The following is a 288,358-nucleotide window of genomic DNA, read 5'->3' on the forward strand; positions in this document are numbered from 1 at the left end:
CAGAGATGCGATCATACTATTTATCTACAGACCCTTTTTGACATAATGGTATTTACAGACAATCTATTGTTGTGCAGAAAGAAAACATAAAATAATTAGGAGCAAAACGTCAGATTTTCGAAGTTATTATCTCACAAGCAAAACATGTCAATTAAAATATCTTTCAAAATATCTGTCTTTTTCCTTAAAGCAAAGTATGTCTTTTAGAGCTGAGCATTTGATTCCCTTCAAAATAGCCCAATTGAACTTTCTCAGGCAGTTGCCTCTCGAGTCTGTTAGGTGGCCTACTTTTTATGACCTTCTAGCCTTTCAAAAGCTCTACCCTTTCTCATGCTATGCCTGTAGGCACAACATCTACCGTCAGAGTAAGAAATATGTAGCTTTAGGCATGGCTTTAAGTAGAATGATAAAAGTTGGGGTCGATAAAAGGGGTGTGGCCTATATAATTAAGGGTGTCGTTTAAAAACATAAACTAAATTTCTGTAATCCTCATAGTGTGCACCAGACCAGTATTTTGGTTGCTCTCTTAGCTTACTGTTATTGCATCTAGATATATAAAACAACTGGCATTCACCTAAAACCAGCCGGGAATATTGGCTTGGTCAATCGTTTTTAGCTGTTTAAAATAAATGAGTAACAAGAATGATTTTGTTGAAAATGGTCAATTCTGAAATTGTGAGACTGTGAATAAAAGAATACTGAGGCCTGTGGAAGGGGTAGTTGTGGTGAGTAATGAGGGACTCCAGGTAAGTTGATTGGTGATTTATTTCATATCAAGCTGAGCCATCAGAGCAGAGCAGCAGCAGCTCTCCAAAGAGAAAACCAACTGACCCCACTAGAACGCCCGCGCAGAACACCCAGGCTGTAAGGTTCTGCGCCAGCGACATTCCAATCAAGTATGGATCAAACAAGCATAGATTACTACAGTAGTGTTTTTCAGAGTGTCTCAATCGCTTCCATAATTATCACTCTATGTTAGACATGTATGTCCTTTTTCTCTCCACATCTCCTCCAGTTCACTTTGCCTCTTTCTCTTGCGTGTTTCAATCAATCAATCAATCAATCATAGCACTTGTATGAGCGCGCTACTCACCCGGAAGGGTCTCAAGGCGCTTGGGGGAAGGGGGCCGCTACTGCTCGAACAGCCAGGTCTTGAGATGTCTCCTGAAGGCGAGGTGGTCCTGGGGCAGCCGAAGGTGGATGGGGAGGGAGTTCCATGTCTTGGCCGCCAGTTAGGAGAAGGATCTGCCTCCGGCGGTGGCTCTTCGGATGCGTGGTTCGGCGGCGAGGGCGAGGCTAGCGGATCGTAGCTGGCGGGTGGGCGTCGTTGAGGTACTTGGGGCCCAGGTTGTGGAGAGACTTGTGTGCGTGGGTGAGGAGCCTAAATGTGATCCTCTTGTTGACGGGGAGCCAGTGCAGGTTCCTCAGGTGGCCGGAGATGTGGCTGCGTCGAGGGATGTCCAGGGATGTCCAGGATGAGTCGGGCGGAGGCGTTCTGGATGAGTTGTAGTCTTTTCTATAGCTTGGCTGTGGTTCCGGCGTAGAGGGTGTTTCCGTAGTCCATCCGGCTGGTGACGAGGGCCTGGGTGACCGTCTTCCTGGTTTCGATCGGGATCCATCGGAAGATCTTGCGGAGCATGCGGAGGGTGTGAAAGCATGACGAGGAGACGGCGTTGACTTGTCTGGTCATCGACAGGGAGGAGTCCAAGATGAAGCCCAGGTTGCGTGCGTGGTCTGTTGGCTTGGGGGCGGTGCCCAGGGCAGGGGGCCACCAGGAGTCGTCCCAGGCGGAGGGTGATGGTCCAAGGATGAGGACTTCCGTCTTGTCTGAGTTCAGTTTCAAGCGGCTGTTCTTCATCCACTCGGCGACGTCTTTCATCCCTTCGTGGAGGCTGGTTCTGGCGGTGTCGGGGTCTCTGGTGAGGGAGAGGATCAGCTGGGTGTCGTCGGCGTAGGAGATGATGTTGAGGTTGTGTTGGCGTGCGATGGCTGCGAGAGGTCTCATGTAGACGTTGAAGAATCAGAATCCCTCCTGAGGCAAAATAGCCGGGAGCATTTACTGCTGTTTTTTAAAAATATTGGTGTGAAATCTATGTTTTCTTTTAAAACTCACGTATTCTTGGGCACTCGCTTCTGAGACCAGCCGCCACCCCGCACAGCTGATTGCAAGCTGACGCGGTCGAGGCTCGCCCTATTCCGGCGCTACCCTCGGACTAGCCGACACGCCCATTCGGGCAGGCCACGCCCCTTTTACCTTTAAAACGCGCGCTGATCGAGAGCGGCGCTTTAAATCAGAATCCCTCCTGAGGCAAAATAGCCGGGAGCATTTACTGCTGTTTTTTAAAAATATTGGTGTGAAATTTATGTTTTCTTTTAAAACTCACGTATTCTTGGGCACTCGCTTCTGAGACCAGCCGCCACCCCGCACAGCTGATTGCAAGCTGACGCGGTCGAGGCTCGCCCTATTCCGGCGCTACCTTCGGACTAGCCGACACGCCCATTCGGGCAGGCCACGCCCCTTTTACCTTTAAAACGCGCGCTGATCGAGAGCGGCGCTTTAAATCAGAATCCCTCCTGAGGCAAAATAGCCGGGAGCATTTACTGCTGTTTTTTAAAAATATTGGTGTGAAATCTATGTTTTCTTTTAAAACTCACGTATTCTTGGGCACTCGCTTCTGAGACCAGCTGCCACCCCGCACAGCTGATTGCAAGCTGACGCGGTCGAGGCTCGCCCTATTCCGGCGCTACCTTCGGACTAGCCGACACGCCCATTCGGGCAGGCCACGCCCCTTTTACCTTTAAAACGCGCGCTGATCGAGAGCGGCGCTTTAAATCAGAATCCCTCCTGAGGCAAAATAGCCGGGAGCATTTACTGCTGTTTTTTAAAAATATTGGTGTGAAATTTATGTTTTCTTTTAAAACTCACGTATTCTTGGGCACTCGCTTCTGAGACCAGCTGCCACCCCGCACAGCTGATTGCAAGCTGACGCGGTCGAGGCTCGCCCTATTCCGGCGCTACCTTCGGACTAGCCGACACGCCCATTCGGGCAGGCCACGCCCCTTTTACCTTTAAAACGCACGCTGATCGAGAGCGGCGCTTTAAATCAGAATCCCTCCTGAGGCAAAATAGCCGGGAGCATTTACTGCTGTTTTTTAAAAATATTGGTGTGAAATTTATGTTTTCTTTTAAAACTCACGTATTCTTGGGCACTCGCTTCTGAGACCAGCCGCCACCCCGCACAGCTGATTGCAAGCTGACGCGGTCGAGGCTCGCCCTATTCCGGCGCTACCTTCGGACTAGCCGACACGCCCATTCGGGCAGGCCACGCCCCTTTTACCTTTAAAACGCGCGCTGATCGAGAGCGGCACTTTAAATCAGAATCCCTCCTGAGGCAAAATAGCCGGGAGCATTACTGCTGTTTTTTAAAAATATTGGTGTGAAATCTATGTTTTCTTTTAAAACTCACGTATTCTTGGGCACTCGCTTCTGAGACCAGCCGCCACCCCGCACAGCTGATTGTAAGCTGACGCGGTCGAGGCTCGCCCTATTCCGGCGCTACCTTCGGACTAGCCGACACGCCCATTCGGGCAGGCCACGCCCCTTTTACCTTTAAAACGCGCGCTGATCGAGAGCGGCGCTTCAAATCAGAATCCCTCCTGAGGCAAAATAGCCGGGAGCATTTACTGCTGTTTTTTAAAAATATTGGTGTGAAATTTATGTTTTCTTTTAAAACTCACGTATTCTTGGGCACTCGCTTCTGAGACCAGCCGCCACCCCGCACAGCTGATTGCAAGCTGACGCGGTCGAGGCTCGCCCTATTCCGGCGCTGCCTTCGGACTAGCCGACACGCCCATTCGGGCAGGCCACGCCCCTTTTACCTTTAAAACGCGCGTTGATCGAGAGCAGCGCTTTAAATCAGAATCCCTCCTGAGGCAAAATAGCCGGGAGCATTTACTGTTTTTTTTTTTAAAATATTGGTGTGAAATCTATGTTTTCTTTTAAAACTCACGTATTCTTGGGCACTCGCTTCTGAGACCAGCCGCCACCCCGCACAGCTGATTGCAAGCTGACGCGGTCGAGGCTCGCCCTATTCCGGCGCTACCTTCGGACTAGCCGACACGCCCATTCGGGCAGGCCACGCCCCCTTGTTTCCTACTCGCTCAACCATACAAAATTATGCTCATTCCAAGGACGCGCAGCGGACGAGCGCAGCGGGCGCGACGATTGCGCGCCAAAGGCGCGCTTAAGGCAAGCTCGTCTGCGCTCGTCCGTGTCCGGCCGGGCCCAGGGCCATATCCCCTGACCCCGCTGAGGGCAATAGATATGTATATGGAGCGAGCTTCCTACACCAGCTGCGCCCACCGATTTCACATAGCTGTGGCACCCCGAGATACCCCCTGGAGATCACCCGCCGCTGTACGAATTGTAATTTTGAACCAACTATCCAAACCACTAAATCCAGATCTGAGGTAAAGGACTACTCCATGTTTCTACTTAATTGTAGGTCCTTAGTGAAACACTGCTTAGAAATTTCTCTGTTATTAGATGAATATTCCCCAGATGTAATTTTTCTGACTGAGACGTGGCTCAATCAAAATTCCCAGCCTGATCTGGCACAGGCCATTATTCCGGGATATCAGATAGCGCGGGCTGACTGGCCACTAGGTAGAGGCGGCGGCCTCGCGATTTTATATAAAGAGAGCTATGTTTGCCGATATTCAGCGGAAGACATTGAGGATTGTGAAAATCTTTCTTTCACAATTGACTTCTCTCCTAACTCCAGTTTTACTGGTATTCTTATCTATCGCCCCCCTGGTCCTATTGGACAATTTAACACCTCTCTTCTATCGGTGGCCTCCCAGCTGGTTGTCTCTCCCTCCAATTTCACCTTATTGGGTGATTTTAACATCCATTTTGACAACTTGCTGGATCCTGTAGCCATAGAAGCACAATCTAGCCTGGCTGCCATTCAATTAGAGCAACTTGTCCCTTCGGCCACACATGAAAAGGGGCATCTCTTGGACCCGATTTTCAGTAATTGTGATCAACTAAAAGTAGGAACTATCATTAGCCTCCCATGGTCGGACCACTTTTTAATAGCCTTCACCTGGACCACGAGCAAACCCCCTCCATCCCTATTTAACTCTAGGAAAACACTAAACTGGTCTAAACTTCCCATCGACAACTGGATGAAGGCTCTTAGTACTACTAGACCCACTCTCTCCCACGATCCAATGGCAAATAACACTAAATATGATGAGTGGATAACCACCTCTCTTGACGTAGTCCTTCCGTCATATCAATCCAGATCCATGAGACAAAGTAAATTAGCTCCATGGTATACTGAAGATCTTAGACATCAAAAACGTCTCTGTAAGAGACAGGAGAGGAAATGGCGCACATCATATGACCCTGTGGAAAAAACCATTTATAGGGAAATGATCAGGAACTACAAACTGGCCATAAAATCCTCACAAGCAGCCTACTATAACCTCAAAATAACTACGGCTAAATCAAAGCCAAAGGAAATATACTGTATAGTAAATTCCCTCATAAAACCTCCCTCTTATTCCACAGTTAATAACAGCTCCTCGTCCAAATGTAACGAATTAGCGGAATTGTTTTTTCAAAAAGTGAATAAAATGTATCTCTCCTTCCCAAACCCACCCTCTGACCCACCCTCTCAAACTTTGGACTCAGCCCCTGATAGGAACAAGGGGCTGCAGTCTCTTCCTCTAATAACAATGGAAACACTAAGGATTATAGCGCAACAAATAAAAACTGGCTCTCCATGTGATCCTGCTCCTCCAGGCTCGCTGGGTCTGGCCAGTATAGCCATCTTCCCCACCCTTTTGGAACTGTTGAACTCCTCCATACTGAGTGGGACAGTACCCGCAACCTGGAAACACGCAATGGTGCGGGCACTATTAAAAAAAACCTCCCTTGATCCAGCTAACCCGAGCAACTACCGCCCGATCTCTCTGCTCCCATGGGCGTCCAAGATCCTGGAGAAGCACGTCAATACCACTCTGACGAGGTTTCTCGAGGAAAACCATCTCCTCGACTTCTCCCAGACGGGTTTTCGCCCAAAACATGGGACAGAGACCGCCCTATTGGCCGTAACTGAGGAGGCAAGACGGATCTTGGATCAAGGGGGGTCAGTGGCAGTGATCCTCCTCGATCTGAGTGCCGCGTTTGACACGGTACATCATAAAATCTTGTTGAACCGCCTTGCCGACCTAAGAGTGTCCGAAGATGCCTTGGCTTGGATCAAGTCCTTCTTGTCGGACAGAACCTTCCAGGTCTTTGATGGCACATCCCTTTCATCAAGGAGGCCTCTGGGGTGTGGAGTTCCACAGGGCTCATCTCTAAGCCCTACGCTCTTCAATGCATACATGAGACCACTGGCTGGGATTGTTCGTCCGCATGGTGTTAATATCATCTCCTATGCGGACGACACCCAGCTGGTGGTTTCCCTTGCACAGAAGAGCGGCCTCCAGTCCCCGCCAGATCTAGCGGCTTGCCTGGAGGATGTAAAAATCTGGATGATGAGCTCATGTCTGAAATTAAATGACGACAAAACGGAGCTCATGATCTTGGGCCCGGCGGCCTCTCCCACCTCGGCGGCCCCTTCCTCCTTGGAGTTGATATGGCCTCCAAGTATGGGTGTGCTTCCACCCCCAAGAGATAACATCAAAAGCCTGGGGGTATGGCTCGATAAGTCGCTGAGCTTTAATACGCAGGCTACCAAGGTGTCAGCTACTTGTTTTGGCCTCCTCAGTGTGATAAAAAAAATTCTTCCCCTTCTTCCATTCGAGGCCAGACAAATAATAATACAGGGCCTCATTCAATCCCGGTTGGATTTTAATAACGCCCTTTACCTCGGAGCACCAGATTACACTCTACAAAAGCTTCAGTGCACTCAAAACTCTGCAGCTCGGGCGCTACTGGGAGTCCCACGGAGGACCTCAATAAAAAATGGTCTAAGAACTTTACACTGGCTCCCAGTCAGGGATAGAGTGAAGTTTAAGGCACTATGCATTGCCCACCGGACTTTCTGGAAAACGGGCCCAGAGATTAACTGCTCCTTGATTTCCCCTTATTTGCCCAATAAGAATCTTCGCTCCTCAACTGCATCATTGGCCAAAATCCCTAGGATCTTCAGAGCCAGAGCAGGAGGACGTTCGTTCTCCCACAATGTATCCAAATTGTGGAACACCCTCCCTCCTCAGATGCGAAAGATCTCCAATCTAACTGGTTTTAGAAAACAGCTTAAGACTCTTCTGTTTAATAAATAGTAACCTTGAGAGGGTTCCTTCTGTTTTTCCAGCGCCTGGACGCCTCAGGGCAATTGCAGCGCTTTATAAATCCAATTTTCATTTCTTTTTTTCCATTTCAAGAGGGTGGGGCTGAGTGATGATCCTTGCGGGACGCCGCAGATGACTTTGGTGGCCTCGGAGCAAAACAGGGGGAGGCGGACTCTCTGTGTTCTTCCAGCGAGGAACGAGATGATCCACTTCAATGCCTTCCCTTGGATGCCGGTGTTGCTGAGGCGTTGGACTAGGGTGCGGTGGCAGACAGTGTCGAACGCGGCGGAGAGGTCCAGGAGGATGACTGCCGCTGTTTCCCCGTTGTCGAGAAGGGCTCGGATGTCGTCGGTGGCTACGATGAGGGCGGTCTCGGTGCTGTGGTTGGCTCAGAAGCCGGACTGCGAGGGGTAGAGGGATCCATTCGTCTTGAGGAAGGCGTGAAGCTGTCTGTTGGCGATCTTCTCGATTACTTTGGCAGGAAAAGGGAGGAGCGAGATGGGGCGGAAGTTTTTGAGGTCGGTGGGGTCCACTGTTGGTTTCTTCAGTAGGGCGCTGAGCTCGGCATGCTTCCAGCTCTCCGGGAAGGTGGCGGTTCGAAGGAGGTGTTGATGACGTCTCGGAGTTGGGGTGCGATGGTGGAGTCGGCCTTGTTGAAGACGTGGTGGGGGCAGGGGTCAGTCGGAGATCCGGAGTGGATGGTGTTCATCGTGCGGGCTGTATCTTCGGTGGTCACTGCAGTCCAGATGCGGAGGGTGGCGGTGGGGTGCGTTGGTTCGACGGTTGGGTGAGGGGATGGTGCGCCGAAGCTGTTGTGGATGTCGGCAATCTTGCGGTGGAAGAACGAGGCGAGGGAGTCGCAGAGATCTTGAGAAGGAGTGATGTTGTTGTTGCCGGTGCTGGGGTTGGAGAACTCCTTGACGATACTGAAGAGTTCCTTGCTGTCGTGGGCGTTGTGATGTTTGTGATGTTTCAACTATTTATTTCCCTCATGTTCTTTTGCTGGTCTGTGTTTTCGTTGGAAGGTACTTGCCTGAACTAAATTTGAGCAAATTAAAAAATAAAATGTCAATGTTCCGCACCAAAATCTTCATCCAAGGTAATGCTTATCATTTTGCTTACTAATGCTTATTTAGTCGGATTAGTGTTTCTATGCAACAGGAGTGTTGTTACATGTTGGACAGCTCAAAACTTTGCTTTCCTTTTCTTCCCCATTTCCCTGAAGACAGCAATGTTATTCTTCATTTTTCTCACATCAAACCAATCCTGATAGACTCAGAGCAAGGCAGCAGATAGTATAATACACAGTGCTGCAATACATCATGGGCAAAAGTGAGGGAGCAAGGCAGGGCCCGACTGGCAACCAATGTTCCAAGGAGTCCCTTACTGAAAAAGCCTAGAATGAGGCCTTAGGATGTGGTTGGGTCCTGGCACCCATCCTGCTCTGAAAGCAGCCCCTAGCCTGCAGCCTACTGGAAATGCCAGAGTGGCTATGTTGGGTTTCCTCTTTGAGCCTTCATTCAAACTGAGGGAATAATTCCAGTTTAGTCAGCTAACGTTCAGTCCTTGCACAAACAGGAGTTTATTTCAGCATAATACATTCAATATCACACCTCAGCTCTATTATAATTTTTCCAAAAGTGAAGGTAGACATCTGACTAACTGTCCAGTGGTTGTTCCCTGTTTAGTTGTTTATATTTATTTTACTTGTAATGCGCCATTGAATCACACTGAGTAATTCTGTATGACCACACCATGTGCATAACTTCTATTTTCCAATCCAATTTAGCACTTACAGCCAGCCGGCTGAATGGCACCTTTTATAACTCTATAGAAACTTTCAACAATCTCATTACCAGCTGGATGATACACAGATGTAGTTTTGTGTGTGATCCCATTCCTTTTTAAAAATCAATTGAACACATCTGAAAGGAACTGTGGCCTATTGCCACAAAGTGTACGCTTAGGTAGCCCTTCCCAGAAAGCAAATTCATCAATAAGTTTGACAATTGTACTCAATTCTGTTCTCTAAACAATTTTCACTTCGGGTCATTTTGAAAAATGATCATTGATAACTAAAATACATTTCTGTGTGTCATTCCTATCCCTATCAGACCTATAATGTTGATACCAATTTTTTCCCAAGGCATACTTGGAGCACTTACAGGGCATACTAGTGGTCTTAGTGTAGATCTGGTCTAGTCCCTCTCATCACACAGCACACATTCTCGTACCACCACCTCAATGTCCGTATTCATGCCAGGCCACTAATATGAGTACTTCCCCCTCATATTTTTTGTGATCCCAATGTGACCCTCATGCCACATCTTTAGTAGTCTTTCTCTGAGGCTACTAGGTGGAATTAATCTGCCATTCCTCATGACCTTCCTTTCTGACATTGTGAGTCCACGTCTCAGGGCCCAAACATTTCTTAACTACTTTTTCAGCATCTTATTTCTCAGACCAACCTTCCACAGTATGCTTCTCCGCTTCTTTAAAGAAAAAAAAATTACGCCTACATCCAATCATTTTCTGTTAATCCTGTATTCTCCTCAAGTACATCAAAAACACACTCTGTATCCTGTTTCCTTGCAGACACATCCTTTAAAGGAAGAGGGAATTGGCTTAAAAAATATGCTGTCCTATTCTTTACCCCCTGTACATACAGTACCGTGTAGTTATACTCTAATAATCTTAGAGAGAAACGGACTACCCTTGGAGAATCATTCACCATTCCCGTCGTAGTTCATACCTTAGCAAGAGGCCTATGATTACTAAGTAAGGTTATGCCTGTGAACCATATGTTTTGCTTACAATGGTCCAAACGGCATACACAGGCAAGTGTTTCCCTTTCTATGACAGAGTATTTTTCGTCTGTTGGAGAGAGTGCTCATGAGGTAAAGGCTATAACAACCTCTTTACCCTGAAAATTTGTTTTGCCTTAGCATTGCCCTCAAAACCTTGCCTCTTGCATCTGTAACAACACTTCTGAGCTTGATATCAAATCCTTGTAAAGGTGGAACTTTACAGATATCTTCTTTCAATTCCCTAAACGCTGTCTTGCATGCTTCAGACCAATCAAACTTGAAATTTACTTTCGAAAACTGCCTCATAGGGTACATTTTGCTGCAAAAAGTGCTGACAAATTTGAATAATACACAGCTAGTCCTATAAACGCTCCAATCTTGTCTTTGTTTCTAAGAGAAGGGGCACTCCTTATGGCTTACACCAAACCAGTTTTGTGTCTGATACCATCTCTCCCCCAACTCATGACCCAGATACGTTACTTTCTTGTGAGAAATCTTGCACTTACTTATTTCTGCCGTAAAGCCCCTTTTTGATCTCGGAGCACAATTTAGATTTTTATCATGTTCCTGCTTGGTCTTACCCTTAATCTGGATATGTTCCTGAAAAAACATGTCCATTTTTCCCCATTGAATAACTCATGCATCAGTCGTTGTAACATAGCGGCTGCAAATGCCTGCCCAAACGGAACCCCAAAAACTGAAAACGTCCAACTGGTGTAGCAAACGCAGCTAAACTTCCTCTATCAGGGTGTAGGGGTACCTGGTGGTATGCAGCAGTGTTATAGGTTACTGACACAGAAATCTCTGTCCACAAGCACCGTAACTGCAACCGACAAGAACAAACATCTGATCTTCACTTGGTTGTGATTTTAGGTTATGTACGCTGGTACTCGCACCAAGTCTACTCGTCACCAAATTCATGCAGTGAAAGTTCAGCAAACCATGTAGTGAGGTAAGTAGCTTATCCCATACAACCTGGTACGGTACCAACGGAGTACTTCACACACTCCTAACCAGTGGCGGCCGGCAAGTTTTTGAGGGAGGGGCGGACGGGACACGCACACATACATATAACCAAACATTCATACATACACACGCACACATGCACGCAAAAAACATTAATTTAAAAGAAAACAAAACACACACTTACCTGCAGACACCTCTGCCTATGAGGTTCCAGAAGGCTTGGGGTTGCTGCCTTCCCTCAATGGCTGACCTAAGGTCAGCCAATGAGGGAAGACAGCAGTGCCAATGTCACCACAGAGTAGGATGGGGTCAGTGAGACTGCTGACCCCACCCCACTCTGTGATGAAGTGTCACTGATTGATACTCAACCCTGGGTGCTTCAGGGAATAAAACTGAAGTGCCCAGGTGCAAGGCAATCAGTGACTCTACCCCTCGTCACTGAGGGGAGGGCCTCAGGGACCTTTGCTGAGCTGAGGACGTCACGCCCACAGGACATGTGACTTCCTCAGCCCAGCAAAGTTCAGTTCAGGCAGCCAGATGCCTGCGCTTTAAGTGCATGTCTGGCTTCTGGCTGCCTGACCTGAAAGTGAACAGTGTTTGTCAGGCTGACCTTTGTTCAGCCTGACAGACACTGTTCGTGAGGGGCAAAAGGTGGCGGGTGTGGCCCCATCAGCCCCAATGGACCGACCGCACCTGCTCCTAACCTCCTTCATCAACTGACTTGGAACCTCACCAAGATTTCATTCACTATCTGAAGGTTCTACATGACATCACACAGTCCATGTCAATACATGACAAAACATTACAACATAACATATACAATCATTGAGAGCCATGTGCTGGAGAAACCAGTGGCCAGCAGACTTTTAACTGAGAGTGACGTTATCAAAACAATGTTTCCTTGAAGTATTGCTTGGAAAATTGTTATTACTGAAAAATTCCATTGAAGATCATTATTGATAAGTGATCTCTGAATCCAATTATCACGTCCTGCGCTTTGCAAATACGTTGCCAAACACCATCGTCGGTAAGGCAACTTTTCGTACATGGGGCCTCGATTACGATGTCGTTAGGAAAGGCTCTGAATGGGATTCGGTTTTGCAGAATCCAATTCGGTTGCAACCCTTGTTTCTGAACGAATCGTCCACATTTTCCAATGACCGATTATGATGCCCGGAAACCATTCAAGCAGTCCAAATTGGTTCCGAAAGGCCTTTGGACCGCCTGAGTCTTTCAGAGACGGTACGTCCAGCTCAATGGAGACGGTTTCTGGACGAGTGATTACGATGACTGATTTGGACAGCTGTCAGAATCTGTTTTTGGGGGCCTGTTGTGCTCCCCCATTCACCCGGAGGCATCCGAATGGGGACCTTGGGGATACCCAAGGGACCCTTCTTCTGAACCATGCACAATGTGGCAAGCACAATGGTGTGCCCGCCACAGGGTGCTAGGTTTTCCCCAACCATCCCTTTTTAGGACAAGCCTAGCGGCAGCGCACGTGCACTACTTGCACTGCAAGACTGCTGTATTAGAGTATGGGAGAGAAGTCGTGCCCACTCTCCTCCCATATTTTTCATTGGTTTGTGTCATTGTCTTTCATAAAGGCTGCCTTCAGATTCGTTAAAAGGCGTGTTATTCCCTCATTAGTATGGCTTTGTCTTCATTTGTACCCTCCTATGGCGACTGGCCACTTTACTTCATTTGTTTCACGGGACTTGTTATTTAGTCTGTAAGCACTATTTACTTTATTGAGTTTCTCTTACTGCAGGTGGGATATGCGCTGCTTCTGCTAAAACCGATTGTATTTTTTTAAGCAGCAGGGCCACCCCTGTAACACGGGTGCCTGCTTTCAATCACTTTAACCCGTAATTATTTTGTGTCTGTTTCAAACCACCCCCCCCAAGCAAAATGGATTTAGAAATGATTAGCGAATTAAGTCATGTGAATTCCAGGTAGCACATAATCCTGTGCTAATGGGCTGGTACTGACAACTGCACATCACAATACCAGCACCACCAATACCACCACAACCACCAATACCACCACCATCAATACCACCACCACTACCAATACCAACTCCACCAATATTACCACAACCACCCCCACCAATACCACCACCAATGCCACCACCACCACCAATACCACTACCACAATACCACCACCGGTATCACCACCAATACTACCACCAACACCACCACCAATACCACCCCCACCAATACCACCACCACCACCAATACCACCACCAATACCACCACAACCAATACCAACACCACCAATACCACCACCACCAATATCACCAAAACCACCTCACCAACACCACCACCAATGCCACCACCACCACCAATACCACCAATACCACCACCACCAATACCACCACCACCACCACTAGCACCAATACCACCACACCAATACCACTGTCAATACCAATATCACCACCAATACCACCACCACCAATACCACCAATAACAATACCAATACCGCCACCACCAATACCACCACCACCACCACCACCAATAGCACTGCCAATACCACCATCAATACCACCATTACACCACCAATACCACCACCGCCAATACCACCACCACCAATGCCACTGCCAATACCAATACCACCACCAATACCACCACCATCATTACCACCATTATCAATACCATCACCAATACCAATACCACCACCAAGACCATGCCTGGGGATGATGTGGTTCCTTTGTAGTTCACTCAAACTGTGGGTGGGTAGCGAGATGGGGCCTTGACCGGAAAGCAATGTTTTCTTTAATTATTTTATTTCATTCTTACTAAAATCAATTAAATCTATTAATTAAAAAAAAAGAATTCAGAGGGCAGAGCCGAGCCAGGGGTCCAGCTTGCCTGTAAGAGCCAACATATGAGCTGAGCCAAAAAAGAAATGGCACTGCAAATCTTAAAAAGAATTGTAAATCATAGAAATAACGGAAGTAGATGTAAACAAATGTACATATCAGCCAAGTCTCTTTAAACATGTAGGAAATAAACGTTTCTTTACTAAACATTTGTGTTTCTGCTTTTATTGACATAAGCTATATGTTGCTATTATTATTGTCAGTATTTCAAAAAGTTAATATTTTAGGCATGACCACACAGTATATGCCGCCAGTCTTGCTGAGCAATGTGTCACTTGGTGTGTCCTGCAATAGAGAGGTCACTTCCAATTCCCTACCAGATAGGCTGGGATGCCAAATGTCCAGGTTTTGCCTCTCTCTGAATAATGCATGTCTCCTGGGTTTAGAAGCCCTCTGCTCAGAGTGGCTCACCAAAAGATTAAAAACAGTGAAGCCTTGAGAAACTGGATTTGCTCCAGACCTGCCAGAGAACATGACTGGCCATTTGTTTGCATGGCCACCAGGATGGGACAGATACACAAGAGAGGGTGCCCTTTTAGCAGAATGTTTACCTTCACAGCTGATAAGAACGAGTTTTAGCTCCCAAAGAGATAGAACATCCGGACATCTCCCCTCCTGAGATGGCAGGAGGCATCTCGCTTAGTAAAAACAAAGCAACACTGCACAGGGCATGGAGGGTGCAGGCAGCTCACTGTGCATGTGTTCACAGGCTATCGTTGGCAATTTTAGGCGTTCTTGTAGAGTCTATATATGGAGGCGCACTATTTAGGTAGAATAAATTAAGGAAAAGGTATCAAAATTAACTCAATGTGTGCAGTTAATGGACATTGCTCAAATGATACGTCAGGTGTCAGGAGAGCTGTGAAGCAGTCAGTGCTCAGACTTCATGCTCTTTTTAGGGCTAGAAGAAAAAGCACACACACATAGAAGCACTGTCGCAGGAACATACAGGCACACACACAGATACGTACACACAACCCTCCTCTGCAGCCTCTGATCGACAGGGACCAAGTCTCGCGTGATTTTAGCTTGAGTCCCAGAGGACCTCAAGCACAGCCAGGCTCAGCCTTCAGCAGCTTGCCCATCTTTAACACATCCCACATACAAGTGTGGCCCACATTGAAGGTGCCCCACATTCAAAAGCATTAAATATCTGTGAATCCGAGAGTGTTTTGTGCGTGTGTGTGTGTAGGCTTTGCTCCACTCTTCCTCTAAGATTTGCTGATGGTAGCTCATCTCGACAGCTCCCTGGCCCTTTCCCAGCACCGTCGTCTGCTATCTGAGCTGCTGCTAGAGTTGCCACCTGACCAGTTTCATATCAGCATGGCTAGTATTTTCATGCCAAGAGAGCTGTTATAAATCTGAAAAGTCATTAAATTCTGGAATTTCTCCCCTTTCACAATCAATGCTAATAAACGAAATGAAAGATTAATATACGTTAAACGGGTGTTAATGCTGCCTAGATGAAGTTGAAGTTGAAGTTGAAGTTGAAGTTGAAGTTGAAGTTGAAGGGTTTTATATAGCGCTCGATCACCATGCGGTTTCTTGGCGCTGAGGACGGACAGCTCCGGGGGAGGCAGGGAAGGCTGCTTAAGATGAGAAGGCGTGAGAGAAAAGAAGAGTTTTAAGGGCTTTGCGGAAGTCAGGGTAGGTGGGAATAGACCTAATAGAAAAGGTAAGAGCTTTCCAGAAGGGGGGCAAGGGTAGAAAACCTCATGCCTCCGAATTTTTTCCTCCTGAAGCGAGGGACAGAAGCTGAGAGGAGGAACGCAGGTCTCTATTGGGCACATAGGCTTTAATCTTGGAGTTGATAAAAGCAGGCGCAGTGCCAGTCAGAGCCAGAAAAATCATGCAGCCCATCTTGAATAAAGATCGTTCAGAGATGGGCAACCAATGAAGAGTTTTTAGCAGGGGTTAACATGATGAGACTTGGGAAGTCTATAGATTAGGCGAGCCGCCTGGTTTTGGATTAATTGCAAACGCCGGAGTTCGTAAGCGGGGATAGCTACATACAAGCCATTGCCATAATCAAGACGAGACAAGATCATGGCAAGAATGATGAGTTTAAGAGCTGTAAAGGAAAAGAAACAGGAGATTTTGCGTATGGTTCTGACTGACAAAAAACATGATGAAACCACTGTGCTAATCTGGGAGCGCATTGTGAGGTCCTTACCGACTTTGATTCCCAGGGTTTTTACAGAAACAGAGGGTAAGGGAGCAGGACCAAGGGAAAGAGGCCAGAAAGCAGAAGTCCTGGGACTGGGAAAGCTGCCCGTGAGTACCAGCTCGGTCTTATTAGGGTTTAGCTTTAGATGGTTGCCATTCATCCAGTCGCTGATAAACGTCATGATAGTTTGAAAATTAAGAATTGAATCAGAAAGAGGGGAAAGGTTAAAGATAAGCTGGAGGTCATTGGCATAGTTAAATACCGTGACCTCCATTTTTTGCAGAGCATATTTAAGAGGAAAGATGTAGAGGTTGAAGAGAAGAGGGGAGAGAGAGGAGCCCTGGGGGACCTCACAAGGAACAGAGCGGGTGGGGGAAAAGAAACCCTCCAACTGTACGGCCTGGGTGCGGTTCCCCAAAAATGAGGTGAGCCATAACAGTGCAGATCCCCGAATGCCGGCGCCCCCGACACGGTCGAGAAGGATGGAGTGGTCGACCGTGTCGAAGGCGGCGGACAGATCGAGGAGGACCAGAGCCTGGGGGGAGTTGATATCAGCGCACCTTCTGAGCTCATCCAGGACGGAGAGGACAACAGACTCCGTAGAATGTGATGGGCGGAAGCCTGCCTGGTGGGGAGCTAGGAGATGGTTTTCCTCGATAAAGGCACTGAGGCAGGTGGTAACGTGGCTCTCCAAAATCTTACCCAGAAACGGTAGTAAAGAAATGGGACGAAAGTTAGAGAGAGAGGTAGAGTTAGCACCTTACTTTTTCAAGATAGGAATAACTTTAGCTGATTTAAATAGGTCAGGGACAATTCCCTGGATGAGAGAGTTATTGAGAAGAGTTAAAGGGGGTTCGGGACAAGTGGAAAAAATCTCTCTTAAAATGTGAGTGGGGCAACAATCAGAGGGGGACCCTGATTTGACCCTCTTGAGCAAGATGGAGAAAGCTTCCTTGGAGATCGGGGGGAATTGGTCTAGAAAAAAAGAATTAATCGGGGGTTGGGGACATGAAAAAGATGGAGAAGACAGGGGAATATTGAGCTTAATGGTTGCGATTTTCTCAATGAAGTATTCATTAAGGGAGTTGCAGAGAAGTTGTGAGGGAACTGGCTTAGAGGTAGCTCTATCAGAGGTTGCTAGCTCATGGACAATAGTGAAAATTTCCTTGGGTTTGTTTGCCGCAAGAAGAATCTTGGAAGAAAAATGGTCCGATTTTGCCAGAAGAATAGCTTTCTTATAGTCCCGAAGTAGAGTGATGTATTGTAGTTTTAGTGCAGGGCAGTATCCACGCCTCCAGTGGCGCTCAGCCTGCCTAAGTGCAAGTTTTTTATCTTTGAGCTTGGTGGTAAACCATCTATTGGCCTCATGGAGGCGGCGTGTTCTGACCAGTTTAAGGGGGGCCACTAAGTCGCAGGTTGCAGAGAGCCAGCTGTTGATGGCAGCGACCTGAGAGTTGGGAGAGATGTCAGCCAAGCTAGGGGGTGAGGCTGAAACAGAAGAGCAGAGAGTGGCTAGGTCCACCCGATTGCAGTTCCGTGCCCAAATATTTCTAGGGAGTGAGGGCTTAGTATCGACACCTAGCTCAAGGGAGAGAGAAATAAAGAAGTGGTCGGACCAAGAGCAAGGAGAAACTAAGGGGGAAGAGATGGGTAGATTAGCTGACCATATCTGATCCAGAATGTGGCCATGTATGTGAGTTGGGGAGTGTATATGTGAGGTAAAATTCAAGCTGTGAAGTGATTCTGTGAAGTCTTTGAGCATATGATCCTCATGAGGGTCAGTGGGCCAGAGATTGGAATCGCCTAGTACCAGGACAGAGGAATTGTTGACCACCAGAGTGGCCAACAGTTCCTGTACTGCGGGAATGAAGTAGGGCATGGGTTGGGGAGGTCGATAGAAAAGTGCACATGTAAGTGGGATGTAAGTAGATTGTTTCTAAATGTTTTTAAGACAAACAGAGGCAGAAATGCTGTGTTAAAATACAGTGGATTTTATACTAGGTGTTTTTCGAGTACCAGCTCCTGCCTTCCAGAACTCAAAACCTCCACATGGTCTCTGAGGAAGGTGGCAGCCCCAGCACAGCTGGTGGACGGGCAGCAAAAGCAGCTGACCTTTTAGGTTAGAGAGTTACTTTTCCCATAACCCATTTCCAAATGCAAATTTTGGGCAAAGATGCGATCAATCTATCTACAGACCCTTTTTGACATAATGGTATTTAAAGCCAGTTTATTGTTGTGCAGAAAGAAAACATTATAAAGTAAATAGGAGCAAAATGTCAGATTTTCGAAGTCACTATCTCACAAGCAAAATATGTCAATTAAAATATCTTTCAAAGTATCTGCCCTTATCTTTAAAGCAAATTCTGTCTTTTAGAGATTAGCATTTCATTGCCTTCGAAATAGCCCAATTGAACTTTCTCAGGCAGTTGCCTCTCGAGTCTGTTAGGTGGCCTACTTTTGTATGACGTACTAGCCTTTCAAAAGCTCTACCCTTTCTCATGCTATGCCTGTAGGCAGAACATCTGACGTCAGAGTAAGAAATATGTAGCTTAAGGCTTGGCTTTAAGTAGAATGATAAAAGTTGGGGTCTATTAGAGGGGCGTGGCCTATGTAATTAAGGGTGTCGTTTAAACACATAAACTAAATTTCTGTAATCCTCATAGTGTGCACCAGACCAGCATTTTGGTTGCTCTCTTAGCTTACTGTTATTGCATCTAGATTTATAAAACAACTGACATACACCTAAAACCAGCCGGGACTATTGGCTTGGTCAATCGTTTTTAGCTGTTTAAAATAAATGAGTAACACAAACGATTTTATTGCAGATATTGAAAATGGTCAATTCTGAAATTGTGAGACTGTGAATAAAAGAATACTGAGGAATGTGGAAGGGGTAGTTGTGGTGAGTAATGAGGAACTCCAGGTAAGTTGATTGGTGATTTATTTCATATCAAGCTGAGCCATCAGAGCAGAGCAGCAGCAGCTCTTCCAAGAGAAAACCAACTGACCCCACTAGAACGCCTGCGCAGAACACCCAGGCTGTAAGGTTCTGCGCCAGCGACATTCCAATCAAGTATGGATCAAACAAGCATAGATTACTACAGTAGTGTTTTTGAGAGTGTCTCAATCGCTTCCATAATTATCACTCTATGTTAGACATGTACGCATGTTTCTCTCCACATCTCCTCCAGTTCACTTTGCCCTCTTTCTCTTGCGTGTTTGTGATTTTTCCACTATTTATTTCCCTCATGTTCTTTTGCTGGTCTGTGTTTTCGTTGGAAGGTACTGCCCTGAACTAAATTTGAGCAAATTAAAAAATAAAATGTCATTGTTCCGCACCAAAATCTTCATCCAAGCTAATGCTTATCATTTTGCTTACTAATGCTTATTCAGTGGGATTAGTGTTTCTATGCAACAGGAGTGTTGTTAAATGTTTGACAGCTCAAAAATGTGCTTTCCTTTTCTTCCCCATTTCCCTGAAGACAGCAAAGTTATTCTTCATTTTTCTCACATCAGACCAATCCTGATAGACTCAGAGCAAGGCAGCAGATAGTATAATACACAGTGCTGCAATACATCATGGGCAAAAGTGAGGGAGCAAGGCAGGGCCCGACTGGCAACCAATGTTCCAAGGAGTCCCTTACTGAAAAAGCCTAGAAAGAGGCCTTAGGATGTGGTTGGGTCCTGGCACCCATCCTGCTCTGAAAGCAGCGCCTAGCCTGCAGCCTACTGCAAATGCCAGAGTGGCTATGTTGGGTTTCCTCTTTGAGCCTTCATTCAAACTGAGGGAATAATTCCAGTTTAGTCAGCTAACTTTCAGTCCTTGCACAAACAGGAGTTTATTTCAGCATAATACATTCAATATCACACCTCAGCTCTATTATAATTTTTCCAAAAGTGAAGGTAGACATCTGACTAACTGTCCAGTGGTTGTTCCCTGTTTAGTTGTTTATATTTATTTTACTTGTAATGCGCCATTGAATCACACTGAGTAATTCTGTATGACCACACCATGTGCATAACTTCTATTTTCCAATCCAATTTAGCACTTACAGCCAGCCGGCTGAATGGCACCTTTTATAACTCTATAGAAACTTTCAACAATCTCATTACCAGCTGGATGATACACAGATGTAGTTTTGTGTGTGATCCCATTCCTTTTTAAAAATCAATTGAACACATCTGAAAGGAACTGTGGCCTATTGCCACAAAGTGTACGCTTAGGTAGCCCTTCCCAGAAAGCAAATTCATCAATAAGTTTGACAATTGTACTCAATTCTGTTCTCTAAACAATTTTCACTTCGGGTCATTTTGAAAAATGATCATTGATAACTAAAATACATTTCTGTGTGTCATTCCTATCCCTATCAGACCTATAATGTTGATACCAATTTTTTCCCAAGGCATACTTGGAGCACTTACAGGGCATACTAGTGGTCTTAGTGTAGATCTGGTCTTACCCCCTCATCACACAGCACACATTCTCGTACCACCACCTCAATGTCCGTATTCATGCCAGGCCACTAATATGAGTACTTCCCCCTCATATTTTTTGTGATCCCAATGTGACCCTCATGCCACATCTTTAGTAGTCTTTCTCTGAGGCTACTAGGTGGAATTAATCTGCCATTCCTCATGACCTTCCTTTCTGACATTGTGAGTCCACGTCTCAGGGCCCACACATTTCTTAACTACTTTTTCAGCATCTTATTTCTCAGACCAACCTTCCACAGTATGCTTCTCCGTTTCTTTAAAGAAAAAAAAATTACGCCTACATCCAATCATTTTCTGTTAATCCTGTATTCTCCTCAAGTACATCAAAAACACACTCTGTATCCTGTTTCCTTGCAGACACACCCTTTAAAGGAAGAGGGAATTGGCTTAAAAAATATGCTGTCCTATTCTTTACCCCCTGTACATACAGTACCGTGTAGTTATACTCTAATAATCTTAGAGAGAAACGGACTACCCTTGGAGAATCATTCACCATTCCCGTCGTAGTTCATACCTTAGCAAGAGGCCTATGATTACTAAGTAAGGTTATGCCTGTGAACCATATGTTTTGCTTACAATGGTCCAAACGGCATACACAGGCAAGTGTTTCCCTTTCTATGACAGAGTATTTTTCGTCTGTTGGAGAGAGTGCTCATGAGGTAAAGGCTATAACAACCTCTTTACCCTGAAAATTTGTTTTGCCTTAGCATTGTCCTCAAAACCTTGCCTCTTGCATCTGTTGTAACAACACTTCTGAGCTTGATATCAAATCCTTGTAAAGGAATTTTACAGATATCTTCTTTCAATTTCCTAAACGCTGTCTTGCATGCTTCTGACCAATCAAACTTGAAATTTACTTTCGAAAACTGCCTCATAGGGTACATTTTGCTGCAAAAGTTGCTGACAAATTTGAATAATACCCAGCTAGTCCTATAAACGCTCCAATCTTGTCTTTGTTTCTAAGAGAAGGGGCACTCCTTATGGCTTACACCAAACCAGTTTTGTGTCTGATACCATCTCTCCCCCAACTCATGACCCAGATACGTTACTTTCTTGTGAGAAATCTTGCACTTACTTATTTCTGCCGTAAAGCCCCTTTTTGTTTAGGATCTCGGCGCACAATTTAGATTTTTATCATGTTCCTGCTTGGTCTTACCCTTAATCTGGATATGTTCCTGAAAAAACATGTCCATTTTTCCCCATTGAATAACTCATGCATCAGTCGTTGTAACATAGCGGCTGCAAATGCCTACCCAAACGGAACCCCAAAAACTGAAAACGTCCAACTGGTGTAGCAAACGCAGCTAAACTTCCTCTATCAGGGTGTAGGGGTACCTGGTGGTATGCAGCAGTGTTATAGGTTACTGACACAGAAATCTCTGTCCACAAGCACCGTAACTGCAACCGACAAGAACAAACATCTGATCTTCACTTGGTTGTGATTTTAGGTTATGTACGCTGGTACTCGCACCAAGTCTACTCGTCACCAAATTCATGCAGTGAAAGTTCAGCAAACCATGTAGTGAGGTAAGTAGCTTATCCCATACAACCTGGTACGGTACCAACGGAGTACTTCACACACTCCTAACCAGTGGCGGCCGGCAAGTTTTTGAGGGAGGGGCGGACGGGACACGCACACATACATATAACCAAACATTCATACATACACACGCACACATGCACGCAAAAAACATTAATTTAAAAGAAAACAAAACACACACTTACCTGCAGACACCTCTGCCTATGAGGTTCCAGAAGGCTTGGGGTTGCTGCCTTCCCTCAATGGCTGACCTAAGGTCAGCCAATGAGGGAAGACAGCAGTGCCAATGTCACCACAGAGTAGGATGGGGTCAGTGAGACTGCTGACCCCACCCCACTCTGTGATGAAGTGTCACTGATTGATACTCAACCCTGGGTGCTTCAGGGAATAAAACTGAAGTGCCCAGGTGCAAGGCAATCAGTGACTCTACCCCTCGTCACTGAGGGGAGGGCCTCAGGGACCTTTGCTGAGCTGAGGACGTCACGCCCACAGGACATGTGACTTCCTCAGCCCAGCAAAGTTCAGTTCAGGCAGCCAGATGCCTGCGCTTTAAGTGCATGTCTGGCTTCTGGCTGCCTGACCTGAAAGTGAACAGTGTTTGTCAGGCTGACCTTTGTTCAGCCTGACAGACACTGTTCGTGAGGGGCAAAAGGTGGCGGGTGTGGCCCCATCAGCCCCAATGGACCGACCGCACCTGCTCCTAACCTCCTTCATCAACTGACTTGGAACCTCACCAAGATTTCCTTCACTATCTGAAGGTTCTACATGACATCACACAGTCCATGTCAATACATGACAAAACATTACAACATAACATATACAATCATTGAGAGCCATGTGCTGGAGAAACCAGTGGCCAGCAGAATTTTAACTGAGAGTGACTTTATCAAAACAATGTTTCCTTGAAGTATTGCTTGGAAAATTGTTATTACTGAAAAATTCCATTGAAGATCATTATTGATAAGTGCTCTGAATCCAATTATCACGTCCTGCGCTTTGCAAATACGTTGCCAAACACCATCGTCGGTAAGGCAACTTTTCGTACATGGGGCCTCGATTACGATGTCGTTAGGAAAGGCTCTGAATGGGATTCGGTTTTGCAGAATCCAATTCGGTTGCAACCCTTGTTTCTGAACGAATCGTCCACATTTTCCAATGACCGATTATGATGCCCGGAAACCATTCAAGCAGTCCAAATTGGTTCCGAAAGGCCTTTGGACCGCCTGAGTCTTTCAGAGACGATACGTCCAGCTCAATGGAGACGGTTTCTGGACGAGTGATTACGATGACTGATTTGGACAGCTGTCAGAATCTGTTTTTGGGGGCCTGTTGTGCTCCCCCATTCACCCGGAGACATCCGAATGGGGACCTTGGGGATACCCAAGGGACCCTTCTTCTGAACCATGCACAATGTGGCAAGCACAATGGTGTGCCCGCCACAGGGTGCTAGGTTTTCCCCAACCATCCCTTTTTAGGACAAGCCTAGCGGCAGCGCACGTGCACTACTTGCACTGCAAGACTGCTGTATTAGAGTATGGGAGAGAAGTCGTGCCCACTCTCCTCCCATATTTTTCATTGGTTTGTGTCATTGTCTTTCATAAAGGCTGCCTTCAGATTCGTTAAAAGGCGTGTTATTCCCTCATTAGTATGGCTTTGTCTTCATTTGTACCCTCCTATGGCGACTGGCCACTTTACTTCATTTGTTTCACGGGACTTGTTATTTAGTCTGTAAGCACTATTTACTTTATTGAGTTTCTCTTACTGCAGGTGGGACATGCGCTGCTTCTGCTAAAACCGATTGTATTTTTTTAAGCAGCAGGGCCACCCCTGTAACACGGGTGCCTGCTTTCAATCACTTTAACCCGTAATTATTTTGTGTCTGTTTCAAACCACCCCCCCCAAGCAAAATGGATTTAGAAATGATTAGCGAATTAAGTCATGTGAATTCCAGGTAGCACATAATCCTGTGCTAATGGGCTGGTACTGACAACTGCACATCACAATACCAGCACCACCAATACCACCACAACCACCAATACCACCACCATCAATACCACCACCACTACCAATACCAACTCCACCAATATTACCACAACCACCCCCACCAATACCACCACCAATGCCACCACCACCACCAATACCACTACCACAATACCACCACCGGTATCACCACCAATACTACCACCACCAATACCACCCCCACCAATACCACCACCACCAATACCACCACCAATACCACCACAACCAATACCAACACCACCAATACCACCACCACCAATATCACCAAAACCACCTCACCAATATCACCACCAATGCCACCACCACCACCAATACCACCAATACCACCACCACCAATACCACCACCACCACCACTAGCACCAATACCACCACACCAATACCACTGTCAATACCAATATCACCACCAATACCACCACCACCAATACCACCAATAACAATACCAATACCGCCACCACCAATACCACCACCACCACCACCACCAATAGCACTGCCAATACCACCATCAATACCACCATTACACCACCAATACCACCACCGCCAATACCACCACCACCAATGCCACTGCCAATACCAATACCACCACCAATACCACCACCATCATTACCACCATTATCAATACCATCACCAATACCAATACCACCACCAAGACCATGCCTGGGGATGATGTGGTTCCTTTGTAGTTCACTCAAACTGTGGGTGGGTAGCGAGATGGGGCCTTGACCGGAAAGCAATGTTTCTTTAATTATTTTATTTCATTCTTACTAAAATCAATTAAATCTATTAATTAAAAAAAAAGAATTCAGAGGGCAGAGCCGAGCCAGGGGTCCAGCTTGCCTGTAAGAGTCAACATATGAGCTGAGCCAAAAAAGAAATGGCACTGCAAATCTTAAAAAGAATTGTAAATCATAGAAATAACGGAAGTAGATGTAAACAAATGTACATATCAGCCAAGTCTCTTTAAACATGTAGGAAATAAACGTTTCTTTACTAAACATTTGTGTTTCTGCTTTTATTGACATAAGCTATACGTTGCTATTATTATTGTCAGTATTTCAAAAAGTTAATATTTTAGGCATGACCACACAGTATATGCCACCAGTCTTGCTGAGCAATGTGTCACTTGGTGTGTCCTGCAATAGAGAGGTCACTTCCAATTCCCTACCAGATAGGCTGGGATGCCAAATGTCCAGGTTTTGCCTCTCTCTGAATAATGCATGTCTCCTGGGTTTAGAAGCCCTCTGCTCAGAGTGGCTCACCAAAAGATTAAAAACAGTGAAGCCTTGAGAAACTGGATTTGCTCCAGACCTGCCAGAGAACATGACTGGCCATTTGTTTGCATGGCCACCAGGATGGGACAGATACACAAGAGAGGGTGCCCTTTTAGCAGAATGTTTACCTTCACAGCTGATAAGAACGAGTTTTAGCTCCCAAAGAGATAGAACATCCGGACATCTCCCCTCCTGAGATGGCAGGAGGCATCTCGCTTAGTAAAAACAAAGCAACACTGCACAGGGCATGGAGGGTGCAGGCAGCTCACTGTGCATGTGCTCACAGGCTATCGTTGGCAATTTTAGGCGTTCTTGTAGAGTCTATATATGGAGGCGCACTATTTAGGTAGAATAAATTAAGGAAAAGGTATCAAAATTAACTCAATGTGTGCAGTTAATGGACATTGCTCAAATGATACGTCAGGTGTCAGGAGAGCTGTGAAGCAGTCAGTGCTCAGACTTCATGCTCTTTTTAGGGCTAGAAGAAAAAGCACACACACATAGAAGCACTGTCGCAGGAACATACAGGCACACACACAGATACGTACACACAACCCTCCTCTGCAGCCTCTGATCGACAGGGACCAAGTCTCGCGTGTTTTTAGCTTGAGTCCCAGAGGACCTCAAGCACAGCCAGGCTCAGCCTTCAGCAGCTTGCCCATCTTTAACACATCCCACATACAAGTGTGGCCCACATTGAAGGTGCCCCACATTCAAAAGAATTAAATATCTGTGAATCCGAGAGTGTTTTGTGCGTGTGTGTGTGTGTGTGTGTAGGCTTTGCTCCACTCTTCCTCTAAGATTTGCTGATGGTAGCTCATCTTGACAGCTCCCTGGCCCTTTCCCAGCACCGTCGTCTGCTATCTGAGCTGCTGCTAGAGTTGCCACCTGACCAGTTTGATATCAGCATGGCTAGTATTTTCATGCCAAGAGAGTTGTTATAAATCTGAAAAGTCATTAAATTCTGGAATTTCTCCCCTTTCACAATCAATGCTAATAAACGAAATGAAAGATTAATATACGTTAAACGGGTGTTAATGCTGCCTAGATGAAGTTGAAGTTGAAGTTGAAGTTGAAGGGTTTTATATAGCGCTCGATCACCATGCGGTTTCTTGGCGCTGAGGACGGACAGCTCCGGGGGAGGCAGGGAAGGCTGCTTAAGATGAGAAGGCGTGAGAGAAAAGAAGAGTTTTAAGGGCTTTGCGGAAGTCAGGGTAGGTGGGAATAGACCTAATAGAAAAGGTAAGAGCATTCCAGAAGGGGGGGCAAGGGTAGAAAACCTCATGCCTCCGAATTTTTTCCTCCTGAAGCGAGGGACAGAAGCTGAGAGGAGGAACGCAGGTCTCTATTGGGCACATAGGCTTTAATCTTGGAGTTGATAAAAGCAGGCGCAGTGCCAGTCAGAGCCAGAAAAATCATGCAGCCCATCTTGAATAAAGATCGTTCAGAGATGGGCAACCAATGAAGAGTTTTTAGCAGGGGTTAACATGATGAGACTTGGGAAGTCTATAGATTAGGCGAGCCGCCTGGTTTTGGATTAATTGCAAACGCCGGAGTTCGTAAGCGGGGATAGCTACATACAAGCCATTGCCATAATCAAGACGAGACAAGATCATGGCAAGAATGATGAGTTTAAGAGCTGTAAAGGAAAAGAAACAGGAGATTTTGCGTATGGTTCTGACTGACAAAAAACATGATGAAACCACTGTGCTAATCTGGGAGCGCATTGTGAGGTCCTTACTGACTTTGATTCCCAGGGTTTTTACAGAAACACAGGGTAAGGGAGCAGGACCAAGGGAAAGAGGCCAGAAAGCAGAAGTCCTGGGACTGGGAAAGCTGCCCGTGAGTACCAGCTCGGTCTTATCAGGGTTTAGCTTTAGATGGTTGCCATTCATCCAGTCGCTGATAAACGTCATGATAGTTTGAAAATTAAGAATTGAATCAGAAAGAGGGGAAAGGTTAAAGATAAGCTGGAGGTCATTGGCATAGTTAAATACCGTGACCTCCATTTTTTGCAGAGCATATTTAAGAGGAAAGATGTAGAGGTTGAAGAGAAGAGGGGAGAGAGAGGAGCCCTGGGGGACCTCACAAGGAACAGAGCGGGTGGGGGAAAAGAAACCCTCCAACTGTACGGCCTGGGTGCGGTTCCCCAAAAATGAGGTGAGCCATAACAGTGCAGATCCCCGAATGCCGGCGCCCCCGACACGGTCGAGAAGGAGGGAGTGGTCGACCGTGTCGAAGGCGGCGGACAGATCGAGGAGGACCAGAGCCTGGGGGGAGTTGATATCAGCGCACCTTCTGAGCTCATCCAGGACGGAGAGGACAACAGACTCCGTAGAATGTGATGGGCGGAAGCCTGCCTGGTGGGGAGCTAGGAGATGGTTTTCCTCGATAAAGGCACTGAGGCAGGTGGTAACGTGGCTCTCCAAAATCTTACCCAGAAACGGTAGTAAAGAAATGGGACGAAAGTTAGAGAGAGAGGTAGAGTTAGCACCTTACTTTTTCAAGATAGGAATAACTTTAGCTGATTTAAATAGGTCAGGGACAATTCCCTGGATGAGAGAGTTATTGAGAAGAGTTAAAGGGGGTTCGGGACAAGTGGAAAAAATCTCTCTTAAAATGTGAGTTGTGGAAAAGTAAATTTTGCCATGTTCTGTGTCACTACGAGTCCTCCATCTTATGTTATGTGTGCATGATTAAATACGCATATGTATCCCCCATGTTTGATTAAAGACGCAATTACAGTTGTGTCCATCACTAGTATGCCAGTTTCCAGTTCTCGTGAAAGCTACGAGTATTAGGCCTATGTAAAGTTACGTTGCCACGTTTCTCAGTGTGCACGTTATTTCATTGTAAAGTCCCCGTTTCTAGGCCTCAAAAGGGCCCGGACACCAGATTCAGCTCCTGTCTCCTGAGCTTCGCTGAGGAGTGATACAGCCCCCACCTGTATCCCTGACCCTTCACTCACTTCCTGCCTCGCAGTGCCTGGCCCAGCCTGGCTCTGCCTCTGAGTCTGCCAAGAGTATGTTATGATTCTAGTTATCAGTCCAGCCCTCCTTCTCTGCATTCTTAAAGCTACTGAACCGCATCAATAGTTACCGTCATAGTCTAGCCTTTACGTCTCCATGTTAGAGAAATACTGTATTAATGATTATTTAGTATTCTTCATCACGCACTACATGTAGAATAATGCATGCTCCAGTCTTAGAATCAAGTTAGCCTTTCCCCTCCTGACTTCTAGTTTATATCAACATGTTCTCTAAACATCAGATACTAGATACTGTTTAGGTACATGTCGCCCTGACTCTCCAGACTTCAGTCCCTGCTCCTAGCACAGAGTTCGTAGCCCCCAGCTTCTCCTAGTAACACGTCATTGCCAGTTTGCGCGCACCATCAGGTTAGAGGTCCCGGCTCCTTAGGTAGCCCCCTCCATGTTTCCGCCCCAATCATGACATATTCTGTTACGTTTGCATCACATGTTTATGTATACGCCCTGTTACACCCACTTTCACCCTTATCTTTCGCGACTGCTACGCGTCACACCCTTTGCTCCACCCACCGCTCCGCCTATCATATGTACTGTAATGCAACTGTTTTACTATATATACTTGTGTATTGTTATTAAATGCTAGCACGCTCATCCCAGATCCAGCCCCGGCAGCTGCCGGGCCCTGCCATTCTATTCCTATGCAGGTTGTCCTGTTCCTGTCCCTTATGCTGTAATAAACCTGCAGACTCCTACTACCTCGAATCTTGACTCTTATTTATTGAGCTATCTGTTATTACTATGCCTAGTCAAACCTAGATCCGGTATTATTTATTTATATACCACAGAGTGGGGCAACAATTAGAGGGGGACCCTGATTTGACCCTCTTGAGCAAGATGGAGAAAGCTTCCTTGGAGATCGGGGGGAATTGGTCTAGAAAAAAAGAATTAATCGGGGGTTGGGGACATGAAAAAGATGGAGAAGACAGGGGAATATTGAGCTTAATGGTTGCGATTTTCTCAATGAAGTATTCATTAAGGGAGTTGCAGAGAAGTTGTGAGGGAACTGGCTTAGAGGTAGCTCTATCAGAGATTGCTAGCTCATGGACAATAGTGAAAATTTCCTTGGGTTTGTTTGCCGCAAGAAGAATCTTGGAAGAAAAATGGTCCGATTTTGCCAGAAGAATAGCTTTCTTATAGTCCCGAAGTAGAGTGATGTATTGTAGTTTTAGTGCAGGGCAGTATCCACGCCTCCAGTGGCGCTCAGCCTGCCTAAGTGCAAGTTTTTTATCTTTGAGCTTGGTGGTAAACCATCTATTGGCCTCATGGAGGCGGCGTGTTCTGACCAGTTTAAGGGGGGCCACTAAGTCGCAGGTTGCAGAGAGCCAGCTGTTGATGGCAGCGACCTGAGAGTTGGGAGAGATGTCAGCCAAGCTAGGGGGTGAGGCTGAAACAGAAGAGCAGAGAGTGGCTAGGTCCACCCGATTGCAGTTCCGTGCCCAAATATTTCTAGGGAGTGAGGGCTTAGTATCGACACCTAGCTCAAGGGAGAGAGAAATAAAGAAGTGGTCGGACCAAGAGCAAGGAGAAACTAAGGGGGAAGAGATGGGTAGATTAGCTGACCATATCTGATCCAGAATGTGGCCATGTATGTGAGTTGGGGAGTGTATATGTGAGGTAAAATTCAAGCTGTGAAGTGATTCTGTGAAGTCTTTGAGCATATGATCCTCATGAGGGTCAGTGGGCCAGAGATTGGAATCGCCTAGTACCAGGACAGAGGAATTGTTGACCACCAGAGTGGCCAACAGTTCCTGTACTGCGGGAATGAAGTAGGGCATGGGTTGGGGAGGTCGATAGAAAAGTGCACATGTAAGTGGGATGTAAGTAGATTGTTTCTAAATGTTTTTAAGACAAACAGAGGCAGAAATGCTGTGTTAAAATACAGTGGATTTTATACTAGGTGTTTTTCGAGTACCAGCTCCTGCCTTCCAGAACTCAAAACCTCCACATGGTCTCTGAGGAAGGTGGCAGCCCCAGCACAGCTGGTGGACGGGCAGCAAAAGCAGCTGACCTTTTAGGTTAGAGAGTTACTTTTCCCATAACCCATTTCCAAATGCAAATTTTGGGCAAAGATGCGATCAATCTATCTACAGACCCTTTTTGACATAATGGTATTTAAAGCCAGTTTATTGTTGTGCAGAAAGAAAACATTATAAAGTAAATAGGAGCAAAATGTCAGATTTTCGAAGTCACTATCTCACAAGCAAAATATGTCAATTAAAATATCTTTCAAAGTATCTGCCCTTATCTTTAAAGCAAATTCTGTCTTTTAGAGATTAGCATTTCATTGCCTTCGAAATAGCCCAATTGAACTTTCTCAGGCAGTTGCCTCTCGAGTCTGTTAGGTGGCCTACTTTTGTATGACGTACTAGCCTTTCAAAAGCTCTACCCTTTCTCATGCTATGCCTGTAGGCAGAACATCTGACGTCAGAGTAAGAAATATGTAGCTTAAGGCTTGGCTTTAAGTAGAATGATAAAAGTTGGGGTCTATTAGAGGGGCGTGGCCTATGTAATTAAGGGTGTCGTTTAAACACATAAACTAAATTTCTGTAATCCTCATAGTGTGCACCAGACCAGCATTTTGGTTGCTCTCTTAGCTTACTGTTATTGCATCTAGATTTATAAAACAACTGACATACACCTAAAACCAGCCGGGACTATTGGCTTGGTCAATCGTTTTTAGCTGTTTAAAATAAATGAGTAACACAAACGATTTTATTGCAGATATTGAAAATGGTCAATTCTGAAATTGTGAGACTGTGAATAAAAGAATACTGAGGAATGTGGAAGGGGTAGTTGTGGTGAGTAATGAGGAACTCCAGGTAAGTTGATTGGTGATTTATTTCATATCAAGCTGAGCCATCAGAGCAGAGCAGCAGCAGCTCTCCCAAGAGAAAACCAACTGACCCCACTAGAACGCCTGCGCAGAACACCCAGGCTGTAAGGTTCTGCGCCAGCGACATTCCAATCAAGTATGGATCAAACAAGCATAGATTACTACAGTAGTGTTTTTGAGAGTGTCTCAATCGCTTCCATAATTATCACTATATGTTAGACATGTACGCATGTTTCTCTCCACATCTCCTCCAGTTCACTTTGCCCTCTTTCTCTTGCGTGTTTGTGATTTTTCCACTATTTATTTCCCTCATGTTCTTTTGCTGGTCTGTGTTTTCGTTGGAAGGTACTGCCCTGAACTAAATTTGAGCAAATTAAAAAATAAAATGTCATTGTTCCGCACCAAAATCTTCATCCAAGCTAATGCTTATCATTTTGCTTACTAATGCTTATTTAGTGGGATTAGTGTTTCTATGCAACAGGAGTGTTGTTAAATGTTTGACAGCTCAAAAATGTGCTTTCCTTTTCTTCCCCATTTCCCTGAAGACAGCAAAGTTATTCTTCATTTTTCTCACATCAGACCAATCCTGATAGACTCAGAGCAAGGCAGCAGATAGTATAATACACAGTGCTGCAATACATCATGGGCAAAAGTGAGGGAGCAAGGCAGGGCCCGGACTGGCAACCAATGATCAGTCTTGCTAAAAATGTTCCAAGGAGTCCCTTACTGAAAAAGCCTAGAATGAGGCCTTAGGATGTGGTTGGGTCCTGCCACCCATCCTGCTCTGAAAGCAGCGCCTAGCCTGCAGCCTACTGCAAATGCCAGAGTGGCTATGTTGGGTTTCCTCTTTGAGCCTTCATTCAAACTGAGGGAATAATTCCAGTTTAGTCAGCTAACTTTCAGTCCTTGCACAAACAGGAGTTTATTTCAGCATAATACATTCAATATCACACCTCAGCTCTATTATAATTTTTCCAAAAGTGAAGGTAGACATCTGACTAACTGTCCAGTGGTTGTTCCCTATTTAGTTGTTTATATTTATTTTACTTGTAATGCGCCGTTGAATCACACTGAGTAATTCTGTATGCCCACACCATGTGCATAACTTCTATTTTCAAATCCAATTTAGCACTTACAGCCAGCTGAATGGCACCTTTTATAACTCTATGGAAACTTTCAACAATCTCATTACCAGCTGGATGATACACAGATGTAGTTTTGTGTGTGATCCCATTTCTTTTTAAAAATCAATTCAACACATCTGAAAGGAACTGTGGCCCATTGCCACAAAGTGTAAACTTAGGTAGCCCTTCCCACAAAGCAAATTCATCAATAAGTTTGACAATTGTACTCAAATCTGTTCTCGAAACAATTTTCATTTCGGGTCATTTTGAAAAATGATAATTGATAACTAAAATACATTTCTGTGTGTCATTCCCATCCCTTATCAGACCTATAATGTTGATACCAATTTTTTCCCAAGGCATACTTGGACCACTTAATAGTGGTCTTAGAGTAGATCTGGTCTAGTCCCTCTCATCACACAGCACACATTCTCGTACCAGCAACTCAATGTCCGTATTAATGCCAGGCAACCAATATGAGTACTTCACCCACATATTTTTTGTGATCCCAAGGGGACCCTCATGCCACATCTTTAGTAGTCTTTCTCTGAGGCTACTAGGTGGAATTAATCTGCCATTCCTCATGACCTTCCTTTCTGACATTGTGAGTCCACGTCTCAGGGCCCAAACATTTCTTAACTACTTTTTCAGCATCTTATTTCTCAGGCCAACCTTTCACAGTATGCTTCTCTGCTTCTTTAAAAAAAAATTACGCCTTCATCCAATCATTTTCTGTTAATCCTGTATTCTCCTCAAGTACATCAAAAACATACACTCTTTATCCTGTTTCCTTGCAGATGCACCCTTTAAAGGAAGAGGGAATTGGCTTAAAAAATATGCTGTCCTATTCTTTACCCCCTGTACATACAGTACCGTGTAGTTATACTCTATTTTTTTTTATTGTTTTTATTTATTTATTTTTATTTATTTTTTATTTTTTTAATCCTCATTTGCCAGGCCCTCCTCTTAATTAGCCTCCAACTGCCATGCGCGTGTTGAATCAAAGTGCAAAGTTATCACTGCACCTGGAAACGCGATTAGTGAGGATCGTGAGGATCGGCAGGAGATGGCCCGAAGAGGAAAAGGGGATGACTCCAAACTTGGTGTTAAAACCTGTTGAACCAGCCAATGAACCGAGAGGAGGGGTCTAGTTCTTGGAGTTTGGTGGCATAATCATTGGACCGGGGAAAGAAAAAAACAACAAAAAAACAAACAAACCCCGGTTACTGTCTCCACTGAGCCAAAAAGTTCCAGAAAGCCAGGTTGCATGAGCCGCATGATCTCAGCATGTCTGTTTTTGAAGTTGCATACAAAGATGACAACCAATTTGCATGTGTTGGTGCCAAGTTTTCTATCCAAACCTTGCAAATCTCTCTTCTTGCAAGCAATATTGCGTAGAACAAAAATGTCCTTGCATGACCCTTTATGCTGTTGTCCCATCCAAATATAATCAGGGGTAGTGTGATAGGAACGGAGATGTTAAGAATGGAGTCCAAGGTCGCTTTCACTTCATTCCAGAACTGTAATATACTAGGGCATTCTTTAAACATATGGATGTCCGAAGCCGCAATATAATTACATTTATTGCATTTCTTCCCTGGAATGAATTTAGACAGTTTTAAAGGGGTAAAATAGGCTCGATGTATCGTAAAGAAATGGTTACGCCTAAGCCATGCAGGTTTAACGCACTTATATAACAGGGTGCAGGAATTCTGCCAGATTTCGATACTTTGGACCCCGAGTTCTGTTCCCCATAGTTGTTCCGGGAGGATAAATTCTCCATCGATCTCTTCTAGCAGGTTCCAGTACCACTGCGAAACTTCTTTGCCCCCTCCTAATCGTTCTGCCAATTTTTCTTCAGTGTTACTACACTTCCCAAGTGTTACCCCTGTCCTAGCCAGTGCTTTGACCCAGCTGTCTAGTTGTATAAACTTGAACCTCGAAAAATCTGAGCCCAGTTGTTCCCGTAGCTCCTCCCAGGGCCTCAGTGATTCGCCTACCAACAAATCACCCCATGTTGATATTCCTCCTTCTCTCAACGGAATTGCCAGTCTATCTTGCAGACAAAGCGGCAACCCCGGGGATTCCCAAATGGGTGCAAAATTTGAAAAATATGGCAGACCTAGTTTTTTCCTTATATGTGACCAGACCTTCGCCTGGGACATAAGAATTTTTAACTTAACTTTTTAAAAGTACTTCTGGTCCCTGTATTTAAACATGAAACCATTAGTTGGTATACCAGCACCAGTCAACATGGCTTTAAACATGAGACCAATAGATGTGTTAGATGGAACTTTTAAAAGCATTCTGGAATGGGACAGCTGGAAGGCCCAGGCATAATACTGCAAGTCTGGCAAAGACAGTCCCCCCTTTTCCCTCCTCCTCCTCAATTTCTTCCATGCCACTCACGCCGATTTATAGTTCCAAGCAAAGGAATTGAGCTCTCTCTGACACTTCTCCAAGACTGCATTGTCAAATGCGAGAGGGATGGTATTAAAAATTAAAGTGAATTTAGGGAGGATGGACATCTTCATCAGACTTATTCTACCGAGGATAGTCAGTGGAAGGTTGGACCAAGATTTTAGCAGTTTCCTACTCTCGTTGAACACTCTCTCAAGATTAACTTGGGCAATTTTTCCGACATCTTGTACTACCCGAATGCCCAGGTATCGCATTGAGTTGGTTACATCCAGCTGTAGATCGGGGATATTCCATGCCATGATGTCGGTTTTACTTGGGTTAATCTCATATCCCGAAATGCGACCAAACTCTTCGGCTCTCTTAATTACCTCTGGGAATGTAGTCTCTGGATCTGAAGTAAAAATTAATATGTCCTCTGCATAAAGAGCTACCCGCCTTTCCCACTCCCCAAATCTGAAGGATGGAATAAGTGCATCCCGTCTTTGGACTACTGCAAACGGTTCAATGTACAGATTAAAGAGGAGGGGGGAAAGCGGGCAACCTTGTCTGGTGCCTCTCGAGATTTTAAATGAGTCAGACAATGTACCATTTATTAAGAGCCGTGCAGATGGTGAATTATAGTACGACAAAACTTCTCCCCAAAGTTAAACTTCTTCAAGACGTCACCAAGGTAGAGCCAGTTCACCCTGTCAAAGGCTTTAGCCGCATCTAAGGTGAGTGTTGCCAACGGAAGGGAAAAAGATGAGGCGATATCTATTGCCCCCACAGGATCATAGGTAAGATCGGATAACTGGCGACCTTTAATGAATCCCTTCTGGTCCTGATGTATAATTTCCCCCACTACTGAACCCAATCTAGATGATATGATGGACGGAAAGATCTTATAATCACTGTTCAGTAGTGATATTGGGCGATATGACCCACATAAAGTTGGGTCTTTACCTGGTTTGGGGATCAATACTATAGTGGCCTCACTCCAAGATCGAGGGGGGTCATGTCCCCCCCTCAAGATACCGTTGAAAAGGGCCGTTAAAGTTGGGACAATTACATCCATCAAGGCGCGATATAATTCGCCTGGAAGCCCATCAGGGCCTGCAGCCTTGCCATGTTTTAGTGACTTGATGACCTTCCTCACTTCTGCTTCGGGAATATCCATCTCGATCCCTTCCCGTTGTGCAAATGAAAGGGACGGTAGAGAGATCTGATTTAGCCATAGGTCCCTGGTGTGATGATCGTCAAGGATATCTTCCCTATAAATCTCCTCGAAGAATTCCCTAAAGGCTATACTAATTTCTTGGTTGGATGTCCTGACCCCGCTTTCTCCCTCAACATTCATTTCTCTTATATAGCTTTTGGCTTGATCAGCCTTAACCCTCCAGGCCAATATCTTGCCCGCTGCTTCTCCAAATTCAAAGTTAGAAATTTTGCTCGCCTCCCATCTCTACGTTACTCTCTCTTGTAAAATATTTTCTAGTTGGTTTTTCAAATCAGACATATTCTTTAGATCTTGAGGTGAACCAATTGAGGCTTCAAGCCTCTGCTCAATTTTTCCTAGTTCTTGTTCGAGATTTAGGATTTTCAATCTGTAAATTTTACCCAGGTGGGAGGCTCTATTTGTTATACAGCCTCTCAAGTAAGCTTTTAAAGCCTCCCAGACCATACCAAGGGAAGCTGAACACAGATTTATATCCAAAAACAAACTTGTTTCGCTCTTCAAGAATGTCACTTCCTCTGGTTCTAATAAAATGGTGCGGTCAAATGACCAAGAAGGGTGTTTGATTTGAGCTGGAAGTTTTAGAATAAACAAGAGAGCCGAATGGTCTGATAGGTGAGAGGGGATATAATTAATACTGGTTATATAATTTTGGAGGCAGTAACTAAATAAAGCAAAATCAATTCTTGAGGTGTGTTTGTATTTTAAATTTCTGTAGGATATCCCTTGTTTAATGCCCGCTTTTTCTCTCCATAGATCTGCCAGGCCTATTTGTTCCATTATCCCCTTAAGAGATTGTCTAGATTTAGCAGGAACATGGCCTCTATATCCGCTGTGGTGGGTGGATTTATCTAGTTTTGGATTTAGTATGACATTAAAGCCCCCTGTCCATATTATTGGATCCGAAGTAGTCGTTAAGTTATTCCTGATTGTTTCTAAAAAGGACGGGTCATCTATGTTGGGACCATAATATCCAACTAGGTTACACGCCCAACCATTGATAGACAACTTAGCTAAAAGCCATCTTCCACTATGGTCTTCATTGTAATGAAGAATCTGAACCTTTGCTGATTTTTTGCAGATTAGGAGAATTCCTCTCATGTTGGCGTTGTGGTCAGTACTGATGAATTTGTCTATCCATCTCTGTTTTTTTAGTATTATATCAGCCTCACTTTTTAGAAGATGTGATTCTTGGATGACAATGATCTGTGCTGGGGAGCCTCGTAAGTATTGTAAGATACGTTCTCTTCTCCCTCGCACGCGCAGACCATTAACATTCCAAGATAAGAACTGGACAGAGGTCATCTTTCAACATCCACCCCGGTTTGCACTTCCCTGCCACTCACTATTGTGTTGTTATCCCAATGATGGCAATTTGGTCTATTTAATGAAAGAACTTGTGTGAAAGGGCCTGACTTCTGAGGATTTTTTGGAATTTTAGTGCTCCCCCCTACTCCCACCCCCCTCCACCCCCCTTGGAGAACCCTCCCATACTTACTCCGACCAGATGTAAGGCCGGATTCGCGTATTACAGCGCCTTCTCCTCCCACACCATGAAGTGCTCGCCTTACATAAACTGAATACAAAAACCTGTGCAGAGACTTTGCATATATTCGCCTTCCTTTTTTTTCTCTATCTGTTTAGATTCTTTTTTTTCCCCTCTCTTTCGCTTTTTATCCGCCTTTTATTATTTCCCTCCTTTCCCTTTCCCCCCCTTTTAATTTCTTTAATTTTCTTTTTTTTTTTTTAAAAAAAAAGCTTTATATCTACTTATAACTTCTGGCTTACCATGCCTAACATGGTGGAAAACTAGCTATAAGACCCTGAGCCTGAGGTAGAGTATGAGATATTGCGTAGAGTGTTACAAGAAAATATGATCTCTAAGACTGCGTTCACAATATGAATCAAACGAAAAAAGTGGGCGGGGGGGTATAAGAACAGGAGCGGTATGGTAGAAGAAGAGGAACTTAATAGTTCTTAATAGTTCTTAATCAATTAGAGTTTGCCCTGGGAGTGATTACAGATGGATTCCAGAAGTTCATCAGCCTCGAAAGGTGATCTGACATTATGCATTTTATTATTGTACATAATGCGCAGAAATGCCAGGAACCTCATCTGAACTGTTGCACCAGCCGCTCTGAATTTGTCCATCCCCTGGCCCAGCTCCCACTGCCTATCCAGCGTGGTCTTGGAGAGATCAGAGCGAACTTCAAAGGGGAAGTCAGGACCTTTTGTAGATTTTAGTTTAAGCGCAACATTAAGGATTTTTTCTTTCAAGGCATATGTCAAAAAATGTATCAAAACTTTTCTAGGTTTAGTTCTACCGGGGTTTCATCGGAAGGGGTCACAATGAATTCTCTGTATATCTTTATCTAGCTCCTCTGCTGACTCCTCGAGGTTTAGGGCTTCCTTCAGTAGTTTTATTGTGTAGCTCTTAAGGTCTCCGCCTTCCTTTCCCTCTGGTATCTTCAGAAGACGCAAGTTATTTCGACGTGAATAGTTCTCTAAAGATTCCACTCTTTCTTTCATAGCATCCCCTTCCTTCCGTAAACTTTGGATTTTTGACTCAGCTGCCTCTAGGTTGGCTTTCATTGCTCCGACCGAGCTCTCCAATACTTCTGTTCTTTCCCCCAGCCCGTCCACCTTCCTCTCCAAAGCTTCACAGGATGTCCGTATGTCGTTCTGATTTGCCCTAGAGATCGAAAAGTCATTTCGAATCTCTTCTCTCATTGAGGCAATTGAGGCTACCAGAGCTTCCAATGCGGAGTCAGTATTAGTGGACCTCTTATCGCAATCTCCTTCTTCTTTGTCTCACTCCGCTAAGTTAAGTGAGTTTCCTATGGAGATCTGAGCTTGCACCTCGCCGTCATTTTCCGAGATGTCTGCTGCTACATTCAGTGGTGGAGACAGAGGATCCGCCATATCAGTTACTAGAGTAAGGATTTCAGGGACTCTGGTGGTATTTTGGGAGCCCAAGTCTGTGTTAGTGGGCAGGCAAACAGAGGCAGTGCTTGTATTATCACTCTTGTCGGGGATACTAGCTGGTATCAAATCTAATACCTGAGGCAAGACTTTAAAAAAAGAGCGCAGGGAGGGAGTTATTCTCCCAGAACTGCAAGCCAAGTTTGAAACCTTGGACCCCCCTTGGAGGCCACTTTTACTATTTTTTTTTACTTCTTTTCCCCTTAGATTTAGGCTTCTGGTTTAGCCTACCTTTTGTTGAGTCTGTGGAGGTAGAAGTAGAGGGCTCAATTGTCGCCTCTTTCTCTAAAGAAGGGGATTCTGGGAGTTGTAGTATCTTCTCACTCACCCTCTGTGTCTTTCCCAACTTTTCAATCCCGCACTTAAATTTTTTTGAATTCGTGTCCCCTAGGGAAGTATCTTTATACTTGACTGTAGAGTATAATAGTTCTGAGGTCTTCGAGGCTTCTGGGACCCCCTCCTCACTCCTCTTGCTCACGAAGCCCTCAGCAGCTGCTACCCGACTCCCCTTCCTTATAGTGGTGTTAGAAGCCCCTTCAGACGTGCCCCCCTGCTCAGGTCTGATTTGGTCAGTGGGGTTAGGTTCAGCGACCCGTCGCTGCAGCAGCTGAACCTCCACTCCACCACCGCGACCCAACCTACCTCTCAGCTGCCCCCACGCCGAGCGGCCTCGGCGGAGCTCCACGGCTGCTCTCCGCCACGGCCCCTGGAGAGGCGGAGGGCTGCCGGGGGGAAGCAGCGAGGCGCGACACATCCGCAAAAAACGCCGACCTCACAGACCCTCACAGACCTTCCGATGCAAAATAGAAGTCCGGGCGAAAAAGGAACGCGGTACAGGTCCTAGCTTCGCACCCCCTGCTTTCGTGCTTCGTACAGTTCAGGAAAGAAAACACAGAGCCTATTACGGCAGAAAACTATGCTCCTGCATAGTACTTTCGGAAGAAGTAAAGCGAGGAGAGCGACTCCGTGGTGCTGGGGATCGGCGTCTGACGCGCGTACAACTAGCCTGCGGCCGCCATGTTCCGTAGTTATACTCTATTAATCTTAGAGAAAAACGGACTACCCTTGGAGAATCATTCACCATTCCCTTCGTAGTTCATACCTTAGTAAGAGGCCTATGATTACTAAGTAAGGTTATGCCTGTGAACCATATGTTTTGGTTACAGTGGTCCAAACCACATACACAGGCAAGTGTTTCCCTCTCTATGACAGAGTACTTTTCCTCTGTTGGAGAGAGTGCTCATGAGGTAAAGGCTATAACAACCTCTTTACCCTGAAAATTTGTTTTGCCTCAGCATTGCCCTCAAAACCTTGCCTCTTGCATCTATTGTAACAACACTTCTGAGCTTGATATCAAATCCTTGTAAAGGTGGAACTTTACAGATATCTTCTTTCAATTCCTCAAATGCTGTCTTGCATGCTTCAGACCAATCAAACTTGAAATTTACTTTCGAAAACTGCCTCATAGGGTACATTTTGCTGCAAAAGTTGCTGACAAATTTGAATAATACCCAGCTAGTCCTATAAATGCTCCAATCTTGTCTTTGTTTCTAAGAGAAGGGGCACTCCTTATGGCTTCCACCAAACCAGTTTTGTGTCTGATACCATCTCTCCCCCAACTCATGACCCAGATACGTTAATTTCCTGTGAGAAATCTTGCACTTACCTATTTTTACCGTAAAGCCCCTTTTTGTTTAGGATCTCTGGCGCACGATTTAGATTTTTTTCATGTTCCTGCTTGGTCTTACCCTTAATCTGGATATCTTCCTGAAAAAACATGTCAATTTTCCCCCTTTGAATAACTCATGCATCAGTCGTTGTAACATAGCGGCTGCAAATGCCTACCCAATCGGAACCCCAAAAAACTGAAAACGTCCAACTGGTGTAGCAAACGCATCTAAACTTCCTCTATCAGGATGTAGGGGTACCTGGTGATATGCAGCAGTGTTGTAGGTTACTGACACAGAAATCTCTGTCCACAAGCACCGTAACTGCACCTCACAAGAACAAACATCTGATCTTCACTTGGTTGTGATTTTAGGTTATGTACGCTGGTTCTCGCACCAGGTCTACTAGTCGCCAAATTCATGCAGTGAAAGTTCAGCAAACCATGTAGTGAGGTAAGTAGCTTATCCCATACAACCTAGAACGGTACGAACGGAGTACTTCACACACTCCTAACCAGTGGCGGCCGGCAAGTTTTTGAAGGAGGGGCGGACGGGACACACACACGCACACATACACATAACACTCACAGCCATGCATTCACACACGCGCACACACAAACACATCCATTCACAACACTCTTTACCAAACATTCATACATACACATGCCTGCATGCAAAAAACATTAATTTAAAAGAAAACAAAACACACACGTACTTGCAGTCAGCTCTCCCTCGTAGGTTCCAGAAGGCTTGGGGCTGCTGCCTTCCCTCATTGGCTGACCTAAGGTCATCCAATGAGGGAAGGCAGCAGTACCAACGTCATCACAGAGTGGGATGGGGTCAGTGACACTGCTGACCCCACCCCATTCTGTGATGAAGTGTCACTGATTGACACTCAACCCTGGGCGCTTCAGGGCCTAAAACTGAAATGCCCAGGTGCAAGGCAATCAGTGACTCTATCCCTCGTCACTGAGGGGAGGGCCTCAGGGACCTTTGCTGAGCTGAGGATGTCACGCCCACAGCACATGTGACTTCCTCAGCCCAGCAAAGTTCAGTTCAGGCAGCCAGAAGCCTGTGCATTAAGCGCATGTCTGGCTTCTGGCTGCCTGACCTGAAAGTGAACAGTGTTTGTCAGGCTAACCTTTGTTTAGCCTGACAGACACTGTTCGTGAGGGGCAAAAGGTGGAGGTCATGCCCCCTCAGCCCCAATGGACCAACCACACCTGCTTCTAACCTCCTTCATCAACTGACTTGGAACCTCACGAAGATTCCATTCACTATCTGAAGGTTCTACATGACATCACACAGTCCATGCCAAAACATGACAATACCTTACAACATAACATATACAATCCTTGAGAGCCATGTGCTGGAGAAAACAGTGGCCAGCACCCTTTTAACTGAGAGTGCCTTTACCAAAACAATATTTCCTTGACGTAGTGCTCGGAAAATTGTTATTACTGAAAAATTCCATTGAAGATCATTATTGATAAGGACTCTATGATTCCAGTTATCACGTCCTGCGCTCTGCACATAGGTTGCCAAACACCATCGTCGGTAAGGCAACTTATCGTACATAGGGCCCGATTATGATGTCGTTAGGAAAGGCTCTGAGTGGGATTCGGTTTTGCAGAATCTGATTCGGTTGGAACCCTTGTTTCTGAGCAAATCATACACATTTTCCAGTGACTGATTATGATGCCCGCAAACCATTAGAGCAGTCCGAATCGTTTCAGAAAGGCCTTTGGACAGCCTGAGTGTTTCAGAGCCGGTACGTACAGCTCAATTGAGCGGTTTCTGGACGAGCGATTACGATGACTGATTCGGACAACCGTTACGATTAAGTCTGTCTGAAACTAAACGGCTGTCGGAATATGTTTTTGGGGGCCTGTTGCGGGTCCCCATTCACCCGGAGGCATCCGAATAAGACCTGTGGGGATACCTAAATGACCCCTCTTCTGAACCATGCACAATGTGGCAGGCACCATGCGGTGCCCACCACAGAGTGCTAGGTTTTCCCCAATCATCCCTTTTTAGGTCGAGCCTAGCGGCAGTGACATGCGCAACTCGCACTGCAAGACTGCTGTATTAGGAATATGGGAGAGAAGCCATGCCCACTCTCCTCCCATATTTTTCTTTGGCTTGTGTCATTGTCTTTCATAAATGCTGCCTTCGGATTCGTTGATAGGCTTGTTAGTCCCTCCTTAGTACGGCCTTGTCTTCATTTGTACCCTCCCATGGCGACTGGCCACTTTACTTCATTTGTTTCACGGGACCTGTTATTTAGTCTGTAAGCACTATTTACTTTATTGAGTATCTCTTACTGCAGGCGGGATATGCGCTGCTTCTGCTGAAACCGCTTGTATTTTTTTAAGCAGCAGGGCAACCCCTGTAACATGGGTGCCTGCTTTCAATCACTTTAACCCGTAATAATTTTGTGTCTGTTTCAAACCACCCCCCCACAAGTAAAATGGATTTAGAAATGATTAGCAAATTAAGTCATGTGAATTCCAGGTAGCACATAATCCTGTGCTAATGGGCTGGAGCTGACAACAGCACATCACAATACCACCACCACCAATACCACCACCACCAATACCATCACCATCAATACCACCACCACTACCAATACCACCCCCACCAATACCACCACAATCACCCCTACCAAAACCACCACCAATGCCACCAGGATCACCAGCAATACCACCACCAGCAATACCACCACCACGAATACCACCCCCACCAATACCACCACCACCAATACCACCACAGCCAATTCCACCACCAATACCACCCCCACCAATACCACCACAACCAATATCACCAAAACCACCCCACCAATACCACCACCACCAATACCACCACCACCAATACCACTTTTTATACACAGAATATCCCAGCACTCTACTGTAGTTGATCTAGGTCAGTTGTATGTTGGATTCGAAACAAGTAACAAAAATTACTATATTCTCAAAAATTCATGTACTACCAACAAATTTTGTTCTCATAGAAATGGAAAATTTATTTTTACACCAAGTTTAAGTTGTATCATCAAAACAGCACATAAGTCATTTCATTATTGACAAACAAGCAAGGAATTTAACAATCAATTCAAAATATCCTTGATAGATAGAGGGTCGTTGTTCAATGTTAACAACTGTTGTATGTTCTCCTCTTGCAGGTTCGCAAACGACAACAGCCGACACGTGTTTCGTCACGTCATGTGACTTTCTCAAGGCTTTTAGATTTCCCCAAATGTCATCAGACTTTGTTGTCTTTAATTATATTGTTCTTCGTGCATTCGTACTGTCGCATATCGATCTGCAGTTCAATTTTAAAAACACATTCCAGTCATTGTATGGAGAGAATCAGACTCTGATAGGCCTGATTTCATGTGTTATCGTCCAGTAAAGCACCGGTCGCGTGTCCTCCGTGCTCAGCTTGCAGTCTTCTACCTCCACCATCAATACCACCACTAATACCAATACTGTAACAAAGAATGATCCAACGCTGGTATTTACAAGAGAGGTATTTATTACAACCTCATCCAACAGCCAAGCAATCCCAACTGGCATATCAAGAATGTAGAGGGAAGGGAACATAGAGGAACCAAGGTTCCACGCTGGACATTCCAGCCAGGGAACAGTGACATCATTACACTTCTTCCTCTTGACATATGAACAAGTAACAACGTAGCTGAAAACAATTAAACATAATCACGCAAATGCATAGGCCACCCACGAATCCTCACACTCCTGCGAGAACAAGCAGACTGCTGAACAGGAGCAGAAGGGAGACCCCCAGAAGAAGACCTGTCAGGAAAAGAACAATCACAACCAGCAAAGTGAGAGAGGCGATTGTGATTCCATATACGACCATCCTCTGTCTTAACAGCATTTTTGAAAAGTTTTACAATAGTTCTGGGAACAGAGAACTTCGACCAATTTTGACATCCAACAGGTGCTTTTATCTTGACTTTGTCCCCAACCTTAAAATTCATAACCTTAGCAGACTTTTTCTTGTAAACATACATTTTCCTCCTCAATTGTAAAGATAATTCTTTATCTCTCCAGGCCGCAACATCATTGTTTTTAACACCTTTGTCAGTCACCATCCATGCAGGACACAAACAAGTGTTGGGAGCCCTCCCCTTGAAAAGTTCAAACGGTGTTTTCCCCGTGGATGAATGCGGAGTGAACCTATAAGCGGTTATCCGGCTTTGCAACTCACTTCTCCAATCTAAACAATTAACCTTTGCTAATTGAATGCACTCCTTAAGAGTCCTGTTAAACCTCTCCAAAGCACCATTCGCCTCGGGGTGATACAATGAAATTTTCTTATGAGCGACTCCACACTTGGCAAGATAATCCTCCATAACACCTGAACAAAACTGAGGACCATTATCTGAAAGAATGGAATTTGGAAAACTCTCTCTTTTGAACACAGAATCTAAAAAAGAAATCACGGACTGACTAGTGATCTCCCTTACCAAACTTACCTCCACCCACCGAGAATACAGATCTAGCAAAACCAACAAGTAGGAAGTCTGTCTTTCACCATGCAAAGGACCAACAATATCAATAGCCAACTCATCCCAGGGAGATCTGGGCAATCTTCTACAAACCATGGGTGGGCTTCTTGTTTTAAGCACTTTGTCACTAATCTGACAAGGGGTACACTCCCTTACAGCACGTTCCACCATTATGTCCTAACCAGGCCACCAAAAATTCTGGCGTATGCGTTCTTTCGTCTTAGAAATTCCCATATGTCCTTCATGGGCCATGTCCACAATTACCTTCCTAAGATTCAAAGGCGGAATCAATCTGGTACCCCTCATAAGTAAACCATCAACAACAGCCAATTCATTAGCCACCAAAGACCAAGGTTTGCTAAGAGAAAATGACTTGTCCTGTTGTAAAAACCTAATAACACCCAACATCTCATCATCCTTTGCCAACTCAACCTTCCACTCATCTTCCTTCACAGCTCCCAGAGTAACATCACAAACACTTAATTCTGAATCAAAATCTACTTGCTCACCAACATCCTGACCACCGGCATCACCTACAACACTCACCAGTCTGGATAAACAATCTGCAGAAACATTACTCTTACCAGGAATGTACTCAAACTTAAAATCATACTCCTGCAAGGAGATTACCCATCGCCTTATCCTCAAGGAAATGGAATCCAAACCCTTCCCTTCAAATATTTCCTTTAGTGGTTTGTGATCAGACCTAACCGTAAAAGATGAACCCCATACAAACTTCCTGAACTTGTTTACCGACCAGAAGATAGCTAAGGCCTCTTTTTCGATGACCGAATAACTTAGTTCAGCCCCTTTCAAGCACCTAGAAGCACACGCGATCAACTCTTCACGACCCTTCCTTACCTGAATCAACAGAGAACCCAGACCTTTATTACTCGCGTCAGTCACAATGAAAGTGGGATCCCCAGGTACAAATGCCTGTAAGTTTGGTGCATTCCTAAGATCAAACTTTACTTGTTTGAACTCTCCACTGCATTCTTGTGACCACACGAACTCCACATTTTTACACATTAACTTCCTCAAATGTACAGTCTTATCAGCAAAATTTCTCACAAACTTATTATAGAACTCCGCCATACCCAAAAACGAGGAGACCTCTTCTTTAGAGGCAGGTTCTTCTAACATTTCAATAGTGTCGACCAAGTCTCTCTTAGGACTAATACCAAGTCTTGAGATGTGATGACCGAGGTAATCAAGCTCAGTGACTCCAAACTTACATTTGCTTCTGCGTAACGTCAGACCCGCATCCAACATTCTCTTTAAAACAGTTTGAACCCTCCCATCATGTTCAAACACATCCTTCCCACAAATCAACACATCATCTTGATAACATCTAACCCCTGGTATCCCTTTGAATAAATCTTCCATGATCCTTTGAAAAACTGATGCCGCAGACACCAGACCAAAGGGCATTCTTAGAAATGTAAATGCCCCCATGGGAGTAATGAAAGATGTTAACTCCTGACACTCCTCACTCAAAGGGACCTGGTGATAAGCAGAAGCCATGTCCAAGGTGGTGAAATAGCAAGCACCATCAAGTGTAGAAACGAATTCCTCTATATTAGGAAGAGGATATTTATCAATTATGACCTCTTTATTTAGTGCACGAAGGTCCACACATAAACGAATCTCATTATTGGGTTTGCGTGCTACTACAATAGGGGCGAGCCACTCCGTCGCTTCAACTGCTTGAATTACACCTGTGGTCAACAACTTTTCAATCTCCTTCCTTACGGCTTCTTGCACGCAAACAGGGATTCGTCTGACTCTTGCAGCAACAGGGGTAGCACCAAGTTTTAACTTTATATGGTGATTATAACCTTTCAAACAGCCCAACTTGTCAGAAAACAAATTACCAAATTCTTTTACAAATTTGTTTTCATCCCCTTCGACTGACTGAACTTGTACAGAGGGACATGCATTGGGATTGAGAATGACACCTAAACGTGCCTGATGTGACCAACTTAACAAACTGTCACCATGTTCAGCCACATAGATTTTAGCGTCAGTAAACCTTCCTTTAAATTCAACACAATCCTCAAAGTAACCCAACAACTTAATGGGCAACTCATTGTAACCTCTTGGATTAATGTCAGGTTTCCTAAGAGGTTTTCTCCCTTTAAAATTTTTTAAGTAGACATCTTTTGCAACAAAAGTGATGTGGGAACATGAATCAAACTTCATCTTGACACTTACACCCCCCACTAAAACCCAATCAGAAGGGTGCACTACATCATCCCCACTTATTTGGAAACTAACTAACTTAGTTTCAGTCCCATAATCCCTTTTGTTTCTTACCCTGCAATTCTTCCCAAGGTGACCCTTTTTACCACACACATTACAACTGAATCTATTTGCCGGACATTCCTTTGCATTAGCCATGTGTCCGAATCTTCCACACCTATAACAATTACCTTGAAAAGGTGTAGAAAACTTCCTAGCAGACTGTAACTTAACAACACTGCTATCAACCTCAGTACTCTTCTCACGCACAGGTTCCTCAATTTTCTTCTTTATATCTTTCTGTACTACCTGACACTCAACTTCCTGAACTTTACTATTAGTGGGTTCTTCTTTACCGACTTTACTCAGCTCTCCCATGCACTTTAACATATGTTCAACCCTCTTTGCGATACTGATAACTTCATCCAAAGGGGGCTCATCCTTAAGCCAGAGCTCCTCTCTGATCTTATCACTACCGCACCTTAAGACAAATTGATCTCTAACCCTTTCTTCCACCAACCCACCAAATTTGCAACTTGACGCCAATTTACGTAATGAAGTAATAAATTCTTCTACACTTTCCTCCTTCCCTTGTTCGCGCAGGCCAAAATAATATCTCTCCATAATCGTGCTTACCTTGGGCAAGTAATGTAAATCCAATTGTCTTACACAAACCTCATACTCATTCAAACCTCTCTGCTCAGCCTGAGTAAGTACAGGTAAAGTTTCTAACACTTCCTGTCCTTCTCCGCCTAAACAATGCATTAATAATGCATGTTTTCTTTCCCCACTCAAGTTAGCACCACACACTCTAGCATAGTTCTCAAAAATCTTTTTCCATTTTTTCCATTTAACTAAAGGTTCTCCTGGATCTGATAAAAAAAAGGTGGAGAAGTAACATTCTGCATGACAGCTATAGTCAAAAAATATCTTAAACTTTAAACTAAACACCCTTCGCAATAACAATTATGGTTTACTTCCCCAAAAAACAATGCTCCTATGTGTATATGTTCTTCACAGAAATAGAGTCTCTCCAAACATGCAATCAATGTGAATAAAAATGTTTTTGTAAAAAATATTACAATTAGAATAGTAGTAGGAAAACTATAACTCAAAAAGAGAAGTCTGAGTGTGTCAGTCTTTGTTAAAACCCTTACTATTGGTGAGGCAGAGTTAATCCAAACAAAAAAAAAACATATAAAAAGAAGGTGTGCCTGTCACCGTGTGAAAGCAGACTTTTACCAACTTGTCTGGAGATTTTAAAATATCAAGTCTTCTTTATCTCCTAATTTCCATCTGTCTTCCACTTTTCCCAAAAAAAACGATCCTTTCTACACAAAATTGTTCGTTTTGTGAAGTTAACACACGCGTCCAACATCGTTCCCGATCCTTTCTCAAGAAAATCGTGCTTGTTTTCAGCCTGTGAGATTAATCCTGACTCAAAATGGCCGACAGCATACAATCGGGTTTATTTCAGCGTGGGGTTGGGCTTCTTTTCCTATCTCTCGATCCAGACTCACCCAAGATGGCTGCCACAAAACATCCGGTCGATTTTTTGCAGGCGAGGGGGCACCTTTCTTCCTATATTCCACACGTCACGATACAATCTCAGGAAGACACTCGGGCCTACCTCCTCCACACAGATTCATGGCTAGTCACATCTCCTCAATCAAATTAACACCTGGATTTGCCGCTCGACGTCCTCACGATCCCGACGTTAGACAAGGCAGCAGAAATACCAGTTCATGTGAAGGGTGAGTTTTTTTAAATTTATTTTTTTATAATCTTCCCTTTTCTTGTTGTTGTTGAGGTTGTTTCCTCTCAGTGTGATCTTCTCTTCTGATCCCAGCCAAGCGTCGCCAGTGTAACAAAGAATGATCCAACGCTGGTATTTACAAGAGAGGTATTTATTACAACCTCATCCAACAGCCAAGCAATCCCAACTGGCATATCAAGAATGTAGAGGGAAGGGAACATAGAGGAACCAAGGTTCCACGCTGGACATTCCAGCCAGGGAACAGTGACATCATTACAAATACCACCACCAGCACCACCACCACCAATAGGAAGAGGTGTGGCGCAGTGGCCAGGGTGCCTGATTCCGGACCACAGGTTTCACGGTTCGATCCCCGGCGCCGGTGGCAGGTCAGTCCAGCACCATGTGACTCTGGGCAATAGCTCGCTTAATCTTCCCGAGGGCCTCCAGCGAAGGGAAACTACTTTGGAGGTAGCTGTGCGCTTTACAAATTCATGTTTATTATTATTATTATTATTATTATTATACCACCACCAATACCACCACCTCCAATACCACCACCACCAATACAATTGGCAATACCAATATCACCACCAATACCACCACCACTAATACCACCACCAATACCAATACCACCACCAATGCCACCATTACACAACCAATACCACCACTAATGCCACCACCTATACCACCGCCAATAGCACCCCCACCCCCACCACTAATACCACCACCACCACCAATGCCACTGCCAATACCAATACCACCATCAATACCACCAATAATACCACCACCCACAATAACAATACCACCAGTACTACCACCACCAATACAACCATCACCACCAATACCACCACTAATACCACAACCAATACCACCATCACAAATATCACCACCACAATACCACCACCACCAATACCACCCCCACCAGTACTACCACCACCAATACCACCACCACCACCAATACCACCACCTCTAACACCATCACAAATACCATCACCACCACCAATACCACCACCAATAAAACCAATACCACCACCAACACAAATATCACCACCACAATACCACCATCACCACCAATACCACCTCCACTAATACCACTAAAAAGCTACCATCACCAAAACCACCACTAATACCACCCCCACCGCCACAACCAATACCACCACCATCAATGCCACTACCAATACCACCACCAATACCACCATCGATTACTCCAATGTCCTCTACCTTGGTTTGCCAGACTACCTCCTGCACAAACTTCAGGTAGTCCAGAATTCTGCGGCAAGGGCCATTTTTGGCCTCCCCCGCCACGCTAGGGCATCGGAACTGCTTCATTCCCTTCACTGGCTTCCTGTCAAGAAGCGGATTACATTTAAGGCTCTTACACTGGCCCACAAGGCACTCCATTCGGTAGGTGCCTATTACATTCAGAAACGGCTTTCTCTATATAAACCCACTCGATCTCTTAGATCTGAATCTCTTGGCCTGGCAACTGTTCCACTCATTAGGAGAGTCAGGATAGGTGGACGCTCGTTTAAACATCTCGCCCCTAAACTGTGGAACTCCCTTCCCGTCGATCTGCGCTGCATTCTCAATCTGCTGGCCTTTAGAAAGGCCTTGAAAACGTGGCTTTACAATCAATAACTAGATTGTCTCCTGTTTCCTTATCTTTCTTTTCAGCACGGGTTTGAAAGCGCCGGGACACTCCCTGGAGTAGCTGTGCGCTATATAAGACACCCATTAACATTAACATCACCAATACCACCACCAATACCACCCCACCAATACCACCAACAACACCATCACCACCAATAACAATACCACCACCACTAATACCACCACAAAAGCCACCACCAATACAACCATCACCACCAATACCATCATCACCAATACCACCACTAACAATGTACTATGATTGTGAGTGTACGTTAATGGCTACCTTAATACGTTAGTGACTCATTATAGATCTAGCACAGCCACATCATTGGCCCATGAGCCAGAATTGAAGCATTTTAAGTAATTTACATCGAAGCCATAATAGTTGCTTATTTATGTCATGCAAATATCGACCAATGGCAAAGTCAATATACTTGGCTTGCGGTAGGTGTAATTTTACGTGTCGATTATATAGCTGGATGCAATGACTGAAGAGGCAGGACTATGCTAAGCAAAGATTTCAGCTCAAATGTTTTGGTAGGCAAATGTAGAGGATCTGCACAATAGATAAACATGCTAGTTTTAATCAATAATTTGTTTAGGTAGAAGGGGCGATCAACTGGGTAGGTGAGGGGTCTAGAGATGACACACAGGCGCCGAGGTTCCTCGCCGTCTCCCTCCCTACTGCTTACCTGGTGTGTCGGCTGGAGTGGTGGCTAGGGTAGGAAGGCCATTAACTTGTTATTTTGAGTTACAGGGCGATCCAGAGGCTGAGTGGTACATAGGGGTACCATCTTCAGGACCAGTAGAAGTGTGCAGATGGCAAATAGTCCCAGGAAGTCCTTACGGCAGGACACTTGAGGAACGACGGTGCCCCGTTAGTCCTTCGGGCGCTTGTAAACCTGAGCTACCAGGGGCTTACCTGGATCCGCTCCACCCTCTCAAAGGGCGTGAGTAAATGGGTGGACTGGTGGTACACATTTGGGGTAATCCCCCAAAATGATTAGCACTGATTGGTTATTAAGCTCATCAAGTGGGCAGGCAGCATAGGGGCTGCATGTCCTTGGATCGCCTGTAAGTTGATCCACCATGTTGGCATATTTCTTATGCAAAATAAATTTGCAGCAATGTTTTTTCCAACAACCAATGTGTCTTGTGTGTTCTTTATTATGGTATTGCTGTGTTTGCGGATTGGGTGTGTTGCCGATATTGGCACTATACAAAGTGGTGTGCAAATAGTTTTCTCCGTCCTACTCGGGGGTGCAGTTACCATTGGTGTATGGGGACCAGGGCCAGAGCCCCAAGGGGACCATTGACGCCTGGTATTTGTTGTATATCACTACTCCAGTAGCAGTCGAAGGGGCTCTTTTCCTTGTTTGCAGAATAGCCCGCGGGTACTGCTACATCCCAGCCTCAGTCAGTGTTCTGAAATGTGTCATGTAGAACTTTATATCTGACTCTATGCTACACGGGTGCTTATTGAGTAACAAGGCCCGGTCTCACTTGCTAGGCCTGCTCAGCTGCGCTTCCACCAGGCACTGGGCCAGGACAGCTGAAGTATCCAGCAGCTGGCAGTCACAACAGGACCTGTGCGCGTGCCAGCGCCACATCCGGCCTTCCTGCTCTGCGTAGGAAATGCTCCGGATTCCTGGACCAAAGAGCGCAGGGGTCAAATGGTCTGCGTCTGACGTCAGAGGGAGAATTCCTTCCGTGGTGTCAGATGTCCAGGGTTTTATTTAGGTTGGGGTAGCCTGAACTGGGTCCCGGACGGGATCAGGATGTGCTGATCTGGCTTAAACTGCAAAAAACACGGATTGGAGAGAGGTTGCGAGATACGGAGGGTCAAAGATAAAGCAGCAGTGAGGGAGTCAGTGATTGTTCACAGAACAGTACAAGGGAGGCGGAGAAGGTGTACAGAGCCACTAAGCCAGTATGAAAGGGGCTGTTAAAACACAGCATCCGGAGGGAGATTTAGAAAGCAGTTATGAGGGAAAAGCCTAAATGTAGAGAGCAATACTGATATTTTATTTAATGTTGATACTTATGTGGGCTAATTCCACTCCTGGAGTTTTTGGTGCCATGAAATGGAAAATTATGAGCAGATCGGTAAGAAAGATGAGCCTTAAGCGCCTTTTCCAAATATGAAAAAATGTCCTACCTAAGATGGAGCAGCAGCTGATTCCAAAGTTTGGCACCCTGGCACCTATAGAAGCGATCTCCGTTGTAACCATTTTGTATTCAAAACACTTTCAAGGAGAGAGAGGGGCAGGGCACTTTTATCTAATGGTTAGAGAAAGAGTGTAGTGGCCCACTTGAGGTGCCAAGCAGGAGTGCTCATGGTGGTATGACGTTTTATGTATCAGTTAGAAGCATTTGTGGGGAAGGGTACATAGAATAATGCTAAAGGGGAGGTGATGATTCATAGAACAAACAGTACTGAAGGCTGCAGCAACAGTGCGTGAAACAGTACTGATGGATAGAAGTACTGAGATGGGCTAGGGAAGGGGTACAGAACAGTACTATGGTGGGTGGTCAGATACACCAATAAGTACTAAGGAGAGAGATCAAAGTGCTCAGAGCAAAGTGCACTTGGAGGTATTCTGGGGAAAGTAGAATGGTACCGGTGTGAAGGTTAAGGTGCACAGTCATTTTGTGAGGGTAAACAGAAGGCACATCCAGAAAGGATGAATGTGGGGGTGAAGGTACACCGTAATACAGGAGGTGTGGGTGTGCAGAACAGTATCAGTGTGAAGGTGAACAACGTAGTACAGAGGGCTGAGTTCAAGTTTAAGAGCTTGACAGATTGTGGAATGTAGGTTGAATATTTCATCGAATTACTAAGGGCATCACTTTAAGTGGGATGAAAAAACTGAGGGGTCTCTTGAAGGGGTGTGGCCGATGTAATTATGGGCCTGGCTTAAAAACACGAACGCTAAATATTTGTGCTAGCATAGTGTGCCGTCCTACTTGTTATTTTGCCGTTTCTGTAATTGCATCTATATATATGATACAACAAATAATATCATTATAACAACAAGTCAGGGCTATTGGCTTTGTCAATGGTTGTTAGTTGTATAAGATGGTTGTATGTCGTTACAACGCATTCTGTTGCAACGCATGCCTTTACCACGCATGCGTTACAACGGAATGCTTTTTGTTCACATTACCTTTTCCACGAATATTCCTTTACCACGCATAGATTTACACTGATTTTCGTTGTCAATTTATGCATGTTAAAGGCATACTCGTGCTAAAGGTAATACCCTTGCCCTTAACCCTCAATCTTTTTTTTAAACTAAAATTCCCCTTACCTCTTCACGTTGTCTCCCGTCCTTCATCTTCCTTTTTGACATCGGACGTCGTAAAGAGGAAGCAGAAGTTTCTTTCCATTTCCTCTCTAACGATGTTGATTGCCTCCACTTCGCTTCACATCAGGTGCGTTTTTTTGGGGGGGAGACTCCCCTAACCCCCCTTTTATTCCATCACTTTTCTTTTATTTTTGGGGGAGACCCCCTGTAGGAAGGTAGATCCCTGACTATGGTTGCCCCCAACTTTTTGCCTGGTGTTTTGCTGGTTTTCTGACTTAGTTGACCTGGGGCCCTGCTATTCAGGACCCCAGGCCTACTGCTCTCTCTGTAAAATGGATTCCATGTACCTTAGGTACATATCTAATTGGATACTGAGTCACCTTATCAGTCCCTGTACAGTGTACCTTAGGTACCCAGGGCATAGGTGTACCCAGGGCCTACCAGGGGCTGCAGCATGTATTATGCCACCCCTGGCTGGCCATCCAAATCTGACACAACTGGCTGCTTGACAGCTGGGGCAAGGTGGTGTAATCACCCTTTGCTTTAGATATAGTATACCTATATCTAACCCTAAAAATGGACACACAGATCTCCTATCAGTCACTCCTATGGCAGGCCTTGACAATCCTGAAGGCAGAGTGCTTGGAATCGTGTGAGATAGTGCTCTGGCATGAGCTGAGCCTGTCTGCGGCTTTCGGGATCCATCCCTTAGCCGTTTCCATGATATCGCATACCATATACTCTTAAGTGCATTATAATCCTCGCGGTTATATGCCAACTCTGGTATCGCTTTATCAAAACATGTCGAGTAAGGTGTCATACGAATTGGAATACTAACCCCTCGCCAATTTTGGCGACGGGGTTAGCATTCCACCCTTCTAGAGGGACACGACATGTATGTAACCTGTAACCCCGGTTAAAGTCAGACAGAGCCTTAGCATCCACAAAATGGATGCTGCCACCGAGACACAAGTCTGCCCTCCTGCTGCTGGGAGTCCTCCCAGAGCAGGAGGCAAGGACAAAGGGTTTCCTGCCAGGGGCGGTGCCAGCACCGTCCCAGACAGGGTTTTGTGTATTCCAGGTAGGCAGGGCTACAGAGGAAGGTGACTGCAAGTGGCACCCCGGTGCTCACTGTGCATAGGCCGGCTGAAACCAGTTCCAGGGGCACTCCAGCCCCTGGCCTGGGGAAAGCCCGCCAAAGGAGAGGGGTGTAACCACCCCCCTCCTGGTCCCACCCATAGGGCAGGACTTAGTCGCGTGCCAGCCCCCTTTTCCCAGATAAAGGTAGGAACTGGCCCCCTTCCAAATTAGATCATCTTTGGAATCAAGACACGACTTTCTACGAAAGGACATCAAGATTTCTTCTTCAAGATTCTCCCTTGTGACTAAGGAGTAGTCACCCTGCATCCGCAGGCACCACCTTAAGAACACTGCGGCCTGCTGCAAGTCCTTCCTCCGGAATCCGACTGCCCAGCTCGACAAGACCCGGCTTCCCTGGCACCTCCGACCTCTACTCACCTCTACAGCCAAGCTGAGAACCGTGAGTGCGACGAGACCTCAAGGGACCGACTATTGCCAAGACTGCACGACGTCTTCACAGCAAGCCCGCCGGGTAATCTACTGGCGAGTGCTTTGGGGTCCGAGAAGCCCCGACCCTGAGCAGCTCCAGCACCGAAGATCAGCCCCCGAGCATCTCCACGATCGGCGTGGGGCCCTTCTGCTTTTTGCTGCTCACCGCGTTGTTTGGCTACTAGCCCGCTGGCTTGTGGCCTTCTGAACGACGCCCGACGACATCACTGCTGCTGGTCTGGTTGCTCCAGACTGGTTCTTGCTCCCTTCCAGAAGAGGAGCACCCCGGACCCTCCTGGTCCACTCAAGACGCCATTTTGAGTCCACCGCGTGGGCTTGAATTAGCCAAGGCTTTGTTTCCCAATCCTTGGTCCTTCGACGCCGACAGCTTCATCCATCGTGGGACAGCTCGCCCCTCCATCCTGGTCGCCGACAACGCCTCCTGGTCCGTGAGATCTGCAGAGCACAGCGTCGCCCACTCACCTAGTCGAGGTGACTACCCTCCGGTGCCCTCCTGGTGCCCCTGACTACTGGCTAGTAGTCACGAACTTGGTCCCCTCTGCTTTCAGGTGTCATCCATCTTCAAGATCCGGGCTTGGATCACTTCGAACTCTCTTCACTGGTCGCCTGCCAGCATCTTTCTTCCAGGCTCCTGGTTCGTCTACGAGGATTCCCGACATCTTTTGAGACATATGCAGCTGCAGCCCCTGGGCTAGGTAACTTCGGCATTTCGGTGCCCCAGCATAGCCTCACTATCCAAGGGTCAGGATCCACTGTCGTTTTCTTCCTACCAGGTCGGGTTCGCCCGTGAACACTAACTTTAACTTTACTAGCTATCATAGACTTTGTCCCGCATCCCGCGTGAGAGTGCACACTCTGCACCCGAGTCCCCTGGGCCTCCTAGAAGTAATCTAACGATTCTGTAGTCAAGTCCTAGCGATTCCAAAGCCTATTAGTACTGTACTTACCTGCTAGTAGTTTCGCATTCCACTTTTTGAGTATATGGTTTCCCGTGCCCCTCGGGCATTTGTATATACTGTGCTAACTTAAGTATTTTCATAAGAGTTTTGTATTGTGCTTAGCTCCCTGACTCATAAAGAGTTCAGGGTAGACTTGTTAGAAATAAATATACATTTATTTTCATAACAACTTGTGTGGTGTCCTTTCACTGGGTGTTCAAGGGGTAATGTGATGGTAAAACAGCTGGCTTAACACGCCCTCTAGAGTCTTAGCCTTAGACTGCTCGTATCCATGCTACTAGGATAGCTGGTCTATAAGGTTGACTTACAACCAATCATCAATAAGGGTTGTTTGGACTGATACAAAGTGCTCACTAGAATAGTGAACATTATATATCAGGCCAACTTCTCACATTGGTGAGCAGCGGTTGGGATTTGAGCTTGCTGTTGTTTTACCACACATATCCTAAGAATATCTTGTGAAAGATCACATAAGTACTAAAGGTACATATAACTTAGCTTAGAATACTCTGAGTTCTACTGAACCAGCTGTTGTAGCTCCTAGGGCCTCGCACACCCTAAACTACAACTCTAGCAAGGGATCAGTAGGTAAACATATAGTGTAGGTAAGTGCACCACTTACACCTCACTAGAAAAGCATGTCTACCCAGGGAGAGTCCTCAGGGACCCCTCTTGTGGTGATTGACCCTCCACAGGTCAGCTCAAGATATGCAGCTCTCAATTTCCAGGAGTTGAGACACTTGTGTACCTCCAGGAAATTGAAACAGGGGGCTAACCCCACCACTCCCTTCCTGTTGGATCTCTTAGAGACCTATGATGCTAGTAAAGCATCTCAGGGAGAGGGGAATATGCCAGCCTTAGAGGGGCACCTTGGTGATCCAGACCTCCACAACACTGTAAATGCAGTTGAGGAGGAGGACCCTGAGGAGCTCTCTGGGGATGAGGTAGACAAAGGTCTTGAGGTAGTCAGAAGGCTAACTAGGGCCAACATAGACTTGCTTGGGCTAGGATCTGGGGGACCCCCAGTACTGACCCTAAGTAGGCCTAACCTTGGAGTTAGGAGAGATAGATCTCTTTCTAGGGACTCCAATAGATCTCTGCACTCTAATGCCTCTTCTCAGAGGAGAAGGAACTCTCCCCAGAGGAGATTGACTTCCCCTCAGAGACTGGAGCATGAAGCTAGGATGAGACAGGCTACTCTGAGGATTGAAAGGGAAGAACTTGCCCTGGCCAAAGAAAAGCTTGCCTTTGCTAGAGAGCAGCAGATGAGTGGGTTAGCTCCCACTGGTGGCAGCAATCTCCCAAGAGAAAAAGAGAAGGGTTTAGATACTAAACACCTGACAAAGATAGTGCCCCCCTTTAAGCAAGGGGATGACATCCAGAAATGGATGGCTGCTCTGGAGAGGGCCTGCACTGTGCAGTGCATTCCCCAGAGTCAGTGGGCAGCTATACTGTGGCTCTCCTTTGATGGCAAAGGTAGAGATAAGCTCCTCACTACTAGAGTTGAGGAGGCTAACAATTACCAGGTCCTGAAAAATGCACTGGTTGATGGGTTTGGCTTAACCACTGAGCAGTACAGGTTGCTGTTCAGAGACACCCAGAAAACTCAGTCTCAGGACTGGTCTGACTTTGTTGATTGTGCCACTAAGGCTTTGGAAGGCTGGCTACTGGGTAGCAAGGTTACTGACTTCACAGGATTGTATAATCTTATTATGAGAGAGCAAGTCTTAAATAATTGTCAGAACCAGTTATTACACCAGCACCTGGTAGACTCTGATCTGACCTCTCCACAAGAATTGGGTAAGAGGGCAGACAAATGGGTCAGAACCAGGATTAGGCCCAAGAACCAAGGTGGTGACCAGAAAAAGGAATCAACCAAGCCTCAAGAGAAGGGTGGGAATAAATCTCCAGATCAAACCACATCAGGGCCCCAAAAATCCTCTGAGGGGGGTGGGTCCCAGAATCCTTCTAATAACCAGAAGAAACCCTATTGTTATCCCTGTAAACAGGTGGGTCATTTGAAAACTGACAGCAGTTGCCCAAAGAATAACAATAAGGAGAACATACCCCCAAGTAACATTCCCAAACCTCCTGTTACTATTAGTAGTAATCCCCCAGGTGGTGGGAGTGCCCCCAAGAATTTGGGTGCATTTACTTTGGGAGTTCCTGGGGACTCTGGCCTAACCAGGTCCCCAAACTTAGATACTCTTGTCTGTGAGGCTGGCATGGGGTTTGCCAACTTCACAACTTGTCCCAACACTTTGGGCAAGTACAGACAGGAGCCCCTAATCAATGGTATAAAACTTGAGGCCTATAGAGATACAGGGGCTAGCATCACTATGGTGACTGAGAGTCTAGTCCCCTCAAGGCAACTTTTACCTGGTGCCACATACCAGGTGACCAATATTGATGGAGTACAGAGAGATCATCCCATGCAGTGGTCAATCTCAGCTGGGGAGGTGTCACTGGCCACAAGAGAGTGGCAGTGTCACCAAACTTGCCTGTAGATTGCCTACTGGGGAATGATTTAGAGCTCTCAGCCTGGGCTGAAGTAGAGCAAGAAACCCATTCTAAAATGGTAAACATCCATGGTAAGGTTAGTGGGGCAGTGATAGCCACAGCCCCAGTCCAAGATGTCCTCCCTGAGCAGGTCAGGAGGGCTGTGCCAGCCACAGCCCAATCTCAGACAACTTCCTTCCCAGAACAGGTTGTCAAGGCTGTGATGGTCACAGCCCACACCCAAACTGAGCCCCCTCCTGAAAAGGTTGGGAGAGTTGTGATGGCCACAGCTCAAACTCAGACAGATGATAGTGTTGTGAAGCCTGAAACTATGGATCACTCCACTCAGACAGAGAGCATTGAGGAGGAAGAGAAATCTCCCTCCCACCAGACTTTAGGAAAGGGTCAGCCTCCTCAGGGAACTGATCTGACCCCTTGTGAAGAAACTGCCACAGAGGTAGTCAGGCCTAGCCTGGCAGAACCCCTGATGCCAGTGGACCCTTCCAAGGTGGGACCTAGTCTGGAGCAGGTAACCTGCCCCTCTCTACCCTGCCTCAGTCAGCCCAGGGCTGTAGAGGTCAGGGAGGCCAGTGTTGGACCCCAAAGGGCCCCCTGTCCAAAAGAATTCCCCAATCAGCAGATTAAGGGCACTGAAGCTAGTAGTCCTAGCCAAGTGAAAATAAAATCAACTCCTGAGGGATCCCCCTTAAATTTAGTTAGGGACCTCCCACAGATGGACACTGTTGGGCACAGCCAAACCTGGGACCTGAGGGCCCCAAACCTGACCTGTCCCTCCAGTAAGCCAAACAGAGGGACCCAACCTCCAGCTGTAGGTAGCCAGAGGTTGACCCTGAGAGCCCAAAACAACTCAGTCTGGGAAAGAAAGGCCTCTATGGTGGAAAATGATTGGAGGAAGCTGAGCCCAAAATTAGTGGAGCCTCACTTCAGTACTCCATTTCAGCACCAGCCTTTTCCTTTGCCAAAACACACCACAGGTAGAGATTCCCTATGGTGGAGACCCTCAGATACCCTTAGGGTGAGGGATTGCTTAGTGGACCATGAGATAGGGGGTAACCATGCCAGTGCTGGTACTTCCTTATATGGCCACTCAGGCAATATAGGCTTACCTGGCAAGGATAGCCTTATCTCCTTTCTTTTTGGGGGGGGGGGGTTATGTAGGAAGGTAGATCCCTGACTATGGTTGCCCCCAACTTTTTGCCTGGTGTTTTGCTGGTTTTCTGACTTAGTTGACCTGGGGCCCTGCTATTCAGGACCCCAGGCCTACTGCTCTCTCTGTAAAATGGATTCCATGTACCTTAGGTACATATCTAATTGGATACTGAGTCACCTTATCAGTCCCTGTACAGTGTACCTTAGGTACCCAGGGCATAGGTGTACCCAGGGCCTACCAGGGGCTGCAGCATGTATTATGCCACCCCTGGCTGGCCATCCAAATCTGACACAACTGGCTGCTTGACAGCTGGGGCAAGGTGGTGTAATCACCCTTTGCTTTAGATATAGTATACCTATATCTAACCCTAAAAATGGACACACAGATCTCCTATCAGTCACTCCTATGGCAGGCCTTGACAATCCTGAAGGCAGAGTGCTTGGAATCGTGTGAGATAGTGCTCTGGCATGAGCTGAGCCTGTCTGCGGCTTTCGGGATCCATCCCTTAGCCGTTTCCATGATATCGCATACCATATACTCTTAAGTGCATTATAATCCTCGCGGTTATATGCCAACTCTGGTATCGCTTTATCAAAACATGTCGAGTAAGGTGTCATACGAATTGGAATACTAACCCCTCGCCAATTCTGGCGACGGGGTTAGCATTCCACCCTTCTAGAGGGACACGACATGTATGTAACCTGTAACCCCGGTTAAAGTCAGACAGAGCCTTAGCATCCACAAAATGGATGCTGCCACCGAGACACAAGTCTGCCCTCCTGCTGCTGGGAGTCCTCCCAGAGCAGGAGGCAAGGACAAAGGGTTTCCTGCCAGGGGCGGTGCCAGCACCGTCCCAGACAGGGTTTTGTGTATTCCAGGTAGGCAGGGCTACAGAGGAAGGTGACTGCAAGTGGCACCCCGGTGCTCACTGTGCATAGGCCGGCTGAAATCCAGTTCCAGGGGCACTCCAGCCCCTGGCCTGGGGAAAGCCCGCCAAAGGAGAGGGGTGTAACCACCCCCCTCCTGGTCCCACCCATAGGGCAGGACTTAGTCGCGTGCCAGCCCCCTTTTCCCAGATAAAGGTAGGAACTGGCCCCCTTCCAAATTAGATCATCTTTGGAATCAAGACACGACTTTCTACGAAAGGACATCAAGATTTCTTCTTCAAGATTCTCCCTTGTGACTAAGGAGTAGTCACCCTGCATCCGCAGGCACCACCTTAAGAACACTGCGGCCTGCTGCAAGTCCTTCCTCCGGAATCCGACTGCCCAGCTCGACAAGACCCGGCTTCCCTGGCACCTCCGACCTCTACTCACCTCTACAGCCAAGCTGAGAACCGTGAGTGCGACGAGACCTCAAGGGACCGACTATTGCCAAGACTGCACGACGTCTTCACAGCAAGCCCGCCGGGTAATCTACTGGCGAGTGCTTTGGGGTCCGAGAAGCCCCGACCCTGAGCAGCTCCAGCACCGAAGATCAGCCCCCCAGCATCTCCACGATCGGCGTGGGGCCCTTCTGCTTTTTGCTGCTCACCGCGTTGTTTGGCTACTAGCCCGCTGGCTTGTGGCCTTCTGAACGACGCCCGACGACATCACTGCTGCTGGTCTGGTTGCTCCAGACTGGTTCTTGCTCCCTTCCAGAAGAGGAGCACCCCGGACCCTCCTGGTCCACTCAAGACGCCATTTTGAGTCCACCGCGTGGGCTTGAATTAGCCAAGGCTTTGTTGCCCAATCCTGGGTCCTTCGACGCCGACAGCTTCATCCATCGTGGGACAGCTCGCCCCTCCATCCTGGTCGCCGACAACGCCTCCTGGTCCGTGAGATCTGCAGAGCACAGCGTCGCCCACTCACCTAGTCGAGGTGACTACCCTCCGGTGCCCTCCTGGTGCCCCTGACTACTGGCTAGTAGTCACGAACTTGGTCCCCTCTGCTTTCAGGTGTCATCCATCTTCAAGATCCGGGCTTGGATCACTTCGAACTCTCTTCACTGGTCGCCTGCCAGCATCTTTCTTCCAGGCTCCTGGTTCGTCTACGAGGATTCCCGACGTCTTTTGAGACATATGCAGCTGCAGCCCCTGGGCTAGGTAACTTCGGCATTTCGGTGCCCCAGCATAGCCTCACTATCCAAGGGTCAGGATCCACTGTCGTTTTCTTCCTACCAGGTCGGGTTCGCCCGTGAACACTAACTTTAACTTTACTAGCTATCATAGACTTTGTCCCGCATCCCGCGTGAGAGTGCACACTATGTACCCGAGTCCCCTGGGCCTCCTAGAAGTAATCTAACGATTCTGTAGTCAAGTCCTAGCGATTCCAAAGCCTATTAGTACTGTACTTACCTGCTAGTAGTTTCGCATTCCACTTTTTGAGTATATGGTTTCCCGTGCCCCTCGGGCATTTGTATATACTGTGCTAACTTAAGTATTTTGATAAGAGTTTTGTATTGTGCTTAGCTCCCTGACTCATAAAGAGTTCAGGGTAGACTTGTTAGAAATAAATATACATTTATTTTCATAACAACTTGTGTGGTTTCCTTTCACTGGGTGTTCAAGGGGTAATGTGATGGTAAAACAGCTGGCTTAACACGCCCTCTAGAGTCTTAGCCTTAGACTGCTCGTATCCATGCTACTAGGATAGCTGGTCTATAAGGTTGACTTACAACCAATCATCAATAAGGGTTGTTTGGACTGATACAAAGTGCTCACTAGAATAGTGAACATTATATATCAGGCCAACTTCTCACACCCCCCAAGCACCCTTTTTCAAAATTTTGCCTTTACCACACATGCCTTTATAATGTATCTCGTAGTAAAGGTATGCATGGTAAAGGCTTTCGTGTTAACCACGCATGCGTTGTAATGCATGCATGGTAAAGGTTTGCGTAGAAATGGCAGTGTTGTAGTGGCCGTTTCCCGCATAAGATAAATAAGCAGCAATTATGGCTTGTATATAATATTAAAAACGCTTCCACTTAAATCCCTGGTGACACCACGACGATGTAGCTGCTTCTGTGTTTCCAAAAGAGAAGGGAAATCCAGAGAGGAAATTAGTCTTTAAAGGATTTCCCTACAACACTCACCTGGCATGACGTCAGGTCGTAACTTCTCCACTGGTGAGAAGTGTGCAGTGTGAGCATGCACAGGTTGACGTGCCTGCTGTCACTGCAGTCTGGAAACAAACGGACTGCCTGTGCCAGAGCACAAAACAGAGCCCGATAGAGACCCGTTTCGAAGCCCCCTTTTAAAAATTGCCGGTGCTCATTACCGGTGAGACCCGGCCCACTTAAAGATTTGACTTAGGGAGAGAAAGATACCACGGGGGTAATGAAGGTGCACAGGGTACAGCAGAGATGAAAAGCAAAGATAACTGACAGTTCTGGGAAGGAGGTGATTCTTCTCAGCTCCATGTCTATAGGGGAACATGTGCACAGCGCATCACACAGGGAGGAGTGAAGAAACACAGTAGTTCTGAGGGGTAGGGGTGCAGCTGCACAGGGATGCACTAGAAAAATAATAAGTGAATAAGTTCAAACCAGTTCTGAAGGAAAAATGAGGATACATAGAGCAGGGTTGAGGGATACATATTGGTGTATTGTACAGACCTCTACTGTGGGAGGAAGAAAAGGCGCACTGAGCTGTTGTGATGGAAATCTTCACTGAGCAGGTCAGAAGGTAGTTAAGGCGCACAAAATACTACTGAAAAGAAGTGTGGGATGATAGAGCAGTACTTAGATGAACTGAAGCTACCCAACACGTGTGGCAGATGTCTAAGTGTCACAAAGGGTAGACTGAATCAGAAGAGTAAATTTCAATCTGCCCAGCTCAAACGAGCCAACCCACTTTGGTTTGTTAGCCACCTGCGTGATCCTCTCCACTTTGCCATTTTTTGGTCTTCTCCCAGGCCTTTCCTTCAGCATTGGTTCTCTCTTTTAATTTGTTCCAAACGTTGCATTTTAAAGCGACCTGATCCAGTGATCCTGAGAGAATGTCAAGACAACTTTTCAGGGGCGAGAGAGATTCTCTACCTAGAACTTCAAAATAAATGGTTGTCAAATTCTGCATCTCTATACATATTGGGCCAGTATCATTGGCTAACATAATATAAGACAGTGGCTCTAAACCTTTTGACGTATGTGGATCCCTACATTAACATTACTGGAATATGGAGACACCCACTGAATCATTATTGGAATCCGAGGGCCCCCTCTGAGTCATTACTGGAAGCCAGAGACCCTGGCTTAAGCAATGTAGATGACTTGAATCACACAAGGAATCATCACACAAATACACAAATGATGATGAAATATTGTATTTAAATCACAAAAAAATATAAAAAATAAAAACTTGCATTTTAATGGGAAGGTTGGGGGTTTTTCTAAATTCAACTGAGGCCACCAAACATTCATACTATATTCTGCTTGATGCACTTGCTCTGCTCCCACAAATCAATCTGAGGGCACCAATTACATTTTTAGCCGCCAGTTTCAGATGTTTTCAGATTTACGGAACCTTTTAAAATTTGGTTTTACATTTTGCTTCTTTATATATACGTTTTTATTATCTGTTCATATTATTTAATTATCTAAGCAGGCGGGCCCCCTGAGTAGGCATCACAAATCTCCAGGAGTACCCAGACCACAGTTTAAGAATCATTATTTTAGGATTTAAATTCCATCTTTATGTGTGTGAAGAGTGTCCTCCTGCAAAAATAATTATCGGCATTAAATAGCAATTATGCATTTTTAAGAACATTGAAAGCATGATGAAATTTAAATACTGTTTTTCATTAGGGCAATGGGATCAGTCACATTGAATTTAGAGAAATGTAGTGTTAATGTTGGGGAATATTTCAAGATTCCATAATGCCCAATCAGCTCACTTTTCAAAATACCATAATACTAACCTTACGATACTTCCCAGATTTCCGTGATGTCTCAGCACTCATGGCTTGTTGGCTTAATGTTACGATTAGCTCCCTGTGTTTTTTTTTTTTTTGTGTTCTCGTGTCCATCACCAGGGGCCTGAACTGTGGGACTCTCCAGTGTTCTAATATGCTTCCTGACGCTCCCCTGCATGCATATCTTGACTTCCAGCCATTTGGATACTATTTGGGAATTGACATCCATTCCCAATCCATGCCGGGTTTTGTGAAAGCCAGCCTGCTTAGACTTAAAGCCAGCCTACTCATGCCTGAAACTCCATTACCCAGAATTCCCTGCTCACTGCTTTGTCTCCACCCCTGCAGGCCAAGGATGGATGGAGGAATTCAGCTCACCTGTGGCTGGCTGCTGCTAGCCTGCTCACACCAGCTGCATGTGATTACTGTGAGCTCTTTTAAGCCCCAGCTCCCTTCAGGCAAAGGTTGGTCATTGTAGCTGTTTACCGGTGAGACCAATCCTTGTTTCCAGAGTTCCCTGAGCTTTTGCTATTCTTGTTTCCAGTGTTTCCTGAGCTTTAATTATGCATTGTTCCTGACCTGCTGCTGTTTTCCCTGTTCCTGAATTAGCACTGCCTGTAGTGCTACCTTGTTTTCTGAGTTCCTGAGCTATAGTTATTCTTTGTTCCTGGGCTTAGCTATTTCTTGTTCCTGATTTGCACTGCTTGCAGTGCTCTCTTGACTCCTTGTTTCCTGAGCTGTAGCTATGTCCTGTTTCCTTGAACCAGTATTGCCTGCAGTGATACCTTGACTCCTGAGCTCTAGTAATTTCCCTATTCCTGAACTAGCACTGCCTGCAGTGCTACCTTGACTCCTGAAGCTTTGGTAGTTCCCTTTTCCTGAACCAGCACTGTCTGCAGTGCTGCCTTGACTCCTGAGCCTTAGCTCACTTCTTGTTCCTGCCCCAGCACTGCCTTCTATATTACTTTGTTTTCTTGATTCCTTAACCTGCACTATTCTAGTATACCCTTGTAGCCTACCCTTCGGTATATCCGTTTCCAGTCCCTCCCTTGCTTCCCATTTCCTTGGTTCCAGTTCTAGTTTGCTGTCTTTCTATTCTGCTGTCTTACTTCTGTTACCTTGTATGTTTGTTACCTGCTTTCTGCCACGTGTGCCCGGTCATTTCCTTCCTTTCCTGTTAAGCACTCCTCCTTGTTAGCTCCTTGTCTATTGTGCTTGTGTTTAGTTCTACCCCTTTGCTGTTACTGCCGTGCGCATTTCTGTTTGATCACCAGGATCCGTGGGCTCAGCTGACTACCTAGGTGGTGTTTCTTGTTCACTGTGAGTATTGTCTTTGAGTTACATGTATAACATCACCATAGGTATAAGCTCCACAGACCCTGCCTTTGTATCCATATCCTACATGTGGGTATTTGCAGTCAGTATCTGTAACAGCAATTGTGGGTAAGAAACTTACTGAGCTTCAGTCTTCCCGTGTGGAGCTCCTGAGTGCTTTACCCCACACCCCCCTTTATTGTTAATGTTGTTTCATATATTTGTCTTGCACATTCATCCTGGGTTTAGTTATTCTGAACGCTAAATTGCCTTGTGAGTGCCCTTCCTTTCTGAGTCTTACCCCTCGTTCACTTGTACAGGCTTCCCCTTTGGATCCCTCTTTCTCCTCTAACTCCCTGCATGATCCTGGGCAGCGCTGTACTCCTCTTCCTGTATACGTTTTCTACCCAGTGCCCAGTCCTTGCCCAAGTCCCTGACTGTGTTCCCCACATAGTCCCGGACAGTCCCTGACACTTAATGCTCAAATTAGCACGGTATCGAAGTGATACGCAAATTAGATAGTTTTTTATGTTCAAAACGTCCCAGTTGTCGTACTGCCTGTACTACCACAAAAGCGTCAAAACACTTTCTATGCTTCCAAAATTCTCCATTTCGCGAATTTGCGGAGTTTTGATATCGCCCACGTCAGCAGTATCCACGCGTCCCTAGCGCCTCGGGTATCACTCATTTCAAGTTTCAGTAATACTCCTGTTAGCGTCCTACGTAAGCAGTGTCTCATTAGGCACATTATCTAAATCGATGTAAGGCTCTAGGTAGCACACTTTCACACGGTGACTCAACCAACACACCACAAATTAATAAAACGCAGCCAGCTGCTTATTACTTTTCCATGACTCCCCTATTAAGGAACTGTTCAGGTTTACATAATCTCCCAGTTATCACACGATCCACGTCTCCATAATATCCTCTAAGCACCCATCCGAATTTATGCTATTTTTTATTTGTTTATAAATTATTTACAAGTTTCAGTGTCCCCGTTAACACTTCCTCAATTCTATAATTCCTTGCCACCCTTCCCATGTCTTCATAATATCACAGTTAGAACATAATTTAAGGTTCTATATTGTCCTACTGAGCACACTTTAAACATTTCCATAATGACAGAATATTTTACAGGTTTCAATATTGTCACAGTGAGCACAATATCCAATGTGCTTGATGTCCCATTTGAATCATTTTCCATCTTTCCTTAATGCTCCAGTGACGCTTTGCAAGATTTATTTCTATTAAACTGCTTCCACCCATGCCTAAGTTAGCAGCACATTAGCACCTAATGGTGATTTCAGTGGAAGACTTTTTATACATTTTTTAAGTGCACATCTGACCCAAGGGCATTAGAGTGCTTTACAGCAGAATCAGAAAAATTTACATATTGTCCCCTTTTTAGGCAGGAGGAGATTAAAGGCCTCATTATGATGTTGGTCGGAGTTGCCTTCGACAGACACCGTCTTGGTGTGTGAACCGCTCAACCATAGGTTGGCAGTTTTGCACACCGAATTAGGATATGACCGCAGATGGTGAGGTCGTAAACTCCCATTTCTCTATGGGAGCTTGTGCACCCGGCGGAAACCGCCCGCAGCACAAGCTCCCATTGAGAAATGGGAGTTTGTGAAAATGTCTGCACCATGTGGCAGGCACTGTGACACAGTGCAGGGATTTTCAGGGCCACAACCGGAGGGCCAGGGAGGAAGTGGGCCTTGCTAGGGGCCCCAAAGTTGCTTTCTGACAGCCTTTCCATGTCAGAAAGGCCGACATGGAAAGGCTGTCAGAAACAATATCATAATCTTGATGGTGGAAACGCCGTCCTTAAGGGATTATGAGTCAATTCCGACTGGCCAACAGGCTCTTTGAACCTGTCAGAACCGAGTCAGTTTACCCGGCCAGTTTACATTCCGACATTGTAATTTAGTGGTCAGAGTATAAACATACCATGTCGGTCGGAAAGCCTCCGACTTGCAGTCGGAGACTTTTCAACCAACATCGTAAGAAGGCCCTAAATGATTTAACAGGTATGTAGTCAAGACCAGGATTAAAATCTGGTTCCCGAGGATCCAAGGACGGTGGCTTTAGCAAATAGTCAACCTCTGCTTCCCAGGACACATGTCAGTTGCTCTTGCACTGAGATTGGCTTGTTACTGCTGGTGACCCTAGCCACATCTCCACTCACACTAGCCAGACTGCAGGTGGGCCAGCAGCAGTGTCATGGCAGAAGGCTACAGGGAATCTTGTTTTCATTGGCCTCAAAGAGACATTGAGACCTGTGAGCAACTGTAGCTTGCCAGCAAACAGCTGCAGTTAAACAAACGATCTCTACCCTGTTTAAGGCAGTAGAAGCAAAAAAACGTAAGGAAGTGATGGGCAGCCCACAGACAGTATTACAAGTGTCACAAGGAGTCAATGGAGAGTCTGTTATATCGGCAGTGAAAGAAGGGCTGCAAGGTGAACATATATCTAATGTAGCGCCTCAAATTGTCATTACGTCAGTAGCTACTGCCTCTGTAAATGAAAGCCTAGCTGCCACCCCCACAGAAGGCAATTTCAGTACTGGATTACTGGGGATAAGTGCTATGGATGCTGTGGAAGAGTCTAATTTGCCTGAACGAAGCCTGGATACAAATGTAACTAATGAGACAGAATCACTGGATTTTTACTCAGTTTCAGAAAACTCAGCCTCTTCATGTGAAGATTTGGCCGCTCAATATTCTAAACAGATGCATCTGGAGGAAGGCGAGAGCGAAGTTGAGGATGATGATGTCGAAGTTGAGGAAGATATTGAAGACAGCCCGATTACAGTGAGGGTGATGTTTCTATAATTGAGGGGGCAGCAGGAGGTTGTCAAGAAGAACTAACCGAAAACATTACTCTAGCTACGATCTATCAGACAATTTTGAGCCATATGGAAAAGACGGAGCGAGATAGTCAAAAAATTAAAAACTCTTGTCGGAAGCTGCAAAGCTCTATCCGGAGACTTGCAAAGTCACAATCTGATTTTGGGGAAAGATTCACCGAGGTTGAGACCAGAGTGTCTAATATTGAGGATGAACTAGTAAAACAAAAGGCTGTCACTGAAAACCTAAATGCCAATAAAGAGGACTTACTTTGGAAAATGGCCGAGTTGGAAAATCGTTCTCGGCGCAACAATCTCAGGCTAATGCAAATTCCCGAGGGTAAAGAAGGACAAGACCCACGCAAGTTCGTCATTGAATTGTTCCAAAGGGCGTTCCCGGAGTTGAAGAGATGGGACTGGGAACGAGAGATCGAGCGTGCCCATAGATTTCCATTCAATATCCGGCTCAGACTTGGGGAAAACGCCAGCAAACCTAGACCGATTCTGGTGGCCTTTAACAGTTTCCGTGCTAGAGTAGACATATACATGAATACTCGACCGAACAGTAAAGGCATGGGTGTAGGATTTACTTTTCTTGCAACATCGGACTATTGTAAACATACTATGGAGACTCGCTGGCAGTTAAGACAATTGGTGAACCAATTTCAAAGAAAGGGCGCACAAGCATATATTAGGAACCCGGCCAAATTGAAAGTAATTTATAAAGAGAATACTCGTTTCTTTAGTAATGTAGCCGCTGCCAAAGGGTACCTGCATGACATAAAAGATTCTTAGATTTTGGTTGTTTATCGACTGTCACAGTTTAGGGATATACTTTCTCTATTCATGAAGTATAATCATTTTTTGATAACCGTTAAGTAGGAGAGGTATCTCAATAGTTTCAATAGTGTCTACTGGCATATGTGAGATAGAATTTGAAAGTTTGGATAAACAGTATATATAAATGATGCATGAAACGATAACCTGTGGGGTAACGACAGGGGAGAGGTGGAGCTCAGCACCATCACCAGGACGAGGAGTCCGAAAGCCTCGATAATGGAGGGGGGGAGGAGGGGGGTAATTGGGTCAGGAGGGTGTTGGTGGAGGGGGGCACTGGGATTAAAGGGGGAAAATGCCACGTTGTGGTCAAATGAACGCATAGTACTGATAAAAAGGAACAGATCCACTATTAAAGGACTTGTAAGGAGTAAGAAGGGGTACTCTAATCTAATTAATTACGCAAAAGGAGATATGATGGGGAATTACTGTAATGGCTAAAAAAATTAAAATATGCTCTTTCAATGTTTCGGGCCTTAACAATATAAACAAAAGAAAGAGGATTGCAACTGAAATTCGATTTATGAACCCGGATATAGTATGTTTACAGGAAACACATCTTCCCTGGGAGAAAAGGGCCCTAGCATCTGATTTAGGGTATATTGTACTGGCAACATCTCGACAAACAAGTATGACTAGAGGGGTAATGATCTTGATAAAACCACGGCTAGGTACACTTGTAAATAGCTTAACGGATAAATGGGGCAGATGGGTGATAGTTACATTGAATATAGGAGGCACTCTTATAACTATATGCTCTATTTATGGATCTAATTTGGATGAGGGGGAAATATTCGAATATTTAAATATGAAACTTGCTAATTGGAGATGCCCCTTAGTCTTTTGTGGGGATTTAAATATTAACTTGATGGCAGGTGAGCTTGAGGCAGGAGCAGAGAATTATAAGGGCAGAAAACCTCGTGTATTTAGAGCATTATATGATTTAGTGAAGGATCATGCATTGGTTGATATATGGGCCAAAAACCATCCTGCTGCACCAGGATACACCTATTACTCCTCGCCCTATAAGAAATTCGTACGCTTGGACTATTTTTTTACGTCAGCTTCTATCCAATCTAACACAAAGATTCAGATATATCCCAGGGTAACATCGGATCACTCCCCATTGATAGAGGTGGCTCATATAGGAGAAATGAAACAGAATAGGAATTTTTCGTTTGACAGAAAATTATGCTGGGATGTACAATATAGAGAGGTTATAGCCAAATGGACCATAGAATTCATACAGAATAACATAGGCTCTGCTAATATTGAGATAATATGGGACACATGGAAAGCGTGTTTTAGAGGGGAAACAACGAGCTATGGATTTTACTATCAGAATTTACAACGAGGAAAAATGCGGGATCTATATGAACACCTCTCCAAAGCTGAAGAATATTTAATCACAGAGATTAAGAAGGGGGACAATAACTTAACTAAAATTCATGAGTATGAGGGTTTAGTTGCCAAACGCCGCGCGCACATTATAGGAATTTTGTGTGAGGAGATAGCGCGGAAATATTTAACATATAGGAGGTATATGCATGAATATGGGGAAGCTATAGGTAGGGCCTTGGCCTTAAAATTAAAAATGAAGGAATCTACTCGCAAAATTGTTAAACTGCAAGATAAAAATGGGACTATATTTGAAGACCCACAGAAAATACTGAACATTCTGTATCAATTCTATACTGAATTATATACTAAGGAATCTAATTTAGATCTCAATATTTTTCTGCATGAAGTTACTTTTAAAAAACTAACTGATATGGAAAAAACGGTGTTAGATCAACCCTTCTCAATGGAAGAACTGGAGAAGGCAGTTAAAAGTACCTCTAATGGGAAGGCAGCTGGCCCCGATTTTATTCCAGCTGAGGTGTATAAATGCTTTTTTGAACCTCTAAAAATGCTTATGTTGGAGACTTTTAGAAGGGCACAACTGGGGAAAGCTCCACAGTCATGGGATGATGCCTCAATTGTTGTCTTTTCTAAAAAAGGGAAACCCCCAGAACAACCTGCTTCATATCACCTATATCCTTATTAAACTGCGATAGTAAGATTTACTCGAAGATGTTAGCAAATCGCATGTCTAAGATTATAACACCTTTAGTTTCATTGACCCAGCATGGGTTTATCCCAAATAGAGGAACTGTAGCCCACATTAACAAGGTGATCACTTTAATAGATATAGCAGAAACTGAGAAAAGAGATCTTGCACTGATATTACTTGACGCTGAGAAAGCGTTCGATCGCGTAGAATGGGCTTTTATGTGGGAAGTCATGGAGAGAATGGGATTTGGTACAAATTTTTTAAGAGCTATCAAGGTATTGTATCGATCACCTAATCGAGAGTCACTGCTATGGGTCAAAAATCGGAAAAGATAATTATCACAAGAGGTACCCGACCGGGGTGTCCCTGTTCTCCACTTCTTTTTGCGTTATTCATTAATCCTTTTTTAATTAAATTACTAGAGTCACCATATATCAAACCATTTGTTGTTGCTAACATACCTCATTCAATATTCGCATATGCGCACGATATAGCTATCGTTACTACTGATCCTAGGCAGGCAATCGCAGAGATTGAACGCTTAGCCATCGATTTTGGAAATAGTTCTGGCTATAAACTTAATGCTGCGAAAACACAGGTGCTCTGTACAGATAGTGTCCAATTTAATGACAATAGGGTAACACCGGAAGTGACATATTTAGGAATCATTATCAAATCGCATACAAAGGAGATAGTGGAATCTAATTGGATTAGTACAATACATCAAATTCAGCAATCTTTAGATAGGTGGGGGCGACTTCAACTTTCCATAATTGGGAGAGGTAACATCATCAAGATGAATGTACTAGGCAAAATATTATACATATTTCGTAGTGTCCCCCTAGAAATTCCTAGTAGTCATATATTTAAATTGCAATCTTTATGTACTAAATTCTTATGGGCACCCGGGAAATCTAGGCGAGCTATGAAATGGCTAACACTCCCGATAGAGAGAGGAGGACGGGGATCCCGGATTTTTTATTTTATTATTATGTATGCTTTTTACAAAGAATGCGAATTCTATTGACTGGAGAACAAATAGAGGACCCGGCAGAGTCTCCTTCAATATTTTATTTATTATTGGGAGAACACTCAAAGGGCTGTTTATTAAAAGAGTTGGAAGGGAACTATTACAAGCATACCTGATTTAAGGTGATTGATGCAGCATAGGTCGATTAGGATGGCGGACGGAAACGGGTACTGTCCGCCATGGTCGCGGAAAATTTACTCCCGCCCGCACCGCGGAGAATCCACGGTTGCGATTAGGATAGTCATGTCAAGAAACTCCGACCGCGGCGGACGGATCACAACAAACACCGTCCGCGGTGGACGGAACACATCTAACACCGTCCGCGGCAGACATACCCAAATGAACACCCACCGCCGCGGACGGACATGACCGTGGAAACAGCCACATCTACCGCCATATCTGCGAAGACTCCGTGTCCGCGATTAGGATAACGCCGCCTGTACCACGGTACGCACTGCCATCCACGTCCGCGGCGGAAAGAATGCAACGATAAACAGTGCATCACTGCGGAAGGCCAACACGAACAACATCCCTAACGTCAAACCAATGTCAAAAAGTGTGCCGAAAGTAAATTGCAAACACACCAAAAAGGACAACCCCCCCCACCTGAAACACCAACACCAATCACAAGCCACAATGACACCCCCCAAGTACCCAATAATGCACACTAGTCAACACACCCACCTACCACCTGACTGCCAACAACCATTGAGACACGACTATAAAATGACACCCACCCACTACCACACTCCTTTGCATCACAGCATAGCTGCCAGCAAGAGGCCCAATACGACCGACAGCATACTCCAATTGAAGACACACAACCACCACCCTACGACACCCACCACATAAACACCCACCACACCATTCCTACACACCACACAACACACACCTGCACCCCCCAACTCACTCAACCCACACACTGAGCACAACACACCATGGCGCCCAAAAAAAACCCTAAATTCACGGACACCGAGTTGAAGGTAATGGTCGATGAAATTGTCCGTGTTGAGCCCCACATATTCGGGGCCAAAGTCCAATAGACCACTGTGGCGCAAAAAATCACATGTGAGACAAAATCGTCAGTCGGGTGAATGCGTCAGGGACCGTGCCAAGGACAAAGCACGAAATACAGAGGCGGTGGCATGACCTGAAAACCAGGGTGAAAGGCATCCGTGCCAAAAACCATGCGAGAGCCATTCACACTGGCGGCGGCACACCCCCGGAGCCCATACCCTACACCGATTGGGAGGAGAAGGTGCTGGTTATACTTCACCCAGAGAGCCTAGACGGACTTGAGGAAGGAGAAGAGGCTGGTAAGTACAAACCAAGCACCACGAACAGAACGACATGGTCAGCCTCACACAACTGAGAAGACACATCTCCCAGGCCCCAACCCATGCACGTCGGACACATACTCACCAAAATGTAAATGGCTACCAACAGGCCCCCATGTCCACAGGGAGGGCGGTGGTGGTGGGTGGGGTGTGTGAGAGGTCACCACTACAACTCCCAACAGGCCCCCATGTCCACAGGGAGGGCAGTGGTGGTGGGTGGGGTGTGTGAGAGGTCACCACTACAACTCCCAACAGGCCCCCATGTCCACAGGGAGGGCGGTGGTGGTGGGTGGGGTGTGTGAGAGGTCACCACTACAACTCCCAACAGGCCCCCATGTCCACAGGGAGGGCGGTGGTGGTAGGTGGGGTGTGTGAGAGGTCACCACTACAACTCCCAACAGGCCACATGTCTACAGGGAGGGCGGTGGTGGTGGGTGGGGTGTGTGAGAGGTCACCACTACAACTCCCAACAGGCCCCCATGTCCACAGGGAGGGTGGTGGTGGTGGGTGGGGTGTGTGAGAGGTCACCACTACAACTCCCAACAGGCCCCCATGTCCACAGGGAGGGCGGTGGTGGTGGGTGGGGTGTGTGAGAGGTCACCACTACAACTCCCAACAGGCCCCCATGTCCACAGGGAGGGCGGTGGTGGTGGGTGGGGTGTGTGAGAGGTCACCACTACAACTCCCAACAGGCCCCCATGTCCACAGGGAGGGCGGTGGTGGTGGGTGGGTGTGTGAGAGGTCACCACTACAACTCCCAACAGGCCCCCATGTCCACAGGGAGGGCGGTGGTGGTGGGTGGGGTGTGTGAGAGGTCACCACTACAACTCCCAACAGGCCCCCATGTCCACAGGGAGGGCGGTGGTGGTGGGTGGGGTGTGTGAGAGGTCACCACTACAACTCCCAACAGGCCCCCATGTCCACAGGGAGGGCGGTGGTGGTGGGTGGGTGTGTGAGAGGTCACCACTACAACTCCCAACAGGCCCCCATGTCCACAGGGAGGGCGGTGGGTGGGGTGTGTGCGACAGGACACTGAAATGTAATCAAATGGATATGAACATGTAATGTCCACAGTACTGATCTGCACAATCTTGTCCCTCAGGTGATCGTAATCTGACTGGTGAAACCAGCACCCGGCCGCAAGACTCGCCTCACACCCATACCGGACTCTCTGGGGACGATGACACAGGCAGCTCCGGTGCGGAGGATGGTGCGGGCCCAAGCAGACAGCCAGGGCCATCTGGCTCACAGGAAATCCCGGCCCCGACAACCGTCGCCCGTGTAACTCCAGCAACACCGGCCACAGTGATCTGCAGAGTCCCCACCACCACCACCACCACCACCACCAGTACCACCACTCCTGCCTGTGCCACCCTGCCTAACCCACCGCACGACGCTGGGCCATCGGCCTCCCATCCAAGCAGGCATAGTGGGCCACAAAGGAGCGAGGCGAGGCCACATCAGCCAATCAGGAGATCCACACTCCGCCGCGCTGAGGAAGGACACCCACCCCATCCTGTGGCAGTCACTTGAAGCCCTAGCCAGGTGCCAGGCTTCCTACGACCGTAGCCAGGAACAGGCAGATTATGCCCACCAGGACTCGGTGGACAACACGAACATGTTGCGGGAAATTTCGGGCTACCTTGGCCAGATAGTGGACATCATGGGCCAGCAGACAACAATGTGGAGGGAATGGATAGCCCGCAACAACCCCACCCCCCTCAACCAAGTGTCCAGACCCCACGGGCAGCAACACCACCACCACCGCCACCACCACCTGTGCCCCTGGCGACGGATGTGGCCCCTGAACAACCTGCCCCCCCCAGCTGACTCCGTTCCACCTCAAAGACGGAGGGGCCGTCCGAGGCTGGAAGTGGGTGAGAGCAGTGTGGGTGCTCCATCCACACGCTCTAAGAGGGGCCGACAATGACTCTGACACTACCTGAGCCAGCCATTCACTCTGCCAACTATCCAGTCCCACATAGCCAATCATTGCCACAGGTCTGCTGGACTAGCCTGACACCACCCAATGTGGTGTCAGCACGGACATTTCATCTGCCATTACCTTCAACTCCCACTCCCCCACCCCACACTTACTTGTAAATATTCACCAGCACCAATGCACAACCTGTAAATAAATGCCACTTACACACTCAATGATGTGTTGCCTCCATGTTTAATCACATGATTGCCTCAGAAACAGACGTAACCAGGTGCAGGGATCCAAGTCATACATAATCATGCCGCTGCGGGAGTGACCTAGGGAAAATCAGAGACAGCAAACACACGTCAGGAAACATATTCACACCCATCACAACACACTGCACAGCAACATTCCACAAACCACACTCATCACTAAAGCATTGGATGAGAGGACACACATCATGGAGACTTGCATGTCCAAATAAATGAACACACACATATGCAAACATCACACAGCAGAACACCCAGCTGATGCACACCACATCCACACAACACCAGCATACATACATAAGGCATTGTCAACCGGCACAAGAGGTAGTTACTCACATTCAAGGGAAGTAGCGATCAATGAGCTGCTGCCTCTGATCCAGACCTTCCTCCTCACCACTATCCTCATCAGTCGACATGGGTGGGATGGGAGGCCGAGGAACTTCTTGGTCTTCAGGGTCCAAGAGCAGTTAAATGTCATTGCGCACGGCCAGGTTGTAGAGCATGCAGCAGGCAATCACGATCCTGCATACTTTGCCTGGTGAGTAAGGCAGGGCCCCTCCGGTCTTATCCAGGCACCGAAACCTAGACTTGGCACGGCGGTTGTGGACATGGCCGGCACGCCGGTCCTAGGCCGGGCTGGTCTGGCCGGTGTACGGTGGATGATGCAATGTGACTGGAAGGGGGGTCATGAACTGCCATGTCCATTGACTACATCTAAAGGGTGTGTAGGCCTGCACCTCCCACGCAGAATACGTGCACCGCCATGGTGGCGCCAGTGATAGAACATTGTTGCAACTGAAGCATCCATCCCGGAAGCTTGCACATGCGGTTGCCGATGTGTGACCATGACGGTCCGTGCACATGCAGCCAATGGGGAGAGGGAACGCTGACCGCGTATGGCCAATCGAAAGTAGCGGAAGCAGTGCACCGCAACAACAGGGCCAGTCATTGGCCCTTTTACGAACACGCATCCAGGGCTGACCAATTGCTGGCGACGTATGCCACTGACACGTGCTGAAGGCCCTATATATGTGTGATGTCAAAAAGCACACATCCTACCCTGGGTACCAGTGCTGCCTGTTCACCTCGACCTGCTGCTGCTGAGCTGACCGCCGACTGCTGCCTGTGACCATCACCTCGACCTGCTGCTGCTGAGCTGACCGCCGACTGCTGCCTGTGACCATCACCTCGACCTGCTGCTGCTGAGCTGACCGCCGACTGCTGCCTGTGACCATCACCTCGACCTGCTGCTGCTGAGCTGACCGCTGACTGCTGCCTGTGACCATCACCTCGAACTGCTGCTGCTGAGCTGACCGCCGACTGCTGCCTGTGACCATCACCTCGACCTGCTGCTGCTGAGCTGACCGCCGACTGCTGCCTGTGACCATCACCTCGACCTGCTGCTGCTGAGCTGACCGCCGACTGCTGCCTGTGACCATCACCTCAACCTGCTGCTGCTGAGCTGACCGCCGACTGCTGCCTGTGACCATCAACTCGACCTGCTGCTGCTGAGCTGACCACCGACTGCTGCTCTAGTGCCATACTCCGTGATTTTGCCATGTCGAGAGTCAAAGAGATCCGGTCTCGTCCCTTCACCGCCGCGGAGCTTGATGTCCTCTTTGACGGTGTGCTCCGCAACTTTGGACGGCTCTACAGCGCACCCGGACAGGTGGTAAGTGCAGTGTGGGACATGTTGGTGGGCATGAGGTGGTCAATGACTCCTGGCTTCTGCAATCTTAGCTGTGTACTGTGGGCTCGACATATTTTTCGGAATGTGCATGGCTGCTGACAGATACGTGTTGCCCCTATCTGTGTGACAGGCCAACTGTCCACTGACTTGCACCCCTTTGTCTCCCATCATGGTAGGTCAAGCTGCACCTTCGGAAGGACGTGTGGAGGAGCATAGCACGTGATGTACGGGCATTGGGGGTGTGCAACAGACGACATACACACTGCCACAAACGCTGGGACGACATTTCCAGGCTGAGCAAGAATGTAGCGGAAGGGACACTGGGGATGATTCCAAGGACACCACGTCTGGCCCGACGCTCCATGACCCCTCTCATGCACCGTATCATTGCTGTGACGCATCCTGACCTGTCCGAACGGCTGAGTGTGGATCAACAGCAAACTAGCGGTGAGCAGACTGTCTGTGTATGTTACTTGGGAGTGCAATGCATGTATTGGTGCCCAGACACAGTATTGACTTCCGTGGTGCGTATGTATCACTGCGATGGCATGTTGGTGCCATTGGGTGAGTGTAATTTGACGTACAGGTCCGGCATGTTGACACGCCACTTGCTTAGTAGTTGAGTATCTAAGCACATGCCGTAGTGGTCCGTGGCCCCATGGCAAGACATGTGTGCAGATGTACGTGCTCCTGCCCTGTCCGCATGCTGTACATGTGTCACGGCCACCAAGGCTTATGTAATGTGAGGATGACTGGTAGAGGTGGGCCGTGTGCAGGATGGGGGCTAGAAGAACTTTGTCAGCAATGGATTTAGGGATTCCTTGGCCTTCTGTACGTGAGTGTGCCCATGACTTACACCTCTTTTCTGTGCATTTCAGCTTTGGCAGAGGGCACTCAGCCACAGACGGCGGAGATGAGTGGAGGCAATGCATCCGGATCAGACTTCGCGCACACGCAGACTGACACAGAGGAGGGCAGCGCCGGAGAGGGGGACAGGACCGTCCCTGAGGACTCGCATGTGGAGACACCATCGTCCTCATCTTCCGACAGTCATGGTGAGCCAGCACTGTTGTCACAGACTGGGAGTGGGCAATCAACACCTTCGGTCGGGACACAGCACACAGGGCCCACACTGCCGCCAACTGCACCATGTACTGTTCGTGCACGCAGGAGTAGGGGCAGTAGAGTGGCGTTCGGTGCAGGCACCGCTGCCCCTGCCACGGTGACCCAAAATGCACTTTGTGCTGAGGCTGTTGATCTGCTGCGACAGCTGTGTGTGGGGCAGACCAATATGACAAATGCTTTCCAAGACCATGATAGGAAGTTGGGGCAGGTGGTGGCATTCATGGAAGGGATGCATGGCGATCTTGCTGGTCTACACAGGGCAGTTCAGTCATTGGCAAGCAGTGTGTCGTCTGCCATTGTACAGTCGCATGGACAGGGTGCTACTTCTGTTTCCCCTTCTACACCACTGGATGTCTCAGGGGGGAGTGAATATTCTGACCAGGACTGTAATACAGGTTATTGCACTAGAAGCAGCGTCAGACAGCACGTCAGGGCACGGAGGGCACAGACACCATCCCCTAGGTCTGCAAAATCTGTTTACAAAGACAACGTCAGATACACTGGAGAACACACACAGGATCCACAAGTGGTGTTGGGGGACATGCCTTCACATGCTACACAGGCATTCCACACAAAAGGTACTCCCAAGGCAAGGGATACTCCCAAGACCATGGACACTCCCTTGGACAAGGACAGTCAGAGGACAAAGGCACCTCAAAGGAGCAGGGACACTCCCAAGGACAAGGTCAATACTAAGGAAGGGGCCACTCCCAAGGACAGGGACATGGACAGTCAAAAGACAAAGGCACCTCCTAAGAGCAGGGAGAGTCCCAAGGGCAGGCCCACAACAGAGGAAGGGGCCACTCCCAAGGACAGGGACAAGGACAGTCAAAAGACAAAGGCACCTCCTAAGAGCAGGGAGAGTCCCAAGGGCAGGCCCACAACAGAGGAAGGGGTCACTCCCAAGGACAGGGACAAGGACAGTCAAAAGACAAAGGCACCTCCTAAGAGCAGGGGGAGTCCCAAGGGCAGGCCCACAACAGAGGAAGGGGTCACTCCCAAGGACAGGGACAAGGACAGTCAAAAGACAAAGGCACCTCCTAAGAGCAGGGGGAGTCCCAAGGGCAGGCACACAACAGAGCAAGGGCCATCACCCAAGGGCAGTGACACACACAGAGAGAAGGTGTCTTCTGGAGACAGGTACACCACAGACGACAAGTCTGCTGCCAGGAACAGGGCACCGTCCAGGGCACAGGGAAAGTCCAGAGTCAACAATCCTCCTACGGATAAGGCACATCCTAGGGACAAGGCTTCTCCCTTGGACACTGGCGCAATCAAGGACAGGCATACATCACCCCTGGCTGCACTGTGTTAGGAGAAGGGCCAACTTCCACGGGAGCGAAGACAAATCCCCACACCTCCAAGACACAGCAGCAGGAATGCGCTAACAAGGTAGACCACACTCCTATCTGTTGTATCCTAAAAGTATGAGGGAATTTACCCAAGGAGTGTCCACCACTCTCCTCATACGTGGGGTAACAGAATAGTAGAAAAGGCGTCTCCGGGGGGGGTGGTCCAGGCTAGGAAACAAAGATCAAGTTAGGAATAGAAACAATCCCTATGCTTACATGAAACACCATAAAACATTGGCAAGTGTGATCACTCATGGATCTTACCCCAAGTGTAGATCGGGCCGGCGTCAACGATGAGTCCAGGCAATCAGGGAGGGGTCCAAACAGGACTCACGAAGGACTCAACACACCTCTGGCGCAAAGCAAATGGTAAGGGTAGGTGAGGTGAACTGGCCGGCTGACTAAAGAGGACCAGGCCAGCGGAGCAGTAACACCAAAACACCAGACAAAACACACACAAAACAGAAAAGGAGTGAGGGGCACCGACCGGCTGCACAGGGGGCGAATACAGCGGAGCAGCACCCACTCAGGAGGTGAGACACCCGGCCCCTAGGAGGATAGGGCGGAGCGCTCACTCTCAAGAGGAAAAAAACCACTAAAGCAAAGGGGCAAACCAAAGAGGTAACAGTGGTAGCAAAACCAGTATAAAGCAGAGAGTGAACCGATTACGCCCGCAAAATGCGTGAGGAATAGCAGGGCGTCGCGTTCACGGAAAACGAAGCGGCAAAGAATACCGCTTTCACAACCAGACACCACACGCACACTCACAGGGCAGAAAAGCGAGTAGCAGAGGGTCAGGAGAATCAGGTATCAGGCGACTAGAAGACAGAGCCCAGCAGAGCTCTAGACGGCAGCAAAGCAACTCGAACAGGAACCAGGAAGTGGGAAGGGGGCGTGGTCACAGCAAGTAAGCCAAGCAATGATGGGAGGGCCCAGCTCCTCCTTATCCCACTTAGGGAGCGTCAGGAAAGTACGGATTTTGACGCTAAGGGTTCAACTGAAAATGCACGAACCAGAATGAAGCACACTTGCCAATGTTAATTCCTAACAGTACCCCTCCTTAAAGATCTATTCACAGGACCTGGCTTTGTGGGGTGCAATCTGTGGAACTGTCGGATCAACCGCACTGCATGTATGTTTTCAGCAGGTTCCCAAGACCTTTCTTCCGGGGGATATCCCACCCAATCAATGAAGTACTGGAGTTTGCCTCAGATTCGTCTGGAATTCAATATTTTGCTGACTTCATATTCTGTTTCTCCGTCTATCTGTACTGGAGGGGGAGGGATTTCAGGGACAAGGGAAGGTATGTATTTTTTGATCAAGGAACTGTGGAACACAGGATGGATCTTCATACATGGGGGGAGCTGGAGTTTAAGTGTGACAGGAGAGAGAATTTTCTCTATTGGGTAGGGTCCTATGAAGCGGGGTTGGAACTTTTTTGACCCTTCCATTCTAAGGTTTTTTGTGGACAGCCACACCTTCTCTCCTATCACGTATACTGGTTCCTTTCTACGATGTTTATCTGCTTGTCTCTTCATTGCTTCTTTAGCCTTTTCTAGCTCTGTCTTGGCTGCTTCCCATGTGCTCTGTATGCGGGCATGTTGTTCCTCTAAAGCGGGTACTGTGTCATCAGGGGGTAACACAATGGGGAGCATTCTAGGGTGTTGGGCTTGAACAAAGTAAAAGGGAGAGACCTTGGTGGCTGCATGACTGGAATTATTATAAGCAAATTCAGCTAAAGGGAGTGCTTGAACCCAGGTAGATGGAATAGTAGTTAACAAACACCTCAGAAACTGTTCTAAAGTTTGGTTGGTTCTTTCGGTTTGCCCATCTGTTTGAGGGTGATATGCGGTAGAAAGCCTGTGATCAATTCCCAACACCTCACACATTCCTCTCCAGAACTTAGAGACAAATTGGGGACCGCGGTCGGAAATGATAACTGTGGGCAACCCATGTAGTTTCACCACAGAGTCCAAGAAAACAGCCACCAGTTCTTTAGAGGAAGGCACTTTCTTTAGAGGGATGAAATGACTCATTTTAGACAAGAGATCTACTACTACGTAAATGGTGGTATAGCCCTGACATGGTGGTAAATCAGTCATAAAGTCCATACTGATAGTATGCCAGGGTGCAGGGGGTATGGCTATATGCTTTAACAGCCCTGTAGGAGCACAATGAGAAGCCTTTTGGCGGGCGCATATGGCGCAAGCGTGTACATATTCCAAGACGTCTTGAGACATTGACTCCCACCAAAACCATCGGCGGCATAACTCAAGAGTCTTCCGCCCACCCGTATGGCCGGCCAAAGGGCTACTATGACACCATACAATGATCTTTTGTCTCAAGGGTGAAGCAGGCACAAACATCTTGTTATCATGGTAATAAATCCCTTCCTTGATGGTGTGAAGAGGATTTTGTAACCATTCATCCGATGGGATGGTGGGTAGTAGGCTTTTGAGGTCTTCTAGAAGTGTGTGATCTTTCTCTCCCACCCCAAGGATCTTATTTTCTGGGATGATGGGAAGCGGTTGTTCTCTGTTGGAATGGTCAGCTAGTCCTAGCCGGGATAACGCATCTGCTTTCCCCTGTTGTGTGCCGGGCCTGTAAGTGATCACAAAATCATATTCACTAAAAAACAATAACCACCTCATCTGTCTGGGCGTGAGCGCTCTGGCGGATTTGAAAAATTGCAGATTTTTATGATCGGAATAAATGGTGACCACATGAGGAGACCCTAACAAATGATGTCGCCATTCTTGAAAGGACAATTTGATGGCCAACAGTTCACGCTCCCCTATGGTGTAGTTTCTTTCTGCAGGCAGCAAGGTCTTGGAAAAATAAGCTATGGGATGCATTTGACCTGTATCTGTGTCTTGCTGGGATAGAATCCCTCCTACAGCATATTGTGATGCGTCAGCCTCCACATAAAAAGGTTGAGAGTTGTCTGCGTGACGGAGAATAGGAGCTGAAGTGAACTTCTCTTTTAAGGCACAAAATGCTTGTTCTGCCTCCAATGTCCAAACAAACGGTACCCCTTTTTTCAACAGTCTTGTGATGGGGGAAACCGTGTCAGAAAACCGATCAATAAAGCGCCGATAAAAATTGGCGAATCCTAGAAAGGATTGTATTTCTCGAACTGAAGTGGGGCTTTTCCATAGTGTCAATGCCTCTACCTTTTTAGGGTCCATTTGAAGGCCACCAGGTTTGATGGTGAAACCCAAGAAATCAACTTCTGAGGTATGAAAGGTGCTTTTATCCAGTTTGGCATATAACTGATTCTCCTGCAACTTCTGTAAGATTTTCCGGACATGCTCTATGTGTTCTGCTTCGTTTTGAGAGAATATAAGAATATCATCGATATAAACTATAACGAAAACATCGATGTACTCCCTCAGAATGTCGTTAATAAAATATTGGAATGCCGCCGGGGCATTGCATAACCCGAACGGCATTACACAATATTCATAGAGACCATATTTTGTGCGAAAGGCAGTTTTCCACTCGTCGCCCGGTTTTATCCTGATCAAATGGTAGGCACCCCTGAGATCGATTTTAGTGAAGATTTTCGCCCCTTTTATCTGGTCTAGAAGGACAGGAATAAGAGGAAGGGGATACTTGTTCTTTATGGTGATTTTGTTCAGGGCTCTATAATCCAGGCATGCCCTGAGCCCTCCTTCCTTCTTATCAATAAAAAACAAAGGGGAAGAAACAGGCGACGAGGAAGGACGGATGAAGCCTTTAGCAAGCATTTCCTCCAGATAGTTTTTTAGATAGTCATTTTCTGAGGGAGTCAAGGCATAAATGCGACTGCAGGGTAAGTCAGCACCGGGTATCAGGTCAATCCTACAATCATAGCTCCTGTGTGGAGGCAATTTGGTGGCTTCCTGCTCACTGAATACGTTTGAGTATTCGGCATACTGGTCAGGTAAGCATGCATCCACCCCTGCTTGTACTGCACAACATAGTGGCAAATCTGGTTCCTGGGCTTCTTGGTAGCAGTGTTGCCCACAGAAAGAAGAACCCAACGTAACCGTTCGTTTTTCCCAATCTATCGCAGGGTTGTGGATCTGCAACCAAGGGACACCCAAGATGACACCAAAATTGGGAGCATCAATTAGGTCAAATACAAGGGACTCGGAATGTCCGTTATTGAACACAATGGTCAGTGGAGATGTTTGGTAACTAATCATTCCAGAGGATAATTCCGAACCGTCTACGGCCCAAATGGCTTCAGGCTGAGGTTTAGCTACAAAGGCAAGCCCCAATTGTTTGGCTAGATGGATGTCAAAAAAATTACCTGTAGCACCGGAATCTAAGAGAACTGACATGGTGTATGGTTTGTTCTCTAAATACGTGAGAGTAATGGGTACAATAAAATGTTTAACCACTAGGACGGGTTTAGAGGAGATCTGTGGAGGTTTTGAGCTTAAGGAATCGATCTCTCTGTTCCTCAAGCTTTCGAGTTTTCCGAACTAGTAAGACTGCTTACTGATTGCCTTGGATTTTTTGGACGCACAGGACATTCTCGAGCAAAATGCCCTCCCTTGCCACAGTATAGACACAGATTGAGCTTCCTTCTTTTCTCTTTTTCCTCCGAGGATAGAGGCCCGCGTATTCCCCCTATTTGCATGGGCTCAGGGGCGTCTCTGGTTATGGGTTTCTCAGTTCTGTGGAAAACCATTTTGGGCCCAACAGAGCGAGGCCTTTCTCCTTTTCTCTCATGCAATCTATGGTCTAATTTAACAACCAGGTCAATAAAGGAAGCACAATCCTCTGGTGGATCTACTATCTGGGAGAGTAGGTCTTTAAGTTCTTCACCCAACCCCCTGTAAAACAAAGAAGTTCTCTTGTCTTCAGGCCAGTGGGTTTCGGCTACTAGGCGATTAAATTGGGTTATGTACGAGAGCAAATCCTTCGACCCTTGTCGAAGGTTTAGTAACTCAGTGTCACTGGCTTGCATGTAGGCGTGCTTAGCAAAAAGACTTCTCATTTTTTCTTTGAACAGGTCAAGGTCATATAACAAGGGATCGTTATTCCGTACCAGCGGCACCGCCCATTCTGCCGCATTCCCGACTAGATAGGATATGATAAACGCTACCTTAGCAGAATCGTCCGGAAAGGACGCAGCTTTGCACAAGAACTGGAGTTGGCACTGGTTCATGAAAACTTCGTATTTAGAGCTATCCCCTGTAAATCTTTCGGGCATGGCTAGGGGCACAGGGTTAGGGGTGTTTACCGTGACTTGCACAGGGGAGGCCTGAGGATCAGGGCTAGCTCGTGGGTCTTGTTCTGTTGGGGAAAGTGTAAATTTGGCAGGCTGGATATAACTTTTGCGGACTTTAGGGATGGTGCCTGTTCTCAATTGATGGACTTCCGCAACTAGCCTCTGATTTTCTGTACCTAATCTTCCTACTTCTGTCTGTAGGGCCACAAAAGCTGCCATTAAGTCTTCCATGGAAAGGGTCTGTGGGACAGGGCCTGACGCCTCCATAGATGTGTCGGAATTCATCCTCGTTCAGGGGAAGGAAAATTCGTGGGCTTGGCTTTCTGTTAGGAGAAGGGCCAACTTCCACGGGAGCGAAGACAAATCCCCACACCTCCAAGACACAGCAGCAGGAATGCGCTAACAAGGTAGACCACACTCCTATCTGTTGTATCCTAAAAGTATGAGGGAATTTACCCAAGGAGTGTCCACCACTCTCCTCATACGTGGGGTAACAGAATAGTAGAAAAGGCGTCTCCGGGGGGGGTGGTCCAGGCTAGGAAACAAAGATCAAGTTAGGAATAGACACAATCCCTATGCTTACATGAAACACCATAAAACATTGACAAGTGTGATCACTCATGGATCTTACCCCAAGTGTAGATCGGGCCGGCGTCAACGATGAGTCCAGGCAATCAGGGAGGGGTCCAAACAGGACTCACGAAGGACTCAACACACCTCTGACGCAAAGCAAATGGTAAGGGTAGGTGAGGTGAACTGGCCGGCTGACTAAAGAGGACCAGGCCAGCGGAGCAGTAACACCAAAACACCAGACAAAACACACACAAAACAGAAAAGGAGTGAGGGGCACCGACCGGCTGCACAGGGGGGCGAATTCAGCGGAGCAGCACCCACTCAGGAGGTGAGACACCCGGCCCCTAGGAGGATAGGGCGGAGTGCTCACTCTCAAGAGGAAAAAACCACTAAAGCAAAGGGGCAAACCAAAGAGGTAACAGTGGTAGCAAAACCAGTATAAAGCAGAGAGTGAACCGATTACGCCCGCAAAATGCGTGAGGAATAGCAGGGCGTCGCGTTCACGGAAAACGAAGCGGCAAAGAATACCGCTTTCACAACCAGACACCACACGCACACTCACAGGGCAGAAAAGCGAGTAGCAGAGGGTCAGGAGAATCAGGTATCAGGCGACTAGAAGACAGAGCCCAGCAGAGCTCTAGACGGCAGCAAAGCAACTCGAACAGGAACCAGGAAGTGGGAAGGGGGCGTGGTCACAGCAAGTAAGCCAAGCAATGATGGGAGGGCCCAGCTCCTCCTTATCCCACTTAGGGAGCGTCAGGAAAGTACGGATTTTGACGCTAAGGGTTCAACTGAAAATGCACGAACCAGAATGAAGCACACTTGCCAATGTTAATTCCTAACACACTGAGGCTGATGTTGTTGAAGGAACGGAAAACAGATGTCACCGCGGCGGAGTCCCCCCATACCTCCACTCCCATCCAGGCCACTCAGAAGCAGAGGAGGGAGTCCCCTGTTGTTACATCCCCCATTACACATGAATCTGAGTCCAGGCGGCAGGCACACAGCAAACGACATGCAGGCTCCAGCACGTCCCCAGAAAGCCGATCTCTGGAAGCAGATGCTCCACCTATGGTGGGTGATAATTCTTTTGTGTCCCCAACACTTACCAGTCCTGTCCTGTCCAGGGTGCACTCACATATCCCTAAGAAACGCAGACACACACCATTGACACCTGCCCACCCCGATGTCGCTCAAGTCCAGCTATCCCCAGCTCCCAGGGCCACCATGCCTCCTGGCCCATACAGCCCTGTGGGTCATCATTTCAGTGGTCCCAGTGGCGCAGGTGCAGTTGACTCTCATGTATCAGATAGTGGCACTGTGTCTGTTGTTTGCTGTCATGCATCATGTAGTAGCACAGTCTCAGTTGTGCCCTCTCCTGTTTCAGGTGCTGGCAGTGTATCTGGGTCTATGGCTCATGTGTCAGTCAGTAGATCTGTGGCTGTGTCTCACACTCCTGTTTCTGGTGCTGGCAGTGTGTCTGGGTCTGTGGCTCGCGTGTCTGTCACAACATCTGTGGCTGTGTCTCACATTCCTGTTTCAGGTGCTGGCAGTGTATCTGGGTCTATGGCTCATGTGTCAGTCAGTAGATCTGTGGCTGTGTCTCACACTCCTGTTTCTGGTGCTGGCAGTGTGTCTGGGTCTGTGGCCCATGTGTGTGTCACTCGGGCTATGGCTGTGTCTCACACTCCTGTTTCTGGTGCTGGCAGTGTGTCTGGGTCTGTGGCCCATGTGTCAGTCACTCGGGCTGTGGCTGTGTCTCACACTCCTGTTTCTGGTGCTGGCAGTGTGTCTGGGTCTGTGGCCCATGTGTGTGTCACTCAGGCTGTTGCTGTGTCTCACACTCCTGTTTCTGGTGCTGGCAGTGTGTCTGGGTCTATGGCCCATGTGTGTGTCACTCGGGCTGTGGCTGTGTCTCACACTCCTGTTTCTGGTGCTGGCAGTGTGTCCGAGGCAGGTAGTTCACGCAGTCCACCTGATTCTGTGATGTGAGGTGCTGTTCACTTCACTCATATGTTATTGCACATGGTGTGTACATTGTCCATTGAGAACAGCCTTGCACTGTTGTGGTCCTTGGGACGGGTTGCTTGGAACACGTACTTGTGCTGCCTCTGATGTACCTGCTCTGTTGTCCACAATGCCCTGTTGATGCTCTGATACTGCATTCTGCCCTCTGATGTGCTGCCTCTGATGTACCTGCTCTGTTGTCCACAATGCCCTGTTGATGCTCTGATACTGCATTCTGCCCTCTCACGTGCTGCCTCTGCTGTACCTGCTCTGTTGTCCACAATGCCCTGTTGATGCTCTGATACTGCATTCTGCCCTCTGATGTGCTGCCTCTGATGTACCTGCTCTGTTGTCCACAATGCCCTGTTGATGCTCTGATACTGCATTCTGCCCTCTGATGTGCTGCCTCTGATGTACCTGCTCTGTTGTCCACAATGCCCTGTTGATGCTCTGATACAGCATTCTGCCCTCTGATGTGCTGCCTCTGATGTACCTGCTCTGTTGTCCACAATGCCCTGTTGATGCTCTGATACTGCATTCTGCCCTCTCACGTGCTGCCTCTGATGGACCTGTCCAGTGCAATGGACTGTTGATGCACTTAGCCCCTCTCACGTGCTGCCTCTGATGGACCTGTCCAGTGCAATGGACTGTTGATGCACTTAGCCCCTCTCACGTGCTGCCTCTGATGGACCTGTCCAGTGCAATGGACTGTTGATGCACTTATCCCCTCTCACGTGCTGCCTCTGATGGACCTGTCCAGTGCAATGGACTGTTGATGCACTTAGCCCCTCTCACGTGCTGCCTCTGATGGACCTGTCCAGTGCAATGGACTGTTGATTCACTTAGCCCCTCTCACGTGCTGCCTCTGATGGACCTGTCCAGTGCAATGGACTGTTGATACACTTAGCCCCTCTCATTTACTGCCAATGATGTACCTGCTCTGTTGTCCACAATGCCCTGTTGATGCTCTGATACTGCATTCTGCCCTCTCATGTGCTGCCTCTGATGTACCTGCTGTGTTGTCCACAATGCCCTGTTGATGCTCTGATACTGCATTCTGCCCTCTGATGTGCTGCCTCTGATGTACCTGCTGTGTTGTTCACAATGCCCTGTTGATGCTCTGATACTGCATTCTGCCCTCTCGTTTACTGCCTCTGATGTACCTGCTCTGTTGTCCACAATGCCCTGTTGATGCTCTGATACTGCATTCTGCCCTCTCGTTTACTGCCTCTGATGTACCTGCTCTGTTGTCCACAATGCCCTGTTGATGCTCTGATACTGCATTCTGCTCTCTGATGTGCTGCCTCTGATGTTCATGCTCTGGTACCCACTTTGCTCATGCTCACGCATACACTGTGATTACACCCCTAATATGTGTAATAAAGGTAGTCAATCATGTGTCGTGGTTTGTCGTAGTCATTCCTGCTTGCGTACTACAAATGTGTATTTCTATTTGCTTCTAATCAGTGGTTTCGGTAACATGACACTCCCCCTCCCAACGTCACGACCCTTGCAGGTATTCCCCTCCAGACAGCCAATGGTTTGTGCCTTACCTGCGTCGTCGTCGATAGTGGGCCAAGACTAGGACGTGGTGGATCGCGAAGAGCATCGGGAAAGCGTGTAGCGCTGGGTCCATGGTGGCGAGCAGCTTGTGGTGGGTATCTCTGCTATGTATGTTATCTTCGCTGTGGGGAATCCGTCCTGTTCAGACAGGTTGTTTTTCCGCAGCGGTTTTATGTGTATTTTCCGCCATCTTGATTTGGGGGACGGTCGTAGACGTCAGTACGTACGACGGAGTCTCTGGATTCGTTCCATCCGCCGCGTGGTCGGGTGTAGTTGGGCGGCGGTGCGTGCTCTTCCGTCGCGGACGGAGTTTTGACACTCTTTCCTATCCTGATATGGCGGACGGAGTGTCCGTGGCAGGCGGACACGGAAAAGGCATTTTCCGCGTACTCCAGGGCTGCGGTTGCTCTCCGTCCGCCATCCTAATGAGCCTTTTAAGTTTGGAGAAAAGTTAGGACTCTAATGAAGTTAGAGAAAATTATATACCATACCCCGTTTTCAGCTGAGAAGATACTTCCCTCGATATTTTGGGACCATGTGGCCAAGGAATGGAACAAGAAAGGGGTGGTTAGAATTGGAGATTTGTTTGAGACGGATGGAACGTTTAGAGCTTTTTCTGATATGAATAGTAAATATCAAATACCCCGCTCCTGTTTTTTTAAATATCTTCAACTCAGAGATTTTTGCTTAAAGAAATTAAATAAACCGGCCTCTAATAGATTAATAGAGGCAATCCAATCAAAGAAAAAGATTGGCCTGATATATCGGTTATTGTTGGAGTACAAACTTGATGATTGAATAAATATAATACATACTGGCAGAATCAGTTTGCAGAAAGTGACTGGAATATTGCAGATACTATTTTGATGGCCAAAGACATATGCTTGTTAGCCAACATGAAAGCACAGGTGTATAAAACTATATTCAGATTATACTATACTCCCAAACGAATGGCCACATGGGGTCCACAATATGATGGAAAATGCTTCCGGTGTGGAGGGGAAGAGGCAGATATAATCCATATCTTTTACAATTGCTCTAAATTGATGCCTTTCATTTCTAGTATGGAAAGATTCATAGCTGAAGTTATTCACTATCCTTTAAAAATATCCCCAGCACTTATGTTAACTGGGGTGAGCCAATCCATTAATGATAATGCGGATCTGTGTAAATTTAAGAATGTTTTGTTTGTGGTAATGACTATAGCTCGGCTTTGTATAGCTACTGAATGGCTACAACCGGAAGCACCAATGTTTGAATTTTGGAGAAGAAAATTATTTAATATATATGAATTAGAATGGAATTTATATGCTTTAAAAGGGGCAAGGAAAAAAAAGATTGGATTACTGACATGGGGGTACTTAAAGATTATATAGAGAAATAACTTCTGGGGTATGTATTATGAATGAAATGAATTAACTTAATGCTGCAAGCTGGAATCAATCTATTGTACAAGAAATTTCTGGATGTATGTATATGGATTTTGTAAATTTATTATGCTACTTTGACCCAACGGAGGCAATAAAAATAATTTTAAAAAAAAGAGAGACCTGTGAGCAACTGTAGCTTGCCAGCAAACATAACCACACTTGTCCTTTACAAAACACAAATGGTGATTTTTTTTATTTTTTAAAGAATTTCTATAAGCGCGAAAATGTAAATATGCAGGACTTCTTGCCAATCTGTCTTTGATGTCCTGAAAAATGAGGCGATTCAGAAAAGGGGTGGTGATGAACAGAGTGTCTGAATTAAGCAGACCACTCTTACCCAGTCCAAAGATCAGGGCTTGATCCATCACCGTTATTTAGCTCACTGCCCCATCCCAGCACAGAACCTGGCTATATGCAAATTAGTCTGTCCCTGGCCCAGTGCATCATGGGAACAGGGCAGACCAAACTACCAAGCCAATTCTTCACCAGAAAGGATACAAGCTACCGGGGACCGGTTTCTGGCATTTCAGCCTCGTCGGCCCAGCTTGCTTGAATCCTGATGGAGCAGTGAGCAAGGGACTCATGTCTGAGTATACCCTGCCACACCTATAGTGGCCAAAAACGATTCAGAAAAGGGGGTGGTGATGAACAGAGTGTCTTAATTAAGCAGACCACTCTTACCCAGTCCAAAGATCAGGGCTTGATCCATCACCGTTATTTAGCTCACTGCCCCATCCCAGCTCAGAACCTGGCTATATGCAAATTAGTCTGTCCCTGGCCCAGTGCATCATGGGAACAGGGCAGACCAAACTACCAAGCCAATTCTTCACCAGAAAGGATACAAGCTACCGGGGACCGGTTTCTGGCATTTCAGCCTCGTCGGCCCGGCTTGCTTGAATCCTGATGGAGCAGTGAGCAAGGGACTCATGTCTGAGTATACCCTGCCACACCTATAGTGGCCAAAAACGATTCAGAAAAGGGGGTGGTGATGAACAGAGTGTCTGAATTAAGCAGACCACTCTTACCCAGTTCAAAGATCAGGGCTTGATCCATCACCGTTATTTAGCTCACTGCCCCATCCCAGCTCAGAACCTGGCTATATGCAAATTAGTCTGTCCCTGGCCCAGTGCATCATGGGAACAGGGCAGACCAAACTACCAAGCCAATTCTTCACCAGAAATCATACAAGCTACCGGGGACCGGTTTCTGGCAGTTCAGCCTCGTCGGCCCGGCTTGCTTGAATCCTGATGGAGCAGTGAGCAAGGGACTCGTGTCTGAGTATACCCTGCCACACCTATAGTGGCCAAAAACGATTCAGAAAAGGGGGTGGTGATGAACAGAGTGTCTGAATTAAGCAGACCACTCTTACCCAGTCCAAAGATCAGGGCTTGATCCATCACCGTTATTTAGCTCACTGCCCCATCCCAGCTCAGAACCTGGCTATATGCAAATTAGTCTGTCCCTGGCCCAGTGCATCATGGGAACAGGGCAGACCAAACTACCAAGCCAATTCTTCACCAGAAAGGATACAAGCTACCGGGGACCGGTTTCTGGCATTTCAGCCTCGTCGGCCCGGCTTGCTTGAATCCTGATGGAGCAGTGAGCAAGGGACTCATGTCTGAGTATACCCTGCCACACCTATAGTGGCCAAAAACGATTCAGAAAAGGGGGTGGTGATGAACAGAGTGTCTGAATTAAGCAGACCACTCTTACCCAGTCCAAAGATCAGGGCTTGATCCATCACCGTTATTTAGCTCACTGCCCCATCCCAGCTCAGAACCTGGCTATATGCAAATTAGTCTGTCCCTGGCCCAGTGCATCATGGGAACAGGGCAGACCAAACTTCCAGTAAAGAATTGGCTTGGTAGTTTGGTCTGCCCTGTTCCCATGATGCACTGGGCCAGGGTCAGACTAATTAGCATGTAGCCGGGTTCTGAGCTGGGATGGTGCAGTGAGCTAAAAAACGGTGATGGATCAAGCCCTGATCTTTTGACTGGGTAGGAGTGTTCTGCTTAATTCAGATACTCTGTCCATCACCACCCCCTTTATGAACTGAAAAATGAGGCAGCATCTCTCCCAACCAAGAAGGAACACACGTGCCATCCTCATGAAAGACAAAGGTCGAGACCAGGCAGAAGGCAAAACAAGAGTTTTACCACCTCTTCTTTGATGCCACAGTTGTTTGAAATGATAATGCTTACAATGATGGCAAATTCTACTGGTTAAAGTCTGTGCAATTGCCTGCACTACCGAATGTAAACAAAATAAAAAAAAACCTCTCTGCATATCAGAGCCACTATTTTATTATATGTATATATATATATATATATATATATATATATATATAATTTCTCTTTGGGGCTCTTTTTTACGAAAAAGAAAAAGTAATGCAAAGCCTACTGAAACAATTTAGCAGCCAGATTGGCATTCATTTTTGTCGAAAGGACACCAATTACACGGGAAGATGTCTTTATGGCATTAAGATGGCTTCCAGGCAGTCGTCTGATAGTGTTCCACAGGACAGAAGCCAGGACCTGTGACAATCTATATATGACCCCACGTTCTTTCAGTCTCTCTGAAGGCTTAAATCCACCCAAAGGAGAACAAAATTATAACCACAGGCGATATTTAACACACCCTTCAAGAAATGAATTTCATGGATGTGATATCTTGGTGTGGTTGATGGAGAAGCTGTGGTCTCAAATGGTTCCAGGACAGTCGTGAAGCTGTGCAGGATCAATTCAGCATATGGCACTGGGTTACACAGTTATCCAGGTAGTGATAGATGTGCATATCCAGATGATTTTATGTATGTATTGATTTAATTGTTTTGGAAAGTGATAGCCTGTGGCAAATAGCCACGTTGTGCCAATAATATCAGGGTAGAAACTGATTGAGGCCAAGACCCATAATATGCCAGGACAAGTGCCCTTAAAAAATGAATTGTTAAGAGATTGATCGCAGCTACTTTAAAGGATGACCACACCCCTCAAACAAACCGCCATGAGGCTCTACCACTAAACACTCTAGTATCTGAACACTCATACATGGAGTCACTTGGAACTCTCTTGAATTCTGATTTTGTGCCTATACGAAAGAAAGATAACACATAATCAGATTGTATCCAGTCTATGACCTGAAGAGAATCCCTCCAGTTACAATCGGACTTAAAACGCGTCGGCACCACATACCATGGGGAATATGTATTGAATTAATTTTGCCCTATGTAGGAAACAGTACAAATGTCTACCACCTACTAGGCTTAGCCGTTTTTCCCTTTGTTTTAGCAGCACCGTAATATTGACAAAGAATTTGGTTGCTGTTCATTTGAAATACAAGACTGGCTCAATAATGTTTGTTATTCATGTTTTTCGTGTTCAGCAGTGTTGTATTATGTTTGACATGTAATTTTCAATGTATGTTGATTGACGGGAAATATGAGGTTTTTCTCTTGGTCTGACTTAAAAAGTAAACAAGCTATATCTTAAAAAGATGAAAGCGATAAGTAAATAAACACTTAAGACCATATAATTCATTGAATGGCCTTAGTCTGTTAAAAATGCAAACAGCAATCTAAGTGTGCCGGTTAGTTTATTGTTATTGCTTAATCTTGTGAGGCCCTTTATAGCCGCCCCGGGTCAAACCCCTTTTGTAATCACAATAATATCAGTGTAGGCAGCTGTACTTGAATATATTTTGTCACCATCCTCCATGGAACATTAATCAAGGTTGAGGAGAGTCATGAATCATATATGTCAGCTTCTGTCCTCAGCAGTGGTCAAACTGAGCATCAAAGGACTCTGCATATATTTGGGGGGCCACAGGTGGAAGAGTGTGGGTAGTCCTAATGATTTCATTAAGTGTACGTCTTTTTGCAATCAAGAGGCTTGTTTTCATGGGAGTTTTCAACGTTGCCAAGTAAGGTTGATTGATTCCTAAGACTTGGGCACAAGGCGTTCAAAGGCCGTGGGGAAGTATTGTTCCATAGGCAGTTGTTTACCCTAGGGATAGGGATGCTGTCTCACATTAATTGTGAAAAACTTCCACTTCCTTGGCGATCTGGGGGCATATTAGCAAGGACATGTGGTATTTATCGCAAAACGCGCTTAGTGCGTTTTTTTTTATCGCCGCCTGTCGCCGGATATTATCGCAGAGAAAACATGCTGTAACAAGTTGTGGAACTGCACCATCATAAAAGTCTGTGTGCTCTGAAGGGGCAAGTGATATTAGAAAGTACTTGTCTCTTCACCAGCATCTTTCAGCTCCAGAGTATAACTATTGTGTTATGTGTGCAGGAGCAGAAATGCCTCATGCATCAGCAGCATGTATTGAATAGCTGCATACCTTCTACCATTACTAAAGGAGACCCCAGAATAAACCAGGGCTGATTCTCTAAGGATCCATGTCCTCCCAGGGACTGATCCAAGCTCCACGTTCAGAAGATGAGGGTCATGTAGTGGTCAAGCACTAATCGGGATTCTTATCTTTATAATGAACATCACATGCCTAGTTAAAAATGTAATGTGTGATTATGATTGGAGAGTAATATGGTCTTCTGAACTTGAGAACAGTTAACAACATGCAGCAGGGACGTTTATGTTCCATGTCATAGATAGATGACTGATTGACAGACATCAGGACAGAAATGGTCAAGACATTTCTGTATCTAGGTGGTGTACACTTTTTAGGTCTCGCCTACAGACAGATTATAGGAGTTGATAAAGAGCCATTGTGCATATATATGAATACATTTATGTATGTATGTAGATATGAGTGTACAAATGTGATGTTTCTCTAATATTTCTAGCCAAAAGGCAGCAGGGTGTTGAACAGGGTCAAAAACGAACATAAAGTCAAATGGTGATAGGAGGCGTAGCTGGTTTGTGTTCAGTTAATCCACGTCGAAGTAGTATTCTTTAAATTGGTTTGTCACCAACTATTTCCAAAATTGGAGATGTGTTCGGGCTGACCTGATGGATACAGGGATATTGTTCCAGACCCTAGGTTTATAGGGTTTATAGATGGAATATGCCTTCAGTCCTTTGTTTTGTTTACCCTTCTTAGTCTGCTGTCTGATGTCCTGGCTTCGGGTATGCCAAGAACTCTAGAGGGAGTGAGCTTGTTTGCATGATAAGCAGGGGTCCTGGTCTTGATGACTTCGTAAATTATGCAACTGGTTTTGAGGACAGTTTGGGCCATCAAGGTAAACCACTGGACCTCAGTGAGGATGCGAGTGATCTGATCATATTTTGTCTGTCCCTGGGTAAGATTTGCTGTAGTGTGCAGGATAACCTTAAGGGGTGCCAGTATGGAGTCTGGGAGGCCATGGAGCAGGGTGTATCCACCAACCATATCCAATAGTTGGAAAGAGTGAATAGCAATTCTGAAGTCGCTTTTTGCAAGAAACGGTTTGACTTTCTTTAGATGAGGGAGATGCTACCAGGCTATCTTTGTTTTTTTGGCAATGTTCTCTTTGAGGGTGAGGTTGGTGTTCAGGGTGAATCCAATAGTCCTGGAACTTGGTGAGAGTTGAGGTTCGAAGCAGCAAGGTCCATGTCATTGAGCCAGGTTTGCACAGTTTCCTCATTGTTGTTTTTGGCAAATAATTGGAATTCTGTCTTGGTTGGTTTTAGATTCAGATAAGCACTGAACATCCAAGTCTGAATTATGCGCAGGCAGAGTGATGGATTAAACCCAGATCTGTTGACTGGGTGTGAGTGTTTGATTGGTTCAGATGCTCCGTCCATCACCACCCCCTTTTGTACCGCAGGCAGAGTTTGAGACATTGGATGTCTGAAGTACAGTAGACTTTCAAGCGAGTTCAGTATCATCAGCAAATATTGTGAGTCTTGATGAGTAGCAAGTGGCTCCATGTAGAGGTTGAAGTGTAAATGGGACAGTATGTAACCCGGGGGGCTCTGTTTGTGACAAGGATCTTTTGGAAACTCAAAGAGGACATGTGACTAAACTGGTGTTGGTTGGACAGGTGGGAAAAGCAAACAATGAAGGACATTGCTGGTTAATCTCGTTTGAGACTCCAGGATATGCATGAGAGCGGAATGGTCGACTTTGTCGAAGGCAACTGAGTGTTCCACCAGTAATAGGAGGCAAAAGTCATCTCCATCTGTGATCAAGAGGACTTCGTCTATGAGGTGTAAGGTAGTGGCCTTCGTGCTCCAATGTGAGCTGAAACCAGAGTGGTAATTGTGCAGGAGATGGTTAGCATTAATGGGATTTTGCATTTGAACATAGACCCCATTTAGTGGTTATCAGAGTCTAGTTTAGCCTTTGGGAAAATGCCTTGATTGAAGGAACATTCCCAATGGTGGGTTGGGGAAAGTGAGTATGCCTCCACAGAGTGTTGATGAGGGATGTGTGTAAGACATCATCTTCAAAAGAAGTGGCTTTGAGGGAGTCAAGTAGTTTGGTGAGATCTGCAAGATATATGGCTTTGAAGGCTGGATATTGCAGCATTCTACAAGAAGGAGTGAGTGTAAAAGATGAGGCAGGCTTGGTGTTGGGAAGTTGCTGTTGTATTGCCAGTATTTGTTCAATGAAGAAGAGGTTGATGAAATTGCACTGGTCCATCGATTTTGGAATAGGATCTTGCAGGCAGTTAAAGCACTGCTTGATTGTCTTGAAAAGTGTTCTGCTGCTGTTTATGGATTCATTTATGGTGTTGATATACCAACTGTGTGCAATATGAATACTTATAATGAGATTTCAGTTGGCCGACTGGTTCCAATTTGTTGGTTACCTTCGGTTGGCTTCCTCTCAATAACATTTTCTTGCTCCTTATTTGAGGGCTTTCCTTCCTCTGCTGTAAAAATGAACATGGCACACTGGAGTAGTCGGCCTTGTGCTGCTAAGTACTGAAGCAAAAACTCAGTCCCACTAACAACCGCCCGCCCCATACTTCCTAACATGAAGCATCCTTTGTCCATCGACTCTAACTGTGTGACTTCCTACTGGTCAAGGACCTAGCCAACAATAACTGATCCATAATGCTAATAATTGAGAGCTAACAGCAGCAAAATAATTGTATCTCAAGGTCAACAATGACTAAACATTCTTGCATGGGAATGGTTCCCTCCCATCCACAGTCCTCCTGTCTTCCAGTCCTGTAGCACATCCCCCTGCTGCCACCGCCTCATTCCCACTAGAGTCAGTTGGGGTTGACTCCCTGCCCCCAGCAGACCTCTGCAGTCTTGATCCGAACCTCTGCCTGTTCCCGAGCAGGGCCAGTTTCAGCATCACCTCATTTGATGTCCATTTAGCATCACTATTGATGAAGCAAAGCTTCGCATATTTTGCGGCTTGCCGAAATCAAGAACCTCGTTTATGTATAACAAGGTAATAAATGTACGTCTTACTAACATTTATATTGAGTTTGAGTAAAGTTTAAGACGCTTGCCTATGTGTATTTCTAATGAAATTAATCCGTGTCCTTTAAATGGCCGTCGCTTGTATTTTAGTTACTGCGCATGCGTCAGCCACACTCACGTGTCCTGACGCGTCTGCAGAAGTGGAGGGAAAGTTGTGCGCATGCGTAATTCATAGCTGTGCTTATCATGTGGTACTGCTCGTGCCACTGCTCTTGTGTCCGTCTCAATGTAGCTAACATTTAATTGCATAAGTTTATTTCTTGATGATGAGTTAAAAGTACAAACCCTGTGATGTGTTTTCATAATGACATTATTATGTATTAATTTGTTTTCGCTTACTTTTCATGTACCGCGGGGAATGGGGGTCCAAACTGATTGGGAGCCATATTGACGGTCTCTTCTGCGCATGACCAGGGAGCACTGAAAGGTGGCCACTTTCGACAGTGGAACTCAGCCAGCTGGCAGCCACAGTCAAGATGCGCCTGGGAAAGCCACCTCTGCGCTACTAGAACGGCGAATGTTGCTCCTCATGTGTTACATTGTTGATTTCCTGCACAGTTCTCATGAGAAACCCCAAACCTGCTAGGCGGTACCCAAATATGTTAATGAAGGCTTCAAATCGTGTATTGTGATTGGTGTGTTACCCAAACCCTACCTTAGGACCAATCGAAATTGAGGGATTCTGACACTTTGCAACATTGGGGGGTGGTACACTGTCCCCAAACTGTATATCTACCCTGGGTTCACCTAGTGAACCGTCCGACTTGTCTGGTTTAGCTGACCTGTCACTGACCCAACGCACTCAATAGGTGACTGAAGATACAGAGCGCTGCGGAGCACTCTGTCCGAATTTGACCATAGACTAAGGTTTTACTGAACCTTAAAGTGTTGGCAAAGCACTTAGCTGGGAGTTCGCTGACCCAATCGGGGTCTTGATCGATAGCTGCAGAGCGGGTGGAGCGCAGGCGTTGCTTCCGAACTGTGGGTTCCGGTCCTGTCCTGAAGAGGGTCCTGTCCTGAGGGTTTGCTGTCCTGTCCTGAAGAGGGTCCTGTCCTGATTCCTATTCCGAGGGTATCCTGTCCTGTCCTGGGTGTCCATTCTGCACCTGCTGTCTTTTGAGGGGTATCCTTCCTTGAGGGTTTCCTGTACTTAACTAACCCGTGGCCAGGGTTTGGTTTCCACACCTTTCTAGGTAAATATTGCTCTGAACCTCTTGAAAATTCTTGCACCTTCTGAATTTCTAACTTTTGCTTTAATAAAGTTTAAACATTGCATATGTGATATTTTCCATGCCTTTCCGCAACTACTGAAAGTCATTTACATTTTCCCTAAAGTTTATTCCTATGTCTTCCCATTGGTTAGAAATTATATTTTGCATAGCAGCGTGTCATTTTCTGATATGGTCTAGAACTTCGTTGCCTAGATTGTTCAAAGGCCCATTCACCTTAAGTGAAGCGTGTTATTCATTATAAACTCTCCTATAGTCACCCACACTTAGTCTATTCCTGTTTAGATAATACTGACTTTACATAGTATTTTCTCGTTACATTTTATTAGTACTTTGATGATTACTCTGTCATTATTTCTTTCTGCCTATGTGATTTACGTTATCTTGGTTATTGATTGCCTTATTTTACTGTATCTCATGCAAGAAAATATTGAACTTTAGATAAACATTTTAAAACTTCCAGTTGTCCGTGGTCATTTAAACAGTATTTGAATGATATTGGTTGGGTTTGTATTTTGTTGCCTTTCCTTTACAGCTAGCTCCCTGATTCATTGTGGTCATTAGGCACCCGCGTCGGTGGATGGTAAGTCGGGTGCACCGAAATTTGGTAGCAGGGAACACACACACACCAACTTGATAGAGCTCGTGAAGTCACCTGATCGATGTATATGGTGATTTGGAAAGTATATGGGCCCTGAAGCCGGAAACGGCGAAAACTATTGGCCGGGTGGCCTCGCGCGCTCTATCAGTTTTCTGGTAGCTAGAGGATGGTTAGGGACTAGTTGAGAGCAAGGCAGGGATTAGTTGGACTAGTTAAGTCGGAAGCTGCTATTATATTAATGCTGCTATAAGAGCGGCTGTTCTGAGGGAACTGATCACTCTCTTGTGAATACGCTGCTGAAATTCATGAACTGCTGTATTGTTATTTTTCTTGTTCTTATATTGTTATATGTACTAATCCATGCAATTGTCAATCGTCTAGTTAAGTGTTGTCCGAACTCCCCGGGGAATTGAAAGGGCAAGTGGTGAATAGAATCCATTGTCCTGAGGTCACAGGTTCGAGGAAAGTTAGGTGCAGGTTAGGATAACCGGGAAGCACTAACTAGGGTTTTCTGAATACATGTGTGAATAAATGACAGTAACGGGGTTCATTGGCAAAATTCCCATAGTGGCGTAACCTAGTAAGGGTCACATCGGAAGAGTAGCAGGTTCCTCGGAGCTAGCGTGAAAGCAGAGGGGTCCGCTGAGAAACCTTAAACTCGGAATATATCCCGGAAAGAAGTGGATGAGTTTAGGGGAATAACAGGTTCACCGATGCTAGAGTGAAGGGTAGGCGGAAGAGATCTGCCCGCAGCGCGTGAAAAGTAAATGGAAGTAGTTTACTTGCAGTAAAACAATCCTTTCTCTGTCTAGACACTTGAGCACTGTGGCGAATGTGTATTCGTTGTAAAATAACCAAGCACTGAGCACTTTAAAAGAAAGAAAGTTTCCGTTACCTTGTGAAGGGAGGGAGTCAGTCGCGAAGCGCCTCTGACGTCACTCTGTGCCGCGCTAGGATTGGTAGAAGCAGCGGGCGGGTAGCGGAGCTGGAATTGTAAAGGAGGGGTGAGCGCCGGAGCGTGGGAACTGTCTCACGAAGGGGCCGCGCACCCATTGGCGGAGCTTATTTAGTGTCGCGCACCCATTGGTTGCACGAATTTCTGAAGCGCGTTCTGATTGGAGGTAGTTTGTAAACAAAGTTAGCGCAGAAGTCGTATGTGGCACTCGCAGACTACAGAGACTCGACCTGATCCAAGGCATCTAGGGTTTGAAAGGGATCAGTGGAAGGCTAATAGATACGATATTATGTACGGAACCAAGAGAAAAATGTCCCTTGTAAGTAAGGTGAAAAATTATTTTAAAACGGACAAACCGATTAAATCTAGAGAAGGTGTTCTTGTCCCAGCACCCAATACTCCTGCCTCATTCATGATGTTTGACCGAGGGTACAATACCTGTGTGTGGCTGGAGAATTGGGTGAAGTACACAAAAGATGACGGAGTATTGGCTTTTCCGTTAGATGGTACTTTCAATGGTAGGATCTTATTTAATTTAAGAACCCGAATGAATGAACTGCATCCCAGACCGAGACTAACGCAGTATGAGGCATTAGAGGAATGGGAGATTGAGGCTTTTGAAAGAGAAAGACCCCGAATGGACAAGGGATTGACCAAGTGGTACCCCAGGCAGAAACAGGAATCTAGGGATAAAAGGATGAAACAGTGGAGGCAGAGCATGATTGTTGAGGGTCTGTTTCCCATGATGCCGGCATGTCATAACATTGGAGCGGGTGAGAAAAGTACTGAAAAATGTAAGCATTGGGGGGCCCTGGGGGATTCAGATGATGAACTAATAGATGACATCTGTACCAGAAGTCCGCCACCTTACAATGAGGGAACCCGACCTTCCAGTGTAGGAGATGTTCCCCGACGCCACTTCCTAAAAGAAGAAGACAGGTCCCTGGGACTGGGAGGGGGTGGTCAAGTATTGCCCTATCCTGAAAAACCTGAACTAACGGAAACAAGGGATATATATCCCAAAGTGCCCGCAAGCCAGGAAGAAAAATATTCACGTACAAAAACCTTTTTTCCCAGACCCTTGTATGAAAACGAAGAGAAACCCTCGAATTCAGGACTGCCTTTTGTTCAACCTCCATATGGGGAAGAGCGCAGGTCCTTTAATACTGGAACTTTATTCCCGAAACCAAATTATGGGGGAGGACCAAGTGAAACGCATCCTACTGCCCCGAGTTTTACTCCTCCATTGACCCCCCAGATATTACATGACACAACTCTAAGAAGGGTACTAGTGGAAAAGGAGCAAGAGGCTCTAGCTAGACAAAGAACAGAAATAATTCAGAAAATTTCTCAGATAAATACCAGTCCTGAGGCATTGACTATTCCAGTAACTATTGGACCGGTGGTCCCGTTATACGGAAATGGTCAGGGAAATCCGATTACTCCAGTCATGACCCCAGTCATAGCAACCCCGAGACAGGAACCGATCATCATAGATGATCAGTCCAGTGAGTGCGAGTCTGAAGTTGCGTTTTTGGAATTGCCAAACAAACAGACTGGAAAGGGAACACAGCAGAGGTATAACCCTTTTAATACAAAAGAAATTAAATTAGAGACAGCAACAGGTACTAGGAATGTCTCTCTGGTAACTCCGGATGAAATTGAGAGTTGGAGTCGTGAATTAGAGAAACAGACTCCGCAAACAAAACCTTTAGACCTCTACAAGCTGAGGGTCGAAATAGAAGAATTAATGGCAGGAAATGTGGGGTTGGATCGATTAAATACCTACTCTGAGGAAGAATTGTCGTTCATATGTAAAAGCTTTACAAGGAATACCAGAGTGCTCCATGAAAAACTGACCGAAACAGCAGTTAGTATGGGGGTAGATATCTCAAAATCCAAGCCCTTACAGAAACCGTACAGAGCAGACTTCTCAGACAAAGATATAGAACACCTGAATGTGGCAGGGAAGAAGTTGCAGATTAAAGAATTAATGGGGGTACTGCAGAAATGGGGAGATGTGGAAAAATGGAGAAGCAGGTGGGCGAAAAAGAGGGAAGAGGTTCGCTCCCGACAAGTGACTCCCGAGTTTGCTTTAAGAGAGGTAGAAAAACCTGAGCAGTTATGCCCCATGCGCGAAGTTCCAGGAGGGAAATATGTGCATGTCCCCTGGTCTAGGCAGGATATTGTGTCCTTCACGAACGATTTTCCAAAATTACGAGAGAAACCAGTTGACTGGTACCGGCAAGTGGAAAGGTTCGTGAAGGTACAGAAATGTCTGTGGAAAGACCTGGATGGGTTTTTCGACATTGTGGTTCCAGTAGATTTATGGACCCAGTGTAAAATAGCCATAGATTGGCCCAGTGAGGAGTACCCAAGAAATAAAGAAACAGGGGAGCCATCAAAGGATGTCATGCGAAAATATGAGCAGGTAATTCAGCACTTGAAAGAAAAGGTGCCCGCAAAGGAAACTGATTGGACAAAAATAGATAGAACAACACAGGAAAGGGACGAGACAGTGCACTCCTTCTATGAGAGGTTATTGCAGGTATTTAAAACATACAGTGGTATTGACAACATCGACCTGAAGGATATGACGCACTTTATTTACAGGTTTGTAAATGGTTTAAGACCTGAAATTTGTCAGTGGATAAAAGATAATAAAATCTGTTGGCATACTAAGAAAATGGATGAGGTCCTGCGGTACGCTAAGTACTGCGAGGACGAGATGGCAGAAAAGAAAAAGGCCCTTAAGGAGAAGGTTATGTGGGCTCAGGTGAAGCTCGCAGAACAACAGGAAAAACAATTGAGTAACATGGTTAAAAATGCTGAGAACAAAAGTCCTGGGGGAGGGGGTGGAGGAAAGCCCCGGCCCAAATTTAGCAGGGAAGAGGCTATGAAAAAATTTCCCTGCCATCAGTGCGGCGAAATTGGACACTGGCGAAACGAGTGTCCCCAATTAGTCGATGTTAATGAGAAAACTCCTGATTTAATTTCACAGACGCAGAAAGAAAGACCAAGAAAGACTCAACCCCAGGTAAAAACAGTTCAGGTGCCTCGAGCACCCAAGCAGGTATACAGGGGAAGACAGGCAGAAAATGAAGAGATAGAGGTTTGGGAAAGCGGGGAGAACAGAAATACAGCAACTTCGCAGTATCTGCTGAATGATACCTTCCTTTGTAATGATCAGGACTGACGGGGCCTGAGAGGGGAGGACGAGGAGTGCGTACTTGGCGCTTCCTTGCCGGTAGACCAGTCTGGACCATATATTGAAGGAAAGGTTGACGGAAATGATGTCACCTTTCTGTTGGACACTGGCGCTACCCGTTCTACTGTAAGAACAGTGGACGTTCCAAACCTACCCCTCTCGGGAGAAAATATCCAAGTAGTAGGTGTATCTAATCAATTGATTAGTACTCCTGTTACCGAACCAATGGAGATTTCAATTGGAAATTTTAAACAGATGCATAGATTTGTCGTCTGTGACACCAGTCCAGTAAATTTACTGGGACGTGATTTGCTGTGCAAAATGAACTGTACCATCTTTTGCACACCAAAAGGTGTTGAAATACAGACCCCAGATGAAGACGGCATTTATAAATTATTGTTGCTTAGACCTGACTCAGAAATTAAAAGATTGACCCTGCAGGACTTGCCCCAAGAACTACAGGAAGCCGTAAAGCCAGAGGTGTGGGATTTCACTGGAAAGGATGTGGGGTTGATGAAAGATGTGGACCCCATACAAATAGCCATCAAGGACAATGCAGTATATCCTAACACTAGGCCCTACCGAATGAATGCTGAAGTGAAAGCAGGTGTCACTCTGGAAATACAAAAATTATTGGAAGGAAACATCATACAGGAAGTGATGAGCAGCCCATGCAACTCACCGATTATGGGCATCAAAAAGCCTAGTGGCAAGTATAGGGTAGTGCAGGACCTGAGAAAGGTTAACAAAATTGTAGTTCCTTGCTGCCCTATTGTCCCGAACCCTGCAGTAATTCTGTACCAGATTCCTTGGGATGCTGAGTGGTTCACTGTGATTGATTTGTGTCATGCATTCTTTTCGATACCCCTGCACCCCGACAGCAAATTTCTTTTCTCATTTGCTTTCGAGGGTCACGTGTATTGTTGGAACAGGGTCCCTCAAGGGTATACAGAGAGTCCCTCTATTTTTAATCAGATCTTGAAAAAATGTCTAGAGACTTTGATCTTACCTGGGAACTCTGTGTTAGTCCAGTACATCGACGACCTTCTACTGGCGTCTAAAAGTCACCGGGACTGTGTAGTTGACACCATTGCCCTCCTAAATCACCTGTGTGAGAAAGGGCATAAAGTGGCCCCTGACAAACTACAGTTCTGTGCAAAATCAGTAAAATATCTAGGACACCAGATAGAAAAGGGTGTCAGAAAAGTCACTTCAGAAAGAGTGAGAATAATTCAAAAGATGCAGTTGCCCCGTACTCAAAAGGATGTCAGAATGTTCCTGGGGGTATTAGGGTACTGCAGGCAGTGGATTCTGGGATTTGCAGCCTTAGCCAGGCCCTTGATAAAAATGACCACGAGAGGAATGCCAGATGTTGTACAGTGGGACGATGAAAGTCTAATGGCTTTCACAAGATTGAAAAACTGTCTGTGTACAGCTCCTGCGTTGGGAATGCCAGATTATTCCAAAGAGTTTGCCCTTTTCTGTGACACTCGCGATAATTGCGCATTGTCTGTCCTGACTCAAGAACATGGCACGACCAGAAGGCCTGTGGCCTATTTCTCTGCCACACTGGACCCAGTAGCTGCTGGGTTACCAGGCTGTCTGAAAGCAGTAGCTGCTACCTGTGCAAGTTTGGAACAGAGTGAGTCCATTGTCATGGGACATCCTGTGACCGTGTATGTTTCACATGGAGTGGTAATTCTATTGACCAGAACTAAAACACAGTATCTCACCCCTAGTCGGCTGACTAAATACGAGAGGATTCTTGTGGGTGCAGCAAATGTGAGCATTGTTAGGTGCGGTATTCTGAACCCTGCCACCTTACTCCCCGACCCCTTGGAAATGGAAGGTGGGGATGATGATGAACATGATTGTATTGACCTGACAGAGTTCAGTACCAAGCCACGCCCTGACATAAAAGAAGTACCATTGCCTGAGCATGATAAAGAACTATTTGTGGATGGTTCCTGTCTAAGACATGAATTAGGAGGCTTGAGTGCTGCTTATGCAGTAGTGTCTTTCACAAAAATTGAACAAGCAGGTTACCTATATAACATCAAGTCTGCACAAGTAGCCGAATTGATAGCCATGATAATGGCTTGCAAAATTGGGAAGGACTTACGCATAACAGTGTATACTGACAGTCAGTACTGTTATGGCGTTGTGCATGACTTTGGCCAATTATGGCTACAAAGGGAATTCATGACTTCCTCAGGTACTCCCATTCGGAATGCAAAAGTTGTTCATGACCTTTTAGAGGCCATCCAGTTGCCCAAAGAACTGGCAGTGGTAAAATGTACTGCTCATCAAAGGAGCATGGACAGAGTATCTCTGGGAAACGATTATGCTGATCGAGTGGCTCAATGGTGTGCCAAAGATCGGTATATTGTAAATCCAAAACGAGGGGGGCCAGGAACCAGCTGCCAGCTTCAGGTGTTTGAGGAAGTGCCTACATGGGATGAGGTGAGAGAGTGGCAGGAGTCGGCTCCTTGGCAAGAAAGAGAGAAATGGAAGGAGGATGGGTGTAGACCGAGACGTGTGGATGGTGTGATTTTGGGCCCAACTGGTATGCCTGTGTTACCCCGACACTTGCTTGGCACAATGGCAAGATTAATACATGAAGGATCACACATTGGTAGGGATGCCATGATTCTGGTATTTCAACAGACTTGGTACAGTAAAAAGTTCAGGAAGGTAGCAGAGTCCCTCTGCCAGAGGTGCCTGTCATGTCAACAAATGAACCCAGGCAAGAGGACAATGGTTGAACTGAGCAAGATTGGGAGGTCAGGGGGTCCCTTTATAAAGATACAGGTTGATTTCATCACCATGCCCCGTTGTGAAGGGAAACGATATGTCCTTGTCATTGTTTGCGTATTTTCAAAATGGGTAGAAGCTTACCCTACTCCTCAAAGTGACGCACTGACAGTAGCGAAGTGTTTACTAAAAGAACTGATACCTAGGTTCGGAATACCATGCATTATTGAATCAGATAAGGGTGGACATTTCCAGAATGACATACTGGCTGAACTCTGTAAGGCCTTTGGAATAAGGCAGAAACTCCATTGTGCATACCACCCAGAGGCTTCTGGAATAGTGGAACAAGTAAATGGAACTATCAAAAACAGACTAGCAAAGCTGACAGATGCTACTGGCATGACCTGGGTGAAGGCCCTGCCCCTGGTCCTGATGGGACTGAGAAGTGTTCCAGACCGCAAGACAGGCCTAAGTCCCCATGAAATCATTATGGGAAGAGTGATGAGACAAGCATGGGTGCCAGGAAGCAAACTGTTGAGTATTACTGATGATTTGGTGCTTGAATACTGCAGAAGATTGGGTGACCAAGTGCGTTCTATCTCTCGCCAGATTGGAGACGACGGCATCCTCAATCCAACGACTCCTCTCCACAGCTTGGTTCCAGGAGACTGGGTCAAAATAAAGAAGCACACTCGATCAAGCTGTCTGGCACCAAGGTGGGGAAAGAAACGCCAAGTAATCCTGGTGACAACCACTGCAGTGAAAGTCGCAGGTGTTCCCCAGTGGATCCACGCCGGACACACCCAGAAGGTATTGCCAGACAAAGGATTTAAAGAACCAGGGCAACCAGCAGAGGACCCTGAAGGAGCCAGACCAGTAGCAACTGACAACGAGCAGCCCAGCACCAGTCAGGTTGCAGGAACAGCAGACGTTGGCCCAGGAGTAGTTGACTGCGAACTGCCAAGAAACCAGCCTGCTGAAGAGGTCCAGGAAACTGAGCCAGGAGTAGCTGAAGACGAGCTGCCAAGCATATGGCCAGAAGAATGGATACCGATGATTGATCTGACCGAAGATCCTATCAGAACAAGAGAACGACTTAGTGAAGGTAGAGAGTGGACTAGTCAGGAAAAGCAAGGCACAGGCGAAGAACCTCAGCCACTTGAGATTCAAATCAAAACTGAGGAAGGAGAAGGTCAGACAGGGACAGAGCACGTGATTGATACAGAACAAGTGAATAAGACTGAACAAGTGCCCGATACTGAACACGTGCAAGATACAGAACAAGTGTTTGATACTCCTCCATTAACTCCTGATGTGGATAAGGGACAGACTAGACATAGAGTAATAGTTCGAGCAGAAGAAAATCAAGAGATCGAAGTGCTTGAACAGGATCAGATAGAGTTAGAAAAACGGGTTCAGGAAACAGGAACAGAAACAGAGACAATTGAAAGCCAAAAACAAAATATTCCTGAACAAGGCCAGATTAGCAACCAGGCAGAAGATTTTGATGCTAGCCCTGGAACTAGTCAGATAAGGGAAATAGGAGAAGAAAGTGGAGAAGAATTACCACAAGATAAAGAGAACAAAAGAATAAGAAAAGAAAGTGAAGTCCAAGTACCGACTAAGAGACTAAAGAAAAGAAACAACCTTGAGCCTAGGTTTGTAAAAAGACTGAGACTAAGGATAAAGACAGTGGAAGAAAAACGTGCAGAAGCAAGAAGAAGTGCTCGAATAGCAGAGCAAGAAGAAGACACTTCCAAAAGAAGGAGTGAGCGAATAAAAAGACAAAACAAAAAGTACAAGTCTCCTGAATGGACACTGGTTTTGGAGGAACTTGAAGATCTTGATATAACTGACGTGAGCGACGGAGAGCCTGTCCCAGAGTACTCAGCTGAAGAGGAAGACGAACCACCGTGAATTTGCACAAAGTAAGCTAGTTGTGTAAAAAGCCAAAAAGAGGGGTTCGAGAGACTCCTTCTGAGCCAAAATGTCTGATTCAACAGTGAATGGTAGACCTAGTTGCAGCCGTTTTAAGACGTGTTGCAAGGTGTGTATATGTAGTGTAGTAGTACTGATAGTTATCTGGATAGGATTAACAATTTTCATTCCCTTTGCTGTAAGTAAAGATACTAACATTGTCCCTACTGAAGTTGTAAATACTGACAATGAGGAGCTAACAACACAGAGTGTAGCACGACATGAAAGAGCTTTGAGACAAACAAAACAGAACTTAGAAGCATCAGATGAGGGAGGACTACATTATCATGGAGTTAAGAACAAGACACATTTAAACGTTTTCGCAAACTTATTAATACACTATGTAGAGACTATGGAAATTGAAGATTGCTATGTCTGCATGAAGCTACCTACTTCGGTGGCTGAAGGCGTGACATACCATCATCTGCCATTGACATATGGAATTTCCTGTAGCATTTTAGCTAGTTTATTTTACAAAAGGGGACCGTTACAGTATTATTATTCTAACAATGACGTGATCTTTTCTGAACTTCCTATACGTGGGAACTTGAATCCTGTACATACCAAAACTGACACCATAAGATATATGGGAGACTACTTTCTGACTATAGGGAACATTGACATAGCAGACGCACACAGAGATAACTTGACTTGTTCTTTGCGTGAGCAGGAAAAGATGTTCCTGAACATGGCAGAGAAAAGGAGAATTAAAATTCAGAAGAAGGCTAATGACGAAAGTCAGAAAAAGCCAAAGTGGGCAGAAAACATGGAAGGCACCTCATCTGGTGGAGCGGGTCCTGCTCTGTTGCTGGATTTTGAAAAGAAAGGCAAGCTATGTCTTCACCGCGAGAAGACTAGCTATTATAATAATGTTTTCATTGGTTCCAGTGAATGCGAACATAATTACAAGGTAATTGGAGGTTGGGGTTTCAAAAATGGGTCAGAGCCTGTGTTTCCTGGAATTTATTACATTTGTGGGGACAAGGCTTATTTCAAATTGCCGGATCACTGGTATGGGAGCTGCTACTTTGGCATTGTTTTCCCGAAAATATACCATGTGAATGGAAAAGCTGGAAGCAATGAAGATACTAACGGCTTAGTGCGTAGTAAAAGAGAAAGTATAGGTGAAATTATGGGTAGTATTTTCAGTGCACTGATACCTGGAGTGGGAGTGGTTCTGAACACTCACAGAATTTGCAAATTGTCTACTATAGTAGATGTGCTGTCTACTGAAACAGCTCATGGATTTCTGCTGGTCAATACCGAAATGGTTGCGATCAGATCAATGGTTTTACAAAATCGACTTGCTCTTGACACCTTATTAGCGAAAGAGGGCGGAGTCTGCCGGATGTTGAAGGCGCAACATTGTTGCACTTATATTCCGGACAAAAGTGTACAGATCAAAAGATATGTGAAAAACATTACTAATTTGGCAAAGGAACTGAAACCACTCGAGGTTGATAGTGCCTGGAAGAGACTGGTAGATGGTCTCTCAAATGTAGGTCATTGGCTTGCTAGCATAGGTAAAAGCTTATTATTCAAAATTCTGATGCCAATTGGTATTATAGGTCTTATTATACTTTCCATTTTCTTATGCTGTAAATACCGCAAGCGCACCAAAAAGCACGAGGTTAATGCAAGAGGAGTGAAACGAAGTGTGGATGAGATTGAATTAGAGGAAGTGAATGATCAGATATACAAAAAGGTGAAGACTTCTCACCCTGCTAAAACTGAAAGAGAAAAGCTAGAACGGTTGCTGGAAGAAATAGAACTTTATAAAGTGTGAAAGAAAGTTGGCATCTGGTTCCATTATAATTTGTGATGATAGTAGATATCATCAAAGAGGGGATTGATGAAGCAAAGCTTCGCATATTTTGCGGCTTGCCGAAATCAAGAACCTCGTTTATGTATAACAAGGTAATAAATGTACGTCTTACTAACATTTATATTGAGTTTGAGTAAAGTTTAAGACGCTTGCCTATGTGTATTTCTAATGAAATTAATCCGTGTCCTTTAAATGGCCGTCGCTTGTATTTTAGTTACTGCGCATGCGTCAGCCACACTCACGTGTCCTGACGCGTCTGCAGAAGTGGAGGGAAAGTTGTGCGCATGCGTAATTCATAGCTGTGCTTATCATGTGGTACTGCTCGTGCCACTGCTCTTGTGTCCGTCTCAATGTAGCTAACATTTAATTGCATAAGTTTATTTCTTGATGATGAGTTAAAAGTACAAACCCTGTGATGTGTTTTCATAATGACATTATTATGTATTAATTTGTTTTCGCTTACTTTTCATGTACCGCGGGGAATGGGGGTCCAAACTGATTGGGAGCCATATTGACGGTCTCTTCTGCGCATGACCAGGGAGCACTGAAAGGTGGCCACTTTCGACAGTGGAACTCAGCCAGCTGGCAGCCACAGTCAAGATGCGCCTGGGAAAGCCACCTCTGCGCTACTAGAACGGCGAATGTTGCTCCTCATGTGTTACATTGTTGATTTCCTGCACAGTTCTCATGAGAAACCCCAAACCTGCTAGGCGGTACCCAAATATGTTAATGAAGGCTTCAAATCGTGTATTGTGATTGGTGTGTTACCCAAACCCTACCTTAGGACCAATCGAAATTGAGGGATTCTGACACTTTGCAACATTGGGGGGTGGTACACTGTCCCCAAACTGTATATCTACCCTGGGTTCACCTAGTGAACCGTCCGACTTGTCTGGTTTAGCTGACCTGTCACTGACCCAACGCACTCAATAGGTGACTGAAGATACAGAGCGCTGCGGAGCACTCTGTCCGAATTTGACCATAGACTAAGGTTTTACTGAACCTTAAAGTGTTGGCAAAGCACTTAGCTGGGAGTTCGCTGACCCAATCGGGGTCTTGATCGATAGCTGCAGAGCGGGTGGAGCGCAGGCGTTGCTTCCGAACTGTGGGTTCCGGTCCTGTCCTGAAGAGGGTCCTGTCCTGAGGGTTTGCTGTCCTGTCCTGAAGAGGGTCCTGTCCTGATTCCTATTCCGAGGGTATCCTGTCCTGTCCTGGGTGTCCATTCTGCACCTGCTGTCTTTTGAGGGGTATCCTTCCTTGAGGGTTTCCTGTACTTAACTAACCCGTGGCCAGGGTTTGGTTTCCACACCTTTCTAGGTAAATATTGCTCTGAACCTCTTGAAAATTCTTGCACCTTCTGAATTTCTAACTTTTGCTTTAATAAAGTTTAAACATTGCATATGTGATATTTTCCATGCCTTTCCGCAACTACTGAAAGTCATTTACATTTTCCCTAAAGTTTATTCCTATGTCTTCCCATTGGTTAGAAATTATATTTTGCATAGCAGCGTGTCATTTTCTGATATGGTCTAGAACTTCATTGCCTAGATTGTTCAAAGGCCCATTCACCTTAAGTGAAGCGTGTTATTCATTATAAACTCTCCTATAGTCACCCACACTTAGTCTATTCCTGTTTAGATAATACTGACTTTACATAGTATTTTCTCGTTACATTTTATTAGTACTTTGATGATTACTCTGTCATTATTTCTTTCTGCCTATGTGATTTACGTTATCTTGGTTATTGATTGCCTTATTTTACTGTATCTCATGCAAGAAAATATTGAACTTTAGATAAACATTTTAAAACTTCCAGTTGTCCGTGGTCATTTAAACAGTATTTGAATGATATTGGTTGGGTTTGTATTTTGTTGCCTTTCCTTTACAGCTAGCTCCCTGATTCATTGTGGTCATTAGGCACCCGCGTCGGTGGATGGTAAGTCGGGTGCACCGAAATTTGGTAGCAGGGAACACACACACACCAACTTGATAGAGCTCGTGAAGTCACCTGATCGATGTATATGGTGATTTGGAAAGTATATGGGCCCTGAAGCCGGAAACGGCGAAAACTATTGGCCGGGTGGCCTCGCGCGCTCTATCAGTTTTCTGGTAGCTAGAGGATGGTTAGGGACTAGTTGAGAGCAAGGCAGGGATTAGTTGGACTAGTTAAGTCGGAAGCTGCTATTATATTAATGCTGCTATAAGAGCGGCTGTTCTGAGGGAACTGATCACTCTCTTGTGAATACGCTGCTGAAATTCATGAACTGCTGTATTGTTATTTTTCTTGTTCTTATATTGTTATATGTACTAATCCATGCAATTGTCAATCGTCTAGTTAAGTGTTGTCCGAACTCCCCGGGGAATTGAAAGGGCAAGTGGTGAATAGAATCCATTGTCCTGAGGTCACAGGTTCGAGGAAAGTTAGGTGCAGGTTAGGATAACCGGGAAGCACTAACTAGGGTTTTCTGAATACATGTGTGAAGTCGGGTGCACCGAAATTTGGTAGCAGGGAACACACACACACCAACTTGATAGAGCTCGTGAAGTCACCTGATCGATGTATATGGTGATTTGGAAAGTATATGGGCCCTGAAGCCGGAAACGGCGAAAACTATTGGCCGGGTGGCCTCGCGCGCTCTATCACTATCACCAGTCCTGGTGCTTCTAAGGAGCACCCAGACATCCACTGACTCCTCCAACCACACCCAGGTACTCTCTGGGGATTCAAAAAAGTGTGCTTTCCCTTGGTGGATAACTTTCAATGTTGTAGGGTAGAGCAGCATACGCTGCAGCTCCATGGCTCCAACTTATGTTTCAGCTTGTGCAAGGATCTGGGTTGCTGTTGCATCTTGGTAGTATAGTCAGGGAAAATTAAGATCTGAGAAAAATTACAAATACTTTCCTCCACTGTTACTTCTTCAGTAGTATTGAGGTTCTGTCAGCATTATTCAGTACTCTCACAATCGTTTGGGTGAAAAGGGGCCCTTGGAGGGGGCTTTGACACCAAGGCATGGTGTAAACGTTCCAAGATGAAACAGGGAGAAAGGGTATGAGGAGGGAGCCAGGATTTGAACCAGTCTGACAGGAATGCTGCTAGGTGTTGGACTTCCTGTCCTTCGCTTAGTCCCACTAGTCTGAGAGTGTTCTGACCGGACCAGCCAGCCACGTCTTCCACTTGCGTGTTGATTTGTTTCAGTATTAGAAGTTCTGCTATCAGAATTAGGAGCTTGTCCTCCATTGAGGGTATGCTTTCCTCGACTTCTTTGTTATGACCTGACACATTGTGCAGCAGAGACACTACCAATGCCCCCCTCACCACCCTGTCCTCCAATGCTGTCCAGGTAGCCTGTAATGCCTGTAGGATAATTTCAGGTGAGACTGGGTCCCACCGAGGACACCATGCCTCAGACATCTGATGGTGTGAAGCCCCCCCTTGGTCAAGGCAGCCATGCCCAAGGGCCTAGTGATCTTGTTATTTTTGTAAGCCTGGGCGGAGTTCCGCTACGCAGAACTCCATGAAGTGCAAAAAAAAATATGCTGCACTACACGGAGCTCTGCAAGCAACAGAGTGCGTTAGATAAATGCAGTTCACTGTGATTTTCAGTGCAGGGTGTTTATCAGCCATGTGCAATCAAACCGAACGCCACCATTCACAATGCAAGCGGTGGCTGCTTCCTTTCTGTCACTTCGGTAGATTTTTACTCAAGCTGCAGCTTTCTAAAAGTGAACAGTTTCTCAACTTGAGCGGTCGTGAGCATACATGACCACTTGCAATGAGAAATCTGACCGCTCGTGTTGAGAAATCTCGTTGGGAGGTTAATTTTCCACGCTTGCCAACTTGACGTTGGCGATTGCAAATTAGGAAAAGTCTTGTCAGGAGGTGAATTTTCCTCGCTGCACTCGCCAACTTACCGTTGGAAAAAGCAAGCGAGGAAGAAAACTCCACAAAGTGCATTTTTTGGGAAATCCGTTAGCTCTACATTACGCAGAGTGTGAAATCCCTGCAAACCCCAGGAGCAGAGCGGAGTTCACCACCCAGGCTCACTATTTTGGCCTGTTGTCCCACCTCTGAGGTCCCATTTCTGGCCATTGTGTCCAGGCCAGTTGGACAGTTGTCTTCTCCCACATGAAGCGGAGGCAGATCCCTCCCATACCACCAGTTGAGCAATCCTCATGGCCAACATCGAACACTCCATGCGGATGCAGGATCAGCTCTGTTATCAAACTGCAACAGCAAGATGGGGCTGCTGATGTGTATGAGTCCCATCTCACTACTCTTGTGTTCTGTTACCAGATAACAGGCGCGGCTAAGCCACTGACTCCTTTGAATGAGGAGTAGTGTATCAGCGGCACTAGGACAAGCAAGGCCGTCTAGTTCGGCTGTGGCAGATAAAGGTACTGAAAGTTAGTGTAGTTGCTGCCTTCCCAACGATATCCCAGTGATGCAGTGCGGTATCAGCCCGCCACCTATCTTTCTCAGCTTCTGTGACTGATTGTGGATCTTCTCGGTGTCCAAGCAGAGGCGGGGGGGTGAGAAGGGTGGGAAGAGAAGTTCTTTATTCAGTTGGAGTCAGGAATCTTACCACATGCATGCCCTACCCAGCCTTCAAGCGCTCTCCACAACTGGGTGAGTGAGCCCTTAGGGGCTCCGGTCCAGGAAGTGGTTTAAGTACCCCATCAGAGGGAGCAACAGCAGAGATCACATCCAGCTGCCAACTCAGGCTGTCTACTTTATGATGCAGTTGGTGTGACATCGGCATAAAACCATCTAAGCTGGAGTCAGATTGTGATGCTCCTTTGGGCTCGGCTCACCTACACCAGCAGCGCCCACTGTAGCCTAGCCATCTGTGGGCTCCATGCTCTGCGCCCAGTCTCCGCCAAGTGAAACGTTGTTTTTAAGCTGCCTCTAGGGTGCGATCTAAACCGAACATGGCCTTGGGTGTCAGGGAAAATGTGCTGCCATTGGCGGACCCGCTGGGCCCAGGATGGGACTGGGGTGCAGGATTTTGTTCGGATAAATGGCAGTCAGTCACAGCCACTCTGAACTGTGGCCACAATTTTGTCCACAACCCTGGAAGTCTCCACAAGCGACATTGACAATGTTTGTTTGCAAATTACAAAAATGTAGTTCAGAAGCTACCATGGTCTCTAGTAAATCTAGTAATGAAGATGTTTTAATTGTAATGGCTGTGGGTTGATGTCTCTCTTCAGTGTCAATGGCATTGTACTTGCTTCAATATCTAAGTATATATTTTTCGAGATAGAAGGGGCAAAACATTCATGAAAAAAGTAATAGTAAATTGCCTCAAGAGGATTATGCCTACGATTGACTAGCCATTCTAGTTTGAAAGTTTTTACTGATGAGGTGGGTAAATGGTGCAGTGCTGGGGTTTGGATGAACAATGCCTTGATCTCACAATGAAAATTTCCAGTACAGAGGGGTGGCACATTTGGACCATCAAATAGTTTAGTAATTGCAAGAATGGAAAGAAACTGTAATCTCTTTTCATAAAGAGAAGGTAAAAGTGGCTACTGGTGATGTAATGAGAAGGTCTGGCTTAAGAAACTATTTATAGAATGATGTTTTAGTCAACTTTGGGTATTTATGGAAAATAAGGCAGGCGCGCTTCAGTGCTTCCGTATATGGCAGCCATACCCTAGTATGACAATTTTAACATAATAGATTACAATTAATTTAGAAGTCACTTCAAATTATGACAAAAAATTCAGTCAATCTTTTTATTCTTAATTTCATAATCATACTTCCATTTTCATTTCTTGGTCATCAAAAATAATTACATTTTCTGTAGGTAAATTAAATACAGATTTTCACGAGTCTGCTAGCAAATTGTACACATTGGCACAATCGTATAAACAAAGGCCAGATTCTGAAAGGGGTCAGGCAACACAGGGCAGTACCCAAAGCTGCTGGCTGCTTTGTGTGACAGAGAGAGAGAGAGCAGGAGAGTGACATATTCACAGAGATATTCCACTCTCCTCCCACACCCTAGCGCCGGCGCTGATTTCTGCTGCCGTGAGACAGGCACATACCTTAGTGCCATAGTGCTACTGTGTGTGCCTGAGTCTAACATAAGTTTTGTACACGAAGGATACCCTTCCTGTGCAAAATGCTATGCCTAGACAAGTATAAAAGCTAAAAGCTGTTCCTACTTTGAATGTGTGCTGTACAGTGGAGCACGCCTACTTTTCAGCAGTGTTAATTTGTGGTGCTATACCCTTTCTACCAATGTTAGTAAATAGGGTTTAGCATCAACAAGCTCCGGGTGGGTGCATGGGAAATGCCCATGTACCATCCCCTTGACTCAAAATAATGCAAAGCAGCATTTTGCGTTGCTTTGCGTTACTTTTACATACAAAACAGCGCCAATACCAATTTCTGTTGGTTTGTTAATCCAAAAACCAGCTTAGCGTCTGGTTTGTGTTAAAAAAGTAACACTAACCCGACATTAAACCTTTGAGAATCTGGGCCAAAGTATCCTTTGCCGAGCGAGAGTCATGTTTGATACACTGCTGGGCAAGGTATTTTGTTCCGCAAGTACAATTTCCAAATGGGGAGTTGTCTTCTTGAGTATTGGGCCATTGTGCCAACTCTTAATCTGAGACCACCATGTCTTGTGTATCAGTCCTAGGCAGGGAAAATGAATGAGTGATAGTGGGTTGACTAAGACTCGCTGATTGTGTGGAAGATGAACATCTCGGTCAAGGACTTCCAATGGGGGGAGGGGTGGGAGAATTAAGGCAGGGTGAGGCACTGATTTATGGTGGTTGCACTGTCCCGCCAAACTCTACATAACCCCGAACTCTGGTGCTCTGTCCACAAGGTTACTTATATGTTTGTAGGCTTGGGTACATACGTTCCTATTGGTGCCTTTATGTCTGCATGTAAGCATACATGTGTGATCTATTTCAGTATGAGTTGGCTTTGTCAATGCTTATTATTTTTTCATCTTTAGTGTCCTCAGCCTCCTACTCGCTCAATACAATGCGAAGGGATTTCTTCATATATTCTAGCACTGTCGCGCTTTCAGTCTTTAATTAAATCTTAATGAATCGTGGCACTCCAGGTTTACAGGCGGCTGAGGATCACTGGGGTCACCCCATTCTAACACTTCATCTGCCTGGAGTATTCTCAACCCTGTTCCAGATTGTCATACTCAATTAATCGTGCTAACTCACCCCATCACCGATCGAGGCTGAATGAAATGTCAAACAACAATTTGCTGCACTATAGCCCAATATTACCAATTGCGATGGAGGAGCAATCCCCCTCCTCATCTTTTCTCCCTGATTGGAAAAGACACACAGGACTGCTCTTCTCCCTCCGATCCTAACAGTTAGACTGTGGCAGGCTTGCTGCATCTCACACAAAGAAACCATTATTGTCCTATGCAGAGGAGCCCCTCTATTCCACCAATGTTGGGGGAATCTCCCAAAGTCCTATGCGGATCACCCCTCACCCCTTTCCATAAGCCTGCAGAGGAACTTAGGGGCATATTATCAACAACTAGCGATATTTATTGCTAAATAGGCGCATCGCCGGATTTTATCGCAGAGATAACGTGCTATTAGCAGCGTTTATCTCCAAAGCGATAAAATATCCGTAGATAGAGGTGAAATGCGTGAATATCGCTGGAAATCCAGTGATATTCAGGCATTAACGCTAATGGGGACTTAACCTGAATATCCACTTCCCATTCGATAAACAGGTTAAGTAATGGTCTGAGCAGGCGTTAGAATCTGGCGCTTAGCGCAACTTTTTTAATCGCAGAGCCTGCCTTGCTAATAGGTGATAGCTGTGTTAGCAACTGCTTTTAGTCGCTAACAGTTTGGGTACGCCCACTTTGCATGTCATTAGCGATAAATATCGCTGACATGCAAAGTGGGCCCCAAACCGGTCGCTATCGCCTAAAAGCTGTCGCTAACTGCTGTTAGCGACAGCTTGCTAATAGGGTGATAAAAATATCGCCGCTTTAGCGGCAAAAAGTGCCGATAAAGCAGCGATATGGCCCTTGCTAATATGCCCCCTGGTTCCTCATCCTTCACACTTGCAAAAAGATTTCAAGCAACTTTGTAAGTAATCATTACTTTCAGCGAAGGAACATATGCAGATTTTTTTGTCAGTCATATGAATTCTTCTTGGCAACTTGTCTAGAAATGTGTTATTAAATTGGACATAAGGGACACTTTCAATGCATTTCAGAGTCTAACTTAATTCAGTCATCCGGGAATGTTAGGGATCATGCCTCTGTATTCATTTTTCACTTACTTGCAGGCATAAATGGCTCAAGATATCCAACCCATGAAGTAAATTTAGCTGGATGTTGTTACTGTGGCTGTCCTGCCAGCATGCTTCCAAGTCATCCAGCTACCTTAGCCGTCCTCTTTCACCCCAGGCCACTGGCGTTTTTTCTGTTGCCTGGGGTGGTTGTCCTGAACTCAGAACTACTGGGACAATTGTGCTGATACTAGTGGTTTTTGAGCTAACATGGTTGGAAGTCCAGTTGTATCCTAACTCTAAACCAAGCTCTGTTATTCCCAGTGGGTGGCAGCCAATTTAGTGGTTACCCATTGGTATGTTGGTGGCACAAATCCAGTACAGTTTAACCTGAGACCAATCGTGCCCAAGATATATCCCCTGAGGTTTATGACACTCAATGAATGCCAACAGTGAGGTACTAAATCTCTACCAGTTGGCAAAAGTACCTTATGTGAGACCAGAATGACTATTATGCCCGGAATTGTACTCAGTTATCTTGTGTTAAAATAGTAGGCCCAGTAGGCTCTGGACATCTCCAAAGATTAGAGGCACTGTATACTTTTATCCTTTGTCAACCAGTACCAACCTTTTTTCCAGTAGGATGGCAAGGGTGTTGAAATATTAGCTCAGGTCTGTTGAGCTATTCTGAGATGCTGTGAAGAAACTAGGATAAACGTTAGACTCATCCTTGCCGTACAAAAGGCATTGTAACTCTAGCTGCGGCAGTTGCAGGTAAGAGCGGTGGGGCGGGGCAGGGCTGGCGGTCGAGGGGAGTCGACAGACAACAGAATAGGGAAATAAAATTCTAAAAAAGAAAAACACCTACTTTGCGTTTGCTGTGCAAGGTAAGTGGTTTTATTAATTGTTTTATTTTATTTTCCCTAATCCGTCGTCTGTCGACTCCCGCCCTCCCTACCACCCCACATCTCTTACCTGTACCAGCCTCGCCTGTGTAACACCCTGCCTGGGACTCCTATTCTATTGACTAAAGCTTGTTAACAAAATCTTATTGGTAAACTGAAAAGACTCAAGAGAATTGAAATTCTTTTGAGGTTTAGCAATCTTCCATAAAAAGGATGAAATTGGACATAGATGTTCATGTTAACTAAAGTACAACATCTTAGTCTGTAAGCACTATAAGCACATTAGCGGGGTGTATTGCAGCTCTAGAAGGTTTGAAGGTGTTTGATTTTCTTTACTGAGACTTATTTTAGCTTTAGATTCACACTTTAGAAATACCAAAACAAACATACAAACACATGTACAATCTCTGGATAAACTGCTAGTATTTTTGAAAATGAATGCCCTGGAGCTATTTCCTTCAGTCCATATGGAATCCATAAGTGGATTTACATCTGAATTTAGCCTTTCCTCCAGAAAATGGAGCATTCATTCCATCCAGCTCAAAATCATCCCCTTGTTCTTCTCATACAGCATTCAATACGGATTTTATGTGTCTGACTACTGGGTGATACTGTCTCTGAATTACAGATCTGCTCCCACACCCAGGGACCATATTGTAGAAAAGGCCCTGTGGGTGGCGCAGGTGTGTGAGCCCACTTATTTTGTCTCTGGTACATTGGTATTCAAAAGAGCTACCTTTTTCTCATTCCCTTGTTCTTCCTTTATCTTCCCATTCTCGATCTCTTTTCTCCTTTCTTCTATTATGGCTAATACACACAATATTAAAGTAGTTTCATTAAATGTTAAAGGTTTGCGCCATCCAGTTAAACGTACAAAAATTCTAGATTATCTAAGTAGTTGCAAAGTGGAAGTTTGTTTTCTACAAGAGACGCATATAGATGATAACATTTTAGATTATATGAAGAAGAAATGGGTAGATGCTATTGTCTCTTCTCCTGCTAATGGTAAAACAAAATGGTGTAGCTATTTTGTTTGCAAAAAAATTACCTTGTCAAATTTTGAGTAAAACTTCTGACAAGGATGGTAGATATATACTCGTTAAATTTAAAGTTCATGATGCATGTCTATTTTTATTAAATGTTTATGGTCCTACAGCAGATGACCCAGTTTTTTGGACTAATCTTACTACAGAGGTTCTAAAGGTCGGTAATGCCCCTTTAGTTGTTGGAGGTGATTTTAATGTTATCTCTGATCCTTTATTAGATAGATTATCTCTTACTAAATGTCCCCTTCTAAAGTTTATTTTGCTTTCAAATCATTTATTCAAGCCACTAAGTTGGCTGATTTTTGGAGATTGCATTTTCCTACAGAAAAAAGTTTTACGTTCTTCTCAAATCCTCACAATTCCCATTCTAGAATGGATTGTATATTGGTTTCCAGGCAACTAATTGGTTCAAAAACTACTCCTACTATTGGTAACATTGACATTTCAGATCATGCTATGATTTCTTTGGTTTTGAATTTGAAATCAAATTTTATTAAACAATCTAGATGGCGAATGACTACTGGTATAATTTTAAATGAGTATAACAAGCCTAAACTCTTATCCGCTATTCAACAATATTTTATACTCAACCCTGAAGGTTCTACGTCTATGATTAATAGATGGGATGCTTTCAAAGCTTATATTAGGGGTGTATCTATATCTATTATGGCCCATGAAAATAAAACCTTTCATGAAAATGCTAAAATCCTTCAAACACAGATTGCGAAATTTGAGCGACTTTTTATTACATCCAACAATCCTCAATATAAATTTAAGCTACAAAAATTGCGTTATGAGTTTAATTCAATCCTTAGTAAAAGAACAGGTATCCAAATCTCGATTGCTAATGCCAGATTTAGCTTTAATGCCAATAGATCCGGAAGACTATTAGCTAATTATTTGCGTATTAAAAAAGATAAAACTCAAATCAATTCAATTCATGGTCCTCATGGTAACATTGCTCTTTCTCACAATGATATTGTTAATGAATTTTTGTATTTCTATTCTGCATTATATAATAAACCCGATTTTCAGGATGTTTCCTTAATCGATTCATTCTTAAATTCCTGTAAGTAGCCCAAGATTTCACAAACAGATAAAATTAGACTTGATGCACCTATTACTAAAGATGAAATCTTATCAGCTATAAAATCCCTTAAATAGAACAAATCTCCTGGTCCAGATGGGATTCCAGCGGAATTTTACACAGAATTTCAATCACACCTAGTACCTTTTTTACACCAACTATTTACCTTTTTTGGATCCACAGGGACTACCTCTGGTTCGTTTACGGAAGCTTTAATTATAGTGCTTCCGAAACCAGATAAAGATCCCACTCTTGTGTCTAATTATCGTCCTATATCCTTAATTAATCAAGATTGTAAATTATACGCTAAAATACTTGCTACTAGATTGGCCCCATATTAGATTCTATTATACATGCTGACCAGTCTGGTTTTATGAAGAATAGATATTCTGCTAATAATACAAGAACTTTGCTACATAATATTGAACAAAGACCTACTTTAACCTTGCCATCTGGAATTTTAGCCTTAGATGCTGAGAAGGCTTTGATAAAATCCATTGGCAATTTTTATTTTATACGCTATCCTCATTTAATTTTGGAGATACTTTTATACACATGATTTCAGCTCTATATTTTGCCCCTATTGCTCGTTTATTTATTAATGGCCAAGTCTCAAATCAATTTTTGCTTTTTAGAGGCACAAGACAAGGATGTCCTCTTCCCCTCTCTTATTTTTAATTGGCATCAAACCTTTTCTTAACTCTATAAGAGAATGTGATAATATTAAAGGGATCAAATTAAGGATGTTAATGTAAAACCCTTGCTTATGCGGATTCTGTGCTTTTATTTGTTAGTGACCCTATATCTTTGTTCCCATCATTAATGGATATTATAACAACTTATTCTACAGTTTCAGGATACACTTTAAATACCAACAAAATGTTTTTTTTCCCCTTAAATATTTATTGTACTCCTGATATGCTTCCCATGTGTGAAATTATTTGGCAAAAGAATAAGTTAAAATATCTTGGAATTTTATTTTCCTCTTCTATAAAATCAACAATAAATATAAATTGTAATTTCATCCTAAATTATATTAAAAATAAAACGTCTAAATGGGCATCATTACATCTTTCATGGTGGGGCAGAATGGATTCCATCAAAATGACTATTGCTCCCAAAATCTTTTATACCCTTGTCATGATCCCTGCACAATATCCATTAAAGTTTTATAAAGATGTTGATACATTTTTATCAAAGTTTTTATGGAACAACAAATCTCCTTGTATTAGTTATAAAAAATTAAAAGTGCCTAAACGTAATGCTGGATTTGGTAGCCCAGACTTTTTTCTTTACCATAAAGCTTTTATTTTAAAACAAAGTTCATTATGGTTTAATCATTCCTTTTTAAATAATCCTCCTGCGTGGCTTTGTATTGAGCAGTCAATAATATATCCATTTCCATTACCTACTTTGGTATCTATGCATAACAATGCTATATTTTTTCAAAAATCAGTTATTATCAAATCTACTACAATGTTATTTAATGATCTTGACTTAATTTTCTCATTCCTATGAATAATACTGATGGATTATCTCTATGGTATAGTAGTGTTATTCAATTGAATAGAAATATTAGTTTCTGGTTTTCATGGATTAAAGCTGGTATTTTTTTTATCTCAAAGATGTTTATTCCAATAATGCCTTTATTTCTTTTGAAAAGTTGCAAGCAAATTTTGGTTTACTTAAATCAGACCTTATTAAGAATCAATATTTGTGCAATTCAATCTTAGATTCCTTTCCCAATGAGATTCCTTCTAATGTTATAGCTGATTTATCAATTTACATTCAAACAGTCTCTACTTCATCTCATGGGGTTTCCATTCTATATAAAAAATTATCAGATACTCTAGGTAGCAATTTAGAAAGGATTTCTAATTTTTGGAACAATGAACTTTCACTTTCTTTATCTATTGGCACGTGGAAGGATATTTGGCTTAGTTGTATGTCTGGTTGGTTACCTGTTTCAATCTACCAAACCAATACTTATATCCTATACAATCGTTTATGGACTCCATCACGTTTATTTAAGGCTAAACTTCTTCCCTCTGCTGATTGTTGGCATTGTAAATTACATCCAGGTACATTACAACATATGCTTTTTGATTGTCCTTTAGTTTTTAAATTTTGGTCTGAAGTTTGGAATATCATAAAAAAGATTTTAAAACTTCATATAGATGTTTCCTATCAATTAATAATATGCAAATCTGCTATTATATCACAAAATGTACATGATTTAGAAAGCAAACTTTTCAATTTCCTAATCTCAGCAGCGTTAAAATCCATCACTTTTTGTTGGAAAGATGTTTCTATATTATCTGTTGATGCTTGGTGGTCATGGGTTATTTTTACTAGAAGAGGTGGTCAATTATCCGTGAATGGGATTACTCACAATTCAATTACTTATCAGTCTTTTTGGACACCTGTTGATGTATATTCATACTGTTAATGTTGTATCTTTAATTTTAATTTTGATTTTAGCTCCAATAATCTATTCTTAATATAAAATATAGTAGCTCTGTATACATTTTATTCATTAGTTGTTATATATGTCACCTTCCCTCACCCTCGTTCCATTCCCCCTATATGCATCTATTGATTATGTTTTAATCTGAATACCTATTGTAATTTTTTTTAATGTTGATGGATAAGTTATGATTTGTTCTTTAGGTATTTAGTGCTAAATAATGTTTTCTTTATTGTCTTTATCAGTTGTTTATAAACAAAAATTCAATAAAAAAGTTTGAACTTAAAACTGTATGCCTTTTTTAAAAATGATTGACATGTTTGAGATTATAGTAATAATTGTTGCTGTCACTGGCTGCTATGTATCCTTTCGCTATTTCCTTCAATTTTAGCATAATATTATTGTATATATATAGAGAGACGACTCAATTAATTTACAGTATTGCAGGCTAAGTACTTGTTTATCCAATTAGTTTCAGAGGGTCCAGAGCCTTGTGAAATCAGTGATAAACAACAGTAACCACAAAGGATGCTGCCCACTAACAACTGCCACAGAACCCATATAAAAGGCAACACACCCAATAGCACAGTGTTCAAACTAGTCAGTCAAGTGCAAATACTGTTATCAATGTAGAAGGAGAACTGGGATTTATTCAGGTATCTATTGGAGGTTGACTTCATCCCCCTATTTGAGAGAGCCACGAGTTGGTTACACACATTTCCATTTGTGGTTGCATTCCTAGAGCCCCTTCCGGGCCTTTTCCCAAACTTCATTTTGAAGTACATAAAATAGCAGTACAAAATGCTATTCACAAACCTACGGGTGGCCCCATCCCATCTACCTGCCCCATCTTTATTGAGTGGAGATCTCGGCTATGATGGCAGAGATCTCTACACATGTAAGAATATGTTTCTGTAATACATGTGAGAGGGTCATAAGGGGAATGGCTGGAAAATGGGGAATATATACTCCTAAATGGGAGAGGTTTAGGCAAATTTAAAGAGGGCTTAAGGGAGGCACATGCTAGTAGAAAAACACACCCACACAAGAGTAACATCATTGCTATTTTCAAACTTCACTTATAAAATGACTTGAGCCTCAAAGGTGTCAAAACATGTAAATGAACTCCATCCCAGCCTTGGAGTAATTCCAGCATCACACATGGCCACTTACAGGTATTGAAGCATGCTACTGTGGAAAACAGTGGAGGCAGGGAAATAAAATAACATTCTTAAGGAATTAATGTTAAAATAATTAAATTATGACAACATTTAAACTATATAAATGTGTACACACTCACACACACACACACACACACACACACACAAATGTATTATAATGTTAAATATTGATGCACAGAAAATGACGTTTTCTTATCCTAAGCATTAATAAAACACAAAAAATGAAACCTTTAAAGGTTTGGTAAGACATTGACAGTAAGTCAACATAATGTTAACAACATTTTCTACATATTAAATAAAAATAAAAATGTTAGTGAGGGTGGGACTTTTAAAAAATTTGTGTTAAATAATAATAATTTACATTTTTAAATTAAAGTGATATAGTTAAAAGATTAAATTATTTAATGCACATTTAATTTGATGAGTTAATATGCTGTCACACAAATCTTATTAATTGTTGGTTAAAAATAAATATTTAAAATTCATTTGCATTTATATGTATCTAAGGTATATTTTTTTAAAGAATAATACATATTAATAATTGTCCCTATACTTTCCATGGAGAGATCTCCCCCATGGTGGTGGAGATCTCCACCTGAGTTTTCAAAGTTACTGGTTGTAACTTTACACACGTGAATCCTGTTCTAGGAGGCTGCACCCCCTGACTTGAGGGGTTGGAGGCCTAAATCTGTAAATCTTAACCTACATGTAAATCTATACTTGGAAGACGTACACCTAAGTGTAGTAGTAAAAATACACCTGAATATATTTTCCATTGTGAATAGGTCGCTTACTATTTTAATCATGCACTCTTTGTTCTGTATTAATGCCTAGATTGCTTGACTGAGATTCTCACACCGCCTCCACAGGTATATTCATCCAGTCACCTTGGGTGCGAAAAGATTTTATGTCTGTGGTAGCTGTGGCCTATCTGCCAACAGACAAACAAATTTCAAATAACTTTGTAAATAATAATCCCTTTCAACGAAAAAACGTTTGCAGATTCATACATTATTAAATAAAGGGTTCTTAGAAACTTTATTGAAAACACATTATTAAATCAAGCGTAAATTATTCCTTCATCTGGGAGTTTACATCCGGATTCACTTGTAACAATTTTACAAACAACATTTGTAGATACGCACGGCTGAACAAAAATCAGTCTTGGGTGGTTGGGGTGGAGGGGTACTTTAGAGCTTCTTGTGGTCTAAGGAACTGCAATACAGACACCACACAGTAAGTGGTGGAGACAGCAATCTCCTTCAAGCATGCTAATGTCTGCATTTTGTTACCTGCCCCCCAAGGGCTCAATGTTAGAGAGTGTGTCCAGGGAACAGGTCTGATGTCTGGGCTTTGCAGCCTGTGTAGTTATTTGGTGTTTCCAGCACTTCCTCATCCATCTTGTGCAGTCTCAACTCTGCTTGGGTCCAGTACAGATCTTCTGGACTGTTGGTGTTTGTGTCTCCTGGGCGAGTGCTTCCGTAGAGTTGCCATCGATACTGATCTCAGTCAGATGGACCTCGATCAAATGGCCTGGTCCAGTTCTCAGCTGCAAGGGTTGCCACTCTACACTTATGCCAGTACTTGGCCAGGGTACATAAGCAGCACCTTCTTTCGATTTAAGCTTTTGCCTAGTCTTTGAGGGTGCAGCAACATCAAGTATTATTACATCATTCTCCTCTCAGCCAGTGCTGCCGAGCTATAGTTCCAGGTCATGGTTAAACCAATGTACCCTGTTTGCATTCAAACCACAACATTGGTGGAAAGTCACTGCACAATCTCAAGTCCTTTAACTTTCAAAATCTTTAAGCCTGGCCACCCAGAGAAGAGAGAAGATTCACTGCAATTTTCTGGGCTTCCTACCTGAAGAATGAGGTACAAATATGGACAGAGGAACATAACTAGAGGAACTTCTTAGTTGTTTGATAATTGCTATCAAATTATTGATTTGTTTTTAGTTTATGTGTATGTTTTGAATGATTTAAAAATTTTATTTTTGTAGTTTTTATCTGTATTTCTCTTTATAATGTCTTGGATAAATAAAATGTATTAATTTATTAAGTAAGAGTGGTGGAGATGATCATAACATGACAGCGCAGGGAGCCAATCCAGTGTCAATCAATGGATTGTTCAAGGGCATGTCAGGGCTGCATGTTAAATTCAGTCCAGAAATCCAACAAGTGTACCACTGATGAGGGGGCTCCGAGGAGCAGGTCCTTTGAGATGCTTCAACAATAGGACAGTTGCACTCTAATGAATTGGTTGTATTGAGATGGTTGTAAATATCTCTGTTAGACCCACTCCAACAGGGCAAGCGAACACTTTGGGTGGATCTCTAATACAAGAGAGACTTGTGCTCTTACATTTTTAATCCAATAAAAAGCAACATCTCCAATTGGCTTATTATGTTGAGTTCTTCAGAGTAATATACAGCCAGAACAGCTGAACAGGTACTGCTCTCCACGCATTATAAGGACGTTTGCTTCTGGAGAAAGATCTAGGGCTAGATGTAGGTAATTGTAAATTACCGATTCGAAAATACCAAATTTAACCGATTCGGTATTTTCAAATCGGTAATTGCAATGTAGATAATAATTCGGTAAAAAATACCCTAAGGGCATGTATGTCTGTCACATGGCACAGGTGTAAATGCACATATTTGCATTTACACCGGAATTCCTTATTTACCACCAACTAATAGTTGGTGGTAAATAACGAATCCTTAAAGCACAAAAGCACTCTTTAAAGTGCTTCCTACATCTCATTTACCGATTCGGTAAATACCGAATCTGTAAATGATGATTCGGTAAATACCGAATCGGTAAATACCGATTCATTATTTACCGAAGCTGTAAAAAAGCCTCCTACATAGGAAAAGTCTATTACCGGTCGGTAATGGCCGAACCGGTCGGTAACGGCCGAATTCGGCCGTTACCGACCGGTAATAGCCTACCTACATCTAGCCCTCTGATTCAGTCAGAAAAAAATCTTCCTCCATTCTTTGTTAATGTAATACAGTAACAATCAAAATGCCTTGGTTTTACTTCTCTTTAGCAGCAATCTTAATGGCATTGCGTTCTAGGAGCTTCTGGACTTCCAGAAACTATTTGGGAAGGCACTTTTGCAACTGACTATGAATCAATGGGAAACTTGAAGAAGAAGAAGATGAAATAAGAAACCTCACAAAAAGTGCAGAAAACAAAGGTGCCAGGGTGACAAGAGATGAAATTAGGAATGTGAGATGCTAACTATTCATGAGTGCCATGCTTCGTTTAAGACAAAGACATAGGGGAGGTGGCAGGATGTCTCTATTGCCTGACTTTGGAAATGTGTGAATATATATCCAGTGGCGGCTCCTCCGCTAAGACGGAGGAGCGTCGCCTCACTGACTTCAATAGGAAAAATAAAATGATAATAATGTATCGTTATCATTTTATTTTGTCCTATTGAAGTGAATGGCTCTTGGGGCGGAGCTTGCCAGAGCAGGGATAGGATTGATTTGCACTCCTTACGTGCGCATGCCTGCTTGTCTGGTCCCCTCGGGCCAGCCAAACAGTCTTGCGCACTTTGCATCTTCCCCACCTCACTGCATTACACAGCCTGGTGAGGAACATGCAAAGCCTCGCACTTCCCGCCTGAGCGCCTTGGTTTAGCGCTCAGACCAATCACAATGCTGCATTGCAGCGTTGTGATTGACTTTGGGGAGCCTGGGAGCCCATGTGCTTCCTGCTCCCTCCTGCAGCTGGCCGAGACAGGAAGAAGAGGAAGGAGAAGAACCGCCGGCCAGCCAGCTAGGAAAGTGTATTTTTTTATTTATTGTTCCTGCCCATGACACCTTTACCCCCTCCCACCAGCCCCGCCCTACCACTCATGATCTGTAACAGCCGCTAATGTATGTACCTTTTCTTATCCACAGGGATCTGGATGTTGTGTGGATACTTTTAAAGTCGACTGGGGCTGAACAGAGTTTATTCAGACAATCTGTACCAATTCCAGGAAGCAATTTCCCTGACATATGTAACTTTACTTGGCTGCCCCTTAGCCTGAAATGGTGAGATGATGGTGTTTGTGTGTTGAAATTATTCTATTATTCTATCCCGGGCTGAACAATATATGCAAACTGGATCTTTATTGGGTGGAGATCTGGGTGGTCTGACCTCTCACCCTCTTAGTAGAAGTTAAAGAAGTTGTTGTAATGATGCTCTCAGCCTTATATGTAGTTTCCAGTTTCATTGTAGTAATATAAACTCAAAACAGGTGAGCGCCTGGGAGCAGCCTCTATCCTACACACTGCTCTGCAACTGCTCTTTAATTCTAAAGATGCAACCCCAAACATTCTATAAAGCATCGATGCATTCTCACCACAAGGCACGAGCCTTAAAGGTAAAGACAGAGTAAGGCAACATAACAGTTGTTTAATGTCAGCTGGTGAGTAAGAGAGGGATTTTGTCTGCACAATTGATGACATTGCAGCAGAGTTATTAGTAAAGATTCATGTTACATTTCACACGTTTAAGGTGGCATAAGTAGGCCGAAAATCTAATTTACTGGGCCTTTCCGTATTGTTGCACTGACAGAAAACATGGCTTTTGAAAATTACACAGCATCCACGACACCTCTCTTATTCTGTGTTTTCCTTTTTCATAAAATATTCGAAAATATGGTCTGTTCGGTGGGGGTGTCTGTTTCTATTGTACCATCGGAGGAATCCTGCTTGAGACGTTTTAAGTGTTGCAGAATTCAAGGCTGTTTCTGCTTGCAGTCACAACTGTTTGTCTATTCATTCATGACATCTCTTTATTCGAATGTCAAAGACAATCATAAAAGATAGCATACAAAATACATACATATAGATAAAAGGCACATAAAATACACAGGAATGTTGCACTTAAATATTTCAATGTGTGAAAGGACTTACTGTGTGTTTTTTCTTTTATAAAGATGCCAAATGTTTGTGCAATTCTGGATATAACTTGACTTTACCCACACAGAGGGTGAGACATAGGGGAAAGCTACTTGAGGATGTGAACTATGGGCAATATGCATGAAGTTACCCATTTGCGAATCTCAAATAGCGATTTTTAAGAAATCGCTATTTGAGATTCGCCAATTGGTATGTATGTAGAAAATCAAATTTTTTGGGCGATTTCCTAAAATTCCTTAATTGTGATTAGCAAATTGTGAATCACAATTAAGGAATACTTTCCCATTCATTTCTATGGGCTGTAGGAATGAATGGGAAGTTATTCTCAATTTGCGATTCGCAATTTGAGAATCGCAAATTGAGAATAATTTCAAGGGTGCAGGGCTATCCAAAGGACACCCTGTTGCACTCCTGAAATTTGCATGGGTGCACATGTGGTGCACATACATGCCCTAAGGGCATGTATGTGCTTCACAGTGCACTTCAAAAAATGCAAAAAAGTGCATTTTTCAAGGAATTCGTTAATTATCACCAACTTGAAGTTGGTGGTAATTTGCGATTCCTTAAGGCCAATTTGCATTTTTTTTAATGCTTCTTACATTGCATTTAAGGAATCGCAAAGTTTGCGATTCCTTAAATGCAATCGCAAAATAAGGAATCGCAAATTTTGTGATTCCTTATTTTGCACGCAGATTTGCTTAATACATAACATTGGGCCAAATTGCATTCGCAAACGTCGAAATTCTGCAAATGTTGGCGTTTGCGAATGCAATTTGGCTTGATACATATGGCCCTATGATACTAATGATTTATATGTGTCAATGTATGGCCTGCCTTGTTTGGTGTTTTACACTGATTCCAATAAAAAGACTTATTAAAAAATAAAAAAATAAATACACTGGAATGATGAACACTAATGAACACAAACACATCCCAAGCTAAAAACTTCTGGCTCTTAAGATAAGATTCAGCTGCTTTAAGAATATTACCCATTCTAAAACATACATCAACGCTAGGTAGAAATTGTAAATTGAGAGAGCAACTCTGCATTGCTGAACATTGTGAACCTTAAAAAGAGGTAATAAATATTGAGTTCTAAAGGATTTATACAAGTTACAAAATAACACAAAGTGCGGTAAAGATGGAGGGGAAATGGTATCACAGCACATTTTCTCCCTTCCAGATTACCAAAATATCCCAGCGGGGAGCATAGCATATAACAAACAGTACCAACTCTAAATTTGAGCAATAAAGCAATTTCCCAATTATTGGACACAAAAAAAGTATGTTCTGGGCATTGATTCGTTCTTAGATGGATTTACTTCGTGACTAACAGTTTGCTCAGATCCAAACTTTACCTTGCAGCACAGCGTCTTTCCATGAACGAAGGTTTCACAGAGTGTTTACCATTTTTACATGTTGAAAAAGGATTTTCAAATTAAGAAGTTTTGCCCAGAGCAGCGAAGTTCTGCTTGACATATTCAAGACAGGGAATATTAAAGCCCTGTTCACACTGACAATAATCATTAATTATTTTGTGACTAAAAGAAGCCCAAGAGATGTTCCATATTGAGAGCCACAACAAATGGGGTCCCATCGTAATACAGCCCTTTAGGTAAGGCAAAGCCAATTCCTCATGACAGAAGTAGTGGGGGGTTGATTGGGGAAGTTGAAGGAGACGTCTGCCACCGCTGTTCTCCTCTACTTGCAAAACTCAACAATCTCTATGGGGCAGATTTACAACTTCTGGCGCATCCCTGGAAATCAGCAGGGATGCGCCAGAACAGATGCGTCACGCAATCCTCCCCTTGCGCCACCACGGATGCACCGCATTTACAATGCGGCGCACCATGGTGCAAGAAGGGGCAGATGCGTGACGCATTTTGTGGTGTACGGGTGGCACATTGTTGGAGTCGCGTCGCAAACGTGACGCAACTCCTGCAATGCACAGGGGCTGCCCATACTTAACGCGGTGCGTCACTCCTTACGCCTGCTTCAAGCAGGCGTAAGGGTTTGACGCAGCAGCGTCGTAAAACTGACTCAGTGAAATCTTGTAGATTTCACTTCGTCCGTTTTACAGGGCTTTCCTGCGAGGGAACGCCCACCCTGCGACAGAACGCCCACATGAAACCTAACGCAGGTTTCATGTGGCGCAGGGCTTTACAACGTGACGCATCTGCCTAGATGCGTCACGTTGTAAATAAGTCGCAACGTGGCGCATGGTTTATGCTGCCGCTGCGTCATAAAAGGGACGCAATGGCGGCGTAAATGTGTCACAAGGGGCTTGTAAATCTGCCCCTCTGTCCCCATACTCCACTACCACAGTTTGCGACAGGGGCACATTGCTTGGTGTATATTTTCTATAAGAGAAGAAATCGGCTTCCCCCCCACTGTCTTACAAACATTAAATAGTGAGCATGAAGCTTGCTTAATTTTTGTATTTCTGTATCCAACATTCTTTCCCAAGATCTATTAGCATCAAAAACAAGACCTGACTAAGGAAATCATGAGACACTCTCTAAACGTTTTCATTAACACATAGGGGGGCTTATTATCAAGGCTGGCGTTAAAATTATAGCCGCTTTAGCAGCAGGAAACTGCCGCTAAAGCGGCGATAATGGGCTTGATAATATGCCCTTGTGAATTCCCATAGAAGCCCAGGTTCACACCAGAACCTGGGCTTCTATGGGAATTCACAAGGGCGTATTATCAAGCCCATTATCGCCGCTTTAGTGGCAGGAACTGCGCTAAAGCGACGATAATTTTAACGCCAGCCTTGATAATATGGCCCAGAGTTCGCAACAGGTAATGTGTAGGGCCACATGCCATGGTATGAGAGTTAGTAAAATTGGTGAGAGATCTAAATCCATCATGAATTCAGAAAAAGCTCATACCAAGCAATGTAAGGCATTTGGAGTTTGGCATCGTCAGCGTACAACAGTACAGGTATGAAGACAGAATTGGCATAAGGAACATCTTGCATTACAGTTAATAGAAAATCATTAAGTTTATTCATATACACAATAAACAATAATGGAGTTAAACCACAACCTTGCCTAACACCTTATTGCAAACTAAATGGATCAGATAGTTTGCTATTTGAACCAAATCGGACCCTAGAGGTCAGATTTTGATGCAGGCATGCCAGAAAATGAACAATTGTAGAATCTATTCCCAGCTCCAACAAAATAAACCATAGCTTGGCACTGTTAAACTTGTTGAAAGCAGAGGTCAGCCCATGAAAGCAAGGTGCAAGGGATTCTTTCTTGAAATAATGAATTTTACTTACTATCAAATGAAGATTTAAACACTGTTCCATCCAGTGGCGTAGCAAGGGGGCCGAAGGGGGTGGCATGAGTGTTATGTGTGGCGACTTTCCCCCATCTTACATGTATTTGCCGCCCTGCGGCAAACGCAGGAATCACCAACAACTTCCCCGCATTTCTATGTGGGGGGCGGCAAAGTGTCTAGCTACACCACTGTTTTCATCGTACCTAATCTTTCTCTGAACCTGTATTGACAGGAGGATAAAATCTTGCTATCATAGCACCAATCTCTTAATCAGTAAAAAATGACCCTTCCTATTATTTTATTAGTGAAGCCAATTAAAGAAAAGGGACTATAACATTTAAAAAATAAAAAAAAATAAAGTATACTAAGAATTCTTGATCATCAGACCATCAGTCTAAGGCAGCTTTGCCTTTTTTTTTAGAACCTGATCAAAGGTCATGTTCCCAAGGTTGTCTGGTTAGGATTTTTTTAAAAGCTGGGACAATAGTAGAATTTGACCATGAGGAGAGGTTATCCTTTAAGTCTACGTTGAAAAAAACTTTTGTAAGCATAGGTTTTCAAAATCGGCTCTGCGTTTAAAAATATCATTAGGAACCCCATATGTCCCAGTAGCTTTTGAAGAGGAGCTATGAATAAGGGCAATAGTCACTTTGTTGACAGAAAAATGGTACCTCTCATTAGTATTACTTTGTGAGACAGGTCAGTCTCGGGTGATGTGGCTGCTCATTAGGGAGAGCATTTTCTTTTGTGTTCTGAAATCATTACCCACTCTCCAGAACTCACGCAGATTCTTTAAAGAGACTGAGGTGGCCAAGCGATCCCAGATATCCTTTTGGATTTCAGACTCTCTTTTTAGCCAGGCCTCTTTATAAAGAGCCCAGACTTGAGCAACTATGATGAGATTTCTAGGGGTTGCAATCAGAACTTTCCACAGATTCCTTTTGGCCTAAGACAGGATCTGTCCAACCAATGAGTGGGGGTGAAGTAGATCTGTAGACCTGCTTAAGTAATGATATGTGTATTAAGTCACTTAAAACTTTCAACTGACTACATAAGCTCTCACATAAACAATAAGAGAGAGTTAAGGGATTTTATCCACCGAAGTGGACGGAACAATACTCCTAGTCCCCTGGGTGAGGTATCTGGATTAACAAAAATAAGGAGTACCACCAGAAAAAAAGCTCAAAGAGCGATTTCTGTGGGATGATTCACTATCAAAGAGAAGAAAGTCCTTCTTTGCTTATTAATAACCCCTCACTCACCGACCTGGTCGGTGACATGCTTCATCATCGGGGCCACCTTGATGGCCGAGTGCCATCAAGGTGTGCTTCAACACCTGAACTACAGTGGAGCTGGTATGTGAGTGATGAATGTGAAAAAAGAAGTAAGTGAGTTAAAAATTGTCCTGGTATGACTTATATGAAAAAACTTTATTCTTAAGACTACTGGACAATAGTAAAATATAAGTGTCGATACAGTTAAAGGTGTAGTTATGACCAAATGTATCTGGAGAGTATGTGGTGGGTCTACATGTTTCAAACCGTAATAGGAATTACCGGTTTTTCTTCAGGACCAGATCAAGGAAATGGGTGGTCAGGGTACACTAACACCCTGCCGTGCCTGCATTTCCTTGTGCCTGGCACGGCAGGGTGTTAGTGTACCCTGACCACTTGGTCATAACTACACCTTTAACTGTATCGACACTTATATTTTACTATTTTTATGTCATATCTTGGCAGCGCACAGCTGCGAGAGTTTTCACTGTCCTTCTTTATAACTGTAACATTCCAACCCTCACACTCAACACACGGTAGACACTATGGGAGAAAACCAAGGCCTCACATATTCCACTGAAGAGATAGACGCCATCATGGGCGAAATCTCAGGTTTTTCAGATGCAAATATCTCACAAACTATATCACAGACAGGTGACTGGGAAAAGCTGTCAGAGATGAAGAGAGAACGTATAAGAACCATTTTACATGGTACTATTCTGAAAGAATACTTAACTAATGACATGGCACCTAAAGGTTTGTTGGTTACAAATGCTCCACGAATATTTCTGAATGACCCTACCTTCTGAAAAGATTGGGCCCTAATAGCGTGGCACTGCGCCCACGACTGGATTGTACTAATCCTAAAAACAGCTTTGAGATTATCGGAAGCTATCCAGATCGAAATCCAAAAGACTGAATCACATATCAAGACAAGCATTACTGGGTATAAAAAGAAACTTGATGAAATAAACAAGGAAATTAATGAATACAAAGAAAATCTGACCCAACAAAAAGTCACTAAATTAAAAAAAGACTTGAAAAGATTTACGTTTAAAAACACCTATCCTTACTCAGACCCAGAATTCAAACAACCAGAGAAAACTCAATCTGATTCAGATGTCTCTAGCAACTCATCAAACAGTAGTAATGGGTCAAACAATGGCGGTAACAGACAACGTGGCAGAGGGGGGAGAAGAGGCAAAAACGCTTGGCCCAATTTCAATCCTCCTATGTTTCAAGACCCGTTTAGTCATCCGCCTCATTTCCCCATGTATGGATGGCAACCACCCTTCCAGCCACATTTCCAACCACCCCCGTTTCACCAGAACCAGTTTCAACCCCCTTTTTTTCACAGGGGTCGACGGGGAAGAGGAAAAAATAGACAACCAAACCAAGTACACTGGGAAGAGGAAGACCCATGAGCAACCGGACAAAGAGCAAAGCAGGCCCAAGCAGCACGAAACCTTAGTTACCAATCTTTCCTCTAGACCTCTAACGACAACCGAAGAGACTGTCTTAAATAAGGGTCTAGGCTATGTCCCGACAGCACGTGTGGACAAGTTCCAACTACACTGCGATTTGGCCGGTTTTTTCAGAAAGTTAAGACTGAAATCCTTTTTTGAAAAACAGGGCCCTCCTAGAGAGAATGAGATTGAAAATGAAACCGGTCTGAGAGTGAAATCTACCTTCACGCCACCCACACACACCACTCCTGTTGAACTAATCACTTTTGAACAGGCTGTTTATAACGATGTCGAAAAGATGCAGAACACTACAAAATTTCAAAACATGAGCAATGTTGAAAACAGAGCTCTTAGTGATTTGCATACCTGTGAGACTATCATAATAAAACCTGCAGACAAGGGCGGGGGTCTGGTGATTATGGACGTAACAACATATCGTGAAGAATGCCTTAGACTCTTGAGTAACAACAGACATTACCAGAGGTTGGAATCGGATCCTACTATAATCTGAAATCAGAAATCGTACAACTAGTAGAATCTGCAGAAGCTACTGGCAAGATATCAAAACAGGAAGCGGACTATCTATGCACTACTGAAGAGAAAATTCCCTATTTCTCTATCCTTCCAAAAATGCATAAGGGTAGACTACCACCACCTGGACGCCCAATCGTATCAGCTATTTGATCTTTACTGGAACCTCTATCAAGATTTTGCGACTTTTTCTTGAAGACCATTGTTCAAAATACAGTAACTTACTTACAAGATACCAAAAGCCTACTAAACCTACTACAAAACCTAAGGGTAGACGAGCAGTCAATACTTCTGAGCTTCGACATAGAAAGCCTTTATACAAATATACCTCAGGATGACACCATCCGAGTCCTTGAGGACACCCTGACAAACACTGAATGGCCACACAATACACCAAGAGCCTTCATCTTGGAATGTGCAAAACTGGCTCTGAAATGTAACTACTTTGAATTTGAAGGCACCCTCTATCTACAAACAGGGGGTACATCAATGGGAAGTGTTTTTGCCCCTAGCGTGGCCGGACTCTATGTCCATGACTTTGAACAGAAATTTATCCTCAGTGACACCAACCCCTTTCGCAAAAACCTGATATTTTGGAAACGGTATATCGACGACGTCCTAGCAATTTCGCAGGGACCCACGGAGCAATTGGATCTGTTCATCTCCTGGATTAACACCTGCGATGGCAACTTGAGATTTACCAACTGCTATGACAAGGAGAAAATTGTGTTCCTTGATGTGGTGATTAGCAAGGAGAACAACCGTTTGGAGACTCGTACTCATTACAAACCAACTGCTAAAAACAACCTTTTAAGATTTGAGAGCTTTCACCCGCGTCCACTCAGGGAAAATCTCCCATACGGACAGTTCCTCAGATTGAGAAGGAACTGCAGTAAACTATCTGAATATAAGGAACAAGCCACTGATCTATCAGAGAAATTGCAGAATCGTGGATATCCCAACAAGATCATAAAGAAATGCCAGAAAAGGGCTAGGAATCAACCAAGAGAGGTACTCCTGGAAGAAAGATCAAGAGTTAACAACTCCATACCTCTGACTTGCGGGACCACATATAGCGCAATATCCAACCAGGTGACAAGGAGTATAAATAAACACTGGGCGATCCTAAATTCTGGAAATCTACACTGGGAGAAACCTCTTTTTTCCTTCAAAAAGTCACAGAGTCTGAAGGACACCTTGGTAAAAACCAGACCCAAAATAAAGACAGTCCCAATCACCCAATCTATTACTGAGATCTGGGGTCTCCCCAATGTGACTGGTCACTATCGTTGCGGCAATTGCTGTGTTTGCCACCTTACGAGGAATACAAAGACACTGAACCTGGAAGAAGGTAAAGAATGGAGACAAATTGCACACACAAACTGCAATAGCTGCAATGTTGTCTACTTGATTGAATGTACTTGCAAGAAACAATATATTGGAATGACCACCAGGAAGATAAAGCAACGGATCTGCGAACATCGCAGCACCATCCGCTGCAGAAAAAGCGCAACAAGATTAACTGACCATTTCCTGGAGAAGAATCACACGCCAAACGACATGGTTTGGACTGTCATCGAACAACTGCCAACTGGGCCAAACCTGCAGAAGCGTCTTTATGAAAAAGAACAAAGATGGGTGTACAGACTGTCCACACATATTAATGGTCTTAACGATAATATACAATGGGCCAATGTTCTGTAATCATCGATAGGCCTTCACTTATGCCTTCAGTACCCCAGGCCCCTTTTGTGACACCCCAGGCTGCTTATTCCCTGTAGTTCTTTTCCCAGCCTTCCACTCAGTAGCCCTTTCCCTTGTATAACAATTCTTGCCTGATCACCCTTAGTCAGGACAAGTCGTTATTGATTATGCTCCTTTTGAAATAGTAGACATATCTCTGAAATAGTAGACATATCTCTGGAATAACAACCACCTATTTTATTGTCTACCACCCTCTGACCATCTCCCTTTGCACCAATTAATTTTAACGCTCTCCCCGTATCTTTGTAAACACCAGATTGCAGGTGATTTGACATATCTCTGAAATAGTAGACATATCTCTGGAATAACAACCACCTATTTTATTGTCTACCACCCTCTGACCATCTCCCTTTGCACCAATTAATTTTAACGCTCTCCCCGTATCTTTGTAAACACCAGATTGCAGGTGATTTGACGCTCTCTCTAGTATTGTTTTGCAAACACCAGAAAGCGGGCGATGTAACTATGGAAACCCATGTCCCCGTTAGGCCTCCGTAGTAAACGGCGTGACGTCACCACGCGAGGCTGGCCACGCCCCCAACATCCGCGATGGCGGCCCTCTTATCTCCGGTCCCGTCTTCACCCCGGTCACGGGCGCGTGGAGGGACCGCATAGGTACACTGCTGCCTTAGACCTGCGAAACTGTAAGTAGAGACTCGCCGTACCCCGGGGCTACATGGACCGTTATGCCTCGTGACTCGGCCCTTTTTTCGCGTCCCCCTATTTCTCCTCAACGGGCAAGCGGCATTAACTCTAACGCTCTTTATGCCTTACCTTACAGAATATGTTTCTAACCCAGGCCTCCCCTCCCTCATCCCGTGCTGCCCTATGACCCTTCATTAGGAGTAAGCATCTTTTACTTTGTGTTTGATGTTGTGTTTGTCTGGTATTGTTATATGTTAAATCAAGAAACAGTTATCACATCGCTATGCCCCTCACCTAAAATGTCGTGAGTGCTGTATAGCCACGCACCGATAGTCTTGGGATGCGTGTGAATGAATACAGAATGTAGGATCACTACCACAAATAGCACACTACAATTGATAGGTGTGCAAGGTAGATATTGAGGGTTCCTCTGCGCCAAGAATCAATTACGATACTCTCTGAGCTGCACTGTGCACCCCTGAAATACTGCACTATAATACAACCATATAATCTAAGTATGGGATGATTCAAGAGACACGAAGACATGAGACTCCGTCACTTCACTACGTTGCAGGCTTGTAACGAGTTTGTTTGTGATTATTATTTTTCTCTCCACAGGTCTTTTTAGGTAAACCACCACCGGGTTATACCTTTATTTGTTTTTTCGCCTGGCATCACAAATTTTGTTGCCGAGGCACAAGGAAATGCAGGCACGGCAGGGTGTTAGTGTACCCTGACCACCCATTTCCTTGATCTGGTCCTGAAGAAAAACCGGTAATTCCTATTACGGTTTGAAACATGTAGACCCACCACATACTCTCCAGATACATTTGGTCATAACTACACCTTTAACTGTATCGACACTTATATTTTACTATTGTCCAGTAGTCTTAAGAATAAAGTTTTTTCATATAAGTCATACCAGGACAATTTTTAACTCACTTACTTCTTTTTTCACATTCATCACTCACATACCAGCTCCACTGTAGTTCAGGTGTTGAAGCACACCTTGATGGCACTCGGCCATCAAGGTGGCCCCGATGATGAAGCATGTCACCGACCAGGTCGGTGAGTGAGGGGTTATTAATAAGCAAAGAAGGACTTTCTTCTCTTTGATAGTGAATCATCCCACAGAAATCGCTCTTTGAGCTTTTTTTCTGGTGGTACTCCTTATTACATAAGCTCTCCCCCAAAGTATTCTCAGATAGACATGCCAAAAATATCTAAATTTGATTTGATTAAGCAATTAAAAAATGTAATCAGTTTTGTCAGGTGCCAAACTAGCCTAAGCCGATTTGGTTTGGGCAATAGTTGTACTACAGCTTGCAACTGCCCTCTAACAAAATTCGTTAGTAACATAACATTAGCTGTCAGGGGATTATAATCACAAAAACCAGAATGCAGTATATCACACTCAAACAAATGCTGTGACAATCCACGAGTTATAAACACTTAGGGGACCATTAGGATGGCAGGCGGATTGCCCCCGCCAGGCTGGCGGTAGCCATTGCCAGCCTGGCGGGGGCAATCCGCCCGCCATCCGCACCTAAATTCCCCCCTGCCATATTAGGATGGCGGGGGGACCGCGGCGGACGGAAAGACCGTCCACCGCTTTTCCGCCCCGGTCGCAAGGTTTAATATGGTGGCGGTGTCTAAGAGACACCGCCAGCCATATTATGATGGGCTGCTGAAGATGCCTTTCCGCGGCGGCGATGCCGCTACGGAAAGGCATGCGGTCTTCACTCTGGGGGCCCCCAGAGTGAAGGAGAGGCGGAGGGTGCACACGGGGGGTACTTGTGGTACCCCCCTGCATTTGCATAGACAAAGCGGCAGGCAGCGCTGGGTACCTGCCACTTTGTCTAGGCAAATGCGTTAATGTATTTTTAGCATTGTGGTGGGCGGTGCTGAGAGCACCACCCGCCACAATGCTAAAAATGCAGGATGTGCCCGCCACTGTGGCGGGCACATCCTAATACCCCCCATGGGACCCCCGCCCTTATGGCGGCGCGGTCCCAAACCCCGGTAGGATGACGGGCGGACAAAGTACACTTTCATGATTTTATCCAAGATGAATGAATGCAATGCCCTCTATCTGGATATAAATAAGGCTGCTATTAATAAACTGCAACTTGTTCAGAATGTGGCAGCAAGACTTGTATTGGCCGTTCCAAAATCTCACTCAATTTCTGCTGCCATTCAGAAATTGCATTACTTCCATCGTAGAAACAAATTCTGTTTAAGGCCCTATTATTGTTCATGAGGCACTTCACAATTCGGGCCCGGAGGGAATTAGACATCTCTTCCATCGCTATATCCCCTCTAATCAACTACGCGCTGCCAATAAAAATCAGCTGGTTGTCCCCAGGTTCAGGAGGGTAAGATGGGGAAGAAGAGCCTTTGCTGTAGCAGCCTCTAAGCTTTGGAATACTCTCCCCATATCAATCTCTTGTCTTGAGTCACATCTTTCTTTTTGTAAGTCCATGAAGACCTGGCTTTTTGCCTTGTAACTGTCTCTTACTGAGGGTTGATGCACCTGGCCTTCCAGCAGTGGAACCGCTTTAGCTCCTTGACGCCTTTGGGCATTTGCTTGCGCTTTATAAGTTGGTCATTCATTCATAAATTGGTCATTTGTTGCTTGTCATTTCAATTTGTTATGATTTCTTTATTTATTTTTTTAGATGGAAGGACTCCATGGTCTCTAGAAAATTATTGCTTGGTCCTTACCCTGGGTATAAACCCAGATTGATTATTGATGCTTCTTAAGCATGGTTAAAAGGGCTCTTTCTTCCTGGAGAAAAGCCGGTACTATGAGAGTTCAGGCCCATTGCAGAGACAGTTGGCTCCGGGCCTGTGACCTGCACAGCTAACATGTGCTATAGAACATGACAGTAAGTATAGCAATGAACAGGATGAACAGCTGTTGTCAAACTCAGGCTGCCTGGGTGCCATTTCTTTTTTCTTGATGCTGGCACTAGTCCACCTATGAGAGACTTCAGCCCAGCATCTGGACTGAAGCACCCTCTGTTTCCTGCAGGACAGCTCCTCAAATGTTTTCTCTCTTTGCTTTGAGGCCTCCACTAAAGGAACATCTCAATACCTGTGATCAGAACACCAGCAAGCTGATATGTGGATAACTACAGGCTCATAGAACACTTGCCCAGTAAGGGACACCATAGAGAATCAGGAGTCCTTAAAGCCTACCTCTGAGGCATAACCCAGTCCAAGTGCTACGGGATAAGAAATACACATTAAAAACTTAACAAAACAAGTTAGTTGTAGTACTGTGGTTAAGAAAGAGACAATAGCACAATCTCAAATCTTCTCAAGTCTTCAGGACCAGAGGGAAGTAAGGAATCTAAGAGAAGAAGGACTCTAGGTATGTGTTCTGAATATGTTAAAATATTGCTTTCTTAAAATGTTTCTATATTATTAAAATAATTTGGTATAACCAGTCTATCACATGCATTTCTTGCTGAACAATTGCAGTGACCCACTTATTGGCTGGCGAGCACCAGTGGCGTAAGGAAACTTGAGGGGGCTCCCCTGAAAAGTACATGAAGGCCCCCCATGCACCAGACCAAGTCCGGAGCTCCCAGGCTAGGGGCTCTTCACCTGTGCACATTGCCAGAGGGGCCCCATGGAGCTTAGCCCCCCCACCCCGCATCGCGGGGGCTGCGGGGGCCATTGTTATGCTACTGGCGAGCACTATTTTGCTGAGAGTGGTTTCACAGTAACCCAATTTCAATGCGTGCACTGATTAGCGCTCTCTTCCTTCATTGTAGAGGGTCCCCATGTCATTCCCTGCTGCTCACGGTAGAGGTCACTTGGCTGAGCAACGCTCTAGCATACACACAATCTAAACTCTTCTATGCATCCACAAATCCTCTGTTAGGCCTCCCCTTGCGAGGTGGTATTGTCGCTGTTCATGAATTAGAATCCTGGGAGTGAGCGGTGCTGACCACACTATGCAACACGTTTGAGAAGTAAATTCTTGCCGATTTCCACACCTTGTTGAAGCAATCCCGCTTGCCATGGGGCGACCTCCTCATATATGGAAGGATATGTCATGTGTTCTAAGCTTTCCGGCTGATGGCATATATATGGAGCCCTCCACGCATGGTGTACTACAAACACTCCACACGCTAGGTCATGCGAAAAGACTGATCACTTGGGTCTACGGAGGGGTCTGGGCCATGAAGAAGTAACGCTTTACCCCTCCAACAAATATGGGAAGCGGGTACACATTACGGGCCTCATTTATGGGATATGGCATAAGGCAGACCAGCAAGGGACCTTGCTGCGCTGCCCTACGTCAAAGTGAAAGGGCAGGAATATACTGTATTTATCTAATATGGTGCATTCCTGACCTTTCACTCTCGCCTGCGCAGTTTTGGCAGCTTAGCTTAGTGTCAACGCAGGCACTCTTGCACCATGGTGCAAGAGTGCCTGTGTTGTCAGCAGGATTATTTTTGAGCAGGAAGGGGCGCCTTTCTGCAGAAAAAGAATCTTGAGAGCCTTTCTCCTTTCGATGCGTGCTGTAGAATGCAGCACACTTAGGAAGAGAAAAAACTAAGAGAAATATAGTAATTTCTCCTAGTTGTGTCTCCCCTGGAAGGCTTAGGTTTTTGGGACAACCCGAGGTTTACATGGTTTTGTGAGTCATAAATCTTTTATTCGGTTGCCACAATTTTATAGGAACCATAAAAAGTACAGAACAACAAACAATATATATTAAAAAAGGGAATCACAAGTATAAAAGATGGTGAGGCTGATAATAAAGTGCAAGTGCATTAAAAACCAATTAATCCAGGTTACGACGATATTTTACACACATTCTAAGAAAACATGCTACACTTTTAGCGACAAAGACAGAGTCCAAATTTTGCAGCGCGAGAAGAGCAGGGCGGCAGGTTCTCAAGCCCATGAATGAAAGTAAAGGGACAATCCAACGCTTGCGGGGGGATTCATAGAACCTGCAGAAAAAGATAACATGAAGTGTGGATTGTTCTGATGAATCATAGCATGGGCATGTAACAATAGATTTGGACCAATCCTGCTTTTTCGGAAAAGAAATCATACGGAAAAAAGAATTAAAACGAAACCTAGTAAAGAGAAGTTTTTCAAAGGTATTCAAATAAAATTTCAGATAAGGTTGGATACCTAAAGTAGATTGTAAGGTTAAAATCTGAAGGTTGGTAGGCTTGCTAATTTCTTGGATCAAACGCAACCCCCTTAGATGTGAAAGACATATAGTTTTCAGATTTTTCCTAGTGATATTTAACAGGGAAGATGGATCATCGAAATACAGGTTCAAATCCAAATCCCTTAAAAAATTCTTCACATAGACAAGCCAAGGAATTTTAGTCCAATATGCCAAGCCCAAACAATCCACAATAAGGGAGCGGGTCAAATGGCACTGCTCCGTAGTCCAAACCCGGTGCCATAAGAGAATGGGTTGAATTTTGATGCTATCCATAATATAATCCATACCCACCTCAATATGGGTACCGTAAGATGGAGCACTTTTAGGAAGTGCCAACACATACTTGATAAAACCATTTTCGACAACCTGGAGTGCATCTGCAGCAGCATAACCCCATACGCCAGCACCATAGACTGCCACACTAAGGCATTTGGCGTAATAGATTTTTAAAAGTTCTTCCGGGGGTGGCTTGCCAAGCTTCCTCGAGAAAGCAATCAAAGCAGTAGTAGCTCGTAAAAACAATAATTTTCTACTGCAAATAGACTTCCTCCAGGATAATTTACTATCAATTAAAATACCCAAATATGGGTAAGTGTGGGTACAATCCAGCTTTGCGTTGGCAATTACAATCGGTTTAGGCTTCTTCAACCGCTTGCCCAGGTGCATAACAAATGTCTTTTTAATAATAACCAGGAGGTCCAAGGATGACATAAACTTACAATAGTTATTAAGAAGTAACTGCAACTGATTAGGGGTCCTAGCCATTAACACAGAGTCATCTGCATATAGCAATGCAGGAATTGGGTGATGACCAATGGTTGGGAGATCCTGGCTCCCTTCCAGCATTGCCGACTCTAGGCCGTTTGTGTAAAGGTTAAAAAGGAAGGGAGCCAGCACACAGCCCTGCCTAACCCCCCTAGTGATGGCAAATGATGTTGTAAGCTCACCATGGACCCCATATCTCACCCTCGCCGTGGAGTCCGAGTACAGTTCACGGAGAAATGTAATCAGAGGCTGGTCAACACCCAGATCTGTTAGAATAGACCACATTTTGGAGTGGGACACGCAGTTGAATGCTGCAGAAAGATCTACATAAACTAAATGCAGATTACCATTTTTTGCCCCCACATATTTTCCTATAAGTAGGGAAAGATTTAACGCCTGTTTTACAGTGCCCAGGCCCTCCCGAAACCCGTATTGCAGGTCGGTCATGATATTATTTGTCTCGGCCCAGTCGTGTAAACACTCGAGAACCAGCCGACCTGCCACTTTGCCAAGGGAATCTAGGAGGGATATGGGCCTATAGCAGGCAGGATCATTACGATCACCCTTTTTGAAGATGGGAAGTAACGTGGACATTGACCATGAGTCGATTAGCCCAAACGTTGTAACAGCCTCAAAAACCCGGGTCAAAATCGGTGACCAAAGCTCCTGGTGATGGATAAAAATGTCCAACGGTACCCCGTCCGGGCCGGGGGCTTTGCCAGGTTTTGAGGCTGACAAGGCAGCATTGACTTCGTTGTGGTAAAAAACCAGTTGGATAGGGAATACTTTTGGTGCAGGGAGAGCAGCCACCCTAACCTGCCCACTATCAGTTGGTATTAAAGCTCCCCCTGAGAAAATTTTTGAAAAGTGCGTGACCCAGTTCTCCGCAGGAACTGCTACTTCTATACTTGGTGCAGAGATGGACTCAGAGAGAAAAGGAGATTTAATTACACGCCAAAATGCAGAGCTATCTTTGGCGCGACAGCTCTCATGGAGTTGTTCCCATAGATCCTGTTTTATTTCACGCCTACGATTTTTTATGGCCAAATTATATTCTTTTCTTAATTTTCTCACCAAAAGTGTTGGTGTTATGTAGGGCCTCCTTCAGTGACGAAAGAGCCCTATGACATTGGGGGTTAAACCAGCCGTTCTTATTGGAGGGATTACGTTTTTGCTTATGATATAATGCTTCTCTACTTATTTTGATAATCTCTGCAAAGCTGGTCAAGACCGAGTCCAAAGGGGACTGTAAATCTAAGCAATTTTCCAACTGGCGGAGGGCTTTTTTGATTAGCTTTGATGACAGATCATTAGGGTCAACTCTTGACCATTTAACCATGTAACCGTTCTCCTTGGCTAAAGTCAGGGCCTCTAGGTTAAGTAAACTCGCTATCCTAGGTTGGCGGAAAGTATCTGGGATAGTGACAGTAAAACTGATCGAATAATGATCACTACAAATATCTGTGCCTGTCACAAAATTTGACAAGTGAGGTTGCGAATTGTTGGTACTTAAGATAAAATCAATAACACTTGACAATCCTCTCCCGTGGAAAGTGGGAGAAAATTCCACAAGGGGGGCTACCAACTCATTAGCAAAGCCCAAATCTAGCGAAAATAAGAGTTCATTAAGACTATTCCCTGGAATGGAATGGGTAAAATGGGTTATAGGACTCCCACTTTCGTCTATAATACCGCACTTGGTTGAATTATAGCTTGCATATAAGGGAATATTAAAATCGCCACCCCAGATCAGGTTAAAAGAAGTTTTTAAAAGTTTTCCCTGTTGCTCCAATAAGAAAAGTGACAATTCTTTTACGACATTAAGAAAATCAAATAAAGACAAATTATTATAAAAATTAACCAGAAAATATGAAGGCCCATTGGACACAGTAAGTTTTAAGATTTGGTAATTCACAGCTAATATCAATGCTGAAATATCCTTTAACGGAAGATCGTTAGATAAATATGTAATTAAACCTCCTTTAGGTCTACCAGAGATGATCCCTGAATATGAATGGGAGAGGTCAACCAGGTTTTCTGAAGACAGACTACAGAATGTTGACAAATTATTTCTGTCCAGCAAACCAAGCCGACTTTTGTGCGTAACCCTGCTTTATTCCAGTAAATAATATTTAATGATAACTCATGGGATATTGTAATGGTAGAAGGGGAGGAAGGTACAAGAGCTTCCTTTACGGACAGAGAATTAATTAAAAGGAAATTATTGGAGGGATTCGGAAGAATCTCCTCCAGTTCAAGATAATCTGCATCGGACCCTTTAGCGGGGGACATAATAAAGGGTTTAAGTATATGGGCCACCTTGGTTGGAACCTCTAAGTACCCACCACTGTTAATAATAGGGCTTAGGAGGACTTCCTGAGTTGTTTTGAGCTTCGGGGACAATATATCCTCATCCTGAAGTCAATCCACCCCCTCTAGACTCGATAGGGCAGCAAAGCGGTTAGCGGTAATGATGTTAAACGATGGAGCAAGATTATTCAACGAGTTCATAGGTTTACGGTTGTCTACAAGGGATCTCGGATAGAAATAACTTAAAGTTTTGGTGGATATACTTCCCTCGTAGCTGCCACTATACCAATGTGATAAAAGAGGTAGCCCTATGATCTTTGAAATTTATAATTATAATGTCTCCTTGGATGTCCTTAGGGCTTTGACCCAACCAGGATAACCTCCTCACGTTTAGAATTATGCCATCTATGCTTGCTGGTAGGGGCCTATTTATGCTTAACCAGTGCATGACCTTATTTTTTAGGGCCAGATAACTTTCAAGTTGGCCTGGCTTCCGCTCCGGAACCCCTGTTAGCACTATTACATAGGGTTCTGCTTACATGCAATGCCTTCCCTCTTGAGTTTCCATGCACAATAGGCCTTCCCCCAAGTGGATTATCCAGCTTCTGGACAGGAATATTACTTTGATCTCGCAACTTAGGATCATTTAGCTTGGGGTTAATGGCAGTAGGGTTAAGTGGAGGGCCAATGGGAGATTTAAGATGGGGTACTTTCGTCGACAGAGGTTTTACCTTAGATGGACTTTTGGTTGGGATAGATATTTCTCTAGGGAGGGGTTTCTCTAGGGGAAGACTGCTGGTGGTCAATTCGCTAAGAAGCTTCATATTAGAAATAAAAGCAGCTTGGACTTCCCTGAGATTGTCTGCTATTAATTTAACACGTTCTAGGAGAGGGAGCAGTAAAGATCTTATTAAGTGCTCTATTTTCCCCATGAGATCATCATATGGAAATAAATGCTGTGTATGATCAACAGTTGGCTTTTGACAATTGTCTATAGGGGGAGGTAAAGTTGTAGAGGATTTGTAATTTTTTGCTTTGGAACCTTTTTGTATTGTTCGTCCGCGCTTCCTTTTAGTTGACAAAGTGGGCGCGGCCTTCATGGTAGTAATAGATTTTATTTTTAGGGGGCTGTTCTTCGAAAGAACTGTCCGAGGGGGAATCTGTTGCAATATGAATAGGAATGTAAGTTGGCACCAAACTTGGGGAAGAATCAGGAAGTTCTTGTAAGAGATGCGGAATACCCAGATCGGTGGTTGTGGCAGAGGCGAGAAGAAGCTCCGGGGTTGTAGGTACTAAAGTTAGTTTCTGTGTAAGTCCAGGAGAAGTTCGATTGTGTTGCCATTCAGATGAAATACGCCTTTCTGCCTGGGCTATTTCACGCTCCACTGTGGAAACTGCCCTGGTGATATAATTATCTAAGGTCCCCTTAAAAGAGTTAGATCTCCCCACCCCTGTTGGTTTACCGGGCATGCTTGGTTTCATTGATGATAAGGGACACAAAACATACAAAGCATACAGGTCTTCCGGGGAGCAACAAAGTCTACAGCAAAACTGGAATAAGAATAGAATTAGAAATTGTCCCAATAGCAGTTCTTACTTTATGGTCTATAGAGTCAATAATGGAGGATGTAAGTAGGGCGGCCCAGCCCAGCCTCCTCTGGCCTCTGAGGGCCTAAGAGGGCCCGCCCTTTGCCCGGGCTTAGCCCGGCGTGCCCGCGCGCGTGATCCCGCGGCGCGGGTGTGGTCGCAAGTTTATAGCGCCCCCGGGCGCCAAGGGTGACGTAATCGGCTCCGCAGCAATGCCCCCTGGGAAGGCAAGGCCTCTGCTCGGCGGCCGCTAGGACCAACAGTGCGGCGGCGGGAGGACTAGCGCTGGAGAAGGAGTAAGGGGGTCAGCGAAATTAGCAGGGCAAGTCCAGCCACCGGTAGGGTCAGATTTCAAATGGTTTTGTAAATCTGGGGAAGCTACAAAATCCATGGGTGTTTTGTGGTAACACCTACCGCAATGCTCATGGAACACCTGCCTAGGGCAGAGTAAGGCAACACAGTGATTTGTGTTGGCTTGCATTACTGTATATCTAGAAGGCCATTCAAAGTCACGAAATATGGTTTGGCGTGACCTTATAAATACGATTTTGTGGTGTGCGAAACTGGAGCATCATGCACTGTTGCGGCGCAAGGGGCCCATAAATATAACCCAACATTTTTAGCAATAGGGAATGGTGGGCTGCTTTTTAGCTATAAGGAATCGTGGGCTGTGTTGGAATACTCTACCAAGGTCACTCATAATGTCTGATTTAAACTTATTTAAGCCCATATTGTCCACAGAGCCTACCTTACGCCACTGAAGCTTCATAGACTCTACCCCTCAATCTTCCCTGAGTGTCCTAAATGCCATGGTACGCTTTCACACCTGATATATATGCTCTGGGGCGGTGCGATGCGACAACCCTTTTGTACTAGGGTTTTGGCCACATTGACTGAAGTTACCCAAAGATCGGATGCTGACAGTCCCAGTGCCATCGTATTTGGGATACACCCGTAACCTAAAAAGGTATAATGAACTAGTTGCCTTTTAGATCTGGGTCTCATACTAGATAAGAGGGTAATCACTAGACTTTGGAAGTCCTCGCCCCGCACACTCCCCCCATGACACTGTCTTGGCACAACACACTACAGTGCTGGCACTTGTGGAGAGAAACAGGGTCTGAGACACATCTTGATTGCAGCCCTACGGGACAAACTCGTGTAGTAACATAAGGTGTACTTTTCAAATGATGAGGCCACTGTGAGCCAAATATCATCTCTACTTGACACCAATTTACCCCCTCTTCGCCCCCCCCCCCCAGTTACTCTTTCCCATTTGTAATCCTGATATAGTACCCTTTACCCACCACTTGGATTGGCGGCAACTTACCTTAACTAGGCTTGGGTAGGTATTTCATAATATTTACTGGGAACCACACCCAATCATTTAGTGGTCATTCATGTGCATGCCCCCTTCCACTTTAACTGTTTGTTGTTTCACTGGAAGGATTCACAGTTAATAATAATTAACAGATACATGTTTAACTGCAATGCCACCTTTTGAATTGTGTTTGGCTTTCCCCACTTTTTTTCCTTTTTTGTTTATATTGTATATCAATGTTTATGTTAGTATGATCTCGATGTGTATTGCAGCTTAAAACAGAAAACAACAATAAAGCTGCTTTAAAAACAATTGGTGTTACTGTAGGTGTACTAATTCTTATTTGCTGTACTGTTGCTAACATGCCCATTACCCCCCTGTGCGGGAGTTTACTGGACAATGAATGGTGTGACCGGGCAGTTTATGTTTTCTTTGCGATTATTATAAAACCCAATTAAAAGATGATTAAAAAAAAACTTATGCTGCTTGGAAAAAGCAGGTACTACTCATGTACAGGACTGTTTCAGAGACAATAGGCAGTGGGCCCAGAAACTGCACAGCTAACACGAGAACAGAAAGGACAGTAGCTGTAACCGTAGACATTGGGCCATATGTATCATTATTGGAAATAGCGAAAACCTAAGAGTGATTCTCTGTGAATCGCAATTAGGTAATTGCTATTCCTAATGTATGAAACTCCATGAGTTTCATTTAGCAATTCTAACTGAGTCGCAAATCGACGCACCTCATGAATATTAATGAGGTAGGTTGCAATTTGCGACCCATTAGGAATCGCTAAAATCACAATGATGGTGGCCTGCTGGGGTTAGCAGACCACCATGTCCGTGATTGCTTTTAAAGAAAGTAATATTTTTTTTTAAATAAAGCCATTTTCCTTAAATAAAAACAGGTTGCATTTATAAAAGAAAAATGGAAAGTTTCCTTTTCATTTGTTAAGAGTAGGCAGTGGCCAGTGGGACAACTGCCTGTTATGAAAAAACGTTTTCGCAACCTTTTCAAAAGAGGAAGGGGTCTCTTGGGGAAACCTTGCCATTTGGGCATGATTAACCACCTACCTTAAGTAGGTGATAAAATGTGAAAGTTTCCCAACTGCAATTCAGACGCAAAGCATTCTTACATACCACTGCGATTCTGTGTTATGAAGGGTTGCCCTAAACATGCCCCTTCCTCATACCAAATTGGTATGCATTTGAAATTCCAAACTGTGGCTCGGTAACAGGATACCGAATCGCAAATTGGAATTCATACATACCAAAATGCATTTTACCAGTTACAAATGGTAGATTCTGCTAATTTGCCCTTTTACGACCAGTAATATGCATCATACATATGGCCCCTAGTGAGCATTGCCAAACTCAAGCTTTCTGACTGGCATTTCTGTTTTTTGGTGATTCTGCTAGTGGTCCACCTAGCCAAGATTTCAGGGCTGATATAGGGTCAATTAGTCATCTGGTGCGAAAGTGATGGAGTTCCACCCATGCCTTATGTAGTGTAGTCATACTGGACTTGTTATTGATGTTTATCTTGCCTATAACGAATCTCTAACTTTCTAGAACACCTTATATGTTCTACTGGGAAATTCCTGTGAGTTTTTTTTCTATTTGCTTTGAGATCATAGTTGAACATCCTGGTACCTGTGGTCAGAACAATCTGACAAATGGCTAACTCCATGTGGAGAGAACTCTTGTCCAGTAGTGATCATAGAGATTCAGGAGTCCTTAATGGAATGTTCTGAGGCATAGACCAGTCCTAGAGCTACTGGAAAAGAAATACACATTAAAAACTTAACAAAGCAGGTTCCTTGCAATGATGTGTTTGAGAAAGAGATTACAGCACAATGTCCAGCCTTCCCAGGTGTGGAGGGAAAGAGGGACATGATAAATGCAAGGGTGGAAAGGCTAAAGGCATGTGTTGCTTATCAATCAAAATATCAAATGCATGACTATTGATCCACAACAATGCAAGTTATCAACCTGTCCTATATTGTCAAGACATCCATGTATATGAGTTGATTTATTGGTCTTACTTCACATCTGATGACGATGAAAATGAATCTATGACAAAATATCGAATACAAAAATATCTATATTCAAAAATACCGCAACAAAAATATCGATTACAACAATATCGACATTCCATCTCTAACAAGGTAAGTACAAAAATATCGTAACAAAAATATAGATGTCAAAAATATTGTTTTAAAAAAATATCGTTTTTTTATTTTAAAAAATGTAATATTAATAAAATAACACTTATAAATGTAATAAACGTAGTTAAAAATATATTATAATATTTAAAATTAATAAATTATGTAATAATAACAAATAACAATAAAGATATAATACATAGTATATACTTCATTAATAATAACTCAAAAAAATATTTTAATGACTTAAAAATAAATGAATATATAATACATTACAAATAAATTTATATACATAAAATATTAATATAAATAACAATTAATAAAAATGTTAAACAAATTTTAAAAAGTAAGTAAATGTTGGATAGCGTAGGGATAACAATTACTATTCCCACTCCAAAGAGTGCAACAGTAGGGAAAGTGTTGGATAGCGTAGGGGTAACAATTACTATTCCAACTCCAGAGAGTGCAACAGTAGGGAAAGTGTTGGATAACGTAGGGGTAAAACTTACGATTCCAACTCCAGAGAGTGCAACAGTAGGGAAAGTGTTGGATAGCGTAGGGGTAACAATTACTATTCCCACTCCAGAGAGTGCAACAGTAGGGAAAGTGTTGGATAGCGTAGGGGTAACAATTAATATTCCCACTCCAGAGAGTGCAACAGTAGGGAAAATGTTGGATAGCGCAAAGGGAAAAATTACTATTCCCACTCCAGAGAGTGCAACAGTAGGGAAAGTGTTGGATAGCGTAGGGGTAAAAATTACTATTCCCACTCCAGAGAGTGCAACAATAGGGAAAATGTTGGATAGCGTAGGGGTAACAATTACTATTCCAACTCCAGAGAGTGCAACTGAAGGGAAAGTGTTGAATAGCGTAGGGGTAACAATTACTATTCCAACTCCAGAGAGGCCAACATTAGGGAAAGTGTTGGATAGCGTAGGGGCAACAATTACTATTCCAACTCCAGAGAGTGCAACAGTAGGGAAAGTGTTGGATAGCGTAGGGGTAACAATTACTATTCCCACTCCAGAGAGTGCAACAGTAGGGGAAGTGTTGGATAGCGTAGGGGTAAAAATTACTATTCCAACTCCAGAGAGTGCAACAATAGGGAAAGTGTTGGATAGCGTAGGGGTAAACATTACTATTCCCACTCCAGAGAGTGCAGCAATAGGGAAAGTGTTGGATAGCGTAGGGGTAACAATTACTACTCCCACTCCAGAGAGTGCAACAGTAGGGGAAGTGTTGGATAGCGTAGGGGTAAAAATTACTATTCGAACTCCATAGAGTGCAACAGCAGGGAAAGTGTTGGATAGCGTAGGGGTAATAATTACTATTCCAACTCCAGAGAGTGCAACAGTAGGGAAAGTGTTGGATAGCGTAGGGGTAACAATTACTACTCCCACTCCAGAGAGTGCAACAGTAGGGAAAGTGTTGGATAGCATAGGGGTAAAAATTACTATTCCAACTCCAGAGAGTGCAACAGTAGGGAAAGTGTTGGATAGCGTAGGGGTAAAAATTACTATTCCTACTCCAGAGAGTGCAACAGTAGGGAAAGTGTTGGATAGCGTAGTGGTAAAAATAACATACTTATAAATAAAATAAAAATTTAAATAATAAAAAACGTAACTATTAAATAAATATAAACCATTTACAAATACCAATACATAATTATTAAAAACATGATTAGCAATAAATAATTAAGTAAAAAATGTAATAATAATACCATTTAATAATATTTAATTACCAATTAATAACTAAATAACAATTATATAATTAACAAAATAATTAATTAAAAAACATTATTACTTATTTACATTTAAATTACTTCCCACCCTATTCTCCTATAAACCCACAACCCGCTACAGAACATATTTATCAATTAATCAATTAATAAAAATTAATTACCAAATAATTAAAATTAGTTACCAATTAATTAAAATTAATTTATAATTCCTACTAATTAATAATTAATTTAGTATAATTACTTCCCACCCTATTCCCCTATAAACCCACAACCCACTATAGAACATAATTATCAATTAATCAAATAAAATTAATTACCAATTAATTAACATCAATTTATAATTTCTACTAATTAATAATTAATTTAGTATAATTAAATTACTTCCCACCCTATTCCCCTATAAACCCACAACCCGCTATAGAACATAATTATCAATTAATCAATTAAAATTAATTACCAATTAATTAAAATCAATTTATAATTCCTAATAATTAATAATTAATTTAGTATAATTAAATTACTTCCCACCCTATTCTCCTATTAACCCACAACCCGCTACAGTACTGAAATACAAAAATTAATTAAATTACATAGAAATAAATTAAAAACATAATAAACACATAATAATGTACAAAAAAATAATATAAAAATCGAAATTAGTAACATCGAAATTATTAACATCGATATTACTAACATCGATATTTAAAACATCGATATTACTAATATCGATATTAAAATCTATCGATATTACTTACCTTCTATATTATGTCCCTTCGATATTTAAACATCGATATTATTGTATATCGATATTTAAATTTAAATATTTTGTCTGCATACCGATGAAAATGTAGGGAATGTTTTTGCAGATCGATATTTAGAAGTTCATATTGTTCTAGCATAGCAATGTGTTGGAGTACCATTCTGGAAGTCCAATGTCTTCATAGCTGAGCCGCAGCATCTATTCAAACTAAATAGTGACCCAGAGATCAGATTCCATGTTTTGGTAATGAAAGGGAGTCAAAGGTAAGACTATAATGACAGAATAACACAATCCTTACTGACTTCCCTTGGGAAATACCAACCGAACTGAAAACAAAAACAATGCCACATACAAACATGAATGATTGTATAATTAAAGGATACGTCATATGCATGGAAGAGCGACAATTCCAATCCTATTCCAAATTGTAGGTAGACTGAACTTTTAAAGGCACCGCCCTCAAGCCATCACTGCATCACTTGGAGATATCATAGTATGCTATCAAAAATGAGGGGGAGATAGAGAGACAGAGAGGCTCGCCACCTACCGATAAGTAACCAAAATATAAGGAGCCACTTGGTTTGCTGCAAAAAAACCTCCACAAAGTGAAGAAAAAACACTTTCTTATATATCCCTCACCCACCACGGTTGCCCACTGGTGGCAGGGTTCATCATCAGGTCCATCCCGTTTGCTGCTTAACGAGGTGTGCTGTGACCTACGAATCATGTGGGGCACTTGTAGATGTCTTGATATGGTGTAGAACGATGATAATAGGATGGGGAGGATTATTTAATGTGGAAAGAAACCTTAAAAATACCAGACCATCTACTTGCATCACTAAGGACGAAGAGTCCCTTCTGCTTGCAAGTGTCAAAAGTAATCTTGTGGATATAAGGTTTCTATTTGTAACACTCACTTGAACATGAGCTTTCGCTCATAAAAAAGACAGGCTACGCTGAAATCAGATGAGATTGCCTTAAATAATGCATGGTAGGGGACTTGCGGTTTCGATGTCTTATGTTTCGAGTTTTTCTATTTGAATTATTCAACATCATCAGTGGCAGGAACATTTCTTGTGACTAGTTTGCTGTAACTGAGTAAATAGATATTTTCTATGGATTCAAGGGACTGCTGGGACAGATGCCTGTTAGCTAAAGTACTAAAGTAGTAATGATGCATTCTGGCTGTCAGGGTGCCTGGAGCCAGAGGTTTGTATGTACTAGTACGCTGTGAATATCCATTTGGTTTAATCAACGACTGTGATATTTATGGGTAAATCAGACAGTTCCACTCTGGATAATGCAGCCTTTCCATTGACTCCCAGTCATTAGACATCTACCCAGGAGATTCATGTACAGCAGCTGAGATAAGCCTCTTTCCAGTCACAGCCCACACATCACCACTCCTTGTTCTGTTTCAGCTGCTTGTGAAGATCACAGGGGGCGAATTAAGTATTAAAGAGTTATTTTAATTCCCAGAATGTGTTAGGAGGCATGTTGGTGGACTCGTCAGCTTTAGTTTCCCTAAACTTCTTAAGCTGTATGCGAAATACATACATGAAATTGGTTCCAATTGTCACTGCTATAAAATCCTGAAATAAAGAAATCCTTTACCTTCCCATGGGTTCATTTAAAGTCTTTTCAATGTTCGAAAATTGCCTGAAACCTTGCAATGCAGGACAGCTTCATTTGTATTGTAACATGGTTGCATCATTGTTTAGACAAGCACACTTGGAAAGAGGTTGTAGTTTTATGAAATTGATTATTGTTTATTTAGTCAGTTCCTTTGCTGCCTTAAACTCACAATAAAGCAGACAAGTGGTAGGAGGAGACTTTATAACCATCTACGTGCAGTGTTTTATCCACCCCCAAAAACATCTTTACTATCAACCTATCACAGCAGCGCAGGTAAGCGCGGTGGGGAGGGGCGGGAGGGGTGAAGTCGACAGACAATGGAATAGGGAACAATAAATAAATAAATAAATCCTATTTGTCGTCTGTCGATACCCCCTCGCCCCACTACGCTTACCTGCACCGACTGCCACTGGCCTATCATAGAAAGCACAATGGGGCATATTATCAAGACAGGTGATAAAATTATCGCCGTTTTAATGGCAGAAACCTGCCGCTAAAACAGCGATAATGGGCTTGATAATATGCTCTATGGAATTCCAATTGAAGCCCATGTTAGATGTCCTTCACATTTAAACGCCTGTCTTGATAATATGCCCCAATGTTTGCTCTTTATCTGTAGACTGCTGTTTATGTGCGCTCAGAGCGTACTGTGACATGCATAACAATACCACAGAACAAGTTAAAATACTATTTAAAATGTTGTCAGTAGATCCAGGATACAATAGAAAATTTGGCGAATGTGGGGGTCTGTTCGTTTAACTTGAAAATTAGTACAATTATTTTTTACATACTGCAGCAGAATGTTAAACCTCTACCATTATGGCTATTTTGTGTGAGCCAAAATAATTTGTTGCATGATTAAATAACCCTGATTGACCCGGATCACTGCTTATTTTGAAACATGGTATTACTAATTAATATATATATATACATATATATATATATATATGTGCGCTCGCGTGTAAAGACACGGCCACACTCGCGGGGAGAAACTTGAACTCGCCTTTCTTGCCACAGCGTGCTTGAATAGCTGAGGAGCTCAAGAGAAAGTGATTCAATCCCATTTCGCCGTGGAATTCCTGACGCGTTTCGAAGGCTCCCGCCTTCTCTTCAGAGGATTTGGCGAACTGATGATGGGAATGCAGGTACCAGCCCTGATAAAGATCATGGCACGCCCCTGATGGGCTGTCCAAATGTCCCAGTGCCTGATGGGACTGGTAGTCCTGTTTAGTCTTGGCGCCCCATGTGTGGATCAAGGCGGACGAGTGGTCTCCCCTCGCCAACCAGGCGACCTCACGATAGCGGAGTAGCAGACGGATATATGCCCGTCAAGCTAGCAAGCTGGATGCTTGCCCTGGTCGGCTCCTACCCTGAGGCTGCTTGGCGGTGCTCAGCGTGTATGCAGGGGCTCTGCTCGCTCGTTTCCATCATGGCGCTGCTGCACTCTTCTGGCGGGTGCGGTAAAAGGATGGTGATGGTTCCATCCACATATGTGCGCTCGCGTGTAAAGACACGGCCACACTCGCGGGGAGAAACTTGAACTCGCCTTTCTTGCCACAGCGTGCTTGAATAGCTGAGGAGCTCAAGAGAAAGTGATTCAATCCCATTTCGCCGTGGAATTCCTGACGCGTTTCGAAGGCTCCCGCCTTCTCTTCAGAGGATTTGGCGAACTGATGATGGGAATGCAGGTACCAGCCCTGATAAAGATCATGGCACGCCCCTGATGGGCTGTCCAAATGTCCCAGTGCCTGATGGGACTGGTAGTCCTGTTTAGTCTTGGCGCCCCATGTGTGGATCAAGGCGGACGAGTGGTCTCCCCTCGCCAACCAGGCGACCTCACGATAGCGGAGTAGCAGACGGATATATGCCCGTCAAGCTAGCAAGCTGGATGCTTGCCCTGGTCGGCTCCTACCCTGAGGCTGCTTGGCGGTGCTCAGCGTGTATGCAGGGGCTCTGCTCGCTCGTTTCCATCATGGCGCTGCTGCACTCTTCTGGCGGGTGCGGTAAAAGGATGGTGATGGTTCCATCCACATATGTGCGCTCGCGTGTAAAGACACGGCCACACTCGCGGGGAGAAACTTGAACTCGCCTTTCTTGCCACAGCGTGCTTGAATAGCTGAGGAGCTCAAGAGAAAGTGATTCAATCCCATTTCGCCGTGGAATTCCTGACGCGTTTCGAAGGCTCCCGCCTTCTCTTCAGAGGATTTGGCGAACTGATGATGGGAATGCAGGTACCAGCCCTGATAAAGATCATGGCACGCCCCTGATGGGCTGTCCAAATGTCCCAGTGCCTGATGGGACTGGTAGTCCTGTTTAGTCTTGGCGCCCCATGTGTGGATCAAGGCGGACGAGTGGTCTCCCCTCGCCAACCAGGCGACCTCACGATAGCGGAGTAGCAGACGGATATATGCCCGTCAAGCTAGCAAGCTGGATGCTTGCCCTGGTCGGCTCCTACCCTGAGGCTGCTTGGCGGTGCTCAGCGTGTATGCAGGGGCTCTGCTCGCTCGTTTCCATCATGGCGCTGCTGCACTCTTCTGGCGGGTGCGGTAAAAGGATGGTGATGGTTCCATCCACATATGTGCGCTCGCGTGTAAAGACACGGCCACACTCGCGGGGAGAAACTTGAACTCGCCTTTCTTGCCACAGCGTGCTTGAATAGCTGAGGAGCTCAAGAGAAAGTGATTCAATCCCATTTCGCCGTGGAATTCCTGACGCGTTTCGAAGGCTCCCGCCTTCTCTTCAGAGGATTTGGCGAACTGATGATGGGAATGCAGGTACCAGCCCTGATAAAGATCATGGCACGCCCCTGATGGGCTGTCCAAATGTCCCAGTGCCTGATGGGACTGGTAGTCCTGTTTAGTCTTGGCGCCCCATGTGTGGATCAAGGCGGACGAGTGGTCTCCCCTCGCCAACCAGGCGACCTCACGATAGCGGAGTAGCAGACGGATATATGCCCGTCAAGCTAGCAAGCTGGATGCTTGCCCTGGTCGGCTCCTACCCTGAGGCTGCTTGGCGGTGCTCAGCGTGTATGCAGGGGCTCTGCTCGCTCGTTTCCATCATGGCGCTGCTGCACTCTTCTGGCGGGTGCGGTAAAAGGATGGTGATGGTTCCATCCACATATGTGCGCTCGCGTATATATATATACTAAAAGCTTCCTGCCCCCTAGAGATGTCAAGTCCCATTTATTACAAGAGAAACTCACCCATTTACATTTTTAAAGTGACACCCACACCACCCCAAATCCCACACCTAGTAAGGAAGGCTAAAACCAGAACTCCAGAAGCCACTGTGCTCAAACCTCTACTTGATGAAGTGCAGCTTCTGCCAATCAAAGAGGCTTCAATGAGTTCACCCATCTCAGGGTAGACTAGAGCCGTGCTGCAGGTCCTTTGGATGGGAGGAGGAAATGTTCTGCACATGGCAGACCAATGCGCCACATTTTCTTGATCACATATGATCCATAGTGCAATTAACATATGTTAAAAAAAAATTTCATTGACACTACAATTTTTGTGTCTGTTTCAGTGAGACTCAGATATTATTTTAATAATTTTAACTTGAGTTCATCTGTAGCTGTTATTTTACTGGAATGGCCTTCTCTAATGTAATCAGTGGGAACTGTAGTGCGACTTTTAAACAAAGAAGAGAGGTGGCCAATATCCCGTCAACAACTTGGGCATAAGCTATTTTCATATTAAATATGTTCCCTTTAGGATGGATATATGTCTGTTGTTAGTGCCGGGTGGAACCCAATTGAGTGCTGGAGTGGACCACTGGCGGCTGTACAACTGCCCTGACATTGCTTGGGTTTATGCATGTGAGGAAATTCAACCAAGTTTTTGTCCTTGTCCACAGTAGTCTTTAGAAGAATAATTTGAATACCATGTGCTATCTCTTGAGGAGGCCATGGAAATTATTGTGCCTGAATGTATCAATAGTCTGAATGGAAGAGTCTGTAATGGGTAAGATGGATCTTTGGACATATCCCTTTTTGATACTTTGGATAGATAGTCTGTAAAAAGGACTTAAATACGCAAGTGTGCGTCTACCATGAGATGTATATTTGGACAATATGAAAGAGCAGGGTCTCACCATTCTCGAAGACTGTTCAAGGATGATCCTGATCACATATGGACTAATCTTTTATCACCAATGTCTAGAAGGATGTGTTGCCACAGTATGAATCATGTGAACACATATTTGATTTGATGAACCGTCATTTGGTTAGTGGATGGTAAATGTCATGGAGCATTGATGATGGACCGACTTTACTTAAAACATTAGAATATTGTTTTCAAAGTAATTAATTGTGTGCAATATTTACAGATTGCAGTATTGCCATATGTATGTTAGATCATACATGTATCCCAAATGGAACATTTGTTATATAAAAATGTCATATAGCATCACTTGTGACTATATCAATCTGCTATTCAGTTCGTTATCCTTCTAATATTGAAAACATGATAGATCTGATACCTTTCTTAAATAATCTACTTGTATTTCCTATCTTACAATGAAAGACTAAAAACCCTTCTTTTTCTTCCAACAGTTCATTATTGTAAAACACATTAAGGAGCTCATTAAGAAGCTCAGAGTAGATAAGTTGGTCAAACAGATAGATAACGGGCAATATGGATTACTTTTGGCCCTTTAAAATGTGTTATATCATACTTGACAACATAGCCATTCTTCCCAATTACCTTTTTTGAGGTGATTGGTTTGTGTGTACATCATTATTAGTAATCAATACAATTAAAGCCCTCTTTTTGATTATTTACTGTCTGCTCCATGGGAAATCCTTTAAATTCATTATCCCCTATTCCAGCAACATGGTTTCACAGGGTGCCTCTGTGTCATCAGGAATAGAAAATGTTAGCCCCCTAGTTCTTTATTAGAACTCTGTCATGAATCACTTGACCGACCGCCCCTGCTGTAATTGGAAATATATGTTTGATTTAGCATGTCAACATTTATTCTCACATGGCTGAGGAAGGTATTTGTGAATTTTCAGAAAAGGTGTCCTCGTTTTATCTCTGTTGACTCCTAGCACTAGTTTCCATTCAGAAATCATTATTTTCCACAAAGATGGTCCATTAAACCCCACTGTCTAGTGGAATATGGGTAGGGTAAACATTGCTGAAGTGGTGTAATTACCATAAAATTCTCCACATACCTTAAATGAATAACCTTCAATAAGTTATATTAATTATAACTAAAATATTCTATCACATTTTAACATGAAACATAAGGGATACAATCAACACAGAATTGGATGTCTTCTTCCCAGATAGGAACTGGGTCATAAATACAAGATTACCACACATAGCCTTCCTTGATGGAAAAGGAAGGGTTCACTCACTTCATAATTTGTGTGCCACAATGGGATCCTATGATTTTTTGCAACCTATGAACCGTATAAAAGTGCTGCATAAAAGATGGACTGGCTGATATTTCCCTCATTTACTGTGGTAGAGCACCCTTTGAGCCTATCCGTGGCCCATTTCTGCCCATGCTCCAACTTCACAATATTGCATATTTCAGCAATTCTCAAAGGCTTAGAAAAGTTGCTATCCTTATACTTCTGGACATTTGACTTCGTAACCAGTACCAACTCACTTACATTTTATTTCTGTTTTTTAACCCCATAATGCAAGTCATATATTTCTTGTAAACTAACAGATATGTGGCTGCTTTATGCATAATGTGTTCCCTTTCAGTTGACATAAGTGTACTTCTGTTAAACTCACAAGGGGTTATTTTAGTTCCTGGCTGTCTCCCTTTGAGCAACACAAATGGGGAGATACATATCATATTGTTGGAAGTTCTGTAATATAACCACAAAATGGCTTGGAGTTACCTTTCTAAATTTTTCTCATTACACTCACCATCTGAATACACTCTTTGATCATTAGGATTTTACCCTTGATAGAGCGCGCGAGGCCACCCGACCAATAATTTTCGCCGTTTCCGGCTTCAGGGCCCATATACTTTCAAATCACCATATACATCGACCAGGTGACTTCACGAGCTCTACCAATTTGTGTGTGTGTTCCCTACTATTATTTCTCAGTGCACCCGACTTACCATCCACCGATGCGGGTACCTAATGACCACAATGAATCAGGGAGCTAGCTGTAAAAGGAAAGGCAGCAAAATACAAACCCAACCAATAACATTCAAAATACTGTTGAAATGACCACGGACAACGGGAAGTTTTAAAATGTTTATCTAAAGTTCATTTGCTTCATTCATAAGGTACATCAATATAAGGCAATCAATAACCAAGATAACGTAAATGAGGTAACTGTAAAGAAATAACGACAGCGTAATCATTGAAATACTGATATAAAATGTAACGAGAAGATACTATGCTATTCAATAATATTTAAGCATGGGCGGACTATGTAGGTATAACTACAGGAGGGCCTATAAAGAGTAACACGCTTCACTTAAGGTGAACGGGCCTTTAAACAATCTAGGCAATGAGGTTCTAGACCATATCAGAAAATGACAAACTGCAATGCAAAATATAATTTCTAACAAGTGAGAAGACATAGGAACAAACTTATGGAAAAATGCAAATGACTTTCAATAGTTGCGGAAAGACATGGAAAAATAACATATGCAATGGTAAACTTTATTGAAGCCAAAGTTAGAAATTCAGAAGGTGCAAGATTTAAGAGGTTCAGAGCAATATTTACCTAGAAAGGTGTGGAAACCAAACCCTGGCCACGGGTCAGTTAAGGACAGGAAACCCTCAAGGAAGGATACCCCTCAAAGGACAGCAGGTGCAGAATGGACACCCCGGATAGGACAGGGTACCCTCGGATTAGGAATCAGGACAGGACCTCAGGACAGGACAGCAAACCCTCAGGACAGGACCGCTCAGGACAGGACCGGAACCCACAGTTCGGAAGCAACGCCTGCGCTCCACCCGCTCTGCAGTTATCGATCAAGACCCCGATTGGGTCAGCGAACTCCCAGCAAAGTGCTTCGCCAGCACTTTAAGGTTCAGTAGAACCTTAGTCTATGGTCAAATTCGGACAGAGTGCTCCGCAGCGCTCTGTAACTTCAGTCACCTATTGAGTAGGATGGGTCAGTGACAGGTCAGCTAAACCAGACAAGTCGGACGGTTCCCTAGGTGAACCCAGGGTAGATATACAGTTTGGGGACAGTGTACCACCCCCCAATGTTGCAAAGTGTCAGAATCCCTCAATTTCGATTGGTCCTAAGGTAGGATTTGGGTAACACACCAATCACAATTCAACATTTCAAGCCTGTATTTGCATGTTTGGGCACCGCCTAGTAAGATTGGGGTTCCCATGAGAAGCTACACGGCAAGCAGCAATACAATATTACATTGTAACATATAAGGAGCCACATTCGCTGTTCTCGCAGGGCAGAGGTGACTTTCTCAGGAGCATCTCGCCCATCGCTGCCAACTGGCCATGTTCCATCAGTCAAGGTCTACTGTGCTGCCAAAGTTGCGCAGGCGCAGAAGGGACCTTCAATATGGCTCTCTTCTCACTCAGACCCCCATTCCCCGCGGTACATGAAAAGTAAGCGAAAACAAATTAATACATAATAATGTCATCATGAAAACACATCACAGGGTTTGTACTTTCTACTTATCATTATAAAATATACTTATGCGGTTTAAATGTTAGCTACATTGATACAGACACAAGAGCAGTGGCACGAGCAGTACCACATGATGAGCACAACTATGGATTACGCATGCGCATAAATTTCCCTCCACTTCTGCAGACGCGTCAGGACACGTGAGTGTGGCTGACGCATGCGCAGTAACTAAAATACAAGCGGCGGCCATTTTAAAGTACACGGGTTAAATGTATTAGAAATACACGTAGGCAAGCTTCGCAAACTTTGCCTAAACAAAAATAAACGTTAGTAAAACATACGTTTTGTTACCTTATTACACATAAACGAGGTTCTTGACTTCGGCAAGCCGCAAAATATGCGAAGCTTTGCTTCATCAATCCCCTCTTTGATGATATTTACTATCATCACAAAAAATGGAACCAGATGCCAACTTTCTTTCACACTTTATATATCTCTATCTCTTCCAGCAATCGTTCTAACTTTTCTCTCTCAGTTCTAGTAGGGTGAGAAGTCTTCACCTTTTTGTATATCTGATCATTCACTTCCTCCAATTCAATCTCATCCACACTCCGTTTCAACCCTCTTGCATTTACCTCGTGCTTCTTGGTGCGCTTACGGCATTTACAACAGATAAAAATGAGAAATATAATAAGACCTATAATACCAATTGGCATCAGTATCTTGAACAATAAGCTTTTACCTACGCTAGCAAGCCAATGACCTACATTTGAGAGACCATCTACCAGTCTCTTCCAGGCACTATCAACCTCGAGTGGTTTGAGTTCCTTTGTCAAATTAGTAATGTTTTTCACATATCTTTTGATCTGTACACTTTTATCCAGAATATAAGTGCAACAATGTTGCGCCTTCAACATCCGGCAGACTCCGCCCTCTTTCGCTAATAAGGTGTCAAGAGCAAGTCGATTCTGCAAAACCATTGATCTGATCGCAACCATTTCGGTATTGACCAGCAGAAATCCATGAGCTGTTTCAGTAGACAGCACATCCACTATAGTAGACAATTTGCAAATTCTGTGAGTGTTCAGAACCACTCCCACTCCAGGTATCAGTGCACTGAAAATACTACCCATAATTTTACCTATACTTTCTCTTTTACTACGCACTAAGCCATTAGTATCTTCATTGCTTCCAGCTTTTCCATTCACATGGTATATTTTCGGGAAGACAATGCCAAAATAGCAGCTTCCATACCAGTGATCCGGCAATTTGAAATAAGCCTTGTCCCCACAAATATAATAAATTCCAGGAAACACAGGCTCTGACCCATTTTTGAAACCCCAACCTCCAATTACCTTGTAATTATGTTCGCATTCACTGGAACCAATGAAAACATTATTATAATAGCTAGTCTTCTCGCGGTGAAGACATAGCTTGCCTTTCTTTTCAAAATCCAGCAACAGAGCAGGTCCCGCCCCACCATTTGAGGTGCCTTCCATGTTCTCTGCCCACTTTGGCTTTTTCTGACTTTCGTCATTAGCCTTCTTTTGTATTTTAATTCTTCTTTTCTCTGCCATGTTCAGGAAAATCTTTTCCTGTTCACGCAAAGAACAAGTCAAGTTATCTCTGTGTGCATCAGCTATGTCAATGTTACCTATAGTCAAGAAGTAGTCTCCCATATATCTTATGGTGTCGCTTTTGGTATGTACAGGATTCAAGTTCCCACGTATAGGAAGTTCAGAAAAGATTACGTCATTGTTAGAGTAATAGTACTGTAACGGTCCTCTTTTGTAAAATAAAATAGCTAAAATGCTACAGGAGATTCCATATGTCAATGGCAAGTGATGGTATGTCACGCCTTCAGCCACAGAAGTAGGTAGCTTCATGCAGACATAGCAATCTTCAATTTCCATAGTCTCTACATAGTGTATTAACAAGTTTGCAAAAACATTTAAGTGTGTCCTGTTCTTAATTCCATGATAATGTAGTCCTCCCTCATCTGATGCTTCTAAGTCTCGTTTTGTTTGTCTCAGTGCTCTCTCATGTCTTGCTACACTCTGTGTTGTCAACTCCTCACTGTCTGTATTTACAATTTCAGTAGGGACAATGTTAGTATCTTTACTTACAGTGAAGGGTATAAAGACTGTTAGTCCTATCCAAATTACTATCAGTACTACTATACTACATATACACACCTTGCAGCACGTTTTGCAACGACTGCAACTAGGTCGACCATTCACAGTTGAATCAGACATTTCGGCTCAGAAGAAGTTTCTCGACCCCTCTTTGTGTCTTTACACAGCTAGCTTACTTTGTGCAAATTCACGGTGGTTCGTCTTCTTCTTCAGCAGAGTACTCAGGGACGGGCTCTCCGTCGCTTACGTCAGCTATATCAAGGTCTTCAAGTTCTTCCAAAACGAGTGTCCATTCAGGAGACTTGTACTTCTTGTTTTGTCTTTTTATTCGTTCACTCCTTCTTTTGGAAGAGTTTTCTTCTTGCTCTGCTATCCGCGCACTTCTCCTTGCTTCTGCACGTTTTTCTTCCACCGTCTTTATCCTTAGCCTTAGTCTCTTTACGAACCTAGGCTCAAGGTTGTTTCTTTTCTTTAGTCTCTTAGTGGGTACTTGGACTTCACCTTCTTCTCTTATCCTCTTATTCTCTTTAGCTTGTGGCAATTCTGCTTCACTTTCTTCTTCTTCTTCCCTTATCTCGCTAGTTCCAGGGCTAGCATCAAATTCTTCTGCCTGGTTACTAATCTGGCCTTGTTCAGGAATATGTTGTTTTTGGCTTTCGATTGTCTCTGTTTCTGATTCTGTTTCTGTTTCCTGAACCCGTTCTTCTAACCCTATCTGATCCTGTTCAAGCACTTCGATCTCTTGATTTTCTTCTGCTCGAACTATTACTCTATTTCTAAGCTGTCCCTTATCCACATCAGGTGTTAGCGGTGGTGTATCGAACACCTGTTCTGTCCCTGTCTGACCTTCTCCTTCCTCAGTTTTGATGTGAATCTCAGGCGGCTGAGGTTCTTCGCCTGTGCCTTGCTTTTCCTGACTAATCCACTCTCTACCTTCACAAAGTCGCTCTCTTGTTCGGATGGGATCTTCGGTCAGATCAATCATCGGTATCCATTCTTCTGGCCATATGCTTGGCAGCTCGTCATCAGCTACTCCTGGCTCAGCTTCCTGGACCTCTTCAGCAGGCTGGATTCTTGGCAGTTCGTAGTCAACTACTCCTGGGCCAACGTCTGCTGTTCCTGCAGCCTGACTGGTGCTGGGCTGTTCGTTGTCAGCTGCTTCTGGTCTGGCTCCTGCAGAGTCCTCTGCTGGATGCCCTTCTTCTTCAAGTTCTTTGTCTGGTAATACCTTCTGGGTGTGGCCAGCGTGGATCCACTGGGGAATACCTGCGACCTTCACTGCAGTGGTTGTTACCAGGATTACTTGGCGTTTCTTTCCCCACCTTGGTGCCAGACAGCTTGATCGGGTGTGCTTCTTTATTTTAACCCAGTCTCCTGGAACCAAGCTGTGGAGAGGAGTCGTTGGATTGAGGATGCCGTCGTCTCCAATCTGGCGAGAGATAGAACGCACTTGGTCACCCAATCTTCTGCAGTATTCAAGCACCAAATCATCAGTAATACTCAACAGTTTGCTTCCTGGCACCCATGCTTGTCTCATCACTCTTCCCATAATGATTTCATGGGGACTTAGGCCTGTCTTGCGGTCAGGAACACTTCTCAGTCCCATCAGGACCAGGGGCAGGGCCTTCACCCAGGTCATGCCAGTTGCATCAGTCAGCTTTGCTAGTCTGTTTTTGATAGTTCCATTTACTTGTTCCACTATTCCAGAAGCCTCTGGATGATATGCACAGTGAAGTTTCTGCCTTATTCCAAAGGCCTTACAGAGTTCAGCCAGTATATCATTCTGAAAATGTCCACCCTTATCTGATTCAATAATGAATGGCACCCCGTATCTAGGTATCAGTTCTTTTAGTAAACACTTCGCTACTGTCAGTGCGTCACTTTGGGGAGTAGGGTAAGCTTCTACCCATTTTGAAAATACGCAAACAATGACAAGGACATATCGTTTCCCTTCACAACGGGGCATGGTGATGAAATCAATCTGTATCTTTACAAAAGGACCCCCGGATCTCCCAATTTTGCTCAGTTCAACCATTGTCCTTTTGCCTGGGTTCATCTGTTGACATGACAGGCACCTCTGGCAGAGGGACTCTGCTACTTTCCTGAACTTCTTACTGTACCAAGTCTGTTGAAATACCAGAATCATGGCATCCCTACCAATGTGTGATCCTTCGTGTATTAATCTTGCCATTGTGCCAAGCAAGTGTCGGGGTAACACAGGCATACCAGTTGGGCCCAAAATTACACCATCCACACGTCTCGGTCTACACCCATCCTCCTTCCATTTCTCTCTTTCTTGCCAAGGAGCCGACTCCTGCCACTCTCTCACTTCATCCCAAGTAGGCACTTCTTCAAACACTTGAAGTTGGCAGCTGGCTCCGATCCCCCCTCGTTTAGGATTAACGATATAGTGATCTCTGGCGCACCATTGGGCCACTCGATCAGCATAATCGTTTCCTAGTGATACTTTGTCCATGCTCTTTTTATGAGCACCGCATTTTACCACTGCCAGTTCCTTGGGTAACTGGATGGCCTCTAAAAGGTCATGAACAACTTTTGCATTCCGAATGGGAGTACCTGAGGAAGTCAGGAATTCCCTCTGTAGCCACAATTGGCCAAAGTCATGCACAACTCCATAACAGTACTGACTGTCAGTATACACTGTTATGCGTATGTTCTTCCCAATTTTGCAAGCTTTTATCATAGCAATCAATTCGGCTACTTGTGCAGACTTGATGTTATATAGGTAACCTGCTTCTTCAATTTTTGTTAAAGAGACTACTGCATAAGCAGCACTCAGGCCTCCTAGTTCATGTCTTAGACAGGAACCATCTACAAACAGCTCTTTATCATGCTCAGGCAATGGCGTTTCTTTTATGTCTGGGCGTGGTTTGGTGCTGAACTCTGTCAGATCAATGCAATCATGTTCATCATCATCCCCACCTTCCATTTCCAGGGAGTCGGGGAGTAAAGTGGCAGGGTTCAGAATACCGCACCTAACAATGCTTACATTTGCTGCACCCACAAGAATCCTCTCGTATTTAGTCAGCCGACTAGGGGTGAGTTACTGCGTTTTAGTTCTGGTCAATAGAATTACCACTCCATGTGAAACATACACAGTCACAGGATGTCCCATGACTATGGACTCACTCTGTTCCAAACTTGCACAGGTAGCAGCTACTGCTTTCAGACAGCCTGGTAACCCAGCAGCTACTGGGTCCAGGGTGGCAGAGAAATAGGCCACAGGCCTTCTGGTCGTGCCATGTTCTTGAGTCAGGACTGACAATGCGCAATTATCGCGAGTGTCACAGAATAGGGCAAACTCTTTGGAATAATCTGGCATTCCCAGCGCAGGGGCTGTACACAGACAGTTTTTCAGTCTTGTGAAAGCCATTAGGCTTTCATCGTCCCATTCTACAATGTCTGGCATTCCTCTCGTGGTCATTTTTATCAAAGGCCTGGCTAAGACTGCAAATCCCAGAATCCACTGCCTGCAGTATCCTAGTACACCCAGGAACATTCTGACGTCTTTTTGAGTACGGGGCAACTGCATCTTTTGAATTATTCTCACTCTTTCTGATGTGACTTTTCTGACACCCTTTTCTATCTGGTGTCCTAGATATTTCACTGATTTTGCACAGAACTGTAGTTTGTCAGGGGCCACTTTATGCCCTTTCTCACACAGATGATTTAGGAGGGCAATGGTGTCAACTACACAGTCCCTATGACTTTTAGACGCCAGTAGAAGGTCGTCTATGTACTGCACTAAGACAGAGTTCCCAGGTAAGATCAAAGTCTCTAGACATTTTTTCAAGATCTGATTAAAGATAGAAGGGCTCTCTGTATACCCCTGAGGGACCCGGTTCCAGCAATACACGTGACCTTCGAAGGCAAACGAGAAAAGAAATTTGCTGTCGGGGTGCAGGGGTATCGAAAAGAATGCATGACACAAATCAATCACAGTGAACCACTCAGCATCCCAAGGAATCTGGTACAATATCACTGCTGGGTTCGGGACAATAGGGCAGCAAGGAACTACAATTTTGTTTACCTTTCTCAGGTCTTGCACTACCCTATACTTGCCACTAGGCTTCTTGATGCCCATAATCGGTGAGTTGCATGGGCTGCTCATCACTTCCTGTATGATGTTTCCTTCTAATAATTTTTGTATTTCCAGAGTGACACCTGCTTTCACTTCAGCATTCATTCGGTAGGGCTTAGTGTTAGGATATACTGCATTGTCTCTGATGGCTATCTGTATGGGGTCCACATCTTTCATTAATCCCACATCTTTTCCAGTGAAATCCCACACCTCGGGCTTTACCGCTTCCTGGAGTTCTTGGGGCAAATCCTGCAGGGTCAATCTTTTAATTTCTGAGTCAGGTCTAAGTAACAATAGTTTATAAATGCCATCTTCATCCGGGGTCTGTATTTCAACACCTTTTGGTGTGCAAAAGATGGTACAGTTCATTTTGCACAGCAAATCACGACCCAGTAGATTCACTGGACTGGTGTCACAGACGACAAACCTATGCATTTGTTTAAAATTTCCAATTGAAATCTCCATTGGTTCGGTAACAGGAGTACTAATCAATTGATTAGATACACCCACTACTTGGATATTTTCTCCCGAGAGGGGTAGGTTTGGAACGTCCACTGTTCTTACAGTAGAACGGGTAGCGCCAGTGTCCAACCGAAAGGTGACATCATTTCCGTCAACCTTTCCTTCAATGTATGGTCCAGACTGGTCTACCGGCAAGGAAGCGCCAAGTACGCACTCCTCGTCCTCCCCTCTCAGGCCCCGTCAGTACTGATCATTACAAAGGAAGGTATCATTTAGCAGATACTGCGAAGTTGCTGTATTTCTGTTCTCACCGCTTTCCCAAACTTCTATCTCCTCACCCTCTCCCTGTTTTCCCTTGTATACCTGCTTGGGTGCTCGAGGCACCTGAACTGTTTTTACCTGGGGTTGAGTTTTTCTTGGTCTTTCTTTCTGCGTCTGTGGAGTTAAATCAGGTGTTTTTGCATTATCATCTGTCAATTGGGGACACTCGTTTCGCCAGTGTCCAATTTCGCCGCACTGATGGCAGGGAAATTTCTTCATAGCCTCTTCCCTGCTAAATTTGGGCCGGGGCTTTCCTCCACCCCCTCCCCCAGGACTTTTGTTCTCAGCATTTTTAATCATGTTACTCAATTGTTTTTCCTGCTGTTCTGCGAGCTTTACTTGAGCCCACATCACTTTTTCCTTAAGGGCCTTTTTCTTTTCTGCCATCTCGTCCTCGCAGTACTTAGCGTACCGTAGGACCTCATCCATTTTCTTTGTATGCCAACAGATTTTATTATCTTTTATCCACTGACAAATTTCAGGTCTTAAACCATTTACAAACCTGTAAATAAAGTGCGTCATGTCCTTCAAATCGATGTTATCAATACCACTGTATGTTTTAAATACCTGCAATAACCTCTCATAGAAGGAGTGCACTGTCTCGTCCCTTTCCTGTGTTGTTCTATCTATTTTTGTCCAATCAGTTTCTTTTGCGGGCACCTTTTCTTTCAAATGCTGAATTACCTGCTCATATTTTCGCATGACATCCTTTGATGGCTCCCCTGTTTCCTTATTTCTTGGGTACTCTTCAGTAGGCCAGTCTATGGCTATTTTACACTGGGTCCATAAATCTACCGGAACCACAATGTCGAAAAACCCATCCAGGTCTTTCCACAGACATTTCTGTACCTTCACGAACCTTTCCACCTGCCTGTACCAGTCTACTGGTTTCTCTCGTAATTTTGGAAAATCGTTCGTAAAGGACACAATATCCTGTCTAGACCAGGGGACATGCACATATTTCCCTCCAGGTACTTCGCGCATGGGGCATAACTGCTCAGGTTTCTCTACCTCCCTTAAAGCAAATTCAGGAGTCACTTGTCGGGAGCGAGCCTCTTCCCTCTTTTTCGCCCACCTGCTTCTCCATCTTTCCACATCTCCCCATTTCTGCAGTACCCCCAATAATTCTTTAATCTGCAACTTTTTTCCCGCCACATTCAGGTGTTCTATATCTTTGTCTGAGAAGTCTGCTCTGTACGGTTTCTGTAAGGGCTTGGATTTCGAGATATCTACCCCCATACTAGCTGCGGTTTCGGTCAGTTTTTCGTGGAGCACTCTGGTGTTCCTTGTAAAGCTTTTACATATAAACGACAATTCTTCTTCAGAGTAGGTATTCAATCGATCCAACCCCACATTTCCTGCCATTAATTCTTCTATTTCTACCCTCAGCTTGTAGAGGTCTAAAGGTTTCGTTTGCGGAGTCTGTTTCTCTAATTCACGACTCCAACTCTCAATTTCATCCGGAGTTACCAGAGAGACATTCCTAGTGCCTGTTGCTGACTCTAATTCAATTTCTTTCGCATTAAAAGGGTTATGCCTCTGCTGCATTCCCTTTCCGGTCGGTTTGTTTGGCAAGTCCAAGAACGCAACTTCAGACTCACACTCACTGGACTGATCATCTATGATTATCGGTTCCTGTCTCGGGGGTGCCATGACTGGGGTCATAACTGGAGTAATCGGATTTCCCTGACCATTTCCGTATAACGGGACCACTGGTCCAATAGTTACTGGAATAGTCAATGCCTCAGGACTGGTATTTAACTGAGAGATTTTCTGAATTATTTCTGTCCTTTGTCTAGCTAGGGCCTCTTGCTCCTTTTCCACTAGTATCCTTCTTAAAGTCGTGTCATGTAATATCTGTGGGGTCAATGGAGGAGTAAAACTCGGGGCAGTAGGATGCGTTTCACTTGGTCCCCCACCATAATTTGGTTTCGGGAATAAAGTTCCAGTGTTAAAGGACCTGCGTTCTTCCTCATATGGAGGTTGAACAAAAGGCAGTCCTGAATTCGATGGTTTCTCTTCGTTTTCATACAAGGGTCTGGGAAAGAAAACTTTTGTACGTGAATATTTTTCTTCCTGGCTTGCGGGCACTTTGGGATATATATCCCTTGTTTCCGCCGGTTCGGGTTTCTCAAAATAGGGCAATACTTGACCACCCCCTCCCAGTCCTAGGGATCTGTCTTCTTCCTTGAGGAAGTGGCGTCGGGGAGCATCTCCTACACTGGAAGATCGGGTTCCCTCGTTATAAGGTGGCGGACTTCTGGTACAGATGTCATCTATCAATTCATCATCTGACTCCCCAGGGGCCCCCCAATGCTTACACTTTTCGGTACTTTTCTCACCCGCTGCAGGGTTATGACATGCCGGCATCATGGGAAACAGACCCTCAACAATCATGCTCTGCCTCCACTGTTTCATCCTTTTATCCCTGGACTCCTGTTTCAGCCTGGGGTACCACTTGGTCAAACCCTTGTCCATTCGGGGTCTTTCTCTTTCAAAGGCCTCAATCTCCCATTCCTCTAATGCCTCATACTGCGTTAGTCTCGGTCTGGGATGCAGTTCATTCATCCGAGTTCTTAAATTAAATAAGATCCTACCATTGAAAGTACCATCTAACGGAAAAGCCAATACTCCGTCATCTTTTGTGTACTTCACCCAATTCTCCAACCACACACAGGTATTGTACCCTCGGTCAAATATCATGAATGAGGCAGGAGTATTGGGTGGTGGGACAAGAACACCTTCTCTAGATTTAATCGGTTTGTCCGTTTTAAAATAATTTTTCACCTTACTTACAAGGGACAATTTTCTCTTGGTTCCGTACATAATATCGTATCTATTAGTCTTCCACTGATCCCTTTCAAACCCTAGGTGCCTTGGATCAGGTCGAGTTCCTGTAGTCTGCGAGTGCCACATACGACTTCTACGCTAAACTTTGTTTACAAACTACCTCCAATCAGAACGCGCTTCAGGAATCCGTGCGACCAATGGGTGCGCGACTCTGAATAATCTCCGCCAATGGGTGCGCGGCCCCTTCGTGAGACAGTTCCCACGCTCTGGCGCTCACCCCTCCTTTACAATCTCAGCTCCGCTACCCGCCCGCTGCTTCTACCAATCCCAGCGCGGCACAGAGTGACGTCAGAGGCGCTTCGCGACTGACTCCCTCCCTTCACAAGGTAACGGAAACTTTCTTTCTTTTAAAGTGCTCAGTGCTTGGTTATTTTACAACAAATACACATTCGCCACAGTGCTCAAGTGTCTAGACAGAGAAAGAATTATTTTACTGCAAGTAAACTACTTCCATTTACTTTTCACTCGCTGCGGGTAGATCTCTTCCGCCTACCCTTCACTCTAGCATCGGTGAACCTGTTATTCCCCTAAACTCATCCACTTCTTTCCGGGATATATTCCGAGTTTAAGGTTTCCCAGCGGACCCCTCTGCTTTCACGCTAGCTCCGAGGAACCTGCTACTCTTCCGATGTGACCCTTATTAGGTTACGCCACTATGGGAATTTTGCCAATGAACCCCGTTACTGACATTTATTCACACATGTATTCAGAAAACCCTAGTTAGTGCTTCCCGGTTATCTAAACCTGCACCTAACTTTCCTCGAGCCTGTGACCTCAGGACAATGGATTCTATTCACCACTTGCCCTTTCAATTCCCCGGGGAGTTCGGACAACACAGAACTAAACGGTTGACAAATGCATGGATTAATACATATAATAATATAAGAACAAGAATAATAACAATACAGCAATTCATGAATTGTTTTTACAAGATATTATTCGTGCGTATTCACAAGAGATTGATCAGGTCTCTTTAGAACAGCCGCTCTTCTAGCAGCATCAATATACTAGCAGCTTCCGACTTAACTAGTCTAACTAATCCTACCTAACCTTTATCTAGTCCCTAACCATCCTCTGGCTACCAGTAAAACTGATAGAGCGCGCGAGGCCACCCGACCAATAATTTTCGCCGTTTCCGGCTTCAGGGCCCATATACTTTCAAATCACCATATACATCGACCAGGTGACTTCACGAGCTCTACCAATTTGTGTGTGTGTTCCCTACTATTATTTCTCAGTGCACCCGACTTACCATCCACCGATGCGGGTACCTAATGACCACAATGAATCAGGGAGCTAGGTGTAAAAGGAAAGGCAGCAAAATACAAACCCAACCAATAACATTCAAAATACTGTTGAAATGACCACGGACAACGGGAAGTTTTAAAATGTTTATCTAAAGTTCATTTGCTTCATTCATAAGGTACATCAATATAAGGCAATCAATAACCAAGATAACGTAAATGAGGTAACTGTAAAGAAATAACGACAGCGTAATCATTGAAATACTGATATAAAATGTAACGAGAAGATACTATGCTATTCAATAATATTTAAGCATGGGCGGACTATGTAGGTATAACTACAGGAGGGCCTATAAAGAGTAACACGCTTCACTTAAGGTGAACGGGCCTTTAAACAATCTAGGCAATGAGGTTCTAGACCATATCAGAAAATGACAAACTGCAATGCAAAATATAATTTCTAACAAGTGAGAAGACATAGGAACAAACTTATGGAAAAATGCAAATGACTTTCAATAGTTGCGGAAAGACATGGAAAAATAACATATGCAATGGTAAACTTTATTGAAGCCAAAGTTAGAAATTCAGAAGGTGCAAGATTTAAGAGGTTCAGAGCAATATTTACCTAGAAAGGTGTGGAAACCAAACCCTGGCCACGGGTCAGTTAAGGACAGGAAACCCTCAAGGAAGGATACCCCTCAAAGGACAGCAGGTGCAGAATGGACACCCCGGATAGGACAGGATACCCTCGGATTAGGAATCAGGACAGGACCTCAGGACAGGACAGCAAACCCTCAGGACAGGACCGCTCAGGACAGGACCGGAACCCACAGTTCGGAAGCAACGCCTGCGCTCCACACGCTCTGCAGTTATCGATCAAGACCCCGATTGGGTCAGCGAACTCCCAGCAAAGTGCTTCGCCAGCACTTTAAGGTTCAGTAGAACCTTAGTCTATGGTCAAATTCGGACAGAGTGCTCCGCAGCGCTCTGTAACTTCAGTCACCTATTGAGTACGATGGGTCAGTGACAGGTCAGCTAAACCAGACAAGTCGGACGGTTCCCTAGGTGAACCCAGGGTAGATATACAGTTTGGGGACAGTGTACCACCCCCCAATGTTGCAAAGTGTCAGAATCCCTCAATTTCGATTGGTCCTAAGGTAGGATTTGGGTAACACACCAATCACAATTCAACATTTCAAGCCTGTATTTGCATGTTTGGGCACCGCCTAGTAAGATTGGGGTTCCCATGAGAAGCTACACGGCAAGCAGCAATACAATATTACATTGTAACATATAAGGAGCCACATTCGCTGTTCTCGCAGGGCAGAGGTGACTTTCTCAGGAGCATCTCGCCCATCGCTGCCAACTGGCCATGTTCCATCAGTCAAGGTCTACTGTGCTGCCAAAGTTGCGCAGGCGCAGAAGGGACCTTCAATATGGCTCTCTTCTCACTCAGACCCCCATTCCCCGCGGTACATGAAAAGTAAGCGAAAACAAATTAATACATAATAATGTCATCATGAAAACACATCACAGGGTTTGTACTTTCTACTTATCATTATAAAATATACTTATGCGGTTTAAATGTTAGCTACATTGATACAGACACAAGAGCAGTGGCACGAGCAGTACCACATGATGAGCACAACTATGGATTACGCATGCGCATAAATTTCCCTCCACTTCTGCAGACGCGTCAGGACACGTGAGTGTGGCTGACGCATGCGCAGTAACTAAAATACAAGCGGCGGCCATTTTAAAGTACACGGGTTAAATGTATTAGAAATACACGTAGGCAAGCTTCGCAAACTTTGCCTAAACAAAAATAAACGTTAGTAAAACATACGTTTTGTTACCTTATTACACATAAACGAGGTTCTTGACATCGGCAAGCCGCAAAATATGCGAAGCTTTGCTTCATCACCCTCTCCACAAGACCATTTGTTCTAGGGCACTAAAGAGCCATTTCCATTTGAGAAACTGAAATTTTGCTCAGGAATTCCTTCATATTTTCAAATGTGAACTGTACACTATAGTTTGAAACTATTGTCCCTGAAATTCCCTCACACTAGAACGTGTTTCCAATAAATCAATCAATACAGGTGCAATGATGCATTTCACCAGTTTATTCACCACCCAGCAAGCATTGTAGTATGCCAGGTGTAGTATATTTAATCTCTGCATGCTGATGTGTTCAATGGATTCCTTTTTGTCTAATGTCAATTTATTGCAGAATTTGGCTGGCATTTCAGGTGGAAACAAAGGTGTTCTGTGGACTACCTTGGTCTCATCACTCGAAACACAACTTACACAATTGTTTTACCTTTTGCTCTAGTAAAGAACCAATCCCGGCAACTATCCTTAATTCTACGTTTTCTTTCGGTGTGATTGCATCCCAAATGGCCTTTATTTGTCAGGTACACCATTCTTTCCACCAACCTCTGAAAAGATTAGTTTATTTCCTCCAATGGCTATGCCATCCAACAAACATAACTCTTCTCTCACTTCCCAAAAGCCCTTAAACACATTGAATAAATTATTGCCTTCGTGTGTCCAACCTTGTACAATTCTTTCTTGGGCCACTCTTAGGACACAATCATCATTTTTAGTTTTTTTCCATTCTTCTTTGCTGAGGGCTGATGGACCAACAGCCCAAACAATCTCCTCACGTTATTCTTTTTCAATTATAGCACAATGTGTTCCTTTCTCTTAACCACTTAAATTACAGCAGCTCCTAAGCCCTTGACGCTGGCATCTATGGTCAAAATAGATTCTTCTAGTAACATCAAAGTTACCGGCAATAGAACAATGAAGATTGATATCTTTACCAAATCAAAGGCATTCTGACAATGCTTATTCCTAACAAACTGGGCCATTTTTCAAGAGAGCACACAAGGGGATCTAATTAATCAGAAACAAATGTTCCAAATCTATAATAATAAAAAAATTATTAAAGTTGATCTTTGCTGGATGGGGCTGCCATTAGCAGCCCGATTACCACTACGGCGATCCATATGATTGCCGTATTTGTGGTGGCGGTCCGTGCACTGCGGCACTTGCGGTCTGACGGCCGTATTGCAAGTGCAGCGGTGGGACCGCCACAGGATTGCGGCAACCATCGGGGATCCGTGATACCGTGGTGGTTGCATATCTGTCAGAGGCCAAAATATTCTGGCGATCCCGCTGTGGCACCACCAAGCATATTAGGAGTTTCCTCAACACAACCCTTTTCATGGCAGTGAGCTCCACCATGTAAAGGGTGGTGGTAAGGAAACTAAGGGAGCCCTACAGGGCCCCCTGTTGTCTCTGGGCCTGGGGGAGCATGCAGGGGGGCAAATGGTGTGCCCCCTGTCTGTATTCACCCCCTGTTCCTGCACAGCATGGACTGCACAGTCCATGCCATGCAGGAATGTGCTCTGGTGCTCCCACTGCACTGCCTTTCTAAGGCTCACAAATTAACCTTAGAAAGGCACCACCATGGGACCGCCAAAGCAGGGCCACCTGACCTGGATTCCAGTAAAATTTGGCAGGCGGTCTGACTACAGGTTTGGCGGTGTTGCAGTGGGGCCCTGGCGTGGCTGTCAAACTCGAAATCTGGCCCTAAATCTGCATTCCATTTGAATCTGGTTTTCAACAATGTTTGTCCCCTGTAATCAACTGATTCTTCCTTGATTTGGCTCCTTTCCTTCTTTACTGCTAGCCCAGCATCCCTCAACCTTGTCATACACTTTTTAAGATGGAGTCATATGTGATGTGCAATAAATAAGATCCTCCTGAAAATAGAGGACATTCTGAAGATTGTCCAAAATGTGTTGCAATTTTCTTCTGAGACATGACCGCTGTAGAATCCAAGCAAAACGGCATTCTGTATTACCTAAATCACCCTAAAGGTGTACTAAAAAAATAAGTAAATGCCCTTAAATCTGGGTATAGTTCAACATAGTTGTAGACAGATGACAAACCTGTGACACTAAAATACCCGGCCTCATCTAATAGTCCGCACATCTCAATAATTCTCTGAAGAGGATGTCTATCGACCCCTAAGTTGGCATTTAGGTCTCTGAGGTTGATGGACAACGGTTTGTCTATTACATTCTGAATAATCAGTTTGTCTAATTCCTTTTAATGGCTCTTTTGTTAAATGTGGTAAGGGTCGAACCTTGTTTGTGATGGGCACAATACTGGCCTTTCACTTATTTTTATGCAGAAAATTAGTCAGCAGGCCCAGTTGTGGACCATCATTTAAAATAAATTATTTACAAATTTCTGTTTAATTAAAAGATCTTAATATTGTAAAGACCTGCTATTTTTAATTGCTTTTAACTTTCATATCTAGGTCTATCTGATGACTCCAACCTAACAAGTTAGAACCCCTGCTTTGTTACATAAACCTCTCCCAGTGTTGATATCTTAGATAGGAAATGCACATTCTAACCACGAGCACTAACTGAATGGGATCCTTGCAGTACGCGTCCTGGTGTATGTTCGGCTCTCCTGAAATGTATTCACCTTCACCAAATGTTTCTTTAAATGACTTACTTTAAATTAATGTAAAAGGTGAAAATGAATTAGTGGAGACTATGACAAATTGGACATCAAATGCAATGTTGTGATTTAGCATCTTTGAAATTAACTCCTCTCTATCATCATTCACCTGGAAAATAAGTTTCTCATGTTTCCTACCCATATATTCAATGGTGTTTACCTGTTTAGGTTCCAAGTTTTTATATACTCTAGCAAATTAGCCCCACATAATACATTTCCTTCATATGGCATTGCAGGCTAAACAGTTTAGATTTATTGGCTGTATGTCCATTCTTACCACATCTATAATACTTATACCTGGTAGTTTCATTGTATTGAAGATTGCAAATCCTTAACTTTACACATATCATCAGACTTTGTACAGTCTTAAACTTCACATAATTACATACAGATTTCATCTCCTTGACACAGTCTGAAATATGGTCAATTCTTTTTGTAATAGTTATTGCCTTTTCCAGTTCTGATTACGAGCCACCAGTGTATCCTGATGGGTGTTTCTGCATAGTACCAGTTCGTCTTCTTTTACTGAGTCACATAATGCTCCAAATTTACATGAATTGGACAATCCTCTCAAAACAACCTCGTTTTCGGTTTCGTTCTTTCCTTAATATCCTGACAAAAAACGTACGCCTTTCTGGGGCTACTTTAATTTCATCACCAAAGTGTTCTTCATGTTTTTTTTTAATATCACTTGAATATTTTTTTGTTGCTGTGCTTCACCATCATCACCTGTTGTAATGGTTGGTTAAGAAAGGTTTTTGTAAATGTTTCTGTCTTTATTACCTAGATTGTGTGACAGTACATGTTATTCATGTAGTACTGAAAACACTTCTCCTGTACCAATTAAATAGGACTCAAAACACGTTACCCACAGCTTCCAGAGTAAAGTAGGTTCACACACTTCTTTGCTGATTGGAAGAGGTGGAGACATGCCGGCTACAGCCATAATAAGAGTATTGCAGAGTGCCAAGTCCTAAATATTAAATCTTACTCTGAATGTGCAAACATATCATCTGAATTATGTTCCAACTGGGTAAAATATCCATACTTTCACAGTAGTGCATATGAAACATATCAATGACAACTAACATATCTGAGAAGAGTTGAGTAGTCCTGAAATATTAACTCATAAATAAAATTATGCTGTACATACAATCATTCTGTGAGAAAAAATATAAAAGCCCTATTTTTATTGCAGTGCAGGCAGGGTCCTCAGATAAGGAAACTCCTTCACTGTGAATTGAATGCAGAGGAAACACAAAGCTTATTTTTATTGTCATGGAGGTGAGGCATTCACTAAAGAAACTGCTTAGTCAGGAAATGTGAACGAATTTGGGTTACACAAGTAGTATGATGGGCGGGCACAACATCAGGAGCTGAACCTCACATGCCGAGTAGGTGAGGGCTTACACTACTACCAACTTCCCTCCCCTCCTCGGCTCCAGAACTCCACAACACAACCACGCCCTCACTTATTTTTCTCTTGTAATCTACCCCATTAGCCTTTCACTCACACTTCATGTGTTGCTTCTATACCCCTTGTGCCTTTGCAGTTAGTTTTTTGAGTAATATATCTACATATAATCTGAAACAAATAATTTTCCTCCACTTGCAGCATATGGTGACACAAAGAAGTAGAAACATCTGCAAATGAAAAAATACAGCAATCGTTCTAACATATGAAAGAAGTTAAAGCACAATATTGCAAAACAACCACAGTGAATTCGGGTGCTGTTGTTTACTAAGGGGTATATTACAAGGGGATTACGCCACCAGAATGTCAATTTGTTTCAATGATCTGGTAGCGTAATGCCCTGCACCATATTTACAAGCTGTGTCTGGTGACTCGGTGAACTAAAGCGTCCACTGCAAGGGCATGTGTTCGACTTCATGGTCACATGCTCAAATCCTGGCGGGTCTACTCGGTCTTTCATCCATATGAGGTCGGTAAAATGAATACCATTGGGTAACAATAAACATCTGTTATTCAGCCCCAAAAATGCGTACGGATGTACGTGTGCTTTACAAATACACATATTATGTTCCGAGATGGTGTTAAGCCACTTTGCATGGATTATCGCCACATTTGTAAATATGCAGGTATCTGCGTGAAAGGGGAGTGCAATGGTTGTTGCCGTGGGCGTTCCATCGTAACACCCATTGCTTCTTGATGCTGTTCCAGATTTACAAGGATCTGTAAATTTGAGGCCGTGTCAAAAACTAACACATGCAAGTGTTGGATTGGCATTGCGAGGAGAAATACATTTATTTGTTCTAGTTTTTGCTTTTTCTATGTGTGCTTAATTGTGCAGCACCCCTAGAAAGATCGAAATGCCATTAATTATTGTTTTTTGTGTGGGAAGGTGTCCCTTCCTGCACAAAAACAATTATTAAATAATGGTGATTTGCTACTTCTATGTGTACCACAGAATGCATCACACGTAGAAGTAGCAAATCGCCAATATTGATTGTTTATGTACAGGAAGGGACACCTTACTACACATAAAGAATCATCCTTGCAACGCAGGCGCCCTTGTACTATGGCGTAAGGGTGTCTGTGTTGGCGCAAGGCAGCTATTTTTAGTGCCATTACAAGGGAAAACACAGGTGTGAGCCTTAATCTTGTAAATACGGTGAATCCCTGCATTTTTTTTAATGACGCAGCGCGGGCACTGCAAAATTTGCTGCAGCCCGTGCTGTGCCATTTCCTTGTACATATGCCCCTAGGTAGCTTGTTCCATAGTTATTGACAAGGACAGAGAGTTATCTTTGTCCTCCCACCTCATGCTTATATCTTGTGAATTTGGCCCTGATTGCAAGTGCCTTCAACAAATTGCAGCCTCTATGCAAACACTTGTATGCACAATGAGTCACAAATATAAGTGGTGCAATACATAATGCTCCTTCTAGTGAATACCAGTACATGCAAGATTTTGTACGTCAAGAGCCAAAATCTGTATTTTATGCTCCATTATTTAAGCCAATCTGGCCTAGAACGTGGATGGAAGAGATCATTTAAATCTCTCTAATGTCATTATCTCACCTCTGACAAAGTGCTCCCCCAAAAGACTACTCATTGAACAACTCAGGCACATCATTGCCCTGACGTCTTTTAGGCTCCCTGCACCACTGGTTCACTACAAGTTATTAGCTGCCGAAATGTGAATCCCCAACTCCACTACAGCTGCAGAAATGGTCCATAATCAGATACACCACCTACGAGGTCCTCATATGTGTGTTTGTATGTATATCTTATATGTAAAGTGAAAGCCTATCTAAAAGATAGGGTCAAAGACAAAGATATATCTACTGTCCACTGTGATGACAGAACCAGTTATGCATCAACAAGTCCTCCTTGAACTCTTGCCATAGGTACATTTTCACCTAACATATTTAGCAATGCAAAGCCTTATCTCTTTGAATGGACATCCACATGGTACCTTATAAAGAATACTGCATATAAATACGGTACAGCATGGATATGCCATATCCTATGAAGACAACACGCTTACAATTACACCCATCACTAGTAGTAAATCATCTGTCACACAATCAACTTCCAGGAGCACACATGAGATAGAACATCACATGCAAATCCTGCAAAAAACAGACATACCACTTAGGGGGCTATCTGTGTATCCACAACAACACATATCTATAACTGCACACCTCTGGCATAACCAGCGGGGCCTGCTTTGCTAAGGCGGAGGAGAGTCGCCCCCCAGGAAAAATAAAAGTAAGTATGCATGACTTTTTGGCCTGCCGTCTTGGGCCAGCCAAACAGCCGGCAGCATTGCACAGCCCGGGTGGAGAATATGCACAGGCTCCCAGTCCCTGTCTGAGCGCCGAACTACAGTGCTTAGACAAATCATGACGCTGCTTTTAAAATCAAAGGAATATTCCAGATTGTGAAGATGCTGTCTAATTTCTCAATGACATGTTCTTGAGTGATAGATGAAAGATCGTCGATCCACGGAAAATGGGAATATTCATCAATTATCACCATCAGGTGATGTCTGTTGTCAAGAGGACTGAAGAAGTCCATTGCTATTCCTTACCATGCATGCCTTAGCAACTCTGACATGTTTAACAGGTGCTGAGTGGTTTTTGATGACAGGCAGTTGCACAGATGACAGGCCTTTAATTCTCTTTCGGATCTTTCATCAAGATGTGGAAACTTGACTCTGTCTTGGAGAGCTTATTTGGTGGCAACAATTTCACGATGCCCTTCACGAGCCACTGAAATTATATGTTGTTGTAGAATCTCTGGAATGGCAATTCTCAACCCTCTTAGGGTGATAACTTCCTGAGTAAAGGACTGTTCATCTTTGGAATTCTTTAACTTTTGATATTGATTGATGCTGGCATAAAGTTGAGGGTGCTGCTACCAAGACTGATGTGTAGTAATGACTTTCAGTTTGAACATGTCACTAACTTGACATGTGGCAGTGGCAATTTGTTCCAACAAAATGGCAGCTGGAGTGCTTGATTTCACTATGAAATTTATGTAAGCTCCAGCCGTCTTAGAATGGGTGCCGGGGCATTGTAGAGGCATTCGCGAGAAGAAGTCGGCAGGGGTCTGATTTTTCCCTGGATGATGCATGATGTAATTGTACTCTTGCATTGCAGACCCTAACATTCAATGCAAGGAGGCATTTTTGTTTTTGGATTTCCAAAGATAGTCAATAATGCTTGATGTTCGGTCCCAAGCGTGAAGGGTTTCCCATACAAGAATAAGTGAAAATGTTCACAAGCCCACACCACTGCCAAGCTTTCTTTCTCAGGTTGTGAGTATGCACGTTCAGTTTGGGACAAACTTTGGCTGGCATATGCCACAATACGTCTTCGAGCATTTGGGTGTCCGCTGTGCTGTGCAAAAATGGCGCACAACCCAACAGAGTTAGCCTGAACAAAAACCTCTGTATGAAACTTTGGTTTAAAAAAATGTAATTTAAAAAGCATTCTCTAGAGCTTGCTTGATTTTCTGGAAGCTTTGCTCGCATTCATGTTACCAAAGAAAAGAAACATTCATATTCGTCAAGTCTCCTAATGGTGCAATGACAGTGGCAGAGTCTTGTATGTGTCTAGATTAATAGCTGATAAATCATGTGTCACCATGAAGCCATGATGTCATCCCTGAATGTCGGGCACTCCATTGGTTCTCATAGAAGTGAGACTCCAAATATTGTTCAAAAAGAATTTTAATCATTCATCTTTGTTTTCATGAGTATTTTGTTTGAATCAGTTCAAATTTTCACAAAGTAAATACATCCAAGTAAATATATCCAAATGCTCCAATGCATTTCGGGAAGACAAAGCCCTTCATCAGGGAGCCTCTGCAATTTAAACGAGACATAGCAATGAGAACGAAGTTCCATGATATTACCTAAATAAACTAAACAAGACGTATTGAAAAAGACGTGGTGAAAAACGGGTGGCATGCAAGTGCTCATGGCTCTTAAAAGTTTTGTGTTCGTGAATCGGTCAAGGTGAAATGAACAAAGAAATAGTGAAATTAATCAAAGTGAAGAGTTCATGTGAAATTAGTGACTGTGTGCGAGTTACTACAAACAAAGATCATTCGATAACAAGTGGCGCGGGTGTTGAAACGTTACGCGAGTCTGAAGTTGAAGTGAATGTGAATGGCATGCGGGTCTACGCGAGCAGCGTTTGACTATAGATTCGACGGTGGTGTGAATATTAAGTTGCTCTAGTGCTCGGTTAACTGCGAGCATGCCGGAATATCAGATTTAATCTATGGGACGCTTACTTACTCGTGGTAGTGTGGTCGTTTGTTCCGAACGTCGGTATCGGTGTGAACAGGAAGTGCTGTGTGTTTAGTAGGGATAGTAAAAACTGAAGATGGACTAACGGAAGTGTCTAAAGAAAGTGGCCATCTTGGAAAGGTTACAAAAGGAAAAATAAAAATAATAATCAATCGCATGTCGGGGAACAATGTCAGTGTATTAAACAAAACATGAAAATTCTAAGCGATCATTGAGACCGATTGGTTTCATGGTCTGCATACGAAAAATCCAAGCCATTTCCCTCTGAAGTATACGACATTAGTTGAGTATACTTGATCAAATGTCCTTGCGGAAAAAGCTATATAGGAAAGACGGAGAGAAAGATCAAGACTCGTATTAACGAGCATAAATCCAATATTAGACTCAAGAACACAAAGTCCAATGTGGCGACACATTTCAACGAAAACAGACATAATGTCTCCCAACTTAAGTTTCTGATTCTAGAACAAGTGCGAAAAATCAAAGGAATGGACAATAACAAACACCTACTTCAGAGGGAAATGGCTTGGATTTTTCGTATGCAGACCATGAAACCAATCGGTCTCAATGATCGCTTAGAATTTTCATGTTTTGTTTAATACACTGACATTGTTCCCCGACATGCGATTGATTATTATTTTTATTTTTCCTTTTGTAACCTTTCCAAGATGGCCACTTTCTTTAGACACTTCCGTTAGTCCATCTTCAGTTTTTACTATCCCTACTAAACACACAGCACTTCCTGTTCACACCGATACCGACGTTCGGAACAAACGACCACATTACCACGAGTAAGTAAGCGTCCCATAGATTAAATCTGATATTCCGGCATGCTCGCAGTTCACCGAGCACTAGAGCAATTTAATATTCACACCACCGTCGAATCTATAGTCAAACGCTACTCGCGTAGACCCGCATGCCATTCACATTCACTTCGACTTCAGACTCGCTTAACGTTTCAACACCCGCGCCTCTTGTTATCGAATGATCTTTGTTTGTAGTAACTCGCACACAGTCACTAATTTCACATGAACTCTTCACTTTGATTAATTTCACTATTTCTTTGTTCATTTCACCTTGACCGATTCACGAACACAAAACTTTTAAGAGCCATGAGCACTTGCATGCCACCCGTTTTTCACCACGTCTTTTTCAATACGTCTTGTTTAGTTTATTTAGGTAATATCATGGAACTTCGTTCTCATTGCTATGTCTCGTATAAATTGCAGAGGCTCCCCGATGAAGGGCTTTGTCTGCCCGAAATGCATTGGAGCATTTGGATATATTTACTTGGATGTATTTACTTTGTGAAAATTTGAACTGATTCAAACAAAATACTCATGAAAACAAAGATGAATGATTAAAATTCTTTTTGAACAATATTTGGAGTCTCACTTCTATGAGAACCAATGGAGTGCCCGACATTCAGGGATGACATCATGGCTTCATGGTGACACATGATTTATTGTTTGTTAAGACGTGCCTAGGACGGACACGTTACCTGCTGGGAGCACCCAATTGATTAAAACATTCGTGAACACTACGAATTTAAAACGCTTTTACAGCCAGCTGTGCGCCTCCTATCCTTGAACATTATTAGATTAATAGCTGGCCATACCAAGGAATGACTGTAACATAGAAACATCTTGCAGGAGACTGGCATTTGACAGAACTTGCACTTTAGCTGGATCCAGTGTCATGCCTTCATCACAAAAGATAAGTTTAAAGAATTTTTACTTTGTCTTATGGAACTCACAATTCTCAGCATTCAAAGTTATATTTTTTTTTAGATATCTTTTTATTGTTTTAGGCAAAAAGGAAAAACAAACTTAAACAGTTCGACCAATTTGGCAGATGTTTGACAGATAAGACAAATCAGAAGCAATAAACACAGTGGCGACATTAATCAAAATAATACATATTACATAATTAATGATAGTGTAACCCTGAGCTGTTTCAAGGGGACAGCGACTCTTCCTCAGGGGTGTGTACAGGTGCCATACAGATCCCTCCTCTATAAGCATTCCACCCAGACCACACCGCCGACCACTTTTTGGGGCATCCACGTGCTACATATACAGTCTTCTCTCTAAACATGCACCAGTCGAGACTCCTTTCCTAAGCGGCCAGGGTAGGTGGTGCCTCCGCTCCCCATAGACGGGCTATCTCCAGCTTGGCCACCATTGCCCCCAGTGTGGCCCACGCCCTCTACCTGCTTGTAAGATTGGTGGGACCCCACATGTTCAAGAGGCAGCGCTTTGCCTCCGGACGAATGTCTTTGTGCAACACTTCCTGCATTACTTCATGTATTTCCCGCCAATACCGTTGTATTTGGTCGCATTCCCAAAGTATGTGAATGAAGGTACCCATGTGTCCACAACGTCGCCTGCAATCGCCCCCATCCCCCCCCATGCAAACTAGTTGTGGTCCTGTGATGTAAGTACGATGAAGAATTTTAAGTTGGATCAATCGCAAGCGCGCTGGGATGGCGACCTCCCTGGGCGAGGCTACTGCCCCCGCCATTCCTCATCGTCAAATTCTAAACCATCCCTCAGCCGCCCCAGCGGATCAGGGGTGTTGTTGATTAATTTCTTGTAAGTTACGGAGATTGCTTTTTGGGGAAGGTATCCGTCTAGCAGACGGTCCTCAAGTGGCGAAGACTCTGGGGGGCTCGCGCCCGTCTGTAGGACAGTGGTTATGGCGTGCCGAATCTGCATGTACCGGAACTGTTCGGTGCTAGAGAGTTCATACTGTTGCTGGAGCGTGGCAAAGGGAACCACGGCGCCCTTAATCCAGAGGTCACCCAGTCGAGAAATGCTGATCAAGTCCCTCTTATCAAACCCCTTAGTGGACCAGAGGCTCCCCAACAGTTCTGAGTACCACAACGGCGTGGCCAGGTTGAGCCTACGATCCCAACCAAGACTCCTATTCACGGAATGCCAAACAGTAACAGAGTGTTTGGCGGGACCCGTGAGGGGCTGCGTCCGGGGGCTGGAATACAGGGATCTAGTAAAAGTCCCACCGGGAAGTAGCCACCTATCCATCCTAAACGCAGGGTCATCTGGCTGACGATATGTGCATTGATTAATAGGCACTAGGTGGGCAGCCCAATAATAATTACGGATGTCCGGGATACTAATGCCTCCGTCGTACCAGTTCAAAACCAACTTACTAAGTGCTATCCTGGGCCTCCCCTCCCATAGCAGCTCTCTCTGCAACCCCTCTATTTCCCTGAAGTAGTGTGCCGGGACTGGATCTGGGTAATTTTGCAGGGCATAAAGAAGCCTCGGAAATGACATCATTTTAAATAGTGCCGCTCTCCCCAAAAGTGAAAGCGGCAAGGGTTTCCAACAGGTTACATCTCTCCTCAGGCGCTGCAGGGGTGGGACAAGGTTGCGTTCGTACCGGAGTTTAGGATCCGCGGTAACAAAGACACCTAAATAACGGAAGCCACTTCTCATCGTCTGCATTGGGCAGTTCTTAGGCAAAGGGGGGGGCTGAGCCTCCCAGTACATATATGAGTGACTTGCCCCAGTTAATGGAATATCCTGAGTATCTACCAAATGCGTTAAAAATATCCAGAGCACAAATTAGGGACTTTTTAGTTGAGGTTAGATACAGAAGGACGTCATCTGCGTAATGCAATTTTTGGTCCTCCCAGCCAGCCGACCATCGCATCCCACGGATCATCAGGTCAGCATGGATCCAGGCAGCCAATGGCTCAAGAGCGAGGGCAAAGAGCAGGGAGTACAGCAGGCACCCCTGTTGGGTCCCACGGTACAGCTGAAAAGGGTCTGACCGTTTATTGTTAACTATCACCTGGGCCATTGGTGCCGAATAGAGGAGTCTTACCCATGATATGAAGACCGGCCCAAACCCCAACTTGGCCAGGACCGCGAAGAGGTAGGGCCATTCCATGGTGTCAAACACCATGGAAGCGTCGAGGGATGCTATCACCGCTGGCTCATCCACAGTAGCAGCTCTGCCCAGCACCCCATAGACCCTATGCAGATTAAGGAGCGGTGTTACGGTAGGGCATAAAGCCCGACTGGTCCTGGTGCACCAGAGATGTGATCACCCGTGTGAATCATGTGGCTAGGAGTTTGGCGAGGATCTTGGGTTCCGCGTTCAGGAGGGAGATCGGTCTATAGGAAGTGCATTTATTTCTGTGTTTCCCTTCCTTCGGGATAACGACCAGGGATGCTAGCCTCTGGTCAGGGAGAAGAACGCCAACCCTCTTGCTCTCTTCAAACATGGAGTGGAGAAACGGGGCTAAGCCATCGGGGCATAGTTTGTAAAGTTCGATGGGTAGGCCGTTAGGCCCGAGTGCCTTACCCGGTCGAAGACTCCGAATAGCTTGGGCTATTTCATCATTGGTTATGGTACTGTCAAGGAATTTAGCATCTTCCTCAGAGAGTGAGGTCAAGCGAATATCACGAAGGAGGTCAGAGGAGTCCTCCTCGCGAAAATGAGATGAGGACTGGTAAATGTTCCCATAGTGGGACGCAAATTCGCGGACTATGGCCACAGGGTCGGAGTGGATCCCACCCTGATCGTCGACCAGTTCGGGGACCATCTTGTTGGCCCTCTCCTTTCTGTCAAGCCAGGTGAGGAGTTTCCCTGCTTTGTCACCCCACTCGTATACCCTCCTGTCTCTCTCACTCCCCCAACTCTTAGCCCTGTCTGTCACAATGCTTCTGTATTCGTCCCTCTTAAGCTGCAGAAGCTGGATTGTTACCAGATCTAGGTCCCTGGATGTGCTGTTTTCAAGCGATATGATCTCCGCCTCAATGCATTCCAGGTCTTTCTGCTTTTCCTTTTTAACACCAGCGATGAGGGAGAGGGCTTGACTCCTGAGTACAGTTTTGAACGCCTCTCAAAGAGTCAGAGGGGAGTCAACGGATCCCTGATTCTCTAGAAAATAATGGTCAATTGCAGATAACAGAGCTTTGCGAACTGCGGGATTGCGGAGGTACCAGGGACTGATGGGCGCAAACACTCCCACTCTGGAGTCCCCAATGACCAGTCTGGACCATAGTGGCGAGTGATCCGAGATCCCCTGCGCAAGGTGTCGGATCTCACGGATATGTGAGGTGTGGGCTGCATGGGTCAGGAGGTAATCAATGCGAGAGAAACTGCGATGGGCTCCTGAAAAAAATCTGTATTCAGTGTCGCTAGGGTGATGCGCCCGCCAGGCATCCGCCAGGCCAAAGGAGTCTAAGAAGTCTGGAAGCCAATTTTGCGCCGGGTCACCATCACGGAGGGCAGCGATCAAGTAAACCAGAACCAACTGCGTTAAAGTCCCCTCCCAGAAGAAGCAAACCATCAGGCAGGGAAAGCAAGTGGGTCCCTAGGTCAATAAATCTCTTCGCCTGTAGGCCCGGTGGCACATATATAGAGGTTAAGGTGAGCGTACCTCCCTCCCACCGACCCATCACTGTGGTGTATCTGCCTAGTCCATCGGTGTGTGTCACCTGTGTATGGAAGGGGAAAGCGTTTTTGACCAGGATTTCCACCCCTCAGGATCCGGAGGTGAAACCTGCATGGGCTATCAGTTTGTACCCCCACCTGTTTAACGCTATACATGAATTACCCACCAGGTGCGTCTCCTGTAGGAAAACTACATCAGGGGAGTGACTTTTAAGATATTGGAGAACTAAAGTACGCTTCACCCTGTCACCCAGCCCATTGACATTCCAGCTCATCAGGGTAAAACCTTTATCCCACTGCGTAGCCATGTGTGACCTTAAGTATATGTCTGTCACCAAGAATTATCTCAGCCAATGTCGTTGAACAAACATACCCCAACAAAGCCCCCTACAACACCCAACACCAACCACCTCCCTCCCTGCTCCCCTGCACATTGGGCCTAGAACTACCCATGGGTAACTTGCAGAGTACCTGTCGCCCAACCCACAAAACTAAGTGACTTAAGGGTGGGGAAAAGTGAGAGTGCTCCCTCCCTCCGCCGACCACGATGAACAAGTTCAAACAACATAGTCCCCCATGAGGAATGGTGTCCCAAATCTTAAAGGTCAAGTAGAGGCCAGTAGGAAGCACACCCATCAGTGCATCCCCAATGTACACGTGGCAATTCCCAAGAGTCAGACGGGCCCCCCCGAACCAGAGGTAAAAAGTTAGAAAGGGGCTACCAAGTCAGGACCAGGTGCGCATCCATGCCCCCCGCCAAGGCCAGGACAATGAGAGAAAAAAAAGGAGGAAAAAATATATATCTAACTATTTCTCCAATAGGTGACTCTAAATTCTCCTATCGTTTGTGTCATTTGTCCACTTATATATCACTAACAAATGATCAAAATCATCACTAACAGACGAGGACATGATTACACATTTTATTTATTGTAATCAAGCAGAATTATTCTCCGCTAATTTCTTTTATCAAATTTTTTTTTCACTGTACACAAATATACATACATATGTACACACCTATATACAATGAATACAAACAAAAAACGACATATACACTTCATACAAAAATCAAAAAGATCATGAAATCATTTTCTTCTTCACCCAATCAAAAACAATATTACAGCAATAGCTGAGTGTCCTCCTATTCAATCTAGGGGGTACACTAATAGGTAGTCAGACACAACTGGTTCAACTAATGACTTAAGAGAACCCAAATCTTTAAGTGTGTAAAATGGCAATAATTTCCAAAATATTTCAAGACAATGACTCCTCCTTATGTAAAGTGTCAACGCGGTCGTGTTTCGGCCTTCCAGCAAATCTGGCCTCTTCAGGACAGGGCGATAAAGAACCTATAAATACATATAATACAATACATACTTTTTAGAAAGACACTGTCATATACTCTGTGCCCCACTCCACCTAAATCCATTTCCGTCACCAACCAAGGACCAGTGAGTACATCAAGTGAACCAAATCAACAGAAAAAGTGCATTCAAGTAAGATCCACAGAACCAAGAGAACAACTACCAAAAAAGTGCTCAGAAGTATATGAATCAAGAACTATTCAATCACCTAAGAAAAAACAACACGTAACCAGGGAAATAAAAGTGAATACAAAATAAGTAGAAGGGCCAACGCATGCAGTGAAGCATGCCCAGTTTTATCCCAAATAGAGCCACTTACTCCCGGAACTCAATCCGACAGCAACAGGCAAAGGGTCTCTCACAGTGCACAAACCACTGCTAAAAAACAAAAACTTAAATTTAAAAGGCATCAAGACTTCCAGCTCAACCCACTACTGCTTTATGCTAAAAAACTCTATAATAGACAGTTTCGAAACCATCACCTGGGTTTCATACCTTAATTACAGCAGGCCTGTGTATGTTCTCACTGGCGTCTGGCTCAGGGTAATCAATATCCCAGAAAACAACTATAAATGAATGTAAAAGAGAAATATAATGTAAATAGCTCCCGCGACCCAGCCGTCACAACTCCTTAACTAAAGTACCCTAATGCCTTAGTAGGTAAATCGGGCCTCTTACCTAAATTCAGGGTAAATTGCTCATTCAAATATACCACTGGGCCGCCATCATAGTCAATACATCACCAACATCAAGACGCGGTCACTTCCTCTATAAGAAATCAGGCCCGTCATGTCCCACATGACCGGAACGTTGCGACGTCTGTCAAGGACATCGAAAGAGGACTATGCTCACCCCAGCGAGTATCGCAAGAGGAAGTAAGTGTGTGCGGCAAGTCACTTCTTCAAGAGTGAACAAATCTAAGCTAAGATCCCAGGGTGCATCACAAGTAATTTATGTCCCGTGCTCAGAATTAAAAGCTAAAAAATAAAAATAATATTAAAAAAAGAACGCACACTACATACACCAAATCAAATTATGCGAGGCCAGGACAATGAGCATTGTGTTCCGCGGCAGAGCACCAGCCCTCCAGCCAGTCCTCGGCATCCTCTGGACAGTCGAAGAACAAAGGTTTGCCGTCTGCCTACCTTCGAAGCCTGGCCGGAAAGAGCATGGCGTACTTAATACCCTTGTCTCTGAGTTTCTTCTTTACTGCCATGAAGGACCTCCTCCGCCCCTGCACAGCCTGGGTGAAGTCAGGAAAGAAGGAAATAACTGCATTTTTAAATTTGAGAGGGGGCCGCTCTGGCACATTGTAGGATAGTGTCGCGATCGCGGAAATTGAGCAGCCGGGCCAAAAGGGGACGCGGGGGAGCCCCCAGTTTTGGATGCCCCCCAGGAACTCTGTGTGCCCTCTCCACCACAAAGAACTTGGACAGTCCCTTAGGGCAAAGGTGGTTTAGATCAGGTCCTCCACAAACAGGTCAGGTGATTGCGCCTCCGCCCTCTCCGGCACTCCAATGATGCGGACATGGTTGCGCCTAGAGCGCCCTTCACAGTCGTCAAGCTTGTCCTCTGCGTATTTGCAGAATGACTGCAGATTTTGAACCTCTGTATGGAATTTCGAGACGTCCTCGACCAGGCTGGAAGTGGTCACCTGGAGCTGCTGAACCTTCTCCATCATCTTTGCGAAGTCAGTTCTGAAGAGGGTCACCTCTACCGTTATTGTGTCCGTGCGTTGTTCCATCGACGCTCGCACCCCAGCTATCGCCTCCATGACATCTTTCAAGGACAGTTTAGAGGGGCTTTCCTCTGCACCCCCGGTTTTGTCATCCTGGTAGGGTGCCGCAGACCCGGTGGCCGACGTGGAAAAGAGGCACAGGGCACGCACGGGGGGGAGGGGGGGAGAGTGCAGGAGGGAATTACTCCTACCTTCACCGCACCTTCGATGTCATGCGGGCATGGGCACCGCCTCCGGAACGCTCCTGATCCGCCTCCGCGAAGAAGGCCGCTCTCACCGACCTTGCGTGGCGCGAAACAGCCACTCCCGTCCGCAGGAGACACGGGGATCTGAACACTCTAGGTCCCTGATCGACACCACCTACAAGCCGTGGCGAAGATGAGACTTTGGGTGCTTCGTCGAGCTCAGCGGCACTCGGGTGACCAGCCAGGATAGGACCGGAACACTTCAGGGACCCATCCCTGCTGTGGGGGCCGGATATTTTTGCCGGATGGTGTGGTCAGGCATGTTTAGGAGCGGAGCTGCTCTTTCACGCGGCCATTTCGCTCGGGCTCGAAGCCACGCCCCCAGCATACAAATTAAACCGGCACCAATGAGCAACTGACACACTTGTGTGAAAGCTTTGCCATGCTCCTTCTGTGTTGCTCCAAAAACCAATATATCATCTCTGTAATTGAAAGCATTCATAACAGGCTGGATGATATAATGAATTACGTCCTGAATAGTTCTGCTGCTGATGACACTCCAAAACAAAGTCTCTTGTAACGGAATAGAACAGCATGTGTAGAAAAGTTTGTAATGGCCCTGCAATTCTCAAGCTCAAACTGGTGATATCCTTTATTCAGATCCAGGCTACAGAATACTTTTGCACTATTCAATTGTGTTATCATGTCAACAATGTGCAGACCTGGATGTCGTTCTCTTTCAATGGATTTGTTCACTTGACGCATATCCATGCCGATGCATACAGCTCTTTTACTGTCCTTTTTGGGTACTATCAGGAAACCCATAGAGTTGGACCAGTAGAAGGCTCAATGATATTGAGCCTTGAGCTTGAGTAAAGATTCAAGTTTCTTTTCAACAGCTTCCTGTTTGTGAAGGACAATTTGTGTGTGTTTTTAAGCAATAGGATGGGCGTCATCATTAATGTGTAATTGGACTTTAATAGTATTTATTATTCCCAAGCCATGAAAAAACTAAGGGAAGTGGCTTACTATTTTGTGATGAGCATTCATGTTATGGTTCACGGATATCAGTCCCATATCAGCAGCTGTGCTGTAGTCGACTAAACAGGTGCTTGATGCTGTACCTTACAGTACATGAATGGGTGCCTGTACTTTTGTTTTCTTATGCTTCATCGTTGCCACAAATGAACCTGAATTGTTAGAGGTGTCGATGCAGCCTACATATACTCTTTAGTCTTTGATGGCATAAGTTGGGGCGCTGGAAACAGTTTATTATATTTCTCCTCAGGTATAATATTTATTGATGCACCAGTATCGATAATGAAGGGTATTGAACAACCATGGAATTTTGGTGTGACATTTGGATAATGTTTTGAACGACTTTGGTTCTTTGTCATGTCAGTTTCTCTTGGATCAGTGATTTTCCTCACACGCGACCAGTCCAACATGGGCATACTTCTCTGAGGAAAACATCAACATGGCACACCCATCTTTGCTTTCACTTAGTACTGATACGGATGAACTGTTTGACGAAGATATAGATGGTGTTGTGTGCTTATTTGACTCAGCTGATGCAGCCAGTTGGCCGTTTTGTCTTCGCGCCATGGCGCAACTACTTTTTCCTTCACCTTGCGCGCCATCACAAAATGGTTCTCCTTTCCACAGCCTTTGCAGACCTGCCCCATGGCAGGACATTTACCTTCATGTGGAAACAAAAATCCACACCTGAATCGCAACATATTTTTCTGTGGAGAATTCATTCAGTGTCCCTCTGCCTTGTGCTTTGATTTATTTCCTCACAGTCATGACTGACTCACTGGGCACCTCTGGCCTCCATGTCAGCAGCTTGTCGATCAGCATGCAATGAGTACTCTCTCCAGTCTAAGAGTTTCACTCAGCATTCGGCATCTGAATGAATCTGACAAGCATCTGTCAATCAATCTGAGCCATATAGCTTGATCGTCATTAAATTCTTGGAAATTACAGTGTTTGATGAGTGTATCCAGTGTCTTAACAAATTCATTGATGGTTTCATGATCTTTCCTGTCTTTCTTGACTGGATATGTACCTTTTTGTAAACCACATTTGGCATTGGATTGAACTTGAGATTCAAGGCTGCATTTTAAGCCAAGGCGGCTAACACCTCTCCAAATTAACAGCTAAGTGTATGATGAGGACCATGCCAACAGTCGTTAGCATCAATATACATATATACATTATAGTCAAGCAAACCATGTGAGAGTGAATGTAGTCTCTAAAGGGCATTCTGAAGTAATTTCCTTTTAGGTGCTCTTAAATGCTGCAAAGAAGGAAAAGGAGCAGCATAAAGCGATGTGATTTTGGTAAGATAACCCAATTCAGTTACGTGGGATACTGTGTTTTGAGTCTGTAGTTCATGTCTTCCATGTTATCTTGTGACTTCCTGTTTTACAACAAGAACAATACCTCATGCATAGTGATCTTTCAGGGAAAAAATTAGCAAGCAGATGCTTGGTAATTCTGACTTGCAACTTACACAAATCAAGCGATAAACCAATCAGAACCTGTAAAAGACATATTTTTTTTTAAACGGTTGGTCACGTGAAGTAGCATACAATCTCAAAAAGTGAAACGGAACAGAAATAGCTTATTTTTGGAACCTAGGTACAACTAGATTTAGTAGACATCAGAGATTTAGAGTGCCTGAGTGTTGATCTCTGTGATACAAAGTTACTTCATCAGCGGGCACTCAGAGGCACCCAACACCCCGAAGCAAGCTGTATGTACAACAAATTAGCAAAACGAAGGCCACAAATAGTATGTTGTCAGGCTACCGGCAGAACTAAAGTCTGTAGATAAACGTACACTTGTTTTTATTTGAATTGCTCTCTCAAAACAAATGGAAAGACATTTTTGGGGGGTTGCTGTTATGCCCTGTACTCTAATGTGGTGGCACTTATTTTTATTAAACACAGAAGGATGAAAGGCTGATTGAGCCTTGCTGAAACTCGAGCTGGTGGTACAACTTTATACATATGTACTACCCACAACAGGCGTCGAGCCCGACCCTCAGTCACTTATCAATGCCGTTAGGATATTGGAGAGTGCAGCAATGTGAAATGCTATTTATAAAATGAAAATCATGTAAGTGAATTGCTTACTTGCTACCCTGCTCCTTGCGGCCTTAGTTTGTAAGGCTGATTTAGAGACACCTTTAGCTGACTCACCACCCTCATGTTTTCCAAAATATATTCTTAGTAAAAAAGCATATGTGTGTGTGATTGTGTATGTGTTTCTGTATATGTATATATATGTATTACCTACTGGCGGATTCCAGTAGATAGTTATAGTTAGGACCTTATTTCTGTTAAAAATGCGTATTTTCTTTGCCAATATCTTTGGCGCCGTTTGACGAATATTTGCAAAATTTTCAAAACTAATGGCCCGCTCAGGTCAGCTCCTGTCTTGAAAGTTTCAGGGAGATTCATTAAGCAGGGGCTGAGAAAAAAGGGGGTCCCAAAATGCATTTTCTCCATGTTAATTTCCATAGGAAACTTTTGTTGCAGCTACAGCCCGACCTGCTGATTGGAATTACACTAAATTTGGCAGAGAGGTAACTCTCGGTCCAGGGTGCACTCTTTAATTTAAATGGTGTAAATCCGTTCAGTAGTTCCTGAGAAATTTATATATAACAAAATGTGAATATCTGGTGACCACGGTGGATCCGCGAACCCTACTGAGCATGAGCTGACTTTGATTGGCTGCCAACACTTCCTGGCTGCCAACACTTCAAACCAGGAAGTGTTGGCAGCCATCTTGTGACTCGGTTCAACTGGGTCACAAGAAAAATTGTCAAAAAAAGAAAAGGGGGCAGGGTAGAAATGCCCTGACCCCCTACGCCTGCTCAAGGGGGACCACAGGGCCCAAAAAAGCATTTTGTTAAAAAGAAAATTGCCTAGGGTGTGCAAATCCTGCTGAACTTTCTTTTTTTAAACAAAGCGTGGGCTCCCGTGCTTTGTTTCTTTTAGGACCCTGGGTGGGCCAGGTCCCGGAGCAATGCATAATTATTATGCGGGGGCCTGCCACCTCTCCGGTGCTTTGTTAATAATATGCGGGGACATGCGGCCCACCGCTGCCCCGGGGACCGCCACCTCCCCGGGGCATTCCTTTATTTTGGATGGGAAGCCCCGGGTAACGCCACCTCCCCGGGGCTTCAATTTTTAAAAACAAGTGTGGGGGGATCCTGCCCCCCACCATACTGCCCCTGGGACCACCACCTCCCCGGGGCATACATAAATTAAGGGTGGGGTCCATTGCAGTTCCCCGGCCCCTGGACCACCACCTTCCCAGAGCTTTACATTTGATGGCCCTCCTGGAGCCCTTCATGGCCCCAGAGCCGGCTCCAGCAATGTCACAGGGTGCCCAAAATTCAATAAGTTCAATTAGCATGTTGTTATATTCTGCACATTTTAAGGGTCTCTTTTTCAAAAAGAAATCAATAGCATTCAGTCCATGAATATGATCGAAACAAGTATATAAGCTTGTTATATCCATAACAATGAGTTTGTAAGATGGTTCACACTTCAGATTTTCAATTGTTTTTGATGATCACTTTCTCTTGAAATCAGTACTACAATTGTCCTTGTACATCAAGACACAAAGGATTTTTTCAACCACATTGAAAATCTGAAGTGTGAACCATCTTACAAACTCATTGTTATGGATATAACAAGCTTGTATATTTGTATTGATCGCATTCATGGACTGAATGTTATTGATTTCTTTTTGAAAAAGAGACCCTCAAAATTTGCAGAACATAACAACATGCTAATTGAACTTATTGAATTTTGTCTGTTAAACAATATCTTTCTATTTCAAGGAGACCTTTACAGACAGGTCTCTGGGCCCACCATGGGTACCTGCTTCGTCCCCAGCTACATAAATTTATTTGTGGGCTGGTGGGATGAGCAGGTAGCCTGGTCCCCAGCCAATAACAAATGCGCCACAGAAATAGTGGCCTGTGCAGGTATATCGACGACCTCTTCCTGAAATGGAAGGGGTGATTAACATCGGCTGAGGAGTATATAGCACATCTGAATACCAATAATGTAAATCTTAAATTCACAGGGGAGATCAGTTAGGTGGCAGTGAACTACCTCGACCTGATGGTGTGCATACAGGAAGGGAAGCTGTCCACATCTCTGTTCCGAAAGCCAACGGCTGGCAACTCAATATTGCATGCTGCCAGCAGTCACCCTCCTGGATTAAAGAATAACATATCCTACAAGGAACTATTAAGGCTGAAAGACAATTTTTCAAGAAATTGTGATTTTAAAATTGCAGCGAGGGAAAATATTGGGAGATTTGTGGCAAGAGGTTATGATATCGACTACCGTGAAAAAGTAGAGAATATCCATATAGATAAACTAATGAAAGAAAACAGCAAAAAGGGAAAGAATGCCAATGAGGGTAAATTCCGCATGAGTACGACATATTCGGAGGATGTGGATCTGCTCAAAAACATCCCACGTAGAAACTGGCATGTATTAAAAACTGATATGATTATAGGGATGGATAGCCCCCAGTTCCACAAATACATATAGGTAGGCTAGATCCCTGAGAGACAGACTGGTCCATAGCCACTTAGAATTTACACCACAAAAACAAGGGACGTTGAGAGAAATGAAAGGTTTTTATCCCTGCGGTAAGTGCAAGGCCTGCACTAACAGCACGAGAGTGTTAACCTATGAGAATGAAGGAATGAAAAAACGCCAGATGATCAATAAATTTGTGACATGCCAGACTCCCCATTCTGTCTATTGCCTGACTTGCCCTTGCGGCCTCAAGTATAGAGGCAGCACAATACACAGTGTAAAGATACGCGTATTGGAACATATGTGCGCCATTGTATGATTAATTGTTCTTCTCTTGGAAATTGAGCATTGATACACAGTAAGGGCTAGCGGATACACAGCTTTATATAAATATGGATGAAAGTTAATTGGGATTCAAAACACTTTGAATGCCGATACACAGCTTGATTAACCTGATGAATTGTGAAGATGATTGTGTCTCTCGTAGTGCTTTGAAATTGTCACTCGGCGCCAGTACGATATGTCTGACGAAAATATGTGTTGATGATTTTTGTGACTGCACGAAGGTATTATTGATGAATGCCGATATACTGCGTAAATGATATATAATGCATAAAGGATTAAAATGCACAATTCAAAGATGGTGCCGCTCATCGGCATTGGAATTTCAGCCCGTTTTCTATTGCAATGCTCTTCATTAAATAACATTTAAATATGGTGCCTTCCAGTTTGATGTGTAAACACTGAAGAAGGAGTCTTCCAAAATGCATCTTTTGCGCGGTAAATAAACTCGGTAAGCCGCCCTGTGAGTGCTGTTTCTCTCTTTTGAAATCGGAGAAGAGTCTGGAGCTATGACATAATGCTGGGGCACCACCACACATAAAGCACCCGTCCTTGGAGCGATCCGCTTCAAACGGTGGAAAAGGAGCAGTATATATATATATATACAGGCGAAACGCGTCTCTCTTTTACTGCAGGGTCATGGGAGACCCGAATAACAATAAAGAAGCCTGATCCATTCATGCCTCGTGTACGTGCCTCTTCTTCTTGGAAGTAGGATCGTTTTCTTTCATATATATATATATATATATATATATATATACATAACACTTCAAGCTGCGCCCACATCTGAAAAAACACCAAGAAGGGCTCTAAAATGAATGAGATGGATATACTTAGCGCTAGAGACTTGCCAGCGATCGAGGCATTGGAGGATTTACGATTGGATCAGCATTCCGATCAACAACAGGAACACCTAACTATCGCACAGCGGGCAGTCCTCCAAGGGGTCGAACAAGAAAGAGAGGAAAGCTCTTTCAAACCTGCATCGACCTTTGTACCCCAAACACCCTGGGACGCGATAGATGTCTTTACAGAGGCCATGAAAAGAGACCTGACTACTTACAGAAAATTGCAACCGCCAATTTCAATAAATAACATCACTGAATGTCAACGCCAAGCTTTGAAGGGCCTGATCAACGATGAAACTATAGTGATCAAGCCCTTGGACAAGGGGGGCAACGTAGTTCTTATGAGTAGAGACCTATACAGAACTGAAGCTTTGAGGCAACTTGCGGATACAAAATTCTACAAGAAGTGCACGAATGCTGTGTATCAAACGAGCATTACTAGATATGATGCTCTAGTACAAAAATGGTACAACCACAATATGCTCGGGAAGGACGAAAATCTCTTTCTCAGGAACCACACCCCCATGCTACCAACTTTTTACCATCTCCCCAAACTTCACAAAGACATGGAAAACCCCCCAGGCCGCCCAATAATTTCATCTATTGGCAGCCTGACCGAGAACATGTCACGCTTCGTGGATAATACTCTGTTTCCCTTAGTAATTAAGTTGAAATCCTATATAAGGGACACGAAAGACTTCTTGACCAAGATCCAGCAATTAACATGGGACTCTGGATACCTGCTAATGGTCTTAGACATTACTAGCCTTTACACACGAATAGACCATAGGCAGGGTCTCGAAGCCATTAAGCATGCTCTGGGCCAACGGCAAATGAAATACGCATGCCACAATGAAATGATCCTGGAGTTCACAGAATTCTGCTTAACCAACAACATATTCCTCTTCGAGGACCAGCTGTATATACAAACATCAGGGACGGCGATGGGTACCTGCTTCGCTCCCAGCTATGCAAACCTTTTCGTTGGCTGGTGGGAGGGGCAGGTGCCCAGGAGCTGCACAGCGGGCACAGAGAGAGGGCATGTAAAATGTTGGTATCGTTACATTGACGATTTGTTTATTGTTTGGGATGGAGGTATGGACTCAGCAAAAGAATCCATTAGAATTCTTAACAACAATGATCTCAATCTGCACTTCTCAGGCCCGGTTAGTCCGGTGAGAGCGGAGTACCTGGACCTGGAGGTGTACATTGAGAACAACTTGATGCATACAACACTGCACAGAAAGGACACTGCTGGCAACTCGACTCTTTTTGCCAGCAGTAGCCATCCCACCCAACTCAAGAACAGCATTCCCTACGGAGAGCTATTAAGAATCCGCAGGAATTGCTCTAAGGATTCTGATTTTGAGGCGGCCGCATTAGAATGTGTTAGTAGATTTTCCATGAGGGGGTATGGCAACACCTTACTCAAAAATACCCTAAAAAAGTGAGGAAGATGAAAAGATCTGAACTCTTGGCAACTAACTATCCTGTAATGGGGAGGAACAGAAAATCGAACAAGAAAAATGGTAAATTCAGACTCATAATTCCATACTCTAGGGGAGCTATGGATCTGAAAACTATGCTGAATAAAAATTGTCACATCTTGAAAACAGACAATGTACTTGCAGATGACCTACCCGTTCATCCATTAATTACTTTCAGCAGGGCCAGGTCACTTAGTGACATGTTGGTTTCCAGTCATCTAGAGAAACAGACACCCAAAACGAATTCCCTGAAGCAGATGGCGGGCTTCTATCCTTGCGGCCACTGCAAGGCCTGTAGTGGCAGCAAACGGGTACTATCCTTTGACATACCTGACACCGGTAAGAAAGTGCCTATCAAGCACTTTATTACATGTAGCTCCCAGTTTGTGGTTTACTGTCTAGTCTGCCCCTGTGGCTTACGCTACATAGGCAGTACTATTAAGGAACTCAAACTGAGGATCCTGGAGCACCAACGGGCAATCGAGAAAGTAGACACCTCATATCCGGTTGCCCGGCACTTTGCGGAAGAACACAGCAAAGATCGCAATCTACTCCGATTCTTTGGATTGGATATTGTTCCATCTAACGTAAGAGGAGGAGACAGACTCAGGAGACTCCGCAGACTTGAGTCCAGATACATCATAGATCTTTCCACGAAACATCCGGGGGGACTCAATAGCGGGGAGGAATTCGCATACCACCTGGGGAAATGAGAGTGTAGGAGTAGGAGTTAATTCATCTCCGCTTGGAAAGTCTGGTATATTAGCTGCAAGTCCAACAACAAGAGGCACATTTTTTCCAACAGCTCTTCAATTGCATTATTGTAATGAACGCATTGTTTGAAGATGCTTTCCTAATATGTTTTCTATGATGCTTTACCATTTTTACCTAAATCCTAAATCCTGGTTCTGTTCCCGACCGAGACTATCGAATTTTTGAATTCTGTGATAATTTGTAACTTTGAATGTTGATTTCGAATTTCTCTTCTAAGTAAAATAATAACTGTGACACTCATCTGAGGATGGTGTTAGGTTACCAGAGGTGTGGAAATATGTAAATGTGTAGATATGTAGATAGCAATCCATGTATATATATGCATAGGAATAGTCAATGTAAATCATGACCTATTGTGTGAGGTTTTCTCTGACTAGCACTACTATCAACTTACATACCCACCAGATGGTGCCTTTTCCTTCTTTGGGTTTCTGCTTTCCCTTTGTGTGTATACACACCTTGTATTGATTTCTTTTTTGCTGACCTACTAATTTGTAGGGATACCCTTCTGTCCAGCATTCCATTGAATAACAGCTCTCATTGTTCATGCTGAATACGAATATTGAAATATGAATGATTTCTACACGAAGGGTAACAGCACTCTTTCAATGTGTCTAATGACTTTTGCTGAGATTTTGCACTGTTTGTTTGTAAATACACTTGTAAATATGGCATTGTACCTAATAACATAGGACACTAGCCGATCCACAGCTTTATTTTCTAACGTGAGAACAGTCACGTTTGTATTAGATAAGTTCCCTACTTGGATAGAACACCCTTCCAATATGACGCCCATAGTGGCCACAGGGAGGTGTAGTCCTATGCTTATGTCAATGTCAGTACTCAAGACTTTGTTTATTTTAATGGGACACATGATACTGACTAGTGACACACTGACGAAGGCTCACGCCGAAACGCGTCTGTGCTTACCTGTTCCCCCTTGATTAAAGTTTTTTTGCCTGACTCTTGGACTGCGAGTGCTGCATTCTTCCTGTGTAACCAGGGAATTTTGATATATATATATATAAAACGTCCTGTCCGCCCAAGTTGCAAGGCGGAACCACACAGGCACGGACCTCCAACTCCTTCCTAAGAATTTCGGACTCCCACACCAAATTAGTGGGTAAGCAGTGCAGATTTTTATTACGGCATAAAATAGCATGGACCAGTGTCCTCCATGACGCGTTTCGCTCCTCCTCGGAGCTTGATCATATGATGCGTCTCCATTGCTATGACGTTTTTAAAGTGACCTGTGTGCACAATCAACCATAGAAAATAGGCTAACTGATTGCTATATAGTGAAAACAGACAACAGACTCTGGCAATGTATACTGGTCAGTAAAATCTAGTAGCTAATGAATAAAATACATAAACGCAATTAGCAGCTGGTAAATACAATAAATACATAGTGCAAGTAATTTTATTTTCACAATTGTGGTATCTAATATTAACAGACCCAAAATAAACAGAACACTGAAGTGGGGCCAATCTTGGCAAGTGCCAGAAAATAAACATAACCAATTGTAACATTTCAATAAACTGCATTAAAAAATATATTCAAAATGATGAATGTTGAAGGCAAGACCATATTATTTAAATAAGCAGTTTTCCTAAAGCTTTAAAGCAGCACAAGTGTGCAGAGTTCACATCAGGCAAGTTTTTCCAAAGGTAGTTAACAGTTAAAGTGCAAATGCAGAACTATTTAAATACAACCACCTATAGACCTCTCTTGCTTTTAATCTGTCTTATGAAAACTGGTTAAGATATATTAAAACCACTGATGTTAAAATGAATATCTGCTATTAAAAAACTGGAATAAATAAATAGAATGCCTTATTTACACATACACCAAAAGTTCATTTGTAGGAAGAAGACCAAAAAGTGCCATGTGTCTACAAAAGTGCTAAAAGTGCTGTGCAAAAAAATGTAATGTGCAGAGAACAAATCATCACATTAGCAGAAAGGGGGAAACTCCTGGATTACTTAAGCCTAAGTAGTCCTAAAGTGCAAATGTGACAATATTCACAAGCTAAAGCTCGTAGAACTGTAAACAGAATTGACATCTTAACAGAATTATTCATACATATAAGAAAAACCTACTAAAAAGCTTGATCCATCGTTAATTAAGCAAATCAGAGACACTACAGAAAATTATGAAGATCCTCATTCATATTCAGGCCATTGGGGGCTCTAGTATCGAGGGCTAAAATAAAGTGAGATTCCTTTTGACTTAACAGCTTGTCTCGATTACCTCTCCGTCCGGGGTTGGGGACAGAGCCCAAAACCATATACTTCAAGTCTTTACGTTTGTTGTCATGAACAGACTTGAAGTGTCTGGAAACCGGGTAATTGTGGTCAGAGTTGACAATGGCCCTGACATGCTGGAGGATGCGCTTATGCCCCGGGAGCTTGGTGCTGCCTATATATACTAGATTGCAGGTGCATTTCAGTTTATAAATTGCATATTCTGAACGGCATGTTAAATGTTCCTGAATAGCAATTTTCTTCTCACTAAAAGCTGTTGTGTAGTCAGTACTGTTTTTAGCAAACGTTCACGCTAGGCAGGAACTACACCTAAAGAAGCCAGTTTTCATAAGCCATGTATTTTTAGGTTTCACCTCTGGCATTGATTTGACAAGGGCATTCCTCATAGAAGGAGCCCGTCTAAAAGTAATGGCTGGCAGGTTCGGCAGAATGGGACCTAAAATATTATCACTTTGAATAATTGGCCACTCTGAATAAATAATTCTTCGGATAGCCTGCTCCTGAGTACTGAAAGTAGTTATAAGCCGAATTGGGTCCACATTGTTATCTGAACCAATCAAGTCATCCTTGTTCCTAGAATTAGGCTGAAGTAGAGTCTCCCTCTGCCTATCATTAGCTTTATTTAAAGCTGCAGTTAGTTGGTGTTTGCCGTAACCCCTGTTAAGGAATCTTTGAAATGCCTCCATCTGACACTTTCTGGAAACTGACTCAGAACTACAGATACGCCGAATGCGGATAAACTCTCCATATCCTATACTATTTATCAGGTGCCTAGGATGTGTACTGTGGGCATGAAGAATTGAGTTCCCAGCAATATATATATAACATTCTTAAACTATTTAAAATCACTCAGTCAATGGATGATGTCATCAGTGATGTCATTTGAGATATCATGAGTAATGTTATCTGTGATGTCACTGACCATGTCATGAGTGATGTAATATGTGACGTCATAAGAAGTGCATTGCGGGGGTGCGAGTTATAGTTAGCTCAGCTAACCATAACGGCCTAATTTCTCTGTTTTTGTATGAGTGAAATGTCAGCCTACCTATATTGTCACTGAAACGTGTGGTCTTTTTACAATTAATTTCTAAGGTTTTTTTAATGCTAATCCCTAATTATAACGTCCCTGAAACCTGTGTTTTTTACAGTGAATATAAATATATATATATATATATATATATATATATATATATATATATATAGAGAGAGAGAGAGAGAGAGAGAGAGAGAGAAAGATAGAGATATAGATATTTCACATATATTTATATAATTTTTTTATTTACAGTAGTGTCGGTCAGTCAGTATTCTTTTTCCACTGGTCTGTTTAATAATAAATACAATTTTGCTTCAGCCCCCACCTCATCATACAGTATGGGGACAGAGGATATCAAACTTCAGCCGTTTACTTGCTTCATTATGATGGCACATCTTTAAAAAAAAACCACTGGAATGTCAGGGCTGGGAGGCACTCACTACTTTGAATTTATACTTTTAAAATATTTTTGCAGTGGGACTTTATTTTACTTTTGTTTTTTTGCCGAAATAGGGACCCCCACCTTCAGACTGCAGCCCTTTTTGGTGCTTATCACCGCTTTCATGCATTTAATGCCCACTGCATATGTGTGCAATACATAAATACTTAAAAGAATTGCAGACTTGACAATGCCAGACCTATTGGCTATTCCAATGCTTGCTTTCAAATATGCACGTTCCACTGCTAGGTGACGAACAGCCTCACAGTATCTGAGACCAGGAATTCAAGAAGCTTTAAACAGTTGATTGAGGTGTAGAGGTCTGACTGCTTCCTATCCCAGCATTTACAGGGCGCTAGTAACTAACTTGCTAGGAAGATTGATCTCACTGCTAAATTGAAATTTCCCAATGACAAGCGAGGTGTATATCTGTGCAGACATTACAGTGAGATGGCGGCTCCTTCCCTGCTTCTGCGGGGCCATCAGAAACACAAGAACATTGAGAAACAACAGGCACAGATATTTTATTGGGAACCGGAGGGCGGCCAGTGATTACATCGATTGCTTTTGCTTTGGTTCATATGGCCAGGAGCTGGAGGCTAAACACAAGGGAGAGTAAACTGAAATTATGCCATTTGCCTGAAGTAGGGCCAGTGCCATCTGCCAGAAAAAGGCGCACAGACTCAGAGCAAGACATTGAAGTCCACTGGGCTTGGCTTGACAGACAGTTCTGTACGGTGTTCCTTTTGGAGCAAAACCAAGTCTGATTTTCATTTAGTTGGTCTCAGTTTCAAGTGGTGGTATACTGAGCACAAAATGCTTTGGAATGACCTCCAGAGTACATATCAGTGGACCGTATTAGTTCAAGATTTCTTTAATCACTTTATTTGATTTTGTTGATGCTCTAATTGTGGTGGGCATCCCTAGTTGTGGGTCCCATTGAACAAAAAATACAACTCCTTGATGAGTTCCAAAAAGGCCAGAAATAGTGTTGGGTTACTTATGTTCCTGCCTAGAGGAGAGATGCCCGGTGGTTGGGTTCATATTGGGTCAGGAGAACATTTTATTTGTATATGTCTGCTCTCTGAAAAGAAAATACAACTACGAACAGAAAGGTGGCCAAGAATAATTACATTTATTTTGGTCCCTCGGCCTATTTTCTGTCCCAGTCCGAGCCTGGACATCTGGCTGGCTTAGAGCAACTGAACTGTGCCAAGAATAATGCCAAGGAAACTTTCAGTTTATTACATGCATCATTCATGCCACAGTAGAAATATGCTACTTTGCTGAGTCATAAGGTGCTAGGATATTGTTCAGTACTGTGTACTTATGGAACATCTATTTTTTCAATCCTCTTTTGTTCAGTGCATTATTCGTTGCTATGCATATGGGATTTCTGTAGTGTGAACCTAGACCAAAAGCAGTGGGCGCTGAGTAGGGCCAGAGACAATTATAAAGTGAATGAGTGATAGGAGAGGTAGCTGGCTTATAGACGGTTAATGCGTTGTTGTGCAGTGTTCCTTAACCACTTCGGCGCTCATGACGAGCTGAGCTCGTCATGAGTTACGCCGCTCGCACGCTGATGACGAGCTGAGCTCGTCATGCAACGCAGCTTTTTAAAAAACGCAGCACGCAGCGGGAAAACCGCTAGCGCGCATGCGGTTAAATAGGTGTGTCTTTACGTTTTTCCTACATTGGAGCAGCATTGGGGCGGTACTAAGGGATGCAGGGATATTGTTACAGGTTCTGGGTGCATAGATGGAAAAGGCCAGCTGACTTTTTTTTTTTTGCACTTCTGAGGCTGCAGTCCAATAGCGCTTTGGCTGCTGGTGTACCAAGATCCACCATGATGGTGAGCTTGTCTGCAAGATAAATGGGGTGTTGACTATGATGGCTTTGCAAATGATGCAGCTGGTTTTGAAGATGGTGCGGCCCAACAATAAGCACCAATGGAGTTCCATCTGGCTGGAGTGGCATGATTATATTTCCTCAGGTCTTTAATGAGACACGCTTTGGTGTGTAGAATGCCTTTTGTGGCTTTTGGGGCCAGAGTCAGGGCATTTAATCCTTTTCAAGTGAAGGGTACCCCGTGGTTCCTGGGTACGCCAGTATGCAATGCATCTCTTGCTGACTTAGCTTTGGAAGGAAAGAACCTATAGAGGCAACTGTGCTAGCTCCTGGCTTGCTCTCCATCCGCGGATGTGCTAGTCAAGCCTGAAGTTAGCGTTAGTGTCCTCCTCGGCAATACAAGGCCCTCTCTTCACGAAATGACTCACACTCTTCTTAGCGTTGCTTTTTTGCCCTGTTTCTCTTTCTATGCGCAACAAAAGTGCTACTGTATTCAGCAGTTATTGCTGTCCTGGAGAGTCTCAAGCACACCCATGGAAGGATCAGGTTGGCAAGCTTCCCAGAAGGTGTTTGGTGAGAGCAGTTAATCACTCCGAAAATGTGGCTACTAAGAAGACCCATGACTTGTGTGGCATTCTGTTAGTCATGTCTTTTAGGCAAAATAACTTTGGGGCATATTAGCAAGAACCTTGTTAAAATTATCGCCGTTTTAGCGGAAGGAAACTGCCGCTAAAACGGCGATAATGGGCTTGCTAATATGCGTTATTGAATTCCAATAGAAGCCCAGGTTAGATGTGCAGTACATCTAACCTGGGCTTCTATTGGAATTCTATAACGCATATTAGCAAGCCCATTATCGCCGTTTTAGCCGCTAAAATGGCGATAATTTTTACGAGGTTCTTGCTAATATGCCCCTTTGATTTCAAAAGTTTCTACTTTTATGCCCTTCATTTTAATGCTAAAAACACACGTTCTGGAAGCAAACCACTATTGGAATAAAGACTGAACTGACGGAAGGTTTCACGCATGACATGGGTATATTTAAAAGTTAGTCATACTTTAATTCACATCATAAATAAAAACAAGCATTGACAATTGTATGGCTTTATGATGCTTTCATGTGCAAACACAAGCATGCACCAATGCTGACAAACTGTGATGTGTCTTTGTGCAATCTGCCTTTTTCTGCAGTTTACTAAGTCTGTGCCCTATTTTCAGGGGCGGCTGCTAACAGAAAAAAGTGGTAGGGAAGCACAGGGGTTAAAAAAAAAAGAAAAATACAACTTACCTGCTGCCTCGCCGCGCTCTGCAGCTCCCAAATCCCAATGCACACAGGTTCCCAGAGTCACCTGCGCCAATCCAGACGCTGCTCTCACGTTGGTATTGCCCAGTATCAGATAAGCATTGGGATTGGGTGGAGCGAGCTGGTTTCACGCTCCAGCAGGGCTGAGAGCCTGTGCTCCTGAGCCCTGGCGATATCTCTAAGCAACAGCCTGGAGATATGTCGGTCGGTCAAACTGACATGCACACTTGGGGGCATATTATCAAGGCAGGCAAATGAAATTATCGCCGCTTTTGCGGCCGAGAACGGCCGCAAAGCGGCGATAATTTAATCGCCCTATTAGCAAGCTGTCGCTAACATCAGTTAGCGACAGCTTTTAGGTGATAGCGAGCGGTTTGGGGCCCGCTTTGCATGTCAACGATATTTATCGCTAATGACATGCAAAGTGGGCGTACCCAACCAGTTAGCAACGGAAAGCAGTCGCTAACGTCCCTATCGCCTAATAGCAAGGCAGGCGTAGCGGTAAGAAAATTTGTGCTAAGCGTGAATATCGTTACAAACTAACGCCTGCTCAGACCAGTTCTTAACCTGTATATCCAATGGGAGGTGGATATTCAGGTTAGGACCCTATTGGCGATGATGCGTGAATATCGCTGGTTTTCCAGCTATATTCACGCATTTCACCGCTATCGCCGGATATTTGATTGCATTGGAGATAAACGTTGCTAATAGCAAGTTATCTCTGCGATAAAATCCGGCGATGCTTGGCGATAAAAAAAATGTTGCTAAGCTTCTTTAGCGATAAATATCGCTAGTTGTTGATAATAAGCCCCTTAGTGTCCTGTGCCCACCACTACCCCCTCTGGTGATGGCCCTGCCCTCAAGACTCAGTTGTGGCTCCGGCTCCTAGAAGTAAAATAAAATGATAATTAAGTAGTTGTATTAATTGCTTTAATCATTGCATTTTACATGTTTTGGTCTGCAAGTTTTAGAAGTAGCGCTACTCTCCTCCGCCATAACGGAGGAACTGCCCCAACTTTTGTATACCCTGGCTTGTGGGTCTGCAGGGCGCCAGCATCATAAGCTTGAAGAATGAAAAACATCTGTACTAAAGCTCTGGGAATAAAAACAGGCCATAGAAAGATTGCGTTGCAAACAAACAAGGAACAAATCTGTGTACAGTTGTGCAATGCCTTAATATGTATTAGCACCCAAAACCAGATTTAGTCAATTTTCCAACATTTGTTTGTTTTCAACACTGAACACAACTCTAGCAGATAGCTACATCTGTCTTTAACCAGAAATAACAAGGCATTATTGCCCAGTGAATAATTTAAGTGTTTGACTTAGTGCAACCTTAATTCAAGGAGTTTCTGCGTGCTTTACTATGATTGATTTTTATTGTAACAAGAGTATCTAATTTATGGAACTCTGTACAGAGTACAGTATTGTGGATGGTGGTGGACTTTCTTACAGACACTTCATGGTTCCAAATGCGCTTCCTGGTTATCTGAACTTCCAGAGGTCAACTCAAAGATATAACTGCAGGTTTACTCTGTAAAAAAATCATGAAACTTTGTAGGTGGGATAAAAAGACTCCTTGTGGTTTTAATTAAGCCTGGTGAGATTTTCGTTACCTTATTGTAATCTTGTGTAGTTATCAGCATTCCCCTTGTTACACAGAATTCCTGAGATGAAGAGCCAGGCGAGAAAATATTAAGGGCCCCATCCATCAAACCAAAACCGGTTGCAAACTGTCAGATTCTCAGAATCTGCCCCTCTGCAAGTGGTATTTTTGCATTTGGGATGCATCATCCCAAATGCAATAATCGCAACTTAAGGAATGGCTAAAATTGCGATTACTTAAATTGCGATTGCATTTAAGGAATCGCAAATTGGGATTCCTTAAATGCAATGCATTAAGCAAAAAATATTGTGATTTCGGTATTAGGAATCGTAAATTACCATCAAACTAAAGTTGATGGTAATTTGCGATTACTTTGAAAAATGCACTAAAGTGCATTTTTCAAAGTCACATTTTACACACACATGCCACATGTGGAAAAAGGGGAATTTCAGGGGTGCAACAGGGTATCCTTTTTGAACCCTTGCACCCTTGAAATTACATGCGCAATTTGCGAGTACCTATGGAGTACTCGCAAATTGTTCATGCAATTCCCATTGATTCCCATGGATCTCTAGGCCCATAGGAATGAATGGGAATCAATTTCTTAATTGCAACTCCCAATTTGTGAGTCGCAATTAGGGAATTTTAAGGAATCAAATTTTTTTGAGAATCCTTCATGCATTGCATTTAGCCATTTCTAAATAGCGAATCGGTAAAATGCGCTATTTAGAAATCGCAAAATGCGAACTTGATGCATGTGCCCCACCATCTTTTGCAAGATTAAAACATGTCCTATTTAACTCATAAAAATATGGTGAGCCAGAACTGCACATGCAGCCCGATTGTTAGAGAGAAACACGTTTTAGTTCCTGCATAAAACTAGTGCAGGTTTGTGGATTTCCCAAACCTTTGCTTGTGCTCACTTTTTTCATTAATTGTGAAGTGTATAAACAACACTTTGCTTCTGGGAGCTACTAAATAGTTATTTACATTATTTGATAGTGAGAATGCAGTTTCCACGAGACAATGGGCCTCATTTATGAGGTTTTGTTGTAAGGCAGTACCGCAAGGAATTTTGCTGTGCTGCCCTATATCAAAAGAAAAGGGCAGGAATGCACCGTATCTATGAGATACCCCACATTCCTGTCATTTTCCCCTGTACCAGCAAACAGTGGGCTGCTATGCGCAAAGGCAGGCACCTTTGCACCATGGTGCAAGGGTGCCTGCTTTGTGAGGTTGATTGATTTTTTTTGCAGAACTAGACACCTTCTTGCACAAAATCAATCAATTCAGGCGATTACCTCTATCTTTGTTTGCTGCAGAGTGTGCTGCAGCTGACAGCACCATTGCCCAAATTCAGAGCTTTCATAGGAGCAACCTGTGGGATTGAAACAATTGCCACTCCCAGGAGCAATGGGCATGCAGGTCAACAGCTCCACCTGGATCCAGAAGATACCATCACCCCTGCCAGGAGCCCAGCAGAATGAGCACCGGAAGTGCCAAAACTGATGGCATTGCCTCTATCTAGAATCAAGTGCGGAAGCGAGCCAGTGTGTGGATTAGCAGCAATGGGGATGGTAAATTCCGTTACAGCCTGAAGGGAGGCCTCAGTCACCACCAGACAGAAGAGAACCTAAGATGTCCCCTTATTAACACTCATGTAGGCCATTCACAGTCCATGCAGTGCAACTGAAGCACCGCCTAGGCGGGCTCAATGCAACAATAATGTGGAAGGAGATGATGAAGAAAATGGCTCCTCTGAGATGATCCACAATGTGAATAACACTTTATTCAAGAATAGATTTAAGGGCTGATCAATACAAATCGGTGGCTTAAGGAATCTAATCCACAGCACCTGCCTGTTTATTTGTCTGCTAAATGAAAAGCCTTATGCCCATATTTATCAACAACTAACAAAGTATGTGTGTCTCTAAAACACAACCAAAAGAAACGGAAATAACATGCTCCTATTTTTAGGTCGAGCAGACGTACTCTCAATGCGTGAGCATTGAGAGTGTCTGTCTCGACAACTATTGTTGCCGCTTTTTGGGAATGTAGACACCAATCTGGCACGAGCGTTTCCCTTGCAGTTTTCACCGCGGGAGCGCGCGCGTCTGACCCGCGCATGCGCAGAGTAACTCACAGCCATTTATTTATTTATTTATTTTTTTCAGACATACAGGCACACGGCACAGACACTCGCTCACACACACCCCCCTCCCTCACAGTCACACACACGCACTCCAAGACACATACACGCACGCACACACGCACATACACAGCCCGCCCGCGGCCCCCCCCCGCACTCGCGCGCGCACATTTCCCTTCCTCCCCCGACCCCCCCACACCCCACTTACCGAGTTCTTTTCGTGTGTCCCTCTCTCCTTCGGCAGGCAGCGGGTCATCCTCAGCAGCAGGCGGGGCTCTCCACGAGCACGGGAGCCCCGCTAGCTGACACGCAAATCTTCCGGCAATCTTCCGGCTGACGGGCACAGGAGCGCGGGGTAGGCTCCCGTCTGCTTCCTGTCTTTTTGCGGCCCCGCCCCCGTCCCAACACAGGTTGCCTGGCTTCCTGTACAAGCCAGGCTGCGGCGGTGAGTTTTTTTTTTTTACTGTTTCATTTTCTCTCTCCCTCTCGCTCCAGCGGGCAGTCACTTCCAGGCACAAGGAAACCGCCAGTAGTCAAGAATCAGTCTACAAACTAGAGCGTTACTGTTATTACGTATGCTTCCGTCCGTGGCATGACCCAAAATAATTGGTATCCTTGCAATATTTTGTGAGGCCGACCTAAAATTTCACAGATAAGCAATGACCTTGGGGCTGAACGAGATTTGGCTGCACCTGCGGATACATGTGTTTAGAGTCGACTGTACCATAGCTTCACACTCCCACCTATTGGCCCAAAATGTGAACCTCGCTCACCAGTCACATTTTATATGTATTTTGTAATCGGACAGGCTGTCTTTTCCGCTCCGGTGCCAGTTTTTCCTGGCTTGCCTCTGCCATTTTCTGCCTAACACAGTGTCCCTAGGTCTATTATGAAACTTTTCACGAGTCATGCTGAAACGGGTAGCTCGACACTTTATTGACGGTCACCTGAGAGGGGTGACTCAGCACTTTGTTCACGGATCAGCTGAGAGGAGTGACTCAGCACTTTGTTGACCGGTCATTGAGTCACGATGGGAGAGGTGCTCGGTCCTGTAATAGCCCTGCACAAGCAAAATGTGTATTTCTCAGAATAAATATCGGGGAACATGAACGCCTTGTTTCAGCCCGTTTAACTGCCTTTGGCATCTCATGACATGTTTTCTATCCGGTTTCTTGCGACGCCGTAGGGTTTTGTTTTTAGCCACAGTGAGACTTAAAAAAAAATGGTACTACGTATTTTTCCGCTCAATCAAAATCTTAAACCCCAGTCATGTCACGAATTGTATTAATAATACCTTCCCGTTGATTGAATTGAATGTCGAACTCCCTCACATCCTTCGTACTTTAGCGAAACCTGACTTTTTATAGGCCACTGGGATAACTGAATGAAAACAACTTTTTTTCCCACTGTACACCCTTTGACAGTAGCGTAAGCAGCATTTCAACTTTTTTTTTCAGTATTGCCGCTTCTTTTGACATTTTTTGACAGTGTTGTATTCGTTTCTGTACGGGACAGATCCGCTCTTTAGCGAGCATTGGACTAGTAAACAAAAAAGTTCATTGGGAAAGAATACTTTAAACAGCAGCAAGTTAACTTATATGGGGTTGCATGGCAAGTTTTTTAAGGGAGTGACCGAATGATAGTGTGCTCGAAAAATAAAAAAATAAAAATAGGTCCGAGTCTGGGAGCCTGATCTTAGTATGCTCGGATACTCTAACTGAACTATCAAATAACTCTAGGTGTTTTATTAATCTGCGAATGATTTTGTGCAGAGCCAACAATGTTGTATGAGAACCTGAAAAAATAAACTTACACCTAGTTCGCTGTAACAGAAGCTTTCTTGCCCGCCGATGTGAATTCTGAATATAGAGTTGGAATACTTCGTGTTTGTTTTGGGAGGAGCACATTTTCTGTTGTCTTTCATTGTACTAGTTATTCCCACCGTACTGACAATTCCCCTAGAAGCTAGAGGTTATGAGAGGATAGGGAAATAGTAACGTTCCGATGGGCTGTGAAGGTCATGCCTTACTCTGACAGTCTTCTGTGGCCTTTCTCAGGTAATGTCCCCATCCTGGGTTGCCTAGATGGTTTTTCAATTGGTCTTGGCCCTAGCAGTTCTTCAGCTTGTGTTTGGACATGTTGCAGAAACTGTCTGTAGAATGCAGGACACAGAATCCTACCAGTTTTGCTCCACTCTATTTTTTTTTTTTTAAGCAGTCATGAGGATATAGATGTGTTCAAACTTATTCCTCGAGGACTGGTGCCACAAAGGTGAAAGACCATGGCTTACAGACATTTTTATAATATACCCCACCCGCCTCAGTTCTACTCTCTCTCACCATTACTTCATACAGGGCACTCACTCCCCTGTGACTCGCTCATTACCTCTGCAGTGGCCTCCAGGAGTAGCACACTCAGTGGTCATGTCTCTGGGGTGGTCTGGCCATGCCTGCTTCTAGCAGGGGCTGCCTCGCCTACCCCTGCAAGACTCCCTGCCGCCACAAGGAAGAGGTGTGGCACCGCGGCCAGGGCGACTGACTCCGGAATCTGGGGATCACGGTTCGATCCCCAGCACCGGCGGCAGGTCAGCCCAGCACCATGTGACTCTGGGCAATAGCTCGCTTAATCTTCCCGACGGCCCCCAGCGCCTAGAGACCCTTACGGGTAATTGTGCGCTTTACAAATGTGGACTTTACTTTACACTCCCTGGGTTGCCTTACTGGAAACACTGTGCAGCCTCGCAGTGCAGGCGGCGTCTCCATCTGGCACGGCACTTGGGGGTTTAACTAGGGGATAAAAGACATGCCAGGCAGCACCGCCGCGAATGCTGCATGGCACCAATAGCTTGGCACTCAGTGGAAATATAATGCTCATATCCCCTACTCTCCCATTTGTTCATCTTTCGCCGCGTTTGCTTTGAGACACATGTTATGTATAATGCAAATGGGTCCTGATATTGTCCATACTTTACTTCCTCTGTTAAATTTTAAGGAAGCTTGCACCACTGCTGCATATACAATAAATTGGGGCGCAGGCCACCCCCTCAGTAATGGAGTACTAAAAGGGGGAGGGGGTCCCACAGATTAACCGATTTATCAAAAACAGCCCTCATTGAACTACTAGCGCACTTTTGTACTCAGCCTTGGGGTGGTTGAAGCTGTTTCTCCAGACTTCAAAGCACCTCCAGCTCATTATCGAGATAATCCAAAAGCGGAACAACGGTGTCTGTGATTGTTGGACCTCTCTGAGGGCTGCATATAAAGCATCGAGCCTTGAGGCGTGAAACTGAAGCAACTTAACAGGCGTTTGTTTCTAGGTGGATCTCCTCGGCCTCGGCTGGAGTGTGAAAGCTCCTGATAAAGGGGTGTAATTGCGGGAGGGAGTGGGCTGATCCGGCGGAATGCTTCCCTTCTCCAGATTCAAATCCGGCTGACCCGGAGCTCGCTTTCAGAACTTCACTCTCATGTGCTTTTCAAGGACTTCTGAAAGCGCACTGGGTTTCATTCCGACTAATAGGGGCTTGCCTCTAGAACTGTGCCTGGCAGGGAGGATGAAAAGCGGATCCGGGCTGTTATTAACAGTTAATGCAAAGACAGCACGGAGGAGTTGAGCACCGTCGGAGTTGCACGTCGGAGTTGCACAGCTAGAGGGTCTCAAAAACAGCAGCGCGTTCAAGAACATTAACATTAAAATGAACATTTATTGAAAACAGCCAAGGCAAAACCCAAAGCAGGCTAAAGAGGACACAACAGACAACTTCCTGATGGACAGGGGGAGGTGTGCGCCCCTCCCTCTCCAACAGTGCTTATGTACCCGGCAGCCAGTGCACCAGTCATAACCAATCACCTAGAGACAAACCGTATGCACAAGACTGCCCTCAAGAAGAGGGGTGTCCAGCTCCAGCAAGGAGGGCCGGATGTATGTCATTTCTCACGGTAACCATCATTGCCATCCAAGTCAACTATATGTCAATGTATAATCAATGGTTTTTTTAACAGCAGCCCATACATGATTTCTGCCACTTGTAAGCGCAGAGTCTTGGAGAGAGGAGAGAAATGGTGGCAAACACACAACACAGGGGGGATTTTTGCAGGGGAAAAATGAATTTTCAGAACTTTTTTCAGGAGCATTCCTGGTTGCAACCGTGGCCGTTTCCAGGTATAACCTAATTGGAAAGCTGCAACGCTACACACGTATAAGGTCCTCTCACCCTCACACACCCTTACCCTCACCCTCACACCATCTCACCCTCACCCCCCTCACCCTCCCTCTCACCCACACCCCCCACTCACCCTCACACCCCCTCACTCACCCTCACACCCCCTCACACCCCCTCACTCACCCTCACACACCCTCACCACCCTCTCATCCCCTCACCCACCCCCTCACACACCCTCACTCTCACACACACCCTCACCCTCCTCCCACCCCCTCACCCTCACCACCACTCACCCTCACATACCCTCACACACCCTCACACACCCTAACTCACCCTCACTCACCCTCACCACCCTCACAGCCCTCACAGCCCCTCACAGCCCCTCACCATCTCACAGCCCCTCACCATCACACACCCCTTCACCCTCACACCCCCTCACCCCCCCTCACCCACACACACACACACCCTCACCGTCACTCCCCCTCACCCTCACACCCCCTCACCCTCACACCCTCACACCCCCTCACCCTCACACCCCCACACCCTCTCGCCCGCAAACCCCCTCACACGCACAGCATAACAAAACATAGCATAACAAAACACAACACAACAAAGCATAGCATAGCACAACACAACACAGCACAGCAAAGCTTAGCATAGCAAAGCATAACAAAACATAGCATAACAAAGTATAGCATAACAATCACATAGCATAACAAAAAATAGCAAAACAAAGCATAGCATAATAAAACAACAAAACATAGCATAGCATAACAAAACATAGCATAGCATAATAAATAATAAAACACAACAAAACATAGCATAACAAAGCATAGCATAGCATAGCATAACAAAGCATAGCATAACAAAACAGCATAGTATGACATAGCACAACACAACAAAACAAAGCATAGGATAACATAACAAAACATAGCATAACAAAACATAACAACACATAGCATAACAAAACATAGCAAAACACAACAAAACATAACGTAGCTTAACAAAATACAACAAAACATAGCATAGCAAAACAAAATATATAATAGCATAGCAAAACATAGCACAGCATACCAAACAAAACAAAACAGAGCATAGCATAGCATAACAAAACATAGCATAGCAAAACAAAGCATAGCCTAATAAAACACAACAAAATATAGTATAACAAAACATAGCATAGCATAACAAAACATAGCATAGTATAACAAAACACAGCATAGCAAAACAAAACCTAGGATAGCAAAACAAAACCTAGCATAGCATACAGCATCACTCAGCACCACCACAACATCACTCAGGAGCACCACAACATCACTATGTGCTACCACAGCATCACTGAACGCCACAGCATCACTCGTTCGCCACCACAACATCACTCAGCGCCACCACAGCATCAATCTGTGCAACAATTCAACAACAACTGGTTCAAATATGTTCGCTCAATGTTTCAAGCTTTATTACAAATGTAACAAGAAGATGTTAATATTTCACTTCTGTTCTTGGATTTTCGTCACAATAAAATACACTGAACGTAATATTCACAAAAGTTATTTACAAAAGTTAAAGCTATTGCCATTATAAATTACAAAAACTTTTATTTAAGTGTTAATTATTGAAAAAAAATAAAAGCCATTGTTATTTGTAATATCAATACATGTAAGTCACGTAAATACAACACATAGTGCATTAAACCCTGCTATAGATGTCACATTTGCGAAAGTTATAACTATTGGCATTGTAAATGACAAAGCTATTAATTTTGCTATTTTCAAAAACAAAACATAAATAAAAACTGTGTCATTTACAATACCAATAGCTCAAACTTTCCTAATGCGAGACCTATTGCATTGTAAATGCTTGTTAATTAGGGTACTCAATTACTGTTCCCTGTCTTTCAAATAGTGCATGGATCTCAATATGTCAAGCATGGGCTGTGTCTTCTCATCCTAGTGCCTGGAAGTTTTAATTTTTTGAAACTGTACCAGAATTAATAGAAAGAAGGGCCTGTTATAGGAGGACTTGTTATTTTCAAAGGGCCAACCTAACCTGTTTGCACAAACCTAATGCCTAAACAAGATACAATGTTTCTCTGTTCTGCAACCAATACACTGCAAGATTCACAGTGCTTTGGGATTCTCATCTTGATTTTCTTCACTTTTGGTTTTTATTGTAGGACAGAATAATATTGCCTGTTAGCTGTGGTCATACAGTTGTGTCAAGTAAAGGTACAATGCTCCACAAATGAGATCTGCTAGTGGGGGTGTGGGAAAGAGGGTCAGAAAGATGAGATAATAACAACGGCTTGCCTTTTACCTAACCCTCACTACATGCCCCTGTTTCTTCCTCATACATTCATTAAACATTAGAGGTAGAAAGCCACCAGCTTCTGTTTTCTTTGATGCACCATCGGATGACTTATGGTTTAAATGTGTGTTTCAAGTTTGTGGATTACCTTCTGAGGAGAGAGCGGCCTGTGGTGGGAGACGTGAGTCCACTCCAGAGAGATTCTCTGGAAGCACAATATTTTCATAGTGCATAAGATACTGCATGGCTCGTTCTACATGCCTGTTTTCTTCCCTATTGTGTGGCACTGTGCCTCCTCCAGGAGATTGGAGGGTGGGGGGTCGCAGTCAGACAGGATGTCTGTCAGATGCTGGGAGTCTGGGATGTCCTGTTCTAGCTGCAGAAGTGCACCGCTTGCAGTGTGGACAGATACTTAGGAATTGGCCGGTGGAGGTAAGCTGCTGCTGCAGTTTGTTGTGTTTTCTTTTCCCTACTCATTGACTGCCTGCCGCGATATTGAAATACTTTCGCCAGTCTTCTGGGATGAAATGGGTCTTTCAAGGCATAGCTTGCCTTTTAAGTGAATAGTAGCAGAGCAAACACAAGGAGATGATGGACGGTGCGCTGAAACTTTTCAGACACTCACCCCCAGTCACAGATCTTGGTTGAATACATCATCTTCTTTAGCTCACTTCGCCGCCCCAGTTCAGACACAGACATATGCAAATCAGTCTTGACCCTGTTCCTTTTGGAGTCAGTCAAGCCTGAACTGCCAAGCTAGGTCTTCCCTGGACCTGAAACAAGCATCCTGGGACCGGTTTTGGGGTACCACCCCTCATCAGCCATGCTAGCTTGAATCCAGTGGCAAAGTGAGCATGGGACCCACGTCTGGGCATACCCTTCCAACTTAGAGCGAACAAAGCAAACTGAAGGATATGATGTTCGGAGCGCTGAAACTTTTCACTCACCCCCAGTCAGCAGAGCATCATCAGAAGGGAAGCAATGTGTTGTGTAGGTTAATGTGCGGATGTGTGGAACCCTCAACACAACAGGTTGAGTATCTGACAGTTGCTGCTCTTGGTTTTATTAGAATTTCTGCTTTCAAAAGGGGGAACTCAAAGGCTACACAGAGAAAAATTGGATCTGTGAGTGGAAGACCAAGGCCAATCAGAGGAACTTGCTGCTCTGCGTGCATTTTGTTGGTCATAAGTTGCTTGGTCCTGAAGTGGACAGACTTGCTTGGTCCTGAACGAGACAGACTTATAAAAGCTGACTTTCAAATCCAGAAAAAAATTATTTCTTAAACCGAATTACATCAGTGGGATGAGTCTTCATCTTCCAGTTCCTCTGGGCTCTTCAGGGCTTGATGTCTGCACAGGCTGACAAGGAAATGATTAATTGCTTCCCCCTGCTAGGGAAAAAAAATTGTTCCAGGAGGCTGCTGTGGTTCTACGTTTGTGCCTCTTCAAGGATGGCTGCAGGATACCCATCATGGACCCATAAGTCTTAGGAGTGTGTCTTAGGGTTGAGGTTCTTCGCTCACAATTCAGTCTAACAGTGTAACCTTGGCAACAGAATTCAGAGCACAGGACAGCTCTAAAATCTGATAAGAAAGTGATTGATCCAGCCCCATTGCAGGAGATTGATTTGGATTCTAGTTATTAATCTTTATGGTCCCCAAGATCACAGGAGGATACAGATCTTTAGTTGACCTGAACAATTCGAGCATATGGATAACCAAATTGTCCTTTTAGATGGTAACTCTGGAGCTTAAGGTACTCCGCACATTCATCTACCACTGGACAGGTGCTGTTGACATTTTCTCTAGTTTGCCATATAGGATCAGAATTTTCAATTGTCATTCTATCATTTGAGCTGGAAATTAATTTAGGGTTTTCAGCTATATCTGGCCTCTGCTTGAAGGGTCTGAATGGCTTCATGTACCTAGATCCCTTATTATACAATACCTCTTCAAGTTACCTTTCCTGTATGGCCACAATGACAGTCTGCAGGGTTTTGGGTCATCAAGGCTTGTTGGTGAACATGCAAAAGAATCATATCACACTATTTCAGTCCCTGTATTGCAACCTTGTTGATGATGTCTGTGAGGAAGGTGTTTCTTCTTGAGCACCAGTTTTGGCTCTGCAAGTATGTCTGAGGTCTTTGCTCCAGTCCTACTCCATGCTAATTTGAGTTTGGGTACAAGGCCATATGGCTTTTACTGTTATTTTAGTGCCTTGGTCAAACAACCAACTTAGGTCTTAGTTGGACCCGTGTTTGTATTCTATATTCTAGTTCCCAGTCATTGTCACATTCTTCTGGAGTGGTTGTTCCTCATGCCCACCATGGGACAGGGAGTCTCATTGGATTCTGCCTTCTTGGTGGTGTTGATGATTCATGTCAATGCAGCAGGTTTGGAGTCCACATTGCGGGGTCACTAGATGCTCAAGGGGTAGAATTCAGCAGATTCTACCAAATTTTCCACTGGAAGGGATTGAAGGCTACGAGGAGGAGGTGTCAGGCACTCAATCCTCATGCATGCTCACAGGATGTTGCTGTGTGGGCAAAATGTACTATCTCAAAGTATTACTTGACCGAACTGGATGGATGCAGTCAGTGGCACTGGCTTTCTTGGTAGACAAGATTTGAAAGTGTGCAGAGTGTCGCCTGTTCTCTCAGTTTGACAACAATCTGAAGGTGGATTGCCTAAGTCAGGAGCCCCTGGAAAAGCAGTAGGCTTTTCTAGGGAGGTGTGTCCGGGTCTATTCCGTTAACCTGGAACTCTTTCTATGGAAATCTTTGTTCCTTGGAACAAAGTGATGGTGCTTTAGTTCTCCTACAGGTTTCCTCTTTCCCTAGTAAAGCAGTCTTCTATGCTTTTCTTTTTTCCTCCACCTCTTTTTCACAAGTTCATGTCCAAGAATTAAAAGTAACCACAGAAGTGGTCTGTGTAGCTCCTCAGTGGATTCATAGGGTGTGGTCTGCACTTTTGCTCACTCTAGTGGTGGGTCCCTCAAGGTTCTAGTTCTTGATCTCATGTACACTTTGAAGGCTGGAGTGCTAGATCTCAAAAGCATGGTCTGACAATTTGAGATTTGCTCATGCTCATCACTGGGTCTTTTTACTGGATTGGTGCCTCTCTAGGGGGTTGCAATCACCTGGCTGTTGTTGTTTCACAGAAGAGCTCCCATACAGGGCATACCTTTATAGAATGAAGGTTCAGTGGGCAGATTTTTTACCCTTTCATTATCTCTGGATGGACTAGTAGAGGTCACACCTTTTGTGACAAGGATTCTACTGGGGTTTTTGGTTGCTCAAACCATCGCTGAATGTCTTGTTTCCATCATGGGCCTTTCTGCTGTAAAGGAGGATTCTAAAAGGCACTACCTTCAAACCTTTAGGATATACCCTTGGGCTTCATATGGCTTCTCGTTTTACAAGTTGTTTATTTGGTGGTTGTCATCTACCAAATGTGTCTGGTGAAGTTTGGTTCTCTGGTTCATACTGATCTGTTTTTTTCATTCATTGGTCGAAAGATTTGAGCCTTCTTTCGTGTGTTATTATCAGTCCTTCCAGTTGAACAAGCAGTGGTGCTGCCTGGTGCTCCTGGGGAGCGGAAGGGGATTGGACTGCCTGAAGGGGATTGGATGTCCTCCAGGTTGTCCTGCATTTCTTGGATTGGACTAAGGGATTCAGGCTTTGTGATTTATTTCCTGTTTTTTACATTTGGTGCTGATAGACATGGACCTATACCTCCTACAGCTACTTGACTGGTCAGACACTTATAGCTCAGGCTTATTCAGTGGCTCTTGTGTATTCCTGGGCCTCGACTGCTGGAGTCCTCAGCTCAGACCCAGGAGTGGAGAATTATTGATTCCCTCACTCACCTGGGTTCACCAAATTACTGATCATTGGGTTTAATTTTCAACCATTAAGCTAAAACATCAAACCACTGACTTGTGCTGTGAATCGGAACCACAGAATTATGTAATGCAACCATGGAATAATACTGTGGTGCTACATAACTATGGAAAGCAGCCGAAGTATCATACCATTGAATCACAAAACGATATTCTGGAATCACAAAATTGTGCCATAGAACCATAAATCTAAACCATCTAATCTCTGAATTCTACAAATTGGAAAACAGGCTTTCCCGGCGTAATAGTAATGGCAATGAAATCTGAATTTACTGGCATGTCTCAGCAATTGATAACCTTTTGATTTCTGTGGACCACCTTTGAATCACTACTAGAAGCCGGGAGCCCTGACCTAAGCAATATCTAAGATTTTTATCTTAAAATAATACACAAAATTACAGAAGCAAGTCTGCATCAAATAGATACAAAAATTATGAATTATTTTATTTAATTCACACAAAAAATAAACCTCGAGATTTAAATTGTAATTGGAAGATTGTTTTTGCTCTTAATGCTTGTCCTAGCACAGCATTGCTTTAACTACGACCACCAATCACCCACGCTAAATTCTACTTGCTGTATTGCGGTGCTCTGCCGAATACCAACTAAGGATACCAATTTAATTTTTAACATCCAATTTCAAATTCCTTTACATTAACAGAGTTTTAAAAAACATTTCAGATTTCAAATTTGCATTTTGCTATTTTAAATACGAACTTTATTAATCTGCTAATATATATATATTTTTTTATACATTAGCGATCAAATGAGTAGGTGTTGCTGACCCCAGGTTAATAACCTCATTCAAGTACTCATATTCTGATAATGGAATTTATTAGTTCTTAGCATGATGTACCTCGGTGAGCCGGGTACCTATAGGGATTGCAACTATGCGTTTGAAATTGTTAAGCATATTTTATGTGAATGCTCTAATTTTTTTTGATTGCATCAAGTCTAAACTAAATCTGTTATCTATTTAGTTTGGGTCACATGTTTTAAGAGAGGCTCTCCTGTGGCAGAGAGTGGTGCCTTTTTCAGTGCTTAAATATTAAGGGTGGGCTCAACTCGGATTATTCTGTGTAGCTAAATCATGCAGAATTACCTAAAAAATCTGTGAGATTATGCAGAATTATGCAAGAAGAGTAAATCTTCATTTAACACTATTTTCTTAGTGCGAAAATGCCCACTTGCATCCAACATAGACACAAGGCTGCATTTTACATTACGAAATAGAGCTAAGTCCTCTCTAAATGTGCACTTGGGGTTGGATTTCCCCCAATTTGCTCCAGGCTAACAGAGCTAGTTTCTGAGCGTAAAATGAACACTCCCATCCAGATCTGATGCAAGGAAGCATTTTGTACTAATAAATGAATGCTAAATGCAACAGAACATAAACAGCTGCATGAGCAGCCACTCACACTTCCTAAATGTGCTCTCCCTGTAGGATTGTTTCCTCCAAATTACTCTTAAATACACAAGTGGGCATGATCACGTTATTAGCTGTAATTTCACATTAAAAAGTGAAGTAGAATTACTGAAATTACTAAGAGTACTCAGGCAAAATTCAAACTACACCCAAGCCTAGTAAAAATGCCAGTTATTTGATTCACTCTTGTTCTTACACCCACTGTCTAGAGTGCCATATCTGAAGGGCTTATATTTTCTATTTTTTACAACTAGTTGATAATATTTTGTTTTTTCAACCTGTCATGATCAGTATTGGTTTAGATTTTATTTTGAGGGCCTGAAGTTGATAGTTATGGATGGGCATGGTTGGGATTGATTTAAAGTGTATTGTCTGTAATTGTTTTTCTAAATCAAACTGTTTCCATAAAGTTTATTTCTTCCTCCTTAATGTGTACAGTAATAGTGCATTAGGATTGTGCTCACATTCTTCCGCAAGCCCCATCTCCTGCTCTCCTCTCTGCCTTTTTCCCTTGTTTTATCTCCTACAATTGTTCTCTCTTTTTGTTAGAATCCCTTTGCTGTGTTTTGCCTTCCTTCTTCCCGCTTTTCCTTTCCGTGTCTTGCATCTTCCTCACGCACAGACAGTCTTTTTTGTGCTGTTTATCCGTCTCTTTCTCTCACTGTCTCCAGTTTTATCTTCCCTTCTTCTCACTCATTCTCACTTCCTTTTCAGTTTCTCTGTCTCCCTTGCATTTTATTTCACTTTCTCGCTCTCTCTTCATATCCCTCTTCCTCTAACCGAGTTATCCCGGGCGTCTCCTACATGCAAGAGTGAGAAAGTCAGTGTCAGGAGGCAACATGCAACTGGAATTGCCCTCATATGATTGTGACCATTAATATTTTCACAACATTTTTATGACTGAAACAAATTTGTACTAAATCATTTAAAAAAAATTAACATAGAAATGGTGGTTTTCACCCATCATCTATCAAGCTTTTCTTCACATGGTGTCATAACATGGGGTAGATTTTGCAAAGCCCTCTCAGGTCCCTATTACACTACCTTTTGCATCATGTTTTGTCAAGCGAACGACCACGCAAAAAGTCAGTAAAGGTACTTCTAGTATCTAGAAAAGACCAGTATGATGCATACTCAATGACAAGGACTTGTGGAAGGGCGGGTAGAGCTAAGAGAGTATGCGGATGCTAGATGGGGGAGCCCGATGATGAAGCATGGCACACTAGGTGGGTGAAGGCCTCACACCTATGTGTGATATACGTTTGTGTTATATAGACTTCCTGGTCCTCTCTTTGAGCAATGTTGTGCAAGGTCACTATGAACGCCTGTTTATGAGCCATCCCACTTCTGGTTATTATGCACTTGCGTGTGTTTATGAAGAAGATAATCCTCACTGTCCTTTCAAGGTAGTCCACTCAGACAAGGGTGACAGTCAGTGACCGAGTGAGCGAGAAGGGGTTGAGTGGGTGAAAAAGTGAGTGAGTGAATGTACGAATGAGAATGGGTGAGTGAGAGGGCAAGGATGGGAGTGACTGAGTGAGAGCTATTGAAGGGGGAGTAAAAAAGGAAGCGAATGAGAGTGGGTGAGTAACTGAGCAAAGAAGTACGAGAGAGGGTGAGTGAATCAGTAAATGAACAAGTATCTATGTACTAATGTGGTGATAGTATGGCACAATCCTAGCCAAAAATGAGTGGTGCTCTGCATATCTAGAAGGCAAAGATACAGTCATTGAAGGATCGGATCGGCAGCTGGATTATGGGAGTAAAGGTGGACTGTTAGGCATTGTGAGTCAGCGCTCTGAAAGACGTCTGGGTCTGAGTTAGAGTTCGGAGAATAGGCTACTCTGCCACAAACGGTACCGATAGGCCTTCCGCTGTACTAAAAGTGCATTATATCCATTGCCACTTGTAATACAGTGGATGGGATATCTGTCGGAAGTGTGGGCCGGAGTTAGAGTTCGGAGAATGGGTTACTCTGCCACAAACGGTACAAATAGCCCTTCCGCTGTACTACAAGTGCATTATATCCATTGCCACTTGTAATACAGTGGATGGGATATCTGTCGGAAGTGTGGGCCGGAGTTAGAGTTCGGAGAATGGGTTACTCTGCCACAAACGGTACGAATAGCCCTTCCGCTGTACTACAAGTGCATTATATCCATTGCCACTTGCAATACAGTGGATGGGATATCTGTCAGAAATGTGGGCCTGAGTTAGAGTTCGGAGAATTGGTTACTCTGCCACAAATGAGATGGATATCCCATCAGTTGTATAGCAAGTGCATTATATACAATGGCATTTGTAAAATAGAGGATGGGATATCTTTCACATTTGTGACAGAGTAATCCATCCACTATACTCTAAATCAGGCCGGGTGTCTTCACCTCTTTCTTAAATTAGAGTAGGATTCGGGTGGTACTGATGGATAAGGGGATGCTGATCCAGATACTGGGTGCATAGACATTGGTTATCTTGTTTTTCAGGTCTTGGTTGACAGCACCACTATCACGACATTTTGCTTCCAATATATCTATTCTCAGCTTTTGATCTGCCCCCTTTGACCAATTAATTTTTTGCCAGTCTTTTTTAGACGTTCTCTTAAGAGTTTATCAATCACATCTTGGCTCTGCTCAGAGCAGTATTTTTCACCCGGAGCATTACATGCATTTTGCTGCACTTTCAGTCCAGTCTTAATGACTCCATACAAAGTGTCTTGTTCTTTATTTCTAGATCTCACCTCACCCTGTCACCTTTCCTCCCATCCCTCCATCTTACACCTAGGTGTTCCTTGTTCCATCCCAGCCACCAATCCGTCTTGTTCCTCTCCTCCACTTTTTCTGTGCTCCTCATTCCATCCTGCCCTTAACTCCTCTCGTTCCTCCATCCTGCCCCTGCATCTTTCTCCTGTGTGCTACATATTCCTCATCAACCACATCCATCATTCCTCTCCCTATTCCCCCTGCACGTTCTTTCCTCCCCCTCCTGCCACCCCTGCTTGTCCCTTTACCTACTCTTCCCTCCTGCCATCTTCTCATTAGTACTGCCGAGATTGAGCATCTCTTTTTCGTTTCATAAACATGAACAATAGTTTCTACTGAAGGCACCCTTACATTCAATATGGTCCTTTTGTTTCTATGTCAAAAGAAGGTTGGGGGCAAGAGAGTCTTCTTTATAGTCTTTCCTTCCTTTCTTTGTGTGTCATAGAAGCTAAAGACGTACTATAACGAAGGCTCTTTTGTCATGCAACCTTTATTTGATATTGTAACAAAAAAAGGAGAGCAAGCCTGTCTTTTATTTCTTTATCTGGCTTTACTAAGCCAATGCTGCACATGTTATGCACATTAAACCCAGAACCATTGACTTTGCCAATGTTTGTTCTTTTTGCACTTCTTTGTCTCCAGTGTGATGGTTTACTGCTGTGGTTGTGCAGAAAGCAATGGGAGGTGCTAACTTTGTCAATCAATCAATCAAACAATCAGGGTTTGTATAGTGTACCTATTCTCCCGCGAGGGTCCTAACTCTCAAGGTGCTGAGGGGGGAGTGGGGGGCTGCTGATGGGTCTGAGCGCTGGGGTTCAGTTGAAGAGCCAGGTCTTGAGTTCCTTCCTGAATTGGGTCAGCGACGGGGATTGCCTGAGGTGGAGGGGAAGGGTTTTCCAGGTCTTGGCGGCGAGGTAATATAAGGATCTTTCTCCAGTCCTGGTCTTGTCGATCCGTGGCACTGTGGCCAGGGTCAGTAGGACACAGTGGAGGTGTCTGGTGGGTACGCGGAATGAGAGGCGGTGGTTCAGATATGCTGGTCCTTTGGGTTTTTAGGCGTGTGTGAGGAACTTGAGGGTGACGCTTTTGTTGAGTGTGAGCAAGTGGAGTTCCCGCAGATGTTCGGTGATGTGGCTGCGGCTGCGAATGTTGAGGACCAGTCTGGCTGCGGCGTTTAGAATGTTCATTGTTTCCTGAGGAGTTTTTGGGTGGTGCCGGTGTAAAGTGCGTTGCCGTAGTCGAGTCTGCTCCTGAAGAGTGTGTGAGTAACCGTCTTTCTGGATTCAGCGATAAATGCAGAAATGCCACATTTATATTTTAATTTCAAACACTGGATAAGGGGTATGTCAGTTTCTTATTGTTGATTGAGAGTGGATGGGTGAGTGTGCGAGTGAGTAAGTAACATTAAGACATATTGTAAAAACTCCTCTTTTCAACAAGCCTTTTATGAATGTTTTGTACGAGTGCTTGAGTGCCCTTTTTTGCCTTGAAGCACTACATTAAAGCTCATGAAGATGATGAGGATGATGATGATGATGAGGAATTAGCATTGGCACTTGCATTGATTGTGTATTTTTTTATTATGTGGTCGGGGAGGTTATACATGAGCACAGACAACAAAGGCAAAACAAACCAAAACAAAACCTGCCGTCCTCCTCTGGAAATGTAACGGATCAGAGATTTCGAGTAGCTGCGCTTTCTGAACAGCGCAAAGCACGTCACAACTAATAACATTCAATTTTATCCACAGGAAAGGCAGGCGCCTTGTGATGTATAAAACACAGGATTTAAAATCTAATTCTGGACTCTGAAAGGAGCCAGGATGAAGCTCAGCGTGCCTCATTGATCTGGTGCTGTATGTCAGACCCACATTTGGACTGCAGCAGCGTTGATTGCCTTCTGTAGGACCAAAGCCACCCTGGAAAATAGGCAGATCCCATCATCAGGGATGAGGGTGTTAATCACCTCTGCATGCGGATTTCTTACCTGCAATCCTCATTAGCCCTAATCTCCATCGTCTCCGAATTTAGATGAAAGGTTAAATCCTCCCTGTAACAGCAATACAGCAAGCCAAAAATGAAATGTGTTTTAAATTATTTTTTTATCTTGTGGAAAAACTCACTATATCAGATCACTGCTTGCTACCAAGACACACCATCTATTGAAGTATGGTTCCCCTGATGAGTACTAAAACTCTCCCTTTCAAATTAAACACATGCAGATACTCAGAACCTGACAACACTGTCCCCTTTGAAGCACTTTAGCTTACCACTTCCTGCAACTAACAAGCTACCTCCAACCCACTGCCCAACAGCACCTCCCTATGGGTACGTACTAGAATTTGTAGGATTGTATTAAGGAAGAGTAGGACTCAGAGTAATGAAGATTACTAGCTATTCGAAAGCAAGATTGGGTCACCTGATCGGAGGGTAACTGGACTTTAATGTTCTGCAGATTTACTGGCAATTGAATTCCTCGAGCCTTAATATATATGAAGAGCAATGACACCCTTTCGTGGAACTCTCTGCCTTGGTAAGGGAAGAGCGATAGACCCTTAAAATGAAACCAGAAAGCTTTGGATTTAGGAAGCTTCTCTGTTGGTGCAATTGACTGTCCCGTTGATATTTTCGACTCGTCCTATTTCCATGTTTCTTCACTATATGAAAGGGAAGCTAATGCCAAACAGCTTAAAAAGCCCACTGTGTTCAAGAATAGAAATAGAAATTCAAAAGAGTGATGGAGGGAATGTTTGAACCAATCTGAGCCACTGGTAATTGGCAAGTATGGTAATTTCCGAGGTCTCGTTCAAATTCATCATTTTGTTCCCATTTTGCTGCTCCTCACAAATAATAGTCATCTGCAAATCAGTCTTGGTTTGCTCCAGTAGGAACAGTCCAGACTGACATGCCAGGCCAGGTCCACTCTTGTTGGAATCACACACGATTACAGACCCGTTTTGGCCTTGCTGGGCCTCATCAGTGAGGTGCAGCTTAAGTTCTGTGACACAGTGAGCAGGGAACCCACCATTAGGAGTACTCCCTTCACAGAGGGAGCCACAGTTAGAAAATAGAAAATTTGAGCTAGAACTAGACAGGGTGGTAGATTATTATGTTAAGTTGAATTAATCTTTAGAGTGTGCATATACCCAGAGGTGTCTTGGCACTTAGCTCAGACTGAAGCCTAAACGCCTGGTGTTTACTGGCCCGTGAAAAGGAAAGTTTTGAAAGCTTTCCTGAAAGAGAACAGAGAATTAATGGTTTTGATGTAAAGTGGCAAGGTGTTCCAAGATTTGGAAGCACCGTGTACAAAACTTCTCCCCCCCCTCCCCCCCCCCCCCCCCCCCCCCCACAAGGAGACAGGTTTAAATCTTGCAACCTGGGCCTTTTTGGCTGTGGAAGAGCGTAGTATTTTTGTTGGTATATACCAGTTGAATATATTTTTTAAGGTAGTTAAGTCCTATTCCATGAAGGGCATTAAAAGTAATGCAGAGGGCCTTGAAAGTTGTTCTCTGTCTGGCAGGTAACCAATCCAACTGTTTTAATGCCATTGATGCAGATTGAAACATAGAAATTCTCAAAAGTCGTCTGCTGCCTCATTCCACGGGATCTGCAGTTTATTCAGATGTTGCTGTTGCATATTAATAGAAAGAGCATTACTGAAGTCAATTTTCGTAAGGACCATAGATGTAATTACTGTTTTTTTAAACTCAGAAGGAATTTAGGGCAATATTTATTTTAAGGTCCTCCGAGTGTAAAAAGAGCTTGTGGTGACCGCATTTACTTAAGCCCCTTAGGTAAGCTGGTCATCTACTAGAACTCCCAGGTTGTGTACTTTCCTAACTGGGTTTGGAATGGTACCCTGCTCCTGAGGCCACCAGGACAGAGACCGAAAGGAGGTTTGGTTACCAAAAAGAATTGCCTCTGTTTTCTCTGAGTTCAGTTTTAGGCAATTTTTTGCCATCCAGTCGCTATATTCCAGCATGAGGCCATGAAATCTGGAGCCAGTGTTCTGCTCAGGCCTCTGTTTTCTCTGAGTTCAGTTTTAGGCAATTTTTTGCCATCCAGTCGCTATATTCCAGCATGAGGCCATGAAATCTGGAGCCAGTGTTCTGCTCAGCTTTAGTCATGGAAACCGCAAATTGTGTTTCGTCTGCGTAGGAGGTAAGCAAAAACCAAAATATCTGAGAAGATCAGCCAAGGATGGGATGTATAAGTTAAATAATGTTGGGCTCAATGATGAGCCCTGGCTGGGGCAGCCTTAGGCATGTGCAAGCTGTTCGCCTGCACAGGGCCGCCAAACCCCAGGGGCCCCCACGCCAATAAATATCCTTAATATAATAATCCTCTGAGGATGGATACATATTTGGGTGGCGGCCCCTGGCAGGGATTTCGCAGCCTCCGACTCTGTTCCACTTCCAAACACCCCAACCCCCCCCCTCGGGGGGGGGCCCTCTTGCGGGCCCCCTACCTATGCTCCCGGCCCAGGGCTGCCATGAGCCTAGAGCCGCCCCTGGCCCTGGGGTACACAAGGGGGAAGGAAAATGGAGCAGAGGTGAAATAATTTAAGGCCAAGATTGTTCATGGTCCTGAAGAAAAGATTTAAGGAGGACAAGAGCAACGAGATGTTCGACCAACAATTCTTGGTTGACTGTATCAAAAGCTGTTGATAGGTCTAGTAAGATAGGGGCAGCATTACCCCCTTGATCAAGGGCCTCTCTAATCTCTTCCGCCCCTTGATCAAGGCTGTCTCAGGGCTGTGATCACTTCGGAAACCATATTGAGAGGGGCACAAAGATTGTAGTCCTGTATGAATGCTGTTAGTTGTTCATTCATAATGTTATCAACAATTTTAGCAGGAAAAGGCAGGCGAATATAGGACGATAACTGTTTGGATCAGAGGGATCCAGAAAAGACTTCTTTATCAGAGGAAGAATGGATTCAATCTTCCACTTCTTTGGGAAATATCCAGTGTGAAAAATCTGGTTGAAGATGCCTAGTAGATTACTCAGAAAAACCAAAGGTGGTGATGGACGGAGCGTTGACAATACAAACACTCACCCCCAGTCAACTGATCTGGGTTTAATCCATCACCGTTCTTTATCTCACTCCGCCACCCCAGTTCAGACATGACCATGTGCAAATCAGTCTAACCCTGTGCCTCATGGGAACAGTTTAGCCCGAATTGCCAAGCCATGTCTTCCCTGGACCGGAATCAAGCTTCCCAGGACCGGTTTCTGGCATTACAGCCGTCTTCAGCCAGGCTTGCTTGACTCCAGTGGCAAAGTGAGCAAGGGACTCACGTCTGAGCATACCCTGCCAACTTAGGGCGAACAAAGAAAAACCAAAGGTGGTGATGGACGGAGCCTTGACAATACAAACACTCACCCCCAGTCAACTGATCTGGGTTTAATCCATCACCGTCTTTAGCTCACTCCGCCACCCCAGTTCAGACATGACCATATGCAAATCAGTCTGACCCTGTGCCTCATGGGAGCAGTCCAGCCCGAACTGCCAAGCCATGTCTTCCCTGGACCGGAATCAAGCTTCCCAGGACCGGTTTCTGGCATTACAGCCGTCTTCAGCCAGGCTTGCTTGACTCCAGTGGCAAAGTGAGCAAGGGACTCACGTCTGAGCATACCCTGCCAACTTAGGGCGAACAAAGAAAAAACAAAGGTGGTGATGGACGGAGCCTTGACAATACAAACACTCACCCCCAGTCAACTCATCTGGGTTTAATCCATCACCGTTCTTTAGCTCACTCCGCCACCCCAGTTCAGACATGGCCATATGCAAATCAGTCTGACCCTGTGCCTCATGGGAACAGTCCAGCCCGAACTGCCAAGCCATGTTATTTGTGGGTTTGAAGGAATTCATTATACCACTGTGCTGAATATAAGCGTCTCATAGGAATATATGTCATTGCTGGGGGCCAAAATATTGACTTCATTGCTCAGCCATGTAGTGTATTCATGGACAGAGGTATCTATGTCCTCTGAGGTGATAGGCTGAGATTGCATTGAGGACTTGGGGCAGTCGTTCTGCTTTCTTATGCCAGGAGCGAGTTCTTTGTGCATTAGGAAGAGCTTTCGCTGAATCCATCCTTCCAGGCTCCCCTGAGCAGGTACTTCTCCTGTGCTAAACTCATGCTTTGTCTTCCCAGGTCTACAGGAGTGGTTGTTGCCTCAACCCACACCCAGTTCTCATCATGACAGTGGTCACCTGTCTATGCAGCCTTGGTGTGGCTTCCACCAGCATGAATATCCAGGAAAAACAACAGTGTTATTCCACATCCACTCATGCGTGAAAAATTGTATCAATTATACTGTCATTTGACATGTTGTAAACATCGCCCCTCATTGTTCATAGTCAGGTTGTATTGAAACAACTATTATTCTGAGGACAATGCCACATTGTAATTTAGTTAGTCAGTTGCTCAGACATCTATTTTCTGCAAGCGGTGTGAATGCCCCTGCTAAGCACCACAGCCTCCTCTTTTCAAGTCAATCCTTTAATGATTGTTTCAATGTATCCAGATTCTAAACAATGAGGGTTGATAAAGCTTATGTTGCAGTATGTAAACCATAATGGAAAGAGCTTTTCAAAAGCACTAAACATGTCAGTATCTGCATGCATAATATGCTGGAGGGCAGGGGTGTAATGCATGCCTGTAGCCTCCCTGGTCAGGAGGGGGCCTCCAACCCTCCAGGGGTCTCCCAACACTTTAGGGGGCCCCATTCAGTGTAACACCAATGAATATTCATTGGATATGGAAGAGTAAGGGGCCCCTCATCACATTTCCCGGGTGGGGGCAATTATTTTGTGGTACGCCACTGGTAGAGGTCAGAGTAGCCTGGGTTCAGTTAGCAAAGCCATTCTGAAAAGGTTTAGCTTGCCCTCCTGCTTATTTTACTTTGTTAAAAAGTAATCTTCAAGAAAAAACTAAAAACCCTTCTCTTCTAGTTACTGCTAGGCTTGAACTTCCTCTTTCCACTGCACGCGCCAGGACACTCTGGTGAGTAGCTGTGCGCGATATAAATAAATATAACATAACATAACATTCTCAAGCTTCTTTAGACTTTCTACAAAAACAGTTACAATGCCTTGTCTAAAAACAGTTCAGGAGACTTAGTGGAAAGAAGACATGTTATGGACGGTGAGTCTGAGAGATGGAGAGCTTATGGAGATAAACTCAAGGAAGCCAATTCAAAGTCTGAGGATTGAAAATAACTACGGGTCCTCAAAAATGTGTACCAGTACCCATTACATGCAAGCACCAGCACAAATCATGCACAGGATACCTGTTCCACCGAGGTCAGATTTATCACTCTATGGGCCATATGTATCAAATGGTTTTACCCATTTGGTGTCTATGGGAAAATGTGTTCATACATATGGGCCTATGTTCTTTGCAGCAATTAGACGGGTGTGGTGACGGGGTATGGTGACCTCGACAGGGTAGGGAAGGCCTAACTCGCAGTGTGAACTGACACAATGATGGATGCAGTGTCGGCAGTCCGTGCATGAGTCACAAGCGGCCCTACACCCTTTATTTATAAACGCGGAGCCGAGCCCGGCCCCTCGGGTGAGTGCAGATACAAATTATCTTAGTTGCCGGCTGGCTCACTACAGCGGGCATACATTTGTCAAAAATGTTGGCAAAGTCAGAAGTAAATAATTTACTTTCTAGTAGATAGGGTTTAAGAGTATATATGTGGATTTAGAATAGTTGGATTCAAATAAATATATCTTCCACCAATATGGGATTGTAGCTAGGCATCATGAGGCGTCCAGGTACCTGGTAGTATCAGCAAAAGCCTTTGGTAGAAGGTGTGAGTAGAGTGAGTCACTATTGGATTAAGAGAGCTGTTGCGAAATGAAAACTGGTCTGGTGTTGAAATTCAATTCAAGAAAGTATATTTTTTTGCTTAAAGAAGTTTTGATTAAAAAAAAACCTTGACTCTTTTCATAATCTTTCCCTAAAAATTGAGAAATAACATTTTCAGAGGTAGTCATGATTTGGTTATAATAATAATAAGGCATCATTATATGCTCACCTTTGGCACAAAGTCCATTCCGGAACCAATTTATAAGCGTGATTTGGATTTAAATAACGATGTGTCTGTGCTTTTCATTGTCCTGGCAACTGAGGGCTTACAATGCAGTCTGGCCAAGATGCTTGTAGCCTAATGTGTAACACTGAGGCGCGTTAAATTGAATGCAACTTTGTGTCACATGCAATTTGTGTTTCTCACTCTCAACAATGGTTAAACACTTGCACATTCTCAAAATGTGTCTCTCACTGCAGATGCACTCCCTGGCCTCACTGTAATTGGAGGAGGGATTCTTCCTTCATGGCACCTTGACGATACGAGAGAAGGCTTCTTCCAGTTGCTGAAGAGATAAAACTTTCCTGCGCAGTGGGCGGGCCAATTGTCGCGTCACTATCATGTGATTCGTGCAATTGCCCGTCACTCACTGTCAAGCTTTGCAGAGCTCATAGTGAAGTTTACCAGCGTTGATCGTCAAGCTCTTCCCAGTGTGCAGGTCATAGGTTAAGGTTGCAGGTGTTGTCCAAACCTCCATGGTGAGAGACTTTATAATTCAGATAGTGCCAGTTTTAGTAACGAAAGCTCTTTTCATAAAACACTAAGAACTCTTTGGTTTTGGCATGCATTTGATGGAAAAAGGAGCATCACTGTGAAGTCATCAACACAGGAGCACAACCCAATACAAAACATGCAAACTTCTTATCCAAAGAGGGCTACACCTTATCTAATGTGCTATGATGGATATTTACCCATTAGAAGTTTTTTTTTTAAAGTTAAACTACATATCCCCAGATGATAGGAATTTTGAAGCATTTGAAGCACGCAGACATTTTGTTTCCAACAAGTATATTTAAGATTGCTTCTAGGAGGGGCGTGGTCTGGCCACGCAGGAAGATGGCCGCCTGAGGATCGTGCTCCATTGTGGGACGGACTCCTGACGAGCTACTCTCCCGTACCTGGACCACCGGACTTACCTTTACGTGCTCCATTGTCACCGGAGGGCATGTGGACAGTCCTGGTGGTTTTGTTTTCGATGGAGCGGCGATGCTTCTTCTTCTTTACATGCCGGTGAGATGACCACCCGCTTTGCTGACGCACTCTGGGACCTGCGCGTCAACTGAGGCTGCGCCTCCTCGCACCACAGGGCCTTCTCATACTACAGGGCCGCGCCTCTTCAAGTATTGCGCAAGTTTCCGTTTTGAAGTGCCTCTTCCTGCGGTCCTAGAGAAAGGTTCTCATTAGCATTGCCGGCAAGTGCCCTTCTGTACAACGGAGCCTCACAGGTTTTGCTTTCACTACTTGCCTCTTAAGCTGCGCTTCTCAGCATCATTCAATCTAACTTAATTTTGCATGTTTTTTTTATGGAAAAGGGCAAATAATATTATCTATGCTACTTTCTCCTCATACATTGCACCATGGGCAGTCTCCTCATGATTTATACACAGAGCGATTAACTATACTGCTGGAAGTGTGCTTATATTCTTCTCAGGGTCAATTCTTCCTGTGATGTTTTTGCATGTTATATATTCCAGCTCAATTGACTTCAGCCTGTTATTTTGCGACATGGCCTTATGAGGAAGATAACTCTGTTATATGTATTGATCTCATGAGATATTCTGCCACGGAACGCGCATTTTACATTACCTCACAAGAGCGCGCTCCCTCATTCTTTGTGTGCATTCATGCTCACATTGCGCCTCTTCTTAAAGGTATGACAACGTTTCCTTATTTATGCAGGAATTTTACAACTATCCTCATTTGTCATAAGTATATTTTATTTTGTACTGCATTTTTATTATTCTTAGTTATCTCAAGGATTGTAGTTAGTATTGCTATTCACTTGCTTTACATGTTCAAATGTTATTACTGTACTGCTTTCCCACTTTTTCAATCTTTTGTCTTCATTTATTGCAATATTCTCTTAATCATTGCTTTGCAATACAAAGTTGTACGTTAAGGTTTATTATGATTATTATAGTAATGCATTGAATATTTGATATTTATGGCATTTCTCATATATTCCATATTGCCCTCTACTTATTTGATCCGTATTTTTCTTTTCTCGGATGGGGTCCTGTCCCTTGGCATTGCTTTGGTGCGCAAAGACCCGCGGTTCACAGTCTAGGTTCCCTAACTATCCTCTTATCTTATTTTTCTACCCACCTCTTCTAACTTTCCTAACCTATTCCTATACGAACCATTTGCGTTGCTTTTCTAATTTTCTCACATCCTTTTATTCTTCCTATTTCTTCCTTCCTATTTCTTTTTCATCAGTTTCTCATACTTTTACAGCTTTTGCCATTTGATATCCACCGTTCTCCATTTTTCCCTGTGCTCCTGTTCCTCCTCTTTTTCTCTATTCTGTTCTTGAACTCTTCTACCATGTCTCATACTCATTCTCTATCAGTGGTTTCCTGGAATGTTCATGGTCTTACCCATTATATTAAAAGAAAGAAGGTTCTTTCATATTTACACTCCAAACATGTGGATATAGCACTACCTCAGGAAACACACTTAGATGACATTGAATCTAATAAACTCAGTAGAGACAGGGTTGGGAAGGTTATCCATAGTAGTATTTCCAAGGCTGATCCCACCAACCCTAATCCTGTGCATAAATGTGGTGTAGCCATTCTTGTCCGAAATTCACTTCCCTTCACGATCTCTAAGACATAGTCTGATCGGAAGGGTCGCTATGTTTTCGATAAATTGAAAATCGGGAACTCTTTCATTTGTCTTTGTTCTATATACGCTCCAATTGGTGCTAAAAAGCAATTTTTCCTCCAATTGAATCGTCTTCTTACAGAGATCAATGCCTCTCAATACCTCATTGGAGGGGACTGGAATTTGGTTCAAGATCCTATCCTTGACAAGACTGGTCACTTTGATAACGTTAATGCTGCTGATAGGGCCATATTGCAAGATATTCTCGCCGACAATGGTCTTGTTGATCAATGGCGGCTTAGTCATCCACAGGATAAGGAGTATACATTATTTTCTTCCATGCATGGCACATTTTCTTGTCTAGATTATTTCCTTCTTTCTTCTTTCACAAAAGGCAGTTCAATTGGTTACAGATTCAAGAATCTTGGAAGCCGCCATATCCGACCACTCTCCTGTTCTTATGTCTCTCGATTTGGGTCTCTATACACCAGGACGCAAACCATGGAGAATGAGTTTGCACAATTATAAGACACCTGGAGGTAAACTTCTTTTACAAGCTCATCTTCAAGATTACCTCACTATTAATAAGAACTCAATCTCTTCCAAGAGAACAGTCTGGGCAGCAGCTAAAGCTACTATCGGGACAATTAATGCACAATGCTGCTCTTATTAACAACAATGCTGCTAAGCAAACAGAACTTGAACAGGACATTCAACATTATTCTCATTTCTATATTTCATACCCTACCTTACAGAATCGTAAACGGTTGGAACAAGCACGAATGTCTCTTAATAGTCTTTTTACATCTAAGGCTGAATATGCCTTGCAGAGGATGAAAGGGAGACATTACGAACAAGGGGAAAGAGCTGGTCGATTATTGGATGCACAATTTCGTCAGAGGGAAGCTGCTATGGCAATCCCAGCTATTAAGTCCAGTCACAGCGAAATACTTACTAGACCTCAAGAAATAGTTGAATAATTTGCTTCCTTCTATAGATATCTTTACTCCCCAAGTGATCAAATAGATAAAACTACAATGTCCACCTTTTTAGATCAGATAAATCTTCCACGACTTTCTGATGATGGCAGAGCTTTACTTGATGGTAATATTACGAGAGACAAGATTTCTCGGCTATTACTGCCTTGCCGTATCATAAGGCCCCAAGAGAGGATGGTTTCCCTCCAGAATTCTATAGATGGACCGGTCAGAGTATGATAGATATTTTACATGCTGCGTTCCTAGAAGCTGATAAAGAATCCTCTTTAGGCTCCATTTCTAACAAAGCAATTATAGCTATCTTGCCCAAACCTGGCAAAGATCCTTTGTTGTGGGTCAGTTATCAGCCTATATCTCTCTTGAACTCTGATATTAAGATACTAGCTAGTATTCTTGCATCCCGTCTTCGCAAAGTTTTACCTTCTTTAATCCATAATACTCAAGTGGGTTTTGTTCGGGCCGTTCATCCCGGAATCATCTCCGCACTTTGTTCCATACGTTATGGTCAGCTAAGCATATGACAGAAGATGCTCTGGTTCTCTCACTTGATGCTGAAAAAGCATTTGATCGCATTGAATGGGAATTTCTCTTTACAATCATGCAACGATTTGGCTTAGGTGATCAATTTATTAATAAAATACGTTTACTATATGATAGTCCACTAGCTCAAGTCAATTGTGGAGGTTTCTTATCTACCTCATTTCCGATTCGCATAAGTACTCGTCAAGGTTGCCCGCTATCCCCTCTTCTCTTTCTTTTGGCAATGGAACCTCCGGCTCGGCAATTCGACAATCTAATGAAGTTGTAGGTGTTCCTCTTCCAATTGGCCATTCCAAAATTTACCTGAATGCAGATGATATTCTTCTTACTCTTACTGACCTCCCCCGTTCCCTTCCCGCCCTTCTTCAAATTATCACTAATTTCTCCTCCTTCTCAGGCTATAAAATAAATTGGGATAAAAGTGAAGCATTACCCATTTCAGTTGGTACTACGAAGACAGCAATTTCTGGATTCCCTTTTCATTGGCAACCGTCACGTCTTAAGTATCTGGGCATATTGATTAATAGAGGTTTGGACGATATGGTTACAGATAATTTGACTCCTTTATTTACCCAAATGCAGAGGGACTTTGACAAATGGAAAGCTTTGGGATTATCTCTTTGGTGAAGAGCTCAAGCGGTTAAGATGGTCACTTTACCAAGATTCCTTTTTGTTTTAGGTATGCTTCCTCTCCACATTCCTTTAGCTACTCTTCGATCCATTGACTCCAAAATAAAACTCTTTATTTGGGGTACGGCTAAACCGCGTCTTGCCATTCCTAAATTAAAAGCCCATCAGTTATATGGGGGTATGGGTCTTCCCTCTATTGAGCATTATTCACTTGCCCTTCATATTTCTCAACTCTCAATTTTTCTACCCAAACCAAAAGATAATCCTCAATGTGTAACAATTGAACGTTGCCTTTTAACTCAGATCTGGGATTATCCCTTTTATATGGTACTGGGACTAGTTCTTCTGACCCTAAAAATCCTATCTTATCTGCAATGCATAAATCTTGGCAGATGGGTCATCGCATATTAAATTCCAACCCGTGAATTCACATTAAAGCTCCCCTATGGGTCAATTCAGCTATTCGTATTGGTGGTCGTATCTTATCTTGGCCTTTATGGAAAGAGGCTGGCATTTATTCCATAGATCAACTTTTCCATGATGGAGATTTCAAAACCTTTCCCCAACTATGTGAGGAATTGTATCTCCTACTTTTACAATCCTCTAAATACATCCAACTTCAACAATGTATTAAAAAACACTTAGGTTCTCCTCCATGGCTGCTTCAAGTAGGTCCCATTTTGTCTTATTTACAGTTGTGGGGGAATTTTAAAGGAGTGACTTCTGGTCTCTATAAGGAGTTTTTACATCCTCTGTTCTCACAGCCTCTCTCACATACCCTTCAGATGAAATGGCAATCCCATTTATCTATTATGTACTCCAACACTCAATGGGATCAAATTTTAGAGGGATTGCATAAAGGTGTTCGGGAAGCTCGTCTTGAATTCTGTATCTTTAAAATCCTTCATGAGTGGCATTGGTCTCCTGTTAAGTTACATCAAGGTAAGTTATTATCGCATACTTCGTGCTGGAGATGTTCTGTTCCTGGTTGTGACATAACACACATCATTTGCGAATGTCCACATACTAGACCCTTTTGGCTCTTTGTGGGGAAGACATTGAATTCTACAATGTCACTAACCTTGCCTCTTACACCTGCTACCATTATTCTACATGATTTTCGTAGCTTCCCAAAACTTTCCAAGCCACAGATTCGCCTCCTTCATACTGCTTTGGCCACAGCCAAGATTTGTATTTTACGTCACTGGAAATCTCCCTCAGCTCCTTCTCAGAAAGAATGGTTAGTGGCAATGATGCAAACGGCTCTCCACGAACGCACAATTTACAATCTTCAGGACCAAGCTGCCATCTTTCTTCAAACCTGGTCCCCATTTCTGGAAACTACGGTAGATGATGATTCTACATCTACTCCCTCTTCTTCTACATATGCTATATCTACTTAATTTATTTCCTTCAGTGACTTCTTTTATATTACTTTACTCTGGTTATCTTTTCCCTCCCCTTTTTCCCTGCTCTTACCCCTTTCCCCCTCTTGTTACTCTGGTACTTTCTTTCTGTATTTCTTACTTTCTTTTTTCCTTTTCTTTTTTCTCTTCTGTTTTTCTTATTTTCTTTTTCTCCCTACTTTCTGCTTTATATTTTCTTTTTCTTTTCTTTTCATTTACTCTGATTTTATATGCCAAGTTATGTCCATATCTTTTTCTAATGTTACCATGTATTAGGTTATGGAATATATGCTGATAATTTTCCTTTTTTCTTTTCTCATATTTGATCTACTTTGCATACAATTTACTATTACTTATATTTTCTCTTTCTTCCTATGACATTTCATTGCTTTGATACAATCTATGTATTTTATTGAATAATCCAATAAAAAAAAATGTCAACACAAGATTGCTTCTAGGACCAGGCTCGGTACCCAAAACAGCCCTGGTGATTATATTGGACTAGCCCTGGGGGGGATGGTTTGAAGTGTGAAGCACTGCTGCTTTGTAGGTCGAGCCTAGCGCAGCGCGCAGCGCTGCCCTAGGAGATGACCTTTAGAAATCGGTCTGCATTTTTCAAGCACTCGTGCTTGTGGTGGCATCCACCTTGCGGGAGCAAGCAGTGGTGAGCAGTGGCGTGCAGGGACCATCTGTTTCCAATTAGCGTGGCTGCGAGCGCTTGTTGGTGTTTCAATCTCTACTCTCGCTCCCCTGCCTGTCTCATCCTGTCTCTGCCTTCCTTTAACAAACATAAATATTAGCCCAAGTTGCATATGTCTGTAACCTTCCCTTGTATGTAATATCTGCCTTCCTTTTTAAAACTAAATATTAGCCCAAGTTGCATATGATAGTGTTTGGGGCCAGACTGCTGCGTGCCTAGAAGCTGGCAAGTGGGGAGAGGCTGGTGCGTCTTATCTTCTCCATGTCTGGTCCTTGTGGCTTCTTTGAAATAGGAGAAGGAGGCAAATGGCTCTGATGATACCAGTGTCATGAAGATCGTGCCTTTGGCACCATATCAATCTTGCGCATCACTCTAAATGGCAGGAGGGCGAACTAGATTCAAACGAGGAAATTGCGTCATTTGTTTTCAGACGGCTGAGAGTGGGCGTGGCAAGAGATGCGAGTCCTGCTTCTCCTTTTCATGTTACAGCAATGGCATTATCACGCGCTGGGATCCCGGCATCGCGCTTCACCCCAAATCGCTTGATTCAGGTCAAATTACTTTACCTGCCTATGCTGCGAACTTGTGAGTATATTTACTACAAATGTGATTGATGTGAAAATGTAAAATTACAAGCATTGGCATAGCCAATAGGTCTCGCCTTTGGGACCTTCAATTCAAATTAAAGGACTTCCTGCTGCCCCCTGAGAAGACGGAGCTGTTTTTCAAGTATTTTCTGTGTCTGAAGCTGTGCAACAGCGGACTCAGCTGGGCATGCAGTACAGATGAATAAAAAGCAAAATAAGGAATAGAAGTTAAAAAAAACACTAACAAAAACAAGCATTGGCATAGCCAATAGGTCTCGCTATTGGGATCTTATAAGTATTTCATTATGCAGCACAATATCCTTGGTGCAACAACATCAACTGTTGCATGGCTAAACACTTATGAGGTACAAGGTTTAGCCATGCAACAGTTGATGTTGTTGCACCAAGGATATTGTGCTGCATAACTAAATACTTATAAGGTCCCAAAAGAGACCTATTGGCTAGGCCAATGCTTGTGTTACTGGGGACCGATATTGCAGCACAACTGGCCCCAGTAACTACAGCGGCCCCCACTGCTGCAATACCGAGCCCCACCATTTCAGCCTCCTGGGGAAATGCCCAATGTCTGCCACGACCAGTCCGGCCCTGATTACCTCCTTCAACAAAGAAATGCAGGCCTTTTGTTCATGTTTTGAGATTCTTGAAGGGCTAGAGGCTGGTAGATAAATAAAATGCCCATAGCCTGCAAGGCTTAACACTGCCACCCTACATGTTCAGTGGCAGCTCCGCCACTAAGGGGGAGGAGCGTCGCCCACTGTTGTTTCAGCCATATAAGAAATAATTAAATGATAATACCTCAGTTATTATAATTGTATTTTTTCCTTTTTATTGCACGCCAGCTAAGCTTTGCGAGGCGTGGTGGAGCAGGGCTGACAGAGCATCCAAGGAGTGGTTTGCTCCCACTCCTAAGTGCACATGACTGTTGGGCTGGCCCTCTTGGCCCGACCATAACAGTCAGGCGGACTTTCCCTCTTCTCCACCTAGGCCCCCATATCCCATCTAAGCACCAAACCATGGCACTCATTGCAGCATTGTGATTATCTCTGGGGAGCCTGGGTGCTTCCTGGGTGCTTCCTGTTCCTGCCGGCGGGCAGGAAGAGAGAGGCGACCAGGAGAAGCGACAAGGAAGACGCGGCAAGCAGGTAGGCTAATGATTTTTATATTTAACCTTAAACACACCTTCCCTCACCGCCGCCTCTACACCCCTGATCAGTGCAAGCCGCCACTGTAAATGTCATCTGACAAGCCTCAACGTACCTCATCAAGGTTCTGAAAAATTATCACCACCACCCAGGGCCATCATCTATAAAGCCACCATGACCACTACCTGCCTATGGCCTGAAAAGCTCATCATCTCCTGTGGCTCTCGGCACTCCTTCAGCCCTACCACCATGACTCTGGAGACAACAAAGTACAAAAAGTAAAAACAAGGCAACAGTATATCTCCATCTATGTACCCACTAGAATGACATTATCGAATCCATCAGGGCGGCCCCAATCCTGCTCCAGTTTAAGAAAGAGCTCGAAACATACCTCTCCAAAAAGGACGTGATGATGCAGTAACAGTCCTCTTTCACTCTTTGAAACCAACAACCCCTCCAATCACGTTGATTTTTACTTTGCCTTTGGCCCTCTACAGTGCTCTTTGCATTTCTGCTAAGTTCGGACTGTAAAAAAACGCCACACACATACAGAGATACACACATGCTTAATGTGCAAAATACTTAGAATTCTCTTTAGCATAGCAATTCAGCGTCTGTTTAATTTAAAAGTTATTTAGAAATGGAGTGCACATCTTCACAATACCTTTGAAACTATTTCTTTTTGAATTTTCGAATTTTAAGTTTATGTTTCAAATGGGGATAAATGACCGACATTTCTTACATTTTTTTCTTAACCACCGTGACATATAATTACGGATCATGTCGATAAAATACTCCTTATCCACCTCTCTACTTCGGGGAACATCCTTTACAACGCAACTTTTACCACGCAGTGCCTTTACGACGCAACTTTTACAACGCAAACCATTACAACGCATTGTGCTGGGGGGCGCTCTAGGATAGGGAATAGGTTTAATGTTCAGTTCATGTGCATAACACGCAGACTGTGCCGCAATGGTGTGGTCATCAAAAGAGCAGTGGAGCATTCGAAATATTGAGTGTCTGCATTCTCCAAGGCAACCCTGTCCTTCCTTAGATTTGGAGTGCTCTTAGGTTTTAGCCCTCTGATTGATATGTCTTCCCACTGTGTGTTTCTCAGCCATTCTCCGGTTTCAATGTTTGAAGACAAGGTTGATTCACCTCCATCAGAGCACTTGCCATACTTAGGATAGTCACAGGGGGCAAAGTGTTTGGCAAAGTACACTAAAGAACAGCAGAGTTGGGATGGTGGTTCAATGGGGTCTGTGAATGTTTCAGCTTGTGGTTCAATGAATGGTATTATGGTATACCTATTAATCTATCCCCCATTTACACATCTCCAGAGGCTCCACAAGGCGCAGAAGCTCCTACCATCTATACATTTTGAAATTCAGTAATAATAGCCAGGTGTTGCCGCAGTCCTTCTCTGGAGTCAAGGTGGCACTGTGGAACTCTTGCACTAGATCCGATAACACAATCTTACCAACTATGTTTTCACAAATCTGAAAGCAACTTGCTTGAGGTATAAAATAGTTCAGTGAATCAAGCACTCTGCTTGTATCTGTTGTGATCTGCACTCCATGAGTTAGAATCCTGACAAGGCCAGCTCAGCCTTGCATACTTCCAAGGTCGCTAATTTGATGACTATCAAAATGGGAAATAATAACACCTCTTAATTACAGCATTTAGAACTTGCAGAAGTGAGTTACCATGCAATGTCATTTGTGTCTCATTACTTCCTACCTTTAAAGGACCCTAGCCCTGCTTTCGGACTACATAGTGCCAGCAGACGGTGCGCTTGATAAGATAATAGTAGTGAATACCCGCAATAATGCCTCTAATCAGGCGCGGTTCGTCCATTGGGGCGTGGGGGCATAGCCCCCCCTGCCCAAAGCTGCCCGCAGCTCCCTCGGCATTTTTGCGTTAAGACTGTGACAATCATGTCAATGAATCAACATGACGTCAGACCGCCGGGTGGGCGTCATGTTGATTGATTGACATGATTGTACAGGCGGCAACACAAGTGCGCATGAGTGGGGATGGAGGGTGAATTCTTACCCGTGCCCACGCATGCACACTTGTGTTTTTGGGGCGTTGCGCATGCCCATTAGGAGCCCTAATGGGTGTGCTGCGGGCGAGAAGGTACCTGTGCCCCTGGCGCCAGGATTGGCCAGGGGCGCTGTGAGCCTGTGACGTGTGGGGAGCAGAGACCAGAGGTGGCGCAGACCGGGACCGGCAGCAAGGTAAGTGTGTGTGTTTTTCTTTTATTTTAAAGTGTTTGGTGCGAGCGCGCGTGTATGCATGAATGTTTGGTGGAGAGTGTTGTGAACGGATGTGTTTGTGTGTATGCGTGTGTGAATACATTTCTTTGAGTGTTGTGTATGTGGGTGGGGGGGGGTCGCCACCGGCCTGAGTGGCCTGGGTGGCCTGGGGCCCGCACTCGCAAATCAGTTTGCGCCTCACCACTGTAAAATGTCACCAGCCGCCCCTGCCTCTAATCCCCCAACATAACTTTCATACAAGCCATGCTTCAGCTTAGCTATTAGTTTGCTGCAACAGGATTTGAGCACCACTCTGAAGCTCTCACTACACTAAAGGCAATTGTTCCACTGGCGCAGCGCAGTTTTAGCATCACCCTTACATGTCACAGCAGTGCAATTTATACGTACATTTAACACCATGTACCCTGCGCCTAACTTTATTAATGAGAAGTGAAGTATTTCAATGTATTACTGAAATGCTGCCACTGTAGAACATTAGAGATCAATAAATGGGTGTACCTTAATGTTTAGCCTAACCATGAAAACATGTAGTTCTCATATATATTTACAGTCATGTCTCAAGTTATGTTGTATTTATTTGCATCGTGTATGCAAGCATAAATTAATTTACCGGTGTTTGCATTTAGATTGTGGCATTTATTTTGAAGTGATACGAGAACATAGCATCATGTTTTCAAAGTGCACGTTTTGATGTTTAAGCAAGCTATTTTAACTAGGCTTTAATTTGAAATGCATGTTTGCCTTGCATGTTCTCTCCTATGCAGATGTGGTTTCATTTCTTCTGTACATAGCCTGACAAAGATTGATGTATATTTGAGATAGTGAGGCCTGAGAAAAAACATCTTGGCAGAGATGTATAGAGCTAATAAGCTACAGAAGCTTCCTATTCATCGTATATCAGTAACAGGGTTCTATCCAAGGCCGTGTGAATGTCCAGGTTTCGTGTAATGAGAAAATCTGGAGACTTTGCCACTGTGTAACGGGAAGTTCGACTCCATTGGTCCCTAGAAGGGTGATGTGAGGATCAGATGATGAGGATGTATATCTGTATGGTTTAATTAATGTATACACTGGTAATCAATCAATCAATCAATCAATCAGTCAAAACATTTGAAGAGCGTGCTACTCACCCGTAGGGGTCTCAAGGCGCTGGGGGAGGGGTGGGGGAGTGCCGCTACTGCTTGAAGAGCCAGGTCTTGCGGTGTTTCCTGAATGTGTGGTGGTCCTGGGTCAGTCGTAAGTGGGCGGGGAGGGAGTTCCACTTCTTGGTCGCCAGGTAGGAGAATGATCTTCCTCCGGCGGTAGTTCTGCGGTTCCGTGGGACGGTGGCGAGGGCGAGGGTGGCGGAGCGGAGTTTGCGTGTTGGAGTGTAGAACGCGAGGCGGTTGTTGAGGTATTCGGGACCTATGTCATGGAGCGCTTTGTGTGCGTGGGTGAGGAGCCTGAACGTGATCCTTTTGTTGAAGGGGAGCCAGTGCATGTCTCTCAGGTGGGCTGATATGTGGCTGTGGCAGGGGATGTCGAGGATAAGTCGTGCGGATGCGTTCTGTATGCTTTGGAGTCTTTTCTGAAGTTTGATTGTGGTTCCTGCGTATAGAGCGTTTCCGTAGTCTAGTCGGCTGGTGACAAGTACCTGGGTGACCATCTTTCTAGTTCCGGTAGGGATCCACCGGAAGATCTTGCGGAGCATGCGCAGGGTGTTGATGCATGAGGATGAGATGACGTTGACTTGCTTGGTCATCGTGAGAGAGGAGTCCAGGATGAATCCTAGGTTGCGTGCGTGGTCAGTGGGTGTCAGTGCGGTGCCCAGTGCTGTGGGCCACCAGGAGTCGTCCCAAGCGGATGGCGATGGTCCGAGGATGAGGACCTCCGTCTGTTACAGACTGTTACAGTTTAGAGCAGGCACCTTTGGACATTGAAAGGTATTGACCTCTTGCTTGCCCTGTTATTGAGAGTGTACAGCTATAGGTTTAACTCTTGTTCCCTTTTAGAAGATTTTTACTGAAATATAATCTATGCTGACACCTTCCTGTTTCTTACATTTCTCTAAGATTTTTAATTTTGAACCATCCTCAATCTAAACTTAGAGCCCTGGTTAGATGACTTTAAGATTTATACATGATGGGAAAGGAGAGCATTAATTTCCTTAAGGAACATCAACTTCTGTGTTTCTCCATTTGTCCTTATGTGTCTGTGTTGTTGTACATCTAATGCTATCAAAACTGAAGTTTCTTTGTTGACTAGCACTTTCTTTTTTAATTTTGTATCTAACTGATGCTGACATTTGCATTGATTTGAACTGATTATTAATGTATAATAAACCCACTTAATTTTAGTTACAGATTCCTGGTCCTTATTGTAAGGACAAATGGACTACAAAAACTTTAACTTATTTTATTGACTACTAACCCCTTTGCCTCTCAGTCAACCACAAAGGTCTATTGGATGGAAATGGTAACTGCGTTCTAGCGTGTCATCACTACCAACCATGCAGAACAAATGGAGACGCCTCTTACCCAACCGCACAAGATCCCATTGATCCTCATAATGAGTAGGACATCCCTGCAACGCAATCCATGCTAGGGAAGACAGTAAGCGTTATGAACTTCGTTCGAGAGGATAAATGTCATATTTCTGGGTTGATGCTACAGGCTGATGTTAATTTGTTAAGAATATGCCTCCTTTTATTGCATGCCTTCACTCTGCATGCAATTACAACTCAGTCATTACAATGACCGCGTTGTAACAAAACATAACAAATCATACCATTACCCCGCAAGTTGTAACAACGACTTGCGGAGGGGGCGCTGGATGTTGGAATAGTATAATTTACTATTCCAACTCCAGTCTGTACAACAGTAGGGAAGGTGTTGGATTTTAAATCCAACACCTTCTTCCCCTCCGCAATCCGCAAGTCATTGTTACGACTTGCGGGGTAATGGCATGCATTGTTTCAATACGGTCATTGTAACAACCGCGTTGTAATTGCATGTGGAGTGAAGGGTTCGTTGTCAGGGCTGTTTACTATTTGTTAATGGTTGTTACAGTTTAAGAGACCATTTTCTCAGCAGCAATATACATTTCTGATGTCATATTCGACGTGTTAGCATAGTCTGACGTTACTTGCTGTAGGTATATCAGAGCCTGCTAAAAATGTACCACCCTTAGCTATATTTCCGATGGCGCCTCGCAGATTGTATGTTGGGCGTAAATTCAATGCCACTATTGCACCTGACACTTTGTTTGGAGGAGGCGGGGCCTTATCTAGGGTGCTATAAAAACAAGCTTTTTCCTTGCATTCTGGGAAGCCTTACATCCTGATTGATAGGCATGAAGGACTTTGTTTCCCATGTTGCACTTAGCACTTTGTTTGGAGGAGGCAGGGGTCTGATCTACAGCACTATACAAGTAAACTTGCTGCCCCTGGTGCAAAACAACTCACTGTTAGGTGGGTGTAAATTACTTCCTTGTCCACATTGCACCTGGCACTTTGTTTGGAGGAGGCTTGGCCTAATCTACGATGCTATAAAAGTGCACTTGCCCACCGCTGCGTGGGATGCCTCACATGGTGGCTGTAAATGACTATAATCGGCCATAATGCACCAGGTTCTTTGTTTGGAGGAGGCAGGGCTTGCTCTATTGAGCTATAAAAGCACACTTGTTCATTGTTGCACAGGACACCTTGCAGACCATTTGGTGAGCGTAAAGGACTTCATTGCCCGTTTTGTACTTGTCGCTATGTTTGGAGGAGGCTGGTCCTTATCTACAGCCCTAGGAAAACACACTTGCGCCCTGTTGAGTGGGACACACGCAGGATACACCTGGGCAGTACCCGGGTGAAGAATGGGCCAAGACCGGGCCCATCTGTGCCCATTTGAGACTGTACAAGACAGGACCGGGCCATAGCTCTTTCATTTTTCCATTAATTATGTTTTTGTATGCCAACAATCAACAATGGGGAAGTGTAAGGTTCCTAGGCCTAATGAAAAAAACAAAGGTGAGTTGCAGAAACTAGTCTATTATGACATGCTTAACAACAATGGTCGGGGTCCTTAGATATGAAATATCCTTGGCCGAGGAAGTAATGGGACTGAAGGGCATGGAGGCCCTTGGCTACAATACAAGGGGAAACTTATCAATTGATAATTCATCTTCCCATAAAGCGTCCAAGTACCTTACTGATCTTATTAGGGTTGGTAGTTCTTTAATCACTGTCGCTGAAGTCCGTCAGAACCTTGGAGAGATCCCTGGGGAGACAGAGCCACCAGCAAGGAAGAGGAAGAAAACATGATGCAGTGAGGAAGGCACCTGTTACAACTAGTCAGGGTTCTAATGGTGTGGCAAAGTGTAATGATGTCAAAACATTGAAATCTCAGATGGACCACTGGCATACCAAATTGGAAATTTTAATTACAACCTCTTTTGGATATTGTAACTAGAGATTAACAGCTATTGAAAACTCTATCTCTGATTTACTTAATCTTCTTTAAACCAACACAGGTATTCCGATCTCCCTTGGCTCCTGTACTGAACTGGGTCAGATTTGGACAAGTGAATTTATTAAGAGATTTCTTGATTCCCATAGAGCTCGGAACTAAACCTTTATTCCAGTAGTGTTATTGAGTGATTTTAATCTACATCACTGTTTTGTTAATTGTGTTAGGCATGATAGCGTAACCTTACCTCCGGTAAAAAGTTATTGTCATTTTAGTCACACCGCACAAATGGAAAGGATGAATTCCAATTTTTATATGATTATAATCTTTTGTTTACAAATGTAGTCGGAGGTAACTGAGACACTATCGCCATTCCAGTTTTACCTTTTATAGTGAGAGGTTGCAGTTCTGATATTTATTTCATGCCTGTCTCTGCTACCCGTCACATTAATACTTTTGATTTCAAGGTGTTATGGAGTGTCAATAGTGAAGATGGCGGACTGAGGACGCCGCCGTGCAGTCGCAGCTGTGAGAAGCTCCCTACTCCCTGCTGATTCGGCGTGCAATGGCTACTGAATTTTGCGCTTGATGAGACTACTGAACTGCAGATACGCCTGCGGAAAACGTTAAAGTAACCTCGAAGCAGTTAAAACACGGAAGGCATGACATTTTTCTAACCGCCGAGGAGAGATATTATTTGCCGGCACACCTATAGCGAACTTGGCGATATCACCGTGAGCACCGCCCGGTGGATGGATGGAAACAAGCGGGCGAGATAGAAAACAAGACACGGAACGAAAGCTGAACCGGAGTCGGAGGTTCATGCGGGTACAGGCAGCGGCTGTCATGGATCTATCCCCCGCTTGCCTGGTGATTCTTTTTGGGACTTTTCACGAAGTAGAGACGGTGGTATTTTCGGATACATGCAGCGGCTGCTCCAGACATACCTTCTGCTCGTGCGGCGTCTCATCCCGCGGCTTGTTGGAGGAACAACACACGGTTGGTCTGGTCAGGATCTGGGACGCTGGTCAGAGGCGTGGTTTAACAACGCCCAGGCGAACACGGACCCGTTACTAAGTAAGTGCCCACAGATGGTCCCTAAGATCTATCGGAGGGACACTAGAGCTAATAAAATCAATGCCATGGAGGAAGCTGAGGCTTCAGGGGTCACAGATACGGCTTTGACGTCGAACACTTTGAAATCAAGCACAGTGACACCAATGCCTAAGGCTGTTAAAACAACCTCTGCTGCCTCTGCTGCAAGTACAGAAGTGGTTAACATTACAACAGCTCCACCGGCACTGGGTAAACAAGTACTTCGACCCCCCGTTTTGGTTATACCGGTTCGTGGGTCTGTGAACATACTCACCGAAGAAGTAGCCGAGAGCTCTATTAACATGTGTCCCACGAACGGTGCTAACAAGGGTGATGGGGTTATAGTAACGTCCTCGCATGTCCGGGGGGGGGGCAGCCCCAGTGGCCCAGTGGGAAATGTGGATGAAGAAAGAGTCGGGGAAGAAGTCAATGGCCCGGTGAAGGCTCCTTCTATCTGCCTAACAGAAGCTCCTTCTTCTGCTGCAGAGACTGTTGCAGACCTCCCAGCTTCTGGTTTATGTGAAATTAACCCCTCCAAGGAAAACTCAGATGTGGAAGAGAATGGAGATATAGAGGGCGAAGTCTCGAATGAGGAATACGAGGAGATGATTGAAACTGCCTCGTCATTAGATAATACCAAATACCTTGCTGGTAGGAGAGACAAGGCTAAATCTAAACCTAAGAATAAAACGAAGACCAAAAAAAAAAGGGAAAGTACTGGGTTTATTGAGCACATCTGTACCGACTTTAGTGCCAACAGTAAAGAAATCACTTCTTGTTGAGAAAAGTCCCCTTAGGAAGTGGATTCAAGCCAAGGGCTTGGTAAAGAGCATGACGCTGCGGCTCTCTGGGGTAAGCTCGCCTGAACAAGATATTACCCAAGTTTCTGTTACACCTATAGAAGACACTCCATCTGTAAAGGTTACTTTTAAGGAGCCCGTACCTGATTTGAATACCTTAGCACTGCAAAAGCTTGCAGGATCCAATCACCTGGCTAATACCCCAAAAGCTTCAGAAGCCCCAGAAAATGCTGACACTTAGATGGAGTCATCTACTAAGAAATTTCCCCCTAATAGCCCAACGGTGCTGGAGGATGTGGTTGATAATACTTCTTCTGCTAGTACAAGGCCGCTAACTTTACCTGCTTTATCAGCTGATGATTCATTGGAAGGAGCGGACAATACTAGCATTGGTAGAATATTAGAAGAAGAGATGGGAAATACAAACTCACCGTTTGATATCATCTTACAGACTTTGACTAGCAATAGGAAGGAGGCGCAAGAACATTTCTTAAAGTTAAGAGAGGATAACACCAAACTGCAGAACTCGCTACAGGATATTGATGTAAAGATGGGTGGGATGTCGCAGGAAATTGGGGATCTACAGCAACGAGTGGTTAAGATAGAGGAAGGGGCAGCAGGAATGAGTACTGTGGTTAGCCAACATGATGACAAGCTTTTAGCATTGCAGTTAAAAGTTGAGGGCCTTGAAAACCGCCAAAGGCGGTCCAATCTTAGGTTTTTCGGTATCCCGGAGGGGGTTGAGGGGGGGGACCCGAGGGTATTTATGGTAGGGTTACTACAGAAGGCTTTCACAGATCTCTCAGACTGGGATTGGAACTCTCAGTTACAGAGAGTCCATAGGTTACCAATAACCCAGAGAAATAAACAAAATAAATTCCCTCGCCCATTTCGAATTCACTTTGGGAATTATTTGTTAAGGCAGGCCGTCTCTTTAAAAGCAAGGCCCAATCTACCAGTTACGGTAGGTGAAATGTCCTTTTTCGTCAAATCGGACCTTAGTAAGGCCACAATGGACAGACGGTGGCAATTACACAAGCTAATTGACCCATTCAAGGCTCGAGGGGGACAAGTATACCTGCAGGAACCGGCCTGTCTAAAAGTTATTAAGGGAGGGCACACTTACTTTTTCACAGATGCAAGGGAAGCCGAGGATGTATTAGCCTCATTCTCGTAACTGAGAGAGATACTATTTGAAGTAAAATATTTGTTTTTTTCCGGTTGGGCAGGGAGTGGGTGAAGCCACAGGCTGCCTCTTGGGGTAGCTGCCACTACAGCGGCAGAAAGCGGCATTTGGGGGGTGCCCTCTCGTTGGAGGAGGGAGGGGGCAGGAGGGATGGGGTGACTGGGGAGGGGGGTAGGTGGAGGGGGGGTTTGTTTGAAAAAAGCATCACAGGAAAATGAAAATTCAGAGCAGCTTGAGAGAAGGGTACTATGTATTATAATGTTACAGATTGATAGGATTGACAGGATGCATGTACTTTTTTCTTTTATTAAATGCTTCGAATAAAATGTCTGGCCTGGAACGTTGCTGGCCTGAATAGTAAAAGGAAAAGACGTTTGGTTCATGAAGAAATAACTCTGTATAAGCCCAATTTTGTTTTTTTATCTGAGACACATGTTGCCTATGCAGATAGGAAAATTTTGGGACACCTGAGGTATGAGGTGATAACTTGCTCGACATTTAATGCATCAATAAGGGAGGTTGCTATCCTAAAAGATAAACGTTTTAAGGTAGAAGTTGGAAAGAGCACTTGCAATAAGAAAGGGAGGTGGGCTATTGTTCAATTATTGATTGAAAAAATTAAATATGTCTTCTATATAGTCTATGGGTCAAATTTCGACGATGCCTATATTTTTGATCAGGTGAATGTAGAACTGCTGCAGTGGGTAGGCGAATTATTTATAATGGGTGATTTCAACTGCATAATGGATTACAAGATTTACACCACGAGGGGTAACGCCCTTCATCGAATGCAGAGAACCCGGGCAGCCATTCTAGAGTTAGGGCGCATTCACAATATTAAAGATGTCTGGCGATGCGTTTTTCCTACTACGCCTGGCTATACATATTACTCTGCCCTTCACAGGCTCTGTTCTCGTATTGACATGGTTCGGGCATCGGACAGAGTAATGAGCATTAGTACTATTGAACTTTACCCTAGAATTAGCTCTGATCATAATCCTATATTATTAACTTTCGACACCGAAAAGAACCACACAATACCTCATACATTTTCTTTTCCCAGGCATTTATTTATCAATACTTTATTTATTTCACAACTTAAGTTACATATTGTAGACTTTATTAAGCTTAATCTTAACTCCACGACATGCCTTATGGTATGGGACTCTTGCAAAGCAAGTATTCGGGGTTTTACCCAGCAATTTCTTTATCACCAAAACTCTGAGCGCCGTAAAAAGGACAAAGCTTTGGTTAACGATATACTCTCTGTCGAATTGCTACTGGCGGAGGCTCTTTGCCGACATGCCACGAATATAACAGAATTGGAATTACATCTAGGACAGCTGAAGTCTGCCCTCAAAACTATCTTCTGGGATAAGAGTAGCATAAAATTACATAAATTTCAAGAGACACATTATGAGAGCGGAGACAAAGTTGGAAAGCTATTAGCCTACAAAATAGCTGACGAGCGAGCTAATACTTTGATTAAAAATCTAAGGGGCCCTAATAACACTATAATTGACCAACCAACCCAAATTTTAGAACATTTTGCCACATTTTATAAAAAAAATATATACTCCAGAAAATCATCCGACAGTGGCGGCTATCCATAATTATCTGGATCACTCTCTAGAAAAGCCTGACTCTTTTGAGCTGGAACAACTATCCAACTCTATTAGTGTAATTGAAATTAGAAATGCGATTTCTTTCTTGCCATCTGGGAAAGCATCGGGAGAAGATATGATTCCACTAGAAATATACAAGTTATGTGTTGAGGAGCTCATACCTCTCCTTTATCAAGTCATTAACTTCATCGGGGAAAGCAGGGAAGCCCCGAGGTCTTGAAACAAGGTAAAATTGGTTTTCTTTTTAAAAAAGGGGAAACCACCAGATGAGTGCGGTTCTTACCGCCCCATTTCGTTAATTAATGCGGATGCTAAAATATTTGCAAAAGTGTTAGCCAACCGTTTAGCACCTATTATACCGAAAATAGTTAGCCCAAATCAACATGGGTTTGTAATGGGTAGGGACACCACAGCACATATTAACATGGCTGTGACAGCCTTTGACATAGCTGAAAAGGAATCCACCCCACTCGGTATGATTATGCTTGATGCAGAAAAGGCTTTTGACCGAGTGGGGTGGGATTACTTGTGGCTAGTCATGACTGGCCTTGGCTTCAGGGGTAAATTTTTTAATTGGATACAGTCACTATATGACAATCCCATGGCCAAAATTAGTTATGCTGGTTTACTATCAGCCTCTTTCACTATTGCCCGGGGAACCCGCCAGGGGTGTCCCCTGTCACCTCTTTTATTTGCATTATCAATAGAACCATTTCTTCATGCATTACAATTACAATCTGTCATTACTCCTTTTAAGTTTGGCCCTCATTTACTGAAGCTCACAGCTTACGCTGATGACATCGCCATTTATTCAACTGATATTGTAAAGGCGATGCAGGGCATTATAGGAGAAGCCAGTAGATTTGGGGACGTCTCAGGATATAAATTGAATTTAAATAAAACGCAAATAATTGTTAATTATAAACCAAGGGGCCTAACTACTGGATTGTGTCAGACGGCAACATACTTAGGGGTTAAGCTATCTGCAAATATTAAGGACTTAATTAAATTAAATTACGATGATTTAGTCAAAAACACTATAATTCTGTTAAAAAAGTGGCACAAACTTCCCTTACATATTATTGGTAGAATTAATTTGATACGTATGATAATCTTACCCAAATTTCTTTATCTTTTCCGTTCTATCCCTTTGGCATTATGTAATTCTTTTTTTTTTTAAATTGGATGGGGTCTTCATTAGCTTTATTTGGGAGTATCGCAAAGTTCGTAGATCTATGACTCTTTTAAAAGGGGCTTCTGACGCAGGTGGGCTGAACTTCCCGGACTTTAAGCTATACTTTTGGGCAACATTTGTAGGACGCTTACGACATTTAATTAATTCTGAGGGCGCAGATAATCAACCTTATTTTCTTACATTTATGTTTAATTTGGATGTGAAAATGTTTTTTGTGGAGGATCAATGATCTCAATTACTACAAAAGGGTGCGTTTTAAGACAGCTAGAGATTTAGTCAAAATTTGGTGTAACATTCAGACTTTCTGCAAGGTGACCTTTTTTCATCCTAAACTGATTCTGTGGGGAAATCCTGGCTTACCGAGAATATTTAGTGATGGATTAACTAATATATGGTTGGCGCATGGAATAAAAAGTCTTGGGGATCTGTATGGCGCACAAGGACTCTTGAGCTTTGAAACACTTAGGACACTCTACAATATCCATGACTCTACGAGGTTTAAGTATATGCAGATATATGATTTTTGTATTCGTAAAATGAAACTACAGAATATTTCTGACTCTAGCATATGGGATAGCCTCTACTCGCAGAAAAATAAGTCATTAATTAGTGGCTGCTATAAGTGTTTCAATACTTACAGAAACACGGACTGCAGTACTCTAGCAGAGAAGTGGAGTAGGATGCTAGGGAGTAATATTACTCCGGCTGTGATTAATTCATCTTTACGTAATATTAACAATGTGGTTTCTTCGTCAAGCTTAAGATTGCTGCAATTTAAAACAACTTGCATACCACACTCCAGAAAGAATATCTAAATGGGCCTCGAACAGTATATACAGTGAACAAACTAAATGCCCTAAGTGCGCGTTAGCTGCAGCAGATCTGGTGCACATGCTGTATACCTGTCCCAAGATATCAGAATTTTGGACATCTCTCGAGAACATAATGAAATTGAAGCTAGGGGGCTCATTTTCTTTAGATTCAGCGCTAGTTCTGTTAGATACTAATGGTAGGAGCACTCCACAAAGATCCCTAATGACTATTATGGTATCGTGCGCCAAACTTATAATCGCGCGCGCCTGGATCACCCCCAATTCCCCACACATAATGGAATGGTGGTCACTGCTTAACGAAATTCATAGTATGGAACTGGCGCTGGCTAGGCTTGGGGGTACTAAATCTCTAGTTAAATTTGATAAGATCTGGGGGTCTTTCCTACTTTAGGTGAAAATTATTTATTATTTAGATAACTGTTGACTTATGTCGTATACCAGCAACGATGAACGTATTTATTTTGTTTAGATTCAATCAGAACTTGTCAAATGATTTATTGTCAATTCAGTATATGTTTAGACTACCCCTTTTTTATATTGTCTCTCTCCTCATGTTGCTTGCTTTGCTTTGTTTGTATACTTTTGTTTCCTGTGTTGCTAATAAAAAAAGATAAAAAAAAAAAAAGGAGTGTCAATAATGATCAAAACCCACTAATCATGTTGATGAAATGGGACAGTGCTTATAGGTGGGTAAAGATTGTGGGAAAAGCTCTGGAGGTTACATGATCAGGGATGGAGGCTGATGTGGGAGCACATAGAGCCTTATGTTCATACAATGCATTCAGTGAGAGTGGTCACAATTTGCACTCTGATTTTTACCGAATGCATTCTTCTTTTGAGAACCCACATACGTACAAACATGTTGGTTAACGAAATTCCGATTCGTAGGTGGGTGCAATTTGACCTAGCTCATTAACATGCATGAACTAGGAGGTAAATTGTAACCCACTATGAACCGCTGCCATCACAGAAATTGTGGCTTGCTGGGGTCAGAAGACCACCATGAATGTGATTGCTTTTAAATAAAGCAATGTTTTAATTGTAAACGCAGTCTGTTTTCATTAAAGGACAACAGGATGCGTTTAAAAAAAATCAAAAACTTTTTACATGTAATCAGTGTTCCAGGGACCACTGCCCACTCCTAAAAAATGTTTTTAACAACATTGGGGAAGGGATTCCTAAGGGACGCCTTACTGTTTTCGAATGGGTTTCAATCAATCAATCAATCAAAGACATTTATAGAGCGCACTACTCACCCGTAGGGTCTCAAGGCACTGGGGGAGGGGGGTGCCGCTACTGCTCAAACAGGTTTCCAGCTTCTCTGAGTTGTCGGTAACCTATCAATGATGTGCGAACGCAATTGCAGTTGCAATTCATTGATACATAGCATATGAAATTGAAAATTGGAAGGGACAACCTACACAAGCCCCTTTCAATTGCGATTCTATATGTAGTCGCAAATCTATTTTGTAATTCGCGAACGAGTTACCAAATCACAGTTTGAGTTTTGAACGAACCTTTAAAGCTAATTTGCACTCACAAAAGTTCCAATTTTGTGAATAGGACCTTATGCACACGGAAAATACCTTTAAACAGAAGTCGGATAGTCCAGGAGGATTTTAATAGAAAATTGCTTTCAGAGCATTTGCCCGATTTCATGGTATGCTTAAGCAAGCATCTGGTACAGGAAGCAATTATTGATACTTTTGTGGAGATTTGCAAGTCTGTCAAGGAAATTCTGACTATTACGGGCAATACGAAGCCAGCAAGGGCATGTTCATGGTTCAATCACACATGTGTTCCAAAGCCCGGTGTCCTTTAATGAAGGCTTAAGGAGCAAGCCAAGGGTGAGGCAAGAAGTGGCTGCATGCTTTATGCATGCATTGTTATGAAGGAGGCATGGTTTCAGTTAACCCAAGCAAGTATTCTCACAAATAGTACCCTTTTCTGAAAAACCCTTAATTGGCCCTCTTTTCTTTGGATGAGTAATCATCTCTTTCTTCCTATATTCTGCCTTCTGGATTTCCCATTTTAAGGGGATTTATGACTCTTGTGGCTGTGCCATTATAACTCCGGATATCTCTAACTTCAAGGGTCCATCAAAGCGTTGCGTCTCATTAGTGGAAGTCAGTGAAGCTATTATTTTGATGTTGCAGAATAAGTTCCTATCTGATTTATAGCAATCAGACTGTCTGTTATGGTTGGTTTCCTCTACTTACTATGGTCATTAACGCTGCAGTCATTCATTGTTTGCCTGACTCTTGCTTGCAGTTCATCTTAAATAGACTTACCATGTGGCTAAGGGACAATCATGTATTAAAGGACCTGTAGTATGGATTTAGAGGGGCTGGGGACCATTGACCAATATTTAAATCGCCATCTGATCATTGAAAAGCATACAGTGGCCAAGCAAAGGATCTTACACGTGGCATTCAAGAACCTCAGTTCAGCCTTCACATGGTCAATCACGATAAACTATGGAAAGTTATGTTATCTTTAAAAATAGATCCTAACTGTGTCTTTTCTACGAGTTTTACACACAAATCTCTCAGCTTCAGTTAGGTTTGAGGAGGATGATGAGTGCACACAGTTTACAGTATAGAGCAGGGAAGGGAGCCGTCAAGGTTGTATCCTAGGACCCTTTTTGTTTAAATTATATGCTAACCATCTAGAAAATGCAATGACATCAGGGGCCCAAGATGTGGCTCTTTTGGGAAACTGCACGATCCTGGCCCTGCTTTACAGAGATGACACCGTTTTGTTTCTTGTTATCTAGAACAGATTTGGGGCTTGAACAAATAATTAAATTCATTTGTGTCATTTAGTGACACATTGGGCCTATCTACTAATGTCAGTAAATTTCATGTAATGTAAGTAGGTCTATTAATTAACCCCTCCCCTGCTGGTGACGACACCACTCCGTCATCAGCTGCGGTGGTGCTGTGCTGATGACGGAGCGGTTCCGTCATGGCCCGCTCGGCACGCCTGCGCAGCGCGGATTCGGCGCCTGTGCTGAGCGTTCCATTGAGCGGGCGGGGCCGTGACGGAACCGCTCCGTCATGAGCACAGCGCAACCGCGACTGGTGACGGAGCGGTTCCGTCACCAGCATGCGCCCGCCACGTGGCCGCCCCGCCCCCTTAGCACTGCGGCGGAATAGCCGCCGCAGTGAAGGGGTTAAGAGTGTTCAAAATAAAAGAGAATATAATAACGAGGGTTGGCGCTTTCCCTCACTGTTATTGTTCATTCACTCTAGATATTGGTCTCCACTAAAATTAGGAAGGAGACATATCTTTATGGGAATCACATTGACAGTATGTTTTTTTACTGACTAGGGGGCATATTTACCACAAAATGTCAGAGCGCGGAGCAGCGACGAAACGCAGGGATGCGCCGTATTTGTTACAATGCGGCACACCCCTGTGTTTTCCCTAGTACTGACACTAAAATTAGCTGCCTAGTGCCAATGCAGGCACCCTTGCACCATTGTGCAAGGGTGCCTGCATTGCAAGGAATGATTGTTTATGTGCAGGAAGGTGTTCCTGCCTGCACATAAACAATCCATAATAGCTATTTGCTACTTCTATGTGTGCTGCAAAATTCGCACACTTAGAAGTAGCAAATGGTAATTAATTAATGATGGTTTATGTAAAGGAAAGGACACCTTCGTTTACATAAACAATACTTAATGAGTTTTTGTTCTTTTTATGTGTCCTGCAGAATGTAGCATACACAGAAAAGGGAAAAACAAGGAAAAATAAAAGCATTCTCCTCGTTTCGCCATTTTAACGCCTGCTCTTTCATTTGCATTCGTTTTTACCGCTGCCTCAGATTACACCTTCTTGTGAATCTAGGGCAGCTTCGTAAAGCAATGGGTGTTGTGGTGGAGCGCCCACAGCGACACCCATTACACGCCCCTTTCATCCAGATACCTGCGTATAAGGGTACCATATTTACAAAGCAGTGTTAAGCTACAAAAATTGGCTAAACGCTAGATTGTAAATATGGAGCAGGGCTTTTCGCCACAGGAACGTTGTTAAAAGTGACGTTCCTGTGGCACAATGCCCTTGTAAATATGCCCCAGGTTTCAACTGAACTTGGTACATTGCCTACTGGCAGTCCCAAAGGGTTGTCAAGGATACACTCATTAAGTCCGTTTGGATGGATTAAGTTTCAGCACCGGATACCATGCACTTTGTGATGTTTTGTTCATTTTACAAGGACTTACGTAAGGGTTTAATTAATTCCTTGCTCTAGGAAAAGTGTTTTAGAAAGGTTATACCTGCTTGTTGTATCTACAGCTTTTCCCTAATGAACTAATCTGTTATTATTTTGCGTGCTTCTTAAAATGTGCTGGTGAAAGGAGTTCGGTTCGTAAGTGACTATTTTACATATATTGGATTGTGTTTTCTATTTGTTCTTTTATGGTTTTCACTGTAAAACCGAATAAAGATTATGGTGATGACATTTCCGATGTCACAAAGTGATGTCACTGTTTGTGTCGCGTTCTTTAAGTAATATTATATAGTCTGTCCTCAGTATCTTGGTGTGATGTCATGGTCTCCTTGATTTCTGGGGCGATGTTTTAATCTGAAGAATGATTTTTGAAGTAAGGTCACGTTCCCATGAATACACAGTCGGCGGCCAAGTTCTTAAAGTGATGACGTGTACCTGGAGAAATGGGAGAATTTTCTATTTTGTGTCTTGAGTGATGCTAAAGTTTGATCGCAGCTCAAAGTCTTATACCAATTTCCTGTATTTAAGTGAACGTGTGTATGACATGAGGTCAAAGTTCGATGTCAGTTTCATATAGTGATGTCATGGTATGATGTCAGGTTGCTGGTGTAAAGTCAAAGTCCAGGCAGTGCTTCATTCAGTTGCTGGTAGTGTTTCCCTGCACTCCTTTGTTTTTTACCTTATTTTTAAACCATTAGACTTTCTTTTGACACAACCGAGAGAAAAACAGAAGAAAACGAAACATTGAGGAAGAGCAAGATAGGAAAACAGTTGTGTACTGAAAAGAAGCAGGGAAAAAAGAACACACCAAGAGTGGGATAAGGAGACATGAAGTGTGGGGAGCTGGAAGAAAGACACACGAGGTGATATGAAGCCAGCCTTTGGTTCTGTAACCCTGGCATTCGGCAACACTGGCTCCTATGAAAAAATGTAGGGCCTGCATGTTTCCTGTATCAATGTCCAATGTGGAAATTGTCCGTGATGTGATGGCATCAAAGTCCGATTCCAGGTTTTTGGGAGAGTGTCTGAGAGTTAGGTCTGGAGTGATGGATGGTTGTCACAGCCTGATGTCAGGTTCCTTGTGATAATTTGGAACATGGTGACAGATTCCACGAGTGATATACCAGTCTGATACCATTTTTTGGAGTGATGCCAAAGTGTAGAGTATTTCTGGAATCTTGACAAAGACTGACATCAGTCTCAGAGTGAAATATCAGTGTCTTAGAGGGATGTTACTGTCGAGTACATCACTATAAGAAAATAATATGTGCTCCATTGTTGGCCTTGCTTTTAACACAGTTGCCCTAGTTACACATTTTTTGCCTCTTTGTAGCACATAAAACTGCATTATTCTGTTTGTTGTGGGCATTGGGGCAGGCCTCCGTTTTAAAATGGTACTTTAACTATGTCAAGGTCTGACTAATGTTTATGGACGATCAAGATTTACAATGTATTAATACTTACCTAACATGTTTGAAATGCTGGGTAGTCCTGCTCCTTTTTATCTTGGAAAGATGACAGATCTGAGGATGGATTGATTATGTAAAGGCTTACAGTTTTATTTTGGACTCATATTTCTGCTAACCTTTCAAATTATGTGCTATTTTCATCAGTCCGTGAACAAATTACATTAGCATTCAGTTGTGTAGAGCCTTTTGGTGAACGATGTGATTAAGGAAAGGTCAATGTTTAACGGAAATGACTAATAGCGAGCTAATGTGAGTTTTTAGCTTATTTATGCATATTTTAAAGGCATGCTTGCTGTTATTGGTTTTTGCCTAATCGTCAAAAACTTGAACTGAAATGAACTAATTATACTTATTGCAAATCCTCTCAGTGAGACTAACATCAATGAATAGGAAGCCGAGATCAGAAGGGTTTATGGGAGTGGGCTGGAGACAAATAGAGATCTTAGTATTCTGTTTATGCCAATATTACCACGTTAGGCAGGATACTCCCGATTTATAAAGAAAAAAATACTTTATTTCATCTTTTTCCTGCTTGGACAATCTTCAACATCGGTCAGTGCAAGTGAAGGTGGAAATAATTAATTTCCTGACATTTTTTTCAGCTCTTTTCTGTTTCCGAATATTGGCATATGTGATATTCAGACTCTGACTTAACGCAGGGGTGTCCCCTGCGCTGTATACATACAATTGAGGCCCGGTAACATTATTTAGTTCAATAGTAAATATAAATGTACATTTACTAATTTAGAACTACACTGCAAAGTTTAAATTGCACTTTTATTACTGCAGTAAAGTGAACTTGACATCAGAAAAACACGGTTTACTGCCTCGCAGATAGCATAAAATAGTTACTCAACACACAAAACAATTCTCCTAATGGTCATAAGGCCTCTTCAATGTGATTTGACTTTACTATTTAATTACATTTTTCACACTTGTTTTTAGCTAAATATACATTTTAAAACAATCAAACATTAAACAAATTCCTTGTCAAAAGCCATACATGCAGTTGCCCAAAATGTAACATGATGTTTATTACCATTTTTTAAGGAAGAGCATTATGACCCACTAGAGGCTTCAGCTCTAGTGAGCCATGGCCACTCGTCACACTCAACAGCGCTACTAGATAAATATTACACTATTCACATCAGAATATATATATTTTTAAATACATATATATACAGCTATTTATGTATATATATATTCACTGAAAAAACCATAGGTTATAGACCATATATAGTTAGGAATTAGCATTTAAAAAACCTTATTTTACTCACACAAAACCATTGAAATTCCATATATAGTTAGTTGCACTAACTATATATCGCGCACCCGCAATCCACTGCTGATCATGTCACATATTACATCATTCATGACATGGTCAGTGACATTACTGATGACATCACTGATGACATCTCAAATGACATCACTGATGACATCACTGATGACAACATCCAGTGACTGTATTTTTCTGTAAAGTTAAAATATGTCTTGAGTGGATGTATAAGTGTCTGGATGAAGGATTTAGTAGGTGCATGACTGACTGTATGAGTGAGTGATTAAATGTGTCTCACTGAATGCATGGGTTAGTGACTAAACTGTCTTAATTTGTGCATCATTATGTCTGTTGTTCTGTAAACTGCTGCATGTGTTGATCATTAGCTATACGAGAGGCTATATGTGTTATTAATTGGTTGCCCAAGTATTTCTATGGGAGATTGAGTTTGTGTGGGGGTGGCTGGAAGGTGTGTGACTCTATGCATAGATGTGTGAGCAGTTTATTCACTAGGTGTATGAGTTCAAGAGTGCATGTGGAAACAGCTACATGGGCAGTTGACTGTGTGCATGAGTGTATTGATGAGTGAATGGATATCTCAATGCTACATGTCATAGTAAGTACATATGTAAAATACAGTACATGTGAGAGTTGGCATATATAAATAACTGTGCATGAGAGCCACTGAATGAGTGAGTGGTTGTATCGATCATTGTGAACTTGTATCAGGGATTGTATAAGAGAGTAAATATGTGTTAGTATATGTTTCAATAAGTAAGGTGTGTTTAACTGTATAGTTGAAGAAATGGAGGTGAGATTGTTTCTTTGCATGACTGACTGGGTGTGTGAGTAACTCCATGGATGAGTGGCAGTGTGTGAGTGTCTGTTTACACTGAGTGTATCTAAGGTTATATTAGAGTCTGAAGAGGTTTATCGTATTAGCACAAGAATGATGTCAAATGAGATGTCATCAGTGATGTCATCAGTGATGTCATTTGAGATGTCATCAGTGATGTCATCAGTGATGTCACTGACCATGTCATGAATGATGTAATATGTGACATGATCAGCAGTGGATTGCGGGTGCGCGATATATAGTTAGTGCAACTAACTATATATGGAATTTCAATGGTTTTGTGTGAGTAAAATAAGGTTTTTTAAATGCTAATTCCTAACTATATATGGTCTATAACCTATGGTTTTTTCAGTGAATTTTCAAGGTTTTGTAAATGCTAATTCCTAACTATATATGGTCTATAACCTATGGTTTTTTCAGTGAATTTCAATGGTTTTTTAATAGCAAATATCATAAGCTGTCGAATGTCAAGTACGTGGTAAGTAAAAACATTTTCGTGTTTATGCACACTGATCTGCTTTGAATACTGCCCCCCACCCCTCATTTCTATTAGGAGTACTCTCTCTTTGCAGATAGTGAAGGGTAGTTAACGCAGCCCTTTGCCCCCTTTGTAATACGTCGTGCCTGCTTCTCTCTCCATTTGATTGATTGTTCTCTTTGGTTCATTCTCTATTTACAAACAAGCACAGAGTCGCAATACTCTGTTTAGTCTTTGCAGATAGCGAAAAATCGTGTAAAAAAACAAAAGGAATCGAGCAAAATCAGTAGGCCACTAATGGGATCTCTTTTTGACCTCGCTAAAATAGAAACATTAGGAACAACCTGTTGAAAATAGCAATGCGTATGTACATAAGCGGCGTTCATTTGTGTTCACAGTACCCCTTGTTGATTGTTTCAATCGAGCATTGAATTGTTCGAAGTTAATTCTCTTAAGGATCTTCTCTACCTGCAAACGAGGAAGAATAGGAATATTCTCTCTCCCTTTGCAGATAGTGAAGGGTAGGTAACGCAAGCCTTTAACACGTCGTACCTATTTCATTCCTCATTGATTGATTGATTGTCCGAACATTGACTGTTTGGGAATTAGTTCTTTTTGGAGGTATTCCCTGTTTGCAAATAAACGTAGGAAAATCTTTGCAAGTAGTGAAAGGGTACGTAATGCGGACCTTTCTCCCCCGTTGTAATCTGTCATGCCTATCTACTCCCCACTGATTGATGCACCTTTTTCACCCGGACCATTTACTAGAGATACGTCATCTGGCCCGACCAGAGAGCACCCCTAGTGAAAAGGACATATGCAATAATAACGAAGTGATCACTGTATCCTGTTAACAGAAACTTTACCATGAAACAACCTGGAAAGAAAAAAATAGGAAAACGAAAATCAGTAGGCCACTGATGAACATGAACTTTTATTAAACAACAAACAAAGAAACAATAACATAACGTAATGATAAAACCTATTAATGTCCTAGAAACAAGAAAACGTTAAAGTATGCCAGTGGTGAGAGACCAGAAAAACAGTCCGAGAAACCAAATCACCCCTCGCTGTCCCAACTCATGCACTCTGAAAGTTCAAAGTTTTGAGGAGTGCTTGTAACATTGTCTGAAGCCTATTTGCAATTGCTTCATCTTCACTATTCTTAAAGTAAGTGGGGGCTGTTGTGATGCGGTGCCACCCTGAACCGCTTGACGGAGGCCCCCGAGGGACGGTGTCATGTCGCGGACTCGGAGGGGGCGCTTGGCTCCGGCCCCCTCCCCAAGTTGTGTTGCCCTGGTGTGGCCTGAGATCGCCCCCGACATAGGTGGCCGGCTCCCGGGGTCAAGCGGAACTTTTTTCCTTTTGGTGACTCTTCCATTCTTCACCTTGTCCCACAATCCGTTTCACCTAAAGACACGCTGTAGTGGGGCACCCCTTTTCCGTTTCATTTGCCATTCAGCCCGCTTTTGCTACACTGTGCCTCTTCCGCTATTCAGCTGTTTACCGCCCGCTCTTTCGACTACAGCGTCTCGCTCACCATGTACTTGAGTTGCTCCCGCTCTTGCGGTGCAGCGATAGGCGGCTGCCACAGGACTCTCAAAATGGCGGCCATCTCTTCAGATTTGGGCGTGGTCCACTAAAATGGTCCTGCGACACCTTGGAACTCGGACGCTTGTCTGCTAGAGCTTGGGCTCCATTCTCGAAAGCGTCCCCTCATCCTTGAAGATTCTACAAAAGTCTTGGGGGCCCCCGACTCCCGCAGGCTTCTGGTGGGGAGCGCCTAGCATGATTGCTCGTGGAATGGCCACGACGGAGCTACGAAATGGTGGTGCTCTCATGCTAACGCCAGCTTCAGTCTGAAACATCCAGAAACACTGTAGACTACCAATTCGATCAGTTCCGGTAGCGCTCCAACGTGACCCGGTAGAGAAGAACTTGCCCTCCCCTCTTTGACTGATGGTTCTTGTTGCCTGTCCCTTCTGTTGTCATTTAACAGAACTATTTAGCCTGCTGAAAGGGGTTGTGTGCCGTCCGCTGGTTGGTGGAGACATTTTGACTATATTCTGGACCTGCGTTGTCGCGTAATGCGTCATATGACGTGCCGCGTTAGAAAGTTTAATAAATTATTAAACACAATAAACAATCCTTAAAAAATAAAAAAAAATAAAAAATAATCAACAAAACCAACAATCAATTAACAACAGTATTTGAAAAGTCTATCATTCATTTTTCATTGCAGTACGCTGCCCAGAAAGCTTCCCGGTTCCCGGACCGGGCGCTACCCACGCAAAAAAACAAAAAAAAAATTTTTTTTTTTTTGCCCCGCGGGGCCGTTTTAAAGCCTCCACATTAAACCTAGGGGGTCAGGGAGGATCTACTATGCCCCCTTATGGTTATTTGCCCCTTTGTTTTGGCCTCCTCTTGTCTCTCGATCCTACCGAGAGACAAGATGGCGGCCGCTACGGACTTTTTGGAATGTTGACAGACGCCAGAGAACCAATCAGCTTCGCTTCACAAAGCTCCGTTGCGCGAAAAGTACGCGTCCTGGAGCGCTGCCCGGTCCGCTGTTACAGATATATATCTTTTTTTAAACGTTAATTTCTCAAAATCCACTGGAGCACATATATTGAGACCTACAAAAGGCACATCGGGCTACCAGTCCCTACAATTTTGCCAAGTTTCGTGCAAATCTATTCAGCCGTTCGGGCTAAAAGTGAGGCTAACCGCCCTATGGAAAAATCAATGTTAAAAACACGTTTTGGGACCCCCCTTTTTTCTCGGCCCCCCCTTGACGAAACCCCCCCAAATTTTCAGGGGCTGCTCAGAAACAAAATGTGCCATTTTCCTGAAAATTTCAGCCAATTCCGTCCACAAACGCCAAAGTTATTAGACATAGAATTTTCAAAAAACCCATAGGGAAAAAATCCTAACTATATATACCTACTGGCGACCGCCAGTAGGTAATATATAGCAATATATATATATATATATATATATATATATATATATATAATATAAATATATATATATATATATATATATATATATATATATATATATATATATATATATATATATATATATATATATATATATATATATTCACTGAAAAAACCATAGGTTATAGACCATATATAGTTAGGAATTAGCATTTACAAAACCTTGAAAATTCACTGAAAAAACCATAGGTTATAGACCATATATAGTTAGGAATTAGCATTTAAAAAACCTTATTTTACTCACACAAAACCATTGAAATTACATATATAGTTAGTTGCACTAACTATATATCGCGCACCTGCAATCCACTGCTGATGATGTCACATATTACATCATTCATGACATGGTCAGTGACATCACTGATGACATCACTGATGACATCTCAAATGACATCACTGATGACATCACTGATGACATCTCATTTGACATCAATGACCACATCACTGATGATATCATTCATATGACAATACAATGCATCTCCTCACATTTTAATATAACCTCTGTTTCACCCAGTGTTAAATACAGAATATAATTTTTGAAACCATTGACACACCAATACTAGTTACTACATACGCACTCACTGATTCCTACGTCTACACACACCTTCACTCATTCACCCATACTATCATTCATACATACAATCACTCATCTTTACAACACTATCATATGCACTCATACACCTATACAGACACTCACAGTCTGCCACTCATCCATGGAGTTACTCACACACCTAGTCAGTCCTGTAAAGAATCAATGACACTTCCATTTTCTTGTCTATACAGTTAAACATAGAGCACCTTACATTTTCAAACATATACTAACACATACTTACCTTGTTATACAATCATTGATACAAGTACACATTGATCTGCACAGAGTCACACACCTCCCAGCCAGCCACACACACACTCAGTCTCCCATACAAATACTTGGACAATCAATCAGTAACCCATATAGTTAATTATATAGCTACTGATCAAAACATGCAGCAGTTTACAGAACAACAGACATAATGATGCACAAATTAAGACACTTTAGTCACTAACCCATGCACTCAGTGAGACACATTTAATCACTCACTCATGCATTCAGTCATGCACCTACTAAATCCTTTGTCCAGACACTTATACTTCCACTCATTCTTCAATATGTAAGACACATTTTAACTTTACAGAAACATACAGTCACTGGATGTTGTCATCAGTGATGTCATCAGTGATGTCATTTGAGATGTCATCAGTGATGTCATCAGTGATGTCACTGACCATGTCATGAATGATGTAATATGTGACATCATCAGCAGTGGATTGCAGGTGCGCGATATATAGTTAGTGCAACTAACTATATATGTAATTTCAATGGTTTTGTGTGAGTAAAATAAGGTTTTTTAAATGCTAATTCCTAACTATATATGGTCTATAACCTATGGTTTTTTCAGTGAATTTTCAAGGTTTTGTAAATGCTAATTCCTAACTATATATGGTCTATAACCTATGGTTTTTTCAGTGAATTTCAATGGTTTTTTAATAGCAAATATCATAAGCTGTCGAATGTCAAGTACGTGGTAAGTGAAAACATTTTCGTGTTTATGCACACTGATCTGCTTTGAATGGTGCCCCCCCCCCCCCTCATTTCTATTAGGAGTACTCTCTCTTTGCAGATAGTGAAAGGTAGTTAACGCAGGCCTTTGCCCCCGTTGTAATCCGTCGTGCCTGCTTCTCTCTCCATTTGATTGATTGTTATCCAAGTATTTACTGTTTTAGAATTAGTTCTCTTTGGTTCATTCTCTATTTACAAACAAACACAGAGTCGCAATACTCTGTTTAGTCTTTGCAGATAACGAAAAATCGTGTAAAAAAAAAGAAAAGGAATCGAGCAAAATCAGTAGGCCACTAATGGGATCTCTTTTTGACCTCGCTAAAATAGAAACATTAGGAACAACCCCTCATGACAAATACAAAACTAGTGAGATGAACTGAACTCCACACAATGATGGCTGCAAAACAGCTCGGCTCCGCCACCCACCCCGCCCAAAATAACGATAAAGAGCGGCTGCCATGATTGGTTGCGGAATGGCCACGACGGAGCTACGAAATGATGCTGCTCTCATGCTAACCCCAGCTTCAGTCTGAAACATCCAGAAACACTGTAGACTACCAATTCGATCAGTTCCGGTAGCGCCCCAATGTAACCCGGTAGAGAAGAACTAGCCCTCCCCTCTTTCACTGATGGTTCTTGTTGCCTGTCCCTTCTGTTCTCATTTAACAGAACTATTTAGCCTGCTGAAAGGGGTTGTGTTCCGACCGCTGGTTGGTGGAGACATTTTGACTATATTCTGGACCTGCGTTGTCGCGTAATGCGTCATATGACGCGCCGCGTTAGCGCATCCGGAAGTCATCCGGGGCGCGCAGCGCGTAACGTAAGCATAACAAGTCATGTGACTTGTTAATAAAACTTTTCATTGGTTCATTTTACTTTTCTTATTGTAATGATGAAAGGCTTGCTCATATGACCTAAAAATTACGCTTTTCATTACTTCCGAACATTATTTTTTCTTAAATATATGTTATAATGTTCCAGGCTAATGTACTTTCCCGGAAATTTTACAACTGTCCTGCAAGTAAAATATATTCTTTTTTCGAGAAAAAGAGCGTTTCTTCGTCCCATGATGGAGCCGTTGAGCAAAAGAGGGTCGACCTGCTGTCTTAGTCGCCGATACGCCTGAATATGAGATTCTTATCGATCACTTTATGTTGCAGGAATAGAAAACACAACAGCCCTTGACCATTTATCTTTACTGCGTTCCTTCGTATTATACCTTTTACCCTTCATGTAATTGGTCTGCTTTATTTCACTTGCCTTTTAATGATTCTAAAACAGTGACTATTATTACAAACTTTACCAATGTATATACTACTACCATGTTTTCTTTTAAAAACCTTTATTGTGAAAATTTCATTATACAAATACGAGCCTATAACCACGTGGGCCGGCCACGGAGCAAACTGTAATCGTATGTGATGAGTAGACATTTACACTGTAGAGGAACGTAACGGGCGGGCCATTAGGTTGCAAGAACTAAGGTGTCTAACAGTTATGGAATCGGTGGACGTACATTTTATAATTAAAATACGACAGGGCCAGTTACAATAAAATTATCTAGATATACATTTGCGGGCAAGTACCATGGGTGACGTTAATTCGAACTTTCAACAGTACAGTAATCAATAACACATCAGAACTTAATATCAATAGGGATGTCGAAATATTCAATCAATTCTCGTCCCCGCCCGCCATGTGCTTCAAAACTGCATACGTATCTCGTGATTTCAAGGTTCTGCAACCAGTACACAACAAGGAGTTACGAGTCCCATTTATTCCGGCGCCATTTTGGGCGAGGACGGGCAGGTCCAGGATATAGTCAAAATGTCTCTACCAACCATCGACTATGATGATGTTCATATGCTGTATTTATTAGAGTAACACTCATCTGCCCACATGAAATTAATTTACCACAATCTAAACATGTCATTTTAATCTTTCCAAAGTTCTTCTAAATATTTGGGACCGTTTCCCTTGCCTCTGAAGCTCTCAGTGCCACTTCTTTGATGAATGTACTAGCAGGTCAGGGGTTCTCCTCCAAATCTCTCTTTTATGCAGCACTATAATTAATTGGTGCCACCTCTCCATATGACGATGCATGGTATAGTTACCACAACTATATATTTTTTCGTTTCCTCTGGAGAGTTCATCGTGGCAGATGAAGCGTGTAACATACCGGGCATTTACCTTTTTTTGCATGTACAGGAAAGGAAAAAAAAATCGAGCGTTCGAGTTCTTAGGTGTCCCAGGGCCATTTTAGTGGACCAGGCCCAAATCCAAAGAACAGCTATCTCACAGGCTAATGGGGCGACCCACGCCGAGTTTCAGCATTGTAGGATGACCACACAAGTACAGCAACTTGCTAGACATCACCTCGGTGCCATCCGGATCTCGGCGCCCCACTGCAGATGAAGTGCCTCTCAACTATGAAACCACCAGAAAACGCTTGAGTCAGCTTTGTGTGAAGCCGCCATTTTGATTCAATCAATAGCGTCCCCCTGCACACATTCAGGGACCTGGTCGTGTCTTCAGGTCAAACGAATTTGGGACAAGATGCAGAAAGGAAAAGGAAAAAAGTTCCGCCGGACCCCGGGAGGTGGCCGCCTATGTCATGGGCGATCTTAGGCCACACCAGGGCAATAGTGAAGCTGCAGCAGGTGCAAATAAGCTTCAGACAGTGTTACAAGCGCTGCTCAGAACTCTCAACTATGACACCACCTCGGTGCCATCCGGATCTTGGCGCCTTGTGCTGGTTCCGGCCTATTCACACATCGGTCCGCTACTGACGCCACCTCACAGGCCAACGGGGCACCCCACGCCGACTTTCGGCGCAGCATTGTAGGATGGCCACACCAGTGCGGCAAATTGCTGGACACCACCTCGGTGCCATCCAGATCTCGGCGCGTTGTGCTGCCTTCGGCCTATTCGCCACAAGTGCGCACGCAACTCAGCTGCATAGCGAGTGAAACACCAAGGGGCGCCCCACTGCAGCCGAGGAACCTCCATCTTGGGGGCGACGCACAGCATCACATTGCTTTCCAATGCAGTCAGATCCTCAAACAGCCCCCACTGACTGACGCGAACTCACAGGCCAACGGGGCGCCCCACGCCGACTTTCGGCGCAGCATTGTAGGATGGCCACACCAGTGCGGCAAGTTGCTGGACACCACCTCGGTGCCATCCGGATCTTGGCGCCCCACTGCAGATGAAGTGCCTCTCAACTATGAAACCACCACTGTGACATCCGGATCTTGGCGCGTTGTGCTGCCTTCGGCCTATTCGCACATCGGTCCGCTACTGACGCCATCTCACAGGCTAATGGGGCGACCCACGCCGAGTTTCAGCATTGTAGGATGACCACACCTACTTGCTAGACATCACCTCGGTGCCATCCGAATCTTGGCATCTCAACGCCTAGTGGTATCTTCCATACAGAAAATATTGTTACGCTACCTTTGGCCCCATTCGCACATCAGTCCGCAACTTAGACATCACCTCGGTGCCATCCGGATCTTGGCATCTCAGCGCCTTGTGGTGTCTTCTCGTCAGAAAATATTGTTGCGCTGCCTTTGGCCCCATTCGCACATCAGTCCGCTACTGACACCATCTCACAGGCCAACAGGGCGCCCCACGCCGACTTTCAGCATTGTAGGATGGCCACACCAGTGCGGCAACTTACTAGACACCACCTCGGTGCCATCCGGATCTTGGCGCGTTGTGCTGCCTTCGGCCTATTCGCACATCGGTCCGCTACTGACGCAAACTCACAGGCCAACGGGGCGCCCCACGCCGACTTTCAACATTGTAGGATGGCCACACCAGTGCTGCAACTTGCTGGACACCACCTCGGTGCCATCCGGATCTTGGCGCGTTGTGCTGCCTTCGGCCTATTCGCACATCGGTCCGCTACTGACGCCGCCTCACGTGCCAACGTATTTTCTCCGCATTTTATACCCTATGCCGCATAACAGGTCATGTGACTTGTTTATAAAACTTTTCATTGGTTCATTTTACTTTTGGTTTCCTAATGATGGAAGGCTTGATCATATGACCTAAAAACAACACTTTTCATTGGATGAAAACTTTTTTTTTTTCCAAACGATGAAAGCCCCACCTTGTTTCTGGATGTTTCAGACTGAAGCTGGCGTCAGCATGAGAGCACCACCATCTCGTAGCTCCGTCGTAGTCATTCCGCGAGCAATCATGGCAGCCGCTCCCCACCAGAAGCCTGCAGGAGTCGGGGCCCCCAAAACTTTTGATGAATTCTCAAGGCGGAGGGGACGCTTTCGAGAATGGGGTCCAAGACCTAGCAGACAAGCGTCCGATTTCCAAGGTGTCCCAGGGCCATTTCAGTGGACCAGGCCCAAAAAGGAAAGAGCCTGCCGCCATTTTGAGAGTCCTGTGACAGCCGCCTATCGCTGCACCGCAAGAGTGGGCGCAACTCAGCTGAATTGCGGCTTTTGACACAGTGGACCAAAAACGGACGGAATGGCAACTGAAACGGTAAAGGGGCGCCCCACTACAACAGATGACACTCCACCTGGAGAGGCCCGTTCACGCCGCCTCCCCCGGGGCGCCCCACGCCGTTATTCGGAGCAGCATTGTAGGATACCAAAACCAGTGCGGCAACTTACTGGACATCACCTTGGTGCCATCGTTCTGCTGCCTTGGAACTATTCGCACAACAGTTTGCTACTGAAGACCCACCCCCCGCGACGCCCCACGCCGTTATTTGCTGGGTGGCAACTTACTAGACATCACTTTAGTGTCATCTAGATTTCAGCGCGTTCTGCTGCCTTGGAACTATTCGCACAACAGTTTGCTACTGATGACCCGCCCCACGCCGGAAATCTGGACGTTGTGCTGCGTTGGGACTATTCGCACAGCCGACCGCTACTTCGTTGTTTTTCCCTAAAAATGTTTATATGTTATTACTATTTTTGTTTTCTTGTATATATTTATAAATTATTAAAGTTTTATAATCTTACTACTTTGTCGGAGTGCTATATATTTTTAATGTGACACATAATTGTAAAAACTTTGATGTACAAAGAGTCATCCCTGGAATCTTCCGCTTCACGCTCGGTCCCCTCCCCAATCACAATACAGGATGGTTTTCAGATAATAGCAACGCTTCTGCTGTGACGGATCTCATCGAGTGTGGGCCTTGATCTACTATAACTCCTTTGAAGAGGGGTGAATCTTTACAGCTGTGGCCATAAACTACATCTGCAGGGCTAGCTGATACCCTAGGACCAGCCTGGACAATCGGACACAGAGGAAAAGGAGTGTCAGAGGGTGCAGTAGTGAATAGGGCGAAAGGGAGGTGTCGGGCGGGCACAGGGTGTGATTCTCAGGAAAGAGCAGCGCAGATGGGGGGAGGTTTATTACCCATGCATAAGACAGAGAGCGGGGGTGACCACTGCCTGGGGGAGATGCTTGCGAGGGTGGGGAGCCATGCTAAGGATCGACAGCGTGCACAGAGTGGGTCTGGTCAAGGCATCTAAAATGGCTGCCGTGCACGACAAAAGTGTGGCATTTGAAAAAAGACAAGATGGCGCAGACAATGTTTTTCAACACTTCCTGATTTCCTTCGAATCGAACGTTAACAGACGTTGGGGCATATTACCAAAGTTAAGCGATATTTATCCCTAACGATGCATTGCAAAGATTTTTTTACCGTCAGAAATTATCGCAGATAAACCTTGCTATTATCAAAGTTTATCGCAAATACGATAAAAACCGACCGCAATGCATTAATATCGCTGAAAACTCAGCGATATTCATGCATTACCGAGCTAATCCTCTTAGCCATGTTATCCACCTCCCATAGGATAACATGGCTAAGAACTGCTCAGGGCAGCTGTTACTTTTTGGAGATATTCGCGCTTATCTCGAATATTTCCAAAAGTTGATAATAGGAGATAGCGATGTTAGCGACTGTTTCCAGTCGCTAACATCTTGGCATGCCCACTTTGCATGTCATTAGTGATAAATATCACTCACATGCAAAGTGGGGCCCAAGATGGTCGCTATCTCCTACTAGCCGTCGCTAACTGGTGTTAGCAACAGCTAGGTAATACAGATATAATTTTATCTCCGCGAAGCGGAGCGCTGTTACAGATATATATCTTGTTTTTGAACGTTAATTTCTCAAAATGCACTGAAGCACATATATTGAGACCTAGCAAAGGCACATCGGGCTACCAGTCCCTAATATTTTACCAAGTTTCGTGCAAATCCATTCAGCCGTTCGATTATTATTATTATTTATTTTTTTTGCCCCGCGGGGCCCTTTTAAAACCTCCACATCAAACCTAGGGGATCAGCGAGGATCTACTATGCCCCCTTATGGTCATTTGCCCCTTCGCTTTGGCCTCCTCTTGTCTCTCGATCCTACCGAGAGACAAGATGGCGGCCGCTACGGACTGTTTGGAATGTTTACAGACACCGGAGAGCCAATGAGCTTCGCTTCGCAAAGCTCCGTAACGCGAAAAGTACGCGAAGCGGTGCGCTGTTACAGATATATATCTTTTTTTGAACGTTAATTTCTCAAAATCCACTGAAGCACATATATTGAGACCTAGCAAAGGCACATCGGGCTACCAGTCCCTACAATTTTGCCAAGTTTCGTGCAAATCCATTCAGCCGTAAGATTATTATTATAATTTTTTTTTTTTGCCCCGCGGGGCCCTTTTAAAACCTCCACATCAAACCTAGGGGGTCAGCGAGGATCTACTATTCCCCCTTATGGTCATTTACCCCTTCGCTTTGGCCTCCTCTTGTCTCTCGATCCTACCGAGAGACAAGATGGCGGCCACTACGGACTGTTTGCGGCCACTACGGACTGTTTGGAATGTTGACAGACGCCGGAGAACCAATCAGCTTCGCTTCACAAAGCTCCGTTGCGCGAAAAGTACGCGTCCTAGGCCGCTGCCCGGTCCGCGCTTACAGATATATATCTTTTTTTAAACGTTAATTTCTCAAAATCCACTGGAGCACATATATTGAGACCTACAAAAGGCACATCGGGCTACCAGTCCCTACAATTTTGCCAAGTTTCGTGCAAATCCATTCAGCCGTTCGGTCTAAAAGTGAGGCCAACCGCCCTATGGAAATTAACATGGGAAAAACGCGTTTTGGGACCCCCCTTTTTTCTCGGCCCCCCCTTGACGAACCCCCCCCAAATTTTCAAAGGCTGCTCAGAAACAAAATGTGCCATTTTCCTGAAAATTTCAGCCAATTCCGTCCACAAACGGCAAAGTTATTAGACATAGAATTTTCAAAAATCCCATAGAGAAAAAATCCTAACTATATATACCTACTGGCGACCGCCAGTAGGTAATATATATATATATCACAAACAGCTTGCCCAGAAGCAATAAGCGCACTCAGGAGTATGGATGCTATCTTTTTAATTCCTTAGGAAACGTTACGCGTTTCGACACCAGTTGTGCGTTGATCACACGTTAACCAGAAAGACATATTGGCACATTTAAATAAAGTTCAATGAAAACAAAATAAACATAAATGAGGTGACAACAATATGTAGGTCACAAAAGCAAGAATATGTGTCGGCCATATTGGAGGAGCAAACTACTGCAGGTAAACAGTATATAACACATTGTATTGTTTAAAGGTAAGCTCATTTCCACAAGTTTTGTTGAAACAATACACAACCAATATTTACAATGCTGCGTTGTTACCCAAACAAAAGGTTATATGACAATTAATCATACTTTACATGTTATGCAAAATTAGTTAAGCTCCTGTGATCGATAGCGGCAACCCACAAAGTAACTGTAAACCAGTGGCGGCTGGTGAAGGTTGAGAGTGGTGAGGCTGTGCGGGGTGCGAGGTGGGGTTTTGGGGTTCACTTTAGGGAGACAGCATTTTTTGGGAGGCTGGTCACAATTTCCTGTCGTACTAAATTAAATACTGTGCCAAATTATGGAATTCATTACAGATGACCTACTTCACACAAACAAACACATCAACACACAGTTACATTATTTTAAAATTTAGAAAGAATAAAAGTTTTCATTGTTTCATCTATATATCCAACAAAGAGCAAGGCTAATCAATCAATTATGGGGCACCATTTTTTTTAATGCTTACACAGCCAATGTTTGTTTTGTGTGATTTAAAACTGTAAGCCACACAAAGAGTTATTTCCTACCCCCAAGGTCGAGAAGGATACAAGAATAACACAAACAAATCAAGAGTAGCCTGGAGTCACCAGCATGCTAAGGACAGGTTCCCGAAGCAAGATGTTCGAGGAATGCTAGCATCTTTAAATTCAAGCATCACAATGGCATGTGCAGTACTGTAGCCAGGCCGCACAGCACACTAACCTTCCATCTAATTGTACTGCACTTATGGCAAGGGCTGCAGACAGGCACATGCAATTGCTGCTGGGCCTGACACTTCATCATGAATAGTGAGGCATATGCGATGGAGCCTACATAACTCAGTGTTCTGCCTACAGAATGCTTGGTCATTGGTCAACAACTGTTCTGCAAGCGGATTTACAGCCAGACATATGCACATGTAGCTGGTTTTCACTGTTCTCCGCATTTTTCAATTTCAGGCTGACAGAAATATGCAGCCACCATCCAGTGAAAAGAAAAGAAAGATATACATTGCACCGGAGTCTAAAGAGAGCCAGCGCGCAAAGTGTTCAATTTTCACCCTTCTGTGTAACACCATTTTGGTGCTTCCCTGCCAAAGCAACTAATGCCACCTCAGTGTGACAAAGTAAGGTAACAGTTAGTATGGGTTGCATTAATTAAGCATGCAACAACTCGAGTACACTTGCACAAGTCATTCCGACCCATGCCTGGGATCATTTTCCCTCATGGCCAGAAACAGGTAATGTCTGAAGGCATCTTTCACAACCTCTGACATTTCAAATAAATAAAGCTCATCCACTTGACATAAACAAAAATTGTATCAGACACTTCGTGCACCAATTATCGGCTAAAAATTCGATTTTGTGTAACTTTTTTTCTCGTGATTTTTTTTTAAATGGCATGCTGAATTCATAAACTCAATTCTGTAAAGGAAGCCATACACTTCAAGTGTGTTACTGGCTTTACAGAATTTAATTAGTGAATTCAGCATGAAGGTGCCTGGATACTAACAAAATTTTTTTTTTTTGCTTACCGAGTTGCTTGCTTGGAGCTACGCCGTGGCCCACTCGCAGGGTTTGGGACTGCTCTAGGGAACTATCAGGCCTGTCACTGCTGCTCAGATAATGAGGCCACACAAGGACCTGAATTTAACAGCAGCGCGGGAAGCAAACAATTTGAGTGTGCGCAGTTTGTCTTCAAAAGTCAAGATGACAAACTGCGCAGACTCGAATTTTCGGCTTCCCACTGGCCTACAGCCTTTACCCCACCCTTTCCCTACTAGTCACAGGACAGGACCAACCCTCCTGTGACGAGTTGGGAAAGGGTGGGGTGATCCTTCTCTCCACTCTTTGACTGACGTGAGGGATAAGAAATACCGGGCTTAAGTGTAAAACGCCCGGGGCTTTTTTGAACCTCACGTCCTCAGGGGGTGGATACTGGTCCTTTGGGCTATGTGTTTGCTGAGCTGATGACCTCACAACCCTCAGGGCGTGAGCTCGTCAGCCCAACAAATACATCAGCTCAGAGACAACAGGTTTATAAATCATTACTGGCAGGCAATGCGTCACTTCCCTGTTAAGAGAGTCTCTCTGAGACTAACAACGTAAAAAGAGCCCCGACCTAAAAGGTCAAGAAAGATGTGTGCGCGCATTTTTTTAAAATCATAAATACAAGAGTTTGTTTGTTGACTGGGGGTGAAAGTGAAGGGGGTGGAGCCCCGACGCCCAAGCACAGAAACCGCCACTGCTGTAAACACTGGCCTACATAGTATAAGAATTATGTATTTAACCAATTCTTATAAAACTATATAATATCGTAGATTCAATATTTACAGTGGACACCCAAGTAGAAACCTTCATTAGGACTACTTGAAAAAACTTGATGATGAACCCACTGTTGCTATATATAGGTCACGAATCAGAACTGTTTACTAATTTCTTTCGGTCTAGTGCCCGGTGTAAACTTCTGAAAAGACAACCATACTAATAGGTAAGATGATGTCCGTGACCCAATATCTTAGTACATCAATCCTTGGTCTAGTGCCCGGTGTAAACTTCTGAAAAAACAACCATACTAATAGGTAAGATGATGTCCGCGACCAAATATCTTAGTACATCAATCCCTGGTCGTATAGTAGGCCACTGGGTATACCATTCAAGAAAAAGTGACCGACAAAAGTACAAATAAGCTCTTCACCTCATGAAATAAACACTTAACAGAGCCAACAGTGTCCAAAGTGCAAAAAAGTGAAATCTTATCTCTAAATAGTGAAGTGATCTTCTTTACAGTCCTTGTAGAAAAGGGTAGGAAAAGTGAAGTGCATTAAAACAATAAGTTCTCCCTTCCTTTCCTCCTGAAAGAAACATATAAGCATACAATTAAAAAATGTTCACACATTAAAATATCATACATCAACTTATAACAGTATGTTACAGTATATCTGAAATAAAAGGGCAGATAAGTAGACAATCAAGAAATTCTGTAGTGATGTCACAGACTATATCTGTTTCAAAAAATGGTTAATCCTCATGCAGATGAGTTGCCAATTCCTCATCTAAATTATGCCCGCCAGGAAATTTAGTTTCTAGTTCCATTTGGACTCCCTCTTTCTCAGTGCTAGATCTCGATTGCCACCCCTCCTGCCAATGTTGACTTGTTCCAATGCAAAGAACTTGAGCAGTAAGTTGTCCGATTGGTGGTGTTCTCGGAAAGGTCTAGCTACAGGGTAGCGAACGTCTGAGTGTGTAACTGCTCTTAAATGTTCCTGAATGCGTTTTTTAACCATGCATCTTGTACTGCCCACGTACTTCAATTGACACGGGCATTCAAGCACGGTTACAACAAAGTTAGTATTGCATGTAAGGAACTGTTTGATCTCATACTTAGCAGTACGTCCTGGGATTTCTATCTCCTTGACCATGAAACTAGTTTTACGAGCCCTGCAATGGCCACAGGGATAGAATCCTTTCAGACCTTGGATATGCTGTTTTTTGGTGTCAGATATGTCACCTTTAACTAAGAGATCTCTAAGATTTGTACCTCTCCTGTAGGTGATTTGGGGCCTTCTTTTGACATGGGTACCTATTACATGATCAGTCTGCAAGATGTTCCAGTTGTCAGCCAGGAGTTTGCGAACTTTATCAGACCTTTGATTGAAGGTGGTGACAATTCTAGTTGGATTATCGTCACCTTCATCAATGGACTTGGGCTGCAAGGTTTCTGATCTCTCAACCTCTAAGACCTTCCTAGTGGCTTTAGTTAGTACCCACTCGGAAGGTCTTAGAGGTTGAGAGATCATAAACCTTGCAGCCCAAGTCCATTGATGAAGGTGACGATAATCCAACTAGAATTGTCACCACCTTCAATCAAAGGTCTGAGCAGTTACACACTCAGACGTTCGCTACCCTGTAGCTAGACATTTCCGAGAACACCACCAATCGGACAACTCACTGCTCAAGTTCTTTGCATTGGAACAAGTCAACATTGGCAGGAGGGGTGGCAATCGAGATCTAGCACTGAGAAAGAGGGAGTCCAAATGGATCATGGAACTAGAAACTAAATTTCCTGGCGGGCATAATTTGGATGAGGAATTGGCAACTCATCTGCATGAGGATTAACCATTTTTTGAAACAGATATAGTCTGTGACATCACTAAAGAATTTCTTGATTGTCTACTTATCTGCCCTTTTATTTCAGATATACTGTAACGTACTGTTATAAGTTGATGTATGATATTTTAATGTATGAAAATCTTTTAATTGTATGCTTATATGTTTCTTTCAGGAGGAAAGGAATGGAGAACTTATTGTTTTAATGCACTTCACTTTTCCTACCCTTTTCTACAAGGACTGTAAAGAAGATCACTTCACTATTTAGAGATAAGATTTCACTTTTTTGCACTTTGGACACTGTTGGCTCTGTTAAGTGTTTATTTCATGAGGTGAAGAGCTTATTTGTATTTTTGTCGGTCACTTTTTCTTGAATGGTATACCCAGTGGCCTACTATACGACCAGGGATTGATGTACTAAGATATTTGGTTGCGGACATCATCTTACCTATTAGTATGGTTGTTTTTTCAGAAGTTTACACCGGGCACTAGACCAAGGATTGATGTACTAAGATATTGGGTCACGGACATCATCTTACCTATTAGTATGGTTGTCTTTTCAGAAGTTTACACAGGGGACCAGACCGAAAGAAATTAGTAAACAGTTCTGATTTGTCACCTATATATAGCAACAGTGGGTTCATCATCAAGTTTTTTCAAGTAGTCCTAATGAAGGTTTCTACTTGGGTGTCCACTGTAAATATTGAATCTACAATATTATATAGTTTTATAAGAATTGGTTAAATACATAATTCTTATACTATGTAGGCCAGTGTTTACAGTTACTTTGTGGGTTGCCGCTATCGATCACAGGAGCTTAACTAATTTTGCATAACATGTAAAGTATGATTAATTGTCATATAACCTTTTGTTTGGGTAACAACGCAGCATTGTAAATATTGGTTGTGTATTGTTTCAACAAAACTTGTGGAAATGAGCTTACCTTTAAACAATACAATGTGTTATATACTGTTTACCTGCAGTAGTTTGCTCCTCCAATATGGCCGACACATATTCTTGCTTTTGTGACCTACATATTGTTGTCACCTCATTTATGTTTATTTTGTTTTCATTGAACTTTATTTAAATGTGCCAATATGTCTTTCTGGTTAACGTGTGATCAAGGCACAACTGGTGTCGGAACGCGTAACGTTTCCTAAGGAATTAAAAAGATAGCATCCATACTCCTGAGTGCGCGTATTGCTTATGGGCAAGCTGTTAGTGACATTGAAAAAGTTCGGCGTTTGGGTCTGCCGAAATAACGCGCCAACTGACTACGGGAGAAACGATCCCGGAAGGACCCTTCTTTTTGGGTTTGAAATATATATATATATATATATATATATATATATATATATATATATATATATATATATATATATATATATATATATTACCTACTGGCGGTCGCCAGTAGGTATATATAGTTAGGATTTTTTCTCTATGGGATTTTTGAAAATTCTATGTCTAATAACTTTGGCGTTTGTGGACGGAATTGGCTGAAATTTTCAGGAAAATGGCACATTTTGTTTCTGAGCAGCCCCTGAAAATTGGGGGGGGGGGTTCGTGCAGGGGGGGTCGAGAAAAAAGGGGGGTCCCAAAACGTGTTTTTAACATTGAGTTTTCCATAGGGCGGTTGGCCTCACTTTTAGCCCGAACGGCTGAATGGATTTGCACGAAACTTGGCAAAATTGTAGGGACTGATAGCCCGATGTGCCTTTTGTAGGTCTCAATATATGTGCTCCAGTGGATTTTGAGAAATTAACGTTTAAAAAAAGATATATATCTGTAACAGCGGACCGGGCAGCGCTCCGGTTCGCATACTTTTCGCGCAACGGAGCTTTGTGAAGCGAAGCTGATTGGTTCTCCGGCGTCTGTAAACATTTCAAACAGTCCGTAGCGGCCGCCATCTTGTCTCTCGGTAGGATCGAGAGACAAGAGGAGGCCAAAGCGAAGGGGCAAATGACCATAAGGGGGCATAGTAGATTCTCGCTGACCCCCTAGGTTTGATGTGGAGGTTTTAAAAGGGCCCCGCGGGGCAAAAAAAAAAAAAATAATAATAATCGAACGGCTGAATGGATTTGCACGAAACTTGGCAAAATTGTAGGGACTGGTAGCCCGATGTGCCTTTGCTAGGTCTCAATATATGTGCTCCAGTGGATTTTGAGAAATTAACGTTCAAAAAAAGATATATATCTGTAACAGCGCTCCGCTTCGCGTACTTTTCGCGTTACGGAGGTTTGCGAAGCTGATTGGTTCTTCGGCGTCTGTAAACATTCCAAACAGTCCGTAGCGGCCGCCATCTTGTCTCTCGGTAGGATCGAGAGACAAGAGGAGGCCAAAGCGAAGGGGCAAATGACCATAAGGGGGCATAGTAGATCGTCCCTGACCCCCTAGGTTTGATGTGGAGGCTTTAAAAGGGTCTCGCAGGGCAAAAAAAAAAAATACCGTTTTTTTAGTTTTTTTGCGTGGAGTGCGCCCGGTTCGCGAACCGGGAAGCGTTCTGGGGAGCGTACTTTCTTGAAAATTAGTGAAAAAAGTTAGAGTAAAATAATAATTGTGAGTGATCAGATGTAGGGTAGCTCTGAGAAGAGCTTTTGGGTTTATGGTACATTTAGGTACTTATAAGTAGGTACCAATGCACAGTCTTAAATTCAGAGTGAAAATTCTGTTGCCCTCATCTGAGAAGTGAACTCCATCTCCTCTGTAGATATCTTGCATGCAGTAACGCAAGTTATTGTTGTACAGGGAGCCCATTCCATGGTCTCTCATGTAAGCTGAAACAGATTTGTTTACATGCTTCCTCGATTTCTCAATTTGTGGACAAAATTGGTTCGACCACCTCCATTTTTGTCTTTGGCATATATTTGAATATACCAAGGCAGTCTGAGGAAAAAGTGCCATCAATTGCTCAAAGGTGTCCTTTAAAAGCATTTCCAGACCTACCCCAGTCAAAGTGCCCAAATCATTACCTCCACAGTGCACAATTAACAGGTCAGGTTTTGGCAAATGCATAAAGGTTTTCACCAATGGTATCAATTGGTGACATTTTAATCCTCTGTGGCCAAACCACTTAATTTCCACATCTTGTAAATTGAGGTTAGGTAAATTCCTGTTTTCAGCGTACCTCTGAGCCCAATAGATGTAACTATGTCCAACAATCCAGACAGAAAACATGGCGAGAGAAGGTTCTCCTGCAGTCAGATGAAGTGTGGCAATGAAATGGCAGTTGAAAAAATGAGAGTGTAAAATGAAAAAAACTGAGGAGTTTCTGTGTTAATGAAGCAGTAAGAGTGATTGGTGGATTTTGATTGCTGAAAACAGAAAGTTAGGGTGCATGGATGAGTTCGTTGAAAGATGTATTTTGAGTGGCGAAGAAAAAATCATTAAATGAA

This window comes from Lissotriton helveticus, chromosome 10 (genome assembly GCF_964261635.1).
Source record: "Lissotriton helveticus chromosome 10, aLisHel1.1, whole genome shotgun sequence".
NCBI lineage: Eukaryota > Metazoa > Chordata > Amphibia > Caudata > Salamandridae > Lissotriton > Lissotriton helveticus.